The sequence below is a fragment of the Acomys russatus genome, chromosome 17 (assembly GCF_903995435.1).
Source record: "Acomys russatus chromosome 17, mAcoRus1.1, whole genome shotgun sequence".
NCBI classification, from domain to species: Eukaryota; Metazoa; Chordata; class Mammalia; order Rodentia; family Muridae; genus Acomys; species Acomys russatus.
Genome location: NC_067153.1, coordinates 24,981,833 through 25,252,248, shown reverse-complemented (window position 1 = coordinate 25,252,248; position 270,416 = coordinate 24,981,833). Strand labels below are relative to the sequence as shown.

Sequence of the window (270,416 nt, the reverse complement as noted above, 5' to 3'; positions counted from 1 at the left end):
TGTGGAACTAACAGAACTGACTGGTCAGACAACACACCTGAAACACTCAAAGCATTAGACCGTTTGAGAATGTTTGAGCCTAACAGCTTTGCTGATGGCTTTTGTTATTTATACAACTGGTATTTGTGCATTTAACAAACTCCTGGAAGTATATGCCTTTCTTGAAACTGTTAAAATGGCCATGCATTTAATATTATGGCCTCTCTGTAGAATTGAATATTTTGGACCAGGTTACCTGTGGCACAGCTAGTGCTGAGTTTGGAGTAAATGCAGTAATGCTTAGTTTTCTACTTTGTCTTATATAAGGTAGAACTGTGTGTATGTATTGTTTGTCTGTAAAAGGAAAAGTACATAGTAATATTAAAATAATTTCTATGACTGTGAATTACTCATTTATTTTTCCAATAACTGATACTGTACATTCCTAGTGCTACTAGTTATGTGTATATGTCAACTTTCACAGTTTCAGCTAAAACTATTTCCTTGATCAGGGCTCTTTAATCTTTTTATTTGCTTTGTTTCAGTTAACTGTAGCTATTTGTCCTTGTATCAGCAGTCAAACGCCAACTCTAATGACAAGTACACTAATAAAGAATCAAACAGTTTTAGCTACGACAGTGAGTCCAGTTTTTGCTGAGTTTATAGCTTAAAATATGGGAATGATTTGCTGCTGTAATTCCTTTGGAAACACTGAAGAAGAGATGGCACCTAACCATGGTGGTGAACTTCAGGGACAGTACTAAAAACCTTTTCATCTCTGGTTTCTTGTTTGAGTGGGGAGAGTGAGACTGTCAGATCCCAGCTGACGTCCGTGTCTCCTGAGGGACCATTTGCATTTCAGAGAGGATAGTGTGTGCTTGTGCTTTGCTTTATAACTGTGGCTGGCTTGTTCCGCTCATGTTTCCTCACACAGAGACGCCTCTATTAAGTTGATAAAAAATTAAATAAATACAGACTTTGTTCTTTGCCAAAGAAAATTGATAAAAAGTTATGTCCAGTTATTTTGCAAATGCTTAATTTCATTTGGCTTTGCACCCCCCTCCCTTCTTTCCTTCCCTCTCCCCTTACTATAGCTTGAACCATGGCAAGCAAACATTTAGAACCAAGGAAAAAAAGAGCTACTAAATTTAAAAAGGGCATAAAATGTAGTAGGGGTCCAGTTTCACCTCACAAATGTATCTAAAGAAATGCAATTTTATATCATTTAAAAAATTAGGATCATCTGAGTCCTCAGAGCAGCGTTTCTCAACCTATGGGTCTCAAGTCCTTTGGGGGCTCAAAATTAATATTGATATTTACATTACAATTCATAACTAGCAAAATAACAGTTAAATGAAAATAATTTTATGGTGGGGGAGTCCCCACAACATGAGGAACTGTATTAAAGGGTCACAGCATTAGGGAGGCTGAGAACCACTGCCTTAGAGCCTTTCGTGTTTAAAATATATATATCGGATGGTTTTGTATTTTCCTGAGGGAAGTGATTTGCTGGTGTTTTGTTTTCTCCGCCATTCACATTTGTTTTTATGTTCAGTGTTTCAAATACACTTTGTATTAAAGGATTTTAAAGTACCAAAACTGTAACTCAAGTACAGTGGATTGTTTTCTGTTAGGATGTTAATATTATACAATGAAATTGTATAAAGTGTTGTCAATTTGATTATTGACACAAATAACATGTTTACAAATAAACTGTGGTGTTGATCAAGTTGCTGTGGAGAGTGTCTGATTTCCTGGGACTTCTGTTCCTACTGTGAAATACACCTGTGCATTCCAGCCCGGCTTTCCTAACTAACTAACCTTAAACTTATGTCCTAGTATCGGGTTTGCAAGAAAATTGCTAGGCTAGGCCAGGAATGTTCATTGTCTCTGCGCTGGCTAGTTTTGTGTCAGCTTGATACAAGCTAGAGTCACTTGGGAAAAGGAAACCTCAATTGAGAAAATACCCCCACCTGACCATCCTGTGGGCCATCCTGAGTCTGAAGGGCATTTTCTTAATTCGTGGTTGATGTGAGTGGGCCTAGATCACAGTGGGTGGTGCCACACCTAGCCTGGTGGACTTGTCAGCTACAACACAACGCGGGCCATCACTGAGGGAAGGAAGTCAGGGAAGGAACTCTCACAAGGCAGGAACTAGTGCAGAGGCCACAAAGGGCTGCTAACTTGCTCCTCGTAGCTTGCTCAGCCTGCTTTCTTATACCAAAGATCTGGGATGAGCTGGGGAGGGACGATGAGTATGATCAAAGCACATGAAACTCTCAACTAAGAAAAATGTCTAAAATTAAAAAAAAAAAAAAGATTTGTCTATAGTCTAAGCTCCCCATCTTACCTCAGCCCCTGCTTGTTTCCCTGCAATATCCTGGCTGGATGAAGAGGTTGGTAGCTGCTTCTTAAAATGAGCTCTTAACTGCCAGATCCCTCCCTTCTGCAAAGCCATCACAAGTCAGTCACCTGTTTCATCTCCAAGTCCCGTGATGTGGCTTACTTCTCGTCTCTTTGTGGTTTTAGTGGGTCCCAGCTGTGAGCAAAGATTCATTGTTTTACATTCAGAGCTCCTCCAGCCTTGTGTTTTAGTGTTTGTAACATTATTACTATTACACAGAAGTGGAGGGAATGGCTTAGTGTGGCCTTGTACCACCATTCCACTGTGACCATGGTCAGTGTTCAGCCCTTTTGGTTCTTGCAGACAGTGCCTATAGGCTGTATATGCACAAGCACACACAACTCTGTCCCCTCTCAATAAATTATTACCTAAAACCTAGATACTATACATTCTAGGCCATTATTTATACTCACTACTAACAATTAATTCCCACAGCTGGAAATGACACACATACCTCCACTAAACTTCCACTGCTGACATGTAACAATAGAATTAAAAAGCTGGCAAAATCAGTCCAAAGCATCAAATAAGAGGTAGGCACTTTTGGGGCGGAGGACAGTGTGTGAGGCTGGGTCTCTCTATGTAGCCCTGGCTGTCCTAGAATGTGCTCTGTAGGCCAAGATGCCCTTGAACTCAGAGCTGCCTGCCTCTGCTTCCCAAATGCTGGGATTAAAGGCATGTGCCACCACCGCCTAGCTGGTAGTCACATTTTAAAGGGATGGGAAAATTTAAAAATCATCAGATGCTATGTTTGTGTACTAGGAAAGTTCAAAGATGAACTGAAACAAGATTAGAAATAAAAGGCTAGGGAATGATTCATCCACAACCTGTTCTACTATGAATATAATGAGAAAAGAATCCTAAATTTAATTTTTAGGCTTTTAATTGACATAAAATGTAAAAATATATACACATTAATGAAATCCCATTTAGTGTTTTTGCATTTGTGGACATTACCCAGTGCATGTGTGTAATTAATTAACATTAGTTTTTAGCATCATGGTAAAAACTTTTTTGGGGGAGGGAGGCTGTGCAGAGTTGTTTTAAAAAATACTTTAAAAATTGAAAATTTTATACAAACATACATACATACATACATACATACATACACACACATACGTACAATGTATTTTGTTCATATTTACCCCATACTCCTCCCAGTTCAACCTCTAGCACCCTTCTAACTTTGCCTTAAAAAAACAAAAAGCAACAACAACAACAAAAACCCTGAGCTCAATTTGTGTTGCTCACATATTCATGGGTAATTGGAGCATGACTGACATACTAGAGAGTGTACCCCTAAAAAGAAAATGGGCTCTCCTCTTAGCAGCCAACTCTCAACACTCCAGCTGGGAGTGGGGCTGTGAACACTCCCTCCTCATGCTGGAACCTTAGCTGTCCTGCTCCTCTGTTGGTCTTACAAAATCAACTACAGCTGTTGGGAGTTTTTAAAGTGCAGCGGTCCTGTCATGCCCAGAAGACACTGTTCTGATCCATTCCTCCCTCACCTCTGGCTCTTAGAGTAATGTCCTGTGAGTCCTCCACCCCCACCGTGTGATACACATGTCCGTATATGATTGAGCGCTCCACAGACATTTATTTTCTGTACTCTGGCCAGTTGTGAGTTTCTGTGTTACCATCCGCTGCACAGAGAAGCTTACCCAATGAACAGTGAGTGATGCACATTTGGAGGGTCGTTTGATCAACTATTCATTTAGCAAAATGATAGTAGGTTCATTCCTGGGGCATATGGGTTCCCAAGCCGTGGGCTCTTGGTCAGATTTACAGTATCAGATGAGAGTTAACTCCTGTGGAGTAGGTCTTGGATCCAATCACAGAGTGGTTTATTATCTCCATAACGTCTGGGCCACCATTGCTCCCATGGGCGTATCATCAGGCTGGTCTCTTTTGTAGCTCACATGTTTACAGCTGGGTACGACGGTTGAAGACTTTCCTCCCCCAGCAGCCTCCATAGCACTTCTGATATGTGCTGGTCTTTTCAACAGCAGGGTCTTACCACCAAGTTCTGGTGCACAGGCAAAAACCATGGCAACAGCTGTGCTGTCCAGGCAGCAGGAATGGGGGTAGGGCATGGCCTCAGGAACACCCTGAAGTTTGGACTGCCCTCTCTTCTAGTCTTTTTTTTTTTTTTTTTTTTTTTTTTTTTTTTTTTTTTGTCTTTTTAATTTTTTAAACACATTTTTACTGAAAAATAAAATAATTCATATTACATCTCATTTTCTATCCCATCCCATGCATCCTCCCATTCCTCCCTCCCTCCCACTTTCACCCCAATCCCCCTTCCCTATGACTGTGACTGAGGGGGACCTCCTCCGCAGTCTCTTCTTAGTAGTCTGCTATCCTTCCTCCGAGTGACATTGGGCCTCCCCAACAAAGGGACATGGCCAAATATGGGGTACTAGAGATTGTGTGAAAGTCAGTCCCCAGTCTCCACTTAACTGTGGAGAATGTTCTAGTCTTTTTCTTGGAGTGTTTTTATTTTATGTTTATGTATGTGCACCTGAGTATATTTATGTGCACCATATGTGTGCAGTGCCCATGGAGGCCAGAAGAAGGCAGTAGATCCCTTGAATTGGAGTTACAGGCAGTTGTGAGTTACCTGATGTGGGTGCTGTGAACTGAATTTGGGTCCTTTGTGAGAGCAGCAAGTGCTTTTAACCACTGAACCATCTCTCCAGCCCTGTGGTAGTCCGTCGGTCTAGTTGCCAACCATTTTCAGTTGTCCGTCCTAGACCATGGTAGTAGAATCACATGATCTACCATCATGTGATTGGATGAGGTCCTGTGACTCATCTGGTCAAGGGAGAATGAACTTAATGGTTTCCATTTTGGAAAAGTCCCTCTAGATCTCCCTTCCAGTGGAGTGACTAATAACATTGAAGATGGGGTGCTCGTTCAGCCTGAGTGCCTGCAGTGATGAGGCCTACCTTCCCCCTATCTGTGGGGGACATGTATGGTGTCATGGAAAAGAATTCCCACACTGATCTGAGGATACTGTTAAGCCTTTACTCCCTTTCCCACACAGGTATTATGAGGCCAGATAGTCTTCATAGGCATCAACCAAAATGTGTGTCACCACAGGTGGATGGCAGAAGTGGATGAGAACCAGCTGTCAAAAAGAGAGAGCTAATGCTGCCTCTTTGCAGTGTGCCCCCTTTGTTTGGGGAAAGGTAATTGTTTTCATAAAATATGTTCACATGCAGCGAGTTTGCTGTAATTTGAGCTGAACTAATAAATTCTTACTTTCCCTCATTTTTAATCTGCAGTGCAATCAATGTCAATAATACAGTCCACTCAAAAGTGCTTTGAGTTCCTCAACATTTTAAGAAACTGTGTGTGTGTGTGTGTGTGTGTGTGTGTGTGTGTGTGTGTGTGTGTGTGTGTGTGTACAGATCGGAGGACAGCTTTCCTCCAAATGGATCCTTGGGATTGAATTTAGGTCATCAAGCTTGGCAGCAGGCACTTTTACCACCAAGCCATCTTGCCAGCACAACTGTATTTCAAGTTTCTGTGAGCTTGCGAACTGACGACCAACCCTCTTCTAAACTTCTGAGATTAGGGGAGATACATGTTTAAAAGGTACCATCAGCCATGGCCTGTGTAGTCACTTAAAGCCGTTCTATTTTAGGAAGTAGTTTTGAATCAACGGTTTTCTGACACTCAGTATAGATAACAGACAACTGGAAACCACTGGGGTGAAGAGGAAGAAAGGGTTCAGAGATAAACAGTGGGGTCTTCCTTGTAGGTTTCCCCACTCACTCTCCATTTACAGAACATGGATGCACTCAGAACTGTAGTTTATGTGTGGGCTTAGGCTCTTGCTGGTTTTCATTTCACAGAATTAAAGAGTTCAGTTCAAAAGACTTAAGAATGTTTTCATATATTTAATATGTGCTCTGAAAATGCACTGTAAATGCCAGTGGGAAATGTAATCACTTCCCTGTGTAGGTCAGGCAAATTAATTGTCAAGAGATCTTGACGAAATCTTTGGAAACACACCAGAACCAATAGGGTAAAGCAGGAGTTGCCTGTTTGGAAATTAAGTTGACAGAATGGCTCATATTTTTCTCAGCGTAAACCACCAGATGAAGTTATGAGCAGCTATAGTTTGAATTTTTTGTTTCTGAGACAAGGTCTTGTTATATAGTCCAGGCTGGCCCCTTCCCTCGGCCTCTAGTATGTGAGAATGACAGATGTACTAATTTGAAATGATTTTTAGAGACTCATTCTTAGGACTAGAAAACAAAGCCTAGTCCTAGTCTCCTTTCCACAGCTGTGATAAAATCGCATGACAAAAGCAACTTAATGGGGGAAGGGCCTTAATTTAGTTCACAGCTCCAGGTCACATCATAGCAGGAAAGTGAAGGCAGCAAGAACTTAAAACAGCTAGTCACAGCATAGAGAGAAGAGAGTGAAACAGATGCATGCAATGAATGCTTTCTACTCAGCTCACCTCCACTCTGACACAATGCAGGATCCGAACTTGGGCAATGGGGTCACCCAAGGTGGGCTGGGTTGTCTATGGCAGTTAAATAATCAAGACAATCGTCCATAGATAGTCCCACAGACCAACCAGCTCTAGATAATACTGCATTGCGATTCTCAAGGGATTTTTATATTGTGTCAAGTTACCAATTCAAACCAGGCAACACACCTATGGTCTCTCAGTGCATGAGAAATTTTATTTTTTATCAACGTTTAGGTGCCCTTTCACATATTTTTGTTGCTTTTGTTTGTTTCGCCCATCAGAAACCATGAGTGCTTTTCATTTTCCAGTCAGGCATCTACTTAGCTCCAGGCAGAATCACCAAACGCAACATCTGTTTATGCAGTTTTTGGTCTCTGTCTTATGAACATCACTGCAGTAAAACCAGATGCCAGATGGCATGGTGACCCGGCGGGGTGGGGGGGGGGGGGAGAATGACACTTTTCTTTTACTGCGTCTCTCAATGTTTTTAATAGCTAGCTTGTAAAAGGGCCTTTGTCCAGCTCCCTGGCATGGTGGTGCTGAGCCGGGCAAGGCACAGGTGTATCTGTTTAAAGCCCCCTGTGTTGGCTGCTGTGAGCTTGAAGGCTTGGTGAGTTCTCCCAGGCTAGGCTTCCCATGCAGTCTCTTCTTTCCCCGAGGGTGGCAGTGTTTCACTTCTCTATCCTTGGTTCTATAAGGGAATAGCATGTTTTAAAAAGGATAGATGAGAGAGAGAGAGAGAGAGAGAGAGAGAGAGAGAGAGAGAGAGAGAGAGAGAGAGAGAGAGAGAGAGAGACACCAGGGTTCATTCTCACTCTCTTTCATTCCCTACCCCTCCTCTTGTTAACTTTTGTTGTGCTCACTTGGGAAAACCACATTGGGAACACCAGGACTTCATACCTAGGCTGGCTCTAAATAGCTTTCTAGGAGTCAAAATGCCAGTATGACTTAAAAGGCCATTTGAACATGTTCGGGTGGCTCAATACTATTGGGCCTCTCTGCCCAAAGGCAAGTCCTGTTTGCCTACAAGCTCCAGTGAAAAATTAAGTTTGGGCCTGGGTACCTGTAACTGTGGCCAGAGTGATGGGGTGATCTGATTGGTTATTCTGAGTCACGTGGTCCTGCGACTGATAGGCAATGGAAATCACTGATGAATTTTATTTTTTTAATAATAATAATCAAAAAGCTTCTCTCCTACTGTGTGTGTGCCTGTGCCGGGATGAGCATGCCACAGAGCGTATGTGGAGTTCAAGACAACCCCAGGTGTCTGGCCTTGCCTTCTGCTGGCTGAGGCAGGGCCTCTCTTGTTTACTGCCGTATACTTCAGGCTAAGTGTCCCCCTGAGCCCCTTTGGGATTACAGATGTGCACACCACTGTATCTGGCTTTTATATCAATTCTGGAGCTCCAAACTCAAGCTGGTAGGCTTGTTAGGTAAGCATTTTACCCACAGAACAGTCTCCCCAGCACCTAAAGGGATCTAGCAGGTGCCTCCGTTATTTTTTTTTTCCACTGAGGTGATGTGACAAAATTCCTGACAACAACAATTTGAGGAAAAAGTGGCTTGTTTGGGTCACACAATGAGGGTACAGCCTTATTATCTGTCTCCCCCTTATACTGTAAGCCCCATGAGGTCAAGGACTTGTGTCATGTTGTTCACTGCTGGAACAAAGGTCCTTCTCTACCTTCTGGAATATCATGTGGCAAAAAAGTTTGTGAATGAATGAATGAATGATTTATGTGTCTGCTTTCTCAAGGATCCACTTTTTAAAAAAAATACATGTTATTTATTTATGCGCGTGTGCATGTTTGGGTGAAGGTATGCACGTGGTGGGGGGAGGGGTGCATGTGCCTAGGGAGGCCAGAAGATGGCACCATATACCTTGGAACTGGAGCTGCAGTGTTTGCAGGATGTCTGGCCTGCAATGCAGGCACTGAGATCCTGACTACAAGCCTCATGATTGGGTAGCGAGCACTAATTGTTGGACTATCTCTCCAGTCTGTAGGGTTATTGGAAACAAAAGAACCAAATGGAAACTTCTGTAACTCGAGAGTCATTGAAACTGGAACAGAAGCTTCCTTAGTCAGCAGTGGGTTGCTCACCAGTAGAGTTCACTTGTTCTACAGTGGCCTTGGCAGGTAGTGAGGACCTTGCCCTGTGTTGCCACTGTGCACAGTGATGGGCTCAAGCTCCAAAGCAGAAAAAGGAAAGGAAACCCAGACAACACTTTCTCAGCAATGGGGACCTGCATATTGCCTCCTGCCCAAGTCTGGCTAGCTGCCCTGTGCCTCCACAGGGCTGGACAATAAGTACAACAATGGCTCTGGTTTGGGATTTTTTTCGCTGGAGGACAGGACACATGGTTGCTTTGCAAGTATTGACTAGAGAGAGGAAGGCAGCCATGCCTCTTAGGTCTGGACTTTGTGAGAAACAAGTGCCTGGGATTGGCAGCTGGCATTAACACAGCTATTGGCAGGTCACATGGACTTGGAGGCTAAGACAAGGTACCTCAGGGTACCATAGAAGCTGTGTTGGGGCACTGAGCTATAGAGGGGTCACCTGGTTAAGGCCGTCTTTTAGAATCTAAAGACCAGGGCCTTGAAGTCCAGAGAGTGATGTGGAACCATGTAAAACATACATGAGAAATGGAGAGGGGGAAGGAGGGAGGGTCGAGGAGAAGGGACAGAGGGGAGAGGAGGAAGGAGAGAGGGGAGAGGAGGAGGGAAGGAGGGGGAGGAGGAGAGAGGAGGAGGGAGGGAGGGGAGAGGAGGAGGGAGGGAGAGGAGAGGAGGAGGGAGGGAGGGGAGGGGAGGAGGGGGGAGGAGGAGGGAGGAAAGGGGAGAGGAGGAGTGGGGAGGAGGAGGAGGCAGGGAGAGGAAGGGAAAAGGAAGGACAGAGAGGAGGGAATGGGAAAGAAGGGGGAGGCGAAGGGAAGAAGGGGAAGAGAGGGGGATAGAGCAGAGAAGTTGTGTGTTCTTGAGAAAGCAGAAGGGGTTTGGGGTGGCAACCAGACAGTGTCCTTCAGTGTGAGATCTGCTGTCTCCACGGGGGACATGGCATGTTACTGAGGTTTGTGAAAAACGAGGATCGATTTCGCTTTTTGTTTTTGCTTTAGTGACGATCTGAAAACGTATATGCAGCTGCCTTTGTTTTATAACCATCAATAGGAACTTAGCTTCAGTGGCAAGCCTGCTGATAGCAACTACAGCTCACTTAATTTGAAAGTGCAATTGGGCAGAGGACAGCAGCTAAGTGAACTCAGAATGATGTGTCCCCAGGCGGCCGCAGGTCATTTGGGTACCAGTCTGTGTAGTAAGGTCCTGCATAATCTGGGCTTGGTAAATGGTGGGAAAGCGAGCTGTCTGCAAAACTGAATGACCTCGAATAGCAGGCCAGACCCCGCTCTGGAGCGAGTAGCAATGCGTTCTCTGCACAGGAGACGAATGCTGCTGAGGTGGATTTTACAGTTTCACAGACCTGCTGGCATTGATTTCTTAATGCGGTGGTTGATAAACTGTTGAAGAATTGTCGGCGTGAGGATTTCATTCCCACATGTTTCAGAAGCATCATAATAAGACAGTAACAATAACCATAAAACTATGGTGACTTCAAGAATCACAGAGACTTCTCCACTGGAAGGGACATGGACACAGCTTGAGTGTGCAGAGCTGTGAGCTAATGAAGGCTGAAGGTGGAGCAGGAGGGACTGTTTAGAGGAGGGAAGAGCAGATGGAAAACCTCATGATGAGAAGGCACTGTGAGGAAGTGGGCCACGGGTTTGGGTGAAGCACGGGCTTGAGTTGAAAACATTACAAATTCAATGAAAGGTTACTATGGAATATGAGCACAAATCCTGCCTGGCACATAGTAGGTGTTTAACACTCACAGGAGTGAATGAGCCAACACCTCCAGGAAGTAGATGAAGAGTGCTATTGGACCCACTTGAACACACAAAGCCATGGACCGATGAGAACTTGGTGGCACTGGGACAGTTGCTAAGAGGAAAAATCAGTGACAAAATGAGACAGTAAATGAATATGATTTGAATACAAAAGGTTCTAAGTCTCTCTCTCTCTCTCTCTCTCTCTCACTCTCTCTCTCTCTGTGTGTGTCTGTGTGTGTGTGTGTGTGTGTGTGTGTGTGTGTGTGTGTGAAGATAATGAATACGGTGTCTTTGTTAGTCAGCTTAGTGCTGTCACAACAAAAGAACCCAAACCTCATCATTTAAACAACATAGTGTTGGGACTAGCTCTCTTACTGGCTCATAGAGGGCTGTTATTACTGCATCTGCACAGGCCTTTTGAGATAGAGATAGGAAGATGATAGATAGAGGACAGATACATAGATGACAGATAAATAGATAGGTGACATATGATAGGTAGATAGATGTTTTTAGATAGATGATAGACAGTAGATAGGTATATTATAGATGATAGATAGATAGATAGATAGGTAGATAGGTAGATAGATAGATAGATAGACGATAGGTGATAGGTCATAGATAGGTGATAGATATGATAGGTGATAGATAATGGGTGATGATAGATAAACAGATGTTGGTGAGAATCTGCTATTCCCTCTTGTAAGTATACCAGTCCTATCGGGACACAACCCCATCACTTCAATCTAACCCTGATTATCTATCTCCCCAGGAGCTACGTCTCCAAATAGTAACTTCAGCCACCAGGACTAGAATGTGCATATTTTGGGTTACACAATTCAGTCTATATCCATCTTTATTACATATTGCTACATCATGGGAAAAGACAAAGGATCTGGGTCTGTAACACCAAAGTCAGCCGCTAACCAAGGTATTTTCCTTTACTGAGTGCTTTGCCACGCAGCTCCTTTGTTTTTCAGAAAAAGAAAACCCTTTGCCTTTTCATTCCAGGATAGCTGAATGTAATTCTATTTTGTTAAATACAAGATAAAACAAATCTGCTTCTGCCAACATCAACATAAACCTTCTCAGTGGCTTTGAGGATATTTGAACGGCTGTGCAAGCACCATCTCTCTAGTTCTGAAAGATTTTCCTTGGTCCCAGAGGAGTCCCCAAGGCAATGAGCAATTGTTCCCCACTCCTCCCCTCTCCTCCCCTCCTCCCCCCTCCTCCCCTCTCCTCTCCTCCTCCCCTCCTCCCACATCACAATCAGTCAGTCTGCTTTCTTTCTCAGTAGATTCATCAATTCTGGACATTGCACATAAATAGAGCCATGTAGTCCATGACCCCGTGTGGTCCACGTCTTTCACTTATACTCTTTCTAGGTTCAGTCATGATGTTCAGCCACAGGGCGCTGGAGTATCAATACATTCTGTTACTCATGCATGTCCCTCATGTGTTTCATCTCTCCGTCTGCTGCTTGTTTCTAGCATTTGGCTATTATGAATACAGCCACATCATATTAAGACAAAATTTATTTTAAATCTTGTTACCAGCGTTGAGGGAATTTTGTTTGTTGCTTGAGTCAGGTTACTTTGTTGCTTGAGTGGGGTTACAAAGGGGACATCTTTGTTCTTGTCTTCTTCACTACAGACTTGATACCCTGTCCCTGCTCACCCAGTGAACATCTGCTTTGATGGAAGCTGCCATTCCTCAGGCACCATGACTTGCATGGTGTGGTGTTTACATTGACTGTCAACCTGGCAAGACCCAGAATTACTTAGGAAAGGAGCCAGGTGTGTGTGTGTGGGGGGGGGGGGGGGGGAGGTTCCTTGATTAGGTTCATGGAGGTGAACAGACCCAACCTAATTGTGAGGGCACCATTTCATGGGCTGGGGTCGTAGACTGGATAAAAAGGAGAACAGGAGCTGAGCACCAGCGTTCACCTCCCTCTGCTTCTTCACTGTGCAGGGAATGTGAGCAGCTGCCTCAAGTTTCCCTGCCAGGATGGTGGTACCCTTGAACTATGAGCCAAAACCAACCAAGCAAAGCAAAACCTTTCTCTATTAAGTTACATTCTTCAGGGTATTTTTATCACAACAATGAGACAAGAAACTAGTACTCTTGGATTTTACCACAAACAAAGAAAAACAAAACAAAGCAAAAAACAAAACAATAACAAAAACCCCAGAAGCTTAAAACATCCAGCTTCTCAGAAAATGCCTGGAGTTTGTGACTTTGGGAGGAAATGCAAAAACATCTAGAAAATCTGATTCCGTCCTTTTTAGGAGAGTTCTGTATTTCCCGTTGCCAAGTGCCAGAAGTATTAGCTTTGGCTGCTTATGTGTCAACTTTTAGTCATTAGAAAGGTCAACAGATTTTTTTTTAAAGCCACATTGCATCCTAGTAAATTAAGCAAAGTGGGCATGATTTAAAAACATCTTTTGGGATTATAAAAGTAATTGTACATAACTTGGAAGACACAGAAGCATAAAGCTGCCCATCCCCCACTTAAGTCCAGAACCCAGAGCCCATCACTGTGTGTTAATGAAATTGTGTGTCTGTTGTTGGCCGCAGACTCTAGGGGGCGCCCTGAGCCCTACCGGGGCCGTGGCCTCTAGGCCTGGACAGCAATCCTGCAAGGCCTGCAGTTTCCCCCCTTCAACAAAAGCTTTGCAGAAACCATCAATCAGCTGAGTGTGCAGAACTTTATGAGAGAAGAAAAGAATGACATGAAAGCTGCTTTGAGGGCTCAGCCAAAAGAGGCTTCACCCTGGGGGCATTGAAAAATGTCTCCATCTTCAGCGCTCGCAGAGATAGAATGCATGAAGTAACCTTGAACACTGTCCCATCCAGTGTCTTGCAGGTTTTTTATATTGTTTTATACAAAGTAGTTTGTCTGCTTGATAACGTAATGCCCATCAGCTGCTTCCTTATGTAAATGAAACTTAAAAAGAAAACAAGAAAAAAAGAGAGAGACTTCTTTTTTTAGATATGTAAATCAGAGTGTTCTGAACCCCAAATTACAGCCATTTTCTAGCTAGAATGAACAGCCTCAGGCATCCAATCAATCAGTGTTGCCAATCAGGCTTAAGAAGTAGGTGCTATTTGCACAATGAGGGAAGGCTAACAATGACAGGGAAGGGACAATTAGGTCATCAGTCTGAGGCTCAGGAAGCCTGGTGGAGCCTGATGAACGCTCACTTATCTCAGGCCCACCCTAGCAGCAGTTCTCCGTTTAGCACTTATGGAGCGCCTGCGTGGGAACACAGGCAACATGCCTGGCCATTGAGAAAGCACAGCCGCTGCATACTTCTTAGAACACACTAAAGACAACAAACACTAAATGCTGGTGGAAAACAGCCTCTCCCATGTTACTTGTGGAACTCCGCTTTTGAACCGAGAGTTGGCCAAAACTAAAGATACACTTAACCTGGGACCCAATATTGGCACTCCTGGGCATTTATTCTGGTGGGGTGGGGGGTGGGGGTGGGCAATGAATGGTATGCTCACACAATGCCTCCACACAGTCGTCTACTGCAGATGTGATGGCTAGGTTTAATTGTGAATTGGGCACAGCCAACAATCACATAGGCAGAGAGCCCTAATGACTAATTGTGTGCTTCATGCTGGCCTGTTGGGTGTGCCTGTGGGTATCATAATTAGATTCAGTTGTCAATCTGACACAGTCAGGAGCATGGAACCTCACTTGAGAAGTTGCTTGCATTGGCCAATGGGAATGTGTGTGGGCATTTCCTTGACTGTAAGTTGATGGGGGAGGGCCCAGCTCACTGTGGGCAGTACAAGCCTTACGCAGGTGGGCCTACTTTGTATAAGAAAGGTAGCAGAACGTGAGCCTGAAGCAAGCCGGAAAGCATCGGCACTTTGCGATCCCTGTTTCAGTTTCTGCCTCCAGGTTCCTGCCTTGAGTCCTTGCTCCTGCTTCCTTCCACGAAAGACTGGAGCATGTGAGTCCAATAAACCCTTTCGTCCCAGAGTTGGTTTATATTTCATCACAGCAACAGAAAGCAAGCTAAAACAAGGTGGGGAGGGAGCATTGTCTTGTTTCCATTGTTACGGGAAGACCTTCTCTAGCTGTGGGTGTCACCTTCTGGTAGTTTCCCAGATAACCGAAAGGTTGTTGCGTCCTCCAGCCCCCACTAGGTGGTGAGTTCTTCTATCTATCCCATTGTTTTGCTGGTTCTTTCACTCGTATTAGAACTGAATTCTACAAGCTTCCGACAGGAACTGAGAAACATAGGCTATCCAGGAAGCCTCCGGGCTTTTGGTGATATGCTGGTGCTGCCAAGGCACCAAACCTCTTGGGCTGAGCAACTGCTAGATTCTCTAACCTCTCTGGTGAGAAGACAGCCATTGTTGGGTCACTCCCACCATGTCATGCGAGTCAGTCTAACGAATGCCCTGTTAGTGTACATTCACTGTGGACTGTGTTCCTCTAGAGACTCCCAGCTAACACAGCGGCTTTATTTGAAACAGCTTCAAAGGGCAAATGCCCCAAGTGGCCGTCAGTGGCTCAGTGGCTAAACAAACTCTGGCCCACCCACGAAGTGGACTACTACCCAGCCTTATTGGTATCTTTTCTTTTTCTTTTTTTCTTTTCTTTTCTTTTTTTTTTGTTTTTTTGTTTTGTTGTTGTTTTGTTTTGTTTTGTTTTTTAAGACAGGGTTTCTCTGTGTATCCTTGGCTGTCCTGGACCCGCTTTGTAGACTAGGCTGGCCTCGAACTCACAGTGATCCACCTGCCTCTGCCTCCCGAGTGCTGGGACTAAAGACGTGTGCCACCATGCCCAGCTACCTTATTGGTAGCTTAGGTTGTTGAAATGACTGATTTGTAAGGCTGGAGAACAGATGAGTGGTTTTCAGGGGTAACGGAAGGCAAGAAGAAGAGAGTGAGCTAGAGGCCATAGCAGGGTAGTGTGGGGTGCTGAAGATATGAATGAACCACAACAATGGCCATGGGGACAAAAACAGGGGTGCGACCAGGGAGGAGTTGGTGAGCAGACTTGATTGACTGCTTGGGTGATGTTGGATGAGCTCCCGGATCCTCAGGTAGCATCCCACCCCGGCAGCCCATCCTGCCTTGTACAGGGTTCCTTTAGTTCTGGTCCCACTACTGCTTCTTCATAGACATCCAAGCACAGTCTACAGTCTGTTTCTCTCTCCTGCCCCCACTCTCCTGCTCTCAGAAGGTCCTACCTCTCCCCACCCCTGCCCCCATACATTATTGAGCAAGAGTTGTCTGCACGACTCTTCCATACCCCTAGAGCAACTGGAGCCTGTTTTTATGCTGCTTTTTCTGCCAGCATTATCTTCTGGCCTCCGTACCCCTCAAAGCACTGTGCCTGCTTAGCATGAGGAAAACCTGAAGATTATAAAATATGAGATGGAAATCACCACAAAACTCTCAGCTCCATTTCCTAAGACTCATCACTGTAGTCAGTCTTCTGGGTCCCTGCCAAAGTTTTCCTGAACACATAAAATTTCTTTCTTTTTTTCTTTCTTTTGTGTGTGTGTGTGTGTGTGTGTGTGTGTGTGTGTGTGTGTGTCTTACAAATATTGAGTGCTGTATGCATCTGGCTTCTTTTCTTCTTAAAGGTACATCTCAAACATCTTTCCATATAGTTTTGTGTTATAGCCCCATGCCCCACCCCATTGCACCCCTACCTCCACCCCAACCTGTCTCTTGAAACTGGCTTCCCTCTCCTCCTGAAACTCCCACCCTGTCTGGGGAGGATGCTGCTTGACAGCATCCATTATCTTTGGGACTCTTGGTTGCTTGGAGGAAAGAGACACAGCTGAGTTGTGTAGGCTAATCCTATTGTCAACCGACCCAGAGGAAACAAACTTCCGGAGATGCTGTGGAGTTTCTAGATTCGGTTAGTTGAGGTGGGCAGACGCACCCTGAATGTGGATGCTCCCAAGCCATGGGAGATGGCAAGCTGAGCACAGGATTCCTGGTTGCCTTAAGCCTCTGCCCCAATGACTTCCCAACTATGAGCCAAAAATAAACCTTTCCTTCCTCACCAGAAGACAATGCCGACAGAAGGAACAACATAAACAATGGAGTCCGGTTCTGTATCTCTGGTGGACTCGAACAAGCAGGAACCACTCCTTCAGCCAGGAGCACCCAGGACTGCCTCTGTAAGCCCTACTTTACCTGTGGCATGGAGCCCAGAGAGTGGCTGTAGTTCATCGCCTTTACCCCTACCCTCATGGGCAGTAGAAGGAACTTGTGTTGCTTTTGTTGGATACCTTACTGCCTCACTGTGTAGAGTAACCAATACATAAATCAAAGTTCTTTCCGGGGTCGGGGGAGTCGTGATTATAAAGGGTCCTACGTTGATGGAACTCAAGGAAGAATTAAGTTCGCTTCAGAGACAGCACAATGAACATCAGGACTCTCCAATCCGCTTTTAGCAAACCCGTTTCATACTTAACATCTTCTCAGACTTGGCTGCTCTACTTTTCCAGTCTGGACGGTGGAAAACCTGGGCCTTAACCAGTCCAGTGCTCTCACACTGCAGACTCAGGCATAGTCGGGGAACCCGGGTTCCTTCCTAGTTCCTCTATTGAGTAATCTCGCCATGCCTCTCATAAATATAAAACGTGTCAAGTAAGAGCACTGTGGGGTAGGACCGGGTGGACAAGTGTTCATATAGCTTACTTAATCACCCAGCTGAGCCAGACAGCTCCGTGAGCTAAGTGATCTGTGTTCACACCAGAACCTATCACAATGAGTCCCAACTGCGCATGCGCTTCTCTGTAGTCTCAGCTATAGAGTTGTCTCTATGAAGATAGAACAGCGCGTAGGGCTCAGTGAGGGTCTGTAGAATGAATGAGCCCCACTCACTAGGTCTCTTCTCACATGTAGTTCATGTTGTATCCAGAGCTATCCCTACACACTTCCTTTTTATTTTTATTTTTTTAATTTTTTTTTTTTTAACAGCCCCATGAGTTCATTTTATTTTGGCTACACTAAAAACAATTCAAACTCTCTCTGGCAGGAGCTCATTAAAAGCTTCCCAAGCCCACTGCTACAAGGACAATTGATAAACTAGTTTTTCCAGTCCCCATGCATCTGGATGTAGTCCTGTTGCTATGAAACGTGAGTAGGAAGGATGTCTCCTGCCCTTAGTCTTCCTCCCTTCCCAGACTGGCAAGAGCTGCAAGACTCTAAGGGATGACGGCGACAGACGGAGTACCTGAGTCACCGGAGAGCATCCTTACCTTGGGCTTTGACCATGACCCTGATTTTGACACTGTCACAGCAATTAGCCTACCCTATTCAGCATATTTCCCCATACAATCGACTTTTCCTCCTAAAAACAACCTACATTCTGTCACTCTCACTGAGTTTTAGAATTTTTATTACTATTATTGTTGCCGTTGTTTTCAAGGCACGGGTTCGCTGTGTACCCTTGGTTGTCTTGTGATTCTATCTTTTTTCCCACTGCCGTAGACACGCATGCCTATATTCACTTGCCTTTCATTTCATGATGGCGACATCAGAGGGCTGTAGAGATATGTCCTGAGAGTAATGTACTAGTGTTTTGCTAAGGCGTTCTGCAGGGTGCTGGTTGCTTTGTGCTCAGTCTTTTTTTTTTTTTTTTTTTTTAATATTTTATTTAATTTTAATTTATGTGCACTGGTGTAGGGGTGTCAGATCTTGGAGTTACAGACAGTTGTGAGCTTCCATGTGGGTGCTGGGAATTGAACCCAGGTCCTTTGGAAAAGCAGGCAGTGCTCTTAACCACGGAGTCATCTCTCCAGCCCCTTGTGCTCAGTCTTTAAGCTGGTACTTTTGTTTCAGCTGCTGCCATCTGCTTTCCCCTGTAAAATGTTGAGCAGATTCCTGCTAAGGCTGCGTGGTTGAATGGTGAGCCAGAGCTGGCCCCTCTGAGAGCTGCATCCACTATTACCTTGGGGCTAACATGAGGCTTCATTTTTTCACACCTAAAGTCTGTGTTTTTACTCAGTGCCTGTGCTGGCTGGTTTTTATGTCAGCTTGACACAAGATAGAGTCATCTGGGAAGAAGGAATCTTTTTTCTTTTAGTGATAATAGATGTTTTTCATATAATATATACTGATCTATGGTTTCCCCTCCACCTATTTCTCCCAACCCCCCACTTCCTCACCTTTCATTCAGATCCACTCCCAAACAGGCACCTAAGGAATAATAATAAATCAAAATAAGATTTAAAAAAACCCCAAACATCAAAGTATAAGAAAACAACCAAAGAAGAAAAAGAGACAAAAAAAAGTGTACAAGAAACACATACAGATGCAGAGACACACATAATCACACACTCAGGAATCCCATAAAAACCCAAATCCAAAAGCCATAATATATACAAAAAGACTTGTAAGGTAGAAAAGAAGAAAAAAGAAAGAAAGAAAGAAAGAAAGAAAAAGACAAAAACATCCCGACTTAGCATTATGAGACAAAGAACCTGTCAAGATGTCCTTGAGTTCATTTTCTGTTGGCCAACTGTGGCTACACACAGGACCTCACCTTTATGAGAGGCTTGTTTACCCCAGTGAGATTTTCTTGGAGAAAACTAATTTTTCAGGTTCAAGTGGCTATCAGTTGGGTTAGGAATGAGGGTGTGTATCTACTTCTCCTTTCAGCTCTAGGACCTCATCTGGTGGCAGACCCATGCAGGCCCTGTGCATGCTGACACAGTCTCTGTGAGTTCATGTATGCCAGCCCTGTTGCGTCTAGAAAGCCCGGATTCCTTGCTGTCCCTCATCCCCTCTGGCTCTTATATTCTTCTGCCTCCTTTTCCTAAAGAGTTTCCTGAGCCCCAAGCGAGATATTTCATGGAGACATCCTTTTTAGGGATGAGCGTTCCAAGGTCCCTTATCCTCTGCTTATTGTCTGGCTGTGGGTCTCTGTGTTTATTCCCATATACAGCAGGAGGATCTTCTCTGATGACGGATGAACAAGTCACAGATGTAGGAGAATAGCAGAACATTGTTAGGAGTCATTTTAATGCTACATTCCTTTTTTTGTTGTTGTTTTGTTTTGTTTTTTTTTTTTGTTTTTTTGAGACAGGGTTTCTCTGTGTAGCCTTGGCCATCCTGGACTCACTTTATAGACCAGGCTGGCCTCGAACTCACAGCGATCCGCCTGCCTCTGCCTCCCGAGTGCTGGGATTAAAGGTGTGCGCCACCACGCCCGGCTAATGCTACATTCCTTAAGCAGAGCAGTAGTATTTGGTTTTCCCCTAGGCTGTTGGGCTATCTTGTCTCAGGTTCTTGGCTACCTAAGCAGTTCCATCCTATGGAGTGGGCCATTGGTTGGTTATTCCCATAAACTGTGTGCCACTATTGCACCAGTGTATTTTGCAGGCAGGTCATTCTTGTAGATCAAAGGATTTGTAGCTGGATTATGTTTCTCCTTTAGCAGCATGCAGAGAACCATGAACACTAGTCCACGGGGTTGGGGGAGCCCTAGGTAGGCACCAGTTCAATGTCTCCATGTTTAATGAGTTGTGTAGGTGTTGTCTTTAGTAACAGAGCCTTACTGCATGTTTGCGGAGCACCTCCATAGCTTTGACAATAACCTGGGTTGTCTGGAGATTCTTACGGGTCTCCTTTGGCCAACAGTGCCATTAGATGTATCCCATTCCTGGTACTGGCAGCTTCATTTAGTGATGAGAGATGTCCAGTGGGGCTCTGTCTTCCCTGTTATTTGTGGGTCTCATTTTGATCATATATATATTTCTACTGTATTAGGTTTCTATATGACCCCTCAAATGGCCCTTAGTTTTAGCTGTCCCTCCCTAAATTTTGTCCTTAGTGCCCCTTTTCTTTCCCACTCCCTGTTTGTTCCTCCCATTCCAGTTCCCCCACTTCATCCATCCATAGCCATATATTCTGTTTCTCCTTCCTAGGTAGACTAACCCCTCCCCCGAGTCACTTACTGTCTACTTAACGTCTGGAGATATGGGTTGTAGCTTATTAATGACTTAACATCTAACATCCACATATAGGCAAATACACACCATACTTGCCTTTTTGGGTCTGAGTTATTTCACTTGGAATAATCTTTTTCTAGTTCAATCCATTTACCCATGAATTTCATGATTTTATTCCATAATGGCTGAATAATATTCCATTGTATAAATGTATAACATTTTTTAAAAAATCCATCCATCCATTGACAGACATCTAGTTTTTTTTGTTGTTGTTGTTGTTTTTTTTTTTCCAATTTGGAATAAGAAAATTTTAATTGAGGAAATCCCTTCATAGGATTGAAGTCAATGGGCATTTTCTTGTCTTTTTAATGTAATTTTCTTTTTTAAGAACATTTTCATATATTTTGATCACGTGCTTTCCTCTCCCCTAGCTCCTCCCAGGCCCACCAGACTTCCCATTCTCTGTCTTTCCTTTCCTCTCTTTCTCTCTCTGTCTCCCAACAACAACAAAACTCCTAAAAAAAAAAAAAAAAAAAATTAAATTCAAAGAGAAGAAACAGAAAGAAAAAACAAAACAAAAAGTGCAGAGAAAAATGAGTGTGTTTTATGTTGGCCTGTGTAAGGGGCCTGCGGAAGTGTGGTTGATAGACCCAGTGAGACTCCGTTGGAGAAAACTGGTTTTTCGTTTCCCAGCAGTATCTATTGCAAATGGCTTCTTGGCTAGGGCTGGGACTCTGTTCACTTCCCCTTCTCAGAGCTGGGCTTTCCTCTGGTTTGAACCTGGGTAGGTCTTGTGCTGCTCTCAGAGGCTCTTACTAGGGCATTTTCTTGATTGCTGATTGCGGTGGGAGGGCCCAGCCCATTGAGGGTAGGCAGTCTTGTCCTGTATAGGAAAACAAACCAAGCAGGCCAGGATGCATGAGAGCAGACTAGTCAGCAACACTCTCTTCCCCCTCAGCTCTTGCCCACCGTGTCCTGCCCTGACTCCCCTCAGTGATGGCCGCTTGACCTGAGACTTGTGAACTGAAACAAATCTTTCGAGTTGATTTTATTCCTAGGTGCTTGAGGTGTTTCATCACAGAAACAGAAACCCTAATTGAGACAACGCCTGTGGGTATCTCTGTGGTTAGGATCAAACTCCAAGCCTGGCCTTTCCTCCCTTCTAGTCTGCCCCTCATTCCTTCTCTTTCTTTTCCTTCCTTCTTTTTTTACAGTTCTTTAAGGAGCCTCTACTGAACTCCAAGGTCTTAACAAGAATTAAGGATTCATTCATCACCGAGTCCCAGCGCTCCAATTGGCATTTGGCACATGGTAGATACATAATTATCTAGGTTGAGTGGCACTGGACACGGGCCCAGAATCATCGTCGGTTGCTGAGGAGGCAGAAATGAAAGATGACTCAAACTGCCTGAAATTATGCAATTCACTAACTCTGAAGATTCTTCAGGAAGCAGCTGTATTGATAAGAAGTATATGTAATATTTGTTAGACGCTTGCCATAGGTCAGGCGTGAATTAAGCCTAAGTATTATTTAAAATGCACACGTACAGGTACGTGTGTAGGGAGCCCAGAGGGTGACTTCAGGTGTCGTCTTCTGTTGCTCTCCATCTTATTTTTGGGTTGGGTCCCTGAATCTGGAGCTCACTTATTCGGCATGACTAGCTGGCCAGTGAGCTCAGGGGATCCCCCTGTCTCCGCTGCTCCCCAATAATAGGATTACAAGCATCCAATGCTATGCTGGCATTTACTTCAGAGATGAAGAGCTGAACTTGGGTTTTCATGTGTGCACAGCAAGCACTTTACAAACGGACTCATCTCCCAAGCCCCAAACTTGACCACTTTTGAGAGTGAGTAGTAGGGAACACAGCACCGGGTCTTCAGTGGATTAGGCACGGCCTCTGCAGGAAGTCAGGAACCTCACACCACCGCCATGACCTGCAGGCAGCTTGCAGGTGTGGGGGAAGCATTGCATCCACAGCACTGAAGAGAATACCCAGCCAGTTTACAGAAGAAGACCAGAACATGAAAGCAGCCCTTCCACGTAGTTGTTGGGTTTGTTTTCCCTAAAACCTATGACCAAGTCAGGGAAAGCCAGACACTTCTGACTTCAGCTTAAGAATCTGGACCGGTTCTTCCCACCTCGTGGGACTTACAGGACACCATGTTCTAGCAACTGACAGGCAGGAGAAGAAATCTTCAATAGTCTCAAAACAAAATAAACAAAACCAAAACAAAACCCCAACCAAACCAAACCAAACCAAACAAAACAACAACAAAAACAAAAAACAACCTAACCCTTCTTCTGTTTAAGGAAATGATCAACCTGGGCATAATGGAGTACTTTGCTCTTTGGCTTTGAATGAGGCTGTGTTTGGGCTAAGAAGTTGGGGGACCTCCTGCAGAAATGGTGCCCTTGCCTGGGAAAAGGTGGTTTGCGGAAACTGTCCAGCTGTGTGTGCTTTGTGTCTTTTCTATGCCTGGACTTGACCCTGCTCTTTATTCGTGTAGCAAACACTGCCACTTGTCCTTCCGCACCCTTCCTTGTTTATTTGTTTTGATCATAACACTCTGCTGTTTTTCTGACTGTTGCACTATCATGAGCTATGGGTAAAAGACTCATGATGTTACAGACCACAGGTGCAGAAGTTCAAACCCTGGCTGCCAGAAGTGCCACTGCTGCCCTTAGCTCTTGAACCTGTGTTCTTTTCTCCTAAATATTCTCAGGATAAAGTTGGATTTAAATAAGTCTTTGTTTTTGGTTTTTTTACTCTTATGTAACTCTGCTGTCAACAGGAAGGGGCAGTGGCTTAGTAGGGGGCTGTACTAGAAGCACTTGGGATGGGACAAAAGTATTCTTCCCTGACCCCACCCCTGAGGAACTGCATTAGGGTCTCAGGACTCTGGGATGGGTGCATCTCAAAGGCTCCCGGGTGGGTCTTTGAGCATCTGGGGTTGAAAACTGCAAAGCGGGTTCGGTTCAGGCTACTCGAAGTTTTGAGTTCTCTTTATTAACACAAAGGGGAGAAGGAAAAATTAACATAGTGACATTTTCTGTCCAGTATGGTATTTCCTTACCTTTTCTGGCTTAAACTGCTTTCACAATCATTACAATTCTCTGCATGGTATGTGTGAAGTCAGACAGACCAAAGAATGAAAAGCCGAGTTGATTATCTATCTATCTATCTATCTATCTATCTATCTATCTATCTATCATCTATCTATCTATCATCTATCTATCCACCCATCCATCTATCTACCCATCTATTTTATATTGATCTGTCGATGCCATTCATCTATCCATCCATCCATCCATCCTGGGGATGGAGCCCAGGGTCTTATGTATAGTGAGCACTCTACCAGAGTCTAGCAGTTTGCTCTTGTTTCATTTTGTTTTTTAGTTGTTGCCTTTTGTCGTCCTAGAGGCATTTACATTTATAAAGTAAGCATTCTGATGAGATGACTGTGAGTTAAGGGTTCATGCAGATAATATTGAGGGCCAATACTTGGAACTATGATTATTTTATAATCCTCATTAACCCTCTTGTGTTCTGAAATAAATGTTCCTCATTCTTTGTGTTTGTAATCATCAGTCCACAAGAGCATAAATCTCACAATCTATGACTAAGAAGAAAAACAATTTAAAACCATTATGATCAAAACCATATGGTGATTGGCATTGCTCAGTTGAGTAAGGCTGATTCATCAACTCATGATCTCTACTTAACTGTTCTACTTACTCACTTCATCCCAAACAGAAGCACTCTGACTTTTCAGGTATTAAGGAAGAAGGGTTTGTTTTTATAAGTACTTTATTGGTTAAAATTAGGAGCAAGAGGAAAAATAAAAACCCAGATGAAAAACTGATACCATTACCTTTAAGAACCTGTTTGGAGCCTGGGGCAGTGGCGCACTCCTGTAATCCCAGCACTCAGGGAGGGAGGCAAGCAGGCAAATCTCTATGAGTTCGAGGCCAGCCTGGTCTCCAAAGTGAGCCCAGGCCAGCCAAGGCTACATAGAGAAACCCTGTATCAAACAAAACAAAACAAAACAAAACAAAACAAGAACCTGTTTGGAGAAATGTTGTGAGTCTTTGGTGACCCAGTGTCACTGCAGTTGTATAGCGCCAGGTGACAGTATCCTGCTGCCAGGACTTTGAGAAGGAGTCTCTCCTTTGTCTGGTTCTAATTAATAACCTTCCCTTCACAGAGGCACACAAATCCCTTGGGAACTAAGGTCTAGATTCTGCGTATGAGAGAAATGTTTGATATGTGTCTTTCTGTTCCTGGCTTAACAAAATCTACAGTTCCATTCACTTAATGGTAAATAACATGATTTCCTTCACTCTACAGCTAAATAGCACTCCATTGCATTTATAACCAAGTTTATTTTATCTGTGTATCTGTCTGGGGGACACACAGGCTGATTCCATAACTTAGCTATTATGAAGAATTCTACAGTGAACATTTATGTGCAGGTATCTCTAATATATACTAACTTTGATTTCTTTGGGCTCTTACCCAAGATTGGTATAGCTTGATCATATGTCTTGTTAGGTAGCCCAGGCTGGCCATGCATTATGATGCTCATGTCTAATCTCCTGAGTGGTGGGATTATAGCCATGAACAATCCTACCTATGTGTGCTTTCTTCCCTCCTCTCACTCCCTACCCCTTTCCTTCCTTCCTTTCTTCCTTCCTTCCTTCCTTTTAGCCTTCTTTCTTTCCTTTCTTTACCCATTCATCTTTTTCTCTCCTCTTCCTTCTGTATAAACCAAGGGTTTTGGCACCAGATGTATAAATTGATGACATGACCTCTCCAAAATGTGGTTGAATGGAACGGTTTTACTGTCGATATTAGGTTGAGAACAGCCAGAGGCATCTGGAAGAATCTGGAGCAGAAAGAGAAAGTAGTAGACTGGACATGGCCAGCAGAGTGGACTTGGCCATGAGAGGAGAGAGAGGGGGAATGGAAAGGGGAGGGATAGGGAGGACATAAGAGGAAGACAAAGGACTGAGTGTGTGAATGTGTGTGTTGGGGGGGTGACAACAGAAATATCGGGACTATGAGGAGAAATGAGTAGCTGGGGAGAAGGAAGTCCCTGCGCTGAGGAGTTTAGCCAGAGTACCAGGAAGTACTAAGGATCCAAAGGTAATCTGAAGAGACCATGAGTTTCCTCTCACTCACCTTCTCTGTGGTTTTTTTTTCCATAGGAATTTTTAGTTGGGACGAGAAGAGCTGAGAAGTGCCAGCAAGAACTGTGAAATATGTAGCAGGTATGTATGATACCGAGGGACCCTGGAGGGCAATGTGTGCTTTGGTGTGCTAATAGGCACCACACACCGCCATTTGTTCCTTCAGCATGCCAGTGGTAAGGGACCCTGGCTGCTTTCATAGAGAGGAGCCAGCTTCACAGGTTCCCAAGGAGGGTCTAACTGGCAGAATTTGGGAAAATGGAGTTTCCTTTGGACCTGACACCTTCTTTCCTTCTCTTGTTGTTTCATAGGCGTCTTCCTGTTGCAGCTACCTTAGACTATTAGGGCAGATGGATTGTAAGAGAAAGCTGGCGTTCTGAGGGTGGTACAGCAGAAAATTGGGAATGAGCTGGTCTCTAGCGATGCCATCGATCCGTTCAACTCAATAAGCCTGAAGCTACCTGACTTTACAGTCTCACTTTATGAAATAATAATGTGACCTTATTGTTTAAGCAATTTTTATTGCAATTTCAGCACACATAGCTAAAATCACCCTAAGTGATAAAGTATGTATTAGATTTAGAAAAGTGAAGCTCAGATGGTAAAATAAGTTTCCCAGTGCCATCAAACAAGGAATTGCAACCTCAGTGTCTCCTTAGTGTACTTGTTTGTGGGAAGCCATGCCAAATTCTGCCATGTCAGAGATCCTGTACTTAGGCTGCATGCTGTGTGACCTTCGAGTTGCTGACCTTTGCCTCATGAGGTCTTGTGTTCTAGGCTCTCCTTGGACTCTTTACCTTTGATAGAAGCAGGGAAGTCCCAACTTGGAATCACCCAGAAGATCAAGGAAGTTATTTACAGGGAACTACTCAGAGAACTAGGAAGTTCTACAGGGAGCGATTTAGGCTATTGTATTCTTGCCCAGGGCCTAGGGTGAGTGAGATAAGCATAGATCCTATTGACCTTGCTCTATATATGTTCCTGCTAGTCAGCATTAAAGTGAATCTTGATCAGAAATTTCCTGCGACCCGCGGGCTGGGACCCGACACTTGTTCAGCTGTTTCTTTTGTTTTGTTTTCGTTTTTCTGAGACAGGGTTTCTCTGTGTAGCCTTGGCTGTCCTGGACTTGCTTTGTAGACCAGGCTGGCCTCGATCTCACAGAGTGCCGCCTGCCTCTGCCCTCCGAGTGCTGGGATTAAAGGCGTGCACCACCGCCCAGCTTCATCTGTGTCTGTGCAACTGCTTCCATGGCTGCAGCAGTTCGGTCACCTCCCTGAACTTTGAATTCCTTATCTGTTTCTCACCAGGATGTGCTAAGGATCCAAGGGAATCTGAAGGGACCTTGAGTTTCCTCTCGCCCTCTTCGTGTTTTTGCCTTTAGGGATCTTTACTTCCTCCTAGTTTTTGGGAGGCATTGAACAGCCCTCCCATTTTATGAAAGCCCAGCTTATTATAAGGATTTCTGTTGACTGATTTTTACCTGAGGGTGCATAAAGGAATCTCCGTTCACCACACAGTGTACCCACAGACCAAAGCAAGGATTCCACCCAAGTCCAGCTTGGCAAGCCAATGACTGTATGGAGGTTACTTACAGGGCCATGTGGGAGGGGCTACTTGCAGGGGCATGTGGGAGGAATTAATTACAGGGGAATGTGGGAGGAGTTAATTACAGGGTGAGTGGGCGGAGTTACTTATAGGAGCATGTGGGAGGGATTACTTATTTACAGGGGAATGTGGGAGGCACTATTTACTTACAGGAGCATATGTGAGTGGTTACTTACAGGGGCAAGTGGGAGGGGTTACTTACCTACATGGGCATGAGTGACTTATGGGCAGCTGTGTCCTTGAAAAGTCCCAGTGTAGCACTGACAGACCACAATTCACAAAAAGGCACAACTGTAGGCAATACTTCATTTCTTCCTCTCAAGTCATCTGAGACAAGGTTACAAGCAGCTTAGGGGTGATGAGAAATTGTCTTCTGTGTCTTAGGTGAGGTACTGATGACCCGCCCTGGCCCCTGGCCCCTTATCACAGCTGGAGCTATTACTATCCCGTCTGCCTGTTCGGTGGCCATGACTGTGGACCAGGCCTTCTGTTGGTCACCACAAGCCTGATGTTGGTCACCGGAAGAGATAGATAGCTCCACTACACCATGTCATACAAGGCAAATCTGCTCTGATGTTTCCTCTACCCTGACACAGCTCAACCCAAAGAGCTTTTCATGCTTTCAGGACCCATCACGTTCATATCCCACTACCAGCATTCCTCTTCTTGGCCGACTACAGATCTTTGAGTTCAGTCCAAGTCATTCATCTTCAGTCTTCGCGTTGTGAGTGGCAATCACACCAGAAGCGTGACCCTGGCAGCGGCATAGTGTCAGGTCTCAGAGCTATGCTCTCCAGAAATGAGGCAGGAGAGTTCTGGCCGCAGGATTTTGAGAAGGTTGCTTTAGTCGCTTGAGCTTTATGTTTTTAATCAGGAAAACAGAAAACAAAAGATTCACCCTGTGCAGTGGTGTGAGGACTAGGTCAGGTACGGAAGCACACCCAGGCACCGGGAAGTGAACAAATGGCTTTGCTCACAGCGAGTCCTGCTGAACTCATTACCATTACTCTGTGGTGCACAGCTGCCTGCCACCATGTTCCCTTCTGTGAAAAACAAACAAACCCAGAGTCAGGCAGGCATAAGGGCTTCAGCCCTTCAAGTGGTAAGGAAATTTCCAGACCTGGTGAGTCCCGCAGAGGACATGAAGTGATCACAGTCCAGGGAGACCCTGCCAGCAACCCTGTGGGACCCTGGGGAAGCCCTCAACTGGAGCTGGACGGACTTGAGCCTTGACCAGACAGTTTCATTCCCGTTAATACAGCCCTCTAAATTAACTCACATGACCGCTTTCACTCGATTCATAACCTGAGATTTTCTTTAATCTTTTAAATTTGTTTTGAGATTTCAACTCCTCTTGTATTCCTTCCATCTGTCTCTGTCTCTGTCTCCACTCCTCCCGCATGTGTGTGTGTGTGTGTGTGTGTGTGTGTGTGTGTGTGTGTGTGTGTGTGTGTATGTGTTTTCTTTGAGTCTAATTTGTGTTGCCTGGCTGTATATGTGTTTAGGGTTAGGAAACCTATCAGGAAGCTTGTCTTGGAGATAACTAATTACTCTCCAGCCCCCAGCAGCATTTGACAGCCATTCATTTAAGGGTGGAGCCTTGAAGAGTTTCCCGTTATCTATGTCAGCTTATTGACTGGTATGTCACTGTGCAAGCAACCACATTGTTGCGAGCTCATGGGTGCAGTGTGAAGGCAGCATCTAGAAGATACTATCTCACAGAGGCCATCAAGGGTCTTGGCTCCTACAACCTTTCCACACAGATCTCTGTGAATCTGAAACCATCCTGGTCCACATAGTGAATTCCAGGCCGGCTAGGGCTATATAGTGAGACCCTGCCTCCCTCCCCAAACAACAGTGAAAACAAAACAAACAAACAAACAAAAAAACAAGAATAATTTAAAAAGGAAGGCAGTCACAGTGAGTACCCTTTCACTTACCTTTGTAGGCTTGTTTTGAGAGTACAAAGTGAATTAATTTACCTGGTAGGCACTCAGAATAATAGCACCTGATGTTATTCCTCTCAATATTCGCATGCAGCTGTTTACAGGAGGGATGGCTTTTCCCATTATTTTAAAACTCTTAGTGAGCTGTCACACACACACACACACACACACACACACACACACACACACACACACACACACACAGACACACACATCACATACCTTAAGTGTGCTGCTTCATAACTATCTACCAAGGCACCACTGAAGGCACAGTGCAGAACGCCACTAACACCCGTGAGGCCCACTCCCATCCCCTCCAAGTCACTATGCCCCAAGGACTAAATTCTAATGGTATGGGTTTCTTTTGCCCATTTTTGTTTTATACACGTGGAATTACATAACACATGCTTTTCTGGTTTTTTTCCACTCAGTGTCCTTTTGTAATGAGCTCTCTCATTACTCGGATCCTCTTTCTCTCCTCCCCCTCTTTATTGTAATCTGTGCGTTCCAGGACAGAAGGCAAATGCCTGGGTGGGTGACCTAGTAAGATGCTTTTAAAAGAAACTATGCCAATTAAAAGGATTCAGTAAACTTCTGATGTCACTTTATTAAAATCCTGCTTTAAATCAATATCTGGTGTGGCAAGGAGTTTTGAACTAGTGATTTGGGCTTTCCAGGACAAATCAAAGAAAGGGAATAATAATAAATAAAACTTTGAAAATACAGCTTCTTTTCTGGGGCAGACTCGGAACAGCCTTGTTGGCTGAGTTCAATGCCGCTTTTCATCTTGCTCTGCACATTTCTCCCTCATCACTTTATTTATTGTTGCCGAGGCTCATTTCTTTATGTAATGGAAATACACTCTAAGGGACAAGTTGTTTTCCACTCCCAGCAAAATGATTCTCTGCTGCCACACACCGTGAGGTGCTCCCATGTGACCCCAGCTGCTCCCAAGCCAAAACATGTCCTCGCTGCAGACCTGTAGGTACGTCTGTGAAAAGACATAAATAAAAATCTAGTGACTTGAATTGATTTTCGTCTTTGGTCTTACATTCCAGGGGGAGTCATTGTCTGCTTAACTTCGGGACACAGAAGTAATGATTTTTCTTCGACTTCTATTGGAGAAGCAAAACCATATTCTGAGTTAATGGTCCAGCCAGGCAGGAATTCATCAGAGAGTGTCTGGGCTTTTTAGTGGAGGCCTAACTTAGAGAAAATAAAGGGTAACCCCCCCCCCCCCCCCCGCCCATATACTTTCTGAGTGCTTCAGACATGATTTTCACAATAGATCAGAAAGGGAGGAGACTCTCTGAGCTGTGACCCATTAGTTAGACTGTGGTGTATCAGAATCCAACATGTGAATTTAAGACCGACATTGAGTGAGACTGATTGCTCAAGGCAGCTCAGTGAACCAACCGGAAGGGGTATTTGCCTTAAAGCCATGAGGAAAGAAGCACTTCCAGGTCATGGCTGAAGGTAGAAAAAGCAAATGGTTAGCCTAGTTTCTTTTTCACCTTTTTTTTTATAACTCTATCTTTATGTCTAATTAGATACTTTCACATATGATCTTCTCTGTTTCTTTGTTAACACACAAAGCTCCAACCATCATTCTGTTTGGGTAATCTCCAAGTCGTTCTTTTTTCTTTTTTTCCTTTTTAAAAAATTAATTTATTTATCTTACATCTCAGTGGTTATCCCATCCCTTGTATCCTCCCATTCTTCCCTCCCTCCCATTTTCCCCTTACTCCCCTCCCCTATGACTGTTCCTGAGGGGGACCTCCTCCCCCTGTATATTCTCATAGGGTATCAAGTCTCTTCTTGGTAGCCTGCTATCCTTCCTCTGAGTGCCACCAGGTCTCCCCCTCCAGGGGACATGGTCAAATATGGGGCACTTAAATGTTCTACACTTATATTTCCAAACATGGTTGTGTGACGGTTTGAATAGATTTGGCCCCCATAGACTCCTGTGTTTGAACGCTTGCCCACAGGAGCGGTGGCCTTGTTGGAGGAAGGGTGCTGCTGTGGAGGCAGGCCTTGAAGTCACCTATGCTCAAACTATGCCCAATATGGCATACAGCTTCCTTCTGCTGCCTTTGAATCAAGATGTGGACCTCTCAGCTCCTTTCCCAGCACCATGTCTGCCTGCACGCTGCTTCCCTGTACTTCTTTTTTTTTTCCCCCCCCCCCCCCGAGACAGGGTTTCTCTGTGTAGCCTTGGCCATCCTTGACTCACTTTGTAGACCAGGCTGGCCTCGAACTCACAGTGATCCGCCTGCCTCTGCCTCCCGAGTGCTGGGATTAAAGGCGTGCGCCACCACGCCCGGCTCCTTCTTTTTTTTTTTTTTTTTTTTTGCTTCCCTGTATTCTTACTGATGGTTCTAAGCTATTTGCTCCCTCTGTCCTGAGAGGTTCCATCTTTGGATTGTTACCAGATTAAAGCACCTGACACTCCTCCCTGTCATAGTCACCTGGAGACCTCTCTTTCCCACCCCAGGGCCCTTCCTCTTCTTTGAAGGTCTGTGTTCTGGCTTACCATGCCTACCTCCAAGTCTACCTCATAGTGCCCGGTGACTTTAATGTCCTTGTGGAAGCCCTGCAGTATCTTGACTTCTCGGCCTTTCCCTCTGCTGTGATCTTGTCCTGCTTTCTGCCGTGTTCATACTCAGACCCCATCTTGTCTTTGCAGCTGAGTATCTGCCTTTGGTAGATCATCCATCCAACTGTGAGTTCAGACCCGGGTATGGGTTCTCCTCTGATGCTCTGAATCCAGAAATTATCCAACCCACAGTGACCTTATAATCTTGTGACTGATCATCCTTCATAGCTCCCCATGACTTTCGGATGGTCATTTTTGATCCAACTAGATTCTGAAAGCCATCTTGTAACCATTGCCCTGGCCGGACCCTCAGTCTGCTTTTACTGTATTTATCTGGCCAAATTACACCAGATTCCGTCTTTCCCTGAGGACTTTGCCTGGCCCAGACAGATAAAGTGAATGCCATCCAACTATGTCAATTGGTTTTTCTTTAACTTCATACCTATGAGAACCAGCTGATCCCTTTCTCCTTTCCTAATGAGCACACTTGCTTTCTTAGATTGCTGCTTCCTACTCTCCTGCTTCAGATCCCAGACTCTGGAGTCAGACTTCCTGGAATGATATCCAGGCTATACAAGCTGTGTTAGGACACCTCGTATTGTATGCTTCAGTTTACTCCTCATGAAGAGGAAGTGATAACACCTACTTTGTATATTTATGATTGAGAAGACTATGCATCTTTCCCACATTGATCAGTCCCTGGTCACAGTGAGCATGAACACAATGGCGGCTCTTTAGCATGGTAAGAAGATCAGAATCCACACAGGCCACCACTTCTGTCTGCCACCTCAATACAACTGTGGCAGTGTAACTTGGTTTTCTCTATGGTGTTCCTGTGCTAATTAGATGGATGGCAGGCACCTGTTGTTATGAGCCAGCCTGCCCCGCTGTGTACTGGTTGCTATGCTCCTTCACCAGCTCCAGCTGTTTGCCCTTCCCTTCTTGCATTATGAAATGCCCCATCTCTGGTGGATTCTTTCCACGAATGCACAAACCTTCAATACCGTTTTCCACCATAAGCAACCTTTGCTTGCCCCTCTCTGCTTCTTCGCCCATCATTGCATTTCTCTGCTTCCCCTTAAAGCAAGTCTTTTCACGACCATCACCTTATGTTTTCCAGGTCTCTCTATTCTGTTCTTCTGAGAGAGAAATGTGCTAGTGTTTTCCACACTGCTGAGCCCTAACAGTTCTTACTTCCTTCTTCTGTTTACTGAGTCTCTGGATCTCAGTCGCCACACGCAGGACTTAAGCCTTGTTCTTCTTCCTCATCCCTTTTCTCCTTATAACCCCATCCTCAGCTTCCCCTCCTCCTCCTCCTCCTCGAGTCTCTTCCCCTCCCTAGCCTCCTCTTCCTCCCCTTCCTCATCTTCCTCCCCTCCCCTCCTCTCACTCCTCCCTTCCCTGTCTTTCTTTCCCTCCTCTTTCTTCCCTCTGTCTCTTCTAAATCAATATTTCTCTTAAGGGGCCTTCCCCAGCTTCAGGATTTTAAGTGCTAACCTCTCATTTCATGTCTGCAGCCAAGACCTCTTCCCAGAATTCATGTGTGGCTATACTAAGCTCACAGCTCGCTAACAGCTCTGGAGGCATATGGAACTTAATAAGCTTCATAATTAACTCTAGCTTTTATTCATGCCGCCCAAACCTTTTGTTTGTTTGTTTGTTTGTTTACAAGACAGGGTTTCTCTGTGAAGCTTCAGCTGTCCTGGAACTCTGTAGACCAGGCTGACCTTGAACTCAGGGATCTGCCTGCCTCTGCTGAGTGCTAAGATTAAAGGTGTGCTCCACCACCACCTAGCTATGCTGCCCAGTCTTTTCCCAGTCATAACTGGCTCCAGCTTTCATTCATGCTGCCCTGTCCGCTCTGGGAAGTGTGGTTTCCATGTCAATACGTTACACTTCCATTTCTCAAATTTCAGAAGTCAAAGGCTCGAAGTTATCTTGACTTCTCTTGCTTGTGCACTTCCCAGTCTGTGTGAGCCAATCCTGCAGTCTCTGCCTTAGCCCAGTCTCAGCACCAGCACCACCCTTGTAGCCCAGGATGCTCTTGGCTCTTGGCTGTATTGACTCACCATCGTGCCCACAATGAGTCAAGGCATTCCTCTCTACTCCTCAGGGGCCTACACTCAGAGCTTTGTAACTTTGTTCTGGTGTCTGTCCAGTCTCCTCCTGCTCCTTTATCCCCACACTGGTCTGATGCCTTTCTAGGCATGGGATATCCTGTATTCCCGGTGGCCATCGCAGCGCTTCACACATTGAAATGCTCACTGATAGGGACAAAGTGGCAGCATGTGTGTGAAAGCATTTAGCAAGCAGATCTACCCAGGAACCATCTTTTCTTTTTTAACTGTAGTTAGTGCTTTGGACTTGCGTGGAACTACTAGCATTTTTTTTCATTCACCACATGGTCTTATCCAACCTTCATCTGCTAAACATATTTTCCCATGTCCTATTTCCTCTGAACTCCCAAAATAGCAATATGGTCTTTTTCTGGTAGATGCTGCTTCTCAGCACAAAACAGTGAAGGCTGTGGGGTCATTCACTGGCTCAGGTGGGCTCAGAAAAGCTCTTTAATTGGCATCAAATGAGATGCAGGTGGGGGGGGGGAGGAGGCAAAGGACTCTACAGAAGCAGGTGTGTCAAGGATCACTGATTGCTGGTGTAAAGGAAGTTTCCTGGCTCTGTCCTCTTCCCTCTAAATCTGCATCACCAGCATTTTCATGAACTTTCTCTAACAATAAGAAAGTCTATAGCAGAGACTTTTAAAGAATCCCTGGAACGTGTGTATAAGGAAATAAATGTCATTTGATTTCGATTTCTCTACCTGACTTCATGAGGAAAACAAAATTTGTATCTCAATGAGTTAAGTTTTTTTTCCCTTGTCTAAAAATGCTTCAATTATTATGAAGCCAAGTTTGAGGTTGGCTAATTAGTTTGATCTATTTTTTTAAGTCGATTTAAAATTGTTAAGTATGATTTTTAAAAAAGGAGAACATTAATATGAGGAAAACAGCTCTATGCAAATCATCATGCTATTGTAAGAATTCTGTGGTTCTAATTGTTTTAACATGTTTTTTAAATATTTATTTTTCAGATAAACAAAGTGCTTCCTTTAAGAAATATGGCTTAAAATACTGGTTAAAAGAGTCACAGAGTGTCTCTCTTTAAGCTAGCAAGTCTTAGATAGAATTACAAACAGCTTGGAGATGAGAGTGTACAGAAACACTGTGTCCCAACTATAGAGCCTCCCAAAATGGCCACAGGGAAGATGACAGGTGAGAACCCTGCTCTGCTGAGAATTGGGGCAAGGGAATTTCAAGGGACTCATTTGAGATGCTTTGCTCACAAATATTAATGCTTTCATGGTCAAGTATAAAGGAACACTAAGAGTCAGAGTCAAAGGACAAGCATGAAGCAGCTTTGGAGGGGGCTAAGCTAAACTATTGGGTAGCGGATTGAAGTTCAGTTCCATTACTGCAGCCCAAGCCTCTGGCCTACCCGCCATCGCTCAGTCAGCCACCACCCTCCATGTCAATGCTTCTGTCCTCAGGATTGAGCTCCTCTGCCAGGCAGGGGTAAGAGTCCTGTCTCAGTGGCCGGAAGACCCTGAGTGTTCCCTGTCAGCCCTTGCTGTGTAACCTTGAGTAGGTGTCCTCCTCAACGGAACTTATCCTGAGAATAAATGAGTTAGTGATTTACTTGGAATAGTTCCTGGCACAGAATAGGAACTATGTGTGTGCTTAAATAAAAATACTTTTAGGAGGCATCATCCAAGTGCTATTTATTTTATTGTTTTTTTTATTTAGTTTTTGGGTTTTTGAAACAGGATCTCCCTGTATAGCCCCAGCTGCCCTGGAACTTGCTGTATGGACCCAAACTTACAGCTGTCCCCTAACTCTTGGGTTAGAAGTATGTGCCATTATTTTTACCTCTTATTTGTTCTCTATAGATCGAAAAGATTTCTGATTAACACATTAAATGTGTTTTAATTTATGTCCACATTGGGTAGAGCTCAACTCAAGGCAATTGGCTTATCCACCACCTTAGACTTTTGTCATTTTTATAGCAACTCTATTTGATTGTATTTCCTCTCCTTTATATTTTATAGTATATAAAGTATTATATATTTTAGGATTATATAATACATGTTTGTTAACTGTATTCAACTTGCTATGTCACAAAATACCAGAACTTTCTCCAAAACATCATACCCAAACTTTGAGTTTTACTTGTGTTTATTTTAAAATGAAACTGGCATGGAAAGAAAACCCCTTCTGAAAATGGGATACTAGTAAGAGAAGATAGTTAAAAATAAGAATGCCGAGAGCAAAGCAATGTTACCGAACCCTAGCAGTATTCTGTAGCCTATGTAATACTCTGACCCGAGGGACCCTTCTTAGCTGGTAAGTGAGATTAAAATATAGCAGTGCCATATAAGTAGTCTCTGACATGATTACTAGGCTGGAAGGTGCTAGGAAAAGGGCCCTGAGATCACTCATCTCACTTAGGAATCACTCTTCAGAGAAGGGCAGATTGTGTTACTGCTGGCCTCGCTCACTGAGCGACTCCTGTTAATAAGACAAGCAGCGTACGAGCCACAGAGGAACACTAAGATTTCTGTGTGACAAGTAGACATGAGGAGCTCAGGAGAAGCACAGTGCCAGGAGGGCTAAATCTTGTTCTCAGCGATGCCTGCTTCAAGGCAGGGAACAGGATCCCACACACACCACCCAGGCTGTCTTCACCCCAGGCTCATAAGTCAATGGTTTGTTGCTGGGTGGGGGCGGGGGTTGGGCAATAGCTTGGGAGGGAGTAGGTATGACATCACGCGGCATGATTCCAGAAGGTGGCGCATGGATGAAACTGATCAGGGGGAAAGGGAGAGTTGGAGGGCTGTGGGCAGTGGAGGACCAACCCCGGGTGCACTTGCTGCTGGACCCAGCACTATGCATGCACCCGCCTTCCCTGCTGCTCACAGGTAGTAGAAACCTCAGCTCTTCTAGATGAAAGTATCAAGGCTGCACATCCTCGCATCCTCACTGTGGCTCAGCAGGCAGAGGCTCTCACTGCCAAGCCTGAGGAAGCCGAGCCCCATCCCCCGATGCCCCCAATGGAAGCAGAGAACTGACTCCCATAGGTTGTACACCCACATACATGCACACACGTATACAAAATAAATAAATCAAAACATAATTAAAAAAAAGATTTGAAAGTCATAGACTGAGCTATTGCTCAGCAAAAATGTGTCTTGACAAATTTGCCTTCATCACGACAGCAGCAAAATAGGTAAAGCAATCATTTTTATAGACTGGGACAGTGTCAAGGCCGGTTGAATTTAATGACCATTTTGCCTGTTGCTAGCCTGGCCGGCACCATTTTGGTGAATAACTGGCAATGGTACAACTATATGTTCATAGCAGACCATATACTTGCTCGGTTGCATTTGTATTTCTTGATTTCTCTGTGGCAAAATTACTGATGCTATTGAAAGAAGAATATTTTTCATATAATTTATATTACATTGACAGGAGAGCAGGAGTTGGCAGAATTGTAAGGGGCCAGACAATAAATATTTTAAGCTTTATGGGCCATTCCTCTCTGTTGAAAATATTCAACTCAACTGCAGAAACAGAAAGAAGGCTCTAGAAAAAATGTGAGATAATAGTTTGATAATTCCAGTATCATTTTATTGAAAAAAAAAAAAAAAAACAAGCAGGAAGCTGCATTCGTTCTTTACATTGTATCTCATATATATAAAGAATTGAAAAATAGAATATGATATATTCCGATACTGAAATTTAAATGCATCTCAATACAAACACAGTCTAAAGTCAATATAAAATATAAAATCTACTTTAACACATCAAATAGGTTTTCTTTTTTTAATTTCTAAAAAAAGATTTACTTATTGTATATGAGTGCTCTATCTGCATGTACACCTGCATACCAGAAGAGGACATCAGATCCCAGTAAGATAGCTGTGAGCCACATGTGGTTTCTAGGAATTGAACTCAGACCTCTGGAAGAGCAGATCGTGCTCTTAACTGCTGAGCCATCTACCAGCCCCTAATAGGTTTTCTTGTAAAAATATTCAAAATAATTCTGTTAGAATGCAGAGATAAGAACACAACTACTCGAATTTTAAGGAAAAGTGAACTAAAAGCTGAACATTGAAATTTAGTTTTTTGAATGTGTAATTATGTCAAATCAAACATTTTCATAAACAGGAGGAACTATTTGTAGGGGTTAAGAGGGAGGGAGAGTTCTGTTAACGAGGGAGGGTAGTGGGCGGATGAGTAAGAATAAATACAATGACATGTATGTATGCAGATGTCACTGTGAAACACTGAACGTGTTATTTCCTATGTTATCTAACATATGAATAGAAGGAAGTTGTCAGCACCCGCTGACTCACTAATTGCCAACAAAAATAAGCACAATACATGCACCAGGCACGCGAAGTGCCTGTTGACCTATATACAAAGCGAAGGGTAGGGACTATGGAGTGCTGCAATATTGAAGAATGTTCTCCATGAGCCATCACCTCTGTTGGTACTGCTGTGCTAACTCAACACCCCTGGGATGGCAAATTCCAGAACACAATGAATGAAGACATCGAATCTGGCCACTGCTGGGAAGTGATGCGTAGTTTTGCAAGAGTCTGATGTTCTCCCGGGAGATCTGACAACTTAATGAAACGTCGCTTTTTTTCCTCCCTAACCTCTTCTGCCGCTCAGCTCCACCAAACACTCTAGCGCGGTGGCCTGTTCAGCTCCAGCGCTGTACATGACTGCCCAGCAAAGCCAGCCCACACCACACAGCCTTGAGCCCTCGTCCATCCCTGCACATGGCGTATGAGGGTAGGTCCTGTGTAAGCAGCCGCTTGTGAGAACCGCATACCACAGGGAGATAGTTCTGTAGCAAGAGGAAAATCAAAGTCCACTGCTGAAGCACGAAGTACAGCAAGCTGCCCATTCCCAGATCATGTCACACACTTAGAGCCCTCATGACTATTGCACACAAACAAGGCACAAGCAGGTGCTGAGCTCCCACGGACTATAAGCACTGAATGGAAGGCAGACATAAAAGTCTTCCATTGGCCCATAGAGAGTCTAAATGGCCTCTAAGATATCATTTTAGATTCCAATTTCTAGAGTATGAGATAAAATAAAGCAGCAAGCAACATAGAAAGGAAGAAAACAGAATGGGGCATAGGCAGAGTTGGGCATGCTGGAGCCAGTTCACATGGTTTTCCCCAGGCAATTGTCAAGCGTTTGGAAAACTTGGGAGCATATGGCTAAAGCATTAGTATCTCAAAATCTGATGCAGTTGGTGTAGTTACACAACGGAAACCACCAAACACTGTAACTAAGAACTGCCTCCCCGCTACCTCCATAAGATACACAGTTGGTTTAACTGCTGACTTTCATCTTAGCTAGGATTCATAGAACTTGCTCAGTTTCACTTAGAGCAGGAGGATACAGGCTCTGGGAGACGTTTGCTAGCCTTAGGCTCCCAGTTACTGAAGTAGTCAGAACTGGTCCTTCTGACCTGTGTGGCCTCCAACAAAGCCCCATGGCCTTTCTAGGTCCATAAAATGGGCCTTTTAATAGTAGTTTTGCTAGGTGGAAATGATAAGAACTATGTTGTGGAAACACTTGATTAGTAGTGCAGTTGTGAATATTGCAATAGATAACACACACACACACACACACACACCAAGATAGCACGGCTCTCTGATAATCTTTGAGTACATGATGCCCTTATGGCAATTTTTCCCTTGTACATTAGTAAAAGCAGAAAAGTCTTGGGTTTAAACAATAAAAGCAATTCCTATTACGTGAAATGACTAAGTAAGTAAATCTCCATTCCACAGTCAGGGGCGGAAGTACGTGGTGGTTTTGATTCTGGGAAAACTCACAGAGCTTTGTAATCATACCTTTCTTCATTTGCCATGCTTACTTTGCTGTGCATATTAGAATTCAATAAAATAGCACATTGAAAACTACAGGAAAAAACTCTAAAAAGAATTTTTGCATGTTGAATCAGAAAGGAGGCAACCCAAGACGTTGGAGTTCATGCAGGATCATGCCACAGGGACAGCGAAGGGAGGTTTCCTGTTCCTGTCCTCAGTGATGCCGCCTTTGCTCCTAGCCCTGGTTGCCAATGTTGAGTATTTCTGCAGCCCCAAGACCCAATCATAGGTGAATTCTCTGTCTCTCACACACTTCAGATTCAAAGCCTTGGACAAATATGCCCAGTTGGCCAACCCTTGGTAGGTTGGTAAAAACCAACATCTATTTTGTTTTTTTTAAATGTCTGTTCTAGAAGATTTGTTCAACCTCCACCAAAACCCGCATTGTAAATAATTCCTGATATGGGATAAATCTGCCTGCCTGGCAGGTCCAGTCTGCCTTAGTCATTCAGAAACTCTGCATCTTTCCCCTATGTTTAGTTTTCAATGACAACTTCAGCTGGAGACAAATTATGATCCCATTTAATATAAAACTATTCTCCGCACATCTTACCTCCTCCTCCAAAGAAAGACCAATGTCTTCAACTGAGGAAATGTTCAGTTCTAAGTCTTGGTGCTCAGACTGATGCTTATTCTTCCTTTAGTATTTAACGACACCATTTGTTATTGTGGGTCCCTTTGGATTAGAGGAGGGGGTTGGCAAACACCTCTGCAAAGGGCCATGTAATGACTATTTTAGGCTTTGAAGTCCATATAGAGTTCGTCTGGATTCTTTGGCGCTGCTATCGTAGCATACAAGCATTCACAGATGGCGTGCAAATGAATGTGTATGGCTATATTCCAATAAAGCTTTATTTACGAAAGCCCATAGGAGGCTATATCAGGACTGTAGCCTACAGCTTGTCAACTCATGGATTAGACTACAAATTTTGCTACTACCAGCATACCTCTGCAAAATAATCAGGTGACATAGGTGGGAAGAAGAGACGTTATTGTGGACAATACAAACACTACAGAGTACAAGAAAGGAGGAAACGAATGAAAGGCGAAGGGGCTCTAGGCTGCATGTCACAGGGTCACAGCCACTTCCACCATTGTCCTCTCTCTTGGCCTGTGCCATGCTCCCACTCATCAGTCTGCACTTGAACTTATTATGGCTCGATATTTGATTAGACAACCCAACCTTTCCTTCGGTAAATCTTCCAGTATGGGTTGTAATGGTCACTTGATAATTGTTTCACGGGGCAACATTGTGTCTCAAGGGGCTTCCCTTTCATTCAGTCATGCTATTACTGGGGGGAAGACTAATCCAGTGTTGTCATCTACAGTTAACACATGGAAAGGAAGCTCAGATGATGGCATGGTGTCATAAATGACCATCCCCTAACCTGGGCACAAAGAACCGGGTACACAGTGAACAAAGGCCTGCACAGAAAGTGTGGCGGGGGAGATTTTTTTTTCTGTTTATGTGCAGCCTTTTGGCACCTATTATCCAAATACTTTATTTGTCTCCATTAATCTGGGATCATCCCATGTATTGAGAACAAAATGCACTTTGTTTCTATCCTAGACTTACCATAGATCCTGATAAAATGCTATGTGCTTAAATCAGATCCAGGCTGTATTTCATAAGAGAAGAGAAAAATGCAAAACAATGAGGAAGTAACTCACAAACAATGTAACCTATGATGAGAACACAATGGGTTCTTATGAGCAGACACTGTGTGGGGCGAGCATCTACTATTTGAGCAGAGTAGAGTTTGTAAATAGACCGTGATGCAGGGCAGTTTCATCTCATCTGGGGATGGAGAATGGGTCTCTCTCTCTCTCTCTCTCTCTCTCTCTCTCTCTCTCTCTCTCTCTCTCTCTCTCTCTCTCTCTCTCTCTCTCTCTCTCTCTCTCTCTGTGTGTGTGTGTGTGTGTGTGTGTGTGTGTATGTCTCTCTCTCTGTCTCTCTGTCTCTCTGTCTCTCACTGTCTCTCTGTCTCTCTGTTTGTCTCTCTCTGTCTGTCTGCCTGTCTCTGTCTGTCTCTGTCTCTGTCTCTGTCTCTCTGTCTCTCCTCTCTTCTTTCCTCCCTCCACCCCTCTCTCTTTCTTCTTGAGAACTCTTTTGGGACACTCTATGGCTGGGCTTGGTGCTGATTCACAGCCAAAGGCAACACACTGCTCTTGCTTCTCCTTGAGTGATGATTTATTTAAGAGCTTAAGACTCTTACATCAATAGAACTCAGAAAAATCATTTGTTTCCTAACTAGATAAGGCCCTTCGTGAGAAGCAGGAGCTGTCAGCACTAACTCAGCTCAGCCCGGAAGTGGAACTGGAAAATACCATCAGAGGTTAGCATTCACTGGCAAATTTAGCAGCTGATTGAATTAAAGTAAACCAAACGCAAGTGAAGTTGTTTTTTGTTTTGTTTGTTTTGTTTGTTGACATTTACTAGAGGTCTTATGCAATATGGGAGATAAATTAGTATTAGTTTATGATGTAGTGAGAGAGGCAGGGTTGGTAAAGTCTTTGAGTTGATGCAAGTTGAGGCACCAACTAATAAGTCTGAAGGAGGGCGGAGAAAGAAGAGATTAATTCTAACTTGGAACCAATAAACACCTGCGAACGTAAAAGAAGCTTGCGCGTTAGAACTTTTCTGGGAGGCAAGAATGTAAGACTCATGAGAAATACAGACTCAAATGTCCAAGGAGCCATGTTTACCTCAGTTGTGAGTGGGTCAGGTTGGATGAAAGAGAGTAAGGAATTGTGGGCACTGAGGGGTCTGTGCCTACTGGAAACGGATGATCCAACTCGTGGCTCAGCTGACAGAATATAGTGCTGATTCTTCAGGAGAAGCTAGAAAATTCTGTTTGTTGCCTTGTTACACAGCCTGGGCTAGCCCCATCCAGCAGATAAGCACCACCACACCTGGCCGGAGAGCTTTTTAAAACATTCTCCATAGGTTAGAAGAAACAAGACTGTGTTAAGAATGCAATCAAAATCCACCTTCTGTGGCTCAGGAGACAACTCAGAGGTAGGAAACCACAAGCCATGCTCGGGCACTGGCCTTACTGGAGTTCTTGGGGAGGTGAGTGACTGGGTTTGACTGGTCACACAGGAAGTAGATGGAGCTGTGTCTTTCAGGACACCAAGGGCCCTCTGTATTTTGCAGTCAGTGAGGGCTGTGGTCGTGGAGGGGACTTGTTGAAAATGGTGCTAGAAAGATTTCTCTGGCACTGATGGGAAGAACAGCAAAAACTTCCGGGTAGAGAGGTAAGTCAGGAGTGTGCTGGAGGGTTGTAGGGAGAGGAGCTGTGAGCATCTGGCCAGACTGAGGGAGACTGGTGGAGAATAAACAGCTTCAAACGGTCACGACTGCCTAAAAGCAAGAGGCTGAGGCAAACTAAGGCTGCCTTCTCTTCCTTCAGCGGTTGACGCAGGAAATGGGGTCACAGCTACCTAGTTATATGGCCTGGGAACAATACTTTTTCCTAAGCTGTAGCTTTTCTTTATTAAATGGTGACAGTGACAGCTATGCTTACCAACCTAGAGATGCTGTGGCAATAGAAAGACACAGGCCTAGGAATAGGCATTTGCCACTACTGGAGACTATATTTATGGAAGCTATATTTAGTTTTCTTTTGTGCTTGGGATTGAATTTAGGCCACCATTCATGACTGGCAGGCATTCTACTACTGAGCCATATGCACATCTAATATTTCTTTTTAACTTTCCTCTATTTTGAGACAGGGTCTTACTACATTGTCCAGGGTGGTCTTGAACCTGCCATCCTCTTGCCTTAGTAGCTGGGATTATGTGTCCAAGTCAGCAGTTTGGAAATGAAAGTTTGTTTGTTTGTTTGTTGTCTCTGTCTCTCTCTGTGTGTCTGTCTGTCTGTGTGTCTGTCCGTCTGTCTGTCTCTCTCTCTCTTTGGTTTTTTGAGACAGGGTTTCTCTGTGTAGCCTTAGATGTCCTGGACTCACTTTGTAGACCAGGCTGGCCTCGAACTCACAGAGAACTGCCTCCCTCTGCCTCCCTGAGTGCTGGGATCACAGGTGTGCGCCACCACACCTGGCTTTTAAATGCTGTTATTCTAGTCAACTCTGAGATTCCACATCAGTTAAGACTTTATGAGCATATGAAAACATTAAAAAAAAAAAAAGTCAAAATAGTTCTAGGTTTATATGAAACAAATAGCAGCATCTGGAGAGGAAATTGTCACCAGGTTGTTCTTGCAATGGTACTCCTGGCCCCTGCTGTGGTTCACTACCCTTTCTCATTAAAATGAACCCATCCACTCATTACCTTTGTGCGTGTTCTACCCTGGGCAGCCACATTTGATACATCAAACCACACGTCAGCAGCAGCAGACACACTTGCTGATCAGTGTCTAGGATGTCCCCGATGCCCGAAACACTATTTTAAACAAAAATGATTATTAGATGATCTGGGCTATCACTCCTAAGGGAGTGGTCAAGTACATGACGTACATCTGGGTAGACAATGGTACAAGATGTAGAAAAGATGTTCTTTCAAGTTCCACATACAGGTGAAATGAGCTGCCTTAAAATGCGACTATTTTAAGACTAGTTAAGGCAGCAGCAGTGAGGGAAAAGTCAAGTTAATCTGTAAAGTAGATGACAAGCTGTAGGAATCATGAACTTCAGAGTCTGAGCTCTCACTCGGCCTCTTGATTGGATGGGCGTTGAGGGCTCAGTAAGTGACCCAGTATGGCCGAACCTCACGTGCTGTAAAATGAGAAACAGGCATGACAATGACTATGATGACGGTGACGATGTTACTGAGGATGCTGATGATCATGATGGAGCCAGTGTGACACCCTTCATACTCTATGTTATTGTTAAATAAATAGTGAAAGTAAGAGAGGAACAAGTGATTTCAGGTAGAAAACCGAAGAGCAAGAGCCATTAATACACAGGAGGAGAGGTTAACTAGCTTCAGAAAAACTAAGAGCTAGCTGATATTGTTAGTGGATGCCTGGCAATTGCTGAGATCAAACGCCTCTGAGACTTAACTTTTTAAGACAAAGGTAGGAATGACGACAATGATGATGATAACAGCAGCTGCGGCCATCACTTACTGAGCAGCTACAGGGGCCCAGGCACAGGGTTGCACTTGACATTAGCGGCCATAAGTCCTCCAACACTATGCTCATTACCTTGTTTTCTCTAATGTGAAGACCCAGACTCAGAGCCTATGGAGACTGGCTAAGGTCAAACAGCTACAGGTTTGGGCCCAGGTCTCTCAGGCTCTGTATTCTGTGCTCATTGTCCTCTTGGTTTAGTCAGTTCATCCTGGGATGCTGTGACAGACATGGCTCTCTGGTGATCACTGAATCGAGAAGCCCAGAGTCTGGCAATGGCTTACTCACGGACACGTAGCTATGAATGCTGAGACCAAACCCTTCAACGCATGGCTCCCGGTACTGAGAATGGTAGCTGTTGCTTCTACTAGGCTGCTCCTCTGGAGTACAGTTGTTTTGAATTCCCATGCTCTTTTGTAAACAGACTGACTCTTGGTTTCATTCCAGAGAACCACAGGGCAAATTTACCCAGGTAGAGGGAACAGCTGGCATGTACACCGCGAACTGCTCTGCTACCGCACACCCTAGGTTTATGGTGGGCTTGTCTCTGGCTTCTGTTGGCAGTGGAGAAGCTGTTTGACACAGAGCAAACAAATAAGGGAGTTCACTGAACTCCAGCTCCTAGCTTCCTGTGTATTAGTAGCTTCTAGAATAAATAGTACGCAGTTCTCACCAAGGGGAGCGCTGGGAGGACACATTGACACGCTCACGGTAGCTGATCTTTGTGGATTAATTTGGCATGCTGTGCCTCTGGCTTCTCACAAACTGCAAGGTGATGGATTAAACCCATTTAACAGACAAGAAATCGGAGACTCAAGCACATCAAGAATGTTTAAAAATAATCCTGGAAATCCCTGAGGCTGGAGCCCAGCCTCCACACCCTGGTGCAGTTGGTGTCAAAGCTGATGATCATAACCATGGCATAAACCTACCCTGCAGCTAGACGTGCACCTACAGACTTTTGCACCTACAAGAGCTCTGAATGTGTGGGAAACAAATCCAAAACTCTCAAAGAGCCGATACACAAAACAAAATCTTTTAAGCTGGCTTATTTTAAAGAGATGATCTTTGCTTTATTGCTAGTCTCTGGGACAATACCCATGGATAGGGATAAAACTCGCAAAGACCTGGGAAATAATGAAAGCTTTAAAATAAAATCTCAAAAGCTATCGGATTTCACTATCACGTCAATGGAGTTGGTTCAATTTCTCATAGGACCCCCTGGATTGGCATATTTATGCTAATGGCTCATTTTGAAGTTTTATGTGTGTAAACTCTGTTCCTTTTATTTCTCACTATTTGCAATAGAAGGAAAGAAAAAAGAAAGAATTTTCAGTAAAATCATATGCCTGTCCTTTGCGGGTTTGTGGCTCTTTCTTTTCTTTGGCTCTTAGAGTTTGGGTATCAGGCTCATACCATGGTTGATTTATGGATGTGTGTGTCTTTGTTCCTCCTTCCCTCCCTCCCTCCCTCCCTTCTAAAACCAGAGGTTGGACAAGCCCCTGACTTCCATATGAGCTCTTCACTCTGGGAATGGTCATTGGTGGCTATGCAGTTATCCTGAAGGCTCCGGGAATCCATGTATTACAGACATAGGAAGGCAGAGCAAAATCACGCAGTATTTGCATCTACTGTGTGTGGGCTTCATGATGCTGTGGTGGCTAATACAGTGTGGTTAAAAGTATTGACTTTTCACTACCTTGGTCGCCATGCTTTTTGAATTAAATGTGTTATGGAAGTTTTAGTTTTGATCTCTTTAATTTTCCTAATGAAAATACAATAGAACTTTTGTTAATTTTACACATTATAATATTCCTAATGCATGCTAAATGTTCTATTAGAATGAGCAAAGGCTGCGTACATCTTTAATGCCAAGAATGAGTCTCACAGGGTTCAGTAGAAAACTGTGTTTACTTAGCATGCGCTCAGTTTAACCACACACTCCGAGCTTGAGAATCACAGTTCCCTGCAAATTATTTGTGGTTGTTGGTTTTTTTTTTTTCCCTCTCTCTCTCTAGGATTAACTTTTTCGAGGAGTTTTTTTCAACTGTGGTATTTAAACAGTAGCTCATAGCCACATGTGGCTGGTTACATTTACATTAACATACATAAATTTACCCTATTGCACCGGCCACACTTCAAACATCATACGGGAACATGAGTTAGTGGCTACTATTCTAAACAGGGGAGGTGGCAGGGCACCCCGTTACCACACAAGGTGCACGTCAACAGCCTCGTCCTGGGAGAACTGCATGATCTTGTTACTCTGGGGTTGAGATGAGGTGGTCCCACCATATTCTAAGATGACTACTTGAGGACCAAAGGCATTTACTGTTTGGTTCTATGACTGAAGGGAGCCAAGGAGTAAGTACATCAGACATCAAAAGTGGCTGAGGAGCCTGGCAGATTGGTTCTTTCTTAGGGGCCAGTTTATCTTGATTGCGCTGGGTAACATGATGCTTGCAAACAGCCAGGCTCAGCCAGCCTTGTTGACTCAGCCACACCCCCCCCAAATAGCCTCACCCACCAGATTACTCTGAAACTTAAAAACCCGTGTGCAGGACCAAGATAAAATCAGACACTAGGATTTTGCTAGTTCCTGGACCAGAGGAGCCACTAAGAAAAGGAAGAATGGAAAAGCCATCTAAAGCCAAGTAAAATACTGCTTTCTCTTAATGGCAGGTTACTGGGTATGGTCATAGCCAGGGGAGTGGGGACTCAGGGGTTTCCTCTCTAGATAATTAAGGTTTGAGGCTTAGCAGGCAAAGGCTATTGGCCACAGGAACAAATGGGCCTGATCATGCACTTGAAAGACACCCCTCTCCTTATGTGATGAGAAAATAAATATTATTTTAATAATCACTCTCATCACTGGAGATAATCATTGTTAACATTTTTAAAAAGGTATTTTCACCCTTTAAGCTAGACTGTGACAGTTACAAAATGCTTCTGGTCAGAAACTGGGGATTTTTCTGATGTTATTGGACTGAACTGCCATCTTACTCAGCCCCTCCCCCCTCTCCCCACCCCCATTTCCTACATCCTCACGGCCATCACCCTCTGTTGCCAAGTTTCTTGTCAATCTCCTGATGGGAGCTGAAGTCTTTCTGACCTTTTCTCGTGTATGCTGTTCATGGGATTTCATCACGGACTTACTTAAGGCTATGTAGGGGCTAAAACCTTGGCCTGGTGGTGCCAGTAGCCTCATGGGGTGGCGGCTATTCATCCCGTGGTTCAAAAAGGTCTTGGCTCTTCATCTGCGTTGGGCTGGGTGGAAGGAGTCTATTTGTCTATTTTCATTTGCAAAGTGATTTGGAAGAAATATGTGAGTGTATGGAAGCTTAGTTCAGGGACAGGATCTGCGTTCTGGTATGGAATTGAGATAATGGATAATTTTTAAAATTTAACCAGTTGCTTATTGAATACTTATTGATTATCTCGTGAGAATAGGTGCTTTACCAGGCACACAAGAGGTCCTTCTCTCAGGATATGTACAGATTGGTGGTGGTGCTGATCAATACTGAAGGCTTCTGAATCACAAATACTATAGTAGAGATATGCTAAGAATAGCGTTGGAGCCTGGGCAGCAGTGCCCCCATTTGGGGGAATGAAGAAAAGGCTCCTACAGAGCATACTTGTAAGCTGGAAGAATGACTAGTCAATAATAGTTTTGGGTATGGAGATGGAAATTAGAGAGAAGGAGAATGTTCCAGAAGGAAGATCTAGATAGCACACGGTGAGGAGATGAGCCAGCACAAGGTCAGAGACTCTGTACATTATGGCCATCTTGTACTTTTTGTCAGGAAATTCCTTTGATAAGAATGTTGCTATGGAGGTTGGCCTATATTGACAGCTGAGGTTCCATTTTTCTTCCAGGTTACAAACACTACCTTTTCCTGAAGACCCAGGCCTAGTCATTCATGCAGACTCTAGACCTCCTTTTGTGAGAGTAGACGTTCCCTCAGACTTCCCAGAGCTCTTGTCTTCTTGAAACTTTCAACTTGTTATAACCTAGTAGCTATTGCTCATGAATAGATTCCCTGCCCTCTTGGATTATAGTGCACTGGGAATCAGGGGCATTCAGATTGCTTTCCAGAATGTGTGCTCAGAAAATGCCGGGCTCCTGATGAGGGCTGGTCTTGCAGCAGTTTGCCTTTGTCTTGGGGATTGGTTGTATTTTGTTTCATTTCTCTCGACGTGCCCTTGCTACATTTCAGGATAATGCTTAGAAGAAGGTAATGGCAATTGATTCTATTTATTCGTGCACATTGGATTCAGCAGGATGTAGGTAGGGGCAGCGCAGTTTTCCTGTGAGTAGCAATCCATTCATTGTGTGGAGGGATTTTGCCATGGTACCTGCACATGTGTTGCTCTTAGTTATTAATATAATGAAATTCTTCCATACCAGGAAGTAAGTGGCTTGTTCATTAAGCTCATAAAATGCTTTTCTGACACCTAGGACACACTTGTGTGCAACAGTCCTGAGTTAAGGCCTGACATAGCAGGAAGCCTTAAGAGCTTGTACAGTTGCTGGAGCTGGTATCGGCTGGCAGGTCAATACCTCTGCCATGGGTGGTTTGACTATGACTCCTGTTTATCAATGACATTGAGGTATTTCCTTCTGAAAAATAATGGGGTTGGGGTAACAGTTTGTATAAACTAGAGTAAGGATAGTGAGTCCAATCTGGTGCTTTTATGCTGACTATATTCACTTAGGCACACTGCTTCACCTCTTCTCAGTCTCCTTGTTAGCAAAAGAGGTGTGCTAATTCATTCTTTTGTCTGTTCATTCACTCACTCCTTTATACACCATCCATCCCTCCATCCACACATCCATCCATGCATACATTCATCTATCCATCCATCATCCAGCCAGCAAACAATAGTGCCAACCTGGAAATGTTGACTGGTGGTGACCAAAGACATATGGGAATTTGGGTAGTTAGCTTGTAGTTAGGTCAGATGAGACACTGAGAGTAAAAACCTCTTTAAACTGCAAAGCACTGAGTTCATGCTGGAGTGGTGTTCAGTATTTACTTAGGAAGCAGGGGAGGGCATTTTTTTTTTTAAATGTGCAATGACATTTAGCATGGCCCTTCAGCTCCTCATTTATTTATGACATGTGTGCAAACCATGCGCAGCACCAAAAGGACTCTGGGAAGTTTCCACTTAACTAATATTTGATGAGAATTTCTTTGCTTCAGGTATTGCCCCTTTTGCCAAAATACAAAGAACTCCCACAACATTCTCAGAATGCAAAAGTAATGCAAAAATCTTCATAAAATATGTAAAAGAATACAGGAGAAGTCATAAAGACAAAGATAGAAAACGAACCCAGTTCTATATCCTAGAGAGAAATATTTTGGTGAGAATCCCTCCAGGCACCCTTATATGCATAATCATTATCTTTTCAGAAACCGCGTCCTACTCTTCCTGCTGTTCTGTAACCCACTTTTCTTCACTGCATACTGAGTGTTCTGTTACTGGGTGGATGAACGAAAAGTGTCTAACATTAAAAGAGTCTGTGATCTCGCTGGTTTCTTTCATCTTAGCATTCTAGGGCACTGTGAGTGTTAAATCTTCTTATGTTTTCTTCTTAAACCAATAAAGCCTTGAGTGCTGGGTACTTTTCCCAATTCAACAAATGTATACTTGTGCAGCTCTCACCGCTCAGTTTTTCTTTACATACATAACATTATTTAGATCTTGGATGTTAGGTGATTGGGTTATTTCTTATATAATAATTATATAACGACTACTCTTGTGTACTCAATCTCGCTTATGTGCCAAGTTGTGCAATGTGGACTTGTTTAGGAGAGGGTTAAGAGTGGGTGTCTTTAGATTATTCAAACCTGTAGAGACTGGGGCTCCAAATCATTTGCATATAGCCTTTCTTGTGGCCAGCCTGAAATAAGCTAATTCCTTCCTCCCACCCCTCACATGTCCTTAGCCCATGCACTCAGCTATTGTCACTTGGGTACAATGGCCAGTGGCCCATGTGTGATCACCTATAAGCAGGAAGTGTTGAGAGTATGGGTTTCTTGGGCTGATGGCCATTTAAGGATACGGGCGTTTGTTTTGCATGATAGAAGGTAGCATCTGTGGCTAGAGAGATAAACAGGGTTTTTGTTGGAGTCACTGGAAGGCAGGGTGACTTAAATGAATGAGTCGGGGGAGGGGAAGTAGACAGTCTCAAAGGATGCTATGGTTGCAGGAAACACTGCTGGTGCATCAGCAGTCTGCCTTTGCTTGCTCAGAGGCTTAGTTGGGGACAGGAGGAACAAGGCAGCTAGGGGACGTCACTGCACAGGTTGCTAGATGGAACAGGATAGTTTGTATTATGACTGAGGAGGGAAAACGTATGCAGGACAAGGTTCTGACTGTCAACAGACAATATACAGGAACGAACTGGAAATCCAGTGGACGTGCTGCAAAGATATTTCAGGGCTTAAAGCATTTGCTGTGAAGCATTAGGAGCAGAGTTCACATCCCCAGAAACCGACATAAATGCCCAGCGAGAATGGCAGCCCACCTGTAATTTCAGCCTCAGAACGCAGAAGAACAAGCTGGTTAACAAGACTAACCACTGAGGGACCCTGCCTCAGTGAATGAGATAGAAGGTTGGAAAGCTATGGAGGATGACTCCCTGTAACAACCCAGGGCTACACACCCAGGTGCCCACACGCCTAACAGTATGGATATAAGCACCTATGGACCCTCCAAAAACATGTGAAAAGTGGAAAAATCAAAAATAATAAGAAGCTCAACAGGTATGAAAGACTCTGGGAGCAGCCTAGGCACTGGGCAAGGCAGGTGCTGCACAACACGAGCTGTGACATAGTCACCACCTGGGCGCACGGTCCCCACTCAAAAGTTCTCAATCCAGAAATCTCTCAAAAAGGAGTTTTGTCTAAGCATGGCACAAAATCTTGTTTCAGAAACAGGTACCTGACTATTTATTGTTTTGTCCCAGATTATGTGCCTTTTTTTCTTTTATATTTTACTATAAGAAATACTAACACATTTGGTTGTAAAAGCCTGTCTTGAACTCTTGTAGGGGGTTATTTGGCATTTTATATCTTTCTAAAATAAGGGCAATTTTGAACTTCCTAGTAGGGTGGCTCCAAAGACTCTAAGACATGTGGGTTTGGGGGCTAGAGAGATGGCTCCGTGGCCAAGGGTCCTTTTATGCTCTCCCAGAGGACCAGAGTTTGACTTCCAGGGCCCACATTGGGCGGTTTACAAACACCTGTCACTCCAGTTCTAGGAGATCCAATACCCTCTTCTGGCCTCTATAGGCATGCACACGCACACACACACACACACACACACACACACACACACAGGAGAATACATAACTAAAGAATGAAAAGAGATGTAGGTCTGCGCTATTTCCCCTTGTTATGTGGCAGTCACTAATTTCACTACTTTAGATGAACATCTTCATTTGGTTTTTGTGCTGCCTTCTAACACAGATTCCTCCATTGACTCCATTTGACTGAAAATAAAGCGAGAACCCAGAGGAGTTTTACAATTTGCTTAGGGTTGTAACCACGACAGGTGGTGAAAAAAAGGAGGATAGAAATAAGTCTAATGGTCAGTTGGTAGAGGGGAGGACGGGAGTCAGGGGCCTAGGGGAGGCCATAGGGCAGAGGGGGGAGGGAGGGTGGGAACAGGAAGATATAAGCTAGGGGATAATATTCAGAATGTAATCTGAATAAATTATAATAAATTAAAATTAAAAAAATAAGTCAAGTGGCTCAAGAGGAATCAACGCTTAATCACATTTAGGATTAAAATTGTCAACATTTGGCTTGACTAAAGCCATTGGCAGGTGAACAGTTATAGTAAATCCAATTGTTGGTGAGGCTTGGGCTTCCAGGGGCAGGGGTGGGGTGGGGTGGGGGGGGGGGGGTGGCAGCTTTATTTTCTCCTCTCTGGGATGCTAATGAAAAAACGTTTATTAACAGTGGAGCCACTATTGACCAGTTAGGGAAACCACATGACTGACTGCTGAGGAGGAAAAGTTTATTGATAATAATTGTACTGTCTTGTCCAAGTGTCTAAGGGACAGCTTGGGTTTTCTGTACTAAAGTGTAATTTTGGCTTCCTGCAGTTTGTAATAAACACACTAACTTTTGAAAATCTCCTCAGCAGCTTTTGTGGCAGCACCATTTGTCACAGTGGCAATCTTCCTCTAATGTCCTTTTCCCTCCTCTTTATTGATGCCCACATCATCGGAGTGAAGAATCCTAAACCCTGACAAAATAGAAATAGATCTCTTTTATTGCTGCTTTTCAACATTCACTTGTCTTGGTTAGAGAGCTGGACTCGATTCATTTGATGGAATGGGTGTGTCCTGAAGCTTTACCGGCCGCCTTCCTGCATCTATGTATCCATCACAAGGCCACAAGGCTTCTTGTCACAGCTTTCTTTCTTTGTTTCTTTGCTTGTTTCTTTCTTTCTTTTTGGAAATGGATATCTTGTATATATCATCAACAGTGATAAGATTTATTTATAGAATTGTTAAAATTATTATAAGAATCAAATAGGAATATTCATCATTTCTCAACACTTGAATATAAACCAAGGATTGTGTTGATGTGTAAATTATCACTTAATGGAATTTGGAGAAAAGTTTTCTCATATTTTTTCTATAAAATCTGAATGCTTACTTTTGCATAGGAGAGTAACAGATAAAGATTCCAATATGCTTATTTTGGGGGGCAAAAGGTCACTGGGGTGACAGGTCCATAAGAAACTTGGGACAAGTGGCTAACCAAAGCCCATGCTGGCCTCCAAGCTCTCTCAGCATCACAAATACCTGCTACATGGTCCATGCTGGCATCCTGGATCTTCTTATCCCCACTCCTACTCTACACTTCTTCAGCATCCCCCCTCAACTTTTGACTCCATTTCAGTTATGCACACTTGGCCCTCTCTCTTTTGCTGCCTCCCCCCACCACCCCCTGCTGCTGTATCATGGCTCAGTCCCTTATGTAGGACATGCTTTCTATTACTTTCTCTCCCTGCTCTGGACTCTTCCAAATGCCTCTGTGTGTACTCTCCCTCATAGCTACAATAAAAACCTTTCCCTCAACCATACCTTGGCATGGTCATGTCCTCGCCTAATATATTGGGTTAACTAATATTGTTGCAGCCTGGTGGCGGTAAGATGGACCTTTGTTTTCCCCTATTGTCCATTCTGCACTTTTGTGCTTCCCTTTCTGGGCTGTAAATTACCTCAAGGTACAAAGCATTGGTCCCTGGGATTCAGGCATATGATCCCAGGCCCCATCAATCAGATGCTCGTGTTTGAGATTTGGATTAGAAGCCTATGCCATAAGTAAGCAGGTACCACCTAACAGACAGGTCTGTTAATTAAAGAGAGCAGTGGCAGGGTTTGAGGAAGTGACCTCTGGCCTCCAAGGTGGTAGAGAAGCTACTCTGTTCAATGGCAGGCTCTCCTCAGGGGCTAGCCATGGTGAGTTGGGTACAGCCCCTCCCAGATGTGTAGAATTTGAGCCTGGTTTTTGGGACTCCCTGGGACTCTGAAACTCATGCCCTTTTCTACTTAATCTAGCCAGAGAGGGATTCTGTGTTAGCATCAACGAATTCAGTTTTATGATTGGAGTGGGAGGGTACTGACCAGGGGACAGATGCTTCATGAGCATATTCTGTCAGCTGTTGAAAGGCATCAGTAAGACAAGGATGTTTGCCAGATCATTCTTAAAGGTTCACAGTTTACTTCGAGTGATTGAGTGTTGATAAAGCCTCTAGGAGAGGGTGATGCACAGGCAGGCAAGATGCTTCCAAGGGAAATGGAAACAGGGCAAGAAATGGCTATGAGTTAGGAACTCACCTATAAGCTCAGGGACAGGATCTCCTAGCAATTAAAAGGTGAGCTATAAAGAGGACTTGGTTACAGGAATTCTTTCTGGAATTATCCAGCTTCTTGGTTTGAACAATATTAAACACTGGTTGAAGAAAACAACAAAGAGTCTCACTAGACACACACGATTTGACTCTTGTCTCTCATGGACCTCCTATTTATTGTGTGCCCATGGTGTACCACATGAAAGAGGTGGGGAAGGAAGAGAGAGAGAGGAGGGAGGGTGGTCCTGATGCTCTTACTGAGGGGTAGGGAGGGAAAGAGATGGAGATAGATGATAGAGATAGATAGATAGATCATAGATAGATGAATGATAGAGAGACAGAAAAATATATTGGGAAACAGATACACACACACACAGAATCAGAGAGAGACACAGACAGACAGACAATCAGACAGACAGGAGGAGAGAGAGAGAGAGAGAGAGAGAGAGAGAGAGAGAGAGAGAGAGAGAGAATATCCAACCAGAGCTGTGTGCCCTGAGTCTCTAAAGCATTTCTTATACATGCAGACTTAGGATAACAGCCTCACTGTTTCCAGTTAGTGAAGACTGGAGAAGTTACACAGTTTCACTACAATAACATGGTCAGTAAAACTGAGAAGTGAACTTAATTCTGCTTCCAGAATCTTGTCTGCTTCCCAGGGCATCAGTCCTTTACCTGACAGAATTCATGTCAATGTGGACAGAAACTTCTCAGAAATATCATTGCCTCAGGGCTGAAGACACGGCTCATTGGCTGCTCTTGCCAAGGACCGGGGTTTGGTTCCCAGCACCCACATGGCAGCTCAAACCACCTGTAACTCCAGGCCCAGGGGATCTAGTGCCCTCTTCTGGCTTGTAAGTGTACATACATATGTTCATGCACATAACATAAATTAATTAATAAAAGATCACTGCATCTTTTATAGGAAGGAATTCCAAAGCAAGGATGGATTAGATCAGTTAATATAGAGGCGAGCCTCCATTATCCAGGCCCGGAGGCTTTTCTACTACTCTACAACTCTATTTAAGTTGGCCCTAACTTATAGTTTGAGTATAGTAGTCTTTAGCATGAAAAGCAGATATCATGGAATATGGTCCAAATGTGAGAACTAGAGGAGAGAGAGCAAATGTGGACATTGACTCACCCACTGGTTTCTGGGGCAATGGAATTAAAAAAAAAAATCTGGCTTCCATTATTCCTGATGCTATGATCTAGAGAGCAGATACGTGTGCGCACAACCAAACCACTCCTCACTGTGGGCCCAGGTCTCTTGTATTATGTTTTCATGTTTTCATAACCACAGATTTTTCTCTTTTCTATCACAAGTCTTTGGTATCTAGAAAAATGTTTTATGATGTTATATTATGTGAATAAGTAAGCTAACAATATCACCACACACACACACACACACACACACACACACACACACACACACACACACATACACACACACACACATACACACATACACACACACACACATACACATACACACACACACATACACACACACACACATACACACACACACACATACACACACACACACACACACACACACACACATACACACACCACACACACACACACACACACACGCCCATTTGAAGGGAAGATGAAAGAGGTACTGACATGAACTTTGCCTTAAAGGCAGGGGGAGACGAGGCAGAGTCAACAGTGGAGCTGCAGACACCTGAGCTGGGTGCAGAGTGACTAACCTCACAGTCTCAGAGAATTCCCAGGCCCCATCGCTTTCTGTCAGAGAGGTCCCAAGTGAGGCATTTATGTTCTCCAGGCTTCCTCAGTCTTCTCATTTTAAAAGTAGGAGTAAATTGGTGCATATATTAGGGGTTTCTGTGGGATGAAATATGATGGCATTTGTGTACCACTGAGATAGTGCTTGGCTCCCAGGAAGTCATATCTCAGTAGATAGGTGCTGCTCTTAATTGCCTTGGTTTTGATTGTGTGAGAAGGGCCTCCAGGCATTTAGAACAGAGTCCTGTCTAATGCTATTTGTGGGACAGCATGGTAGATCTCCTCTTGGAGACAGGGTGAATGACATCCACCTCCACCCCACTGTAGTTCCTGTTCTGAGCTGTCCTTACTTGGGGGTCACTACAATGGTGGTGGCGATGGCTCTGAAAAACACTTTGATGTTTTCAGTATCATTTATTGTTATCTTATAGGGAAAACACGCTTGTGGATGCTTGTATATCAGGAAGATTTCCCCCCAGATTGATCAGAGACGCATGGCTAATGCATGACTCTCACCCCAGTGCAGCCAGTGTGCTTCCCGGAAGCCTAGTCCATTCTCTCTCCTCTACTTTCTCTTTGTGGGATGGAGGGAGATGGTCACTGTAGATCTGCCTGGACCTCCTGCCTCCCTCAAATATTCCTTATGGTGTAGTACACACCTGCTGTGAGAAAAAAAAAACTTGTGCTCCAAAGACTAGGCTGTGAGGACAGGATAAAAGCCAGGACTTCCTCAGAGATGTGTTTGTCTAATTAGGCCTGCAGCCACAGATCACAGACATGACTCCAGTGAGTTACAGGGACAACTTTGTTCTTCTCTCTCAAAGAGGAGCACGGGCAGAGACTTCATGGATGATATGAACAGATTAATCATCACCAAAGGGATTGTAAAGAGAGTGATTTAATTTCTTAAATTATTGCCTCTATTTCTTTTTAAAAGTTTGCTCATTTCCCTTTCTTTCCCAGTCACCTAATCCCTTTTTAATATCCATATGAGTTTGTGGCTTATTTATATACTGTGTTAGGATCCACTCTCATTATTATTTTGACATTCAGATTGCCCCTTATTTAGTCAGAGGCTGGTCTTTTTTCTTCATATGCTCAGAAAGACCCTGCCTGGGTTAAAGTCTTCTCTACTACTCTGTGTCAGAGTGGCCCCAAGCAAGTGGCTTATGCTCACAAGGAACCTCATTTTTCTCACCTTTGAAATCGGGGTGGAGGAGCTGGGAGGATGGCGTAAGAGTGGGTATGACTCCGCCCGCCCTGAGGTAGTTTCCAGCACTCACACTAGGAAGTTCACAACTGTAATTCCAACTCTAGGAGACCTGATGCTTTCTTCTGGACTTAGCCACAGACACATAAATAAGAGGTCTAAGACTAGTGCTCTCTCTGTGCTTCCTTATCATTTTTTGAGTAATTCCTTACTTCCTGGTAAAAGACGTTCAAGTTGAGTATAGGATAGATAAAGTTGATGTACGGAAACCCTGCTAATTAAAATAACACACACACACAAATGCATGCATGTACTTGCACACACACTCATACACACATGTGCACATGCATGCACACACATGCACACAGACACAAACACAAGCACTCACATACACACACGTTCACACACAAACATAGACACACATAGGCACAGACACACACAGACACACATAGGCACAGACACACACACACACACACACACACACACACACACACACACACACACACACACGAATGCATGCATGGAAATCAAACTGAAAAATGTTCTTTCCAAAGTGAAACTTCTAGGACTAGGGACATCTAGATGGCTTACATTCACTTGTCAATAGTTTTTCAAATAGCCGAGTGTGTGGAAAGAAGTGACTAAAACAGTCTATTAGGATGGGAGACAAGTAACACAGTGGAAATGGCCATTGACCATGTGCCCAGGGAGCTGACATGTCACAGGGATGAATGCTGACAAGATGTCCCACATGCACTGTCCACAGCTTTACCGTTGCTCTAGACTGCCCACCAAAGACAGCCTATATTGTTTGGGGTGGGGGTGGAGGCGGGGGGCAGGAAAACATGAGAATTCTTTTCACTTGAAAACCATCCCACCATTATTCCATTCATCAAGAAAAGACATATGCCAACAGAAGATCAGCACTACAATGACAGGCAGGGCTCTTGGGTTTCACATGGAGCTTGATCCAAGTTTGATCTGTATGCCCCAGGGCTACTCGGGTTCGTAGTCTTTCTACTAAGTGAAATAGCTTTCTTCAGCATATTCTCCAGAATATTCTTCATTATTAAAGGTCTTAGCATCTGCTATGTAATATTTATTGAATGTTATGATGCTGAAGGCAAGGGGGAATGAAACACATGATGTTTCTATTTTCTGGGAGCTTTCTGGATGCTTGGGAAGACACTGAGAATGATGATGATGATGATGATGGTGCTGGTGCTGGTGATGATGATGGTGATGGTGATTGTTATGGTGCTGGTGATAGTGATGACGATGGTGATGATGGTGATGGTGATGGTGATGGTACTGGTACTGGTGCTGGTGCTGGTGATGATGATGATGGTGCTGGTGCTGGTGGTGATGATGATGGTGATGGTGCTAATGCTGGTGATGATAATAGTGATGGTGACAGTTATAATGCCGGTGATGATAATGGTGCTGGTGCTGGTGACAGTGATGATGATCATGGTGCTGGTGATGGTGCTGGTGGTGATGATGATAGTGATGGTGCTAGTGCTGGTGATGGTAATGGTGATAGTGCTGGTGATGGTGATAGTGATGGTGATAGTGATGATGGTGATGATGGTGCTGGTGATGATGGTGAGTATACTGGTGCTGGTGCTGGTGATGATGATGATGATGGTGATAGTACTGGGGCTGGTAGTGATGATGCTGGTGCTGGTGCTAGTGATGATAGTAATGGTGATGGTGATGGGTTTGTACACCTTCTCAGTCAATAAGAATGTTCCAGCACATGCAAATTCAACACCCACTACTCACCTTATACCAACAACTTAGTGAGGATTACAACACAATATTGTTTTACAGGAAGAGACTTGCCTTCTTGTCAATTTCAGTGGCATTTCCTGGGGTTGGGTAGCATAACAATACTTTGGGTTCAGATTGCACAGAAAAACAATGCTCAAGTCACCCTCTGTGGTGGAATTTTGTTCAGTGGTTATATTGAACACTGGCACTGACGTATAGAGGCTAAGTGCTAAGGGTTCAGAGTAGTGTCTTGGCTTCATCACCTAAGGCTGATTGAGTCTGGACAAGTACCCTGAGCCCCCAGTCTGGAAAATAGAGATGGTTGTTCCTGCTTTGTAGAATAGCTTTGTAGACAAAATGAGGCAAGTGTCTAAAAGTGTTTGGGATATTTCCTGGACATAAGAGCTCAAATGAATTGCTACTGTTGTTTTCTATTATTGTTGCTATTGTTACCATTATTTCATCACTCATGTAGACTCCAATTCAGTAGCTTTTCGGGGGGGGGGGGCAGAAACTTCTGTGCATCTTAGGCATGAGAACATCTCTCAGGAGCTATTGTGAGGTTTGGGTTCATGTCAGGGACCCTGATTATCCCGGGGCTCCTGGGGCATCAGCTTCTCCTGGGGCATCAGCTTCTCCTGGCACTTAGTTGCTTGGTGTTTATCAAGATTCAGCTTCTCTGTCTCTGCTTTGCCTGCTGGTGCCACCACCACTGAGTCACCTTCTACTCCTCTCTACCTGCTCTCTTCCGTTGGCACAGAATGCAGGACAGGAAGTGGTCCTCTTTTGCGTTTCCTCACTGTGGTCTCAGTAGTCTGCCTTTCCCTGGATGGATTTTAAGATTCTGCCTCATTACCAGCTTCTAAAGCTATGGCTCTCAACCTGTGGGTGGATACCCCTTGTGTGTGTGTGGGTCAACTATCAGACATCCTGCATACCAAATATTTACATTATGATTCATAACAATAGAAAAATTACAGTTGTGAAATATCGACAAAGTAATTTTAAGGCTGGGACTCACCACAAGATGAGGAACTAACTGTATTGGAGGGTCACAGCATGAGGAAGGCTGAGAACCACTGGCCTAACGTCTCTCCAATTTGAGTTTGAATTCTTTCACCCATCTGGCTAGATGCTGTCATGATTGTCCCCAGAATGTTTGTTCACCCGTGGTCCATGGCTTATGGGCGAGTTAATATGTTTCTAGAATGTCCTGATCTTGTTACCTCTGAAGGTCACAGGCAACCTCAAGCTTGGCCTTTTAGCCCTGTGGGTACAGGGATGAGCAGAGGCCCCACACAAAGTCACCTTAATTCCAGACCCATGAGAGAGGAGGCAGCTCTAGCCTGTAGGATAGAATCCACTTTTATATATCACACAGCTTCGTCAATTGCTTTCATTTTCCCACCTGTAATAATCAGCAACTAATTCTTTCTGGCTCTTTATTTAGTAATAAGCTTAGGTTTTTTTTTCTTTTAAAGATGTTTTTCTGTGATTATCAAAGTGATTTATGAGCTTTACTGAGAAGTTGTAAAACGTAAAAAAGAAATGTCAATGGTAAATGCCATACTAGTAACTTTATTACCTGAGGCCTCTATTTCTTCATTTAAAAGGTGTGTGTGTGTGTGTGTGTGTGTGTGTGTATGTGTGTGTGTGTTAACAGTTTTTGTTACTTTCAAGATCATGGAGGCTGAATGACATCTATGCAACACGTCTGCTCTAGGGAGTGAACACTGATGCTATTTTAAGAGGCACACTGCAATGAATCTCTGTACTCCATGAGCAGAAGGGCACTTTTCTTCCATCCGTGTGCCCCTTAAGAACAAAGAGGCAAAACCTAAGGGTTTCAAAACACCCAAATCCCCGAAGAGGTACCCAGATACTTATTTTGTCAGGGAACTCTAGACTAGCTGAGTTTACCCAGGGAAGTGGCCTTGTAGGACAGCATTTTCTCCTAAAGCTTCACACAGGCTGGACTTCTGTATCATTAGGTTGTTTGTAGAAAAAGCTACAGAATGTTGGCCTTGGGGCATTTAGTCTCCTTTTGTTCAACTGTTGAGTTATGACCAGGAGTTGAAGTCCAGTCACCGAGTCTTGACATTCAATGCAACTGTTTCTAAGATGATTTCTCTGAGCAATGCCCACCAAGACAAGCCCAGGATTAAAATCTACAGGCAATTTAAATATGTTGTTTGTGTCAGTGTCGTTTTCAGAAAACAGATAAATCGAATAGGCTTTACGTAATCCAAAGTCATTTCCTAAAATGAGGAAAGCAGCTTTAATGTTCAGAGTAATTAATTTCCTCTTTTTTGAGAGACGATCATATTGCCAGGCTGTAGCTTGGATGCCAACAACTGTATCGCTGAGAAAAGAGCACACCAACCCATCTGTTTTGAGGCCTCTTAGGCAAGCTAAGGCTAGGATGAGTGTGTGCGTGTGCTGCCTCGTGGTCTGAAGCTGTGGTCCCTGCAGAACTGATACCCGATTGTTCTGATGCTCCGACAGAATTCACAGTCGGAGTACAATTGGTTTTGTTGTTGAGCCAGCCAGGGGATCACTGCATTCTGCGAGACTTCTGGAGACTCTTATTACGTATTAATTAGTGAAATGGAAACCATGGAGCCGATGACACTGCGTTTACCCTGATTCTTTCCATGCGCATTTCAAAATGGAACCCTTTCTGGTGAAGGATGTATTTGTGACTCCTAAGGTGTGGATCAGAAAGATACTGGTAGTTTGGGTCTTCCAGTGTGACTATGTAGTGGAGAGTGATTTGAGAAATGCCTGGGAAGGGCAGAGTGGAAAGAGTAGATGGCAAGGAGAAGATTCAGACCTAGCCTCAGGTCTGACATCTAGGACACAGAGGAGGTAGGAAGAGGAAGGGGGAGAAAACACGTTCCAAGCAGTTTCTTCTAGGTTGATGGTTAAGGGGGTGGTGACTTAAGTCCCAAGTTACGCATTAGGAGGGCCCTATGTCTCGCAGGAAGAGCCTGAATGAATTAACCTTTCTCCACTGTACTAATTAGCTGGACCACAGTCCTCTAGAATTGTGGCACTAACCCAGTGCAGGTCCAAAGGTGAGTCCAGGGGCATTGTAGCTAGGCTGACAGTCAAGGGCCTCCCTGCAGCTGGGGCTCTCACCCACTCCACCACATCCATCATTTCAAGTTGAGTCCTTAGAGTAATTTAGTCAAGGCTTTTGGAAAATGAATAGTCACGCTGTGCCCTGGGGGATCTGCTTTTTCTACTTCACTTAACTGCTGCAACACACACACACACACACATGCAAAAGCTCTTTATAGTCTCTAAACACTAACCCTAGCCCTAACCCTAACTCTAACCTTAATCCTAACCCTATCTGTAGGGCACTCATTATGGGGTGACAGGCGCATCAGCTGCTGAAATGACTCCATGCTCTGTCTTCATCCTCACTGCCCCAATTTCCTACAGGTATAGTATAGTTCTGGGTATCTTAGCACAGTGTCAGCCAAGCATCTCAGTACAGGGCCAGGCATCTTAGCACAGGGCCAGACATCTTAGCACAGGGCCAGGCATCCTAGCACAGGGCCAGGCATCCTAGTACAGGGCCAGGCATCTTAGCACAGGGCCAGGCATCTTAGTACAGGGCCAGGCATCTCAGTACAGGGCCAGGCATCTTAGCACAGGGCCAGACATCTTAGCACAGGGCCAGGCATCTTAGCACAGGGCCAGGCATCTCAATACAGGGCCAGGCATCTTAGCACAGGGCCAGGCATCTTAGCACAGGGCCAGGCATCTTAGTACAGGGCCAGGCATCTCAGTACAGGGCCAGGCATCTTAGCACAGGGCCAGACATCTTAGCACAGGGCCAGGCATCTTAGCACAGGGCCAGGCATCTTAGTACAGGGCCAGGCATCTTAGCACAGGGCCAGGCATCTTAGCACAGGGCCAGGCATCTTAGCACAGGGCCAGGCATCTTAGTACAGGGCCAGGCATCTTAGTACAGGGCCAGGCATCCTAGTACACAGGGCCAGGCATCTTAGCACAGGGCCAGGCATCTTAGTACAGGGCCAGGCATCTTAGTACAGGGCCAGGCATCTTAGTACAGGGCCAGGCATCTTAGCACAGGGCCAGGCATCTTAGTACAGGGCCAGGCATCTTAGCACAGAGCCAGGCATCTTAGTACAGGGCCAGGCATCTTAGCACAAGGCCAGGCATCTTAGCACAGGGCCAGGCATCTTAGTATAGGACCAAGCATCTTAGTACAGGGCCAGGCATCTTAGTATAGGACCAGGCATCTTAGTATAGGGCCAGGCATCTTAGCACAGGGCCAAGCATCTTAGTACAGGTCTAGGCATCTTAGTGCAGGTCTAGGCATATAATAGATACTTGGGAATGTTTGCTGAATCATGATACCAAGTTTTGAAACAGCTCAAAAGAAACAGGTTGTAACCAAAGCTGAATATGGAGTAATGACATAGACAGAGAGATGCTTTCGCTCTGGTGGGTGGCCGAGCATGGGGGAGTCATGTGTTACTTCTGTCTGTATGGTCTTACTTACGTCTAGGTAGCAAGCCTGTGTTGTGAAGGCATCTTTCTTTCCAGAGCGGGGAGGCCAGGGGAAAGCCACAAAACATCGCTTTGCAGTCCATCGTTGCCTTTTGCGTTTTTGAAAAGGAGTCTGAAGCTAATTGTATCAGCAGGTCACACATCAGTGCTGACACAGACAGCATCATTTCCCTGAGCTGTTTATGTGACTAACTGCTTGAGTGTTGCCAGCTTGTTCCTTCTCCTCTCTGGGGAGATCCAGCCAGGGCTAGCTTACCACTGGGAAGGGAAGCAGGCAAAGAGAGGGAGGCGATATGTAACCCGGCAACTTCAGAGTTGAGGGCAGCCCTCTGGCTGGCTCCTGAAAGGTGACGACAGGTTGTTCTGTTTTGATTTGTGCACATCTGTGTGCCATCTCAGCATTTCCCACAGTAAATGTCTGTGGAACAAATCACATATGCCCGCTATATGATAGATCCTCTGGAAACAGAGGAAAAGTAAGCTATGCTCTCTCTTCTAAAAAAAGGGAGCCTTTTGCCTGATTGTGAAGCACATGTTGGTACACAACACTGCGTAAGATACAATTACAAAAACAGACATATCAGTGTTCATCCGCAATCCTGATACTGGGAAGGGTGAAGCAGGGGGATCATGAGCTCCAGCTACATAGTGAGATGCTGTGTCAGTAAAATAAAAAAAATTAATAAACGTGTAATTACTACGAAAGAGGAAAAGCCACTGGATCTTCGAACAATTGCAGATGTATGGCGTCCACATGTTTGCCCCAGTAGGATAATTCTGAACGTGATACAAAATCATAAACATACTTAGAATGTTAGCAAAGTATTCTTGTGATTTTTTTTTTGCAACCCAATTGTGCAGCTCTCAAGTGTGAACCTCGTAGATGACTATGTTGTAACGACAAGAAGTTAGACACACTTGGAAGCCTTAGGGCCAGAGCATCTGCTGAGCCTGGGGCCTGCGTGGGGAGGTTGTCATGGAGGGCCTTTCTGAGACCATGATGCTAAGTGGGAAAGTATGGTGATGTCACCAGGCACAGAGACGAGCTGTGCAGAGACCTGGGTGGAGTGTACAGCCTGGTCATCACTGAAGGAAGGTGCATGGCCAGAGAAGTGCAAAGAGGTTGGCCAGCATGAGGCAAAGCCACAGTTAGCCCATGTGGTATTTTCCTATGAGGTGTCCTTGCTCAGAATGAATTGCTGATGGCCCATTGTACTGATTTCATTTCTAGACAGTATCTATTGATATAATATGGTTGGGTATCAGCCACAGAGGCCTCGTTCTGTGCAAAGAAGAAAGTGCAGCAAGAGAGACTTCAGTTTTAGATGTAAATAAATGGTTTGGGGCCTCTGGGACTGTGGAGCACTGACAAGAGATGCCATGCTTTTTAAAAATTTCGCCAATGTTCTCCCTGACAGACTTGTCCGGTTGAACTGGCATCAGATCACACAGCCTTGTGAAGTGCCGTAAAACTGTGGCAGTGGGCTGGGTGCCTTAAAGCCCAATCTCCAGAGTCAGGTGCCCCCCAGATCAAAGCCGCACACTTGCCTGCCTCTCAGTGGCTCAGTTTTGCCATCTGCATACCGAGCACAATGGCGGCACAGCTGCTGCTGTGACCCTGGAGGTCAACAGCAGCTAGCTGACCACAAAAAGAGTACTTAGTGAAGGATAATAATAATAATAATAATAATAATAATAATAATAATAATAATAATGTATATTTATACTTGTAATAAATATGCAGTCAGCATCATTTATTATACTATAATAGATTAATGTAGTATGTTATAATTATAATGAACAACAACAACAATAATAATTACTATTATTGTTTGAATAATAAAAACTTACAACTGAATAGGGCGTGGTGAGGCTGGACTCAAGGCTCTGTCACTGTTGCTTGGAACTGGGGTTAGGACCTAGGGCCTCTTACACGCTAGGCTAGCGCTCCACCACTGAGCTCCACTCCCAGCTCTCTTACTCCTGATCTGCCTGTGGTTTCCTGATTCAGGATAAAACATGCAGGCTTCTCTGCTCTGGACCTCTTCTGGGTTTCTGTATTTGCTGATCAGAGCCCATGGGCTTGGCCAGGCTGAGCACAGCAGTTCTAAACAGAGATAGGGCACTGCCAGGCGGGTACACACAGAAGGGCACTTCCTGGGACAAGACCTACCCAGCGGGAGGGGCAGCTGGTACCACACACCTCAGTTGCTGAGCCTCTCAGTCCCCAAGGGGAGCTTTTGTCCTTCTAGGACCAGTGCTGGGTATTGTCTCTCCTCAGGCACACATCCTGGTTCAGGGAGTCAGTGAGTGTTGGCTTTTTCTATCTGCCTGAGAGCCTGGAGATCAAGGTGAGATGCAATGTTCCGTTTCTCCTCACAGAGCTCTGTTCCCTTCAGGCTGTGCTGTCACTGGTCCTTAGAACCAGGGTTCCTTGACTTGTCCGCCGAGATCTGGGCCATCGAGGGTGAAGCTGCAAATGGAGCAGAGGCAAATCTTGGGTGTGAAATTGCTGTGTGGCTGCAGGCAGGTTCATTAACCTCTCTGAGACAAAGTGCTCTAAATTTGATAAAGATTGCATGGTATCTAACTCTTTCTTAATGGATACTTGAGAAAAACAAACAAATGGTGGCTCTGACTGACATTTGGGAGGTTGGTAGCAGCGGAGGTCAGACGAGATGGATGGGGCTAGATTATTTCTACTGTTTGTGATGGTGGGCGGTAGGCAGAAGCCTGGCCTTTTCTTTTCTTTTAAATGTTTGTTTATTTCTTTCTTGTTTTTGTGTGACAGGGTTTCATTCTGCCATCTAGTCTGGCCTCAATTTTCTGCTCCTTCTGCCTCAGTCTTTCAAGTGCTGGGCTTGTAGGCCCGTACCACCACGCCTAGCCTTTTGATCCTTAACAAGATTTTTACGTCAATTTCCTCATGTGACAGAGGGCTCAGACACCTTGCTCAGTGCTGTTGGGAAGGCTGAGTGACAGGCTCGGTTTAGCAGCGCCTGCGATGACTGTCTCAGAGTGCTTTGGGCCATCAGAGCAGAACAAATGGGTTAACATGTGCAGAAGTATGTGCCGGATGAGAGAGAGCTGCACACTGGCCAGTCTCAGCATAGTGCGAAAGGAAAAGCAGCTGTCAGCCAGCTGCGAGAGGTGCAGGGCTGTCTCCGGTGGCCAGTGGGCAGCCGGGCACTCTGAGCACAAGCACTGTAAGAGTAACGCTGGCTGTACCAGGACCTGTCTGGTGCTGTCCACACCGAAATTCACTTAGACCTCAGCACTCTGAGAGGAAGATACCCACCGGCCCTTCACACCCATGACGAAATGGAGGCACAGAGAGATCATGCAGTTTTCTTCAGGTCACACAGCAAATGAGGCCAAAGCTAGACCAGAGCCGGAGTGGTAATCAGGATACTGTAGAATCCTACCAGCCCTCCTCTCTCCTAGGACTTTATACATGGTCATGTGATCGGAGGAAGGTAGAGCATCATACGAATAGGACTTGTAGTTTCTCTTTATATGCCCAGGGTCTTGCTCCACCCTCCTCCTTAATTTACATAAGGCCTATGTCACTGAACAAGTTGGGGTTTCAGGCAGGTGTAAGAAGCAGTGCATTATATTTATGCATAGACGCATATAGGAGTTCTACTTTATGACTTCACTCCCGTTATGCATTGGGAACCAATGAAGATTTCCTTGGTGTACAGTTCTGGTGTTTAAGGCCAATGAAAACTGCAAGTCTTTTCCGAGCCTCCTGTGCTCAAGGCCAGGGAACATGCATAGATTTTTTTTTTTTTTTTTTTTTTTTTTTTTTGTATTTTTAAGATAAGTCTGTGAAGGGCAGGGCTGAGACTATCTGTGACTTTAGGACTTGCTACATTAGGACCCTGAACTGAGGCTGGAATTCCAAGGACAGTCTCTCCTGAAGAAGTGGGAGGGCATGTGAGCCCCCTGTCCACAAGGCTCCAACTGCAGCTTCTGCTCAAGTAAGTTAACAGGAAGCAGAACTCCTGAGAACTAGGCCGCACCGGGAAGAGGAGGGGTGACAGAGGCCTGTCTCTGGGCCTCTGAATCTCACAGAGGCCTCATACTCAGGATGTGTGTCCTCTGTAAGCCTGCAAGAGAGCTGTGTGATGGGACAGATGAGCTCCCAGCTCTGTTTTCATCCTGGGATGCCAGCCGTGAAAGCTGGAGCACCAGATTTCTAGTTGGATTTCTTTTTCTCCTTCTGAGTCATCTCTGGGGTATGGATGACTGGGCACTGTTCATAATTGTGTTGAGCTGGCTCTGTGTGAGGGATTTTGAGAGCCTCACTTGACTGCACTAATTAAAGTTTTACTCTTGGATCTAATCATCTCCTCTTGGTTGCAGAAGAGATTAAGGGTATCAGACATGCAAAGGAAATAAAGCTGTTGGTGGAACACTTTGTTTTCCACACTGAACTCGAACAACCCTGTGCTTTGAAAGGTAGGAAGGCCTTTTTGTTTTCCTCGGTATATAGAGGAAAAATAACTAGACTCTAATTTTCAGCCCCTCAGAGCATTTTCTGAAAGGCACAGGATCCCAAAGCAAAGCTCTGTTGAAGGAAGAAGTTGCTCTTTGAGTGGGTGGGGTGGAGATATAAGAAGTGGATCTGGCCTGGGTTCAGAGAAGGAGCCCATGGCAGCCATATTTGCTGGGGTCTTAGCATGCTGGCAGTTGAACACAGGTGTGTGGGATGCCTAGACATTTCCTCAGGGTAACCTGTGGTCCACATGCAAATTTGCCTCTTCTTCTTTCTCAGCCAGTGTCTGAGATCCGTGTACCCCAGACATGAGGAAGTAGGATTTTGGTCAAAACATAAAAAGACCTCTTCCCCTTAGCCTGACCTAGTAACATCTTTTAATCCTTTCAAACAGTGCTATTCTCTGCTGAGCAAGTATTCAAATCTATGGGCCTCTGGGGGTTGGGGCGCATTCTCATCTGAACTACCCCATAAACGTAAATATTTTATAAGGGAATCCAACTCTCAATTATATGAGAAAGAATTAACAAAACAACCCCAAACAAGGAGATTCAGGTACAATTCTAAATGCCCCACCAGGGAGGAGCCTGCTCCTGAGCTCTGTCAAGCATGAGCTCTCCACCTGCACAAGCCCTCTTCTTTGTCAATGCTGAGATCATCTTGGCAGACAAGTCCCCGGCAGGTTCTAGCCAGGATGTCAGCACCTTTCACCTGGCCACGCGCTGTAAGGTGTGGCTGCTGTGGAGTAGAAGGAACAAGGCAAAGGAGAATGAGGTGTCCCTGCTACCACTCATCGACAGCGCCTTTCTGTTCTTACAAGCTGCATTCTTTCCTCCTCTGCCCATTCTGCTCTTTGCCCTCCTCTCTGGTTCACATCCCCTTTGTCTTTCCCTTTCACTCTTTGTTTTTCAAGCTTTACTTTTACTCTCACTATTAATGTGCGCCGATTGCACATGTTAGTGGGTTTCCCTCTGACATTTCCATAAACATAGATAATTTGCTTTGGATCTATCCAGACTTGCAGCTATCTTATTTTGATCTCCTCCTCCCTCTACACAGTTGCCTTCCGTGGCAGTCCCTCTGAGAGCATCTTTCAAGAATTGGAGTTTCTACTATGGTCTTTGCCTTTCTGAACTTGGCTTACTTTGCTCAATTGGCTACCTACTTTTGCTTACTTTCCGGGAAATGATATGATTTTGTGTGTGTGTGTGTGTGTGTGTGTGGTTTTTAAAAAAGATTTATTAATTACATATACAGTGTTCTGCTTGCATGTACACCTGTACACTGGAAGAAGGCACCAGATCTCATTATAGATGGTTGTGAGCCACCATGTGGTTGCTGGGAATTGAACTCAGGACCTCTGGAAGAACAGACAGTGTTCTTAACCGCTGAGCCATCTCTCCAGCCCAAATGACATGATTTTGATCTTTATGCCTGGATAATACTCTATTCTGTGTACACACCACATTTTCTTTATTCGTTCGTCACCACATGGGCGCCCAGGTGGATTCCGTGACTTGCTTAATGTGGAGACTGTTGCAATAGGACATGGATCTGTGCCTCCAGCTGTGCTGATGGACAATCTTTCAGGTACAGGCTTAGTAGTGGTATAACAGGGTCATACAGCAGGTTTTATTTATTTTTTTAACCTCACTATTACCATATGATTACACATGAGTTTCCCCCCTTTTTAGTGCCTTTGCTAGCATTTTGGGAGTTTTTTAAGATGACCTTCGCTTTTGCAAAGCGGAAGTCTGGTATCATGGAGAGGAATTTTTTTAAAATGCTATCTTAAGCTTGGCCCAGACAATGGCATTGTCCGGAGCCTATGGGAAGAAGAACAGAATGGCTGAGGGCTGGTGTGCGTCTTCTGGCTGAACATGGTGCTGGAACTTGACACCTTCCAGAACATGGCTGACTGGCATCACGTAGAATGATGGCAACCCCCAAAGTCACTGAGCCCCTTTTAAGCCTGCCAACTGCTGGTGCTCCAACGTTGCCCATCCCTTGACCCTCCACCACCAACCTTTGCAAACAAAAGGACCCCCAACCTCCATGCTGTCTTCTAGACCTTCAGGCAGCTGCTGAAATGGCAGAGGTTGGCCAGTGTCCAAGTACAGACACTTGACCCTTTCGCTACTGTATTAGTTACTTGTCTTGTGACAAAACACCTGACAAATACAACTTAAGGAGGGAGGGGTCTATCTTGTCTCAGACTTAAAGGGAGCCATCTGTCATGGTGGGGAAGGGATGGAGACAGATGCTGGCAGCAGCTGGTCACACTGCATCTGAGTTGGGAAGCCCAGAGAGATGAGTGCTGGTGCTCAACTAGCCTTCTCAGGCACTGAGTCCGTGGAATGGAGCTGTCTACAGTTATGGTGACTTCTCTTCATTAATTAGCTTTCTCTCATTAGTTAGCCTAATCTGTAAACTCCTTCACAGAGATGCTCAGCGATTTGTCTCCTAGGTGACAATCCTCTTAAGTTGAATCCTGTCTACTCGACAGTTGGTACTAACCATCGAAGAAAACACTAACCCAGGTTATCAGGCAGTTGGAAGGCAGTAAATTCTTCGTCCCCAGAGAATGTAAGAAATATGGTGGATTGTAGCAGACGGGGACACCTAAAAGAGTCTTTGAGTGTTGCATAGTACTATAATAGAAATATAATACAACATATGGTGTATATATAATAAATAAATAATATAATATAATAGCACAAGATGCTTTCCTGAGCAGTGGAGACCTTCCTGAGGACCAGTCAACGGGAACAGCTTGACTCACCCTAGTTAAGAAAGGGCCTCTCTGACCACTCCAGCCTCCTACAGGAGTCAGAGGAGAGTCCTGGTAGCACCAATGTGTATACTGTTCCTTTTGTCTGGCTTTGAGGTCTGAACCCTTCTGCACTCACGGCTTTGGTCAAGTGACTGAGACTCCTTAAGCTAAGTGTTTTGAACTAGAAGTGCTCTTACCTCCTTCCAATGCTGTGGTCATTATATGAACAATATTGCGCAAAGGAATCGGACCCCTGTAGGAATTCAGTGCATGGTCATCCGTGTCAGTCCCATCGCTGCTTATCTTGTTCCTCTTCTAGGACCCAGTTAGAGGGCAACTGTGTTTTCATGCCTTCATTGACCTTTTCAGGTCCATGCAGGTCATTCTTCGTTCTCCGAAAGCACTTAGTCCATACTCAGGAGAGCGCTTCTTCTTACACTGCGCTTTGGAGCACGTGGGTGCTGGTGCCCCCATCCACATTGTGAGTGCCCCTAGCTGAGGAACTCAGGTACATTTATTTTTGTAAACCTATGTGTGGCAAAGCACTCCAAAAATAAAACAAAAACAAAAACAAAAACAAAAAAAAAAAAAACAAATAAAAACTCATGTACTCTTACTGAGTGACAACACAAGAGAAAATTTACTAGGCAACAGAAGATGTTTAACCATGATGAGGAGAATGGAAAAGAAAGATGCATCAGGAAAGGTGATGATCGTAAGAAATGGATGGAGGCTTGATGACAACCAGGACTGAGGTCCCATTTAATAGAGTACTAATGGCTTCCCAGGCCCTAGAGTGGATAATTTACTTTTTCTCCACAGTTCCAGGGTAAGTCCTGGGGCAAGGCTCAGCCAGCCATTGACGTTTTTTATTGTTTTCTTCTGTTCTCAGTCTCAGACTGACTTTAACTCTTTTCTGACTCATATCACACATTTTACGCTGGGGACAAAGAAGTTCTAATTTCTTTCGTAAAGCTTTTCTATCTATATGTTCTATCCAACTATTCATCTGTCCCTAACCCAACATTCCTGGACTCTTAGTTCATACCAAATACTGTGATGGATAGCTGAGTTCAGACAAAACCAGGCATGGTTGCTGCCTCCAATCACTCAGCCTCTAAAGGAGGTGAGTGATATCTTTTCAAAAACTATTATGTCAATGTGACAAGTCTTGTAACGAAGAAAAGAACAAAGTGCTGATAGAGGCCAGAGGGATGAGTGACTTGACTTGGCCCTCCCTGCAAAACCAAGAACACATCCCCCCAAAGGAAGTGGTGATGTAAGCCCTGAGGAAAGATTTGAAACCTGATGGGCAAAGATGGAAGGAGTCACCTTAACAGGAGTCCCAGCTTGCAGAAGGGTCATGGCAGAAGAGTGTGACAAGTTCAGGAGGAGGTATCCATTGGGACGAAGGACGGGATCGGAGGGTCAGGTGCTGACTGACGTGCTGAGACACACAGCTGAGAGGCTGTAAGGAAGCTAAGGACGTTGGTCCTGTTTGGGAGATAGCATGTCGCTGTTTGTAAAGAGCATCCTGCATGGATAATACCTTGTGTCTTCACAATAGCTCTCCCAGAGGGGCATGTTTAGTCTTCTATTTTACAAATGAGGAAATTGAGGCACAAATAAATTGAATATTTGTTCATGGTTGTGTGATTATCAGGTGGCTGAACAAATGCTTACAGGTAGAGAATATATGTCTTAAAAACTGTTTTCTGGAAATATCACACACATACACACATGCATATGCACGCAAGGACACACACACACACACACACACACTTCCACTAATCATTAGTATTTCTTTGCAAATTTTTGTAAAGTAAATTATTTTTGCAAAGTAAACAGGGTAAATAATAATTTCCAAATTAAGCTAAAGAAATTGGCTATCTTTTTTAATACTGTATTTTTCAATTTGCAAGCATACAATATTCCTCCATTTATCTCACTTTATAATTTCCAGTGTAGCAATCTCACCCATATACCTTAGATTTATCCTTAAGTTTTAATATTTTTATTCTCATAGTCAGTATTTTATTTATGATTTTAATTTTTGCCTTTGTTACAAAGATGTACATTGATTTTTTTCTTACTATCCTTGCTTATAGATATCCTGATAAATTCAGTTAGTAATTCAATTTGTCGGATTTTTATAGCTCTGGGAATTGAATGAAGCACCAATGAGGTGATGGCTGTCGTAGCATCTCATTTTATTCCAGGATCTTGGGGAAGGGGAGGCTTTAATGTATTCCCTTGGTTTGATATTAACTTTAAGGAATTTTGTAACTAGAATATATTGGATGAAGATAGTTCATTGCTCTTCTAGTTTTCAAAGATGTTTTCAGAGTGGACCAGGCTACAAGAAAGATAGAGAATGGAACAGGGACCTGTTGATGTCCTAGATGAGACCAGGAGATGTGGAGATGGGGGAGGGAGTGCATGGGTGTGGAGGTGGGGAAGGGAGTGTGTGGGTGTGGAGGTGGGGGGGGGAGTGCATGGGTGTGGAGGTGGGGGAGGGAGTGCATGGGTGTGGAGGTGGGGGAGGGAGTGCATGGGTGTGGAGGTGGGGGAGGAAGTGCATGGGTGTGGAGGTGGGAGAAGGAGTGCATGGGTGTGGAGGTGGGGGAGGGAGTGCATGGGTGTGGAGGTGGGGGAGGGAGTGCATGGGTGGAGGTGGGGGAGGGAGTGCATGGGTGTGGAGGTGGGGGAGGGAGTGCATGGGTGGAGGTGGGGGAGGGAGTGCATGGGTGGAGGTGGGGGAGGGAGTGCATGGGTGCGGGGAGAGCATCAGTGTCACCAGTGATGCTCCTTAGGTCAGTAATGTGCATGTTTATGATCAATATGTGGGCAAGCCCACTTGGAAAGGCTGAGTACTACATCACCTATTTGGAGGGTCACAATCCACAAGGGCATTTAAAGGCTCTCAGTGTCTTCCAGAAGAAGAAGATTTTTAAAGGCATGCATTTTCCTGCATCTGATGCCCACAAGAACAAATAGTGTTGTTCGCAAGGATCCCATAGGTGTCACTTACTTTTCTTGTCGATGTGATGGAAGCATCCGACAGAGGTGAATTTTGGCTTATAATTTGGAGTGCACAGTTCATTGTGTTGGCAGTACCAGCTCTTGTCTGTGGTGTGTGAGACCATTGGTAATATCATGGGGCAGACAGGAAGTAGAGGGAGAACAGGAGGCAAGGTAGAGCTATAACCCTGATGTCCTTTTGTTCTAGTTCGGGTTCATTGCTGTGATAAACATTATGACCCAAAGCAACTTGGGCAGGAAAGGGCTTAAACATCTCAACCACCATCCGCCACTGAGGGAAAGCAAGCTGGAGCTATGGTGGAATGCTGCTTTCTGGTTTGCTTCCCATGGCTGGCTTAGCTACCACTTTCCCCCAACATAATGGGTTTTTAAATTGACTATTTGGAAATTTCTCATCACGCACCCCAATCACACTCACTTCCTCCCAGGTCTGCCCCCTCCACCCTTGTGACCTCCCCCACCTAAAAGAAGAAGAAGAACAACAACACACAAATCTAACTTGTCTTGTCCATACACTCACTGGAGTGTGGCCAAACTCCCAGTGGCCAGCCCCTTAAAGAAAACTGAGTCCTTCCTCATACCTACTCCGGACAGAAGCCATCCGTTATAACAAGCTACTACACTTTAGCATCCTTATCACATTTTTAAAGAGTTCTCTTTGATAGTTTTCTGTCTAGGCTGTTACTTTTGGAGGGGGAGTGGGTAGGAGTGGAGATTGTCACAGATCTGCCTTACCCAGGATAAAGCCTCGTGACGGCCACTTGTTATAAAATCTGTTGGAATATCGATGTTCTGAAAGTTGTAGCTATACCCTGTTTTCCCCCTCACTGGTCAAAGCCCTTTGAGAACTAGACTGGGGCATCAAGTAGGCATCAAAATAAAGTCTCAGGTACCAGTTAACAGGATTGGAGGGAGATCAGCTTTAAGCACCGTCTGGACTGGGGTCCAGATTGGCTTGCAAATGCTTTCTTTGGAATCAGATAAGCTTGCCTATCCAGCTATAGGAAAGGAGAGGTCTAGTTGCCTCCGTGGCTTACTTCCAGAAATTTCGTGGGCAGACAGACCTCTCCCACTTCCAGAGGAATGACCCCAAGGAAGGAATATGAGCCAACCACCATGCTCTTTGTTCTACAGAAAGATAACTGAAGAATATACTGGACGCAGGTGGCTTAGGAATGCAGAAAACTAAAATCAGTAGAAGCCTGAATGGATCGGTGTTGGGACAAAGGGGGAAAGCTGCTTGTTCCAGTATTGACAAGCTACCTGTAGTGTAGATTGGCTGAAAGATGATTGGTGCCTTGGCATTTAGGAGGGTGGAGAAGGAGGGTGGAGACCAGAGCTCCGATAAGCTGGCTGGTAAAGAAGGCAGGATGGGAAGGATGCACCATTTCTCTGGGGCCCAGGCGAGAGGAGGCATTGGGGTGCAAAGAATAAGGTCCTAAACCTCATAGTTAGAACCTGTCTCTCTACTTTGCCTGTATTCTAGCCAGCTCAGCAATGTGTGACATGCTGATGCCTGTGGGGGTGGAAGATGCTTATTAAGGAGGACTGGGGGAGGAGGCAGGCACCAGCCCAGGCATTGACAGGAGCTCCAGGTCCTGTGAGGACGGCATCCATACTGATCATGGCTGTTGTGCAGCGGGGCAGGAGGGAAGCCCTCCTTTTCCTGGGACACAATTATGCCCTCCTGCCACTTTGCTCTTGAACATTTGGCAAATATGGGAGGGTGGCTTCGCCTGGCCTAGCTCTCCGCCCTGCAGCTCCAGATCATTTCTGAATTGTCTTGAGTTCTGAGAACTCAGAAGAAGAGAAGGCACTGATTAGAGTCCTTGGAGGTTTCTGTGCTAGACTCAGCTGATTTCTTGTAGTTGAACCATCCAGGTTCTTAATGACTGTCAGTTAAGTTGTAACTAACATCCAGGCACTGGGGCTAGGATGTATAAAACAAAGGCCGTTAGGGCTCTGGTCAGGGTTTGCCTGTTTGCCTTGGTGAGTGTAAGATCCTACATCATAATATGCCCCAGTAATTGGTTCCCACTGGACCAAGAGTTGGTATTCAATCCATTTAGGCCAGTTAGCTGGCCAGGGACCTTTTTTGACCCCACAGCAGACTGGCTACTTTCTCTTAAGCCTGAGGATTATGTTCCTCCGTGACTGGACTGACCTCATGATTAAGGAGCAAAGATAGTCAACTCTGTGGCCAATTACAGAGATGGGGGTGATTGGAAAGCGGTGTGGAGCTGAGATAAAAATACCCTGAGCAGGTGTGTCCACTAGGTATTCTGGATGTAATATGTAATATTTCTCTATTTGGTTAAGAATATTAAATTTCCCTTGAAGAAAAAGAAAACCCACTCAGTAAAGCCCCTGCTACGCCAGCAGGAGCATGGGCTCAATCCCTAGCATCCATGTACACAGGTGGGTGTGGCGATGTGTGCTTAGAACCCCAGGGCTGAGGAGGTGGAGGCAGATGCATCTTTAGGGTGCATTGGCCAACTAGCCTAGTCTAATCACAGAGCCGCAGCAGCCAGTGAGAGGTCCTGTCTCAAACAAACAAACAAACAAAACAACAACAACAACAACGTGGAAAAAAAGTGAACAGCTCTTGAGGAATGACACCCAAGGTTAGCCTCTGCCCACCCCAAACACACTCAGGAACGTGTCTCTGTCTCACCAGTACTGGGATTACACGTGTGTGCCACTATTCCTGGTCTGTTGTTGTTGTTGTTGTTGTTGTTGTTGTTGCTTGCCCTCTGGGCTCTGAGAACTAAATTCTGGTCCTTGTGCTTGCAATACAAGCGCTTCATGGACTGAGCCATCTAACCAGTCCTTAAAAATATTGTGACTGGCATATGCTCATTGTACACAGTGTGCATTTTATGTGACATGTTTCCCCATCCTTCCCATCTCCCCTTTCTCACCCCACACCTCCAGTTAGTCTCCTTTCTTCTACTAGACAGTTTGGATGTTACTTACATGTCATAAAACGCACATGTGTCTGTGCATCTATATGAAGTCTAGGATTCAGAAACGAAAGAACACATTCAGTATAGTCATTCTGAGCCTGGATTAATTTGTTTGCTATCATCATTTCCAGCAACTTATCTAATATGGATAATACAAGTCTAATTTGGATAATGTTAGAATGGTGGAAATACTTTGCTTCACATTGTTGTTTATTTTTTTTTTGTGGAATAGGGTCTCATTCTGTAGCTCAGACTGACCCAGAACTTGGCATCCTCCTGCCTCAGTGCTGGAACTACAGATCTGTACTGTCATGAAAACACTCATTTTTAAAAGATAGACCTGGTTGCATGCAGATCCATCTCTTGATAACGAAATTCTACTAAATATATAATAGTTACATACAGTTTAACTTTTAAAGGTGTTGGAGTTTTCAGCAAGATAAACTTGGTGTTCATCTCTGGGTTTGTTTCTGTTCTTTTTCTATGCTGGGCGTTGAGATTAAGGGTTTGGAAGACGGGATGCTCCAGCAATATGTATCTTGTGGCCTCTTGGATGGGGAGGAGGCAGCCTCGCCCTGCATTGGCCGCAGCATTGCCCTGCACTGGCCGCACCATTGGCACAGTTAGCACAGAGGCTGGCCTTTTGGCTCAAGCCTTTTCAATTCTTCACTGAAGCTGGAAAAGCTGGTGCCGGAAGGGAATCTGGTGACCCAATTAAGAAACCACACAACTCTGGCTTTGGGCAATTTTCTAATCCTTGTTCCATGGAGCCATAGAAAAGATATAAAATTAACTGTCTAACAATATGGGCACAGCACTCTGTACATGGTTCACCAGGAAACTCAGTGAGGTTGTCTGATTAATGACACAGTATGGAAAGCAAATTTAACCTAGGGCTGCCCTCTGAAGAAAAGCCTGGTGCTTGGAGGAGTCCTAGCGCCACCATCAACGAAACAATTAGGAAGTGGCTAGAAGAAGCCCTAACGCCAGTCCAAGCCCTCCTCCTTGATGCCACACTAGCTGTGTCTGGCACTCCAGGTACTTTGTGCCAAGGCCACAAGAAGATGGGCAGAAGCTGGTCTAATCCAGGCTTGTTTAACACTCTTCTTGTTTGGACACAGATATCGGAGTCACGGTAGCTTTCACCCTGAGGAGAGCAGGTTGGTATGGCTGTGTCTGTCTGTTAACTTCTCCTGGGTGGCCTGGGAGGGGATGTCACAGATGCTCAGCTAAAAAGCCTCATCTTTTTGGAGTTCCCTGCTAGAGTCATCAGCCCACAGGAGAGCGCCAGTGTGATGGAAGATACATTGGAGACTTAGGAGACAAGTCTTCTCAATGTGGTAGTTGGTTCCCATGCATTGGCTAGAAGTCCCAACTCTACTTTATAAGAAGTGAGAAAAGTAGTATTTACTCCATGGTCTGTTGCAGTGATCCTAGGAGATCACATGGAAAATGGTGTCTCTGTCACATGGCTCATTATAAGATTATTAAGATTCATATTACCTTGTCATCGATACTGTAGTAATCTGTAGCAAGCCTTACACTTTATTAACATATCTCCTATTTTAATGTCGTTTTTGAATTGAATAAAAAATGTCTTTGTGTCATGTGGGGGACAAAAGCTCGTCTAAGTGCCCACTCCCCAATTCTAGAGTCAGAGTCACACAGCTTCCCCGAGCTGCATCTTCCAGCACTGATTCTGTTTGCTTTGCCCTGTCCCCCTGTGCCGTGACCAGTGGAGACTCGCAAGCCACACCTCCCTCATGATCCTGGATGGCACAGGGAGGTGGAGGAGAAATCAGGTCCCATGGAGAAACCTTCTCATGCCAGGAGCACCCTTGACAACTGATGAACATTTCCAGGCAGACTGTTGATCAAACCGATTTTACCAGTGAGGGGCAAACTGATTGAAATGCCTGATGCATTCCTGAAAGATTTCTTCAGTTATTTGAGCTCTAGACAAGGTCTTTTGAACTCCAACCTTGCCCTTGATTAAGTAAAAGTTTCTAAAGGCAGCTCAAGACACCAGTTGGTTTATTTTTTAAAGACCCAAAACCCTTAGGAAACTCCAATTGACAGCAATGTCAAGATCTCTTTGTTTCAAAGGGGAAGAGGTACCCATGCCAAAGGATGGGTATCCCTCCCTCCCTCTGCCTAGGTAGCATTGTCAGCCATGCCCTCATGACTTAGCCAGGGGCTTCTGTGGGAGAAGCTGGAATGCCAGACCATTCATGTTGTGTGTGCTGGGTCTGCTTCCAGCACCACTATCATTGATGAGGAGCAACTTCCCTTTTGCAGATGGAAATAACTCAGCCTTGACAAGCAGCCAGCAGATACTGGCCAAGTTTCCCGGGGATATGAGGTTCTGTCTCCATGAACCAATCATGGCAATGAGCTCTTGAGGAGCATATGTATGGCTTCAGGGATTTGGAAAGGACCAGATGTGGGTCTCCTGCTTGGTAGCTAGCCTTTGTTTGAAAAGAGGCCAGTACCAGCTATTACTGAGAATGTTCTCTTAGACCATTCAGAAAGGGGGTCCCCTGGTGTTTGTTCACTGGAAGTTCCTGGGGGGATTTAGGATGATGGCGTTCCCTCCCAGAGGGCACTCATTTGCCACCACCTGTATACCAAGCACTGACTATGCCTACTGTTTACTTTGCTGCATTTTATTTCCACTTGGGCCATGAAGCTGGTACCCTGGTATATCTCCATCACACAGATGAAGAAGAAGCTGGGGCTCAGAGAGGCCATGGGACTTCTCCGAGGAAGAAGACATCCAGTTCATGTCTGAGTGCTAGCATAGCCCATCCTCTGCACCTCAGCTCTGCTGTGCCTCACTCTCAACAACCCCTAAGCCACCTAGGTCAGGGTCCCATCATGAAGCTTGTTTTCACTACACCATCCTTCAGCAGTGTCCTAGGTTTGCAGACCTTCGGGGACAGGAGCTCCCTCTCCCCTAATTAAATCCATCCCATGCCTCAGCACTTTGTGAGCAGGTGCCTTAATACCTCATTTAGGTCAAAGAATGACAAAAGCCTAAGAAATAAATGAATAAACCAATCAAGTGGAGATTTGTTTCTTCTGCATGTTGATCTTATTCTTATCTCTTAGATAAGATTGAGACAGGGTCTCACCATGTCTTATAATAATTATTAATAATAATAATAATAATAACAAATAATAAATAATAATAATAATAATACTGTTTAGTGAGCAATTTATATTCCATGTACTGTGATAATTTCCTTTCACTTATTACATTGTTACCCATATGGGTATCTTGCAGTTAGGAGACCTCAGGGGCCTGTTCTAGGCTATGAAGACACTGCTGTGTTGAGAGACAGGCAGGCTGACTATGGAGTGGGTGACGTTGCCCACAAAACTCTACCACCTCCTCAGTCCCACATTCAGAAGCATTGGCCTGGGGTCTAGGAGGGGTGCCTTTGGAGGAGAGTGCAGTAGGGCTGCTGCCCTGTTCAGTGGACACTCCGTAGCCCAAAGCAACACACGAGAAGTGTGAAAGCAACCAAAGTCTCCACTAGGCTCACATTTTGGGCGAATACCATGCAGTAGTTGAGCAGGGTGCTTATGGTATGGCCTCAGCAGGTACCAGAGTTTCTTGACCTCAAAACCAGTGTGCTAGCCTGGCTCCAGTGAAGTGAGGGCTCTGCCAGGAGGCCTGAGAGATTCAGGTTCCTCAGGGGTTCTGGAGGATTGTAAACTAAGCAGATTTCCTGTGGCCTGAGAAACTATTGTCGCTCTCTCCGACCACTGCTCCTTAAGTTGGAGGAGACCATTGCTGTCATTAGCAAATGATGTCATTCCTGGCATTGGTGAGCCTGGAGACATGAGAGGTGCTGGGCTAGCACGATTAGAACCTCCAGCCTGCCCCTCTCATGTGCAGTGGTTTCTAGAAAAGAGGGATAACCTGGGAGACTGGGGAAACTCTCCTAACACATGTCTTTTGACCCCACCCCCATCCCACAGGGTAGATGAGGGGACTGGCCAGCCAGTAGAACCCACCATCTCTGTGTGCTTGCTTTCTCCCAGCAGGGGTAATTACTCACCTCAATGATTGTATTGTTGAGCTTTTTTTTTTTCTTCTTCTTCTTCTTCTTTTTAGAAAGGGAATGTTTGGGCTGAAGCTGAAAAAGAAGAAGAAAAACAAAGCAGAGAAGGGATTGATCCTCTCCAACAAGGGTGCACAAGGTGAGGTGTGAGGGTGGGGTGCTGCCCACTGCCCAGACCAAAGGGCTTCACCTAGGGGACTGTCCTTGTCTGAGAATGTGCCTGTCTGTGGGGCAGGGAGCAGTAATTGTCCTTTGGACTCCTGGGTTCTTCTGAACACAGGTGTGGGCCTGGGGGAAATCACCCACAGCCAAGCATCATTGACAAACAGGGGTGGGGTAGGCACCTGCTGGGCCATGGAAAGTCCTTATGAGGAAGTGGTGGCAGGTTCAAACTCTATTTTTGCCTTTGTTTTCACTGGGTAAGTGACTCAGGAGTTTCAAGTCTCCCATTATCAAATGGGCATGGCCTGTGTAGCCAAGCTGACCTCATCATATAGTCCCGGGGAGGAGCAAGGGCAGATTTCAAAGTAAAAGTCAGGATTCTCAAATGAAGATGGGGGGGGGGGGGAGGGGAGATTTCTATACATTGTCTGATTTAACAACCCCCCCACCCCCGTCTTACCAGCAGGAATTGTTACTCCAGTTTCCCCCAACAAGGTTACAGAGACACAGAGAGAATGCAAATTATGCATGACAAAGGCTGGCTGCAGAATTAATAAGGCAGGGGTGTGTGGGTGAAAATGCAAAGCCGTTGTTAAGAAATTATGAGGGATTTCAAGGTGGCAATAGTAGTGCCTAAACCAGGTAGGAGATGGTCCTTCTAATGAAGGCTCTGTCGTCTGCCAGTCAGATTGCCCTGAGCAGGGGAGAGCCTGTTGGGAAGTAACTGCATTGAGAAGCCAGTCCAGGCTGCCTGCCTTTCTGTGCTTTGAGCGAATTACTCCCTCTGCAAAGTGGGGAGCAAGCCTCTCATTGGGTAGGCAGTCAGCATTGATGAAATTAAATTACATCTATGGTTTCCTAGTAGACAGGGTTTGTATGGCTGCCTAGAGACTTTTGCCTAGAAGCTTTGACAGCATCAGTTAAAGGCTGGCACTCTGGACTATTCCTAGACCCAAATGGCACAATGGGTACAATTCATCCTCACCCACCCTGAGGTGTTTCATTGCTATCCACCACAGCTTTCCTGTATCTTTAAGCCCCACCTAAAGCTATTCTTTGCTCTGAGTAAAACTCAGTCTTATAGTGAAAGCAATGGACCCTCATTCATACTGTGGTATTGGTGGTAATGACTAATGATTCTTGGATGGAAAGGGAGTACAGTGCATTTTTAGTGGCTACAAGGCTCAAAACTTAATAGGAAGGGCTGGGATGGGGGCTCAATCAGTGAGGCAGCACGAGGACCTGAGTTTGATCCTAAGATCCCACAGTATGGGGGCGTGCAACTTTAGTACTAGGGGGTCAGACACAGACATAGCCCTGGGGCGGGCTGGCTAGCCAGCCTTGCTCAATCAGTGAAGTCCAGGCCAGTCTCAAAAGTCAAGATGATGGATGGCTGAGGAAGACATCTAAAGTTGACCTCTGACCTCTACATGCACAAGCACAAGCTCCTTTTCTCTCCCCCGCCCCCCCCCCCCCGTACCAGAGACCTTAATAGGAACACTTATTTATTCAACCAAATTTATAATTTGGATTGGAGATTTAAAAGATTCTGGATCTTTTCTTGGTCCTTGAAATTAGGTCCTGAGGCCACCAAGTTGACTAAAGAGATGGTCCCTTCCCTCCAGGGTCTTAGGAAATCTACATACATGACATGTTTAATAAGCTTGTGCCACTCCAGCATGCATCATATGAACCCTAGCAGTAGATTCTGTTGCCTGTATTTCAGAGCGGAGCTTCTAATTGGTGAGTAGCTTGCCCCAAATTGGTTGCCTGGCTTGTAAGTAGGAAAGCTGCCTCGGAGGCTGGGCTTTTCCTGGCCTCTGTTCAGGAGTCCTCCCTTGCTGACCAGCAGACAGGAGGCTAGAGCAGTCCTTACCAGCCATATCAGGGGAGCTATCTCTGTGACCACTTCTTGTGAAGAGCCTTCAGCCCACAAAACAAACAGGGCAGAAGGCCATCAGCCCCTCCTAGAAAGTAAATGGCATCTATCCTGCTGGGAGTGGCTGGCCCTACAGGGAAGGGACAAATATGGGTGTCAGAGAAGAACCATTGGGCCTTCCTTTCCAAGCTAGGGCTTTTGGTGTGTGTGTGTGTGTGTGTGTGTGTGTGTGTGTGTGTGAGAGAGAGAGAGAGAGAGAGAGAGAGAGAGAGAGAGAGAGAGAGAGAGAGAGAGAGACGAGACAGAGACATAGAGAGATTTGGATGCCCTTAAAGTCTGTGTATTTCAAGGCATTGTGATTCTGTCAAAATTCCTGTTATACTAATGGTTAGAGTCTAACCTATCTGTTCATTAGTTGCTCAATAAACAGTAACTTCTGTGTGCATTCATTCATTTGCTTATTCAGTGAACGCTAGTGGAATACCTGTTGAGTGTCTGCCCCAGGCTAGGTCTGGCATGTAATGTGGAGCAGATACAGAAGGCAGACAACCTTGGGCAGAACTCCTCTGCTTCCCAGATCAGGTCCCACCCTTCTTGACTTGCCCTCCCTCAGGATGTGTGACCCAGATCCCTAAGACTCCATTCTCAAGTTGGATCTGGCCAATGGTATCCCCAGCGGGAGTCTCGAAGAGGGTTTAAGGGAGCTTGGGGTCCAGCTGGCTGTTTCCCTCAGCTGGTAGAACCAAGTTACTCCTCTTAGGATGCTGACTCGACCTGAAAGTTGTCTCCTCTCTCTTCCTCTTCCCCTCCCTTTGCCTCTTGCTCCCTCTCTTCTTATTTGGGAGGAGCCCAGGAGACCAATTTCTGTGGTCTCCCTGCACCTGTATCAAGCTAAGGCCCTCCCGTCATTGTATTCAGTCACACCACCTGTTCACTGTCAGGACCCTCACTGCGGCAAACTGCCTTGCAAGCAAAGAAAAACACAAGGAAGATTAGACACTGGGCTGAGTGGGAGGCTGTTAGGGAGACGCTGTAGATGCTTGGCTCATTGACACAGGGACTGTCAGTGCATCCTGAGAGGGGATCTCATAGACGGCACATTCTAAGCAAGACTTTCAAAGTGGAAGGGAAGCCACTAGGGAACAGGTAGCAGAAACAGGAGCTCAGGGTGTGTGTGTGTGTGTGTGTGTGTGTGTGTGTGTGTGTGTGTGTGTGTGTTTGTTGTGAAGAAAAACCCCCTATGGATGAACAGCAGGTTAAGTCAGAATTAGGTCAGAAGGAACCCAGAGAAAGGTCTGGGTTGGCACAAAACAGAGAAGGGTGGTAGGACCAAGTAAGTGGTCAGGAGCAGAAAATGAAAGCCAGATGGAACAGGGCAGCCACACTGAGTCACGTGTGCACCTCCGATTGTTTTCTAAGTAGTGTGGGGAGCCACCAGGAGGCTTTAAGAGAGGTCACGTGCCATCATTCATTTTTGTTCTGTGAAGGCACCCTGCACGCATGGTGAGTGAGAGAGCATCTTAAATCAGTAAGTGAACGGGTGCCGGCTATAGAGAATCTGCTGCTGGTGACTTTTCTACCTTGAGATCTCTTGGGGTCTGTCCATCCAGAGTGTAAGCCTTGGAGGGAGGGGCCCATGGTCTGTTACATGCCTCTCCCACATCTAACCTTGCACATCTCTAGCTTTTTGAAGTGCCTACTGATGATTACTGCACATTTGCATCTTTGCCAGCAGCTCTGTGCACAGAAGGCTCAATAGTCTGCAGAGAGAGAGCATTTATTTTACCTTGTTGCTGCAAGGCTACAAGGTGCTCAGCTAGGCACTAGTATTTCCTCCGCTAAGCCTTTTGCCCGGCTTTGGCCTGAGTTTCGTGACTGAGACAGCAGTGGCTCCTCTTCACCCAGTCTTCCTCTCTAGAGGTACCAAGAATCTACTGAGGCCACCAGGCCTAAGGACACCAGCTCCCCGACAGTGGGCTGCTAGAGCCCATCTGTCTTCTGATTTAAGGTTGTTTGGCATAGTTGTTTGGTTAAACCGGAACCCAAACGTGCCCAAGCTGGAAAGCACATCAGGAACAATTCAGCTGGTATGTTTATAGTTGAGTCTCATAAGGCCTGGGAACAGCTACAGTCTGAACGGGGCGGAGGGGATGCCCTGGGCAAAGCCTTGTCCCCATCTCACAGGATGGCACTGAGAAACACTTGGAAGAAATGAGCTCTGGGCATGCATCGTGTCATTCTGAGACTTTTTCTGTTCCAATCCCTAGTTCTGCTTTGAATCATGGGGGGGAATGCCTAGATGACAAGATTATGTAAATCACACACAGAGACGCACATATGCATACACACATGCACACATACGCACACATGCACACACATATGCATGCATGTATACATACACACATATGCATACACAGTGGCACATGCACACAGAGAGAGAAAAAGAGAGTTTCAATACACAATTACACCTATAAAAATATCCTGGTTGCTTTAAAAGGATTTGAAGACACTTTCTTTATTCAATCTTCCTTTTGTAGAAGGAAAAAAAAACCCATGAAATTCTTTATGATTCATTTAATCTGCCTCCTTAGGCACAGAGCTGGAATGCTGCTGTGTTTCTCTTCCTAATGACTCTGTGGTACAGCGGCCACCAACCCTGCCTTAACTGTAGATAAGAAAAGCAGAACCAAGAGAAAGTAAGTAATAGGCATGTGTGTGCAGCAAACTCTGCCCATCATCTGGGGAACTGCAACAATCTTGGTACCCAGGCAATGTTCCCATGGATTTCATCAGAGTCTAGGTTAGGAAGAGTCTGAGGATATGACTGCAATCCTCTCACTAGGGTTCGCTAAATTATTATACATTTGTTTCCTTGGGGCTTCCTAGTAAGCTGTCCTCCCTAGGGCAGGTAATTTGGTAACACAACACAACACAGAGTTATTATGTCACAGTTATGAAGCCCAGATGCCTGAGCTCAGCATCCCTGGGTCAAAAACCCGAAGAGCCCTTCTTCCCCCGTGCAACTTCTGTTACTGGATTCAGCATCCCACCTCTGTGACAAAACTCCTGATGTGATGATCTGATAATGGAGGAAAGATGTATTTTAGCTCATGATTTCAGTCCATGTCTGCTTGGTTCTGTTGTTCTTGGGCCAGTAGCTGCATCATGGCAGTAGTAGTAGCACATGATAGAGCTAAGGCAGGGTGGAGGCAGAGTTATGACAGAGTCCCAATCTCTCCTGCATAGACATATCTCTGGTTGCCTAATTATCTTCTACTAGGCTCCACCTCTTACACGTCTACCACCTCCCAGTTGTGGCATAATCCGACCACCAGACTTTCAACACACCCAGTCTTAGGGGCATTTAAGATCTAAACCATAGCAAGGTGGGATGCTGCTGTGTCGTTCCTTGCTTTGTGGTCCATAGAGGTCAGTCTAATCTTTGCCCCCAGGGTCACTCTGCTGTTGCTGGTCCTGATTAACACCCCCCCCTCCCCCTTCTTGTGAGGATTCAGATGGTTGCAGTTAGGGCCCAACAGATAACCCAACTTATTCTCCTTGTCCCAAAATCCTTAGCTACACCTGTGTCTGCAGTGGCCCCACCCACCTTGCTTTGTTTTCAGTCCATGAGGCACCACTTGCCTTGCAGGAATCAGGGGCGAGGCCCCATATTTTTCCAGAATGATGTTTTGCCATTTGAAGCTGGCCAGCACATACAAGAATGGCCACTCACTGGGACCTTGCCTCTAGTTTCCTGACTGTTTCATTTACTTTGGAGACTTTTTCTTTTTGTGTGTGTGTGTGTGTGTCAAGGTCTTGGATAGATTTCCTAAATTTGTGCATCGGTTTGTGGAACCTTCTCTCTTCTTACCAATGAACAGATGCACATGCATTAAATTCTGCATCTGTCCACCTGACTCTTCTGTCAATATAACATCAAACCCAATGGCAGTGGCAGGAGCTATGGTGCCTCCCATGGTGGTGGGCACAAAGCAGAGGCTTGCTTACCATCTTACCCTAATTTAACAAGGTTCTCTTTCTTCGTTTGTTTCTCTAGATGGCAATGAGTCTGAAGCAGCACAAGAAGGCTCTTCATCCCAGGAAAGACTAGAAGGAGATTTAATTTATGACGATGCTTCCATCGCTCCTGGCCCCTCGGCTCCTCCAAAGAGAAGGTATGCTGTTTAGACAGGCAGCCGGTGCACTCACTTTGCACCCCAGGATGTGCCAGGCTCTCAGTGAGTGGGAGAGAAGACTTAGTTGTTGTCCAAGAGGACCCCAATGCCTAAGAATGGAAGAGAGTTCTGTGTCCACTCGGTGTCTCTCTGAGTGCCAGCCTCCAGACGCTGGCCAGCCTTCAACAGGACCCTGGTCCCACCAGCTTCGGGCCTTAAACAACCCTGGCTGTGTTGCTGGGAGACCAGGGATGAGCATAAGAGTAGCAGGCAGGCTTGGGAGCTGGCCCTTAGCCTGCTCTTTAATTCATCATGGTCCTAACATCTGTAACTTTGTGTTTCTCCCAAAAGAGAAGGTGTTTCCTAAACCACCAGAGAAGACTCAGAAGAAACTGGCTTCTGCTGTGTCCATTGGCTGCAACTGTGAAAACAAAACAAAACAAAGCCACCCAAACCAGTGGCTTAATATAAATTATTATTGTCCTTGAGTCCGTGGGTCAGTTAGATGGTTTTAGTGGCCCTCAGATAGTTGCCAAAGTGTTATTCACGTGTCTGGGGTCACTTGGCAGCTTGGTGATTTTTAGCAAGGTAGGCTGACCTAGTACTGGGAGCACTGTGCTCATTTCAGGGTGAAGAGTTTGTTCCAGTGTTGCCATGGCAGGGTTGAGAAGAGTGGAAGCGTGTGGGGTCTCTTGAGACTTAGGCGCACAACTAGCAGAGGTCATTTCTGATGCACAGAGTTGACCAATGTAAGTTACAGAGGCAGCCCACGTCAGAGTGAGAGGAGATAAGGGGCCATCCAGGAGAGAGGGCAGCTGTGGAGGTCACCAGTATTTTCTGTCTACTGCATTTGCTCATATCAATAGTTGATGTGTGACAATTTATCAAGTCCTTCCAGCCTTTTCCATGCGGATTTGTTACCAACAGTCACACAAACGAATGCCCCTCTGAGCGGTACATCCTGAGCTGGCATTTCCTTTCTTTTTTTTATTCTTCTCTCACACATTACATCCCAACTTCAGTCTCCCCTCCCTCCACCCCTTCCAGTCCCCCCTTGTACTTCCGCTCTCCCCCAGGTCTACTGCACCCCTATTTCCCTTTTAAAAAGGAAGCAGGGTCTCCTAGGGATATTAACATGGCATAACACGTTACAATAAGACTTGGCATTAACCTCCATATAAAGGCCGGAGAAGGCAACCCAGTAGGAGAAAAAGGGTCCCAAGAGCAGGCAAAAGAATCAGAGACAGCCCCGACTCCCACCGTTAGGAGTCCCACAAGAGCATCCAGGCACACAACCATAACATATATGCAGAGGATCTAGCTCAGGTCCACACACGGTCCATGATGTTGCGGAGCTGGTATTTCTAAGCTGTGACATCATATGTAGGGGATCAAAAGGATGTGGGAGATAGCTAGAAATCATAGATGGCAATAACAAACATGGAGGCGACACTTAAAAGCAGATGTGAAATTTTTGTGTATGTACTGTCACATCTCTCTCTCTCTCTCCCTCTACACTGCACCTTGACAATTGCTATCCCCTCCCCCTGGCTTCTGACACATCAGCTATTGCTAAGTATATTCCATGGTGTTTCAGGTCATTTACAGAAGAGGGGACGGTAGAAGAGAAGTAAGGAGTGATGGCCTGGCCTTCCTTCTGGGCCAGAACATTCTCTCCATATTGAAATCCTGCCTCCCACCATTGCTGGCGCAGGTCCCACCTCTGCACTTAGGTCTTTCTTGCTCCCTGAGCTCTGGGGAATTTCTTCTCTACAGCTCTTCTACCACACCCATAACCTCACGGGACATTTCACACTTATATATTGGATCTTTGCCTATACGCCTTGACCCTCTTTCCCTTGGATGGATTGCTACATCTACAAAGGCAGGCTTGGTGGCTTATTCATCTTTATTTTACCCTTAACCAAGCCTAGTGCTAGGTTTCAAATTATGAGTAATTGGTGTGAATTTGCCATTTGATTAATGAGCAAGTGAATGATACTACGTTTCTCTAACCTCAGCCACCAGAGTGATAATTCCATTTGTGATAGGAATTATTATTTCAGATAAGGAAATTAAAGTTAAAGCCTAAAATTGAGGAGGATAAAACATTCTACCTCAGATCAGTCTGATTAAAAAGCTTTGAGCTTTTTTTTGTTTTTATATATTAGTTTTTGTTTTTATTTTTTTGTAGCTGACAGTAGCTTCTATTGGGCTGAATTGCAGTCCACAGACGTGGGACACAATGTCACTGTTAGAAGCCAAACGAACAAAATTCAATCAAAGTAATCTCAGTTCATTTTCCCACCGATTGTTGCTTCCGTGGTAACAAGGATCCTTCTCCTCTGCCCATGATTACCCAATATCTGAGTGCCCAGGTGTCGCACATCTATTTTCAATTACCCGAGACAGTCCAAATAAATGAATTCCCTGGGGCTGTGAAACTCAGTGAGGCAGCGGTTTGGTCATCCCTTCCAATTTTCTCTTTACCAATCATTTCAAAAGCAATCACAACACCCAAAATTACATCTTCAAGAAAGGATGAAGTGTTGCTGGGTCTAAAACTAGCCAGGCAAAGGGCAGATCCTTACTTCGACCAATCTTTGCTTCTAACTTCCTGAGGAATCATCATTTCTGTGAGGTCAAAATACAAACAGCATGGAAAACCTTACATATAAAAAAACACTAGTGTTTATTCTTGCTAGACATTGGGTTAAGTGTCTGTGTGCATTACTTTATTTAATTCTAGCAATTGTCTTATGATATAAATAAATGATACTATTAGCCTCATTATTAGGATAGGGAAACTGAGTCAAAGAACTCTTAAGTCAATTGCCTATTTATATTTATTTCCTCAGAGATAGATAATCTGTGATAGAGTGCACATGAAGGCACTCTTGGGAACCCTTGGGAAAATGTTACCATGGTTTGTTTACATGCCTGAAGTTTGTTCTTACTTGAGGTATATATCAAAATGCTGTCACACTGTTTATTTTTTGTTTTATACTTGCAACAATATTATCAATGAGTATAGAACAATATATTAAACTTGATTTTAATAGAGCGAAACTGCTGACTAAGATCCATGATGGGGAGATCAAATCCCAAAACTATCAAGTAAGTGATGGGCTCATCCTACCCAGCATGCCCCAGTTTTCCTCAGGAGAACTGAGAGCACTGGGCAGAGGGGTGTGAGCACTGTTTTGTGTTATAGATCGCCATAACTATCACTGAGGCCCGCCAGCTGGTGGGTGAGAACATTGACCCAGTCGTGACCATTGAGATCGGGGATGATAAGAAGCAAAGCACGGTGAAGGAAGGAACCAACAGCCCATTTTATAATGAGGTAAGTCACAGAGCCTCCTCTGCGCCCACTTCCTCTTCGCTGGCAAGCAGAAGAGTGGAGCCCCCAGTGCTCCTTCCCTGTCTCCCATCTGAGTTCACAGCCCAGTGTGAGCTCTTGCCACACACAGCCCTAAAGCATTGCTAACAAGACAGTAGACAGGAGAGGAGAGGAGGCCCGCTTTCTCATCTCTCATAAGCTCACTGCCATTCTTAATAGGCACCACAGTTGCATTCAATGAACTTTGGATGGGAGTTAGAGAGGTAGCACATGTTCTTTTCCACAGGAGCAACACTGAACATGTAATTACTGAATTTGAAATAAGCATACTGTGTTGGAAAGCAAAACAGTTGTGGTTTTCTAAGATGCACAGAAATTTTAAAAGAAGACTCCGAAGGGAGAAGTTTCTAAATAGTTTCTCTTTGTTTAAAAAAAAAAAAAAGTTACCTGGTAAAATGGTGGCACAGTATATAATAATATGTAGTAGGGAACGTCACCTCCCTCTATGGTTTGGACTCTAATACCCTGGACTCCACCCCTGGAGGGATCCATTCTCATGATACTGGAGAATCTTCCAGAAATTCCCCAGCATGTGCAGGAGTATAAACAAATGCCCCAGTGGCAGCACTCAGTTAGCTCTTTTTACAAAACAATGAGCTCTGGGATAGGGCACAGCTGGTTGCTTCTGCTGCAGAATTTCCCATTGCTTCTATGTGTCCTATTTACTACCAGTTTAGTGTCTCATGTACAGATACTGGAACCTTGAGTCTCTGGCTAACTTACAATCTATTGATGTGGCCTAACTGAGGAATAGGGCATAGGCCCTTAAATTTGCATAGCACCAATTGCCTGACAACATGAATTGCTAAAAAATGCTGCAGAGTATTCATTAACGGTAGTCTACAAGGCAGACAGGCACAGCATGGATAATGACAGTAACTGAAAATCCCCAAATCACATTTAAGCCATTAATTCTCTTCTCTTCATCAGTATTGCCCCTGAGCTTTCCAGATGTCACCCCCCCCCCCTCATCCATCCTTTTGGCACGAATGTAATATTAAAGAGTGTGTATGAAAATTCTTGAAAACTGCAAAGCCCCATTCACTTGCCAAATGCTATAATTATGCCTGCAAGACTTGGTTGTAAATGACATTAAATTGTAAATGACATTAAATTGAGTCCAAGTGTAGCAAGTAGGAAAGCAAGAAATAGAACAGAAGGCAAACCCAGTATATTTATCACAACTTTTCACCTTCAAGGCAGAGGTCATCAGGTGTTGGAGGATGAAGAAGGGAATATTTGCTCACTAGCTAGAAAAAAATGGGTGCAGGTCCAGAAGTCAAAGACGTTAGAGAATGCAACAGTGAAACTTAGCTGAAGGCAACAAACATTGGAACATTATCAGCCCATAGGACCCCACATATGGCCATCCTTACCAGAGCGAAGAATTTCACTAAGGTGAAATTCCTGTGTAAATTTTGAGTTGCAAACATGTATTTTTTAAAAAAGGAAAATATGTAAAAAGAGTATATATGGACACTATATATGAAAAATTTCTCTAAAGGTCATACCTGATTTTTTGTTTTGTTTTGTTTTACTAAACAACACATACTTAAATCATCATCATCTTTGAGTTTATTTGTTTTTTTGTGGCACTAGGGATCAAACCCATATGCTAGGCAAGAGTTCAACTATGGGGCCCACACCACAGTCTTGAGGACCACCATTTTGAAGATCTCCTAGTATATCCCATGGTAGTTTACTTTTGTCTTTCTGTTGCTCTAGGAAGGAACTGTCTTAGCTGTCAGTGTTTGTTCTTCCCATTGGTTTGTCCATCCACAGTTTACCATTCTTTCATATCCATAGCTCAAGCCAATGGAAAGACCCAGGACACAACAGTGTCCCAAGCCTTCCTAGCATACCCGATTCTTCTTCCTCCAGACAATCACCCTGTCTTACGTCCCTTCAAATTCTACAACCTCATTTGAGAAATACATGACACAACCTCTGTGCTAATTCTACTACTTATATAGTCTCTTCTTCAGGAGACTCAAGGCATGGCTCTAGAGCCAGAAATAACTAAAATTATGAATCGGTGCATCACCTTTCAAGTTCTTTAGTCATCAGTCTTCCTATATACAGATTTGGGGGTCTATCCATATAAATCTTACATTTTAGTTATTTCTCTGTCTGTGAGCATGTGAACACATATGCACATGTACCATGGTACACATAGGGAGGTTAGAGGACAGCTTGCAGGAACCAGTTCTCTCCTTCCACGATATGGATGGATTCTGATGAAGTGCCTTTACTCACAGAGCCATATTGCCAGCCCCAAGGCAATTTGTTATCTCCAGAATTTAATATATTTTTCAAATATTAAAAATCTCTACCATTCATTTTTTTTCTCATTTCTTCCATGGTTAGTCTTGGTAATTTTACAAGAGTCTTTGAAACAGAAAAAAGAAATCCTAAGAAATGTTTTAAATGAGTTCACTCAAAATTAAAAATACTCCAATATACCCTTTCCACTGATAATTAGAAGCAGAAAAAAAGCAAAGAACAAACAATATCACAGGTTGGAGAAGATACATCAAAAACCACCTTGTGTGGTGGTTTGAGAGAGAATGTCCCCCATAGGCTCAGATATTTGAACAGTTGGTCTTCAGTTGGTGTCACTGTCTGGGAGAGGTCCAGGAAGTGCAGCCTTTCTGAAGGAAGTGTGTCACTGGGGGAAGGCTTTGAGTTAAGAAGTCCTGTGCCACTTCCAGTTTGTTTCTTCTGCTTTGTGTCTGTGATTGACATATGAGCTCTCAGCTTTCTGCTCCAGAGCCAAGCCTCCCTCCAATGACAGATTCTTGTCCCCCTGAAACTATAAACCAAAATAAACTCTTTTTTTCTATAAGTTGCCTTGCTCATGGCATTACATCACAACAACAGAAAAATAATTAGTACAGCTTCTTAGTCCCCCAGGAAATGAAATTTAATACTACTGAAGGTTTACATGCACACAATCCATGATCCGAAAGTTCTACTTATGTCTATTTTAGAGGAATACTTATACTTACTCTATGCAAGAATGTGGTTGGTAGCATTTTAAATATAATATATAAAATTATATACAAAACAACTGAAAACAACCTAAGTAACCTAACCCATTCCAGGAACAAGGTTCTTAGATGTAAACTAGGGGTTGATGACCAAGATGAACTTCATATTTTGCAGTACTTTGTCTTTGATTTCATTGGACCACAAGTGCATCTCTTCGACAAGATCATCAAAATCTCAGTAAGTATAGCATTGCAGGTGGTGGTACTGCAGGGAAGCAAGAGAGACTGCAGGCACTGGGGACTGTTTGGGGGCAGCTCAGCATGGTTAGGGATGCCTGCATTCAGGGGGATAAATATGAGTTGGTGGATATGGAAGCAGCAGGGTAAAAGTGAAAATCCCCAAAATGGCAGAGTTTAAGGGGGAAAAACCATCTCCAGAGAATCTGTACTTCTTGTAAGCAAGAGGTAAACTAGAGTAAGCTTTTGCTAAATGGATGTGGGAAAAATGAAACATATGCTACAAATGACATCTTAATTGACTGCCATTTTTCAGTTATATTTGTAATCAAGTTAATGTTGTGTTTTTCTCTTGGGATGATATGTACACTAATTAATCACAACCATTTTCCCTTCTAGTTAGTGATAAATAAAGAAAAAGAAATAGAAACTGGGGAAGGACCACATATGTTAGCCTCAGCACCGATAACACTGGATGAGCAGAGAAAACTATTTGGAGCATTTTGGCATTCTTGAAAGTTGCCTCTGAGTGCTGACCTCTGAACCTCTCAGGGGGTTGGGGGGGCATGGGATCTGCTGGAGGAGAGATCTTTCTCAGCCCCTCCAGGGAAGAGAAGTTTACCCACAGATCTAGATTGCAGAGTAGAAGCAACAAGAGCTCCCTGGGCTGGCCGGGGGTTATTATCCAGGTTTACCCAGTACATGGGCAGCAGGGATGGAAAGGGAAACCATAGATGCTGAAGTCATATTGTCCCAAATGAGAGCAGAAATGGCCAGCTGGACCCATTGCCAATGCACGCTATTCCGCAGAGGGATAGAGAACAGTGGGTGGCAGACAATGACACCTGTTATTCAACGTCAGAAGACAGCCACTTATTCCATAGAGAGAGAGTTGTGAGGCTGGGTGTGCCTGAGAGTGTAGGATTGGTGCTGGAGAGTGAATAGGTGCCATGTTCCAAGGCCTCCTCAAAGAACAGAACTCCTATTATATGTCAGTTAATGTGCGTGGAGAATGAGGGAGCGGTTCCCTCAACACTTACAGCAACTCTGATGGGAATCTCGAGGCTAACATTTATCTTGGAAATTCCTTTCCCTGTCCTGTTTTTGTCACTCACTCACACACTAGATAAATGCATAAATGCATATGTGATATGACCTTTAACCTCAGCTGAATGTCATTAAAGTTCTGGGTCCTAGTGCTATTATGGCACTGTTCTTCTCAGGAGCATGTGACTCTAGCCTGCTGTTTTGAAGAATGTGACTCTTGAGGAATGAAACATTACCCAGAGCCAACCATTCTTAGCATTTGAATTTCAGGCGTGACAACAAGGATGCAGAAGATATTTTGGGAGCTGGCATGGCTCCCAGTACTTTCTGCCCTCAGGATAGCAGCCACCTGATGAGACTGGCTCTCTACCAGCTAAGTTCATCACCAGGGTTTTAAGTGGCATCATAGAAAAAAGTCATGGCTGTATGCGGGTACACCTGGAATTTTAGATATAGGATCACAGCTGATTTGCATGCTTCATGCCTTCTTTGGGAGAAGACACTGTTTTGCTGTTCTTAAGTGAGTCCTGGGGAAAGAGACCAAAGGTTTTAAATGAAACACCTCCCTGTTACGTTTAGTACAACTTTTCTGCCAATTCATAAGCTGAAAGCTAGTGTGCCCTGGATGAATTCGGTGTTAAAGAAAAGGGGGATGACTCGCAGTCATGCATTCTTAGCACCTTGACAGTTGTGAGTCCTTGTATTAACCCCTGCCCACTGCAAAAAGCTTACCTGACCAAGGCAGGGAGCAGCACAGATGCATGTGTATACATGCCAAGAATTAGAAGGCAGTTTGACAGGAACATTTAGTGAAATAACAATCACGGGTTCCCTTCTAGGGCCTGTCACTTCCCCATCCCTGGACTTTTGACCAGGTTTATATAAATAGGCATAAACTCTCTTCTGGGGAGCAGTCCTTAAATTCAATCAGAAATTGCTTGCCTATTGCCATCAGAGTCATAAGAGCATGCATGTAAGAGCAAGTTTGTCAAACCTCCAGTGTGAGTGGGAGAGGGACCATTGAGGCTCCACGCCTAGCTGTGGAGCTATTGGCAGTTGATGACTTCTTGGGGGAAGGGGGAGCATCATTATACTTTGGGAGTATGACCACAGATAGGCTGCCTATGTTCTGGTGAGTAGCCCCAAACATAAGCACATATGGGCAGCATTAATTGGGTTCTGTGGGGGTCTAAAAAGGGGGTGAAGACATGAATTTGGAAGGCAGACATGTTAGAGGGCTCCAGGAAGAGTTGTGGGGAAGTAGGAGGGTGGATGTGATCAAATACATTGTGTATTTGTATGAAATTCTCAAATAATAACTCAAGAATATTACAAAAGGGGTGGTCCGGGGCGACTGGAATTAGATGCTCTTGGGACAGCCAGAGTATAGTAGGCCCTGGAGGTACCATAGACTAGTTTTTTTAGACAGTGCCCCAAAGAAGCTAGATCCTCAGGATGCTGTGTGTGACACATCTCCAGGAGACTAGTAATGTTGTAGTCAACCTCAATAGGTTTGGCTGGCACTCAGCTGGTAGACAGGTACCTTAAAGAGGTTTCCTGAGCGATTGGAAGAATCGTTTGAGGGTCTTGCATTCCATCTTCCACAAGGACCTTTCTCTTGTGAAAGGAGCTTGAGACAGGCCTTGCGGAGTCATGTTAGCCACAGAAAAACAAGGCTGGTAACAAAGGCAGCTTTTTGTGTGTGGTCTTAAAGAGCTCCTCTGCTGAAGCCAAGCTGTCCTTGGTTCCCCTCTGTTCTCTGACACTGGAAAAATCACAGGCAAAGAGTGAGATTGGATTTACTTTTTCTTGCTGCCTCTGGCAAAAGGAGCTATGCGGAAGCTCCCAGAGCCTACCACCCATCCTTCTTCACACCGTCCATTAGCTCACTGGATGATCATTGAGTATCTGTTATGACTGAGGCACTGGTCGATAGAATACAAAGGAACACGTCCCTTGATCAAGGAAATCATAGGATTTATTCTTAGTAGGAATTTCAAAGGCACCTCCATGACAGTGTGGAGTTCTTGGGGCCCTTGGGTTCCAGTGACAGGGTGTCACTACCTCTGGAAAATGACTAGATAATGAGGGATTCTGACTAGTATAAGAAATATCATACTTAACTGAGAATAGATCTCAACCTGTTATTTAAGAACCATGCAGGGAGCCTGACCCCTTTTCTGGATACAACATTCCCAAGATTTAAGATACTTCAGTCACACTGCCTTCTCCTTCTCCTTCTCCCTCTCCTTCTCTTCCTCTTCCTCCTCCTTCTTCTTCTACCAGGTTTCTCTGTGTAGCCTTGGCTGTCCTGGACTCACTTTGTAGACCAGGCTGACCTTGAACCCCACACTGTCTTTTTACTGACAACTCCCCTTTTTCTGGATTAAAGATTTAACGATTCCAGATTTCCACCTGCCTCTAACATACTATGACTTCTAGGCATAGCACCTTCTGTGCCACCTTCCTTTAGAACTTCCTAATGATGATACCAGCCCTGAGGTATTACAACATGCTGCTGTAACCAAGTTAGGCACTCTGTTGACTTCTGATGAGGACAAATACTTAACTTACCCTATTGTGCAGTACCAAAACATCTCCCGGCAACACTCAATAACCTCTCAAGAAAGTTATGAAAAATGTTTTGGAGCCTGAGGAAAAAATGAACAGTATCAGCTTGGGAGAACAAGAAGAGATGCTTGGAGGAGGTGAAACTTGTTCTAGCCATTGAAGGATGGGTCAAGTTTGAGCAGGAAGAGGTGGGTATTGAGTATTGAGGGGTAGATTTCTAGGGTTCATTTGATTAAAGAAAGCTTTTGTGTAGTGAGAGTGTCAGGCATCCTTCAGTAGGTGAGCTGAAAGGTTGCTAAAGAAAGAGCCACATGTTAGACACTTCTGGAGGCCACTTAGGACCCTTTGAGTTGGTGACCAAATTTCACTATGCTCCAGACAAGGTCAAACCCAAACAAGGGTCAAGTCCTAGGAGTCTCTTTGGTGAATTCTGAATCTGTTTCACATATGCATCCTCAAAGAAAAATGAATCACACTTGGAGCTCCATCTTTCGTAGGTCTTACATCACAAGCTGATAGGAAGCATCCTGATTGGCTCTTTCAGAGTGGATGTGGGCACGGTGTATAACCAGCCTGGTAAGCAAGCTCCACCTATCCATCTTGCTTTCCTACTCTCTGGTTTACTCTGTTCTGCAAAGCTGGGAGTTTTCTATGTGGTTCACTAAATTGAAGGTCTCCCAAATACTTATGGGCAGTTGGAGAAAGAAGTCAGAGAAAAGAGTGGGAAGGGAGAGAGGGGGAGGGGAAGGAAGAGAGTGAGGAAGCCTGGGGACTGGGGACATTTGAGAATGGCTACTATCATACGCAGCTGGAGGAAGAGACCAGGAGCCTGCAATGTGGGAAAGGATGAGGGAGCCATTGTCCCATCTGCCAAGGATACTACTTACAAAGTGTGTTTTTAGGCCATCAGTTCTGTGACAAATGGGCACTGCTGACAGACCCTGGTGACATCAGGACTGGCACCAAGGGCTACCTGAAGTGTGACATCAGTGTAACCGGGAAAGGAGACATCTTAAAGACCAACCCCAAGACCTCTGATGCCGAGGAGCAAATAGAGAAGTGAGACAGATCCATCCAGAGCCATAAAGAGGAATTATGTGCCCCACTTTATGTCTCTTTCCTCCCTCCACTCCTTTCCATATGGGTGTGCGAGTGCTGGCAACTCATGCCTTGTTCAGCAGAGATACTGCTCTGTCAGATGCCTGAATGTATCTTCTCAAAGCCATGGCTCTTCTGGGAGCGTAGATTCTGGCAAAAGAACATTGTTTCTCTGTAACAGCTTATTTTGAACAAGCCTATCTATCTATCTATCTATCTATCTATCTATCTATCTATCTACTATTATTAATAACAATTTTTGAGAATTTCATATAATGTATCTCATTCATTTTCACCCCCATTCCTCCTTTGCACCTCTCCCAGATCAAAGCCGTCTTTCGTATGCTGCCTCCTTTGTGTCCTTTTTGTTGTTGTTTAAAGAAAAGACTATCTGCAGCAGGTGTCTATTCCTCTGGCCCTTATGTCTTTCTACTCTCTTTTATGTTCCCTGAGCCATAAGTGTATGCATTATGTGGATAAGCCATTCTTGAGACTATGTGATTTAACCACATGTAGCTGGTTGGTTTTCTTTTTTTCATGTGAAACAAAAATCATACTTTCAACCACTGGTTTATAACAAAAAAAGGGTTAAATTCTATAAAAAAAAAAAAAAAACTAGAAGGAAAATTTGGTTTACTGATGAATCCCAGGGGTTCTCTATATCCGGATTTTTTTCTGCCTTCAACCTGTACCTGCCTTTTCTTCCTCCTCTTGGCTGACAGACTTTTTCATTTTCTTTTCTCCCCCTTAGGAACCTTTTGATCCCTCAAGGATTTCCATCAGAGAGACCTTGGGCTAGGTTCTACGTGAGACTCTACAGAGCAGAAGGCTTACCCAAAATGAATTCCAGCATTATGGCAAATGTCACCAAAGCATTTGTGGGTGACAGCAAGGACCTTGTGGATCCCTTCGTGGAGGTGTTCTTTGCTGGGCAGACGGTGAGGAAACCTCATCACCAGGAGTGGCAATTATGCCCTGCTCTGAATACAGAACATTTTTAATCAAATGAAATTAAGTTAAGAGTGTCTCAGGGAAAACCTTGTCACAAGAAGGGAAGGAGTAGAGCCTGGTGGCGCATGCCTGTAATCCCAGCACTCGGGAGGCAGAGTTTGTGAGTTCGAGGCCAGTCTGGTCTACAAAGTGAGTCCAGGACAGCCGGGGCTACACAGAGAAGCCCTGTATCAAACAACAACAAACAAACAAACAAAACAAAAGGAGGGAGGAGTTAGGTACAAGAGGTGCAAAGGAGGGTTGCCCACTCACGCCTCACTGAGGATTGTGGAAAGGAGCTGGATGCATTGCAACTTAAGGCTGTGTAGGAAAACATCTTTCCTCACCAATGGCTACTACTCTAGACAAGAACCAGGTCCTGTGGGATTACTACTCTCCCCTACCCCATCTTACAAAGTTCCCAACAATCCTTCTCCTACATAAACCTCGATACCTGTGACCCTTTCTTAGGAGCCATCAGAAGAATCAAGCCAAGGGTCATGGTCAAAGCTGCACTCTGCCTCTCCAGAGTGTGAAACTTTGAGAAATATGCCCCCGTCCCTTCCCATCAGAAGGACTGAATGCTGGAGTAATTTGAATTTGGGCTAACTTTGGAGGGCATATGAAACATTATGCTGTTTTAGGACAAGGAAACGGAAACCCAGGCTGCAACACTCAAGGTCAAGCATGACATCTTGCCTGGTCTTCATGCAGGCACGAGCTCAGGGTCCAGCTCTGTCTGCTGCTTTCCTGGAGACATTAGAGCAGCTCCTATTCATTACACAGGGATTTACCCTAACACCAGCTGAGTAGAAATTTCCAAGGACAATGATTCACCTTTGCCCCAGTGACCCACATAACGTCTAGGTCAGCAGTAATGTGAATGGTGTGTAGTTGATTTCACAGGCATTGATGAAGCAAGCCTGCGACCTTTGGTAATTCCCTTTCTATCCCCTGGTGCTTTGAAGCATTTTTTTTTTTTTGCTTGCTTGTTTCTTTTTTTAAAAATATATTTTATTAATTTATTCATATTACATCTTAATTGTTATCCCATCCCTTGTAGCCTCCCACTCCTCCCTCCCTCCCATTTTCCCCTTACTCCCCTCCCCTAAGACTGTGACTGAGGGGCACCTCCTCCCCTGTATATGCTCATAGGGTATCAAGTCTCTTCTTGGTAGCCTGCTATCCTTCCCCACCAGGCCTCCCCATCCAGGGGATGTGGTCAAATATGGGGCACCAGACATCAGAGTTCGTGTGAAAGTTAGACCCCTCTCTCCACTCAACTATGAAGAGCGTCCTATCCATTGGCTAGATCTGGGTAGGGGTTCAAAGTTTACTGCACGTATTGTCCTTGGCTGGTGACATAGTTTGCGCTGGACCCCTGGGCCCAGATCTGCCCATCCTAATGTTCTTCTTATAGGTTCCTAGGACCCTCTGGATCCTTCTATTTCCCCATTCTCCCATGTTGAAACATTTTCTTTAGCCACTATTTCCATGGCTCACGTCCCTCTGTTGTACTTTTAGGGGCGAACCTCTGTGCAAAAGAATTGTGCTGATCCTGTGTGGCATGAGCAGGTGGTTTTCAAGGAAATGTTCCCTCCATTGTGTCGGAGGGTGAAAATTCAGGTGTGGGATGAAGGCAGCATGAATGATGTAGCGCTGGCCACCCATTTCATCGATCTGAAGAAAATCTCCAACGAGCAGGATGGGGATAAAGGTAGAGAGTTTCCCGTGTCTGCCTTGGAAGTAGGTCTGAAAACCATAGTTATCTTCAAAGAGAGAGGGTCACATAGGCATGTACTAACACCTTTCATCAGTCTGTGGTTTGTGGCCTGGCTTGGCTAAGCTCATTGATGGAGCCAAGCTCTGGCCCTAAGTCTTCCATGACTATTGCTACCTTGCTGTGCTGTGTCACTGTTCTCTTAAGAAGAAAATGGAATTCATATAAGAGCAAAGATTGGTAAACTAAAACCTATAGGCCACATCTATGCTGCGGCGGGTCTTTGCATGTTGCCATATAGACAGTTTTTGCATGTTTCAGTGGTTTTCCTCTTACATAAAAAGTATGTCCCCAGTCACTTGACGGGAACATGAGAGCTCCAGGGTGGCAGGGGCTGTGGGTTCTTGTGCTCTCAGTGAGCTGGGAGAGCCTCAGGAAATCCACAAAGCCCTGAATGTGGCGGGCAGGGAAAGAACTCCCCCTCGGTATTTGACTCTATTTCCAACATCCCATTAGTGTGTAAGACCTTCTATAGTAACCCCTGTTTAAATTCATGGCAATCTTTCCCTGTATTGCAAATGTATGTTAACTGACAGAAATACACACATACCTATATAACATACACACACATAATTAAATGGTCAAATACAAGCGTACATACATACATGTATATGTTAAATATATCCTATCATATGTCACATAAAGATGTCTTTGGTATAGCTATTTTTTTTTTAGCTATATGAATAGTTTCCAAAAGCAGAGGTTACAATATACAAAATACAATACAATATTTTCATGTCTTTCACAGACTGGCATTACAAAAAGCCAAAAATGAATGTATGCCATCTATTTCTTCATATTACTGCGGCACTTAACACTTTATATAAAAAACACACTCCTCCATCTACACTCACTCAACTAGATGTTAACATGTTTTATTCACAACATTTAGAAGTCTCTTGATGGCGTTCAAAAAGAGAAGGTTTGCGTTTTACAAGTAGACACCAAGGACCATGAAATCTTGCTATCCTTTTAACCATAATTTTTCTGCTTCTTTAAACTCACTCAAAGGAGAACAGAAGCTGAGGGAAAGGATCTAGTCTGGAAAAGTCAGAGTGCTAGAGAGGAGACATTTAAGCAGAAAGATGCTATAATACACACACACACACACACACACACACGAAAACGTTTTATTGGCAACTATGTGGGATTTGATAAACAAAATATGATTCCCTATTTATTCACATCAGTGGGGGCACTTCCTAAGGGCCCATGTGAAATACTTAATAGATATTATCTTGTTAATCTTGGTAGTTGAGTTAGACACTACTAGCTTTTCCTCCATATGAGGAAACTGAGGTACAAGGAAGTTAAGAAATTTGTCCTGTCTTGTGCAGCTGAAAAGTCCCCAGACTGGAATTTGAACACATACAGTTGAGTTTTCAGAAACGCCATGCTGTTTTGCCCTTCAGAAAAGACCATGGGGTTGATGGTGTAAATCAGTGGTAACAGCACAGGCCTTGGGTTTGATTTCCAGTACTGGAAAATAAAGGGGCATTGTGTTGACAAGTGCTCTCATTGATGTCTTATGTTTTCTCAGATGTTCTAGATTAAAGGGAGAAGCCCCTTCTGGCAGGAATAAGTTAAAATCACCAGACCTTTTCAGTTCTATGTTTAAGGAATATTTTAGACCCTTCATTTCTCACCATCTCTACCACTCTTCCCTAGGCCAGGCTACAGTGTCCTTAGCTCCCATGAGAAGTGGTCCCCAAAGCAGTGTGCCCACATCTATTCTTGCAAGCCTTCACATAGACGGGAGCCACAATGATCTAGAGCAGTGGTTCTCAACCTTCATAATGCTCCGACCCGTTAATGCACTTCCTCGTGTCGTGGTGACCCTCAAGCATAAAATTATTTTCGCCGCCACTTCATAACCATAATTTTGCTTCTGTTATCAATTCTACTGTAAATATCTGATAAGGAGGATATCTGATAGGTGACCCCAAAGGGGCTGTGACACACAGGGTGAGAACCACTGGTCTTAGAGACAAGGTTACATTATCACGTTGATAAAATCCCCTTAAAATAATCTTAGTGACACTAAGATAGTAAGCAAAATTCATAACAAGGCCTAAGGCCTCTCCCCTGTCCAAACTCATCTCACATATTTCTAGCTCCCCACTCCTTCCAGCTGGTTTATGGCCTCCCCAGTCTGTTCCTCCATGCTGCACCACCCCATCATTTGTTCTTGCATCAGGTGATGTATCTTCTTCACAGTGTTTATATTGTAAATATTAACGCAAGTGTTTCTTTGTTCAGTCTTTGTATTGGCTTGTCCTTTGCCGAGGCCCATGGTTGGCATCTAGCACATTCCCTAGCTCATGTTAGAAATAAGCATTTGATGGCTAAAGGGTGACAAAGGGGTACACAGTGGCCTCTATAATAAGACAAATGTGAAGACCTGTAAATGCATCAAAAAGAGACTAGATGGAAATTGAACAAATGTTTTCCTTTGGAGAGGATGCCTTTTAAATATTTTCTTTTGTCTGCATATCGTATGTGTGTATATGCTACTTCTAGAAAGCAAACACGTTGTAGACGTGAACGTATAGGCAGTTACCTAATGCCTGGGTTTCTCCTAGGCTTTCTTCCCACCTTTGGACCTGCCTGGATTAACCTGTATGGCTCCCCCAGGAACCACAGCCTGATGGACGATTACCAGGAGATGAATGAGGGCTTTGGGGAAGGTGTGTCCTTCAGGGGCCGGATCTTGGTGGAAATTGCTGTGGAAATCCTCTCAGGTGGGGCCCAGGAGTCTAAGTTCTCTAAGGCTCTGAAGGAGCTGAAGCTATCTTCCAGAGACAAAGACTCCAAATCTTCTAAGGGCTCCAGTAAGGACAAGGCGGATAAAACAGAGGATGGCAAGGCCCAGCAGGCTGCTGACAAAACCAACTCCACGGAGGTGGAGGTGGAATCTTTTGCTGTCCCCCCAGAGGTAGGTCTGTGGAGCACTGCTCCTCGGTGCCTGATGGTGGGTGAGCCCAGGGCAAAGGGATACAGCCCTTGTCACAGGCTCCAGAGGACCTTTTCCTATACAGGTCTCATCTTCCTGGTGAAATTGTGTTGGCCTAGCACTGAATGGCGGGTGTGTCATCTGTTGGTGCAAGCAGGGTGGTCATATGCTCATGATGAATTTCTTCAGACTCTGTCAAGCGTGGATTCCATGGGAACTCAAAAAAAGCAGACACAAAGTAGTCAGAGACATTGGTGGGAGCCCGACTCTGTATTAACAGCAAGAGACTGGGGTGTCAAGATGAGCATCAGCTGTGACCATGCTCGCAGTGTGTGTCCTAGTGGTACAGTTTGTAGTTGAGTGAGTGAATGAGTTCTGTGTGTCATCAGTCTCAGAGGAAAAAGGGTGATTCCAGTTGATCCTGGTTAACTCTGTCTATGGGATTATTTCTCGGATCAACAGGAAGGGAAATGATGGCCGCTCACCCTTAGCTGTCCATTCCTAGGGAGACTGGACGGACCTCGGAGCTGCAATAGGAGAGTCACCCTTACCTTGCAAGAGCTATTTCTTTTTCTTACCGAGATATTAAGAAACTACTGCAGAGAACTCAGAGCATGGGATTGGAAACACGGCATTAATTCTACTCATGGCTTTAATGCTAACACTGCCCTAGATCGTTATTTACTCTTCAGCTAAGTGGGGTCATATAGGTCACTTTGCCATAGGCAACTTCTGGGGACTGATGAGAAAGTGCATGTAAGTTGTCATCGGATCTTCCAGCAGTGCATGGTTAAGCTTGCGATATATTTATGGCTGATATCCATGGCTTGTTTCTTCCATCAAGGAGCAGCTATTTAGAGCTGGCCACCTGTTGTTTGCGTCTTGGCTTTTTCAGCACCTCCCCACTTCTCTTTGGACTCTCATCATGGAAACCCTTTCTGGAAATATGTATTATCAGTTTGTTGGGGCGTGAAATTGGCATTGTCTGCAGGGGGCTGTGAGCATGTGTGTATGTGTGCATGTGCATGTGTGTGTGTGTGTTCAGAATACAAGACAACGTTGGAAACTTGACTTTGCATTTGTGGGGAGCTTAATGGCAACTAGAGTGCATTGTCTCTTATATCTGCCTGTCTGTCTGGTAACCATTGCTGCTGTGGGCAAGGTTGGATAGGGACATCCCAGGAGAAAGAAGCCAGGGGAAGATTTTCAGAATCTAAGATGTTTTTCTGAGGATTCCCAAAGGAAGAAATTCTAGCAGAAAGCGAGGGAGGTTGGGCAGGGAGTGGACTTTTCTACAACTCAAGGTCTAGAGAAGGTTACTGGGCTACTGAGGAGAAAGTGGTAGATACAGGAAAATCGAGGTGCTTCGACACCTCTGCACCCTCCTCACCTTGGTGTCTTATTGGTGGCATTTTCTTGTCAGATTCTGTTATTGCACAATAAGTCACCCCAAACCTTAGCGGCTTGAAACATCAAATGCTAATTTTCTCTCAGAGTGAGGAATTTGGGGATGCCTTGGTACAATGGTTCTGGTTGAGACTTTCCTTGGAGGAAGATCTTTTCAAGATCTTGGCAGAGTGAATGTGAGGGTGATCCAGCTGTGACAGCTGTCACCCCATTGATAGCTAGGGTTGATTTGGCTGATGGCTAGGCAGGTGTCCCCTTCCTCCCTAATGCTCCATAAGTGTCCCTCCTGAAGCTGTGTGGTAAGAGTCCCAGGATACAGGAAAAGTGGCCTTTGGTCAAGGGTGTATAGGCAGCTTCACTCCCCTGCTAGAAGCTCTAAACAAGCCCCCAAGAGCTGGGCAGAAGCTATGAGCCTTTGAAGGTGTCACGGGACTGGAGGACCCATCTCAAGATGGCTGCCTGACACTCAGGTGGCCTTAGTACCTTGTTGGCTATTGGTATGAGAATGCAGCTCCTTACTATGGGGACCCTCCCATAAATTCTGAATATCCCTATGCTATGGTGGTGTGCTTCCTTTCCTTAGGGTGGTGATGTAAGGGAGAACAAGGCCATGACCAAGCCATGACATCACAGACTGACATTTCCTTCGTGCTAGGAACAACTCATTTCATCTAGCTTTATATAGAAGGAAGAGAGCTGGTGGGGGGGGGGGAGATTGGCTAAGAATTTGGGGCCATATTTCAAAGCTGCTACCCAGATCTCCTGTTTCCTCCAGCCTGAGCAGATTAACCTGTCCCCTTCAGCCTTTCCTTGCTGTCTCCTTCTTTCTTTTTTGGCTTCTTAGTGTCACAGAGCCCCAGTGTCACTGTGTGCAGCAACCTCGTAGCACATCTGGACATTGGGAGACCCTACGATGCTGTCTTTTCCCACTCCCCCTCTCTTTACTTCCAAAACTGCTCTTTCTCTTTTCTGCGAAACTCCCGAAGACCATAGTCAGCCTGGGGAATGGGACCCATTTTTAAAGTCTGTGACTGCTGATGGGACAGCTTTATATCAAACCGACACAGAGCCTGACCCCATGGAGCTTGTGCTGTGGAAGGGGAGAGAACGCATGCAAAATATATCCATGGGGAACCAGGAAGTAAAGAACTACAAATTGTTGTTATTTATGGGATGAGAAAGTTCAATGTTTAAAATGTTTGGCCTCCGAGTAAGATGGCTGGCTATACCTAGTGTCAGTGTGGGGGCAGGGGCCACTGTGCAGCGAGACCTGCCTGCCTCTGTTTGACTTTACTCTCTATGGCAATTGCTTTTCTCTTTGCTGTGACGAAACAGCTGACTAAAAGCGATGTCAGGAAAGGGGTTTTAAGGGTCATGGTTTGAAGATACAGGCCATCGTTGCAGCAGTCAGGAAGCAGAGAGAGGCAAACCCTGGTGCTCCGCTCACTTGGTGGGCTCAGAGCATGTTATGCATCAACCATCTCTCCAGTTTAAGGCACACTTCCGGAAGGGAGCTTGAAGGATGTGGAAGATTAAAAGATCAGTTCAGACTATTGAAATATTTACGTAGTTACAGTTGGGAGGGCTTGTATGTATGCTTAAAACAACAACAACAAGAACAAGTACTCCAGGCCCCATTGTGATACTTTCATCACAGATAAGGCAAGCAAACAGCCAGAGAGTGGATGCCACTTGCCCAAAGTCCGATAGCTGGCAGGTCAGCTGCTTTGCGGTGACATCTGCTGTCCTTGAGACCACAGGGTCTGCTTTTCCCTTTAGTCTCTTTGAGGTTCTCATTCTCCCCCCCAGACAGTAAACTCAGCCCCCCAACCCCCACCCCCGGGCTGCAAGATAAGAGGCTGGCGGATAGACAGTGACTAAGCTTTAGCACTATGCCGCCCTGCCCTGTGCTTCTGGTCAAAAGAAACATGTCCTGCATTGTCCAATGCTACAGGAAAGGTCACACACACACACCCCACCCCCAGGTATCTGAAATCCTTTGGTTCTCTGAGGGGACTGGTTCTGGACTCTTGTTCAGGGGAATTCAGGGGAACTCCATGTCTATGGGGCCATAGTTGTTTTGTTCTCTTAGCTTACTGCTAAGGGAACTCAAGCCTTACTGCTTTTTCCTTGGACTTTAGTAAATCCAGCTGCAAAGCTAGGGAGCCCCATCTATATGTCTTCACCCTACTCAGAATTTTCACTCAGAAAAGGCTCCACACTGGGAAAAGCTACTTGCAAAGAACTGGGTATTACCCTATAGTGCCATGGTCCTCAACCATCCTAATGCTGCCACTCTTCAATACAGTTCAACACAATCATGTTATGGTGACACTCCCCTCCACCCCCATAAAATTATTTCATTGCTACTTCGCAACTGTGGTTTTGCTATGGTAATGAATAGTAATGTAAATATATTTTGGAAATAGAGGTTTGCAAAGGGATCTCAACCCACAGGTTGAGAAGCACTGCGCAGTGGCTCCCGCCTTATGGCCTGCCATGGTCCAGTCTTCCAGACGACGTGTAGGTTCATTGACCAAGCAGCCTTGGTGAAGAAGAACAGGTCTCAAGCCTCAGCTGACTTTAACTTGCTGTGTGACCTTGGAAGCCCCTTAATTTTTCTGTACTTTGTTTTATGGAGGTTAGAACGGATATCGCTAACACCCTTTTTGATATAAAGGCATTTGTGAGTCACATACAAGTTGGTTCCTTGTGGCAGGACTGTGAGGCCTTTGCCTGTGTTCCCTAATTGTCTAGGGAGGTAATCTTTGACTACGGGTCAGCACGAAGCCCACAGGTTAGCACACGCCAAGCTCAAACAACATGGGGTCTGTAATGAGAATGACTGGGAAAGTTACACAACAGCACGTTTTCCTCTTCTGAAAAACGGGTATGAGCCAGATTCCAGGTTCTCAGGGTTGTTATAAGGAGCAATACTAAGTATTCACGAGCACCCCTTCTCAGCCACGCAGTTATGCTCACATGGAAGGGTCCAGTCCGGTGACCTCTCAGCACCTTATCTTTAACTTCCTGGGTCTACAGCCTGTTGAGTGCAGGGTCCAGTCCTGTGACCTCTCAGCACCTCATCTTTGACTTCCTGGGTCTACAGCCTGTTGAGTGCTGGGTCCCCATAAGCAGCATCTTGGAAACACACACACCAAGCGCACCTTATGCCGTGAAAGGGGACTTTCTTCCTGTATGTTAATCTAGCAGTGCATAGTGTGGTTCTGTGTCATTTTAGACCAGTGGCTAACTGGATTTGGACCTGCATTTGTTGGCCATGATCACTGCCCGTCTGCACAGCGGCAAGGCATGGCATTGCCAGTTGTAACAGAGACTCAGACGTCTATGGAGTACACTAAACCGAACGAGTTTCACCGACTTGGCTTTCCAGAGAGGAAAGGAAGCCAGCTCTGTCTAGCAATCTCTTTCTCTCTCTGTAGATTATACCAGAAAAATATGAGGAATTTTTACTCTTCGGAGCCTTTTTTGAAGCTACCATGATTGATCGGAAGATTGGCGACAAGCCCATCAGCTTTGAAGTTTCTATTGGTAAGTGCAGACACGTGCAGGTTTGCAGAATGCTTATTTCCTGAATAAGTGAACTATGCCTTGCATGAAGGTAACTATACTCCAGTAGAGATTATAGTCAGCACCTCAAAAGGAAATGATAGTTTCTTGTCCACTCAATGTCAACACATAAAGAATATATTTATTTAGCTTTAAAAAAAACCAAACCAAACCAAACCAAAATAGTAATCAGTATAGGTTTGGATAGTAATAAGTATAGTAATCCAGGGAACTGGGTTACTAATCTTGGTTTCATTACTTTGGGCTGATTTAATTTCCCCAGGTCTTGGTTTCCACATGTATACAGTGGGAAGGATAGTAACTCCTCAGAGAGTTGTAAGATTTGCAGAACTGATAGAATGCATCACATAGTCAATAGCTATAGCTGTAACTCCCAGTTATCTTCCTTGACTAATTGAGGTTCATCTAAGAGCGCTAAGTCCTCCAGAGAAAAGCAGGTTCACACCCAGGCAGTTTTGTTGCAACAGGGCAGAAAGAAGTAGAGACGAGGTCTTGAGCTATACAGCTGGAGGCCTGGCACAGAACCTCATGTCTGCATGTACACATGTCCACATGTCCACATGTCCACATGTCCACAGGGTGCAGATGCCCATTAGCACTGTGGAAGACAAAGCTCTGACACGAGGGACCTTATATTTCCCCTGTTATTGATTTATTGAAAATAGCTGGATTTTTCCCCTCACGTAGTATATCCTGATTACAATTTCTACTTCCTCTGTTCCTCCTCCCAGTTCCTCCCACCTCCTCTCCCATCTGATCCACTCCATTTCTGCCTCTCATCAGAAAACACACAGGCTTCTAAGAGATTAATGGTAACATAATATAATATAACAAATAAAACTTACGCATCACAATTGGTTGAACAAACAGAAGGAAAAGAACCCAGGAGAAGGCACAAGAAACAGAGACCCATCCATTTGCACACTCAGAAATCTCATAAAAAGCACTAAACTGGAAGCCATTATATATACACAAAGGACCTGTAACAGATAAAGAGAGAAGAAAAAATATATAAATAAAGTAAATAAAAAATAATTAATAAGATGAAAAAAAAAAAAAAGGGAGGGTGACTTGACACGCCATTATGAGACAAGGAAGCTCTAAGGATTCAGCTGAGTTCATTTTCTGTCCATCTACTGCTGGGCATGCAATCTACTCTTCAGCGTAGTTGGTTTTCCCGGTGATACTTCCTTGGAGGAAACTAAATTTTCACTTGAAAGTGATTATTGCTTCAGAGTTAGGGACGGAGGCCTGTGACCGATTCTCCTTTCAGCTCTAGAACCCCAACTGGAGCAGACCTGTGCGTGCTAAAGAGGCCTTATCTTATATGAAAATGTCTACAGCACAAAAGCTGCCTTATCTGAAACCCCCTTTCTCTCCTTCAATACTCACTCACTCTTACTTTTTAAAACGTGATGTTGTCTTTGGGTACTCAGACAAGAAGTCCTCTCCTAGAGAAGAAGCAGCTTTGAGAAGGTTTCCAATATTTTATTGAGTGAAAAAAAAAAAACTGATTCCAAAGTGACACACCAACAATGATAGTTTATCAAGTCTCCAGGATGAGCTTTGGTAGGATAGATATACCAAGACCGAGATGTTAAAAGTGCTGACAGCCCCGAGAGCACAGGCATTTGCTGCTAAGCCTGATTGCCTGGCTTTGATCCCTGCAATGCACAGGTGGAAATAGAGAATGCAACTCTTGTATGTAGTCCTCTGACCTCCATACCTGCTCATGAATATACGCATGCACCGGAAATGATGTAATAAAATTAAAATAAATAAAAATAACATGGCTAGAAAATAACTTAAAACCTCCATGGATTTTTCTTTTTCCTTAACCATCTTTCTTCACTTGCAACTTGCGTAGGTTTTACAAACAAGAAAATAGGAATTGTTAAAAAAAGAAAGAAAGAAAGAAAGAAAATAGAAATTGTTGCCTTTCTCTATGTAATTTTTTGTTCCCTGTTGTCTGTTTTTACTGCCTTCATTCTGAGAGCTTATCTCCTTGCTGTGAGAGGGTGTGGGGTTGGCCAAGCTGGCTGATCCCCCCCTTGCTGACATCCAGCCCCCTTGCCCCCCCCCCCATTGCTGCTGTTCCTGAAGGTAACTTTGGGAACCTGCTTGACGGAGGGTCTCATCATGGGAGTAAGAAGAAATCGGCGGAGATGACTGAAGAAGACGTCCGTCCTCTGCTGCACGAAGAAGAAAAGGATGTGGCCCATGACGCTGTCACTTCTATGGCATCCACCACTCACCCAGAGAAGCCTCTGCTGACAGAAGGGAACAGGTAGGAGGAGACGGGGCAGGGGGCAGGCGAGAACAACGTTTCTGCTGGGTGAGAATTTGGCCGGTTCTTGGGACTGTCTCACTCAGCTTTTCAGTAAGATAAGAAACACACAAATTTTACCTCATTGCTCGGAACAAGCTGCAAATGGAAAAGGCATGATAACCGTCACTCTATTGAATCCTTAGCCCTTAAACAACACATCCAGGGAATTCGTCCACAGGCAGAGCAGCCATGATGGTCTCTGTTAGACCCTAGGAAAAATATTTCCATGGCTGTCTGACTAAAGCAAGCTGTATTTAGATGTGCACTAGGGCTGGCCGGCTGACTGTCTCCTCTTAAATTAGGGTTTCAGAGAGCAGCTTCTCCCAGGCTTTCAAGGTCCCTTTTATGGGGAGGGTTTGGATTGACAGAAAACGGTTGTCAAGGGCTCAAGCCTGCCTGTGGTAGATAATGCATGGATACGTCATGTGGAAGGAGAGTCATCCTGAGGATTCCAGGTTTATTAGTGCCCAAAGTCACAAGCTGGTGCAGTGTTGGCCATCCATCCATACCGGTGTTCTTCACTTGCAATGGGCGACCATGTGCCTTCTCCTTTCCTGCTTTTCCATTTGCCCATGGTTTACCCAATGAGCCTCAATGGCCTGCTCCTCGAAGACACAGCAATAAACCCCTGAAAACCACAGAGGCAAAGGTCTAGACTGCCATCAGCACATGATAACGCAAAGCAAAGAACCTGAGACAAAGCACAGCAGTGTGTGGGTGCCTGCTTGGATGCAGGGTTCTCAGGGAAATGATTTTAGAGATAAAATAGAGAGTAGTTTAGTTTCCGACCTTGTGTCTTTGTTGTTGCATTGCTGTAACACAACTTCAGTTTGGCTTACTTTTCTGAATGGACACCTGCTGGTTTATTTAGTTTTTACAGAGCAGACCAGGCCAGCCCTTTGCTAATTCTGTTGTTTACTCAAGGAGATATTTGCATGGTAGAGCTAAAAAGGAACATCTAATCTTTCAGGCTTTTGTTTGAAAGAAAACCAAAGCTTGTCTCTCCTGTCCTCTCCTGTCCTCTCCTCTTCTATCCTCTCTGCTTCCTCCCGTCCCTTTTTCTCTACGATGCTCTCCTTTCCTTGATGGCATCCCATTTCCTCCCCTCCCTTTTTTTCTTCCTCTTTTTACTGTTCCTTCCTCTCCTCCTCATTTTGCCTCTCTTCTATGCCTCTGTCTGTCTCTGTTCGCCCCCCCCCCCCCGCTCCTGCCATAAATAACATTTCTCTAAACAATGTCTATTCCTCAAGAGTCAGCACCACATCCATCCTAAGCATTTAGCTTTTGCCTTCCTTCCATGAGTGTTCTTTACAGTCTTGTCTGCTTGTGAGGAAATTCTAGGAGGCTGGGAAAACATGTTCATTAAAACAGCTGTCATTACCCAGGAAACTTCACCTTTTGGCTACACCTCTTCTGCCTACCCTGCCTTCACACTCACCTAAAATCCCTTCTTGGGAACCAAATCTACACATTAGTCCTGTCTTTTCTGCCTTCTATTGCATTCTGTTAACGATCTTTTTCTACCAGCATTAAAGCATATTTATTCCACTGCCACCATCAGGCATTCTGTTGGAGCTCCACATCTTTGCTGCTTGACCTCTTATCCCTTCCTGGCCAAATAAGCCACTTATATTATTGGTACTACATCCTGGTAACAATAAGTATTAGATGAACGAATGGACAGATGGACAGATGGATGGGTGGATAGATGTCTGGATGGATACATGGATGAAAGAATGATGGCAAGCTATCTAGTACTGATTTAGATTGGGATATTTGCCTTTATCCTCATTAACAATATGATTTACTTTTCTTCAGAAGTTTCACTCCCATCTGTTATACCAATGAATCAATACAATGTGCTCAGAATATACCTCTTTAAAAAGTAGTATCGCTCCTTTTCTTTATCAGTTTAAGCTTTCTTTGAGGAAGGGTTTGCACAACATATTCTATACACTGGTGATAATTTCTAAGCTTGTCCTGTGTCCAAGGGGAACTTCTTTGGGTTGGTTTGATTTTGAGAGTTTCATGCAGCCCAGGCTATCCTTGGGTTTGCTGTGTTGCTGAGGATGCAGCCCAGGCTATCCTTGGGTTTGCTATGGTGCTGAAGGTGCAGCCCAGGCTGTCCTTGGGTTTGCTGTGTTGCTGAGGATGCAGCCCAGGCTATCCTTGGGTTTGCTGTGTTGCTGAAGGTGCAGCCCAGGCTATCCTTGGGTTTGCTGTGTTGCTGAGGATGCACTCTCCTGCCTCTACATTCTGAGTGCTGGAATCAGATGTGCACCACCACCTCGGTTTGATGGTAACTCCTAATCCTTCCCATGGCAACCACACAGCCCATCGGTCATTGTTCACAAGTCTCCAGTCATAGACTGAGGACAGGACGGCATTAGCAGTTTTGTCCACTGTTTTGCAGCCCTACAGAACACAAAAAACATGAACCAAAGGTTGGAATTGCTTGAAAACCGTTGATTGCCCTCTGACTTCCACACCCAATGTGCCTTTACAGAAATTACAACTATTTGCCTTTTGGTGCCAAGAAGCCCTGTGTCTCCTTCATCAGTTCCTGGGGAGACCAGACATTCAGACTGCACTGGTCCAATATGATGGAAAAAATGGCTGACCTCTTGGTAGGTGGCTTCTTAGGCAGATTGGGAAACTGGGGACAAAGATAGGATTTTCTATTCAATCGAGGTCTGGACCTCAGGTTAAACACCACTGGACTAGGAGTTATTATATTTCATGCCTTCTACTGTGAGGACCCAGAAGATTGAGGATGTTTTTCAAGATCCTTGGGATTCAAATCAAACTATCAAACATGCCGTTTACTCTTCCAGTGCCCAAGAGGCAGTTGATTACACATCTTCCAAAGGCGGGGCCGTGAAGGCATCTCACAAAGTTGACATCCTGGCTCCAACTAGTCCTTTCTCCTACTCTCACATTCTGTCCCCTGCCCCCATCGCGAGTGTCAGTGGAGAAGGGAATCCTCTAGTCTTCCACAGGCTGCCCACAGCCCCACCTGATGACTCTTCTCTTAGCACCTATTCCACTAGGACCTACACTAAGGACAAAATTACATCTCCCTCCTTTTTTCTCCACACCCCGACTTCTGTAAGGCAAAGCAGCGTCTCCAGCTGTGGGATTCTAGACATTGGGGAGCTAGACTCTGAAAACAGCCCACGAGGCTTGGCTAGGCTCACACAATGTGGAAGCCACAGGCTTTGTAAGGCTGATCTTGTTTATTCTTCAGACAGTGTAGATTTATTTCATCACTAAGAATAATGACAAGACAAACCATAATATTTCCTACAGGTATAATAGCCTTTAGCACTCTTTTCTAATTCCTTGCTCAGCGTCAATAGCCCTTCGTGGCTTTCACAACCATGTTTACTTCTCCCTTTGGTGGATGTGTAGATGGCTCATATTAATTTCCTATTTTATGAATGAGAAAACTGAACATAATGAGATTAGTTCAGGAGCAAGTGGCAGCCAGGATGTGAACCCGGGTAGCCCAAGCCAGAGCCCAAATTCTTAGCTTCTTCCTCCATCCTAAAGTCTGCTCTTCTTATATTGGAGATGCAAATTAAGGAGCTTGAGTCCTCTTGCTCCAGGCTTTGGTGATGGTAGGAAACGCAGCTTTGGTAAATTCTAGCAAAGCAGTAGGTAGATGAGCGTTTCCTTTTAGAGCTCATTTTCCTCTGGGCTGCTGAGTAGAATCCTAGAATTTAGGCCTAAAGAGAAATGTAAAATTACCATGTATATCAGCATACAGCCACTGCCCTGTTCCCTGCCCCAAACCTGATACACTCAGAGAAGTGAGTGACTTTTCGATGCCAGCAAGATTACATCACTTTGTAAAATTGACTTAAATATTGATTTTGGAGGTTTTTAATAATTACACATAAAATTTTAAATTATTAAATATTTCTCATGATATTAGGTTTTCCACACCGTAGGACACAGAACGATGCTGAGGTAGGTAGGAATGGATCTGAGTAGTGCAGGAGAGGATGCACATCTGGACCCAAGGAAAGGAGGGATCAAAGTAGGAACACAGCAGTGTTTCCAGGTCAAGTTCAAAAGGTGAAGGGGCTCTTCCTATCTTCAAAATCAGAGATAAGGATAGGCACTTCCTGTTCATCGGGTGTGACAACCAGTGAGGTCTATGTCAAAAGTCTCATGGCTCTGTGGTTTGTCTTCAGGAAGAAGGCATCGAAGAAGTGAGGGAGCTGGTCAAGGTCTCCGAGGAGGCACCGGAAGAGAAGATGAAGACTGTGCTCTCTGACTTCATCTGTCAAAGCAGGTGGGTGACATGTCAGAGCTGAGCTCAGACGGACACAGCTTTAATGACCTTGAGAAGTCAGCTGCTCTCACAGGCACTGGATAGGCACTTCATGGTGTTGCATTAACTCTTGGCTCATAAACAACTGAAAGAGAAGCCAAAAGGGAAAGCCGAAACAAGACACACCCACTGCTCTGATTCTTTATACAACAAGAAAAAAGCTTCTCACAGCGCTATAGCATTAGCACCAAGTCACCAGTGTGGCCCACATTAACAGCAAGGGACTTTCATAGCAGTAAAAATGGTAGGAGGGGCTCTCTGGGGGCCTTTGGAGGCAGCTCACCCCATGTGGGAGCAACTTGGACCGGCTTTTGTAATTAACTCAGTCAAGACAAGCAAAAATGAGAATTTGCTAAAATAGGATTTACTGAAAAGTGAGTGGAGATTAAATTATATCAAAGGTAAAAACCAGTGAACACTCTGCTAGACATGTGTGTGTTCCTGTGTATATGTCTATCTTCATATATTTACGTACATATGTATGTAAGGGAAGGATTAAATGTGTTGTTTGTGCTGTTGCCATTTGCTTTCATTTTTTTTTTCAGCATAAAAGCATTATGAAGCATGAATCCTGCCGTGTGCCAAGTGCCCTTTATAATTCCCTTGAAACACCTTTTTAAAAGCTTTACAATCTCATATCTCATGTTGGAAAGTATTGGCAAGCGAGTAATAGCTCAATAATTCTTCTATGCTATGGGAGCACCTGAGGTGATAATTAACTGTCCCTCTTTTTCTTCAAGTTTTCAGTCAACTGAAGGAAAAAAAACAAACAAACCATCCACGTGTGTGTCAATGATCAAAACGGTGGTTTGATAGTTGGTAACTGTGGGTTTGAGGGAGCGGGTTGGACCTGAGGTCAGATTAGAATTCTTGCTTCCAGTGAAAGCGCAAGCCCAGTCACCACAATTTGGATGCAGAAAACTGTATTTCCATCAGCCTCTGTGATAGGAGAGGTTCTAAGCAGCTAACATGTCTGCTGGAGCTCACCCATCCTGGAGAGTGGGAGGCATTCCCTGCACTGCTATTAAGCACAGGAATGCAATGAGAGTACTCCCATCTCAAAATATAATCCTCCTGATTGTTTGTAAAAAAAAAAAAAAAAAAAAAAAAAAAGGAACAGGAAATGCGGCTTTAATAGTATCCCCCAAGAGAATCCATCAGGGTTCCCGACAGGCGCCAGGCAGAGCCCGAGTGTGGGGTCTCTTGTCTTAGACTCCCCTATGTAGGTTTCCCTTGTGATAGTTCTCACCACAGAAGGGCCACATGCTTGTTGCACAATATGTCCATCTGTATCCCTTGCACAATATGTCCATCTGTATCCCTTATTCCATACTTCTATTATGGATATGACATTAAAAGATACATTTTCAATTTTCTCTATATTCCCACTTTCAGAGAAAAGAGATTAATTTGTTCTCTTGGACTATTTTCCTCTCCGTTGTAGACACACGTCCTCTCATACACACACTCTTAAAACACTTTGGTTCTTCATAATGAAGGCAGACCTTTTCCAGTGGGTTGCTTCCACGCTCAGTAATATATGGTAGGCATCTTCATACACAGATACAGCACAAGTTTAATTTGTCTTTAACAATAGTTAATTGTTCTGTTTGTTATTACTCTAGCAAATAGTCTATAAGTATATTCATGCAAAATTATGTCACTATTTTTGGACAAGAATTCTAGTGTAAATTTTAAATCAAATTATGCGATGTTAAAAATGTTCATAGGTGCTATCAAACAGTTTGTAAGAAATAATCATTTACTTCTACAGCAGCATTCTTCTTCTATACTCTCCCATACCACCACTAATTTTGCATACTGTTAATTTTATAAGTGAAGTAGCATTGCTTTTAAAATTATTTTAGCCATCACTAAAGACAATATGTTACTTCTGTAAGATTTTGAAGCCATTTACATTTCTTCTTGAATTGCATTCATACCCTTTATTATTTTCCTTTTTAAACACATTTTAAAATTTCATCTCCAAAAATGTTACTCTTCAAGAAGGTGAGGGGCATAGCTCAGTCTTAATTCTAAAATATCTGCTTTATATGTAATATTTGAGAAAAGTCTTGGTGTGTCTTAAATATGTAAAGCTCTATTATATTGTGCAAATTTGTCATGAATTTTGATAGCAGTTGCAGTGGGTATGTATGAAGTGAAATTCATAAATCTCCCCAAAGTAACACAGGCCTGGGTATAATTTCCAGCCCTTTTGGGAGGGTGGGGTCTATTAGAAGCATCAGCACACCTGTGCTTAAACCTAAATATACAAACCTTGGTTCTGCGGCTCTATCAGTTTTCCATTGTGCCACAGAGAGTAGGTTTGTTTGTTTGTTTGTTTTCAAATTTCTGGAACCACACAAATGGATTTTCACTAAGTAGGCTGCAAATCGGATGTTCTCTTTCAGGGCCTTTGTCTCTGAGGCAGAAAAGAAGTCAAAGATGGCGAATCAAACCACGTTAGATAAGAAACGACTCACACTCTGCTGGCAGGAGCTGGTATGTGGAAACCTATTTATATTTTGAATGGAGTTAAAGCATGTGATTTAAAAATAAACTTCACAGATGGCACATAGGTCATAGGGCAGCCGAGGACAAGGTTTAAAGAGCATATTTTTCTGTAAGGTAGAGACAGCAGTGGGAAACGATGTGGGCTGGGTAGGAAAGGGTTCACAGGGTGATCTGGAAGCCCAGGGGCTCAATCTCTTATTCAGATGGTGTCGTTCTCACCTCACTCCCCAAACACCTTGTTTATTTCTTCTGAAATTGGCCTTTTCCTAAAGCTGTTAGACCGGGCTAAAGAAATGGCTGGGCATTTAAGAAAAAATAAACAACTCTTCCAGAGGACAAGGAGTTTGATTCTTAGCTCTGAGACAGAGGCTCACAACTGTCTGCAACTCCACTTCCAGAAGATCTGATGCCCTCTTCTGGCCTCAGCCCGCACTGCACATGATGCGTAGACATGCAGGCAAAACATGCATGTGGAAAAATTTTTAAGGCTGGGTCACTAGATTCTTTCACCTTGATGTCTGTCCCATAAACCAAGAAGCTAAACGAAGTAACAATTCTCCCCTCCTCAGCTCCCCATTGAAAATCCTGCTAAGCTAACTAAGGACAACACATCGAACCCCTACTCCATTCTAGCCAATGGACAGGACATTCTTCACAGTTATGTGGAGAGCGGGGACTGACTCTGATATGAACTCTGTTGCTCCACATTTGACCACCTCCCCTTGGTGGGGAGGCCTGATGGCACTCAAAGAAAGAATAAGCAGGCTACCAAGATGAGACTTGATAGCCTATGACCATATAGTGGGGGAGGAGGTCCCCCTTGGTCATAGACCTAGGGGAGGGAATAGGGTGGAAGTGGGAGGGAGGGAGGAACAGGAGGATACAAGTGATGGGATAACAATTGAGTTGTAATCTGAATAAATTAATAAAAATTAATAAAAATAAAAAGAAAATCCTGTTAAAGGTGGCCAGGACTTCTTGAGGACTGATGCCCCTCTGTGTCCTGCCTACGAGCACCATGTTTGCAGATGTTTAAGTGTACCTTGTAGAGAGCTCAGTCCTTTTGGAATGAGTGATGGCTGAGAAAGGCCAGCCCAAGTCAAACACACCCTGAAATATCTGACTGGGAAGCTTCAATGCCAGCAATAGCACTAAGGGACATTTGCATGACACCGTGATAGTTCTGCCAAGAAAAAAAAAATCCGTCAGTATTTGACATGGGGGACGGTCATTTAAAAGATATGAGAAGGATTCAGAAAGATAAGTTAAAAAAAAAAAAAAAAAAGATTACAACTATCTAATCCAAGTCCAGAGACTGAACCATGTGCCTGAGCTCGCCCTTCACTTTTCTTTCTAGAACACTTCTTTTCTGTCCCCCAGGATGTCCAAGGGAGCTACCTCCCATCATCTCTAAGATCTCTCTGCTTGGTCCTTCCTCTGGTCCTCTACCTGACGTTACTGTCTATGCCTTCTCTCCACTGCTGAGCTCTGTCTGCTTGCTGTCCACCAATCCTGGCTGGACCAAGCCCACAATGTCAGCATCTCAATAGTGCCCTGGATTTGTTACTCTTCTCACCACAGTGAAGAAAACCTAGGAGAGGAATAGTTTATTTTGGTTCAGACTTTGTAAGGGGTCAATGCTCAGTCATGGCAGGGCAGGCGGGTGGTGCTCATGGCTGTGGGAGCATGTAGCTGGGGCTCTTCACATCTCCTTCGTAGATCATGAAGCAGAGACAGAGTGTTCAATGGGCTTCCTCCTTTTTATCCAGTTCAGGAGCCCAGCCCAGCAGATGGTGCTATGTGCATTCAGGGTGGGTCTTCTCTCCTTCTTAAGCCACACACACACACATACACACACACACACACTGAACGTTGTATCTCATCAATGCCCAAGGTATTCTTACCTAATCAAGTTCACCATCTTAGACTCACATCTGCCATCTGTAGAGCAATATATCATGTCTCCTTATGGAACCCGTATATCCTGGAACGTTTCCCACTCAGCATCTTCTACTGACCTCCACCTTTTCCAACCTCTCTATCCTGTATTGGCATACCCAGCAATACACATTGATCCAACCAGAAGCCTGGGTGTCAATGTTGACTTTTTAATCTTTCACCTTCAACAGTCAGTGCTACCCCAGATCCTGTTGATTCTGTCCCTCAAGCATTCTAGAACTTGCTTCACTTCCCTAGCCCCTAAGAATCTCTGGCATAGACGGAATTCCTCTAGAAAAATAACATTCAAGTGATCTCTTGTTCTTAGCAAATCACTGAGGTCTGTCAATAATCATAGGATAAAGTCTAAATTCTCTCTGCGCAACATATAGAGCTGTGAATGACCTAGCATCCTGGCCTTGTCCTGTGCCTTTACCCAGGAATTGTGCTCCATCCAGCTGGACGCTTGTACTTGTTTATCTGCACATGCGATTGTTCCCTCTGTTGGGACTGTCATTTATTTTCTTATTGACTGATGAATTCTATATGGGTCAGCTCAGATTCAGGTCCTCCAGGAAGCCTGACTTCACCTCTGTCTGATCTCATGCTGCTTTATACATTTATCTGCATATAGTGCTTTCATTTAACAAAAACATCAGAGGAAGCATCATGTCCAATGCGAGTCTCAGTGCCTGGCAGACAGTGGGTACCCATCCTTTCAGTCAACATAACCATAAGGCTTCTTGTGTGTCAGGCATGGACCAAGTGTTAGGAACACAAAGCGGAAAGAGCTTAGTGTTTGCCTGTGAGGAATTCATACATGCACTGGCTTATTCATTCCAAATTTAGCACCCTTCGTGTGCCAAGGATGCACTGTATGTCACTGCTGTGTGATAGTAGCTCTGACAACACTGATTGCTCAAGATAAGGACAAGTCAGGAGCTCCCTGTCCCACTGGTTTCTATTGTAGCAAGAAGACAGAGTGCAGATGGGTAAACAGCACTCATATTGGAAGAGTCCCATGTATGATTATGCAGGGAAACTCCAAAGCCACAGTGAGCAGGAAAATAAATGTCAAGATATAATACAAGGGTGCTGTTTAAACTGAAGCAATGTGGAGGCTAGGAAGAGGTTTGAGCAATAGTAAGGTCCTCGTGTGACAGCCTTAGGGTAGACCTCCCGAGGAGTTGTGAGCCTGGGGCGCAGTGGGAGTGGAGAGAATGCTATGAAAAGAAAAAAGAAGTAAGCACACACCCAACTCATGGGGCCTTAGAAGGCACTGTAAAGAGACTGTGGTATTTAAACAAATCCCAGAACTGAGAACCCCATAGGTAGAATGGATGAATAAAAATAAGTATTTTCTTCGCTTCTTTCCTCCTTCCCTCTGTCCCTCCCTGTGGCCCCCTCCTCCTCCCTTTCCCACCTCCTCTCTTTTCCTAGCTTGACATGGTCTCATGTAGCCCGGGCTGAGCTCAAACTTGCTATGTAGTTGAGGATGACCTTGAACTACCAATTCTCCTTTTTCCATCTCCCTCCCTAGTACTGGGATTGCAGAGGGATACTACCATGCCTGGGTTATAAAATAATTGTTTGGTATTTAAAAAAGAACTCTAGTGACTCTTCCCATTTCTCAGATGGTACCTTGGGCTGGAAGCATCCTTCATACTTCTAGGATGAGAAAGTGACATGCATTCTGGACTGAGCTGGAGATCAGGCCCAAGAGCTGTGTGATTTTTTTTTTTTCACTTTAAAATGGAAATACTGGTACTCACCTCCTAAGATCACTAAGAAGAGTAATGAGAGAATGTGGCATAGAGTAATAACATAGTTTAGCTGTCATTATTAAGCCTTAGAAACCTTAGTTCAGATACTGTGTCAGAATTACGTGGCCGGGACAAGTTTCTGCACTTTCTAGGTCTCAGCATCTCATCTATCCTCCAAAGGAGAGATGATATGGTCTCCACATTCCTATGTAATTGCTATTCAATAGTCAATGTGCACAATGTCAAACCCAAAGCCAGTCATGTGTGAGGCTTCGTGTGTGCTTTGAAACATCTTCAGGATGCTCTGTCAACAGGGTAGTGTTTGTTGTCCACACTTCTAGAAAGAGCTACATCTTGTCGTTTTTCAGAAAGCAATGGCCAAGGAGGCTGAAGGGGTCATTCAACAACAGAAGAAAAAGTTATCTCTTGATGAAATGATCCGTGAAGCTCAGAATTTTGTGGAGAAGATCCACTTCCTGGTGGATGAGGTAATCAACTCTACAGGCAAAGCCCGTTGGGAAGATGAGGAAGAAATCTTCCCGGGTGGGATGAGCAATATGAATGTTTGCTTAGTGATGGAAGGAGAGCATGGATCACTCTATTGATTTCTCATAAAGCTGGAATGTTCATTCAGTAGAGTGAAAAGCATGTTCCCTAACACAAGGAGCGTCCAAACAAGCATGTTGATGATGGGAACTTTGATTTTTTTTTTTTCCCAAGCATAATGTTCAATAAAGACCAATTTCTATTTTAGAGCTAGTTGTAGGGTACATTTTCTGGTGTCTTCTAGAATGATCTTTATAAAGGTATCATATTTGATTCTGTCAAATACCACCTCTTCCTTGAAGCCTACAGGTGTGGACAGACTTCCCATGCTGGGTTTTGGGGGGATGCTGTTGGGGAGAGGTACATGTATTTACTGCTCCCTTGGCTCTTGAATGTGATGATTCTCTTGTATATTATTCGTTCCCTTGAAAGTATATCAAGTAGTTAGACAGGAACGTTAGACAGTAGACAAGAGAATGCAGAAGGTTCAAGCTAGGCACTGGGTCTTCCTGTTTGTAACTAACCAGCCCAGTATCTGGAACACTGGCCTTTGCCTTTGGTTCCATATCAGATAGAAGGGATGGCTGCTCCTTTTCAATATCAAATGTGTGTGTCAGGAGTGAGCAAGACTGAGCATCTATGTCCACTAAGGCACTAGCCCTCCTCTTTTGGTAGGTACATTGGTTCAGAAAAGTACATTTTAAACACAGAATAATGGCACACTTGGTATGGATCCTTCATTTCCTTATTTAATGGCTCAATTTTGAAATTTCAATGAAGTTAAGTAGAGTTTCTCCAAGTGGCTGAAATGGAGGCAGTTATTTGGCAACTCGGTCTTAGGCACAGGACTCCTCTAGATTTATTTTCTGTTTTCTAAAAGTAACTGGGGAAAGACTCAATGGCATTAGTACACTTTTGTTGTCTTTCATTTGAATTTTCTGGAATGTTACATGGACCGAAGGAATCAGATGCTTTGAAGCTAAGTCAGTATCTAAATTGGAAAAGAATCAATAGGAATCTGTAGGGAAGCATTCATTTATCATATCAAGAAAAGCAAGCCATCAAAGATGCCCCAGCACAGGTCCAGAAACACATGCATTCTTACTTCATGGCCAAGGTGTTTCCTTCGCCAGGACGTGGCACTTCACTGGCTTGGCTGTACAGATGATTAAACACGTGCATTGTTTAACACCGAGGATCTGTTTGCAGAAGAAGGGTTCTTTTGGGAAAGGTAATCTCTAGAAACACATGCATTAAATACCAACCTGTGCAATCATATCCGTCCACCACACAGCCCCAGCACACCATCCCAGATGTCTTCATTTGGATGCTCAGTAACAATAAGAGAGTCGCGTATACACGCATTGCTGCCAAAGACCTGCTGTACTCCCCCGTCAGAGAGCAGATGGGCAAGCACTGTGGGAAGATCAAAACCCACTTTCTCAAGGTAAGTCTGCGAGAGACCAAAAGAAGACTGGTTTCTTTTCGTCCTGTGTGGCCTTGAATTTCTAGCGCATGTGTCCATGTCTGGAATTCTTTCCAGTGTTTTCAAAAACAGAGGACACCTGCGAGACCTCACGCTGCTTGGTCTAAATTTCATGTCAATGGTACTTCTAGCTTTCCCATTGCTATGTCTTCAGATGCATGCAGATTTCTATTTATATCAGTGTAATGGCCAATCTTAGATTTTTCACTCTGTTGATTACTAGTGAGACCAGACATTTTCCCTATTTGTTCCTCCTGTCATTTTCTCCTGTACAACTTTTCCAAAGCATCTTTTCACAGGAGGTAATATATACTTTTAAGTGAACCTCATCTATACAATTAATAATTAAGGTGGTGAACGTCTTGGGAATCTGAGGCATTTCAAGGCTAGCCTGGGCTGCAGAGTGAGTTCAAGGCCAGTTCCACAACTTAATGAGATGCTGACTTTTTTTTTTTTTCTTAAAAAAAAAAAAAAAAAGAATGGGACTGGAAAGATGGGTCAGAGGTTAAGAGCACTGCCTGCTCTTCCAGAGGTCCTGAGTTCAATTCCCTGCAACTACATGGTGGCTCACAGCCATCTATCATGTGACCTGATGCCCTCTTCTGGCCTGCAGTTGAACCCGCAGGCAGAGCACTGTATACATAATAATAAATTTTAAAATCTTAAAAATAAATAAATAAAAGGAATGAACATGTGCAGTAATGATGAACTTGCTTAACACATGCCAGGCTCTATGGTTAACTCCAAGTGCAGAAAGAAAAAGATACAATGAAAGACAGAAGAAAAAGAAGGAAGGGAGGGAGGGAGGGAGAAGAAAGAAGCATTCTTTTGATATGAATATCAGTCATACTAGATTTAGGGGCCATTCTATTTCAGTACAGTCATGTAACCAATGACATCTGCAATGCCCTGCTTCCTAACAGGGTGACAAGCCTACTACTGAAGATTAAGAACTAAAATAGATGAATCTGGGAGGAACATAATTCAGCCCATAACCGAGTTCTGGGCAAATATTTACTGGCCATGTGATCGTGGACACGCAGCGTAATAGTTTTCATCTGTTTAAAGAATGTTTGTTCTGCTTTCCACCCGCCACACGGATATGGCTGTGAGGGTTAAGTGGGTGAACTCAAGCAAAGAGCAAATACTCATTCCTCACACAGAGTGATCACTCCATAGATACCAGTGTTCAAACAACTGGACACCCAGCAACCCAGAGGATCTTTGTTAACCCCTTCAGAGCCAGTCAGTTGTTTTTGGCTGTGGTGCTTAGTCTGAGTGGGTTTAGAATCAAGTAGGAGATACACTCCACGTGTATCTGTGATTGTGCTTCCGGAAAAGTGATGTGGGAAGGCCTGTCCTAAGTGTGGGTGGCACTTTGCCTGCCCTAAGTGGCACTCTGGGGCTTCAGAGTGAATAGAAAGGAGGAAGTGGGGAATGAGTTGAGCATCAGAAATTCACCTGTCCCTGATTTTTGACTATAGACCTGATGGACAGCCACCTCACTTCCCTCTCTATACCTCCCAGCCATGGCTGACTGTAGGCCATGAGCCCAGATGAATCTTTTCCTGAAGTTACCTTTGCTGGGAACTTGGCACAGCAGTGAGAGAAAGAACTAACACAGTGGCTTTGCTTATTTCTTTCTGTCCTGCCCATAAAATAATTTTAACAATCTGCTTCTATGAAAACTGTAAGTGAAAGGGAGCAATATTTTCTTTTTTTACCCAAGTCATTCATACCAAATATCAGAGACTTTGTTTCACCTTCTCCCTTCAAAGAGTGCTACAGAAGCCAGAAAGATTTGTCTTAAAAATAGCACATCATTTCCAAAGGACCTGTGCTAAAAATACTAGAAAGTGGTATGAAGTTACTCTCTGCTAAATACTGTGGTGTATCCTGGCACCATACAAAATTAGAGCAAAGAGCAGCTGTCAAATCAAGCCAGGAAATAGGTTCAGCTGAGGTGGGAGAAATGCTTCCCCGCCCCCCACGCACCCTGCCTGTGTGTTATCTTTATCATTATGGTTATGGCTTTCCTTATCTGTATTTTCCTTTTGCTGCTGTGGCTGCTATGGATGTCTCCTTGAATTCAGTTGCTATGATGGGAGCATCTTGAAAGAATGATTCAGCAAAACTGGTTTGTTGTTGTTGTTGTTGTGTTTTTGTTCCTATTTTGATTGTCACCTTCCATTTCAACTTCCATTTTCCCCACCACTTCCTTTTATTCTTTCCCCCTCCCTCCTTCTTGAAATAGTAAGTCTGAAAAAAAAAAGGCCAAGATTATGGGAGGAGCCCCAGTTTCATGCTGCGTGGAGAATTCAGAAGCGGAAATCACAAGCATAGAATGTAAATCTCTAAGCCAGAAATTCCTCAGAGTTTATTCTGGGCCCCACCTATCCGCTCAGTAACCATCCTCTACACAGTCAAAGACCCGTAGGAGGTTGTGGTTGTCACACCGTGAAATCGTAGAGTTTCACAGTGCCCACGGGTCGGAAGATGACTGCTAGAGAGGGTCTACAGTCAAGAAGCATCCAAGGTTTTGAAGGGCAGATCTATCAGCTTATTGCCCCAGAGTATCTGTTTACAATTGTATTGGTTACTGTGTCTATTGCTGTGTCAGAATGCCTCCCATAGCAAGCAGCCTACGGGGGAACGGAGCCACAGTCCTTGATGGTGGGGCAGGGAAGGGATGCTAACCAGAGTGGGTCTGTGGCAGCAGGAGCTCGTACAAGATGCTTCTTGTGTTGTACAGGCCAGGTAGCAGAGATGGTGGGCAAAAACAAACGAGGAGACCATCTCTAAAGACCGGTCTTTTAGTTAGACTACAGAACCAACGATTCTGCAGCGCTCCCGAGCGGTGCCACTGGCTGGGAAACAAGTGTTCTTATGCCCAGGGAGGGCATTTTACTTCCAAGCTCTAACGAGGACTTTAATGGACCTTCTATTCTTCAGGCCCATTTGGGAGGTGGGTGAGACATGTGAAAGACTTGAGGGCTACATCTCATGCAGGATTCTGATGTTGGCGATCAGAACTGTTTCTAGACCTCTCCATTCTTATTTTGTTTTTATCCGCTCTCCATTCTAGTCTCAAAAGGTCAAATAAGTCAAACCTGGATGCATGAGAACACTTTTGATTCGGGAATGCTTGTATGGAAAATTGCTACGTTGTGAACTTTAGGAAAGTAGCAGTGGTCCTATGAGATACTTTTGCAGGATTTGAGTTGATTTTTGGTTCTCACTGTAAGTTCACACACACACACACACACACACACACACACACACACACACAGAATTTGTTTACTATGAAAGTAATAGATGCTTTCTGTTGTTTTTCATTAAAAAATAAAGAGTGTCCACCTACTTGGGAGGACTATAGCAACTAAGGTCTGGAGGCCCACAGGCTCAGCACCAACAGAAAGATGTATAGAAGCTCGCACTGTACCCTGGAGCTGCAGAGTCGGAATCTGCACTTTAGCTGGATGCTCGGAAAATGTGTGCACACACACACAGCATGTGTGAGGAGCAGAGTGGGGCTCAGCACAAAGCTGATGGTGCACTAGCTCTAATCCTTTCTTGCCCTGTGATGTTAGATACTTGTGTTTATTTTTCCAACATTCATCTTCTTTATTTCTAAAATATACTCGTGGAAAGTACTGCAGAATTCTTGTGAGACTGAATGAAACACTGTCTTGTTACAACATGCAGGAGACAGAACATTCTGCAAAAAGAAACATTAGGACATTATTTTGGCTAATCACAATATGTATTAAACAAATATGTGCTGCGTTCTTCTGGCATCAAACACTCTCTTTTAAGCCTTGGAAACATCATTGTGACGCACCAGACCAACAAAACAAAATCTGCCTTTGTGAATGAATGTCCTAAGGATGCTAGAAATAGCAGAAGAAGTGCTGGTACCACAACAAAATAATCTTGGGCTGACACATACACATCTGCACTCTCTTGTTCCATCTCTCCTCCTCCTTCTTCCTCCCTCCCTCCCTCCTTCCCTCCCTCTCTCCCTCCCTCCCTCCCTCTCATTCTATGCTCTAACTCAAACCCAGGCTTTTCCAGATGTGAATCAAGCAGTAGAGCACTGGATTGTATCCTCAGCCTTCTCAATAAATTTTTATTTGCCTGAAAAAGTTTTTAAATCATTAGATAAATGATAAAGGAAGTTATTTATCTTATTACATTTTTTAATTTTTATAGGTTGCAGATTAGTTGCCTTTATCCAAAACAAAGTGTGTTGATTTGAGTTTTTAGCTGAGTAAATAATGGCACCCCTCTTCCTAGAGATTGAACCCCGCTTCCTCTGCATACCAGCCAAGGATCTTGAGCCTCACTGGGTCCTGTGTCACTGATGTGAGCGCTTCTGGTCCGAAGGCTCCCTGGACCATTCTTTTGTTTTTTTAGACAGGCTCTCTTTGTGTAGCCTTGGCTGTCCTGGACCGGGCTTGCCTTGAACTCACAGTGATCTGCCTGCCCCTGCCTTCTGAGTGCTGGGATTAAAAGCATGTGCCACCACACCCAGCCCTCTCTGTACCATTCTTGACGCAGCATAAACACTCACTTTATATGAGCTTCTGCTACCACACCTATGTTTGCCCTTCCTTCTTCCATCTCAGATGCTTCCTTGATTGGTCCTTCTCTAGCCATTGAGAGCATGTTCCAAGACACTCAGTGGGGGCCTGACATGCAATTACAATATACACACTATTTTACCTGTAAACATACACCTGTAATAAATTTTAATTGACAGATTAGACGTTTACAACAACAGCTAATAATAAAATGGAACATTCATAACAATATACTATAATAAACCTCATCAATAACGTATCTGTGAAATTTCCCATTTAATACTTTTAGATCACAAGACACTGAATGTGCAGGAGGGGAAATGAAAACTGAGTACAGAGACTTGTGCATTTATATCTTTAATAAAAGGCTAGGACAAGGGGGTGCTCCTTTCCTTTCCTTTAGACCAATGTTTCTCAATCTTCCTAATGCTGAGACCCTTTGATACAGTTCCTTATGTTGTGGAGATCCCCAACCATAAAACTATTTTATTGCTACTTCGTCACTGTAATTTTGCTGCTGTTATGAATCATAATGTAAATTTCTGATATACAGGATCTCTGATATGCAACCCGCAAGTGGGTCATGACCCACAGGTAGAGAACTGCTGCCTGAGACTTTTCTCACTTGTATTAGCAACTTCTCACGCTGCTATGACCAAATGCCCAACAAGAAACAACTTGAGAGAGAGGGTTTGTTTTGGCTTACAGTTTGAAGCCACACAGTCTTCCACAACCGGCTGGGAAGGCATGATGGCGTAAGCATGATGCAGCAAGTCATATTCTGTCCACAGTCGCGAAGAAGAAGAGACATGAATTCTCCTATTTAGCTCACTTCTTCCTTTTCCTCTTTATTCACTCCTGTAGCCCAGCTCATGAGACTACGAAACCCACATTCAGAGTGTGTCTTACCCTCACTCCTGCCACTTAATCCTGTGTAAACACTCTGACAGACACACCCAAAGGGCCATTTCACTAATTGGTTAGATGTTTATTAACCCAATTAAGTCGATAATAAAAATTACCCACCCATTTCTTGAGTGTTGGGATTTGAGCTGTTGGAGGACCTGGCTGAGCCTCGTAGCTGATGCTCCCTGGCACTGGTCCACTGGCCAAAGGCCAGCAGTACTTGCAGTAGTTGTTTGATTGAGTTGTTCCAAATCTGTTTTTGGAACCTTCAGGGCAAGCTACAAAGGCAAACAGCCGTGCTCAATGTGGAGTCAAAGCCTCTCCATGGGTGCTTTGGACCTTGTCTGAAAAAGTTCTGGCTTGTGGTAATAGGACTTCACAATCCTCCACAGACAGAACTCGGTGTAGGAGGGAAGTTGCTCAGGGGCAATTCTAAAAACTTGCTGGGAAGAGGCATTTAGAAGAGTCAACAGACTCTGGGGAAGAGCCATGTCTTAAGGGTCATTGGCTCTGCTCAGAAGCACTGAGCACAGCCACAGCTGGTACCTGGAACTATGCAGCTGTGGACAGAGAGATCTCAAAACCTGGTGACTAGGAAACAAAAGAGGCATATTGAATACATCAATCTCTATCCTTGTGGACTTGGGGCATATGAACGCCAACAAATACATTTGCACACACACTCACACTCAAATGCATACGCATACATGTACCCACAAACCACTCCCTACTCCAACAACAACAACAACAACACACACACACACCATATTACATCTGAGGCCATCAAAAGGGGAGGAAGCAGAGAGCTTAGGGAGCCTAAAGCCACAATGCCTGAGGAGGATGAAGGATCTGAAAATGTCTACCAGGCAGAAGGGCCTGGGAGAGCAGGCAGGACTTCCCTCCCACAGCATGGGATGGGAGAGTAGGGCAGGCCATCCAGAGTAAAGTGAAGGGACAGAAACTCCAGTTGCAACCCCAGTAGCCAAGGTTCTAGGAAGGCAAGTCGAACTGAAGAGCTTGAAGAGGCAGGCTGAGGGAGGGCTCAGAGCCAAGAGTGTGTGTGCGCATTTGGAAGCACCAATCCTGGACTTCAGACTTGGGTGTGTCAGTTAAAGACTAGGAGAACACAGACGCTTTCCTCACCCGCATGTTCAGCCCAAGTGACCCAGGACCTGGCAGTGATATCAGAATGCACGTTTAAAGCCTCAGGCCTCCAAACTGAGGTCACCTTCTGGAGCTGTGTAATGTGACAATTTGGGCCACTTCTTTCAGTTTTGTGAGACAGACAGAGCTTGTGGGTGGGGGTGGAGGCAGAGGAAGGATGGCCCTCTGTACAAACCTCGAGGTGTATGTCCAGAAAGAATCGCTTTTCTCAGAATAGGGTTTCATGGGTGCCGTCTGGTGATAAAACAGCCTTCCTTGTCCTCTCTCCCAGCTTCCTGGGAAACGGCCAGCTGGCTGGACTGTACAGGCAAAAGTTGACATATATCTGTGGCTGGGCTCCATCAGATACTCCAATGCCGCTTTGGACAACTTGCCAGTGGGCTATGAAGCAGAAATGCCCTCCAAATCATCTGGCACCCATCACCCTCCATCAGCCCTGCTATACCAAGGTATAGTGCCATGGAGCAAAGCGGGTCAAGAGACGTCTCTGGTAAACAGTGGTGGGGACAGCATTCCATACATTTGTGTTGTTTTAGTTGGGGCCAACGCCATCGCCTTCCTCAGTAAAATTACCGAGGATGTTCTCTTCCTAAATGGGAAGCAATGGCTCAGTCAGACGTGTTATACCTGGACTAAATTTTATGCACAAGTAGAGAGAGAACAGTGTATTTCTGTGTAGATGAACTGCATTAAAAAATAAGTTGCTTTTTAAGCAGAAAGTTCTTGTTGTGATATGACTCAAGAAATTAAGGTTTCTTTTTTGTTTTTGTTTGTTTGGTTTGGTTTGGATTTTTGTTTGTTTGTTTGTTTGCTTTTGCTTTTTACACAGCACTGAGATTTGGACCTCATACACAGGCCTTCAGTGACACAGTACAAACTGGTATTGGTGACATCACCTATGTTTCTCCAGCCCAGTCCCTGGCTTGACTTCTTTATACAAAGGCAGCATATTTTATGGGATTATTTAATCCATATGGTCACTTTTATCAGCAACAGTATGTCTACATTTCAATAACATTGTAATTCCATCACAAATATTAATACCTTGCATTTGTGTTCTGCTCTGTTTTCAAATCACTTAACTTTTGCGTTGCTGAATTTTAACTTTTTTGCTGCTAAATTCAGACAAAGCAAATTGCAGTTTTACCTTTACTTCTACTGAAGTTGAGTTTTGAGTTGAGCCAAAGCTGTGAGCACTGCAGACACACCAAATCTCTTCTGTTTCATGACATCGTTGGGTGTCAGTTGACCTTGACTGGCAGGGTATTCCAAGCAGCTCCATCGTGAGAGAAAATGGGGTTCTGGAGATGTGTATACAGTGGTTCAGCTCCTAGAGTCTGCACTCAGTGTCAACATACAGTGTGTTACTTTAAGGGAAAATACATAGCACAAAGTGCCAAGCACCTCACCGTACATGCTACACACAAGATCTCATTCAACCTTGAGAATTCTTCCATTCACAGATGGGGAGAGTACATTTCTGAGACTCCCGGCAATGGTGCAAGGTCACCCATCTGCTGAAAGGTTGGGTAAACCATCTCCAAACACCACTTCCTTATCTGCCTTCCTTTAAACCCCTGAGAGCTTTAAGCAAATAAGACCTACATCAAGTTAGCTTCTGTAGCTGTTGCTACAAACATTCACACAGGGGCAAAGCCCCAGACACAATCACTGTTTCAGCTACTAACAGCCCAGAGGAGAGGAAAGAGGCTTTTCTGAGGCTTGGAGTTGCCATGCAGCATGTTGTTTTCATGGAGTTACCTAATGACCTTCCGCTGAGCACTGACATTGCTGGTGTTGGCTGCCTTCCACACCGACTGGTGAATTTTATGCTCCAGAGGATAGCCATTCAGCAAATAATTACCTTGCATCTCTATATGGAAGGCATGGTGGAAAACATGGCAGGGGGTGTAGGAATGTGCAAGAGGTGATCCTAGCTTCAGGTAGGACATCCAGGTGTGGCTTCGATAACCACAGGGGGCAGGAGATGGGGTGCCACAGCATGAGGAATCAGGCTAGGCATCTCCAAGGAACAGAACTGGTAAGAGTCAAAGTTTCTAAAGAAACCCAAATGTAGGCTAAGTAAATGGCACCCCCTGGAGTTGTGCGTCATGACGTGTATGTTGTTCCAGTTGGAAGAGCCACTAAAAGCTCAGGATTAGTCATCTTAGGCACAGTAGTGGGCATTCTCTCAAGGGATGAGACCTCCCCAAGTCTGATTGAGAAACCTGCTGGGCTTGGTAACGTGAAGTAACACGTGGCTGTCTCCCTGCTGACTCCAGTCAGAGTGTCCCCGTGACATCTGCAGTGCATTGCTTTGCTTACTGCTGTCATTTTCAGGGACTCTCTTGTCTGCGGTACCCAGCCTGTCAACATCAGAGTTAATTGGTGTCTATGGAAACAAGGAGGGCATCAGAACTGAGCCCAGAAGTATCACATCTCTCGTTCCACTGACTTGCTCTGAGTTTGCACAGCCTTGCATTGTGAGAACTGGCATAGACTTAATTGGGCAATGTGCACAGCTCAAGTTTCCCAATTGCCTGCAGGATTAAGATAGGGATTGAAAAAGTTGCTATATCTGTAGGCTTCCTGCTGTTCCTCACGTAAGCCCAACAGTGCCATCAGGAAGAGAGACAGAAACGTTCAGGTCTCATAACAGTCTATGAAGGAATTAACTTTGACATCATGCCTTCCCTTGTTCCTCCACACTCTGTCTGTCAGAGTCAGTTTCTCCGTCATCCACATAGGGCTGCAAGGTCTTTCCCACTCCTCGTTTGTAATCCCTCCACCAATGTGTAGCACTCTGGCCCTACAAACCTTCACCTACAGGGGGCACTGTTGTCTCCTTAGATCCATCCCTTCTGTCCATTGAGAGCTTGACCTACAATTTTATCCTCCTGGTGTTTTACTCTGATATCATCTGTTCCTATGCAAGTGCGTGTGTGCACACACCCATAGACACACTCACTCCTCTTCAAGAGTCCTCTGTGTCCTATGGTACTTTTCAATGCTTTGTGCACATCTACAAAGTCTGAGGTCATGTGACCACCACCACTGTCTGTGACACTGACTTCCAAATGACCCGATGTTACTGATTTGTGAAATGGACTAATCCTATATCCTTGCTATGGCCACTTGAGGCTTGCGTCCCTGCCTATCAAATGCTACCACCCTGAAGCTCTCTGCTCAAAGGCCACAGCCACCTTCCCAAGATTCAGCTCCCTTGTATTTGAATGTGCTTTGATAACTATGAACCGGTCTCTTGTGCATACATAATCTTATTTCACAGGAGCAGTTTGTTGTTTTCGGGTTATTTCGCCTTTTTCTTTCCCACCGTATATTAGACTCTTGAGATCCTGCTGTTTTGCCATGTACACATCTAGCATGCTACTTCTATTTGCTCAGCCAAGCTGCCTGCTGTTGCTCCTGTCCATTTCTGCTGCGATGGTACCCAGCTTGCTACCAGCTGCTCACCATCACCACCGTGGGCAACATTATAGCAGTTCATAGGAACATCACCTCAGCATCTTCAGGCCACTTCCCAGTCAGTGCCCGGCACCGTCCTCCACAGCCCTGAGCCTTCCGTGACAGCCTTATGAGGGGTTATTATTAGCCTCCATTTTACAAATGGCTGCATCCAGGATCCTGTGTGGACACGTGTGATTTACGCCTAGCAGCTGCTGGAGGGGATTGATGAAGGCTGGGAGAGTGACTGCCTGTAGGGTATTTGTGTTCTTATTTGAGTAAATGGAACTATTTCACTGGGCACACAAGGGTTCCTACATAGCAGTCCCCATGCCAGCACAAAGACATAGATTATACTAACACAGAGATGTGGAAATGGGTGGGTAAGGAGGCAGAGGGGAACAAGTGGAATATGAAAACAAGAGGTCAGTTGGAAGAGCCAGTGATGGTGAGGTCCCATGAACCAAAGAATGTGACCAGCTGATCTGTCATTCTCCACTGAATGCTGACCTCCTCCAACCTGTCTCTCCCTTCATGTTCCATCCTATCCAGCACGTGCTCACTCCTGCTTTTTGTCCCCTAGACCCTTTGGCCCCGTCCCTCACAACTCTCAGCCACACTCTTCCATCACTGTGATCTGGTCTTCATCTTCTGCGGGCTCAAGGGAGCTTCCAAGGACGGACAGGGACTGTCTTAGTCCCCTCACTATCAACGGTGCCTTAGAGATCAAGACAAAAGCTCTGTCACAAAATGCCACTGACTAGCAAAGGAGAAGAATGGATGGATGGATAACATGATACAGATTTGATTGAGTTTATTAAAGTAAAAGCTATTTGTAAAGCAGCCTTATACACCGGTGTATGGGCCTGCATATGCACGTGTGCGCATGCACGTGTGCACACACCCACACACACAAGCGTGCACACGTATGCACACACACATGTAAACAAGAGATTCCTAGTGAAGCATGCTATTTCTCTAAGCTTGTTTAAACATTTTAGGGGGAAAGGTGTATCTTGGAATTAGGCAGAAGAAAAATCTGGGCTCTGTAGACTTGGAAAGTTATGTCGTCTACTTTTGGGTCATTTTCCTCATCTGTTAGTGGGGAGATAATTGCACATTTCACATGGGTATTGCAATGACAATTGAGAAGCACAGTGTGGCAGAGCCTCAGGGTGGAATGTGTGCTTCTAAAGCACTTGGCACTAGTACCCTTTCCCTGTCTTCACACTTCCACCTGGCCACGGAGGAGGGCAGGCCTGATACCACTGCTGTCTGTAGGTGGCTACACAGCCGCCTGTCACTTGCAGACACACATTCGCACACACTACTCCTAAAAGCCTATTAACACTTGCCCTTTCCGTAATTTCTCCACAGCCCAGCATGTCTTCCAGCTGAGAGCACACATATACCAAGCCCGGGGCCTCATTGCAGCTGACAGCAATGGACTTTCAGATCCCTTTGCCAAAGTCACATTCCTGTCCCAGTGCCAGACCACAAAGGTAACCAGAGAACCCAGCTGGCAGCCCCCCCCCCCCCCCCCCCCCCACCTCCTGCTGCTGTAGCTGCTGCACAGCAGAGCCTGGGAAAGAAAGATAAGGATTATTCTCAACCCCGCCCACTGTATCTCCCAGCGCACAGTCTTTGAGAAGCAGAAGCCAGTGTGGGGCAGGAAGAACAGCAGGGAGGAAAGATCTGTTGGTCCCTTTGAGGCACTATCCTAAAGCAGATGGACAAATCTTAAAGCTGAGACAAGGGCAGAAAAGAAGAACAGGAAGTGGAGCCTGGCATGCCCTGGGCACCTGTAGGAAGAGCCTGACATGCCCTGGGCACCTGCAGGAGTGCTGAGCATCATAGTACAGAGTGAATGACAAAGGAGAAGCCATCATAGACAGCCTTCCTGAGACTTGAGTCTGTCATCACCTCAGGGCACCTGCTGGGGAGGAAGGGTTTAGCTTTCCAATCAGGAAGTTCTAAACTTTGCATTTACCAGCTAAGGTGCTTCTTAGAGATGTGTGTCAAGCCCTCTCCCCTGGAGAACACCCCTTGGTGACAGGTGCTGTGGTACGGGAGATGGGCAGATGGTCGCTTCCTCTGCCTCCTCCCTGTCCCACACATCAAGCTCTAGCTAAACTCCTGCAGGCTGCTTTCATCTCACTAGATCGCACTCACCAAAGCCTTTCTTATTCTTGAGTTGTCGGCTGGGGAAGGGTAAGATCATATAGAATTGGCCATCTCAGAGAGGTGGGAAGCAAAGAGATGCAAGTTCACCTTCTGGTTCGTCTGCAGCTATGTGTCTCCAGGCAAATGGATCACTGGACCCCAGTTCTGTCATCCTAAAACAGAGCTGTTGTGAGGAAGTGGGAAGTTAAGTACACAAGTGACTGATGAATGGCAGCCATTACACTGGCTGATGTCAAGAGGGCACATTTATTTCCCCAAGACAAACCCTACAACCCAACTGATGGATTTAACTATATTTTGATTTGTCACAGAGAAACCAAGGGAATGATGGGAACAAGCGCCAGTGCCTGTGAGGTACCTGTTCTGCACGGGCTCTAGGAGACGGGGAGTCTGGCAGACCCTGCTCCTGCATAATATATGATGCAAACATGGATGTGGTCCTCCAGGCAGCAAGGCTGGTTGTACTGTGCTAAGCCCCATGCACAGAGCTGAACAAAAGCCTACAGGAGCCACATGGAGAGACAGTCTCATCTGTCTCAGCAAGACCTTGGGAGGAAAGTGTCTCTGTCTTCATTCATTGTCTAATGGGAACAAGAAGGCAGGAGACCTTCCTCTCTGCTGTTATTTGAGAGGGACACACACAGCAGTGACTGTGCACTAGGGTCCCTGAGAGGGGCCAGGAGATCGCACTGTCAGTAAAGTGCTTGCAATGCAAGCCTGAGGATCTGCGTTTAATCACCAGAGCCCAGGTTAAAAGCCAGGTATGGTGGTGTGCAACTTAGTACTAGCACTGGGCGGTGGGGGATGGGGGGGGAGGGAGGGTGGGTGGAGATGGGCAACGGGCAGCTAGTGGGGCTTACTGGCTAGCCAGCCAACTCCTAGGTCAATGAGAGTGCTTGTCACAAAAAACAAGATAGATAGATCCGGAGGAATGGTACCAGAGATTGCCTTCTGGCCCTTACCACATACATGTACGTATACATGCACATGCACACATGGGCACCCCTACAAACATAAGTGGAAGCGCGTACACACACACACACACACACACATGCACACACTCGCACGCACGCGCGCACACACACACACACACACACACACACCAAGTCAGTACACAACCGTGGAGTTCTGCTTCCCAGGTCCAATTCTACGATCTTCTACATACTAGACATGCACATTAAGCAGAATTCCCCTTGGCTATCACATCCTTCATCTGTGATAGGCACGACAGCAATGCATACATCTCCCTCTTAGAGCATCCCCAGACTAGAGTGGTCTCAGCAGGTGGATCCGAGGGTCACTCACTTGTCTCAGCTATGCAGTTCCAACCCCTCTGAAGCGGCCCTTGGGGAGCCTGTGTAAGCTCACAAGGGCTGACACAGGGGCCTGCTGGTTTCTATCCCCACATAGCATCTTGGTTTCATTTAGATGCATATCTCAAAAGTACAGATGGACTCGGTTGAGCAAATAATCTTCTGAAAGAGAAATAGGCTCTGTTGACCCCTGGATCTGCCTCTGACTTTGAACCATGTGCCCAGTTTTTGCTAATAACAACAGCTGTCACTTTTTCAGAGCTCTCACATGCCAGACACACAAGCATTTTCTGTACATCGTTTACCACCCGTCGCTGTAACTCAGGGACATATACTCTTGTGTTACCGTTCTGAAGATAAAGAAGCAAGGATCAGACTTTGTACAGCTTGGAGGCGGTGAATCAAGATGGAGACCAGGCCTCGCCAGTTCTGAGACCACCTTTCCCTAACCACTCTGACTTGATTTTGCTTAGAAAGCGTCCAGGTTTCCCTCTCCTGTTTGGGTGTTGGGCTATATCGGAGGGCCTGGTCTGGGACTATGGCAGGCCTCCTTCATACTGCGACTGGGGAAAGCTGAGTGTGAGGCTTTGGCAGCCCAGCAGAGCCCAGTGCTCACCTGGTAGGACCCATATGGGGTGGCATTAGTTCCCAAGGGAACTGAGCACCTGGTGCTCTGAAGAGCCAGACTGTAAAAGAGCATCCTGCACACCTGTCCCTTACAGGGCATCTTGTACACCTGTCTTTTTGTAAGGGACAGGTGTGACTTGATGGACTTGTGACTTGAAGGGCTTGTGACTTGATGGTTTGGCATCTTTTAGAGGGGAGGCCAGTTGCTGCGGACACTATGGAGAAAATGGGAGTTGAAGAATAAAGGAAAAGAGGAGAAAGATCCTGCAGAGAAAGGGTTTGAGGGATGACAAGGAGAGACATCCAATGTGACTAAGGGAACATGGCAGAAAGAGGAGGGTGGAAAACATCTTAAGCCTGGGGTTCCCAACACTAAGACCAATGCCTGCTTCTAAAGACATGGATGGTTAGACAACACAACCCAGTGCACCAAGGCTGTCATAGGGTAGGCATTTAGTTGTGTGTGTGTGTGTGCGCGCGTGTGCGTGTGTGTGTGCGTGTGTGTGTGCGTGCGTGTGTGTGTGTTTGGAAGGAATTGGACCCCAGGATTGATAAACACTAGACAGGTACTCTACTCCAGAGTCAATTCCTCACCCTAAGTGTTTACACACCTATAAGCAAATATGGACTGAGATGGGCTTAGGGAAGGTAGGAAGCATTTACTGAGCACCTACTGTCTGCCAGGCAATGGATACTTTTTACCTCAGACAAGATGGGTTTTAGCCCATCTAAAGAAGATAAGGTAAGGCTTGGAGACATTAAGTCATCTGTGCAAGTCGGTCATAGGGCAGTTAATTAAACCTGGATTCCATTTAGTTTTTTTTTTTTTTTTTTGAAGGTCTTCACTTTTTTTATTCTTTATGTACAAAGGCTAGCATGATCAGTTCCAGTCTTGAATAATCCACCCAAGGTGGCTCAGTCCAACTTAATTAAGCCTATGTCCTTCGCGTACTGATGGAAACACTGGCAGCACATGTTGAGCCCGTATTTCCGGATCAGACCGTGGCGGTTAGAGCAAACGCGGCAGGAGTGAGAACCCTGGTCGAACTTCCATGGGTGACTCCAGTAGAGCTGCTGGTGACCCATCTTGCCTTCAGACAGCCGAAGAGGAAAAAGACTTTTTTTTTTTTTTTTTTTTTTTGGTTCCTACTGCTATGTTCCATCCAGGACATCTGTCTGTTCACAATGTTAGCAATGTCCTACCTGGACTTCCAATGATGCTTTACACCAGCGAGAGGTTCTCAACCTTCCTAACGCTGTAACCCTTTAACACAGTTTCTCACATTGCGGTGAACCCCCCACCCCAACCATAATATTGTTTTTGTTGCTACTTCATAACTATAATTTTGCTACGGAGCGGTGTCTCAGTTCCTAAGCTCATCCATCGGAAATGTGTGTTGAGAACCACTGCTTTAAACTCAGCTCAATGCATGGCCCCTTAGGGAATCCCTTAAGGAACAAGGCTGATCATGTGTAGCTGAGCAAAGACGTTTAATTGGGTGAGTCATTAAGTACTGCTCTAAAGTGACCAGGTGAAATGTTACATATGGTGGCCACCTGGAGGACAGGTTAGCTCCCTGTCATCTGTCCATGCAAATGGCTATCAAGCACCCACTGTGCAGAGGATGCAGTCTAGCACACTGCAGGTACATGATGAATGAATGAATGAATGAAGATTAGATGCATATCGGCCTCTGGAATATTATTCAATGGCATTTCCAGCCACGTGGGAGGGACATGATTCAAATGCAACCTAGGAGAGATCATAGACTGCTTTGACATGACTCTGTCAGTCAGGTGCATGCTGCTCAGAGCTCACCTGTCTCTTCAAAAGAGGCATAAAGCACTGCATTGCATTGCATCTGTGTCACTCCTGTTTATCAGTCAGTTGAACTTTGGTTTTTTTGTGTCAGAAGAGTTAGATTTCCTCAGAGGCATTTAAAAACCGCATAGTATCCGAGACATGAAATATTCTAAAATAAAAACTTGAGAAGGGAGGCAAACTGCAGGCACACAATACTTTTACGGCTTACATAAAGAGCTATAAAGATATTCTTCTGTGACCACAGTGCAAACAGTTTAATGCTGTAACTGCAGCTGGCTAGTTGTATAACTGAGCCGCAGTTTATGTGGGTCTGAGGGTTAGCGCAGGCCAGTTCTTCCTTCCAGCCTTGCAGGAGTGGACAACAGTGGGTGAGTTCAGAGGTGCTGTGGAAATTTCCCCAGGATCCAGTAGCTGCGGAATGCTTTCACTTAGGAAACACATTTAATTGTAGAGCTTGGAAGAGGGCTGTGCCCATGGACTCTTTCCAGTATAAGCCCCACATATTGGTGACACAGTGTCTGGCCAGGTATAGGGCCACCTACCCTGCCAACAACTCAACCTTTTGCTCTGTGAAACTGGCCTCTTTCCAGATGTCTAAATAAACAGAAAGTACTTCAATTTTAAATAGCATTCTCTCTTTCTCTCTCTCTCTCTCTCTCTCTCTCTCTTTTTTAATTTTTATTTTTTTCCAGACAGTGTTTCTCTCTGTGTAGCCTTGCCTGCCCTGGACTCGCTTTGTAGACCAGGCTGGCTTTGAACTCACCGAGATCCACCTGCCTCTGCCTCCAGAGTGCTGGGATTGAAGGCGTGTGCCACCACTGCCTGGCCAACATTCTTCCTTCTGAAGGTTCCTCTTGAGAAGCCTGGAAAAAAAGTTATGGGCCAATTCTGGTGAAATGCTGATGGTTCTGGTCCAACTATTCAAGCTATTATCCTCCCTCAATTTTTAGTTCTCCATTTCTGTGACAGGGACAGCTCACTACCAATGTCTCTGTTTGCTGCCATAGTAACTGCTGTGAAAGAAAGCTGCCGTGTCAAATGGCGAGGGTTGTTTTGAAGACTCAGGTCTATTCAAAGTAGTCAGAGAACAGCCACCACGCTGTAGACTTCTACATAAAGTGTATGAGATTTGAAAGTCAGCATTAGGGACTTTGGGTGTATTTGATCCCCTGCCCCTAATTCTCAGTAGAGGAGATCCCTAAAGTGGAGATGCTAGTGGTGAAAGTGGAAGATCCAGATGGAGGTTCAGCTTGTCGCCTGCAGACTCTGGACCTGTAAAGCTGTTTCTCTGTCTTTTATGTGCATGCGCATAAATAACTGGATTCAGAAAGATCGCAAGGTCTGTGTGAGACGGTGCGTGCACAGGGCAGTATAGGTGGCACACAGTACATTTCCAATAAAGAGCAACTGATGCCACCATAGCACCAGGGTGAATTAAAATCGTTTATGCAAATGGGTCAATAAGCAGAGCTCCTCTAATAAAGCATGATGAACACAGAGAATTCCAGAGCCTGTGAATTTCCATTTAATAAACAGTAGCCATGGACTTTCCTTGCCTCGCCATGTTTCTGCTGAGCAACTCAGCTAAACTGTGCCTCTGTGGTTTTCCTCCAGGTCATCCCCCAGACTCTCTCTCCCACCTGGAACCAGATGCTGCTGTTTAATGAGTTGGTTCTGCATGGCGAAGAGAGGGAGCTGGCAGAGTCCCCACCCCTGGTGGTGGTGGAACTCTATGACAGCGATGCCGTGGTAAGTGTCACCAGGCAACACTGGCTGCACCCTCTTCCAAATGCTCTGCTGCACAAACTGAAAATCAACAGAGGCCTGACACTGTGAGTGCTCAGGACCCTTGACACACCCAGAGGTGGCTTTGACCTCAGCAGACCACAACATACAGAACCATGTTGGTGATAGCCACGCCTTTATTCAGGGTCTATTCTTTAGGGCTCCCTTTAAACTACAATCAAAATCACATCTAATCAGAAAGATTTCGTCAACACCCATGGCCATAAGAATGTGATACCTGCTGTCTGCACACTCCTCCCAGCCCTTCCTAAAGAAGTCTGTGCTTTTCTCACTGGGCTAGAGGGAAATGTGAGGACATGGGCCTTGTAACTGGATCTCTTCTTTTACTTGGCCCTGCATCAGCGCGTTCATGACAGTTGTGAGCCACATCTCTTCCCCTCCAAAGACTGTTGTGTACTGAAACCTCGGGTGACCCCCCAAGGCTGACTGATGGGTGTAAGTGGCTAAAACAAGCGTTCTTTTTGAAGTTAAGAAGTCTACAATGGATGCCAACAGTTTTACCTCTTTTATTTGGCATCCCTTCCTCCTGAGGAGTTGCAAATCTATCCAGCACAGCCATTGTTTTGGAAAGATTCTCCAAAGCATCCTCACTCTCAGTGTACACCCACAAGCGCTGGGGTGGGTCGAGGTCAAAGAGGAAGCAGGGTGCAAGAATCACAAGAGTTGTAGGGACCCCGGGGAACATTAAGGCTGTCCAGCCCTTCATGCTCTCTAGAAAGGAAGATAGATCTGGAAAGTTCTCATGCCTTCCTTAAGGTCACAGCTGGCGAGAGGCAGGACTCAAACCCCTAGGTCTACATCTTTTCTTGGTGGCTGTGAGTGTGTTTTCTCCTCGCTCCATGTGCACCCCTCTCTCCTTGCTGGAAACTAGGGCTGAATGTGTGTGTTTACGAAATTTAATTTCCTCTGTTCAGCATTCAGTACAGACTCTCTGGAGGAAGACCAACGAAGTAAATACCTTTACTTCTCCTCCTGGGAATGTGCTTTCTATCCTAAGTATGTGTTTTCTATTTGAAAACGATTCCGAAGTCTCTGGAATATTCACTACCCTAGCCTGCTAGTTGTTGTACTTCTCAGCACTTCCTGTCGCCTTTCCAGATCCCCACTCATGGATGCCTTTTCCTTCACAGAAAAAAAAAAAAAATCAAGATAATGTTTTCAAATATAAAGGGGAAAAAAAGGATTGTGGGAAAGAAAGACAATAATGTTTGTACCTCCCCCCTGACATACATAGATTTTCTTCATGTCTCTAGGCTGCAGTTAAAGTGGATGTAAAATATGAGAATCAGATTATTAGAATTGAACTCTTCTGGCCCATGTTTGCAGTCTAGAACTTTCTCTCATTCTGCAGCGGCTTGCGGTTCATCAAGTGTTGCCTGGCACTATACATTTTCATTTGGCAAATTGGTTGCTTGGGTTTATGCTCATCTGAGTTAACCATTCCAAATAAGAATGATTAGCAAACTAATTGTTAAGCAGATGACTCATTTTATACCAATCTATTCTAACTCCATCCATTCCGTCCACTCCCCCAATGGATGCCACTGAGTATCAACAGGCAGTTGTCTTTGGCTGAGCTAAAGCCTTGCTTCCACCTCCTTCCCTAGTGGCAATGCAAGTGCTGGCTCATGAATCCAAAGACAGTAATGTGGCATAGCTGCTAAAACGTGGCCTACAACAAAACAGAAGATGGGCACCATCCTTGGACTAAGACGAGCATGTCTACCAGCAAATGTCACTCAGCAAATTCACGCTGAAGGGTTTCCTGGCTAGAGGATGCAGCAGTGTAAAGCCGGCAGTCCCTCCCATATGGAGCTTCCATTCTTAGGATTCCTGAGATATATAGCAAAATAGCATAGCTGCTATAGCACCTGCGTCTTCTGGAGGAGCACAGACCTGACTTTTGAGAGCTGTCTTGGGGAAGAGGCAGGTGCCATCAAACAGTTCTTAAAGAAACATGAAGCCCACAGATGTACATACACACAAAGGATAATTTCCCCCTTTTACTACCCTCACCTAAAGCACACTGCCCTCAGTCATTGCCATTGTCACCAGCATCGCGGTTCCATTACCATGTACTGGGCACATAATTCACATGATACATAAGATTACGTTACTTCTCACGATGTTGTGAACAAATAAAAAGCTTTAGCCCCATTATGAGCCTCAAAAAGGTTGAGTACCTGGTGCAGGTCACAAAGCTAGAAAGAGGCATATTTGGGACCACAAGGCTCAGGCTTACTTATCTGTGAAGCTCACGATCCTGACCACAGTAGAGACTCATTTGGGATGTCTGCTGTTCGCTATTCCTTTCCCCTCCTAATCTACTCTGGTTGGTTAGTTAATCTCTCTCCTTATAACCTCAAGGTTATAATCTCTCTATAACCAGGGAGGCCCCAAGGTTATCCTTTAAGCATTGCACTGGGAGCCTGGAGAGTACCCTCTGCCTCCAAGCCATGGGTGGGAGTGGGCAAGGGGTGCCTGGTAGAAGGAAAAGCTGCTGGAGATACCTTTGTAAGTAGCACCGATGCTGAACAAATCTAGTGAATGCTAATTAACAACTCACTCCTTCTCTAGGGGAAACCAGAATATTTGGGTGCCACGGTAGCTGCTCCAGTTGTGATACTAGCTGACCAGGACTATGAGCCCCCCAAGCTGAGCTATCACCCCATCTTCTGTGGGAACCTCCCTGGAGGGGACCTCCTTGCTGTGTTTGAGCTGCTGCAGGTAAGAGGTCCAGGACATGTGTACCAGATGTCTTTCTGCTCTACTTGGCAAGAGGAGCAGCTTCCCCAGATGTGGTATTTACCAAGGCAACACCTGGTCCAACCCTGTTATCCTGTGTCTGTGGGCATCTCCTTCTGGGCACCTGGAAACGGACATTTAAAAACTTTGATAACATGGGTTATTCTCAGAAACGCTGCACCACACATCAGAGACCTAGAATGAAAGATCATTAGGGGTTGGGTCAACAATGTTGGAGCTACAGCGGAGTCCCACCCCCCTCCACCCCAACTCCATCAGGCCATATATGGATATGACAAAAGAAGGCATTGGACATTTGTGGGGTAGTTGCCATGTGCCTGAAGCTATAGTTATGGCATCTCATGTCTTTCCACATACTAGACCCTCCTCAAGCCTCTGGAGACACATATTACCATTCCCACTTGAGAGACAGTGAACAGAGGACTGATGCGCTTGGCCAACCTCATCACCTTCTGTAGACAGACAGTTAAGCTGAGCTCTGAACCTTGGGCTTTAAAGCTTCTACTTCTTGCATTATACCACATTGTTTCCTAGTGTCAAAGAACTCCTAGTCCTTCCCTGAAGTCTTAGAGGGTGTGTGTGTGATGTGTATACATGTGAGTGCAGTGTGTGTGTGTGTGTGTGTGTGTGTGTGTGATGTGTGTGTGGTGTGTGATGTATGTCCGTGTGAGTGTGGTGTGTGTATGAGTGTGCAAAGACCCTCTCGGAGGAAGGGAAGCCAAGTTTCTGAAGTATGGATGTCCAGTAGAGAACCAGTAGAGGACAAAGAAAAGGGAGCATGTGCCTGTCGGAGATTCCTCTGCGCATGTGCCTGCCGGAGATTCCTCTGCACTCTCTGAGGCATCAGACACTGGTGGTTCTTTGTCTTTGGCTCAGGCCAATCTTTTATCTTAGTCCACGCAGTATGCTATGCCAGAATGCCATCGATTGAACAGCTTAAACAATAAACATGGCTTCCTAGATACTGTCCAAGTTGGGGCTGGAGGTCCAAGAAGGCAGTGATAGATCTGGCCCACCTGGTTTGTAGATGGCTGTCTTCTCGTTACACCCTCACGTGGGTGGGAGAATAATGTTCGTCCTTGGGTCTCATTACACAAAGCTCATCATATCCATCAGGGCTCTGGATTCTTCTCTCAGGGCTGAACCTCCAGATGTTGTCATGGTGGGGTTCTAATAGAACCATGCAACGCTGACAGTGGACTAATAATATCTTTTGTAAGAGAACCCGATTTTCAGGAAGCCCAGTTCAAAGTAAAACAAAGCTCAACTCCCTTGCTAAAGAAACAGGAGGACACACATTGCTAACACACACAGCATGTACGCTCATGAGCCTGGAGAGACAAACCTCAGACCTACCACTCACTACAATGTGGCTTTCTCTGTTAAAAATGTAGGCTATCAGTCAGTCTATCCAAAGTGTCTCACATAGAGCCATCCATGCATATCACTTTATTATCAATAATTTTCTTTGCGATAGGATATTAAAGCAAGATCTTTGGTCCCAGCTATTGGTTTTAGAAATTGAAATCTATAGAAAGGCAACAATGTAGTCAGCAGGGCAGGGCAGAAGCTAGACCTCCAGGTAGACGGACTTCTAATGAAAATGGAGGGCTAGGCAGTGTTAATTATTAAAGGGACAGATTTAGGTTAGACATACTTGTGTTCGAACCCAAATTCTCTTTACATCTGTAGCCTAGAGGTTGCAATGGGCAGCAGTGACACATTTAAAAAAATTTTATTTTTAGTTATTTTTCTTAAATTTTTAAAAATTATTCACTTTACATTCTAGTCACAACCCCTTCCCTCCTCTCCCCCTAGTCCCACCCTCCCTACTTCCCAGAGAAGGGGAACCCCACCCACCCACCCCAGCATATCAAGTCACCTCAGTACTGAGGACATCCTCTTCCCCTGTGGCCCAGCGAGGGGAAAGGGACAAGAAAGTAGGTGGCGGCAGCATGCACGTATGTCAGAGCCAGCCCCTACTTCCCTTACTAGGGTTCCCACATGAGATGCCCATCTTCTGTAGCTGTGCAGGGGGCCCAGGTCCAGTCCATACACGGTCCCTGGCTGGAGCCTCAGTCTCCACAGATTCCCCTGGGCCCTGGTTATTTGGCTCTGTCAGTCCTCCTGTGGAGCTCCTGTCCCCTCTGAGTCCTCCATCTTTCTGCCTACTCTTCCCCCAAGATTCCTTGCGTTCCACCCTATGTTTGGCTGTGGGTCTTCGCACGCATGCAGGCATGCACGCATGTGCTTCCATCAGCTGCTGGGTGGAGCCACTCAGAGGGCAGCCATACTGGGCTCCCATCTACACGCGCAACCGAGTATCACAGTGACACATTCTTAAGCCCACCCTATCATACTTTGTCATCTGTGTTCTGTGTCACCTAAGGAAGAACTTTTTATAGAGAAAATGGCAGCTTTGGAGAAAGAGTAAATGCTACCAGGAAAACTGAGTCTGCATAAGATGGAGTCGGGTAATGAGAAATCAAGGACTAGTGAGAGTCATTCAGCTCCAAGTAATTGAAGTCTAGCAAGGTAGGAAAGTAGAACTAACACCAGGTTTTGGGATGCCGGGGTGATAAATCAGGTGATCTCCAACAAAACCGTCTGTAGCCACCTAGGCATGTGCCTCCCCAATGTGCGAATGCCAGAATGGAAGACAACCTTCCAAACCAGCAGTTCAGCCCTTCCTCCCATGAGAGCAGTAGGCTGTCAGCAAGCTGTTCTGGTTTCAAAGCTGGGCAGATAGCAAACAGCACTGAACGCAGACAAAGGGAGCTTCGTCCTTACTGCTCTCTGTTTTCCGTTCCCCTCTGATATCACATCAACTGAGAACTTCCTTTCCCAAGAGGCAGGCAGCAGATTCAGACTTAGTAGCTACAAAAAAAAAAAAAAAAAAAAAAAAAAAAAAAAAAAAGCATTTCCCACGTCTTCTCAGAAATTCAGTTCCTCCAAATCTAGTGAATGGGGAAGTTTAATAATTGCTTTATATTACATGTTCCAATAACATTTTTGTTTTCACTGGAGCTTTTGTGTGCGTGTGCGTGGTGTGCGTGTATATGTTGGTGTGCATGTCTGTACATATTTGTGTGCATCCATATTTGTTAATGGGGTGTGCAAGTGCACGTGGATCCCTGAGGTGGATGTCAGGTGTTCCCCCAATCACTCTCCAATTTAATTTTTGAGACAGAGACTCTCACTTGAACCTGTAGCAAATTCAGCCAGACTAGCTGTCCAGCAAGCTCCAGGCATACCCTGCTCCCCACGCCCCAGCTCTGGGATTACAGGCATGTTCACACTTCTTAGGCAGATGCTGGAAGTCAAACACTGGTCCTCAGGCTTGCACGGCAGGAGCTTTTCTGGCTGTGTCATCTCACCCAGCTCTGTTTTAACTAGTTTTGTTTTACATTTACTTTCCACTTAATTATTTTACACACCCACGCGAAGTTTCCTCTTAACAAACAAAGCTGTGTGTGCACTTTCTTTTTAAGGCTACTAGAGCGCTATCCATTGAGAGAGGAGGTGGCTGACTTTGGAGCGCTAGCCCTGGTCCGACACAGTGCACATGAGAATGCTAAGGCATTGCTGAGGTATCACGTTAGCTGAGCTGGCTCTTGGCAGCCGCTCTTCCCAGCTCACAGGACGCTCTTAGTTTGAGTCTCCAAGCCTCTCAGGAAGTCTTTCATGAGGAGGCTGAACAAGTTGACCCCTAAAGATGACCGGAGGGCTCTGCCATCTTGACTTATGGTCCCATCCACCTCCTCTCTCAGAACTGGGCCCACTGATGAGACACCTGCTGCTTTCCATGAGGTAGCCTAGAGATAAGCGGTGCCAGAGGTAGAGAGCCTAGGCGAGGCAATCCATCGGGGTTTCATGAGGATATCTCCTTTGATCACTTGTTTAAAAAGTGATTTGATCATCAGCATGACTGCCTTCGCAGGTAGAGCTCAAACATGCTGAGCACGCCAGGACTGGAGATGGCTTCATTTACCACAGCAGCTACCTCTTGGTGTCCGTAGATGACTTACTTCCCTGCTTCCCACCCTGAGACACTCCCCTGACACAGGACTTGATGGCATGGCTCTTCTATGTACGTAGCAAATCCAGTGTTTCGGCCAGCCACTCATGCTAGCTGCCCCTCTCTCTTCCCAGTCCTAGTCCACCCCTGGTATCTATGCCCACAGCCTGGCCAGCCCTGTAGCTGCTTCTACGTGTTTCTCATCATCTCTGTTCCCAGAACCTTCTAGTCCTCATGCCAATCATTGTCTTGTTCTTGTCATTCTCCACATCCCTTCCAGAGGATGAGCTTGTCTCCCCTCTCCCCTCTTCTGCGTCTTCAGCTGCTCCCCACTCCTTACCTATGAGAAGATTTGTCAAATTTTGCTTTTTTAAAACACCGGTTCCTCCAAATGCCGTGAACAGGGTTTGAGAAGGTACTTCTTGTGACGTTTCTCTCGGGGATTTGAATGACCTTCTGTCATGGTAAAGGCTCTCTGAAGAACACTTTAAAATGTCTTTTTAAAAACCAAGTATTTCCAAATGTAACTACAAAGCCATTTTGTTTTTTTATGACAGCTGAGAATCCATGGAGAGAAAACTCTGGACTGTGAGTGAATATCAAATTCTCAGCTTGGCCTTTAAGCTCTCTCAAAGGCTGCCCTCTAACTACTTTCTCATGGTCACATATTAGTATTCAACTTCCCCTAAAGCCACTATGGCCTTTTCATGCCCAGCCACTCCAGGTTCCTGGGTCTCAATATTTACTCTTCTGTTTTGAGACATGCTGTTAACTCATTCTGAAATACCTCCCTACTCCGTCTACCTCAACTCCTGCAGAGCTGTTTACCTGCCTATGAGCGTTATCAAAATCCAGAGCAACAGGTGTTGGTTCCAGCTTGCCTGCCCCACCTCAGTCTAAGTGTTCCCTGTCCAGCCCCCCACCCTGCTCTTTTGCCTCTTTTTCTATTTAATTCATCACCGTTTTTTGTAGGCAGTTGAAACAGCCCTGTCACTGGGTCAGTTAGTGGAGGACAAGAATCACTTTACTCATTGATTCATACATTCAAACATGTATTTTTTTTTTCTTCAGTGTCTACCCTGTGTGGTTGTGTTCCTAAGAAGACAAAACACAGACCTTTGCTGCCATTATCTGACAGCCATACTTTCCAAATTCTAAAAACACTCTCTTATATTACTACAGAGCATGTTCACTCCACATCCCAAGAGAGGGCCATGAATAGCGCCCCCTGGAGTTGTTCAGTGTATGGTGTTTATAAACCTACGCGGCATACCTGCCTTCTTAGAATCTTTCACTTAACATCATGTGAGTTTTGTCCAACTCATTTTCATTTGTCTTTAAGCTTTGTCTCTTTAATCCAGATCAAGGAAAAGCTGTGTTGTCCTTGCCTTTCCCTTAAGTCCCACTGGCTTGAGCAAAGCAAGATCCATTCTCCCTCATGTTTTCTGCTCACTGAACCATCTCATTAGTAGTCTAAGTTAAGTGAATGAGTTCCTTTTACATAGCATCTCTGTGTGCTCTTCCTGTTTTAAAGTTATCCATTAATGATATGCTAATCTGAATCTACCGTTCACCTGGAATAAGCTAATGACAGACAAGGCAGGAGAACAAGAAGACGACTCTGGGATAGCATTGCAGAAGACTCTGCCTAGGCCCCAGGAGACTCCTCTTGAGTCATCAGCTAATCGCAGAGGTGGCACTTACCTCCTCTGGTGGCTAACATGTCAGTATGTGAACATTCTTGCTCTCGCATTTCCTTCCTGGGGAAGCATTGTCTGCTGCAGTGTCACCTTGGTGACTAAGATCTGGGTCTAGCTGAGATGCTCTTTTTGTGTGTGTGTGTGTGTGTGTGTGTGGCTATATGTATGGTCATCGGATTTCTATTTATTTCTTTTTACGTTAGGTTTCAATTCTTTGCTGGAATCCTTCAGCATGTCTTTTATTGAGCAGATCAAGCAGTGTTGTTATGGAGTTTATGTCTGATGATGATGCTACCGCAAACCTCTGGGTCTTTGGTTCTTGTTTCTCTTGGCATTTGACTACGTTGTCCTGTCTCCTTACATACCATGCTTTACTGCACAATGGACATCATATGTAACAATAAGTAGAGAGACTGATGTCATTTTCCTCTAGGAAACTATTTCGATACCACCAGTGTCTAACCCTACAAAGCTTTGGACCTGGGGTAATAAAGAATGAAAAACTGACAGGTATGTGTAGAGAAAATCCAGGACCCAGTGGGCCACGCCCTCTGACAGAGAAACCACAGCAGCCTGGAGAGCCAGGGTGTCTGTTATATACTGCCGAATGAGGGTATGGGTTAGCAAATCTCAGTAGGGTTCTCTGTAGGGGAGCAGTCTCAGGCTGTAAACACTCAGAGGAAGGAAGCTATACTTGGTACATTGTGCAGACACTGTCAATATCTGTACTCAGACCAGGGGAAGGACTTGCCGCTCCCATGGGTCTGAGGCCTTGGGGTCCTTGACATGGTGGCACTCGTGTCAACAATACACATTCATTCAAAATTTCACCCACCCTATACAGCAGCAATCCAGAACCGACTCCAATCAGTAGAGGCAGCTTAAAGTTGAGCCTTGCTCTTTGCAAGGCCAATACAGCTTGGCTTTACTCTTAAGGAAGACTCTGTGGAGAAAGTATGTGATTGCATGGACACGCCTCTCAACAATTTTTCACAACTCTGAGACTTGGACATCTCCGTCTGCATTTCACCAGTGGCAGGCCTGAGATGCACAGATTCCAAGTTCTTACTAGTGAGAGGACCCAAGGCTGGTCCTTCATCACTGTGCCAAGTGTGAGAATCAGTGGAAGGCTACATGGTGAGAGGAAGAAAGCAGGAAAAAGAGAAAGGCTCCTGAACATCTGTAATTATCCAGATGCGCAAGGCTGGGATTAAAGTCACACAAGGCCCTGAGAGTAAATAGCTCTTTAGTTTTTGTTTTTTGTTTTTTGTTTTTTTTTTGTACCTCACCTTTGCCCTAGTTGTGTAGCCAGATCTTTTATGAATTCCTCATGCTTCATCTTCCCAGGAATATTAGAGCAATGTGGCCCTTCACAATCATTCTACTTGCCCCTGAGTTGATTTCACCTTCATAATAGTCCCTCATTTCCCAGAATTCCATGCACTGAGCCATTACATACCATTGATACAGGCCACACCGCCCCATGGTGTTGTGAAGAAACTTAACCTTGCCTGCTAGCCCCTGCATCTCCACCATACTGCCTTGAGAGCTGGGGGTGAATATTTAACGTCATAAGTGTATGCCTTTTAGGGGGACATTGCCCAGGCTGACATCTCAGAACTCCCAGGATAAAGAAACACACTTCCTCTTTTTAAGAGAGCACTTAAAATATGCCTTTATATTTTTATTTCATGTGTATAAGTATTTTTTCTGCATCCACGTATGAGCGCCTCCTGTGTGTTTGGTGCTTATAGAGGCTGGAAGAGGGTGTTTGATCCCCTGGAACTGGAGTTATATATAGTTATAAGTCACCATGTGGGTGCTGGGAAACCAAAGTTGGGTCCTCTGCAAGAGAAGATAGTGCTTTTTAACTCCTGAACCATCTCTGCATCCTCACAAGTTATACCATTTTAAACAGCATATTCAATAATGGCTCTTAAGGCTGGGAAGGTTGAGAGTGGGGGTGGGGCTGTAGAAAAGATGGTTTCAATTGGGTGGGAGGGATAGGTCTTAATGTCCTAGAGAAGCAGAATTAACACAATTACTAGATATTGACGATTTTGCACACCCACCCCCACATACAAAGACATGAGCTGAAGGTACGCCGAGTGCCCTGTCGGATCATTTCACGTTATTTAAAAAGCAGTTCCACTTTATACATAAAGCATGTGTACATTATACATATGCACAGTTGTTATGTGTCAGGTTAAAATAGAATAAGAAGAACGTCCACAGGCAGCTCTTTCTCTGCCACTGTCCCAGCTGGGCTTTTTCCTATTCATTGTTCACGGTGGTGGGTTACATAAGGACACTTCATGCAAACACACGACTCGCCCTCCCATTCTCCCCGATCCCCCTCCTATCAGTCCCCTTTGTTCGCCTGGACAGTTTCTCTTCTACTTTCATGCCTTATATACACACGAGACTCTACATAGCTATGTAAATGCTAAGAAATACAAACAAGAGGAAACACACAGTGTCTGTCCTACCTCTTAGCTCTTCTGTGGCTTTAGGACTGAAGGTAGCCTCCCAGGTGAGCTAACGTTGGCAGGCAACACCACTCACTTTGGCAGTGCCAGGCAGCTGGGTACTTGTCTGCACTGCATCCGCTTCTTTTTCTGGCTCATTTCATGGCTTTGTTATCTCAGGCCTATTTGGTGTTTGTGGTGTCTGGTCTTTTTTCTGGGCTTTCATGTATTTGGCTTAAACACATTTGCCACGGCCAACTAGAAGATGTCTGTAATAACGAAATGGGGGATGTTTGTGCTTTGCCAGTTTTGATGAGCAAGCAGGCATTTTCTAGCATGTGGAGCTGATATGTCAGTCAGCTAGTAAACATTTATTAAGAAGGCTCTGTGTTTGCAATGCTGCTTGAAGACTTGGAGATTGAGAGGAAGTAAAGAAAGACTTCCTTTTGGCCAAGCGCTGTAGAGTTTTCAGGCAGACAAGAGCCTCTCAGAGGTGAGCCATAGACTCCAAAGCAATGTTTAACAGAGCATCCAATCCTGGAGGGCTGAAATGTTGCCCAGCTCAGGATCTGAGGCTCAGGGAAGGAAAGTACAGGGTCACTCACAAAAGCCTAGTTTCTCCACTTGGTCGCCCGATTTCCGCATTTAATGTGCCTAGGTAGAAGATGCGGTGTAGTCAAAGGACAGAGGACAGAAAATTGCCATAATAACTGGGACCCAGTCTACAAAGGCTTTTTGACAGCATGGTAGGTCTCAAAGAGAGAGCAATGGTGGCCTACATGTGGGAAATTCCCTGTCTGCAGTGGAACCCTCTAGGTTTTTTGTGGGATATTCCTGCAAAGCATGGTGATTGTCCTGTGGTTTCATTGTGCCCAAGGGCACAAAAGTGACCCATTTTCCTCTTGAGTTCAAACGGTTTTATTTTCTGCTTCACTGATTAACAGTAAGTCTCTATTTCATTAAATTCAACCCCACTCCATAGCCTCTCTGGAGCTCTTCACTCTGTGGAGGCCGTGGGTAGTTAAGCATCAAGGGCTTAAGACGTGATTTCAGCCCCCTTGCATCCATTGCTACAATTTTTGTGTTATTTTATCAAGCTGTGAGCATCTATACACCCATGGGGGTTTTCTCTCTCCATTATCTGCTGTGAGTTCACCAAAGACTGTGTCTTTCTGGCTTCAAGGCACACCCTGAGTGCTCACTGCATGCTTGTCAGTCAATGCTCTTATCATTAATGACTGACTGAAGGTTCTAAGATGTCTACCTGAGAAAGTACTGCATAGCCTGGCTACACTTTCTCATTTCTCTCAAGTCTGTTCACTGATGACTATTTTGTGTGACAGGTCCCTTCTTCTGGGCTGCAGGGCCTCCCTCCCATTGGCCCTCCAGATGTCACACAGAACTATCCTGTTCCCTCCAACATCCGGCCAGTACTGAGTAAATACCGGGTCGAGGTATGGTTCAGGAAATTGGGAGGCTTGCCCCATAAGACTCATGGGAGGTGGTCCCACCTGCATAGTTGAAGGGGTGTGGCATGGTGGGCAGCTGTCCTAGGGGAGACCCTGCCAGCTGAACTGGGCAGGGCAGGGTGTGCCACTAACTGGAAGACTGTATCGTCATTCCCAGGAGTTACATTAAGCTTTTCCACTGGTCATACACCAGGCTCCTCTCTGACTCTGCCCGCTCTCTCCTCAGGTCCTTTTCTGGGGTGTCCGGGAAATGAAGAAGGTACAACTCCTCTCCGTGGACCGGCCACAGGTTCTCATCGAATGTGGGGGACGAAGTGTGAAGTCTTGCGTGATCCAGAGTTACAAGAACAACCCCAACTTCAGCGTGCAGGCAGAGGCCTTTGAAGTGGTATGGGTTTAATCCTCCCTCAGCTGCACAGCCCCTATTTTCCACAGTCAGGCTCCTCTTCTTCACCTGCTTGGCCTTGGGGTGCTTCAAGGTTTCAGGTGTATACCATCTGAGTGAGTAGCCTAATTACGGAAAGCCAGGCTTTCAGAATGAGATACAGTAGATATCTGTGGTTCATAAGGTCAGGCCTAGATCATACAATGAACCAAAGAAAGCTAGCCAACATTTGCCTTGACAGGGTTCTTTGGAGTACTCACGCATGCCAGCCTCACCTGCTGCACATTGTAGGCATCGTGGTGTAGGCCTGTTATCCTAGCTACTCAGGAAAACTGAGGCAGGAGGATCACAAGTTCAAGGCCTCACCTGGCTACAAAGAGAGTCTGAGACTAGCCTGGGCAACTTAGTGAGGCCTTGCCTTAAACACAGAAAACTAAACCTAGTGCTAGGAACGTAGCTCAGGGACAGAGTGCTTGCCTCGCATGTGTGATGCTCTGGGTTCAATGCCCGGTAGTCACACACACACACACACACACACACACACACACACACACACACACACACATACACAAACACCAAAGAAAAAGAACATCAGGTCTAGCCCAGTCTACCATATAAGGAAGTGTTAGAGTGGGGTACACACTGGTTTAACAAGCTTTCCAGTTGCTTCTGAGAATTGCTGGTTACAAGATGCTTTATAGAAACTTACTTTGATGGCCACATTTAAATAATACTCCTTGTGCTTAGAATGCCAGTGGTTCTCATGTGTAAAGTTATGTCCCTTGACAGCTGTGCTTTTATTGATTTCAATATTTCAGCAGACGTATTTCTAGGCTGTGGTTTGGAACTAACTATAACAAAGAAGTTTTCCTTCTCCAACCCGCTCAGCTTCACAGAGACATGTTCTAAAAGATCAGTGATGGCACAAAAGGCTTTGCAGTGTCTGTGACCCTCCACGGTGGATGTCATGCCTCCTCATGGGGCACTAAGGGAGACAAATGTGTAGGGTACCATCCCCGTAACTCCACACCTCGTGGCTTGGCCTCCATTTGTTTCACATATTGGCACTGGTTAAACTGTACTTTGAAATGAGGGTTCTTGTGTTCAGTAATGACAAAATGAGAGGATTGAAAATACTGCCGTGGGGCTGGAGAGATGGCTCAGTGGTTAAGAGCACTGACTGCTCTTCCAGAGGTCCTGAGTTCAATCCCCAGCAACCACATGGTGGCTCTCAACCATCCACAATGAGATCTGGTGCCCTCTTCTGGCCTGCAGGTGTACATACAAGCAGAACACTGTATACATAATAAATAAATATGTTAAAAAAAAAAAAAAAGAAAAAGAAAAAACTGCCGTGGACATACAGGAGTGGGAGATATTTTACAACTTAAATCTTTTTGGAATTTGTACCTGGAATGAATTATTATTAGAAAATATTCATCACAGATTTAATGCTTATTTCCTGATTTGGGAAAACAGTGACCCAGAGTTCAGGCAAGGCGCAGAGCTGGTCTGAAGCCTATAATGTCAAGGCGAGGAGGAGGGAGGCAGACATCCAGCTGGGCCTGCCTATAGATGGGTCCGCAGGGCCGGAGAGCATGCAGAACCTCCCCAGGTAGCAGCATCTTCCCTCCACCTCTCCTGTAGGAGCTGCCTGAGGATGAGCTCCTGCACCCACCGCTGAGCATCTGCGTGGTGGACTGGAGGGCTTTCGGGAGGAGCACCCTCGTGGGCACCTACACCATCAACTGCTTGAAGCAGTTCCTGTCCAAATCCAGAGAGCCCCTTGCCCTGACCTCACAGACAGATGGAGCTGGAGCCAGGTCAGGTAGGTAGCACATCCTAGATTCTAGAGCGAAAAGGACTGTGGACTCATGGCGCCTGTGGGTATGTACAGTGCGATCTGCATCAAAGACTGTCCCAGTGCCAAGCTGGGCCTTTCCCATGAATTTACACTTCTGGCTTCTCTGCTATAGTTGCCAAATTATTCCTTAAGTCCCACATCAGAATCAAGTCCTCTGTTGAGACAGCCTTGAATATTCCTTAAACTCCTTTCCCCACCCCCCCCCCCATCCTCTGCCATCTTTCTTGCCTTTCTGCTCAGTGTTATTTTTATTTGTCCCACTTCTGGCTCTCAGGTGTTCAGAGTTAATTTCACCTCTCAGCTCCGTGCTGCATCATCGTCATTGATCTATTAAAGTCTATTCTGTCATACCTCCCTCCTCCTATGCCTATCTGCCAGACCCCTCCCCAATGTAGGCCTCTCACCAACACTACTGTAGAAGTTAAAGATTTAATGAGCGAGTGTGTGTGTGTGTGTGTGTGTGCACGCATGTGTATGTGATCCATGAAGGTCAGAGAAGGACATCAGATGCCATGGAGCTGGAGTTACAGGTGATTGTGAGCCACTTGATGTGGGTACCAGGACTCTAACTTAGGTCCTCTGCAAAAGCAGTATATTCCCAGGGTGGCTGTCTGGGCCTGGGAAGAGTCAGGTGCCACAGGTACCACTGAGCCATCTTTCCAGCTCCTCTCGTGAATTTAAGCACATTTGATCTACATACATGATATGGTGTTATAATATCTTTGGTTCTTTTCACTCAGTGCTTCATTCTAATATCCATGCACATTGCCATATGCTGATCGGTTTGTTATGGAATCCATTGTATCTCCTGTATTTTCCCCTTTCCTTTCCTCTTGAACTGGACCGGACACCTAGTTTGTTTACAATTCTCTACTTCCACCAAAAGTCCTGTGCTGAAGGTACCTGTGTACATTTCCCGAGGGAAAAAACTCTGTGGGAATTCTCCAGCCTAGTTATCCAGGAGTGAGACTGCTGGTCTCAAGGAATGTGCACATGAAATTCCACTGAATACAGACAGAGGGCGCTCTGGAGGACTGTGCAGATTCATGCCCTTCTATACCCCATCACTGCATCAGAGCCCTCTCTGTGTCTTCTTGCAGCCTGCTTTCTAACCGACTCCTCTTCATCTCCTACTATCCAATTTACAGGGGTTGTGTTTTGCTTCATTGGGTTATTGGGGGTCTTGCTATTCTGTGGGTGTCCACTTCAGTGTGAGTTTCTGTGTATAGCAGAGTAGACACCTGTCAGTTTGTTGGACAAATTATGCTGTTGGGAGACACACCCAGTGGAATGAGACCTTCTGAAGGCCTTGGCAGCCACAGAAACTCCAAACCGAGAAACACCTCTCAGTGCTGAGTTGTACAACATGAAATGCAGAGGCCATTTTGCAGCTCTGGACAAGGGTTACAACCCTCAGTGACATCAGTGGCTCAGTTAGAACCCCAGAGTTTGAGGATATAACTGTGCTTCCCACTGAGCACATAGTATACTGTATCCAGTGTCCTACCTACACTTGGGGTTCACTGACCACCCAAACTCTCTGCAGATTTACACACTAGAAGAGACAATCCATCACTGCCGAGGACCTGTGCCCTAAACCTTGACTTTCAGGATCCCCGGTGTGGGCAGTTTCTCTAAGTGATAAATAATTAATAAGGCCACTTATCAGTTGCCTATTGTACATTGGGTGTCACACAGCAGGGTCTCATTTTATCCCCCGGGAGAATGGGTAGCTTCATTGTCATTCTAGAAAAAAAAAAGAAAAACGAGGTTCAGAAATGTCAAGAACTTGCTGCATTTGAATTCAGCTATGACAACTGTGTTCCCTGCCTAACCAAATGAGCATTCGTTCAGGCATTTCAGGTTCACCTGAAGCAGCAACCGAGTCTTCTGACCTCCCCAGCTCCTCCCAGGGTCTGCCAACAGATCACGTCTATGTGGATGTTGAGTCACCTCCCACTGTGGTACCTGACTCTGCCCAGGCCCAGACAGCCACCCTGGGCGACATCCCTGACTCCTCTCCGATGCTGGAGCCCGAACACAAACCTGTAGACCAGGAACCAGCAAAAGATGGAAAAGTCAAGGTCAGTCAGTGTCATCTGCTTCTTATTTACCAGGCTCAGTGGAGTTTGCATTGGGAAATGTAGACAGTAATCCTCCAGCCCCACGCTATGTGACCTTGAGCCAGAGACTCCGCATTTCTGGGCATCAGGTTCCTCATTCCCAATGGCGATATTGATGCCCACTTCAAAGTACTGTCAGAGGATTGGAAAATCACTGTGTATGAAATTAAAGTGTTAGTCAGATGTGACAGTAATATTTAGTAGAACAGGAACTCTTCCAGATTCATTAGCTTGGGAAGGCAAGGGTTCCTTCATCCAGGACTACTGCTCAGACATTTAGAGCCTGCGTTGTACAAGGTCAGACATGACCAAGAAGATGTGTCCTTTGAATCCTAAAGAGGATAAAGGCTTTTCATCCTCAGTGAAGTAGGCTTCTGGAAGATATCTGCTGCCATAGCTTCATCACTGACCTCATAACTGAGCGGGGCTGGTCCTCTTTAGAATGTGGGAGTTTCTGAGGATGGGGAGGTTCAAAGGACATGGACCAAAGATGATGCTCTAAGTCTTCTGAAGTCACGATTTAATTGCAAACCCCAAGATCATTTTAAACTCTTCCTTGTTGACTATAATGGTACATGCTTGTAATCTCAGCACTCAGAAGGCTAAGGCAAGAGGATTACCAATTCAAAGCCATCCTACTACATAGTGAGATGTCAGAAAAAAAAAAAATCCTAAGAAGTTTCTTGCCCAGTAGATAGTAAAAACTGAAATGAAAAAAAAAAAAAAAAAAAAAAAAAAAGGAGTATGATGTAATGCTGGATGTTCTCTCAGGCTGTACTTTTCACATCTTTCCTTAGTGTCCCCTCACCATGCCCCCTTCATTGTCCCAGCTTTAAAACCAGGCACTTATGTACATTCTTGGTCTTAGAGTTTGTTAGTTTCATAAACCTATTAATCCAGGTTGTAGATGATTTGTTGACATCATGTCTTTGTATGCCCTGTCCTTGATAGAGTACTTAGAACACACTAGGTCTACTAGAGATGCTGGGTGGAGAAGGGATGATGGGTGCATAGTGAGTCTACTATAGCCAACCGGCAATATGATGACAGCTGTGTTCTCTAAATGCCTGCTTTCTGAGATAGGTACTTACAGTTATTACATATAACTAAATCTCTCCTGCCACTCACTACTTATGTTTTAGATGTCACTTACTTGCTCTTCCTAAGTCAAAAAATGAAGCCAACTGGGGAGTTCCTACTTCATGTCACTAGAACCTTCCCACAGTGAAGTAGGCTAGTGTCATCATCCTTAGGGAGAAATCAGAGAATCACATATTTCATATTAATCGCTTAGTGGCTGTTAACACAATTGTGTCTGCAGCCAATGCCCCTTCTGTTATATGACACCATGTCACATGGCCTGGTGCCCATTTGTTGCATGACTTTCTCCTCCATTGAACTTGGAGCTTTCTGGTTTTGTGTTGGAGCCCCATTGCATCTCTAAAGCCAAGCACAGTATACAACATCTTCATAACTGTTGGCTGAGTTAATTAATGCATGGGTGAAAGTATAGTTAGATGCTCCTTTACTGAAGCAGCATGGAGCACTGGTACCATGAAACCAACAGATGCCTCTGCCCACCTCTCACTGGGCACCTGCATATATTCTTCAGTTGACCAGTTGGCCTGACTAGTAACCTATCTCTCATCCCTTAGCAAGACCCCAGGAAGCCTTCCCGGAGATCCACCAAACGGAGAAAGAGGACTATAGCAGATGAATCTGCTGAAAATGTCATCGACTGGTGGTCTAAGTATTATGCTTCTCTAAAGAAAGCACAGAAGGTAGAGTCTCCCCTCCTGCGACAGTCAAGGGCCTCCTTCAAGGCCACATGCTTCCCTTTCAATTCCAGTGTGAAGAGCCTGGGGGCGTAAACACAATCCTGTCTGCCATTCCACTGTGGTCTGGTCTACTTACCCGGGGCTGAACTCATATATATATACATACACACACACACACACACACACACACACACACACACACACATATATATATATATATATATATATATATATATATATATATATAAAATACAATGCCCTGCCTGTGTATATGCCTGCAGGCCAGAAGAGGGCGTTAGATCACATTATAGATGGTTGTGAGCCACCACGTGGTTTCCGGGAATTGAACTCAGGAGCTCTGAAAGATCAGTCAGTGCTCTTAACTTCTGAGCCATCTCTCTAGCCCCTGGGGCTGAACTCTTAGAGAAACCCCCGAGCCCTCCTCTCCTAGCAGCTAACAATTGCTCCTCAGATAGGGGTGAAGCTTCAGGCCCAACTCCGCTCTGCATGCTGGGATTTGGTGTAGCTTGGGCTTGCACAGGCCTTGTGCATGCTGTCACAGCTGATATGAGTCCATATGTAGGGCCTCCCCGTGTGTCCAGAAGACATACATGCTTGTGGTAGTCATCTTCCACATCTGGCTTTTACATGCTTCGAACCCTGTCTTCCACAGTGATCCCCTAGCCTTCAATGGAGGGGTGCAGTATGACTGTTTCCTTTTGAGCTGGGAATCGAAGTAGACCTGGGCAGAGTTGGGCGATGGGTGAATCAAAACTCATTGTATGAAATTATCATCGAACTAACTTTTAAGATGAACTTTTAAAAACATGGTTCTATTAAATGCAGCAGGGAAAACCCTAGAAGATCAAGGATCCTGATTATGAGATTCCCCAATGCTCCAACTGGAGCTGGTGTAGGACACAAGCTCAGTTGGAGACCTCGGAAGGACATTTGGTATAGTCAATACACGCAGGATCGGGCCCCTGTGAGACATAGGGAAGTCAGCAACGAGGGGCAGAGTTTCAACAGCAGGCATCAGCAACGGGAGATAGATATGCAGGCCACAGAACACCAAGGCTCCAACAGAATTCTACATTTGTAGGGGAAATAATCTTGGCATAGCAAATAGCAATAATTGGTGGGTTGCCATGGCAACGACAGGGCCTCATGTACATGGACTAATGCAAGGATCAAGTCATAACACTGGAGCGCCATGGGAATGGGCCTGGAAATTCAGGTAACAGCTCAGTGATCAATTTTATTGTGATTTGTCAACCCCAAGTTAGAAAGAAAGAAAGAAAGAAAGAAAGAAAGAAAGAAAGACAAAATTAGTCACATGCTATCATAGTTGAGACTATTAGGACTCTGTAGTTTGGAAAGACAACATTTTCATCTAGGATGACTCAAAACACTAGAATACAGTGAGTTAATAAACCAAACACTAGCCCCTGCGCCTGCCCTCTCTCCTTTGGCCTATTAGATGCTTCCACTTCCTAGGAATAGTTAGCCCTTTGCTGTTTCTTTACTTCCCTTCCCAAGCCCTGGTACCCACCCAAGGGCTGAACAAGCTAGCAGGTGAAGCTCATAGTGCAGACTGTGGGATGCTCCAGGGAGTTGTGAAATATTTGTCTTCTCTATGCCTGGGAAAGTGCCTGCCCATGAAGAACACTCAGTGACCTTCACCTTAAAATGACATTCCTGGGGATGCAGAGAGTTGGGATAATAAATCAGAGCAGAGTTAGCACTCTGATGTAGTTAGATGTAGTAGTCCGTGATTGTATTTCCTCTCTCTTTAAGGAAAAGGAGAACAACCCTAAGGAGAGAAGGGCCACAGGTAAGTGGCTTTTGGGGGAGGCTGCTTGGATGTAGAATGGGGCCATTATGGTAAGAGCTCGTGAAACGTATGTTACATCTCGGCTCCATTGTCCACATAAAGATGGCGACGCATTTCCAAGGTCTTCCAGAGGGCTGGAGAGCAGAACCGACCTGGCATTCCTTGGGTTCAGTTCCACAGTACCAGAAAAGAAAGTCTTATGGGTATTAGAGCTGAGCTGTAATTCAAAGTAATCTCTGCAATTGACTGGCTCCTGCCCTGTGCTGAGCTGTCGTGCAGAAGGAGCAGGGTGGCCATAGGATCAGCTGGAAGCACAAGCCCAGCCCAACAAGATAAATATTAAACAGTGCTGAATGTAAAGATCTGGATTCAGGATCCAAAACTCACTTTGCAAGGATTGCTTAGATATGGTCTGGCAGAGCCCAAGAAAAGAAGCTTGGTAAATTACTGAAAGCTCAATTCAAGTCCCAGCATAACAGGAGTAACGCCGAGCAACCAAGAATGGCATGGACACACACACACACACACAAACATACCCTCATATACACACATATACACACATACACACACAATGTGGCTGCACACATCACCCACCACACCACACCACCCACTCACCCACCACATACACACACATACACCCTCCCATACACATACAATGTGGCTGCACACAGCACACACATCACACACCACACCACCCACCCACCCACCAGAGAGAGAGAGAGAGAGAGAGGGAGGGAGGGAGGGAGAGAGGGAGAGAGAGAGGGAGAGGGGGAGAGAGAGAGAGAGAGAGAGAGAGAGAGAGAGAGGAAGGGAGGGAGAGAGGGAGAGAGAGAGAGAGGGAGAGAGAGACGGGGAGGGAGAGAGAGAGGGAGAGAGAGACAGAGACAGAGACAGAGAGAGACAGAGACAGAGAGAGACAGAGATTGAGCCTGGCTCCTAACATGTTTCCTTTCACATTCCTCTGATGACCAGCCAGCCTGGATAGCATCTTCATCAACCACATGATGAGACAGTGATACAAAGGGGTCGCTATTCATCCAAGGTCACACAACTAGAAAAAGCAGAGCTCAAAGTCTGTCTCTAGCCATCATTCTTCAGGAGATGCTGTGGGGAAAAAATGACTAAATAATGTTATTAACATGACTTTGTATAAGACCCTTAACATATTTGAGCCTCGTGTTGAACTGGATGACTCTCAAGACCCTGAGGACATTTGAGAAGAAAAACAACAAAGAGCCTTAGACTCATCCAAATTCAGGGTCTTTTCTCTGCTATCTGGGTCAAAGAGCAACGGTGCCTTCTCAGTGCCCAGTTTAATGCACTCATGCACAGACGTGGCCCGGTGTCTTTGGCAGAATTTCTATTACTGCGACAAAATCACCATGGCCAAAAGGCAAGCTGAGGAGAAAAAGGTTTTTTGGGCTTTACACTTCCAGATCATAATCCACCATTGGGGAAGGTCAGGACAGGAATTCAGACAAGGCAAGATCCTGGAGGCAGGAGCTGATGCAGAGGCCATGGAGGAGTGCTGCGTACTGGCTTGCTTCCTGTGGCTTGCTCAGCCTGCTTTCTTGTAGAACCCAGGACCACTAGCCCAAGGAAGGTACCGACCACGGGCTGGGCCCTTCCCCCATGAATCACTAATTGAGAAAACACTTGACAGCTGGATCTCATGGAGGCAGTTCCTCAACCGAGGCTCCTTCCTCTCTGATGACTCTCGCTTGTGTCAAGTTGGCACACAACACCAGCCAGTACTCCCAGCTAACACCTTGCCTGACCCTCCAGCAGCCACAGACATTGCCTTTACATATGACACAAGCTACAGGGCTATGTGCAGTAACCCTGCAGTTATCAGGTCTATAACAATTTCTGCCAAATATCCACAGAGGCAAAGCCAGACGAGGTGGTGTTGGATATAGAAGATGGCCCCAAAAAGAAGAAAGAGACAAAATGCTCAAGAAGAAACCGAAAGATGACGGAAAGGATGGCATCCCAAACCTGGCTGTCTTGAAGGTCTGTGGGCCCAGGGTGTCCATGGGTGGGTGCAGAGCTCAGTGCATGCTTCCCTTAGTGCCTCGGTCACTGTAGTGACTCCTTTCTCTGAACTAACTCACGCTGTCTTCACTCTAGTCACTTGTGTCGGGGAAACACAATCAAGTCAACAAAGCTTGCATGTTTCCCTTCTCCATAGCCCTGTAATAAAAAAGGGTGTGACATTCGTTCTTCAGCTTCAACCTGGGAGGTAATTTACAGTGTGAACGGTCCCTTCAATTCCTCTTGGACACCATCATGTGGTGTGTGCACACTAAAACTAGCAATGCACATTAACCAGAGTCCCCAGAGCACTCTTTACATGGGCAAAAGGGTATTATTAGCTAGAGGCATATGTATGGATGTGAAAATTTGAATGATAGCAATTACATTTGTAGGTGATCAAGTTGGGTAAGTAATTTAAAAGGAAATTTGAGTACGTATTTTGATTATATTTCTAAACCTCACATTTTATTCTACTTCACGTTTCTAAAGTCTGTATATTATTTCCCACTTAGAAAATTCATGTCTGCATGCCTCATAATAAAAATAAACACTCTGTCATTTTAAATGTGTTATGAATTAATGAATGTTAATGATAACAACTTCCCAGAAGTACTTCAGTCTATATTTAATGGCTAATAACATCAACTAAGCACAACAAAAAATGATTGTTGTATTTATGCCTGTCTATCTAAAAATGTTTTGTGGTTAAGAGTACTTGCTGCTCTTGCAGGGGATCTGGGTTTGGTTTCTAAACCTACTTGGCTGCTCACAACCATCTGTAGCTGCAGGTGTTCTGACACCTCCTTTGGACTTCCACAGCATTAGGTATACACATAGCATACATACATACATTCAGGCAGTATATATATATATGTTTCAGTTGGCTATACTTCTTGGAATTCAATTTTTTATTTAATGGACTTTATAAAATTCATAATAGTTAGCTTTAGGAGTATTTAACCAAACATTTTCCTTGTCTCATCAAGGATAAATCAACAGTGGTCTCTTTTACCTTTTTCATGAGGCATATTTCAAGGCCAGTTTTTGAGAATCTTTGGGTCTTTCTCATTATCAGCACTAAACCTTTTTGTATTAGTTCTTTTTCCATACCTCTGATCTGACACCTGAGAGTACAGCTTGGGGGAAGGGCTTACTTTGGCTCATGGTTTCAGGCGGTTCAGTCCATGATTGCTCAGCTCACGGGCTTAGATAGATCATCATGGTGTCAGCATGTGGCAGAGTTATTCACTTCATGGCTAACAGGAAATAGAGAAATGGGTGAGTCTGGTAAACCTCAGAAGACAAAAATCCTGATGGAAATGTAGTAACTAAAGGCTGTCCTCATGAGGTGTCAGATGGGAAAGAGGACTCTGCTGGGGATTGAACCAGAGGCCATTTCTACTGTATTCTGGTGAAGACTATGCCTATATTTTTGTCCAAACATTGAATGAGAAGGAACTGAACGGTGATGGAGTAATTAACCTTCCTTCCTCTTAGTATAATCCTCCTTCTCTCTAAAGATCTATGATGGTGAGCTTGAGAGTGAGTTCAACAATTTTGAAGACTGGGTCAAGACCTTTGAACTCTTCAGAGGCAAATCTACAGAAGATGATCACAGTCTGGACGGAGACCGAGTCATAGGAAAGTTTAAGGTAGGTTCCCATATGGACCCCCTTCTTTGTCTGTATCCATAAATGTCAGCCATGGCTCAGTCCTAATATTGGGGCTGTGACGTGGGGTGTGCATGAGGGGAGGATCCCCAAGGCCCACCCAGAACCTTCTCTGAAACCCCACAAGGCCCAGCCACAATCTTTGGAGCTATTTTTGATTTGTGGCCAGTGGGTTAAACTCACTCTATGTAATTTAAGAAAACATAGTCACTACCCGTAAGGACCACTGTCCTTTGCTTTGCTGTCCCATTCATAACACATTAAATACGTGATCCATGCAGGCTTTCCAGTTGAAAACCTAAGGTGAATCAAACAACACAAACCCTTTTTTGGGCAGACTCGGTATCACAAAGCAGTCGCTAACATCTATAGTTCATTACTGTAGGCTGGACCTTTAATATGCTACACAGTGTGCTGAAATATCCTAAGCAACTCAGTTTGCCAACTCAGATTTAAATCCTGTCTATTATAGTAGCTAATTGCATGACCTCAGACAATATATTTAACATTCCAAAGCTTCGGTTGCTGTATCTGAAAAGCAGAATACTGTACTGGGGAAGTCTGGACACAGCGTCTCATATGCAAAGAGCACACAGATCCCATTGGTCACACTCCTCATGTGACAGCCCTGTGATGAGGACACTGACATACCAATCCCATCCATTAGCGTACCATGAATAACTGCCAAGACAAGCAGCTTGTAGAAGTTACCCAAGGGGACACCCCTGGCAAAGGATAGCACTAACCTGTGCCCTTCAGATATGTGGGCTATCTTCATTTTCCCAACCATGGAATCATTGTGGTTTATTATGGATCATGTGGCAATTCTTGCCTGTGTGCTGTGGTTTCAGGGCTCCTTCTGCATCTACAAAAGCCTAGAGGATTATACCTCAGAGGACAGTGGGCAGCTGAGAATCCAGCAAGGAATCCCACCCAATCATCCTATTCAAGTACTGATCAGGGTGTACATTGTTGCGGTAAGCCATCCTCCTTTGATCTAAGTGGGTGGGTTAGCCTACCCACGCTGGTAGAACAAAATGCCACAAATGGGTTTAAACAACCGAGACATCTTTGTCCATGACTGTGGTTCTGGCCATCTTGGAGTCTGATGGAGCATTCTGCTGGCTTGTAGATGTCTGCCTTCTTACTTTGTTTTCACATGGCCATTCCTCTGGGGATGTGAATGTGGAGGGAGAAAGAGCAACTTCTGAAATCTACAGCTCCACTCTTGTGACGTCACTGGTTTCAGTCACCTCCCTATAGACAGCCATAGGGCCAATATTGTTGAGTTTTAACATATGCACATAAGAGTCACCGGGATCCATGCACTTAAGCTTTACCAGCTTGGTTGGGTTACCTAATAGCAGGAGCAGAAACCAAAGGCAGACGTAGAATGCTCCAAGGAAGACGGTGAGAGAAGGAGCTTGAGAAAGGCACCCAGGACCCATCACCAGGACCCAACATGGCACCTACTGCAGTGAAACTCCACTAACGCTGAAATCAGAAGTTTCATGTTGAGTGCATTTTTTAAAAGCCCCAAACTCAAATCATTATGTTCTCTAGGCTTCCTTTTTTTATTATTATTTTTTATTTTTATTTTTTTATGAATCACAGAACTTTAATCACAAAACCTTTTGACTTAGCGCAAAAGTGAAAGACCAAACATGACATTCAATTGGACAAGTCCTTGTGGGTCATGGGTTTGTCTTGAACTTGTTGCTTGGCTTTGCTTTTCATGACTGTCTGTGTAGCAGTCCTACTCGGTGCTACTTCTCCTCATGTTGCTCACGTCCTTTGTAAAAAGAATTAACAAAACATCTAAGAAAAACAAATTGCCAGGTGTGGTGGCCCAGGCCTTTAGTCCCAGCATTCAGAGCTCCAGGCCAGCCAAGGACACAGTGAGACCCTGTCTCAAGAAGAAAAAAAAATTTAATCAGAAGAGAAAACAAATTGTCTTTTTATTGTGCACTTCTTGGGTGTCCTTTCTCTCTAAGTGTCATCGTACTGCTATGTGGCAGGGGTGTTGTGATGGAGTCTTTGTCCTCAAACAGGAAGTCTAGCTGGGATGGGTGGTGGCGCTAATGATGAATCTGAGACAATGCTGGTGGCTTATAATAGACGCCTGCCTACCGGGTGCTGTACCATAGCCTTTTCAAAAATGTTTCCAGGAAGCTCCTGCTGTTCTGGGAGATAATTAATATACACTCTTCAAGAAACAGAGTGCATGTTCATTTAAATTTGAGAAATATTGTGTCTAATAATTGATTTTTTTTTCTCCAGCTCTGGAAGTTCTCCAAGCTCATATGCACACTAAGGTTCAGAGAACTCGGGAATAAAACAAATCTATTGAACTGTTAAACCCTTAGCATTGTCTCCACTTCTGCCCTCCCCCCATCTTTTACTCTCCCTGAATTACAGAGGTATGAGACATCGCTGGTCTGCTCCTGCCTTTCTTTTGTCTAGGGCTCTCAACACAAAGGTGAGGGCTATGTGAACCAGGTTTCTGCCTGGAGCAAGAGTGGGCAGCACTGAAGAGAGCTGGCATGGGCCTGAGTTTGAGGACACAAAAGGCTTGAATGAGCACAGTAAGACATGACAGCCTTGCATTTCATTAGCAAGAAAGTCTCGATGGGATGGAGAGCCAGTGTTTGGCACGAACCTTGTTAGTAGTGGTGATGGTGTGCGATTTTTCCCCCTATCACTTATCAATACACAATTAGTTATATATACACCTATTTTTAAAAATGTAATAGGCACTAAAAAGTTGTAAAAAGTAACTAAAAACGCACACGGAAAGAAATCAAAGTCCTTTACTGAGTTCCTCTTACTTACCAAGGTAGCTCAGACGTTTTCTCCAGATCAGTACATTGCTTCGTTCCTTTTAGTGGCCATATGGTGTTTTCTTGAGTGGATATAAAACCATTTGTTCATGCAACAAACCTCAAGAAGACCCTGTGCCATGTCCTTGGGATAAAATAATAGAGCTCATGTGCTAGTTCCAAGTGGTATAAGGACTAGGAGATATGAAAATATAAAAAAAAGTCAAAGGAACAGCAAAGTATGCAGGTTGTGTTAGGGTTCAGTGATGTATAGAGGACCGGCTGTGGGTGATTTGACAAGGAAAACAAAGGAGTGGCTTCTTCAGGCTGTGCTTGGGGTGTAGCCTGTTTACCGGTTTGGGCTATTAAGCAAATATATAGAGAACAATTTTGTTCTTGTTCGTGTAGCTTGGTCTACTTCTCCTATTCTGTCTGCAGAAGACAGTCTTAACCGTGGGGCTGTTCCTTGGCTGTCTTCACTGCTGTGCTTCTCAGTCTGTTTGATGCCACGTCTCACTGGCCTCCTAGCACGGCCTTCCCTTACACCGTGTTCACTTGTGGCAGCCTAAGGTCCAGTCATTCTGGCATCAGGCTTCACGATCAGAAACACATCATCATCCAGGAAGCCATGGCCAGAGGCAAGACTCGTGGGGTAATGGCTTCAGAACCGCTGGAGCTGGACAGGGTCTTTCACTTAGTCTACCCCACGGTTTTATGATAGAGCCAGAAACAACATGACTTGCCCAAGAGGACACACACTTGCTTAGAACTAGGTCACGGGCTCATGCCTTCTCCCTCCTTCTCCAGCAGGTTCCTCACTGCCATGTGCCAAGGCCTGTTTTCCTCCGGGTAAATGATAGAAGAGACAGGTGATACCCATAACTGCTCTTTTTTGACAGCATAACTAAGATGCTAACACAGTGGTTCCTGCCACTCTAAAATCTAAGGAGCTTTTAAAAGTCCCAAACCCAGGACCTAGAAAACTGAAATGTCTCAAGATAGAGCCTGGCACCCAAATGTCCCCATGTGCAGCCAGGGTTGAGGCCGCTGGGTCAGAGTCATTTCCTCTTTCCTCTCCAGGCATTTAATCTCAGCCCAGCTGATCCAGATGGCAAATCAGACCCCTACATTGTGCTCAGACTTGGCAAAACAGAAATCAAAGACCGGGACAAGTACATCCCCAAACAGCTGAATCCAGTGTTTGGAAGGTCAGTGGCCATCCCAGTTGGGTTGTATTGTCCATTCTGCATTGGTTGCTGTTGCCTTCCTGAAGGGCTGGTGGAAATGGTGTGTGTGTATGTGTGTGTGTGTGTGTGTGTGTGTGTGTGTGTGTGTGTGTGTGTGTGTGTGTGTGTGTAGGGATATCTTAGATAAAACAGTAGTTGAAGATTAAACACTGACTTGTACTCTTGACAACAGCTCACCAAATGTCTATCCATGCAAAATGTAGCCTGTTTTCCTACCTGGGATCTGGTTCCTTATGATCTTCAGATGCATGGTTTTGTAACACTTGTGTTTTAAACTTACAAGTACCTTGAAGGGTCATGGATACCACCTTCTGGTACTGTATAGAAAACTTTCTTCTTACAGTCAAGACGTCTAACTATCCAAAGAAGTTAAGAAATATTGTCAAATTCATACAACTCGGAATTCAAGGGGACAGGGCCAGATGTTTGAGTTTTGATCTCCTACTAGGGAGTTTTACCACAATATCATTTTGCTGCCCACTTGCGGTGATTCCCGAGGTTCAAGAGTTGAACTGAGGGCCCCCAGTAATGTTTTGTTTTCCTGCAAAATGTTAAAAATACACTGTGTATGTGTGTGTGCAGTAGAACTAGACACAAGAATTTTCTGGTACATGTCAACACCTTTTTAAAAGAGATTTGTTTTATTCATGTGTGTGCATGTTTGCCTACATGTATGTATGTGTACAACATGTGTACACCGCCCATGGCACCGGATCCCTTGGAATGATGTGGGTGGTTATGAGCTACCATCTAGATGCTGGGAACCAAGTCCAAGTGCTCTTAACCACTGAACCATCACTCCAGCCACACCCTGTTGACCTTATAATAGCACATCATATATGTTTGCTGCTTGACTCTGTGCTCCAGCTACCTTGGAATTGAAGGAGCCTGGGTTTCACTGTCATGTACAAATGCTTTGCCATCATACAGCTGACTTTGCCTCTCTGGTGGGAGCTGTCCTCATCTATAAAGCAATAGAGACACTGACTCTAGCCTCCCCTGGAAGAACATGTGAAACATTAATAATGCAGTCGGCATTCAGCACACATGTGCCAGCTTTCCCTCCTTCTTGGTTACTTTAGCAATATCTGATGTACTTTTAATTTTCTTTTTCTTGAGGAGCTAAGAGCATGGGATAAAATCGCCACCAGACTCACGTAGATTCATTTACCCATTTGTATTGGCTTTTGACCCCCGCCCCCCACCGGCATTCAATGAGCATCAGCTTCTTAGATTTTTATTGCTGCCAAAGAAATGAGGTCATAAATGATGTAGCCCAAATTAATGGGAACAATTAAACGGACAGTACCATGTAAGTGTACCCCTGTTTCTCTGTCCAGAGATGACATTTCCTGCTACCGGCCGTATAAGTAGCCATCGCTTCATTTTTGTCATTATAGTTTTCCTAGATGTGAATTAAACTTGCCTTATCCACCTTATTTTATGGCTCTGGAAAGGGTGGGCTAGTGTGATGGAATCCACCAACAGCTTTGCGGGGCTTCTTTTGGAATCTCTCTAGGGGTAGATGGTTGGTGGGGTGTCTCCTCCATTGTTGCTACAGGCAGGACACAGGTTCCTAGTGCAGTCCTACTGTGTTTCAGCAGGCCGTGTGCCTAACTTGGGGCTTAGGGACCCCCTTTCCAATGATCACTGCTTAGAATGTTTATGTAAGTATATGTCACAGCTGCTTCCACTAACACCCTGGCTCCTGGTGTCCTGGTGCTGCCTACTTTTCTCCGTGATAGCTTCTGGCATAGGTCTACTTGTTTGTGTGTTCACTGGCCATCCTCTTCGTGCTAGAAAGTTGTATCTGTCTGCACATGAACTCATGTGGCCAATACCACTTCCCCAGCACCCTGGACAGGGCCGGGCCCATAATAAGTGCTGAACACGTATTTTATTGTAACAGAATGAGTAAGTGAATGGATAGATGCACAGACAAGACTTCCTCCATTTGCTGGTGGGAACTGATGGGACCCTGCCACTCTGCATCTTTATAAAGCTGAGTCTGACCAGAGTCTTCACAGCTCTCAAACAGTGGGATCCCAAAAGCCAATTGTGAGAACTAAAATAGCTCACCGACTCTGGCTCACTCACCTCTGCAAGTGTCGGTCCTGGTTGGGCCCTCATCATGGCATCTGCCCACTCCCCTTGGTTCCCTGAAGAACTCCCCTCCCTCCCTCCTCACAGTCACAGAGAATCCATCTTGTGTCAGATGCTCTGCCAGGCTCCTATAACTGCTGAGGGAAAAATGAATGGGGGGATTCTGACTCCGTAGCAAGTCCTGTGAAACCGGGTGACAGTCAGGTCTGAGCTCCACAGGTCTAGAGCCAGGAGAGCTATCTGTAGTCTAGTGCTGGTTGAAGAGACTTCTCTTTATGCCCTACCCCCTACCCCCCTGCAGCTTACAACACTTTGCCCATGACTCGATCTTGGCCCCTGCTCTCCTCTTCTGACGCTCCCTTGTATGCCTTACCCAGGAGAAATGATTCTTCTCTCAAGACCTGTCACACAGTGGCTGTGTGACAAATGTCAGAAGAATAAGTTAGGAAATGAACAAATAGATAAAGGAAACATAAGACATCTTTGCTTCGAACCTCTGAGCCTCTACACGCTTTCACTGTCTCTCTTTTTGCTCATTTAATGATCTCTCCTTGAACAATTACATTCAATGACATTATCACTGACATATGACCTGACGTAAGCCTAGGAGTTTCCAGGGCAACCAGGAATCCAATCTTGGTATGGTGTTTTTGTGTTTGTTTATGTGTTTTGTTTTTGTTTTGGGGCTTTTTTTTTTTCAAACTTCTTTGAACAACAGCTCCAGTTAAAATTCAGGCGACATTAAACTAGGAGAACAGCTTGATGAGAGGAGCCAGAACCATCATGTCCTCTGCCATTGTTGCCAGGGTCAGTCAAGCCCTTATTAAGCCCTTCTTCTGTGGCTACCATGGTGATAGCCAAGTTAAGTGATGGAATGTCCAGACCCACCGCACAATCAACTGGGACCCTCGGACCCCTAGGGAGAGAATGGGGGACAAGAGACGCGAAGAACGGACAGCAAGTCAAGGAGTCTGATCAAGCTGACAGAATTTTATTTTCTCACAGGCAATTATAAACCACTGAAACAGGAGGCTGAGTGGGGTGATCTGGGTGGGCAGTTTTCACAAGATATCAGGAAGTCAGGAAGTTTGGCAGGGCGAGGGCCCCTGTGGTTCTGGGGCTCGGTGGAATTGTTAGGCATCTGGAACCACAAGATGTTATCTATAGACTTTGTTTTGTTCGTCCTCTGAAGGCCTCTGTAATTCCGGGAATACTGAGAACAGCGGGAGAGTACCTTGAGGGAGGGGAAGAGGTTACAAGACAGCCTGCCCCAGGTCCACTCGATGTATTATGCCTGCCGGCTATGGTCTTGGCTCCCCACAATGGAACGTGGGTGTTTCCTTCTGAGGTACCTCCAGAAAAGCATTACAACCTAGAGGCCAAATATTGAAGCCAAAAGGCACTGCTATGCCTAGCAAATGAAGGGCATGAGGATTTCTCCCCTGTGCAGCGCTATGTGGGCCTTGTAGAGCCTGCTCCATCCGTTACAATCTGTGGTGCTATGAACTGTTTTTCTCACTGGGGAGGGCTGACTCCTTTTTTTTTTTTTTTTTTTTTTTTCGCTTTTTCGAAACAGGGTCTCTCTGTGTAGCCTTGGCTGTCCTGGATTTGCTTTGTAGACCAGGCTGGCCTTGAACTCACAGCAATCTGCCTGCCTCTGCCTCCCAAGCACTGGGATTAAAGGCGTGGGCGTCCGGTTTGGGAGGGCTGACTCCTTAAAGGGTTGTAGTCTCTAACACACTAGATTTAGGATCCCATCCCGTATTCTAGGAAGAGCTGGTTTGTGATTCTTCCTTCACTTAGGGTCTCTAGATTTGGGCTTCCTTATCTACAAAATAGAGGCATTGGATATAGGTTTCGGACATGTTTTATAGTTCAAAGGAACAGCCATTAAATATGTATTCTCTGCAGGCCAAGTGGAAAGTCCAGCAATGCAGAAATGAGAAAGCGGTATTCCGTTCTCAAGGGGCTTAGCCTTGCAGAGACAGTGTTCACAGTGTTGTAGCCCCGCGATTCTTTTGTTTCTGTCAGTGAGGTTTTCCTCGACAAAGCAGTAACAGAAAAAGAATGATAATATTCTCACTGTGTATGAGCTGAAAATCTGGAAGTGAACTGTGTGTTTTATCTGATCAACCTTGTATCTAACCGCCACACCGTGTTATTCTACTTAAAGTCCCATTTGTTCTCATTTTCACACAAGGAGAGTGGAAGAGATTAAGTAACGCCCCCAGTGCTTAACAGCCAGGGAGCTGAGGTCTAATGTCAGACCGGAAATCAGATCAAAGTCCCCAGTAAAGGGCTCTAAGATATGAACCGTGGAAAGGGAAGTGGGGGGGTGGGGGGGGGGAGACCATAGTCTATAGAAACCTGGCAAAGAAATCAGAATAATAAACTACATAGATAGCATCAGTGGTGACTGACGCGTTCATCCTGTCAGCGTGTGCACCCAGATGGTCAGCTAATCGTAAGGAGGCTTGATGACATTTCATATTGCCAGACATTTCTAATTCCCAGCCTTCTGCTTGGACTCAGGTCATTTGAGATCCAGGCCACTTTCCCAAAGGAGTCGCTGCTCTCTGTCCTGATCTATGACCATGACATGATTGGGTCAGACGACCTCATTGGGGAGACCAAGATCGACCTGGAGAACCGTTTCTACAGCAAGCACAGGGCCATCTGCGGCTTGCAGGGCCAATATGAGATGTAAGTTTTCTCCTGTGGAGACGCTGTAAGTGTCCGGGGCCACAGCCTTGTGGGGATCTGGACTGCGCATGCGTTTACCTATCGCTAGGCTGGCAGACCACACCAGCAGAACTGGTTTGAGGAGGCTGGTGCTCTCAAGAGCCAATGAGACTAGGGAGGCGGCTCTTATTTAAAACCCAGGACAGGTCCTTCAAGAGTTAAGAGCCAGGCTGTGGCATGCTAGTGTGTTCTTCACCTGTGTCTGGTGGTCCGGATTCCACGGGGGATTGTGCTAGGTGGAGAATGGTTGATACAATGGAAACGTCCTTGTCTCAGGAATCTATCTATAAACAACAGCTGTGTGTGCTTAGACCTGCTGTTTTAAGAGCTTTGCGTGGAACATCTCCTCAGTTCCCCCAGAACTCACAGGGGTTTTATTATTGCCACTTTGCAAGTGAAGGAAGGGTGGCTTTAAGTCTCATTCTTTACGAAGATTTGCAATTCAACTTTATTTTAAAATGTAGGCTTCCAGCTTGATTTTCTTTTTAAATATGTCATATCTGATTATATTTTTTAACAAACTCTTACAAATTATAACCAGGAAAATATAGACATTCATTGGAGTTCCACTGTGCAATTCAAAAACTGTTTTTCCCAAATGAAAAAATGAAAAATAATTTACATAATTTATCACTGCAAATCAGAAAACTTATATAATTCACTATTTTGCTTAATTTACTAATTAAAAATTAAATATTTATGTAAATGTTTTGCTTATTTCCTCTTAGTTTTTTTTTTTTTCCTGTTCTATTTTCTTCTGAACTTGGACTACACCTTCCATGGTCTGTAATTTGTTTATTGTTCTTACCTTGTAGCTTAAGTACTTTAGAGCTGTCATTTAATATTGCGTGCAGCCTTTGATGTACCAGGCCTACGCAGTATTCCACCATATGACTGTGTTATAAAGTGGTATAGTCATTTGCCTTCCTAATCTGTAGGACTTGTGACAATGGCAGTTCCTATTATGGCAGGCCAGGAAGCAGGGAGTGGGTAGGGCCAGGGCCCACCCCTGTGTCCAGTGACCTACTTCCTCAACATAGCTATTTCTTAGGGGATGAAAGGGTTGGGGAGACCCGGGAGTGGCCACCAGGAAAGCCACTGATTAGAAAAACACGTCAGAACCTTCTGCCCGAGATGTGGGTCTCTAAGATGAACGGGGTGGGAGGTTGCAATGAGGTGATAAGCTCGGCTTTCCTCTTAAGTAGTACACAAATGACCAAACACTGGCTAAACTTGCCTGGACCCCATAGCAGTAGAAAAACAAAGAGGCGCTTGCTAATGGCTCTGGGGAGGGGGACTAGAGAGAAACAGCAGTTTGGAGACAAGGTCTTCTTTCAGGGTGATGGTGACAACTTCTTGTAACTAGGCAGAGAGAGTGGTTGCATGTTACTGGGACTAGATACAGTACCACTGAACCAGTCAACTTCAAAATGATAAGTTTCACTCATATGAATTTCATACCGATGGCTTTTTAAGAAGAGTGTATCGCTCTTTTTTTTTTTTTTTTAAAGAAATCCAAACTTCCTGAAAACCATCTTTATGTCAAGCTGTCTGCAAGCCCTCTGTCTTGCATGCGAGCTGTACATATGCAAAGGTGCTTGCCTAGAAAGGGGAGAAAAGGGAAAAACCAAACAGACTAGGCCAGGTGTGTGATGGGGTGGGTGAGCATGGAGGAACCCGCACAAGCCACACTTGACCTGGGCTTTTATTGGGGACCTCAAAGGATGTAGCCCTGGAGGGCAGCCAGCCTCACTTCCTCTGTCTTTCCTCTACTTCTCAGAGAAGGGTACAATGCCTGGAGGGACACATCCAAACCCACAGAAATCCTAACCAAGCTCTGCAAAGACAACAAGCTGGATGGACCGCACTTTCGCCCTGGGAAGATACAAATCGGAAATCAGGTCTTTTCCGGGAAAACAGCCTTCAGCGAAGATGACTCTGGTAACTCCTGTGCTCTGCTGATGCCGCTGTTCTTTTGAAAAGGCTGGTTCCAGTGTTTGAGGCTTGGGGACAGTGGGTCATCTAATTACAAAAGGAAAAGACAAAAATCGGGTACTCGCGATGACAAGGTTCAGGTGACTCTGCTGCAAGCTGGTCTAGTTCCTTTCGGTCTTTGCATGGTTAACTGTTAAGGACTTGGCAAATGTGCAAAGCAAGCAATAGCTTTAAGTGAATGTCATATAGTATAGAACACTGGGTACAACCCACAACCCAGCAAGTGCTGTACCAAATTATCTTATTTTAGCACCAGAAGAGGGATATTTTTCCATGAGTGTCATAGGACATGACCTGAATATCCCAAAGAAGCTTCCATAAATGTGGGACTGAGGGTGGCGGGGAGTCATTTTAATGACACAGCACAATTCTGGTACCACCGCATCTGAGCAGTTACTGCTTCTCTCTAAAGCTTCCATGCTTTTGCTGTAGTCAAACGAAGGTGATACAGAGGCTGTTTCAACACCATTGATTTCCTCCATTTTTATTTATTTTTTTACTTCATTATTTTGCGCCCAAGAACATACTGAAGGTTCTTGTGTGCAGAGTTACTGCTATTTTGACAGTGTATTGGTGTCATGTTCATGTGAGTTTCCTTTGGAAAAAAAAATTCTTCTTCACAATACACTCTTAAAGTGATGTAATTATTTGATCAAAACTCTACTTTTGATTAAGTAATGATCAAAACATTGCCACTTTGCACACTAAAAATCTGAAATTATGTGATTAAATTTTATGACAAAGATTTTATTTATTGCTTGTCTAACTCTTCGCCCATACTGATATAAGTATTGCCACCAGGTGATTGTTTCTGTGGTCCCTTTCTGTAAAGTCAGGCTTGACTGTCTTATATCTTATATCATTATAAACTTTGTCAAGCAGATTTTATTCTTTCAATAATTTTGTCTTGCTTTGTGGTATTCTTTCCACCAGTATTTTTATTGTTTTTGTTTTTATCTTTCAAATCATGAAACACCTCCTTTCTTGGAATGAAGTATGGGTTAGGGTTAGGCAAAGAGAAGACATCCACAAACATGCCTATGCCACCATTTTATTTAAAGCCACCGTGATTTGTAGGCCCTCACACCATGGTGTTGGCAAACATACTATCTTTAGTGCCTGGCACCCAGACATCTTCTGTGGGATCTCCAGGAATCAATCTCTCTCTCTCTCTCTCTCTCTCTCTCTCTCTCTCTCTCTCTCTCTCTCTCTCTCTCTCTCTCTCTCTCTCTCTCTCTCTCTCTCTGTGTGTGTGTGTGTGTGTGTGTAGTGTAGTGTACTGTGGTGTGTGTAACCTCCACTCCAGGGTGTGATTGCTGTCTCTGTACTCTTATCAACTGACTCATCTCAGACACCATCTCCACATTTACTCTCTTTCTTTTTCATACCATTCTGCCTCCAATTCTTTCCGTTTTCTATTTTCTTTTGTTCCTAATATGCCGTAGTATCTTTAGGATGTGCTTAGGAAGGCATCAATGGCCTCCACTCTTCAGGGGGATGTGGTCTAACAAGCCTCTTCCATTGTCTTTACTCCCTGCAGAGGAGATGGTGGAGTCTTATGAACACTTGGCCCTCAAGGTGCTACAGTCTTGGGAGGACATCCCTGAGGTCGGGTGTAGGCTGGTTCCTGAGCACATAGAAACGCGGCCACTGTACCACAAAGATAAGCCAGGGATGGAGCAGGTAATGTTTCCCGTGTTATTAAGGGCAGAGCCAGGACCATGGCAGCCTTAGGGAGTTAGGATTGGCCACTCATCCTCAGGCAGACAGAGTCACAGGGAAAAGCAAAGAAAGATTTGTTAACTGTCTCCTTTGAACTCTCAAGTCTATCTTAAGAACCCTGGTGTGACATTTATGTTTAATAGAGTTCCAGAGGTCTACATACTCAACTGGGAAGTTCTGTTCAAGATGCGCTCCCACCCATCCCTCGTCTATCACTGCCTTTGCTCCAGGCTCTCCTCCAAGGAGGTTTGGCAAATTGTCAGACTGTATGGAGTCTCTTTCTGCAAGCTGAGCTGCCCCTCTTGCCAGCACCAGGTTTCATCCTTTCCCATCTTCCACATGAAATTCCTGAGTAAAATCCATTTTCTTGAGAACCATTATGTCGGTAGTTTTAAAGCCAAAGGAAGGGACACAAGTGTCTCTTTAAAACACCTTCATGCCTGCCAGTGTGGATGCAGGACAGGTCTGGCCTAAAGTGTTCATCCATAAAAATTGTGTCCTTGTTCCTAAGAGCTGGTCTTGTGTGCCTTACAGTAATGGTTCTACCCAACGACGGTTTTGAGCTTCTTTCCAGGAACACATACCACTGTCTGGAAATAGTTTAGGTTCTTAGACATAGGGGAGATGCTGTTGGTGTCTAGTGGGTAGATGCTGCTAAGTTAGACGCTACAGTGCACAAGATAGCTTCCACCCCAAAGAAAGAGTTGCCTAGCTCAGATGTCAGTGATGGTAGCATTGAGAAACTACGGGCTTGGATTTTGTTTTGTTTTGTTTATATGTATGTGTGTGTGTATATATATATATATATATATACACATATATATATATATATATATATATACACATATATAATTATCAAAGTCCCTTATAAGAAGTTTGACATTATGGAAACTCTGAAATGTAACTGGTATGTAAGAGTTCATGAAATAATATGTATCGGCTGCATGGTGCCATGTCCAATACATAGTAGAGACTCAATACAGATTTTATTGCCATTTCCCAGCTCTTAGTTTATGCATCAGTAAATTCTTAATAAAAACATAAGTTATCCCAGTCATGGTGGTGTGTGCCATTAATTCTAGAATTTGGGAGGTAGAAGCAACTATATGAGGCGTTCAAGGCCAGCTTCGAGTACATAACGTGTACAAGGTCAGTCTAAGCTACATAAGAGTCTAGCTTAAAGAAGGAAGACAGGAAGGAAGGAAGGGAGGGACAACGGAAGGAGGGAGGAAGAGAATGAGGGAGGGAGGGAGGGAAGGAGAAAGAGAAGAGAGAGAAGCCTCTACCTTCATTAACAAATAGGCCGCATGTATATAAAGACACAAAATCATAGCTAGCATCCATTTCTAATAAAGCGATGTTTTAAAATAATAAATGGTCAGTCGCCATGCCCTTCCCTCTCTCAAAGCTAAAGGAAACTTTCTTTTGTAAACAAGGGCCGTCTACAGATGTGGGTGGACATGTTTCCCAAAGATACACCTCAGCTTGGACCTCCTGTTGACATTTCACCAAGGAAACCCAAAGGGTAGGTCTGCCCGTGCTGTGGGAAGAGACCGTGGCAGCCAAGTAGAGGATAATAGCATGAGATTAGAGGCAACAGGCAGGTGAGCAATCACAGCTCACTTTCTGCTTGGCCAGCAACAGTGGTGCATGGGTTGTGGTGATGGAGGCAGTTAAATTGGCGGCTTTTGAGTCTCAAGCTCCCCATATGAAAAATGCTGAACCATAGAAGGAGGAGCTGCCCTTATGCATCCGTACCCTGTTGAGTGTGAGATCTCCTGTTGGACTTAGTTCTGATGGACCAACCTTGAGCGCTGATGCTAACACATTTGACAGACTCAAGGCTTACAGAACAGGTGTGACACTTTTGACTCCATCTCAAGGTTATCTGCCTAACACTGTTCCTTTGCCCCAGATATGAGCTGAGGGTGACCATATGGAACACTGAAGATGTCATTTTGGAGGATGAGAATATCTTCACAGGTCAGAAGTCAAGTGACATCTATGTCAAAGGGTAAGGTTCCCTACCAGTTCCATCCTTCCCTTCACCACCTGCCCTCTTCAGTCTCTAACGGACCGATGCCTCGCAGAAGCTGTGTGTGTGTTACTGAGGGAAGACCTGTGTGTTTAGAGGATTATAAAGCTAATACAAAGGCTGGAATTCAGACCTTCCCATTTGCTGGTGCTACCGATTACCAAGAAGTTCCAGCCTAGCATCCTGGGGTGAAGCACTCAATATGTCTCTTCAATCTCAGCCCTGCTTCCATCCAGCACCCCCGCCCCGCCCCCAATCAGGGACCCCGGTGAGGGTGTAGCGAATCAGATTTCAACTCATCTCTTACCCCTTGGTGACAGTTGTGGGCCTTACCCTGAGCAAGAAGTGCCTTGTGTTCGGAATACCCTTGACTGTCAAAGCATGCCCTGGCCTTAACATTCTCATGTTGTTTTCCAGAATGAGAATAGAAGAATGAATTATGACAAAGAAGAAGCAATCAGGGTAGCAGAGTAACACTTGGAGAGCAGAGTTAAAATCACCTGAAATTGCTTACCAGCCACATTCAGGGAAGATTAATGTGTTTTGAGAAAGTGGTATTTTATCATTAGCTCACAATATGGAAGGCTTCTGGAAGCTTCCAAGTCCTGCCTATTAAGATGTGTAGAAAGAGCCGCCCACATCCACACTTCTCACTCACCTCTCATCCACCTGGATCTGGCTCACTCCCCAGAACACACAAGCACAGGTTTCCTACTGCTAATCCCAATGGTTTGTCTTGGATTTGTCCCGTTAATCAGTCGCTCTCTTCTTGTGCTCCAAGGACCATCCAGCGCAGCTGCCCTCTCCTTTTGCAGTCACTCTCTCGTAACCTTGGCAGCAGTGTATTCCTCTCTTTTTCCTCCTGCCCCAGCTGCTGGTTTCTGAAGGGTTCAGGAGTTCATGTTTCTTCCACCCAGCAGTTACTAGTCCAGCGCATGGTCCTAGGCCCTTTCCCCATCCCATTGTTCTTTCTTGCTGCCGGCTCTTTTTTTTTTTTTTTTTCCTTTAGCTAAATAAATGTAGCCAAACCCAGAGAAGCAGCATTCCTGTGGAGAGAGGGTGTTCATCTCCGCTAGGGCTGATAAAGGGATACCTTCAGAGAGCAGGTGGTTTGGGGCCTTCAGAAATGGCTCAGCAGTTAAGAGCACACACGGTCCTTCCAGAGGACCTGAGTTCAGTGCCTAGTGCCCACATCCGGCAGCTCAGAGGTGCCTGGAACTTCAGCTCCAGTGAATTCAGCACCTCTGGCCTCCTTGGGCACCTACACACATTTGTGCAAACCCACATACAAACACTCACATACACATAATGAAAAATAATAACAATAAATCTTTTTTTAAAAAGAAAACAAGTTGTTTGAATTCTCAAATAAAAAGTACTTGTTCTCTCAACTAACGAGCTATGGGTGAAGTCCTAAGGGAATATATTACTGTAGCTTATGTTTTTCTTAGCACGGAGGAAAAAACAATGGGTAATACTGAGCAGAAAGGATGTCATGGGTCATCTGGAGTCCCCCCGGGGTCTTTAACAGATGTGGTATGTGGCTCCTCAGAACAGCCCTGTGAACCAAGAGCCAAAACCAGCTTCAATTTTATTTATGTATTTTTTAAAAGATTTTTAGAAAAAGATTTATTTATTATTTATACAGTGTTCTGCTTGCATGTACACCTGCATACCAGAAGAAGGCACCAGATCACATTATAGATGGTTGTGAGCCACCATGTGGGTGCTGGGAATTGAACTCAGGACCTCTGGAAGAGCAAGGCAGTGTTCTTAACCTCTGAGCCATCTCTCCAGCCCCCAGCTTCAATTTTTTACAGATGAATGTAAGACACAAAGAGGTTAGATAACTGACCTATGGTCACAATGCGAATAGGCTACGTGGCTGCGAGAAGCCCACCTACACCCTTGCCCCCCACTGTACCCCAATAATCCAAACCTACTACACTATCAGGAGCCGGCATCAGAGAGGGGAGCCATTCCCAGGTCTGACAGCAGGCCATACACACAATTTTAGAGGCTTCAGTGTAATCTTGTTCTAATACTCCACTGCGGAGATGACAGCCCTCACAAAGAGGACCCCCTCTTTGTGCCCAGGGCTCAAACTACACATTCGCTTCTTATTTTATATCTTAATTACACAGAGCTTCTCATCTATAAATAGCCAAAGACGCTTACACAGATTGCTTTAGGAGAAATCTTTTGGTTTGGATCCCAGCTTTTCTCTTTCATGTTAAGATGGAAACTTCCATCCGAACCCAGCTACATGTGCCGTGAGGCTGTGGCTCAGACACACTGAAGCTGGCTGAGTCACTTGATTCTGCTGGTGCCTGAATATCACACTCTAAGTGTTTGAATGCCCTCTTCTCTTTGTGCAGGTGGATCAAGGGTTTGGAGGATGACAGGCAGGAGACCGACGTGCATTACAACTCTTTGACGGGAGAAGGGAACTTCAACTGGCGCTTCCTGTTTCCATTCCAGTACCTGCCAGCCGAAAAGCAAATGGTCATCACCAAACGGGAGAACATCTTCTCCCTAGAGAAGATGGAGTGTAAGACCCCAGCCGTGCTGGTGCTGCAGGTCTGGGATTTTGAAAGGCTGTCCTCAGATGACTTCCTGGGTAAGCCCAGCGGCCTGAGAATGTGGCCCTAGCTTTTGGAAAACTGGGTGTGATTTTGTTAAGAAGACAATAACTTTAGTACTATTTGTGATAAGAAAAAAAAAATTGTAAACAGTCTAACCTGCCAATACTAGAGAACTGTCGAAATAAATTGTAGTCTGTGCATACACTAGGTCTATAATGCATTCAGACACATTGATCTTTGCTCTGTGTAACATGAGGAAACAGTTAAACATTGAGTCCATTACTAATCTGTTATGTCCAACCAGAGGGACTGGAGAGGTGGCTCACCAGGTCAGGATATGTGCTGCTCTTGCAGAGGACCCTGGGTTTGGTTCCCAGCACCCACATCAGGAGGCTTACAACCACCTGAGACTCCAGTCCCAGGGGATCTGATGCCCTGCACAGGTACCTGCGTGACTGTGGCACACAGATATACATTCAGACCCACACACAAACACATAAAGTAAAATAATAAAATAAATCCTTAAGAAGAAGAAGAATTGGGCACAACCCCTCACATATCGTAAACAACAACCCCACAGCCATGGAAATACTGCAGCAGTCAAGGATTTGGAAAGTTGGAGGGAATGTACTAAGTGAAATAGAACGTGGAAGGAAGATCTCATTTCTTTAAGATATGCACTTATGCGGGGTGTGGTGGAGCACAACTGTAATCCCAGCACTCAGGGAGGCAAAGGCAGACAGATCTCTGTGAGGCCAAAGCCGGCCTGGTCTACAAAGTGATTCCAGGACAGCCAAGGCTATACAGAGAAAACCTGTCTGGAAAAAAAAAAAGACATACACATATATCTTATGTAAACTTATATAAATATATAAGTAAATAAGGCATAAATACATTTATAACTTATATAAATGTATACCTCAAGTAAATACCTCTATAAATGTATATCTTAAAGAAAAGAGGGGCAGGCAAGCTAAGGCTATGCACTGTTATACAGTGCCATGGCCAGTTTGGGGAGACCGAATATTTTTTTGCTGATGTACTTGCTCTAAAGTTTCACATTTAACAAACAAATGTTACTTTACAACAGGAATGTTATTACAATGAGAGACACAGCTCCTTGATGATACTACTATTTTACCCTGGAGAAACATTGCAGTGAACTTGGAGGCCATTTCTTTCCTACAGAATAGATACAAAGGGGAAAGGACTTCCACCCTGTATATTGGGGACTCTTATGGGGAGATCAGTACTGAAGTGTGACACACCTGAGGCCCGTTACTCAGACTCAGGGAACTGCATGTAGCGCCGCGAAGGTGCCCAGCAGTACTTTACTCCAAACTGAAGCCTGAAGCTTCGTTTCGCACTCTACCCTGCTTTCCATCTGCTACCACGTTATTAATTCTGTATGATACCACATGTCTCCATCTCACATGCAATGTAATGTTTTTGGAGTGCCTGGCAAGTGAGTATATGAGCCACAGGGACTGAAAAGCTCTCCTTTACTGTAAGGGGCATCTCTTTACAGGCTCCCTGGAAATGAACCTTAACAGCTTCCCTCGGGCAGCCAAATCCGCAAAAGCCTGCGATCTGTCCAAGTTTGAGAACGCAAGCGAGGAAAACAAGATCTCCATATTCCAGCAGAAGCGTGTGCGCGGCTGGTGGCCTTTTGCAAAAAGCAAAGAGCTCACGGTAAATGACCGCTGCGGGAGGTGGGCTGGGGGACCATCGAGGGACATCGTGCTTTCTCAGTGACTCATTTTGTAAGCTTCAAGTTAAGGGCTTTGAAGTGACTTCTGAAAGCCCCGGAAGCACAGGTCCTGCCAAAGAGCTAGACTGTCTAAAGCTTTATACATGCATTAATAATCCTTTTTGTATTTCAGCCTACTTGACTTATAAGCTATCTCCACTGGGGTGATTTTCCCTCATTTCGCCTGAACTCATGCCCTTGGCATTAATTTTTTAAACATCTCTTGAAATTGTGCATAAAATCGTGACTAATGCACAATTTGAGGATAATTTCCTCATTCCTTACCCTCCAAACATAGGACCCAATTTTAAAGTCAGCCTACCCCTTTGCAACTCCCTGAAGAGGATGAGCTGGGAGAGACATTTTCTTTCTTCTGCATTGCAAGTTTAGTTCATATTGGTCCATACTGGACCACGTGTGGCTGGAGTTCCTGATTTTTTCAAAGACATTGGGCAGAGTTTCTTTCTTTATTTTATTTTATTTTATTTTTTATTTTTTTATTTTTTTTATTCTTTGAACCCCGCTACCCATTGCTTTTCTGTAGGGATGGAGGGCTTGAATAAGGATAGGTTGTACAAAGGTGCTGCGACAGACAGCAGGGCTCTCTCCTGCCAGCCTTTCTCTCTTGTGGATTCCGTGTGTGGGAGGCGAGGAAGACCCCGGAAGCTGCTGGTCTGATGCTCTGGTATCTGCTCTTGTTGTGTTTTCTGGAAATCTTCTGCTCTCTTCCACTCTTAGCTTAGTTCCTGGTGGCCTGGTGATACTGGTGAGAAAGCTGAGGTACCAGCCATCCTCAGCCCTCTAGGTCCCAGGAGGGCTAACTGCACTCTAATTCGATGCTGGTTCTGGCCTCAGAACTTCGGAAGTAAGACCATGGCTGGAGAGAACTGATCTCAGACAAAGAGGCTAAAAACAGGGCGGGCAGAGATGGAATGGAAGAAGATAAAAGGAAACGAGCTAAAACAGAAACCAAGGGAGGGAATTCTTAAAGGACCGCTGGGATTTTCTTTGTATCCGATACAGTTTTGCTGCTGTGTTAAAACGCCATGACCAAAAGCGACTTAGGGAAGAATGAGTTTATTTTGGCTTACAGACACAGAGAGATAGGAGTCCACCATGGTGGGGTAAGCATGAGAGATGGAGCAGGAGGCTAAGAGGGCCCATCGCCAACCATAAACATGAAACAGAGTGAACCAGAAGTGAGGCAAGGTCACATACTCTCAAAGCCCACCCCCCCCCCAATGACATACTTCCGCCAGCAAGGCTGTACCACCTCCCCAAACAGCACACATCAACTGGTCCCCGGTTCTCAAATACCAGAGCCTATAGGGGAACATTTCTTATTCAAACCACCGTGATCCCATAGAAAGAAACTTACCCTATGAATCTAAATATATGCCCTCAAGTCAGGACCTTGCACAAGGAACTCGGGATAAACCACTGAGTCTCTCTGAGCCCCATCAATGAAGTTCAGTGTATAATGTATATAAAAACTCCCTAGGAAGCCGTTAAGTGGGAGATCTTTATTCGGTGTATGGGGAAGCCCAGCACCTTTCATTTCTAACAGCAAGATGCCAGGCGAGGCCATCCTTATATGTGCCTGCCAACTTTATGTCAAGAAGTGCCATGATCTGAAAAGATGGCAGTGGGGACTGCTCAGTGGAGCCTGTGCTTGGTACATTGTTTGGATGTGTCTATTGGATTCAGTAGCAGAGATGGTCCCAGCAGTCTTTGAAAAATGGACCTGTGAAAGTTCATGACAGCGTTAGTCATAGTGGCCTAAAAGTGGAAACGCCCGGATTGCTATCAGCTGAGGAGTGAATAAATAAATAGTGATGCACATGTACACCTGAGAACTATTATTCAGCCATGGGAAGAGTGGAATTATGAGCATGGGCAGCTCTTGAAAACACTGTACCAAGGGAAAGAAGCCAGGTACAGGGATCACATGGTATCTGACTCTACCTACACAAAATGTACAAGTAGGCAATCCGTGGACCTAGCTCTGTGGTGGACAGAGCCTAGAGGGAAGGGAAATGACTGCTAATTGGCTACAGGGAAGTTCAAACAGTGGATTCAAGGCGGACTGGTGTTTGTGCAGAGCCTGGATCCATTATTAACCCACTGTGTGATGTCAGGCAACTTCATGCCCCAGCCTCAGCCTCCTTACCTGCAAAAACAGAAGAAATGAACAGGGAGTGCCTTATGAGGCTGCTGTGACATTGAGAGGGGACAGGGTCTATTTCTGGAACATTGTAAGTATTCAGTGAATGCCAGAATTTATGTGTCGTGGCATGGTAATAAGTGTTTTACCATCCCCGACTTCTGCCTCCTTCTGCCACCTTAAAAAGCTAAATATCTGAGTCTATAAACAACAACGTCTAATACTTTTTCTAAAGAAAAAATATTTTTTTATTTATTAAGTATACAGTGTTTGCCTACATGTCAGAAGAGGGCACCAGATCTCATTATAGATGGTTGTGAGCCACCATGTGGTTGCTGGGAATTGAAGTCAGGACCTTTGGAAGAACAGGCAGTGCTCTTAGCCTCTGAGCCATCTCTCCAGCCCCTCCAAATGCATCAATAAAATAGAAGGGGGAATGGGACCATTCTCATTATGCTTTAAGGCATTTATAAATGATACTTCTAATGAATTGACCAAAATAATGAACTTCGGCCATCTGACATCAATGCTACTTACTAAATTTAGGCTATTAATTAAATGTGGCTTGTTTCTGTTTACTGCAAGGTTTCTCCTCTTGAGTATAGGTCAGCTAGTGTTTTATCAGATATTCAGTTACAGGGAGTGTCCTCTGGACAGGGCTTTCCTGGGGGGTATCCCTAACTCCTGAGTAAAAAGCTGCCTCCAGTCCGAAGGAGCTTGTCGTCGCTTAGGAAGACAAACTGGAAAAGCCTTCAGCCTGCAGCTCCACAGTAAAGTGTGATCTGTCGGTGGCGATGACAAATATTGCTAATGGCAGAGTCTGTGCTGGGCACAGGTTGTGAAGGGCTGAAAATGCAAACTGACAATAGAGGATCACGTATGACTGTGGAAGACTGAGTCCCAACTTCTCTTCTCTGACCTCTGCAGCACCAGTCTTTGACAAGCAAAGCACAGCCTCTGTAGAGACCAGCCTCAAATGGTCATGCTTGGTCAAGGGTACCAGCTGCCCAACAAACTGCATAGCTAGTCTGCTTCTTCTTTCCCATGCCAGCATGCTTTACCCACAGAGAACCCAAGCTTCTCTCTGGCCAGGTTACTGTCTCACATCCTGCCTGTCTTTGAGTCTCTGTCATGCACAAGTGATGGGTCTCATATGTGATAGAACTGACAAATGATGGAATTCTGAATGATTAATCTCTGTTCAGTGTCATCTGTGTGGGCTTCAGTGTTTCTGATAGCACAAAAGACTTAATAGTTATGAACTCATTCATCTGCTACAGCCACATTAAATCTATCTATCTATCTATCTATCTATCTATCTATCATAGATAGATATAGATATTATGAACTCATTTATCTACTAAAGCCATATATATATATATATATATATGGAATATATGTGGAATATATAGCTAAGGAAGATAGGCACAGAGAAAAGTCATCACATAGCTCTAAAATGGCTGGTCAAGGAAGGACATGGCTTAAACCCAAGAAGCCCCCTCCTAAATCCCTTGGTCTTAACCACTGCACAGTACTTCTCTTTCTGGAAGAAACCCATGCAAGTGGAGGGACATCCAGTCTGGCTCTACTCTACCTGGTCCTGAGCTAATAAGCCATCTTCTCCATTGAGGGCGAAGTTATAGCTGTAAAGCAGAATCTATTTCTGAAACATAAAACCTATCTACAAAGGTTAAGATGAAAAGATATAGAGATGAAAAGTTTGGTTATTATCTTAGTTAGGGTCTCTTTTGCTGTGAAAAAGTATCATGACCAAAAACAACTTTGAGAAGAAAGAAATTCACCTTACAATGGAAATATATCACTAAGAGAAGCCAATGCTGGAACTCAGGCTGGAACCAGAGCAGAAGTCATAGAAGAGTGCTACTTCCTGGCTTGCTCAGCCTGATTTCTTATAGCACCCAGGACCAACAGCCCAGGGAGTGGCACTGCCCACAGTGGCCTAGGTCCTCCCTCATCAATAACCAATCAAGAAAACAAAACACAGGCTTGCCCACAGGCCAATCTGGTGGGGGATTTTCTCAGTTTATGTTCCCTCTTCCAAAATGCCAGTAGGTTGTGTCAAGTTGACATAAAACTAGTCAACACAATTACTAAACAATAGTTAACCTAGGATGTGACATGCACTGCAAGTAAGAGGTTACAAAGACAGAAACACCCTCCACCCCTGTCACCAAGCCAAGCAGTTACAACTTACTCCTTACCTAGTTTCCAGGTAAATGATAACTAGTCCAAGTAAGATGACCTATTTTGTTGATTTAATTCATTCTAGAATAATGCAGTGATTTGAGTGACCAGCTGAGTTATAGAATTTGTTTGTTGTGATGGGTAATGTGGTGGTTTGAATAGGTTTGGCTCCCAGACACTCATGTGTTTGAAGGCTTGGCTCTTAGGGAGTGGCGCTATTAGGAGGTGTGGCCTTGTCGGAGTGGGTGTGGCCTTGCTGGAGTGGGGGTGGCCTTGTTGGAGGAAGTGTATCACTGTGGGGCTGGGCTTTGAGGTCTCCAAAACGCAAGCTTCAGTGTGCCAGTCTCCTCCTGGCTGCCTTCTGATCAACATGTAGACTTCTTGGCTCCTCCAGTACCACATCTGCCTGCACGCTGCCATGCTTTCTGCCCTGATGACAATGGACTAGAGGCTAAGCCATCCCTAGTTAAATGTTGTCCTTTAGAAGAGTTGCTTTGGCCATGGTGTCTCTTCACAGCAATAAAAACCCTAACTAAGACAGACAGGATTGGGGCTAGAGGGCACTTGTAAAGTTTCATGAAAAGAGACATATTGTAACTCGGAATGAGATAAATGCCAGAGGTAGGCCCCTCCCCCCCTCAGAAGTAGCAGTAGATTTATTTATATCCTTCCCCCTCCCTCTTTCTCATGTGTGTGTGTGTGTGTACACAAGGTCTCCAGTCTCCTTAAATTGTCCATGCTGGCCTCCCTGGCCTCCAGCCTCTCTTTCCCAGGTATCTGGACTTGCATGTCCTATGCAATATAGCCCCAGGTTAGGGCTAGGATGTTAACTTCCTTAATGTTTGTGTTGCAGAAAAGAGGTTTGTAAGCCCTTGACAAAGACAAGCCTGCATATTTTAAAGGATAAAGCACACCCAGTTTTCTTTCTTTTTTGGTTTTTTTTTTTTGTTTGTTTTTTTGTTTTTTTTTTCGAGACAGAGTTTCTCTGTGTAGCCTTGGCCATCCTGGACTCACTTTGTAGACCAGGCTGGCCTCGAACTCCCAGCGATCCGCCTGCCTCTGCCTCCCGAGTGCTGGGATTAAAGGCGTGCGCCACCACGACTGGCTGCACACCCAGTTTTCAAAGCTGTTTATATACATCTCAAAGAGAAGAGAAAGTACTTGTAATTGTAGCTCTTCTAAAGTAAATGCTCTGAGAGAAAGTAAGAGAGGGAAATCCTGTTTCTATGGTTTGTTTGTTGTAGACAGGGTCTCTCTATGTGAACCAGGCTGGCCTTGAACTCATCACCCTTTGGGCATACTGTACCATGCCTGGTCTTCTTCCCTTGTTATCAACAGAAGGAATTAGATCTTTTTAAATCTGTATTTTCCCTTATGCATCCTGAAGGGAGAATGTGAAATGACTTCATCCTAAACTCACACTGCATCCCGGTCAGGTTCTGAAAGTCCTTCTGTGGTGCAGAAGGATGTTGGCCCCAGCTTCCCCTGGTCCTCTTTGCTCTATAACCAACCAACATGCATACCCAGGAAATCAAGCCACCAGCACCTTTCTCCTAACGTGACAGGAAATTGGATCGTCCTAGAGCAAAGTGTAAAGGAAAACCTCAGCCACTCTTGGGTCACCTTCTGTCTCCTGAGTCTCAGCTGCCAAGCATCTCAGGTGCAAGTGATGAGCTAGATGTCCCCGAGGTGTTTGCACAGCACAGTCTCAAATTATCAATCTGCGTGGGTCCCTCTCATGCTTTGAAATGATTCACAGTGTTGGGAGTGATGGCTTAACCTTCCCAGCACTTGGGAAGCCAAGGCAGGAAGAAACCAAACAATATAGGCTACATTGTCAGTTGCAAACTAGCCTGAGGTGTTCAGTTTTGTTTGTTTGTTGTTTTGTTTTGTCCTAGTCATGGGCAGGGGAGAAAGAATTTATTTCCAGTCTCCACTCTCTGCCAGACTTATTTTTAAACCTGCTCATCAGTAGCCCAAGCTGCATAATTTAGACACTTGGATTCACACAGCTCCCCGTGTGCAACGCTTGGAGTCAGTGCAAGCTGGCAGCAGAGACGGCTCAGAGTGGGCGCCCTTGGGAGGATGGAAGGTCAAAGGCACACATTGCATCCAATATTTCATACGTCTTGCACCAGTTGTCTTAAAGGCCGTCTCTAAAGAAATCACCCCCGTAAGATACAGAGGTCAGAGAGTTTCTTCTGCAATCAGATCTCACAAATCAGCATGTATCCTAGGTTAGGTCCTGGGGCTATCAAGCCTTAAATTAAAAAGGAGGCAGCTGAACCTCTGTGGCTCAGAGCTATGGGTTCAGTGATGCTGGCTTGGTTATGGTGGCAAGTGTAAGATGGCTTCCTCACAAAGCTTTCCCCTTCACTTGGGCAGGTCACTAATAGGGTGGTACTGGCAGTGTAAGGGCTCTCTGCTGCCACCACCTCTCACCTACTGGTTTTAATAATCACTAAGGATCAAAGATCTTGTTTAGTTAGTATTCTCTCTCTCTCTCTCTCTGTCTCTCTCTCTCTCTCTCTCTCTCTCTCTCTCTGTGTGTGTGTGTGTGTGTGTGTGTGTGTGTGTGTGTGTTAGCATCAACCTAAGAGCTTTCCTCCATAAAGCTGAAGTAGGACCACACTACTTTCTCAAGCCCAAAATGATGGAATAAATAATTCATCATATCTACTAATAACCAAAGGTTAGATTCAAGAGTTTTAAGAATCATAATGAAACTTTGCCCACTGACTTATTTTTGGCTGTGTCATGTCACTACAGAGCTTTTGGAAAAATACATTGTCCCCTCTGGGAGACCCTAGGATCAAAATCATGCAGTAACAAATAAGACTTTTAGTGCTTAAATTCTATTTTCTAGATATTGTCTTCCACCAAAGGTAGTTGACTTCAGACCTATGGCCAAACAATCCAAGTAGAGTGTAAGATATCTAATAAAAGCACACAGGACAACTTGAACAGTTGGTTCAAGAGCATTGTGCCTAGTGCCAAAGCCTTTTCTGAGGTTTTTGAATTATTCTTTAATTCAGATATTTAGAAGTGAAATCCCTAGGTTGAGAACATGGGAGCATACAATGAACACACACGTGTGCACATATGTACATATAAATGAATCGGCTACTTTCATGTGGCTGTGACAAAACCAACTTAAGGAGAAAGGCTTTCTTTTTGCTTACAGTTTCTCACAGTTTCCGTGCACTGTAGCAGGGAAGGCATGGTGGCGAGAGTGAGTGGCAAAAGTCATTCCCCTCATGGTGGACCAGAAGGCAGAGAACAGGGCCGATGGGGCCAATTCAAACACCCATGCCTAGGGACCTGCCTTCAGCCATCAAGATCTCTCCTCCTGAGGGTTCTACGGTCCCTGCAAAATTAGCATCACCAGCTAAGAAGCAAGCATTCAAAACAGGAGCCTGTGGGAACATTTGATTCAAGCTGTAACTCTACATATTTTTTTTCCTTATTTTACCAATGCACATTCCACCGTGGATTTTTGCATGTGACTTTTAACGCCCTGAGGTTGCATTTTAATGCACAATAGTAATTAATTACTGGTGAAAACCATGTGTCCATTCTGAGTGCGGTCTCTTCTCCCCTCCCCTGACAGCCTCTCCCAGCTTGTTAAAGTTTGAAGTCCATAAACAGCAACTGGCACAGCACATCAGCACATGCGCACTCTCTTCAGGGACCTCTCCTTGTCATTTTTCCCCCATCCACAGATGCCACGAGGTTAATAGGTAGTCTTTCAAACTCTCCGTGTTCTTTTCTTCTTCTTCTAGCCCAGATTTTAAATTACATTTGGAGGATATTATTAGCTTAAGACCTCTGCTTGGTGTGAGGCTGAATACTGATGACGGAGTAGGAGGTGAAGCCCTCTGGGTGCAGGGATAGGTGATGAGCAGACGTGCTTATCAGAATGCAGCTGTCACAGCTTCCGCTGTTGCCTTCCTGAGGCTAGAATAAGCAAGACTTCAGGGTAAATAGCTGATGCCTTCTAAGCTGGGGTCAGAATTTATGTGCCCAGACTTCTGTCTATGATTTTCTTGTTACACACTGGATCTGTGGGACTCATCTATGTGTATCTGAAAGGAACCTTACGCCAGGGGTGGTGGTGATGTTCATATCATGAGCATCCTTAGACAGTGAGTCGGACAGGCAACTCACTCCAGGTCACATTGTTTCAATGCAGGTCACTAGAATACATCCCTTCCACTATTGTCCATGCTAAGCTTTGCTGGTCTATGCTGTCCTCAAGCTGTCCATTTCCAGCCTGTACAATAGGGTCAAATGCAGATGCTGATGCCAGAACGATGGCAAAGGGTTATGGAATCCCTTTAGAAAATTTTAGAAAAGTCACAGTTATCCATTGTTATTCAAGATGGCTCAGTGGGTAAGGTCATTTGCTGCCAAGCCTGTGAAACTGGATGCAGTTCCCAGGACCCATATGGGTTGAAGAAGAGAGCTGACTTCTGCAAGTTGTTCTCTCTCTCTCTTTCTCTCTCTCTCTCTCTCTCTCTCTCTCTCTCTCTCTCTCTCTCTCTCTCTCTCTCTCTCTCTCTCTCTCACACACACACACACACACACACACACAGCACACACACACATTCGTGTCTGTACATACGCATACTCTTTTCCCCTTCCTCCCTCCCCCTTGCTCCCTCTCTCTCTCCCTCCCCTCCCTGTCCCACTAAATAAATAAATAAATAAGCAAGCAAATAAATGTAAATGATATTTCTGAATCCTTGGACATTTAATGCTGCTTCAGGTTGAACCAGGTTTCTAAATCAAAGAATGCTTGAGAGCACCAAGATTTGAATTCATAATTTGAATATAAGTTGACCACACATGCTACTCGTTCAGGCAGCCATGTTACACTCCACCTCTCTTTCTTCCCTGTACCATGAATTTTGCCCCAAGTGCTCTGTGTTCCTCAGCAAGGAATCTCTTGGATATATAAAGTAGCAAAATATGAGAATTGATATAAGAGCACTTCAGGATTCACATCACAATTTTGTTGTGTTGTTTTCTTTTTTCATTTGGTTGGTTGGTTGGTTGGTTGGTGTTTTTTGAGACAAGCTTTCTCTGTGCAGCCTTGGCTGTCCTAGAATTGCTTTGTAGACCAGGCTGGACTCAAACTCACAGAGAGCCACCTGTCTCTGCCTCCCCAAGTGCTGGGATTACAGGCGTGTGCCACTGATTCAGGCCACAGCATAATTTTGTAACAGTGATTAGCAAGCCTGGGTTTCTTTGGCTGCATCCTAGACCATGGAAATGCTATCTACTTTGCCAGGATACTTTAAGTGGATTATAGGTATGTGAAGCACTGTTTGGGCTACAGAGATCTGTGGCTGAGCTGCTAGCAGCAGCAGCAGCAGCAGCAGTAGTATCATTATTAAGCAGTAGAGGATGAAGAGGCTCTATAGTCCTTTCAGAGTGCTCCCTGTCGATTTCTACCCTGTTACACACATTCCAGGACTTGGTAACTGGTTAACACCTCTCAAGCCGACTCTCCGTCTAATTAGAGCAACTGGATGAAGTTCTTACTCTACAAAACACTGCTCAGCAAAGGTTAAGCCACCCCAAAAGAGCCCCGGAAGAAATTTCTGCATGTATAACGAGACTGTATACTAATGCCTTTGCCGTGGGTTTTTCAGCTGGTTTCTTAGATTCCTCCCAATCAAGTCTTAAGGAGCCCCCCCTGAGCTTAAGATTCCTCCCAATCAAGTCTTAAGGAGCCCCCCTGAGCTTCAGGTCCACATCTAGCACATTCCTAGATGTTACAGCCAGATCGCTCTAGAACGTCTGACAGAGGAAGAACCCAGGAGACAAGTGTCTTTCGGTGGTGACTCTGAAGACATCCTGGAATCACCTGAGACAAGCATCTTAAGCTGTCTAATCCAGCATCCAGAAAATGAAATTAATAAGTTGCTAGGCAGTTTGTTATCATGGAAATGGAGCCTTTGTGTCTTATAGACCAGGATTCAAATTCTAGTTGGGTGGCCTATGACGTGTATTTCCTTGGAAACATTGTTTAAGCTCTATCTTCAGATCTCCATCTACGAAAGAATAGCCACCTTACTTGTTTAGAGACAGGCTAGATATAAAAGATTAAATGAGCCAGAGACAAAAGTACATCAGCTATTTGAATTTCAGTATTATTATTATTATATGCTGATAATTGTGTCAAAGACTGACTGTAAGCTACAGAAGCTACATATTACTTATTTCCCAATTTTTAAATATTTCCTGAGCACTTTGCAGGTAGGTCCTTCACTGACTGCCATAATTCCTCAATGAGAATGAGAGACAATATTCGTGTATATAAGAGACCTTCCTAAATCATGTGCCGTGGTTGAGTGGAATAAGAAATAAACCAAATAGTTATACAATCTCTGATCCACATGACCTGAAGAGAGAATATGACAGTGATTGCATTTGTTAAAATGCTTCTGTGATGCTTCAGTCCCCTGAGAGCTCTACTGTCTCCTCCTTGTCACATCACCTTGGATCTCAGTGCACAAAATCCAAGGAGCCAGGTTGTTAAAAAAGAAAGAAAGAAAGAAATGTCTTCTTCAAAGATCAGATGTCCCAGCCAATCAGAGTCCCCAGAGCCTGGATGGGCACTGGCTCACGGAGGGCCCGGCATGCCGTGAATGAATGATTGAACAAGAAAAAAATGACTTGATTTCTGCTCTGGAGTTTGCTGGTCTTTTTTATTACTGCCAATAACTTTGGCTTTAGTGCTTGAAAGAATCACCAGACACAACTACCAAATCAGAGGGGGTAGTTCTAAAATAAAACACTAGTTCTATTAACATTAGTGAGCACGCACAGACACATACACACACACACACACACACACACACACACACACACACACACACACACACACACACACACCAAATGATGGGTGGCAGAGACACTATTCTGAAAACTCAGGGTCATGTTCACCGACTTCCTCTTGAGAACGGATAGAAAAGAAAGCGGTTGATAAAAGAGGCCTGCCACTCGAGTCATTAGCTCCCTTTCTGATGCTGTCATTAGTCTTACTTATCCTCATATTAATAATGCCAAAGTGGTCCATGTGGGATAGCTGTGTCTATATATCTGTGTCTATCTGTTCACGCGGGACCTTCTCCTTACACAAAACTCAGCACTAGCATCGGTATGGGCTTCTGTGCGGGTGATGGTGTACACGGTTAGTGCGGGTGTGTGCACATATGTAGAGGCATGCATGCGCAGAGACCGAGTTGATGCTGGGTTATCTTCACCCATCACTTTCCAACTTATTAGTGTTACTGATATTAAGACAAGGTTTCTTTACTCGGCCTAACACTCACTGTTTGAGGTATACAGGCTGGCCAGTGAGCCCCTGGGATCTGCTAGCCTCTGCCTCCTCGCTACTGCAGTTTCTGTCTTATGCAGGGAAAGGTTGAAGCTGAGTTCCATCTGGTCACAGCAGAAGAAGCCGAGAAAAACCCTGTTGGGAAAGCTCGAAAGGAGCCGGAGCCCTTGGCCAAGCCTAAGTGAGTATAGCTGGGTCGTAGTTGGGAACATGGCGCATGCGCGGGGTCTTTGTAGCACCGCCCCCCCCCCCAAGATTTCCTGCAGGCCTCTGCCATTTCCTGTTACCTCACAGAAAACTCAGGAGTCGAGGGTCGGGTGATTTAGTGCTGCCCAACCTGTGTAGTTTATTGTTTCTATAACTGAAAAATGCCCCAAAGGTCAGAGACCGTTTGCAGATGGAGCAGGCCTTATGTAATGTGCCTCCCTGGCATTTCTAACGCCCTTCATCAAGCTTCCCCTCGTGTTATGTGCATGTGCCTACCTAACCAAACTTACAGGATTGCCTTAACGTTTACACACTTTATTGAAAAGTTTTGCCTCATTGTCATAGTTGTTCTAATTAGGGTTTTTGAGGACAGCACAATGTTCCATAGGCTTGGCGCCCATCATCAACTTGGTCACCACCCACAATCAGATAATGAACTAAATTTTGCCACTTTCCGTTTTCTTTTTAATATGGCGAAAACATTTTCTTTTTGATACATTATTACTTTAAAAAGTAAATGCCCAGAAACAGTTATTAGAAAAATAATGCTACTTTATTGAACTTGATTCTTGATTACATAGCCATTTAAAACAGAATGTACATGAGGTATGTGTTTAAATGACTTTTGGAATTATGTCCTTTCTCTCTCCAGACCAACGGTGTATGATCTTGTCCCTATACCCACATTCCACCCCCACGATGCTAGGAACACCATAGGTGCTTGGCTACTCATTAACTCAAAGTTGTGTATTAAAGCACCCATTTAAGACTACTTGGCTCACAGAGACCATGGCAGCACACACAGGGTTTGCACGGGTCCCAGCGCTGAGAGAAGTGGACATGAGTCCCAACTCTAGCCAAGAAGTCACCTACAGTTGATATCCACTTGCAAAAGAAAAAGCAGGTTTTTTTTCTAATTGAGTCTCACTGGGTACATAAGGGTAGGCCCCGTGCCAAATGGTAGATAGGAGCACAAAAATGAATTCAGTGGTATTTTTGTACTTTTTTTTTTTTCTTTTTTGTCTTCCTGGGTTTTTTTGTTTGCATATTACAGTTTTCAGTTTTGTGCTTGTGCTGTGTTTGATTGCATGTCTGCCTGTGCCTTAGTTCTTTGTTTGCTTGTTTGTTCTAATTCTGGTCTGGTTTGTTTGTTTGTTCCTGTTGTTTTCTACATAGAGAAAGAAAGGGCATAGGTCAGGTGGGTGGGGACATGGGAAGCATCTGGGAGGAGTTGGGAGAAGGGAAACGGTGATCAGAATATATTGTATGAAAAAGATTCAATTATAAAATAAATAAAAATAAAAAGTACTTTGTGGGGGGGGGGGCAGAAAAGAAATATGTGGCATAAGCTCTGCCTTCCAACAGTTTTCCATTTATTCAGGAGAAGTAGCACGAAGACTCATAAAATAATTATGAGACTACAAAAGAGAAACACGCTGTGCCAAGAAAGAGGGTCAATGGCAGTGAGGCAGGAATTTAGAGTGGGGACCCCTGCTGGACTGAGGCGGTCAGGGTAGATTTCATGCAGAAGGTGGGCTTGAGGCCACAGACGGCGACATGGAGGGTGTGGCCTTCAGGCTGGGCTCTAACAGGACTCCGGCTCAATTCAGAGCAACCTTTACACCATGAAGGACCCCTTGGTAAGCTGCCCTATTCCTGTTGCTTTAGGCAGAGTGCTCCCCCCCCCTTTCTCAGAGCTTTCCTATGGGTTCCCCTAGAAAAACAGCATCAGACGTGCTTCTTGGGGGGTTGGGACTGCTGGCTGTCGAACATGACCTCTTCCCTGCCTTCCTCCCTAGCCGCCCGGACACCTCCTTCTCGTGGTTCGTGAGCCCCTTCAAGTGCCTGTACCACCTCATCTGGAAGAACTACAAGAAGTACATCATCATTGCTTTCGTTCTCATCATCCTCATTGTCTTCCTCGTCCTCTTCATCTACACCCTGCCAGGAGCCATCAGCCGGAGGATCGTGGTGGGAGGCACATAGGGGCAACAGACACAGGCCTCTTTGCACAAGCGCTCTCCTCCGCTGTGTGTGTGAGCCTCTAAGACTGTGTGCCGTGGGAGGAACTGTGGTGATGCTAAAGGGACAGGATCAAAGGACCCAATAGCTGCCCCTGTGTCTCGGGACAAATTAGGTCTTCTCTAGAAAGACTGGACTCTGGCAGCCTCTCTCTGCCCCAACCTCTGCTGCCGTCCTTCAAACCCCTAAATCCCAAATCTTGTTTCTACCCACAAGTGACCTAAAGCAACGACTCTTTCACTCCAGGGTAATCAACAGTGACCTCAGATTGACTTTAGCAAGTCTTTCTTCATGTAATAGATTCTGTTTAAAAAAGATTAAACTCTGGGCCTAAAACTTTACTAGAAGCACCATATTTCAAATAAAAATTCTTAGTCAATAGACTAAAATTATTCAGTAAATTCCTTAACATGTCCCAAATATCATTTGGTTTTAATTGTCACAGTCACAGGGCATGTTCACTTCTGGGATATCAAATTGGCTTGACAAAGGCGTATACAAATCATCTAAAATACTCCATTGTTGAAATGCCCCTGAAGCAGTGTTCTCTACCAGTGTTCTCTACCTTTGGCAAACCTCTGTCTCCAAATATATTTACACTATGATTCATAAAGCAGCAAAATTACAGTTATGGGGTAACAGCAGAATAGTGGTATGGTCTGGGGTCACCACAACAGGAGGAGAAGCTGCATTAAAGGGTCAAATATGAAGGTTGACGCCACTGCTCTCTATCAACAAAATGCAGCCAAGTCAGCTGAATGAGTGTAGTAGCACTAATGAACTGTAAGAAACTCACTTTCATTTGCTCTGTGGCAGTTTCCCAGTGGAATAATCACAGCTTGTCGTAAGACACATGACCTGGGGCTGGAGAGATGGCTCATTGGTTAAGAGCACTGAATGCTCTTCCAGAGGTCATGAGTTCAATTCCCAGCAATCACATGGTGGCTCACAACCATCTATAAGGTGATCTGATACCCTCCTCTGGCCTGCAGGTGTACATGTAGGCAGAGCTTTGCATACATAATAACTAAATAAATAAATCTTAAAAAAAAAAAAAAAGACACATGACCTGTAACTAGGTGCATGTGGGGAGTCAGGGCAGGCTCCTTGCCACCCAGTGGGAATTTGTTGTGTCCCCACTGGTCATACGACTGTGCTATGAATGGCCAGTGCTGCCCCTGATTATTGCTTACCCAAGCAGCAGGTGAGCCTGGATCTAGTGTGAGTCTCAAGGACAGAATGTAAACGGCCTGTCTGAGAAACAGTAGCTTATTCACTTGACAGATGGCATCAGTGTGTCTTGAAAGGATGAGCCTGGTGTCTGCAGCCCACCCCCCATGCCATATCTTATCTACAGTGGGGGTTGAATTGAGGGGCCTCTTTTCTCAGACATAGTGAGGAAATAAAGGAATTGGGATGTTTGGCCTCAGTCCCCTTGTAGGACTTTTGGCCCCATAAATTTTTCTTCTTCCTATCAGCAAGGGTCATTTAGGGTAGTACTGTGGAAACTAAGCTGGAGTTCCTCTCTTGACACTGGACGCATCAAGACTATGTTTCTGTTTGTTTTGTTTTTGCTGTTTTTTTTCTTTGTTTTGTTATGTTTTTTGTTTTGTTTTTTGAGATGGCATTTGGTATAGTCTGTATGGATCTTAAACTTCCTGTAATTCCTGTATAGCTAAGAATAACTGTGATTTCTGATTCCCCCTGCTCTGTTTCCTAAGTATCAGGATTACAGACATACTCCACCATGCTTGTTTTCTTATATATATATTGTAACTATGCAATGGCATAGTTGTAACTTTTCTAAAGGCAAAAGTGCTCACATCTACATAGAAAATCATTCTGGAATGTTCCTGGTCCATCAAAAACAGAAAGTATGCTCTGTGAAGTTAAAAAAAAATATATATATATATACACACACACACAAATTTTTAGTGCTGGTATTCAAACCCAGAGCCTGACACATGCCGGGCAAGCATTCCACCACTGATTTACAGGCCCTGTGATTTTCGACTTAAGCACTGTTCACTCAGTTCTGGCCGTGGATGCTCTATCTCTGGCAACTAACTGTACCATCGCATGTTCCTGACGTGCTGAGAAATAGACGCTTGCTGCCTTAGCAATGTTTCCTAGTGAGGTTGGCTACGTAAGTGATGGCTCATTATTCTCACTGAGCAGTTATGTGTATCCATCCTTAATGAGGAGGTCAGAGTGTTTGATGTCATGAGGCATATGTACGAAATTCATTATAAGTATTTGTGTGTGTGTGTTTGTGTGTGTGTGTGTGTGTGTGTGTGTAAACTATAGACAGCATGCTGTAAAATTAAATATATATACAATGGTGGAAAAGCTGTCTAGAGGAATATACCAACATGAACAGAGGTCACCTAAGCAGGATACTCTTTTCTTTGCCTCCTTATTTTTTTATTTCTCCTAAAACTTCCTTAATAAACACATAGTATTTTAATGTCAAAAGTTAAATAAATGTAAAGTCATCTCTATTGACTTAAAAATATTTATTGTCTCCTGTAAGATGGCCAGTGGAGATACAGCAGGGATAAGATATATATGGCTGGATTACCACAGGATTTGCATTCTGGAAGCTCCCCCCAAAGCATTGTGTTATCTTCACATAATGGCTCTTCCAAGAAAGGCATTGAGCAACAAATGTGCTTCACACATGAGGCTCTGAAAAAATGCATAGAGCTCTGGTGTTGGAAAGAGACATACTATTTTTAGGTAAATCTTGATGTAAGGGCAGGTGCTTTCTAGTGGGTTCTGAGCGGTAAACTCTTAACAAAACAATGCAAATCATTGAAACACCTAATAAAAGCAAGCAAGAAAGTCTTCTGGGAATCCTTCAAAGTCAACTTCCCCCTGATGTCAAAAGATGTCCAAATGCTAAAAAGCCTGGCGGCAGAAGCCTTCGAAACATTTTAGAAATGTGTGAGATGGAGTTGGTAAGCAAGGCTAATTTTGGTGCTAGCCATGGCTGGTGTTCTATACATAGGATGTCACATATGGCCTGTCCTGCAAAGAAAAGTTAAACAAAATAATGCTCTGCCTAATTATGCAACCCTGTTCCTAAAGATAATCACAGTTAAAAAAAAAAAATACCCATTTCCCAAGTTGTCATGAGTCCCCCACCTTTCTTTTTTTCTTATAGCTTAAATCCATTTCAGAATGCTTTTCATTTTTTAAATGTTTTTTGCTTTTCATCTTTTTAAACAACATTTAACACCCCTCCCCCAAGCAATGCAAGACAAACTTAGTTCCAGCACCAAGCGCAAACACCCTACAGGGCTGCACAGTTGATGTGACATCACATCCTGGAACTGTCTGGTAGCCTTTGTCCTTCTTTTCTGTTATAGACACCCTGGCCAGAGAGAAAAACATTAAAATTGGGGTGCACAGAGTGTATGTACATATACATGTTTGTGTGTGTGGCCATGTATATGCAAGTGCATGTAAATGTGTGTGTGTGTGTGTGCTTGTGTGTGCATGTACATGGTATCTTACTCTACCAAGTTCCACCTTTAGTTTTTGAAACAGGGTCTCTTTCTGAACCCACAGCTCACCAGTTATATTACGATGGCTAACTGGGGAATGAGCTCTGGAGACCTGCCTGTCTCTGTTCCCCAAGGCACTCCTGTACCTCACTTACACATAGGTGCCGGGGATCCAATTCCCCAGCCCGAAGAAGATATTTTAGAAAGAGATGCCTGTGTCCTCAGACTACTGAGACAGTGGTCCCCAGAGAGCTGGAATTTCTCCAGGAATCTCCAGCTGGGGCAAAAACTATTGCCAGCCAGAGGGAAACTTTGCTTCCTGCAAAAAAGTGTCACAGTTCTGACGGCTTGTCAGACCACCTTGCAGGAGAGAGCCGGGCAGTGGTGGAAGGCAGGACCACAGCTTTAGTCATGCATGTCTATTGCTTTCTGTTTAAGCCTTAACCTTATGTCAAGACCGTGTGGATGCACTCGGGAGCTCCTGGGTGTTTTTATTTGTTCCTCTTCTCAATGTGGTCATGTTGAATAAGACTCCTGTCTCTGCTTTCACTATTACTTGTCTCCTTAATTTGCATATTGAGGATGGGTGGCCAACCTAGCTGGTTAGGACTGCCGAGGGCCCCGCCTTTGACCCTAACAACTACAGTCATACATAGACATAATAAGATCCACTCTACAGTGGGGGCCATCTGACCTTATTCACTCCATTAGCAGCAGATAATTATTAAGTCTAGTCCTCAAGATGGCTGCATGGGACAGCACTGGGGGACACCAAAGCACACAAATGAAGTCCCTGGGCACACCCATGGAACATGGAAAGAAGATATAAACCAAATTATCACACTGTCCCAGATACCAAACAAGGGTAAAGCATTGGGAAACAGACACATAGAGATGTAGGTGTGTGTGTGTGTGTGTGTGTGTGTGTGTGTGTGTGTGTGTATGTGTGTGTGTGTGAGAGAGAGAGAGAGAGAAAGAGAGAGAGAGAGAGAGAGAGACTCTCAGGGGGACCGTCACACAGGGGTGTGTGTGTGTGTGTGTGTGAGAGAGAGAGAGAGAGAGAGACTCTCAGGGGGACCGTCACACAGGGGTGTGTGTGTGTGTGTGTGTGTGTGTGTGTGTGAGAGAGAGAGAGAGAGAGAGAGAGAGAGAGAGAAGAGAGAGAAGAGAGAGAAGAGAGAGAGACTCCCAGGGGGACCGCCACACAGGTGTGTGTGTGTGTGTGTGTGTGTATGTGTGTGTGTGTGTGTATGAGAGAGAGAGAGAGAAGAAAGAGAAGAGAGAGAGAGAGCCTCCCGGGGGACTTCCACACAGCCCACATACCAGGTAAACACCCCAGAGAAGCAATAGCCAAGGGAGTATGTGATAGGTGAAAGAAACATTCCAGAGAGAAGACAGCATGTGCAAAGGTCCTGTGGAAGGAGTGAACGAGGCCATGGAGGAGTCTGAAGGAAACTGAGATGATAGGGAGAGACAGAGGGTCTAAGGTGAGGCTGCAGCATTAAGTTGTGGCCACACCCTTAGGGGCTCTCATCTGTATTTGAAGAGCAGTGGTTGGAGAGGCATCTTTAGCTTTACAGTCCACGTGGAGAACAGATTGGTGCTGCTGTAATCCTCTCCCCTTCCCACTTAGGAACCTGACAGGGGAGGGCAACGGGAAGCCAGCGATTCTATCTCTAAGACTCAAGTACTCTGAGGGGGGAACACACAATCTAGTGTTGCCTTGTTGACTCTTGTGCGACCCAGGGAAGCAGCCCACACATGAGAAGCTCTGACAAGCCAGGATTCCAGAAGCATTGCCAACTCTTCCCAGAGCCCCTGGCAGAGAGGGTACGGAGCTTTGAACCCTAACTCCATCTCTCTGAGCCTTAGTTTCTTCCTCTAATAGTTGGGAGCCAATGCCTACTGGGTTAAGAATCATTGTGAAGAGGGAGAGAGGCTGCCAGGGTCCAGCAGGGGCTGGCATAAAGCCAGGCCTTGGAGGGAGACAGCTAGTATCACAAATATGGCTTTGAAGAATGGGTTTAGGAGGCGGAGTCTACTTGGACGTTGGGAGAGAGGAAGGAAGACTAGGCTTATGTGCTGACAGAGAAACTATTAAAGCTCAGCCACCTGCTCTTTTATACGCTCAGGGACACCTGCCTGGGGTGGCACCAACCACAGTGGTCTGGGCCTTCCCGCATCAATCTTTACTCAAGAAAATGCCCCCACACGGTTTCCCACAGACCAATCTGCTGGTAACAATTTCTCAAACAACTCTAGCCTGTGTCGAGTTACTTAAAAACTAAGTAGGACAGTAGAGCTTGATGCCACAGACAGTTTTTTTTTTTTTTTTTTTTTTTTTTTTCCTTGCTGGAACAAGATGTTTCCCTCTGTGTTCAGACTCAAGTGATAACTAGCTTAAAAAAAAAAAAAAAAAAAGGAAGTGGAACCATTTCCACCTCCCTGAGAGCTTTGAACAGATGGGACTCTGCCCTGCCCCCCCCACTCCACTGCCTTCCAGATCCAGCCTTAGCCTCTCCAGGTGCTGCAAATGCCTCCCCATCACAACACATCACAATCAAGAGAAATGAGAGTCTCTGCACCACTGTGTTGATTGATGATGAGCAATTGGGAAAGGCACTCTATTTCTCTGAAGCATCGCAGTTCGTGAGTCTTTGAGTGGAAAGAAAATGGACTTTTCAAACCCAGGGGATAACATGGGACCTGGGGCATAGGCGCTTATTTGCAGTGTGGCCTTCAGTGGCTCGCTCAACAGCTCTAAAGCATATGCTTTCAGTATGTGGACAATGGTGACAGCCACCCTCACTATGGGACCGGGTGAGCCTCAGTGTGGACAGCGGTGTCTAAGGAGACAGAAGTAGAGACTCCTTCTTGAAAGCTAGTTAGCATAGTCTCATAGGGGTTCAGATAATGCTCAGTTGCTATAAAAATCACACCAGTTGCAATGAATGTGGTCATAGATGATAGAGCCGGGCATGTTTTTTTTTTTTTGTTTTTTTTTTTTTTTGCCATAATTTTCCCACAATCTAATTGTGCATACAAAGAAATGGCTTGAGCTGTTTAATCACACATTTAAGGCAGACAGGGATCCCTCCATTGGAAAATTCTTGTGTTTTATTTTAAATTCCAGTCCTGAGTTAGGGGCTTATTCTGGATCCTGAAGTGCTGCAAGCATCTTTTTCCAACAGCATACATTTGTGGCCTGTAAACATCTTTTATGTTTTGCTTGACTGTTGCATCCACAGATCGGACAACGCAATGTAAATTTCACATGCCCGTGACCTCAGAACTTTTTAACTCTTCTTTGCATTTCTTCACATTCCTGGAGGATTCCCTTAATCCCTGGTGTTCTCCGTGAAATAAGCAGCCACTGGGTGCAGGCATCTACCGAGTGCCTCACAGGTAGGCATTGGTAGAAATTAGTCATGGGAAGAAAACAGGCGAAGTAGAAGGCAGGTGGTCACTCTGGAAATAGCTCGCAATGTCACAAATCTCTGTTCTTTCTCCTTCATTTGCAGAACCCCAGGCGTAGTGGGAGTACAGTGTGCTGACTCAGGGGACCGTTTCCTTTTCTCTATGGGGCAGCCGAGGCTGCGGAAGTAGGCATGGTGGAAAAGGCTCACAGGAAATCTCACTGGCGCTCCCTCAGCTGAACTTCTTATGAACTTCCTTTGATCATGAGGCGACCCCAGCTGTAGGAACGAGCCTGAAGTACAGAAGGACAGAAAGACAGAAGGGTATCAATCTCTCTTGATTGAGGAGCCACCAAAACATTTCTGGACAGTCTGCATTTTTTTGCCATGAAAGCAAAGTTGTCTTTCTAAAAGCAGGCTTATCAGGGCAGGTGGTTATGTGCAGCTGTGTCAAATCCAAACTCAGCGTGCTTTCTCTGGCCTGACAGATGTGGAGTCATTTTCTTTCAGTAACTGGTCAGAGTCTCTGCACTTGGACCAATAGAGCACCAGGAAACACACTGCGAAGACATCTGCTCCTCCCACATGCGGGGTTAGAGGCGGGGTTAGAAGCCGTGAGACCTCCTGTCTCAGGGTCCTGCGTACTGTGAACAAGTACTGCAGTTAGAATTCCCGCGCACAGTTCCTGCTCACCTCTTGGCCCTCCTCTTCAATTTTGCCTTTGAACATTTGAAGTTTATCTGAACGTTGGTATAATGCACACATGTTAGTTACTTCTTTTTTTAAAAATATGTTTTATTAATTTATTCATATTACATCTCAATTGTTGTTAATTACGTCTAAACGGACGCAATGACATCCCGAGAGAACAACTTAAAGGAGCAAAGATCCATTGGCTTACGGTTTTAGAGACGTCAGTCAGGACTCTGGGTCCATGGTGGCAGGCCATTACGGTTGTGTGAGTGTGTGACAGAATCTGCTTCCCTCATGGAAGGTGGGGGAGGGGAGCGGTGAGAGATGGGGGGAGGGGAGAGGTGTTAGAGACGGGTGCACGGCTGCTCATGTGATCTTCCACCGAGTGGGGCTTCCTTTCTGTCCTTCCTTCCAGCCCCAACACAACATGCTCACATCCTTCCTATGCTCAAAACACTCTAGATTTCGTGCTAAGGTCTGTAGCTAATTTCTTCATATTGTATTTCCACAGATCATACCAACCGATGAGTAGAAATAGGGCTGCAGTCACAGTGGGAATTCATGGGACCGTGGCCCCATCTGATCTGTAGGAGTTTGGCCTCTTAGAAAACCTTTATTTCCCCACCCAGGAAACCAAGCTTAGGTTTTAAATAAAACCTTGAATCAAGCCAAGGATGGTTAACCCACCATAATTTCCCTCTCTGAGACCGGCAGCTGGGCAGACAGGTGGGCAGCTGTGTGGAGTTGCTATATGGCCAGTGGCCAGCTGCTAAGAACAGATATTCAGAAGTCTGCAAGATGTGAATTTTGAACGATTTCTAGTCTCTCTGATAAAAAGAAACAGCCCTTTCTCCTTCTCCCTGAGTCCTGTCTGGGATGTTGATGTGATGCTTGGAGCCATTTCTCAGCATGAGCGATTGATTAAATAATCAGAATGAGCTAATGGCAATGAAGCTATACATTCAGGTTTATTGGAACAGCATGGGAGGGAGGGGAGGAGGGAAGGGGAAAAGGCAGGGAGGCGGGAAGAGGACAAGGGCAGGGGACAGTGGAACTAAAATATCTGGCTTATATAGTGCACCTCTGGGAGAGGGGAAGTCCTGCCCCTAGGTAGAGGGCTGGGCATTCTGGCCACGCGCTACAGCGGGACCTGGAATGAACCAAGGCTGATAACAGCAAGCCATGAAGTGCCATAGCTCTAGCTTGGACTGGGTCTCAGGCTCCCGGCGCGATGCTAATGGGGTTTTCTGTGGCTTGTGGCTAGCAGTGATCCCAATGGCTATATGTGGGGCTGCCAAGCTGTGGACCAGGGGAGTCGGCCTGGAGCAACAGTGAGATTGATGCATGTCCAAATCCTGAAAATCTTGTCCTGAGACTTGCAGGAGTAGGACTCCTTCCTCCCTGTCCTGGGTCTGCAAGTCCCGGCACACATAGCCTTACGACACCCAACTCTGCTATCCTTGGGCTGGTCAGTAACCTGGTAGGTAGCCAGGTTACAGGTTAAACTTCCTCTCCTTACAAGGTCATACCCAGCAAACACCTGAAGTTCCTCTTCATGCAAATAAGGCATTCCCAGCTCCTTAGCTATGACCAATGAGGTACACTCACCTGAAAGCCTCTACCTACTCCCCAAAAGTTTAGATAGCCTTTGTTTTCCCCCAATTAAAGGAGCTGCTCAATGAAGCCTGCTTCCCAAGAATCTGTTCTTGCTGCTCTCACAGCTGCCTGAGGTTTCATCACTCCCGGTGCATGTTTATAAAGGTATAGCACGCACACACGCGCGCACACACACACACACACACACATGTGCACACATGAGCCTCAAGCCTCTACGTAAAACCTGACATACACAGCCCCATGAGCTAAGTCAGGCACAAGAATGAAACCAAAACTCATCTCAGTTCCTCAATAATTCAGTGCTGTGGTCATTTGCAGAATGGCTTTTAGTAAATTAGCTTTCAGAAAATTGATTTTTTTTTTTTTTTTTTTTTTTTTTTTTTTTTTTTTTTTAGGACGGAGGAGGCTTGGCTACCTCAGGAGGCCCAGTAACCTGAAAACGGCCATGGCTTCTCCTGAAAACAAAGGCTTTTGGCTAACTCTGTATTCCCCCAGTCTCCAGGCCCTATCACACAGCATCCCTGGGCCTCTGAGCTAACTAACTGTCAGCTCTGGGCTGTGTGGGTGCTGGTGTCATCTTCCCTCTGTGCACATCTGCCCAGGTAGAGCAACAGTGACAGTGGGTTAGGACCCACCCCAAGTAACCCCAGCATAGTTGAACCACTTCTCTAAAGACCCTGTATTCAAATACGGTCACATTTTGCGTGCTGGGAGTCAGGTGTTAAGTATGGTGGTGAGGCTCAAGCAATCGACAATCCCAGAGGCCCTATTTAATCCACATTCAAACATTTACATTTCTTCTCAGGCCAAAAATTAATCTCACCTGAAAAACCATACACGTAGCTATCATTGAAAGCCACACATAGGGCCTGGAAAGATGGCTAGGCAGTTAAGAGCACTGTCTATTCTTTGACAGGTCCCGAGTTCAGTTCCCAGCTGGGATCCGATGCCCTCTTCTGGCCTGCAGGTGTACATGCAGATAGAGCTCTCACATACATAAAATAAATAAATAAATAAATAATGTTTTTTTAAAGAGAGATTGTATTGGTATAATATAGTCGTCTTAACTCCAGTATGAGGAAGGCATAGTTACTAGCTCAGAGATCACATAGTTTACTCAGTAAATGGCTGTGATAGAACTAGAACTTTGAGCTTCCTCCTACCGTGCTGCTGTGAACAGACACCACAGGTGTGAGACAGCTGCCTGCTGCTATGCACTGCAGAGACGCATGCTGAGTGGCGGTCCCTACCTCACTCACCTGCTGGCTTGCCCTCTGCTGCCCCGCCCCTGCTGTCAGTGCCTATCTCTCAGAAAGATAGGGTCCCTCCTCTGGACCTGGGTGGTTGCCTTGAGAACAAAGCAAATTCCTTGCTCTCTGCTCTGAGGATAAACCTCACACATACCTGCTCAGGGTTTCAGCAGAACTTTAGACAGATGACAGCGGGCAAGGCACAGAAAGTGGATGGAACAGATATAAATATACAACCACCTTAACAGCAAACATCGGTGTGCATAGCTGCTGGCAATATCATGACCTTTATGCTTTATGCTTTCCTGATTTTTCCAAACTTTCAATAAACATCTCTCCTGTGGTAATCATAAAAAGGAATTGCTATAATTAAATAATAGGAACAATAAGAAAGGATCAGGAATTAAATAATGAAACCACTTTTTAAATTTTTTATTTTATGTGCACTAGTGGTTTGCCTGTGTGTATGCCTGTGCGAGGGTGCCAAATCACTTGGAGCTAGATTTACAGATAGTTGTGAGTTGCCATGTGGATGCTGAGAGTCAAACTTGAGTCCTCTGGAAGAGCACCTAATGCTCTTAACCACTGAGCCATCTCTCCAGCCCCATGAAGCCACTTTTAAGATGTGATCCTTTGATCATTTCTGTATACCACAGGTAGAGTGAGAAGCAATGTTCAATTTATCAGCAGGTATAAAAAAAACTCATAAGCAGAGTAAGAAATGTTTTTCAAATGCCCTGTTGGCTTTCCCTGGGTTGCCGAATGGTAACACCAAAAAAATCTCAGAAATGGCTATTCTGCTCACCCCTATTCCATCATGACCAATTGCAGGTATTAGTCACTAAGTTATAACATAGATTTCCCAAAACCTAAGTTAAATTATCCTATTTTTCCCCCCAAATGCATGCATTTATGATTTTATACTATGCCTCAACTGAAGTCATGTGTCTCGCCTTTGGAGCAAGCATGGTGGGAAAAGCTCAGTGGAAATAGAGTTGTTGATTGGAGAGAATCTAATGAGAGGCATTTGGGGCCTCAGTGTAGCTACTTGCTGAATGTACAGTTCTAAATGTTCCAAAGATACAAGTTCTTCACTCAAAAGCTAAAGCCAGTGGCATTATCTCCCCCTGAGTCTTGGTGTGTGTTCACAGAGGTACAGCCAAACACAGTGAGCACACAGCTGCAGAGCAGCTGCCTGAGATGTGTGAGGCCATGGGTCCATTCTCCAATACCACAAAACAAAACAAAACACGGCAAATGTGGAAGTGCTCTACAAACCACCACAGGGTACCAGCTGAAGACTCAAAAGTAATTATTGAAGGACTGTCTTTGTTGCCTACGGAGAAACCAATTCAATTATAAAGCAAGCTTTCATCCAAAAAGCATTCCTTTGTGGGCAGGTATGAGTGAGCCATGGCCCAGTCAATTGCAACAGCAAGGAAAGAGCTAGAAGGTATCAGGCAGAACAGAGAAGCCTTCTCTGAGATGCCTAGCCAAAGAATGACGTAGCCCAGGGATCCCCAAAATAAGCAGCTCGGGGTCACCTAGAGGGCTTCTTGAGACATAGGCTTGGCTAGATATGGAATTCCAGGGTCAAAAGTACATGTCCACACACTTTGAGGCCACCCCTCCGTCATCCCCAGGTACCACACACTGAACACATTTTCTTGCAAAGTTGATGCCACTGGAGGATGTCTGTGTGTTTTGCTATGTTTTACTATCTATATTAGTTACTTTCTGATTGCTGTGACAAGTACCTAAGTAAGTATAGTAGTTTGAATAAAAATGGCCTCCATAGACTCAGAAAGAGAGGCATTATTGGAGGCGTGTGTTTTTATTGAAGGGAATGTTGTCACAGGGCGCTGGTGGGGGGAGGGCTTTGAGGTTTTAGAAGCTCAAGCCAGGCCCAGTGACATCTTCTCTTCCTGCTGCCTGTGGGTCCAGGTTTAAAACTCTCAGCTACCTCTCCAGCAGCAGCTCCACCTGCAGGCTGCCATGCGTCCCACCACAATGATAGTGGACTAAACCTCTGAAACTGTAAGCCAGCCCCAGTAAATGTTTTCCTTTGTGAGAGTTGCCATGGTCATGGGGTCTCTTCACAACCCTGCAACACAGACTAAGAGACAAGCTAACTTGGAGATTTATCTTGGCTCATGAGCGTGCAGTCCGTCATATGGGGGGAAGTCACAGAGCAGCAGGACCACAAGGCGGATGCTCACGTTGCAACCACGGTCAGGAAGCATAAAGAGATGAATGCTGATGCCTCACTCACCGCCTCCATTTGTATTCAATCCAGGACCCCACCCCATGGGATTCTGCTGCCCACACATGGGTTTTGTCCTCCCATATTAGTTAAAGCTCCCTGGAAGTTCCCTCACAGACATGTGCAGAGGTGCGACTCCTAGGGGAGGTTAGTGGAATGAGTTAGCAGTGAAGACTAGCCATCACGCTACCCATTGACTCTCTGCTCTGGAGCAGCGTTGGGAGTGTCCTGCTTTCATCTAGTCTGGTGTCATCTGTTCTTTATTCTGATGGTAGATTTGAGGGGTGAGGGGCTCTGAATGCTTCTGTCCTGCTGGACTCCTGGGAATCTTTCAGGCAATGAAATGTCAGCCTCCAGGCCCTGGTTTTACCCTATTGAGCTCTGAGCAGGTACATATCCTCTGGTTCTTCCTCTCTGGGGCTTGTCTTCCGTCCTTTGATCTTCCCACCTCTTCTGCTCTTTATTTTTGATCATAAAGGCCACTTCTCTGCTTGAATTCAGTCTTGAAAGGGCTTCACTCACTGGAAGAATGAACTAGCTGCTTGTCTCTTGTTTGCAGTCACTGTTCTTGCTTCACAATCGAAGCATTTTGACTCGTTCTTTTGTCCCCTATTGAGTATTAAGAAAATGCATGCCTCCAACTCATACACAATGATAATAGATCACCATTCTCTTTGAGATTTTTTTTTTATTTCAATTTTGGCCTATAGAGATAGATGCCCTGTCTTCTTTTAGAATGCTGGCATGTATGAGCAATGCACCTATTATGTCTATGCGTTTTGAAATGATGTCATTTATCCCACACTCAACCCGTTATCTTGAATTGGAAGTCAGAGTGGACATGATCAGTTCTTTTCTCTTCCAAGCAGCTGCCTCCAAGACGTCGACATAAACATCTCCCAGAGAGCATTTCACAGGACACACACCTTTAGTGAAGTCCCACATTTACATTTCTTATAGTTGTCCAATATTCATGTACACACAGGCCACCTGGATGCTTCTCCATTTCATGCGTTCATCCATCTATAAGGAAGATGAGAAGAAAGCAAAATCACATATTCAGGCTCCCATCAAAGATGAATAATGGTCCGTATCTGCGTTGGCTAATTTTATGTCAACTTGACACAAGCTAGAGTCATGTGGGAAAATGCCCCACCAGTTTGCTTGTGAGCCAACCTGTGGTGCATTTTCTTGATTGATGACTGATATGAGAAGACTGGTTTGACTGTGGGCAATGCCACCCCTAGGCCTGTGGTCCTAGATGCTTTAAAAATCCAGGCTGAGCAGCCAGGTGCAGTGGCCGTGGCACATGCCTCTAATCCCAGCACTCGGGAAGGCAGAGGCAGGTGGATCTCTACAAGTTCGAGGGCAGCCTAGTCTACAAAGTGAGTCCAGGACATCCAAGGCTACACAGAAAAAACAAAAACAAAAAACAAACAAATAAACAAAAATAAAAATAAAAACAAATATCAAAAAAATCAGGCTGAGCAAGCCTTGAGAAACAAGCCAATAAGCGGCACTCCTCCATAGCTTCTAAATCAGCTCCTGCCTCTAGGTTCCTGTCCCAAGTGCCCTCAGCGATGAACTGTGATGTGGAAGTGTAAACAAAATAAACCTTTTCCTCCTCAACTTATTTTTGGTCATGCTGTTCCATTATAGCACTAGAAACCCTAACTCAGGCAGTATTGTTTACATTTTTGTTTGCCCTGTAGCATGTTTACCAGGGAAAAATTAACCCTCGTGGCTGATCATGTTTTCTCACCATTATCAAATCTAGACAGAAGCAAACTAAGAGAAGAAAGATGGGCTCAGAAGTTTCCACTCATTGTGACGAGTCTCCCCAAGTAGAGATGCTCACCTGACGATGGCCAGGAAGCAGAGTGAGGCAGCAGGAGGAAGAGAACAAGGTAATTACATCCACCAAGGACTGTGACTCACCTTCTCCAACTGGTCTCACCTGAATAGGTCCATCAACAAACAGTCTCTCAAATGGTGACTCCTCTGTGGATGAACCATTCACTGTGTCACAGCCTCCTGATCTAGTTGTCTCTGAAACAGGGATGCGTTTTACAAATCTCTCTCAGGCACCTTTCAGTCCAGTCACATTGGCCCTCAAGATTAACAGTGACAACTGCCAAATAGTCTATGTGTTCCCCAGGGGCAGACTAACATCCATTCCAGGATGGCTCTCACACATTCCACATAGTATGACTCGAATGAACAATCTCAAGCAGTGAGAGAGGATGTTTTCTAGCACTGTTTGGGTGTTGGGGAAGCTGAGGCTGACGGTCACACCAGGTACTGCCTGAACTACAATCAGGATCCCACGTTGACACAATTCAACCTGTCCCGAGAGTCTCCGCTCCTCTTAGGCTGGCAATGGACTTACTTGCCCATTTCTTAAGGGAACACACTACCACTTACTCTTCTACATGTTGGGGTGACACACAAAGGACCCAATGATCTGCTGTGAAATTGTCATGCTCATATTTGTTTCTATGGTTAAATTCATTATTCACTGCGTCTTGATGTATTTTTTTTTTCCAGACTTGGACTATTCTAGAATGCATCGAGGCAGGAAGGAACGTTCCCTGAGAGAAGAACACATCAGCTCACACACAGCACACCGCCCTGCATCAGCTTTAAAGGGTTTTTAAACTCCTATTAGTGGGTTAACCTTTTTTAAAAATCCCTCCCTAGAACTTGACGTTTGAGGGTTTAGATAGTTGGTTATACTTTCTTCATTTTGTGGATACAGGATCAGAAGACTGGAGGCGTGTGGTGGCCTAAGAGTCCCTGCAGAGGAGGTGCAGGGCAGGTGTCACTTAGCCACACCCTGAGTCACCAGGGAAAGTGATCTCCCACCTACCTCCCTCGGGCTTGGCCTTGCTCACACTCCTTCTCTTTCTTATTCTTTCCTTGTCCCACGTCTGTCTGACAGACGAAACCCGTCTACAAGCTCCTAGCTGAGCAAAATCCTGAGGTTCCATTCGCTCCTCCTAAACCCCACCCACTAGACTTTTCCCTACCAATGTGGTCTCCAGTGGTCTCCAACCCTTCTTCTCTACCCTCCCCCACCAGTGTCTCCCTTCCCATCCCTCCTTCTAGGTTTAGATTCCATTTGGATACATTCTTGAATTACATTCTACCTTTTTTTCAACGGGAAAAAAAAAAAAAAAGAATCAGAATTTCAGTCCACAAAGTGACAGACAGTTGGATGCAGATACATAAAGCTAAATATGCTTGTGTATTTCCGAGTACTCCCAAAGCCAACTGGATTAAAGATGAATGAATAACTCACTCCCTGTCTTCCCCTCCAGCCCCAAGAAAACAACAACATAAATAAGACAAGCTGATGAGCCTGGATAAGAGGTGATGATTCGAGTCATATCCTTAAAATGTCACCAGAGGCTTGCGTAAATCCATATTATGCTAAACTGAATTAAAGTACAAGCAAGTGATATTTAGAGAGAGAGGCAGAGCAAAATTGTTTGCTGTTGATTACAGGCTGTGATTAAACCGAACGAGTTGAACTCCTTGATAATAAAAATTGTTGATGGACTCAGAAGCTTAATTACATAATGACTGATGACACAGATTTATACTGAAGAGTTGAAAGAAAAAAAATCAGAAAAAAGAAACATTAAAGCTCAAGCTGGACCTGTTGACACCAACCTGCCATCCCGGCACAGGAGCATAAGAAGCAGGGATACCAAGATTTCAAGGGTGGCCTCGTTGACATGAGACTCTGTCTCAACATCCCCACTTCCGCGTTTTCAGGGTTCATTCTTGCAATGTTTCCCAAATACACAAAGGAGAAAATTGTTCTGAGTTTCAGGCCAACAATCTCAAGTCTTAGAGCAAACCAGGAGCTTGGCCATGTTGTACAGTATAGGTTACCCAGGCTGGATTTCATGTTGGACCTGGGGGCATGTCACATGTGGGTCAGTCTTTTTCTGTGACAATGGTGAGTTTTACTTTCATCAGTTGTTGGCTGGACTGTGTTTGATTAACCGTACTGCTTAAGATCAAAAGGAAACCTTAAGAAAATGGGGAGGAAAGTCCTGATTTGATTCAGTTGCCTTTAGCTTAGGTTTAGAAATACCTCATAAGTATTGGACAAGAAATAACATACTTCTAAATCCATTTATTAATTGTTAAATTAGAAAATATTTTTAGTTGGTTGACTAAAAGGACAAAAACATGTCAGAAAATAACAAGTGTGCTTAAAACTTGAAATGTCACAAGAGGAAAATAATTAAACCCAATGTTCAAGGACAGGAAGTAAAACAGGGCTCTTAGTGGGCCTGGTGATATAATTCTGCAATTCTAGCTTCCAGAGGCAGGAAGGTTTTAAGTCAGGGAATGCCTGAACTACAAAACAAGTTCAAATCCAGCTTGGGCAACTAAGCAAGCCCACATCTCAAAAAGGGCGTATAGATACAACCCAAAGACAGAATGTTTGGACTGAGATTCAACCTTTAGTGGTTTAAAAAAAAAAAAAAAAAAAAAAAGACTAGAAAAGCTTACAAGGGAAAAAAGTAAGTAAATAAAAATACATAGAAGATAGCATCCCTAATATTAGGGGCAAAAGAGGGGACACAAGTACATATCCTACAGATGTTTAAAAAAGGAGAATTGAATGATAATAAATGAGCTCAAATCAATTATCCGCCAACTACACAAATTTTTGAAAACACAGCTGATCAAAGCCAGCAAGAAGAAAAACAGATGTCTCAAATATGGCCTGTCTGCCAAATAAATAAAATTTATAATCGCCAGCCCACTGTGAACTGGTAGCTTCACTGGTGACGTCCATCTGGCATCTCATGAAAGAGCAGCCAAAGTCCTTATACAGCTCCTTCACTTGATGAGCCTGAGTTGGTCCCAAGAAAGGGTTGTGACTTCAGGAAAAGTGGCCTTTTAATTGTGCACGCGGACCTCGGGGGAAAAATGTGGAACAAACAATAGCATTGCTCTTAACTGTATCTCCATGGGAAGAATTTCCCCAATGGTAAAACCACATGGCTCAGACAGGAAGATGTGGCTCCAGGGGACCATCTCTGATGGCTGTCTTTGGGGAGAAGAAAGGGGCAGTGCCGGATAAGGGATGAGAAAAGGGGTTATTGGAGGAATCTGTAACTAGCCTCTTCCTTGCCCTGGTGATGGTTACACAGTGTGTTTGGTGGAAGTTCATCAAACTCTCACATAATGATGTGTGTGCTGTGTGGCTTGTGTGTAGGTTACGTTTCTGTTGCTGTGACAGAACGCCCTGACAAAAAGCAAGTTCGAGGATAAAGGGGTTTATTTTGGCTTACTGCTCCAGAGAACGTACAGTCTAATATGATGGAGAGGACACGGAAGCAGGAGCATTGGGGGGGGGAGGGGAACTGGGAGCCAGGCTATAAAACCTCACCCCACTCCCCAGGGATATACATCCTCAAGCAAGGCTCCATAGCATCCCCAAACAGTGCCAACATCTAGAAGACAGTGTTAAAATATACGAGCCTCAGGGGAACATTTCTCGTTCAAACCTCAACAGTTTTCTTCGTGTGTATTATACACCAATAAAATCCACGTGCAAAAAGCATCAGAGATCAACATTAGTTATGACTCCCACAGCGCTCAGAGCCCTTATAGGAGCTTTTGCCTGATTTTTAAGGTTAAAAAAAAAAAAAAAAAAAAAAAACAGCAACAAATTGAGTCATTGAAAATATGAGCTAGTATATGAAGTCATTTAGCTGATGCCTACATGACACTAAAACCTGTGGTTGCTGTTGAATAAGGACAGTGAGATACAAATTGGCATCTATCCTGCAGCTATGTAATTATATAACGATTTTCATGTATTAAAACATTTAACTTGGTATGGAGGGAGAGGCTGTGTCAGCATTTTCTCTAAATTCATTTCTTTTCATTTCTTACTTGACTACTTAATTTTAATTTTAATCTTTTTTTTTTTTTTTTTTTGAGACAGGGTTGTCCAGAACCCACTTTGTAGACCAGGCTGGCCTTGAACTCACATCAATCAGCCTGCCTCTGCCTTCCTGAGTGCTGGGATTATAGGCTTGTACCACCTCACGCAGTGGCTATTTTGAATTGATGTATAATATAGTAACAATCGTAAGCACAGATCTTTTTTTTTTTTTTGCTGTTTACCTTGGGATTTACCCTCCAGCATCACACAAATAAGGCAGGTGCTACCACTAAACTGTATCCTTAGACCCTTGGACTTTTTGATTTGAGTCTTGCTGAGCCGTCTACAAATTGGACTTGCGCGTTTTCTGCTTCAGGCACTGAGGAACTGAGATTATATTCCTGCATCATCAGGCCCGGCTAAAGTGCACAACTCTCAAGCACATAGCTTGCTGGATTTTATAATCCAAATATGCCTGTAGAGGTAAGGTTCCAAATATTATCAGCACCCCAGAAACTTCCCTTTACGCCCCCTTCCATCTCCTTGCACCCCGTGTCAAGGATGACTAATCTAACTCGTATCACCACAGTTAAGTTGTAGGTTTTAAAACTCAGTGGATACACAGCACTGCCTGAACATCGTGCCCCTGAGCTTCACTCTTGTTCTGAGTAGTAGGATCAGCGCTGTCATTACGCCATCCTCAAACAAGCCTCAGGGGCAATGCTAAGAGCAGGGGCTTTGCAAACTGATTGAGCAGGGTCTGAGTCTTAGACTCAGTCTTAGACTCTCTGGGTGTTGGGATGGATTTTGAACATCTCCGACCTCAGCATGAGAAATAGTATAAATAATGTCTTAGCAAGAAAGCTTTGTGTGACATGATGTGATCCCAGAACTTGGAAGGTAGAAGCTGGAGGGTCAAGGAGTACAGGGTTATCTTTGCCTATAGAGCAAGCCCCAGGACATCCTGGACCACATGAGATTCTGTGAGAAGAAGAGGAGAAGGAGGTTGAAGACGACAGGGGACAGGAAGAGAAGAGGATAGGGGGATGGAGAACTTTTTTTAAAAAGAAAAGAAAAACAGAGAAGGAAGAGAGAAGAGGGAGATGAAGAGAGGAGAAAGAAAGGAAAGAGAGAGAGCAGAAGAGGAGGAAGAGGAGGAGAGAGATGGGAGAGATGAGGGAGAGTAGGGGGGCCTATTTTACTGAACACTCATCCGGTGTCTGAGGTTTGAGATTCAGTGCCACCCCACTGGCCTCCATAATCAGCGCAGCATTTGCACGAGCCTTGCCTTCTGCTCTTCTCTTCCAAATTCCAAAGCACAGCTTAGGCCGGTGGGCTCAGCAAGGGTCAGGTCTGGAAAAGGGAGCATGAACACACGTGTAGATCCTAGAGGTTCATGCCCACCCAAGAGAAGCTGCTGTAGCCCCAGGGAACTCAACAGGGAAGCAGGCAGCTCCTGTAACAGGACACACGTGGTCCAGGAAGAGAAGACCAGAAAGCATGTTCTTCACACAGAACCAGCTACAGACACAACTAGCCCCAGCCTCCATGGAAGTTTAAGGAACAGCAAGAAAGGGCATGGTGACATGGTGACCTCGTAACACAGGGAGACCAAACAGATAGCAAGCCGAGAGAACACTGTCTAAACTGAGGAAGCCAGTGCTTGGTTCTTGGTCAGTTTGGCTGGAACCACCATACTATTGTCATAACCGTGTCCCTGAGGTCACACAGTCCCAACATGGAGCAGCTGCACACAAGATGAAGGAACAGAATAGTCACAGTGACGCCACCGGCACACCCTCATCGCACTTCCATGTGACAGAAAAGGCAGAGGCCTGAGCCATCTTCCTGTAGATCGTGATGTCTTACAACCTGTGAGGTCAGCCTCAATACTTTAAAACGTTATTTTGAACAGTCTTCAGGTGGTCTAATTCGGGTGTCAGTTAGATAAGGAAGCAGTGGGGTGTGCCGATCAGTAAAGTGGCCTGGCCCACACTGCTGCGTCTGCCTACCTTTGCTTTTGCTGAAATTATTTCCGGATCTACCACACTGAAACACGAGCAAAGTTCACAAACCAGAACCGCTGATCTCAGCTCACAAAGATGACAAGGGGCAGAGACATATACTTAAGAGGCTCGTTAAAAAAAAAAAAAAAAAAAAAGAGTGAATATTACTTTTTAGAATAAAATCATGTAAATTTGTTTGCTTTAGGAAATGGGGTAGGTGCCCTCGGGAGAGTGAAAGTTACACTAATTTTATCTCAGTTTTCATTTTTAGCAGGATAACATTTTCAGTTTGAAGTGTGGAGGAGAGGGAAGCTGCCTGGATTACATATCTTTAAAGGGGGCACAGCAGAGCCACGTCCTGCTGTTCATGTCAGCATTCCTAGAGCTCAGAGAGATGAGATCCCTCCCAGGCCTCTTCCACCCAGCTTTCCATTTCCTCCTCTTCCAACCTCCTGAATTAGCTCCACCAACTGAGGACCAAGTGTTCAAACACATTAGCCAGCAGGAGACATTTTATACCCAAACCATAATGCATAAACCATTAGAACAATGTGCTAACATCTCTGCTTTGATCATTACAATGCATGTGCATTCAAAACCCCATGCCAAAGCCCTACATACATACATACACTTCCTGTGCTTCGTCGACCCAACATACAGTGAAACCCAGACCAAGCCAAAACTGACTCAGAACTTGACTTAGCTTCAAGTCGGCCCCTTCTGAGTTCAGGTGTGTTCAGAAAAGGAACACTGGGGACAAGGGACTCTGGGGACGCCGGTCTCCCCACTCTGGGCTTTCACTGTGCAAGTTTTTCTGACCTACAGCCACCACGTAAGGCCTGCTGGGCCAGAATCACAGTAGAAGACCTGCATAGAGGTAAAGGGAAGGGCAGGTCTTGCTTAGCTCTGCACTCCCCGGACCTGGTCCGTAGGGCTGCATAAAAAAACATCCTAAGCCCTGTGGAACTCCCCACCACTACCCTCCTCACTGGGAAAGAGGCAAGAAGGGAGGGAGCCCATTCTTTGTAAGTAGTTTTCTCTCGACCTTCCAGACTTCAAGCCAGGGAAGGAGATCAGCACACAGGACAAGCCCTTCTCCGTTATGCTTTAAGTCATACTTGGGGAGGTCTCATAGTCAGCACACCAGTACCTTAGTTATACCCAGTCACAACAAGCCTGCTCGACGACCAGTCACAGAAGGCACAAATGACCAATCGCAAGTGTGTGGCATCCAGCATTTGTTCAATAAATGGCTGCCATGCAACACTATCGCCTTCTCTCTCTCTCTCTCTCTTTTTCACCTGGTGGGGGAGGGGAGTCTGCAAGAAGCCCCAGTAGACCCCTGCTCAAAAAGGCACCAGAATTCCTTCCTACAGATGCTCTGTGGTCAACCCATTTACAGTTCCCAAAAATGTTAATTATTTCCCAAATGATGTTAATTATTTAACGTTTTTTAAAAAACGATGCCCCAAAGGAGAAAAGCCACAAGTTCTAGAACTAAGTATCCTTCAAAACTATCCCAGGGTTGGTACATCCAACGGCTTCGGTGATGTTCCAGGGTTAAAATTAAAACAAGAGATTCCATTGTGGACTGAAGGTTTCTTTGCTTCTCCCAGGGCGAATACAGTTGCTCTGCAGGTCTGTGTGAAAGGCCCGGACCACAAATTGAAAGCTGGATTAGAAGTTCCCACTGAAAATCAGTTTATACCAGTTATTTGGAAAAAGGCAGAATTAGCCAGCTAATTCTTTTCTACCTCTGCTTGGCAAAGAATGATTCAGACTATTTCCTGTCAACCCACTAAATCAAAATGCATGTGCCTTCCAGGAAAACGGAGACTACTAATTACCCAGACTGTGTTGGCATATATGTCCCGTCCATGCAGTGCGAGTGTGTGTCCTGCCCCTCTGTGACGTTGTGGGCGGTGAGGTTTCCCTGCACAGAGCTGAATGTTTTGTTTTGTTCCTGGCAACGTCAGGGAACCACAGACAGCTGTCAACCCAACTGTAATTTTGCTGACTCCCACCGAAAACAATACGTCTCTAAGCCGGAGGTGGCTTCAGGCCACCAGGCAGCCCTGCAAAGCCGTGATCTCTGCACACCCACCCCTAAGGGCTTGGGTGGCTCCTTTGTGTTACTTGCTTAAGATGCCTACTTTCTTGTTCGTTTCAGCCTTCCATCCCCTTCACTGAGCTCCAGCGGTGCCTACTGCTTCTTGTTTTGACAACTAGAGACTTTCTACAGTGTTGATGTCATGTTCCATCCAGGAGCTCGGATCCCCAAAGCTAGATAGGGCTCGCCCAGGAGCTCCTGTGTTGTTCTGTCCTGCTTCGAATTGTAGGTCCGGTAGACTCCTAAGAGGTTACCAGACACAGTCTGCTTCACTAAAGTACCACAAAGCCTTTGTTCTCTGAGGGATGACCTACTGCCTCAATGAGAGGTGAACTAATGGGTCCCACAGCAGGGTGCTTAGGGACATCTCTCAGACCCCAGCCTCACCAAATCCAGAAGCCCCAAAGCTGACCAGAAGCCCCGACCGCTGACAGATGTATTGTCGGCAAGCTGTTTCTCTCTGGCTGTATCAACCATCGCTGCCGTGAAATTTCCTAGCATGGCTTGGTGTCCCTGAATCCTTCTATTAATTGCTGGGTGAAGAAAAAGAAGGCACAGAAAAACACGCACGGACTGAGCCAGCCCCAACCCGCCTGCGCATGCGTAGTAGATCCCTAGCAATTGCTGCTCCCCAGAAGCGAAGCTGTGAGATGCGAGAGAAACAGTGCTTAGCTCTCACTTTGTGCATTTCTATTATTTAACATTTTGCCGTGTAATGTTTACCTTATACTTTTCAAAACGAGTCTATACTATAATCTGCATCCACTTTCAACTGACACTATGTTACTTCCTATGCATTATAGGAGCCTCTTAAAAATGTTAAGCTTGTGTGAACGGGTGTGTTTGTGCCATGACACAGGCACAGAGGTCAAAGGACAATGTTTTGCGGTCAGTGCTCTCCTTCCACCGTTATGTGGGTTCTGGGGACCGGATCCAGATTCTGGGGCTTGTGTGCTAAGGACTCAGCCAACTGACCCACCTCCCTAGTTCTATAAATACCTTATTATGAAGGTGGGTTTTTTCAATTTTAGTTGCCCATCCCTTATGATACGGATGTTAATCATTTTACTTAGCTGTACGTTATAACTATCCTATATTTTGTTGCTATTATTACTTCAAACAAGAAGTTTTTTTCAAGAGAAATTAAAAATTGTTTCTTAAAAAGCTTTCTCTGGAGGAGCTGGAACACGTACTTCTAGAGGAACTGAGTTTGGTCCTCAGCACCCATGTCAGGTAATTCAAGACTGCCTATAACTGCAGTTCCTGGGATCCAAAGCCTTCGCTGCCTTCTGGCTTCCTCTGGCACTACACTCATGAACGTATACCCATACCCAGACATACACTCATACACGGAACTAAAAGTAAAACTTAAGTATCAGTAAGACATTTTCCTTTGTCTTCATTTTCTCTTTCTCCAGTGCTCTTCCTTTCTAGTTTATGACCCAGAAACTTTTTCAACTTTTTGTGAAATCTGTTTTAGCATTTCTTGCAGGAGAGTTGTAATGATGATGGATTTCCTAAATTTTTGTTTGATTTTGCTGCGAAAATCTCTGCCCCTCAACCTCTTTTGTTGAAGAAGCATTCTACATCCATAAGGTTTTTTTTTTTTTTGAGGGTTTTTTGTTTTGTTTTGTTTTGTTTTTTGCCTTGACACTTTAAATATATAGCCCTGTTCTTTTTCTTGTTTGCAAGATTTATATTGGAAAAATTTCTGCAATTTTTATTTATATAAATATTTAATATATATATCAAGTACTGGGAATAAGCATTATATATACATTCTCAGTTTTGGTCTGCCCATGTACCCCCTTTATTCCTTATTAAGTCATCTTGTTTATAGTAACCATTTGTTCTCCCATGCTGTCTACTCCTCCTGTCAGCACCCACAGCATGACTCATACATACTTTGTGTTGTTGGCCTGACAATTCTAACACTTGAGCCGTACGTGAGTCTAGCTTAATGTTCATCTCGTCAGGCTGCTTTGCTGTGACTTTTGGCATGACTCATGGTGCGCTTTTAAAGTGAAACATGATGCATTGAGTATTACAACCTTCAGTGATGTGTGTACTCATTTAATTAGGAAGTGGCCTAATGATTAGTGTTTGTCACTGTTGGGATTAGAACCTTTCAGATCTTCTAGTAGCTTGTGACATCTGTCCCTGGTGGTTCTGATAAGGAACACTGACGTTCAATTCTGCTATTGTCGGAATTTGAGTCATGACTTTTAAGATCTGACAGGGTAAAGTAGGAATTTAGTACATTGGAGATCCACTGCTTAATGTTTTAACAAATAGTTTTAGTGTATTTATTGGAACGTAGGCTTTTTTTTTTTTTAATGAAGTTATCTCTCATGGAGTCATCTCTCTTTGGCTCTTTGATGAATGAACTTGAAAATCAGTAAGTGGCCAAGAGTAAGTTACACCTGTAAAGTCAGCAGGAACTACCAACATGAGCAGTCTCTCCCTGCAGGGCGTATGATTTCCTCCTTGCTAAGTCTGGACCAGTTCTGGCCAACATGATAACTTCTGTATTCAATGGGTAGCTAGTCTCTTGGACCCTGACAACCAAGAGCTTCTACAAGCTTGAGAAGCTCCACCTCCCTCTGCCTATGCACTGCACAGCCATCCCTAGCGCAAGCATACCTATAGCTGCATTCACAGAGGCCATGGACGAGAGGACTCAGTGACAGATGATGGCTGCCTCGCTGACGGCAGTGCCTTCCAATGGAGAATCACTCTGTGAACCTTAAGGGGCCATCCTCTATGCTGCCAGGGAGCTATGGACATGTGCAAGACTTTTCTCCAGCCCCACTCTGTGGCCAGTTCAGAGGACTTCTCCCCTCTCCCTTAAATAGGCCAGAACACACAGCAGTAATGGAGGTCTCTCTGAAGTCCACTGAGATGAGCAGTTGAAAAGTACAGAAACTGCACTAGCCATGAGACTTGGGCAAACTCATTTATGTTTGGGAGGTTTCAACATCCTCAAGTATAAAATAGGAACAAAATCTGCTTTTTAACCCTGACACCGCCGTCCGAGGGGTTGTTGGGTAACTGGACAGAGCTGGAGGGTGTAGTCCCAGCTCCACCCTTGCTTTGACAGTTTAGCCTGTGGAGTCTGGCTGGAGGAGAGCAGGCCTGGGGTGGACATGTTCTGTCTTGCTGGGATGCTATGCAGATAGTGAGAAGAGAGCAAAGGCTATGATCCAAAGCTTAGAGTGGGCTAGAGATGTGATGGGACTTCATTGCATGTGGCTGGGAACTGTAGTACCAGGCTGACAGAGACAGAGGTGGGTCAGTGGGCAAGCACTTCCCATCCTCTCTGCTGCCAGGGTTTTGGTACCATCCATGAAGCCATCTAATTTTTCTGGTTTTTGGAGGGGGCAGCCTTTTCACTAACAAAGCATCTCTTAACCCTCAGGAATAGACAGCAGTCACCACAGTGAGTGAACTGGAAACATTATTAGCATTGCTGCCCTCTAACTATTATCCTTAATCACAAAAACAAGTGCATCTGCACGTTTATATGGGCACAGAAGTGTGCAACCACACAGAGCCTTGGTCTGTCTCAATCGGGTCTTCTGTTCCATGCTATAATTAGTCACTGTGAGACTATAATTAGTTCATGTTATAGTTGGATCCCAGGGACAGTCGTGTAGGGTGTGTGCACTGTGACTAGGGTTGAACCTAAGAGGGAGAATGAGAGAAGAGAGGAGGAAGGAGAGAGGAGAGAAAGAGACAGAGAGACACAGAGACAGAGAGAGACAGAGACAGACAGAGAGACAGAGACAGACAGAGAGAGAGAGACAGAGAGAGACAGAGAGAGAGAGAGAGAGAGAGAGAGAGAGAGAGAGAGAGAGAGAGCATGCATCTGTCACATCAGATCAGTGGAAACCAAAGGAGAGTTTTATGAGTCTGTTCTTTCCTTCCATCATGTGGGTCCCAGGGATTGGAGTCAGGCTGTCAGGCTGAGCAGCAAGCAACTTTCCCCATGAAGCATCTCACCAGCCTGAGTTTTTGGTGGGGACCTTCAAACCACTGGACACAGCTTTGCTTGTCTGTTGTATTATCGTACTGGAGCCAGACTTAAGGAAAGAGCAGGTGCTTTATCAAACCTGAGGTTTTTCACTCATGAATGGTATACATTATTACAATCACCATTTTTCTGCTCAAGAAGCTGAGGTCTGAGAGGGACTCCCTCGGGTCACACAGTAGGGAGTAAGGCCAGGGTTTGAGGCCAGCCAGACGTGATACCAAGACACATTTGGAACCCAACGAGTACTCATCCCTGCCCTCACCCTGGGTCATGTGGAATCCCTGAGCCTCTGTGGAGCCCTACAAAGTATGCAGGCTGTTTTTCAATGATTTTAAAGGACAGAAAAGATTTAGTAGCTTTCAAGTCCCACAAAATGGTGGTAGAAAAGGAGTGAGGATAGAAAGTCCGAAAGTAGAATCAAGAGCGAACCTGAATACCTTCAGCTGTGCGGGAGCTGCCTCGTCTGCCTTCCAACATGAGGCACATGAATCTGCACTTATAAAAACAAACTAGCATGTGGTTGCTTCTGACCACACAGTCTAGAGCATAGCAATGCGGAGGGAAAGTCACCATAGTGGAGCTGTGCTAGCCTAGTGTGCTGGTATTAGAGGAATTCATAGCTTTTCAATGTCCCAGCCAAACCCAGTTCTTGTTGGCTAAAGAGAGCAGAAAACACCACATTTGTGTGTCTCAGAACCCCAAAGGCCTCCCTCCCTCTGTTGGCTAAATGGGAGACCATCCCAGGACCACTGCAAAGGCAGGAAATTGTCCAGGACTTGTACTTTTTTGAAATAACTGGTCTCCAGGGACGATTTCAATCCTGGCTCATAATCAGAATCACTGGGCTCTAATTTTTTAAAATATTCCATTCAAATTGTACTTCCTTCATGAGCATGTGATGCCCCACTCACAATAAAAGCCATGAAAAGTGGTACTCTATTAAAAAGTCTCCGTGTCATCTGTAGCCACTAATTGCCCAATCCCCCTCCTACGTGCAACCAAAGTGATTTATCTCTTATGGATACTTCCAGACATATGGAGATTTTTTTTTAGATGCCCTTTCTTGGGCCCTAAGCCAGACTTTCTGAATAGAATTTCCAGGAAGGGAATCTAGAAGCTTGGATCTTAAGCCTTGGTGCCGTCAGGATTTAAAACAATCGCAGCTGCCAATCAGTCAGTCACTAGCTCAATTCCATCTACTCAACACGTGCTCTCGCAGTGCCAGGCACTGTGCCTCGTGCCAGGAATGTGGCAGCAAACCAATCAAACTGCTGCAAGTGAGCTTAGATTATGGCACGGGGTGGGGAAAGGGCAGAAAGCAAACTGCAATTATCCAAAAAGAAGTTCTATAATGAAATCTAAAGTGAGACCACGGAAAGCCTTCCAGTTGCTTTTTATCACAGCTTGAGGCTCCCTCTTCTTCGCCTCCTATTCTTCTCCTAGGCCCTGCTCTGAAGAATGTGTGGGAGTTAGGAAGAAAGAGGCAGCAAATGTTTTTTAGGGGATTCGATCATTCCCAAAGCCCAAGGTCAGGATGAGCCAAAAGCTGGTGCCCAGGGTCATTTTCAAGTGACGTCACTTCCCTTCATCAACACAGGTCATTGCACTATCAGAGTGGCTTAGGAATAATGCTTAAAAATACAATGTGTGTGGTACTCTGGTACCAGAGGGTGTCTCTCCCAAAGCTAGGATCACACTGAGTGTCTCCCGAAAAGAAAAACTTGCTGTAGGTCTCTTTGCTGCTGGCACTGTGACTATTTGGTTTTATGGAACACTGGTGTCATTGATGAGCTGTGACCTTCGGTGGACACCATCATTATCATGTCCTTAAAGGGAGGGAAGGTTAAGATAGCAAGTGACTTCACCAAGCAACCTAGCCTTCTGGGCTTGCTTGTATCAGAGTTAGCTTAACTTCTAGGGTTCACTCCAAACTGCAATGGGACGTGTGTGCACGATACTAAACACAGTACTTGATGAGCTGCTAAGTTCTCTAGAGCAGGAGGAGTCTTGGCCTCGGTGGTTTGGGGAGGGGCAGTATCTAGAACCTACTACAGGCAGCTGTCCAGTTTCTTCCTTTCTCTTTTTTTTTTTTTTTTTTTTTTTTTTGTCAACCAAATGCTGAGAAAGGAGATGGCTGGAATTATGATCTTATGTGGTGGATGCAGCCTGCCTCAAGCAAGCTGGGGGTCTGCACTGTCCCACTTGGTACCTGGGTCCACACTAAGATGTTCCTGATCTAGTTGAGATTGGCACTGACTCACTGTCTCCTTCACTTGATGGTGACCCACCAGAAGACCTACTTCTGTGTCTAGAAGATCAGACTCCCACATAGCGGGGACTCCACATTGAAAGGAAGAAGTGACAGGAAAAGGTGTCTTCCCTTTGTGGCTTCCTTCTCTGGGGCTGTGCCTGTGACTTCTTTGGTCACTATTCATTTTGTATTGATCTGTGCCAGCTGCTTTCTTCAAGGCCCAGTTTTTGCCTTTAATTCTCACATCAGTTATTGGCATAGGAGACATTAATTCCACTTCGCAGATGAAGGAGGCAAAGCCCACCGGGTTTATGTGTCGTCTGCGTTGAGCATGGCACTTACTAAACACAGCTTGGCTGGGTAGACCCAGTGCCCTACTCTTGCTTCCACGTCAGCCAGCACTGAGCCACCAAGCCATTGGCCTCTGCCAGCCCATCCCTCCATGTTGACCCCTTCCTCATCGTTGGAGCTGCTGCTGCGTTGGGTGGATTCTTTAGGGAGCAGCTGCTGGCATTGTAATTGCTGCATTAAGCCTTCTGGGATTCTAACTGCTGCACGAAACACATCCAGATCTGGGAGTTTAAACATGCTGTTGCAGACTCAGGACTTATCCACCGTGTGCAGTGAGTTTCTGCTGCGTACTTGGCCATGCAAACTCACATAAGGACAGTTTTGAAACCAAAATGTAGATCCCAGCACACTTCTGAGATGCTCCCAAACAAGTCTCCCTCCCAGTCTGGGCAGCATGGAGGCCCTGATGCTCATAAGGCTGGAGCTTAGAAACAGGCTTTTGGACCCTGGCTTCTAGAACTGTGAAACTCTACATTTCCCCTTTTTAATTTGTTGTTGTTGTTGTTGTTGTTGTTGTTTTGAGACAGGGTTTCTCTGTGTAGCCTTGGCTGTCCTGGACTCACTTTGTAGACTAGGCTGGCCTCAAACATTTATTCGCCTGCCTCTGCCTCCTGAGTGCTGGGATTACAGGCGTGTGCCATCATGCCCAGTGATTATTGCTTTTTAAAACAAATTTATTAATTTATTCAGATTACAACTCAACTGTTATCCCATCACTTGTATCCTCCCATTCCTCCCTCCCTCCCACTTTCACCTTATTCCCCCCACCAGGTCTCTGACCAAGGGGGACCTCCTCCCCCACTATATGATCATAGGCTATCGTCTCATCTTGGTAGCTTGCTTATTCTTTCTTTGAGTGCCACCAGGCCTCCCCACCAAAGGGAGGTGGTCAAATATGGAGCACCAGAGTTCATGTCAAAGTCAGTCCCTACTCTCCACATAACTGTGGAGAACATCCTGTCCATTGGCTAGATCGGAGTAGGGGTTCAATGTTTACTATTGTATTGTCCTTGGTTAGTGCAATAGTTTGAGCAGATGTTCCTGGACCCCGATCCACCCCTCATGATGTTCTTCTTGTAGGTTTCTAGGACCCTCTGGGTCCTTCTATTTCCCCATCTCCTATATTTCTCTGACCTAGAGTCTCATAGGATGTCCTCACATTTATCCCAGTCTCCTGGTAAGTGAAGACTTTCATGGGGCATGCCTTTTGGACTACTGCCCAATTATGAGTGAGTATATACCATGTGAGTCTTTCTGCTTCTGGGTTAACTCACTCAGTATGATCATTTCTAGTCCCATCCATTTGTCCACAAATTTCGAGATTTCCTTGTTTTTAACAGCTGGGTAGTATTCCATGATTATTGCTTTTTAAGGCATCCATTTTGAGGTAGCTTGTTGCAGAAACCATGGAGAGGCAGTACACTTTTGAACCCCAAGAAAAATGAAACTTCAGTTTTATATGAGAAAGTAAAACTGTTCCTGGTCCCTCATCATGCCAGACAGACAAGGATATTTAATGGATAGGTGACACAGAGGACTGCAGAGTGACTCCCAGTGCAGGCTAATGAGGTGAGTCACAGCACCACCCAAGTCCTTCTTTATCACTGTTCTCTCCCACTTAGTGCTGACTATCAAGGACAATGGTCTGAGATTAGAGCAGAAAGAATGAAAAATATCTCTCTCTCCCAGAATCTCTAAGCCATATTGACTTCAAAAAGGCAATCTTTATATACAGCCTAGTGAGAGTTCCAGACAAAGGGCTCCCAGACACAACATTCCTCATCTACCTCAATCTGTGGTTTCCAAGGAAACTGGTGTCTGCATCCACTTGCTCTCCAGAGTGGATGCAGATCCCATTGTACATAGCCTGCTTGAAGCTCATCAAAACTCTGCTTCATTTAAATGCCAAACTGAGCTCCCTGCTCCCCTGCTAACTGTGTGCTGCCTTATCTGTTTGGTAAACCCAACTCAGTCTGCTATAGGACAGAGCCTGGTCGCCTAAGGCTGACTGGGCCAGGATAACTTCATTGGATGCCACAGAATATGGGAAGCCTTGGTGGTTAATCTGCCTGTAATTTTCCCTTTTGTCTCTTCTCTTCTTACCTATTGTTTCTCATCTTTACTCCCTAAAGTTGGGGCTGCAAAAGCCTCTGGGGCCAAGTGACCAGGTCACATGACACTGACTGAACTGATATGGACTGATCTCAGCCTGAACACAGCCCTGCATGTGGCATGAGGTGCTCACAATAGGGCAGGGGTTATCTTCCTAGGGTTCACAGTCCATCAGAGGACGGAAAGCAATAAGCAGATAAAGTATAAGGTGCCCCAAATAGAATTCAAGGAGAAAAGAAAAATGCAAGAATGTGGGAAAACTCACTAGGGGGATTGCTGAACTTCCTGGAGGACATAGCAAGCCAATCAGAATCCTGAGAAATGTTCTGGAGTTCGCATTAGGCAGAAAGTAGAAGGCGGTAGTCCTGGCAGCAGGGACAATCCATGCAAAGGGCCAGGTTTGAGGAATTGCATGTGTCTGTGTATGGAAAGCCCAGAGCATGGAAGAAGAGTGAGGTGACCCTCACAGATACCAGGTAGTCAGGGTCAGGTCACCCAGGATCTAGAGACCAAGGCAGGTCAAGAGTTGGGAGCTTTACTCTGTAGAGATGCCCTGCTTAGAAGGAGAAAGCTGCAAATGTCGCCCTGGGTGCTGTGTGGGAAGTGAATTAGAGGAAGTAGGGAGCAGCTCTGGCTTCCTGAAAATGGTGTAAAGATGGTGAGTGGCACCAAGGTGATAATAGTGGGGATGGAGCAGAATAGACAGCTGTCACAATGGCATAGGACTGTAATCCCAGCACACGGGGAGGCAGAGGCAGGTGGATCTCTGTGAGTTCGAGGCCAGCCTGCTCTACAAACTGAGTCCAGGACAGCCAAGACTACACAGAGAAACCCTGTCTTGAAAAACAAAACAAACAAAAAGACAGAATAGACAGACTTTTAAATTCTGATTCCTCTCTCTTTCCATCCCTCCCTCCTCTCTCCTTCCCACTTCACCTCCCCTGTGTGTATGTAGCATTTGGATGAGAATGGTGCACGACGGCTGAGTGCAGAAAGCATTTACAGCAGCCTTACCATTTTGCAGATTTGGTAAAGGAAGATCATCTCTTCCTTGCCGCGGACCCCAAGGTTAACAGTGTCAGAGCCAGGACTGGAGACCCAGTAGCTTGGCTCCAAAGGACATTGCCTCAGTTTCAGGTGTACATTTTTCACGCGCACATACCATGACTGTGATAGCAGTCTGCTGACTCCCAACAGGAAGATCTGGACCCCCTGTCAAGATTTATAAAGGTCAGCCACAGTCAATCTCATAACCCCTGGGAAGCCTCCCCCAAGAGCCCGATGCTTGTGCTCTCTGAGCCAAGAACCGGCTTGTCATTGACTGACAACTGTACCATCTCAAGGACGGTCTTCAGCAATTCAGTCCAGTGACATAGTCTCATAGACATCTGTTTTCAGGGCACATTCTGTGCACTGTAGGTCAGCCTCCTGTAGCCCGCCACTGAGATAAAAGCTGAATAATGGCAGCCCTGCTCAACAGGAGCTTAGGACCCTCACAAAGATGGTAAATAAGTGAGAGCTGACTGGGAGGGATACTAGAAAGGAGGGAGGAGCAAAGAGAGTAAAGCTGTGGCTGGGATATGGGGAAGGTTTCTTCTAAGAGAAAGTAACCTGCAGGCCAAGCAACTGATGAAGAAATGAATAAGACAGTCAGTTCATCAACAGGCCTGTCCTTGATGTCGAAGATAGAAGGGAGCTCTTAATAACTCATGTCCTCCTCTAAACTTGCTGCCCCTGCTCCTTCCGCTCACCCTGTACCTCAGGAACCTGACCCCTAAAGACTGCTTTTGCTAGCTGTCTGGTCTTGAGTGTCTACTCAAGTGCAGCCAATGAGAGACACCCATGGGAGATTATCAAGTGGAAAAAGAATACCCTTGGAGCCAGGCACAGTGGTGTAGGCCTGTAATCCCAGCATTCGGGGAGGCAGAGGTAGGCGGATCTCTGTGAGTTCGAGGCCAACCTGGTCCACAAAGTCCAGTCTGTTACAGAATCCAGTACAGCCAAGGGTTCTCCCACTCCACATTTTATTGGGAAAATGTAGAGTTGGGACAAAGCTCAGTAGAAAGAGGAACTCCTCAACACTAGCAACATTGGCAATTAGAGCTACAGTGTTCTTTGTTGCGGGGGCCAGCTAGTGCAGGGTGGCTGCTAAGCAGTTCTTGCCCCCCACCCACCTATTTGTCTGGGGGAGTATGATACACATTCACAGGAGAGGCGAGGTCTTTGAAAGTCCAGTGGATGGTGTAAAATATGTAAAGAGACGTTCCCTGCTCTGTGGATCCAGGGGTGTCTGAGGGTTTGATCGCTTTGAAGAGACATCACAATCATGGCAACTCTTATAAAGGAAAACATTTAACTGGGGCTGGCTTATAGTCCAGAGGTTTAGTCCGTTATCATCATGGTGGGGAGCGAGGCAGCGTGCAGGCAGACATGGTGCTGGAGAAGGAGCTGAGAGTTCTACATCTGGATCCATGGGCAGCAGAAGGGGACTGTGTGCACCACACTGGGCATAGCTTGAGCACATGAGCCCTCAAAACCCATCCCCACAATGACATTTCCTCCAGCGAGGGCACACCTACTCCAACAAGGCTACACCTCCTAATACTGCCACTCTCTACGGGCCTATGGGGGGGGGGGCAATGACATTCAAACCACCACAACGGGCCTGGATGATCCAGAGGGCTGGGTGAAGCCATCCATCGAGGGCACTTTGTTCAGATGTTTTGGAACAGCCTACCCTGTGGTGAGGATGTGGGGAAGTCAGGAAGAAATACAAAGGCCAAGAAGAGACAGAGGAAAGCTGTGGCTTCCCTGGGACTCCCATCATGCAGCTGTGGTGTCAGCTCAGAACAACCCAATGACCAAGAAAGGAAGGGTGACACAGAAGCCATCTTGAAGGAGTTACCACAGCCAAATCTGGGACAATCTGGGCATCATAACATAGGGTGATAGCAATGGGTCAAATGTGCTGATACAAACAAATAAGTTGGGCAATTAAAAAAATGTCTTTCCTAAATTACGAAACTGTGGTACATATACACTATGGAATACTACTCAGCTATTAAAAACAAGGAATTCCTGAAATTTGTGGATAAATGGATTGAGCTAGAAATGATCATAATGAGTGAGTTAACCCAGAAGCAGAAAGACTCAAATGGTATATACTCACTTATATCTGCATACTAGCCCAAGGGGCATGTCCCACGAAAGCCTTCACTTACCAGGAAACTGGGACAGAGGGGAAGGACATCCTATTCGAACTCTAAATGAGAGAAGCATGGGAGAATAGCAAAGTAGAAGGATCCAGAGGGTCCTAGAAACCTACAAGTAGAACATTATGATAGGCAGATTTGGGCCCAGGGGTCCCGCTCAAACTAAGGCACCAGCCAAGGACAATACAGGAGGTAAACTTTAAAGCCCTAGCCAGATCTATCCAACGGTCAGAACATTCTCCACAGTTGAGTAGAGAGTGGGATATGACTTTCTCACGTACTCTGGTGCCTCACATTTGACCATGTCCCCTGGAGGGGGAGACCTGATGGCACTCACAGGAAGGACAGCAGGTTGCCAAGAAGAGACTTGATATCCTATGAGCATATACAGGGGGAGGTAATCCCCCTCAGGAACAGTTATAGGGGAGGGGAATAAGGGGAAAATGGGGGGGGGGGGAAGAATGGGAGGATACAAGGGATGGGATAAACATTGAGATGTAACAAGAATAAATTAATAAAAAAAATTTTTTTAATTACGAAATCAACTAATGAATGATGGAAACATGAAACTACCACCTGCAACTCTAATAATTATGCTAAGCATCTATTGGTTTGAATGTTAAACCTGGTGAGCAGAAGAGGAAAAATTTTTTTAAATTGTTAGTAAGAAGGTACTTACATAGTCCCAAAGAGTTCCTACTAAAAATAATCATTAATTACAATGGGGAAATGTAACTTCTAATGGGAAGAGTGGTCTACCTTGACCAAGGTTAACATCACAGAAACAGGAGAGACAGAATGTACCTACCTCGCACGGTCACTCACCAAAAGAACACAATGTCCTTCTGTTGTGTTTCTGCTGGAAGTCTATAACTTGAATGCAATTATGGGGAAATGCCAGCCAAACCCATTTCACAATGAGGCATTATGCTAAATGACCCATGCTCTTCAAAAATGTCAGCATCACGAATGGCAAAGAACTAGAGCTACTCCAGACTCAAGGAATCCGAAGACATGAGACAGCTGAAAGCAACAAATGGTTCAAGACTTTACTCTTTCTATGAAGGTGGTGGAATTAGTGAAAATATGATAGATGATAGATGGATATGTAGATGATAGAGACAGTGACTATGATAGAATAGATGATAGATATGTAGATGATAGAGACAGTGACTATGATAGAATAGATGATAGATATGTAGATGATAGAGACAGCGACTATGATAGAATAGATGATAGATATGTAGATGATAGAGACAGTGACTATGATAGAATAGATGATAGATATGTAGATGATAGAGACAGTGACTATGATAGAATAGATGATAGATATGACGCCTGTGATATCACATATAATAGATTATAGGTGTAATAAGTATGATAGATGATAGAATAAATAGTGAATGGTAGATGTCAGTTGATAAGAGATAAATATTAAAATCTAGATATTTTCATTTTAACTTTCACAGAATAAGTAGCATGCTGTGGTTTTGTATGAGAATTGCTTTTATTATAGGAAATACACGCTGAAACGGTGGGGTAAGAGCACATGGTTTCTGCAACTTATTCCTACACTTTTTAGAAATAAAATAATGCCTATGTAGGGATGAAAAATGATGGGGGCTAGAGAGATAGCTCGGCAGTTAAGAGCACCTGATACTCTGGCAGAGGATCTGGCTTCAGTTCCTGCATCCACATGGACATTTACAACCTTCTGCAATGCCACTTCTGGGGGACCCAAAGCCCTTTTGGATCTTCTGGCCTCTACAGGCACTGGCACTCAAACACAGACTTGCAGGCAAACACTCACACATAAAATAAGCCTTTAAAAATGCCCTTGATGCCAAGAAATTTCTACAAGTGTTTGCTAATACATAAACAAAAGAATAATTTGTCTACAAATACCATATAGATTGGGAAAGCAATTATACAGTTTTTGAGCCAGCAATTTTATTTTTCAGTCTATCCTAGTAAAAATATTTTCAGATATTTGACTTTAAAAACCAGCTTCTTATAAAAGTTTAGAGGAAAAAAGACACTGAAACAAAATGATTTCTAAGACTAACACTTTGGTTACACAAAACGTTGTGCATCCCTACGAAGAAAGAGTAGATAGTGGACAAAAATACCTCTATAGTGACAAACACAATATACACATTCAAAGTGTAGTTTAATCCCTCCAGTTGCAAACAATGTTCTTGGTGCCATACAAAGAAATGCACACACACACACACACACACACACACACACACACACACACACAAAGTGAAATTAACCTGGAAAGGCAATTTCTTTTTTGCAAAAAGGGTGTGGAGATACCCAAATTGAGCTAGCAAGCAGAAAGTACTTAGTTTTTATTTTAACACAGGTGCTAACTATGTCTCATCCCATTGGTGAGAGCTCAACTTCACAGATGTATACTAATTTATAATTGGCACAAAAGGACGGGGTGTGATAAGGAGTCAAGTCTCAGAACTGCCCAGTGGATGGGCAAAACACACACACACACACACACACACACCAGCATTTTGAGATGGAGGAGTTTTATGGAATATTGGCTTTTGGAGGCTAATGAGCTTTAACAGAAAAGGCCTGTATTTCATACTGTGGCCCTGTGGGTTTTGTCTCTTAGATCTTTCCGTTGTTGTTGTTGTTGTTTCCAGAGGAGGACTCCTTTATGCCAAGGCCACCAAGTCTTGCTTTCTGGATAACATTTAGTTTACTGTAACCCACAACAGACAAACCACTGCTCATGCATACATGCAGACTTCTTCCCATGGGCAAAGCACCACTGTGTCCTTGCGATATATAAGAAGGTGCCTGGTTTTAAGGTGAGCAGATGCTTAGATATGCTTTCAGACCCACTTCTGGCTCAAGATAAATAGCTTTACTGGTGCTGGAGTGTAGCTCAGTGGGTAGCGTGCTTACCTAGTTTTCACATGAGCTCTAGTCCTCTGCACTGCATGGATCAGGCATGGTGGTGCACACCTTAAAACCCTAGTGCTCTGGCAGAGGAGGCAGGAGGATCAAAACTTCAAGGCATCTATGTGACTGTGTTCACCAACCCCTCCCACCCACACACAAAGAGCCTTGCTCATGAAAACTGCCCTGCATCTGTGTGACCATGAGGGTTATTAGGTACCAAATGAAGTCATGTGTCAGAACAGGTGTTACAAAATCTGGCTGCCCCCTGCCTCTGCTGTTTGTTTTCCTGCATGAATTAAGCAAGTTAATCAGAGTTTCTTTCCATTATACATAAAAATGACTAGCTTTGGCCACTGCCTGCCTTGTCTGCCTCCCGGAGTGAGGACCAAAAGAATAATAAGGAAACAAGAACCGTAAGAAATTAACATTTATGTGATGATGTTCCATATGCCTCAGGTCCTATTCTAAGTGCTTTTCTCAAATGTGAGCTAATGTCCCAAAAAATCAGGCCAGAAAGGGCTTTTTATTAACCTCGATGTTTTACGGCCTAAGTAAAAGGCCATAGGCCTTGGCTGGCTGCTCAGTGTTTCTGGGCTGTGTTCACAGGGGAGCCTGTGCACTCAGCTCCTCAAACAAAACTCAGGGTCTACAGGCCTCTCTTCCCAAACAACAGCAAAGATTCCAGCAAGAAGCTGGCACTGTCACTCTTAGTACAAAGATGCCCACGGCTCTTTTCAGGAGCATAGCTGAGTTGTTGTCTGTGATTGAAATAATGAAATGAGCTAATGGCAAGATAAAGTTATATATAAATAGATGCTGGTTTATTGGAAGCAGTGGGGGAGGGGAGGGAAAAGAAAGAGGTGCGCACAGACACACAGAGACACACACACACACACAGAGACAGAGACAGAGAGACACAGAGAGAGACACACTCAGAGAGGGAGAGAGAGAGAGAGAGAGTGTCTGGATTATATAGTGAGGAGCCTCTGGGAAAGGGCAGCCACCCCGGGCTAGGGACTTCAGGGTAGAGAGCAGGTATGCCAGCCAGGCCCTGCAGCAGGTAGGGACCTAGGGATTCCTGAAACCGAACAGTGTCATCCCTCTGTACTTGGGCCTATAGAGCTGTTTGTTACACATAATAACTTCAGAGCAGAACACGTTGACCTATCGTGTCCCTTCCCCGAAAGGAAATAAACACACAGGCCTGGATGTGCAGGCTAGGTGGCTTGAGTCTCCCCTAAGATGTGCTGTGGGTAATTTCTCTCCTCTGCAGGCTGCTTTCTCCCCACACTGCCACAGCAGACTTTCCCCCTCCATCTCCAGAGGGCCTGAGAACTATAGGCAAGCGTCTCCTTTTTCTATGAAAGCTTGCCCCAGCAAACATCCTTATCCAGTTTGGGAGGGCAAGGGCAGCAAAAAGCAACAATTCTCAGCAGAAAACTGTCTAGGTTTATGCTTTACTCTGTCAAATTAACTCATTCCTCCCTTCTTCAATCATGCTGCTAGCATCTTCAAGATGTCTGTGATATTTGTGTACCTCTACATTAACCAGATCCATTTGAAAGGAACTTTACCTAAGACTACCACAAGTGGAAAGGCAGTATTAGAGAGAATTTTTCCTCTTACTGTAAATCTCACAGACACTGAAAAGAACTCTAACGATTATGAAAACTGGAGCAATATTGTTAGGTTTTAATTAACTAGAGCTGTTTCCTGAGGATTCTGGAGAGAGAGAGAGAGAGAGAGAGAGAGAGAGAGAGAGAGAGAGAGAGAGAGAGAGAGAGAACGTGTGTGTGTGTGTGATGTTTGTTTGCTTGCTTGTTTTAATACAATTAAAACAGGGGAGTCCATCCCCTAAACAGAAATCTAAATGTCAGCCCATTTTCATGTGTTCTTCCTCTGCTACCCAGCACCCAGCACCTGACATATGTGAGTGGCTCTTTGCCCCACTAAGTCAGCCCAGCTGTGTGGATGCCTGTCATTGCTTTTCAAAACCAAGAAGCAACCTTTGTTTTATTTTGTTTTGTTTTGTTTTGTTTTGTTTGAGACAGGGTTTCTCTGTGTAGCCTTGGCTGTCCTAGAACTCGCTTTGTAGACCAGGCTGGCCTCGAACTCACAGAGATCTGTCTGCCTCTGCCTCCTGAGTGCTGGGATCACAGGCATGTGCCACCAGGCCAAGCTCTGCCTTTGATTCTTTTCCCCTACCACATCTGTCTCTAGAGCCCTGTGGGGCCCAGCTGACATTTCCAGCAAGTCCCTCTGTCATATATGGTCTCCTTTCCCCCACTTCATTGCCAGCCATTGGGCCCCAGCCTCCTCCTGACCTTTCTTTCTATTTCCAGCAAACCCAAAATGTCTGGGAGCTGGCCACCTGTCACTAGAGCCCATCCTCTTTTCTTGTCCATCAGCTTTTAGCTCAGGTCAGTTCCCTCCCGTGCCTATTGCCCTAACTTGATTATATTGTTTTGTGTTAAACCTTCGATCTACAATCTGTCCTGACTGTAAAATATGCTAGGGCATATTTTATAACCCTTATTGGAGTAACCAACTGATGTCTAATTTCACTTAAGGCTCATGCCATGAGATGGAGTCCAAACCTGACACTGCTTAGGTGACCAAGAACCAGAGACTAGATAGCCCAGAGATCCGGAGCAAATGTTACTGGTCTAGAAGCAAATGAACGAACTCCTAGAAGCCTCATGTGGCTCAGCTGGAAAAGCACCAGACCTTAAGTCTGGAGGTCTCAGGTTGAGAGAGAAAGAGAGAGAGAGAGAGAGAGAGAGAGAGAGAGAGAGAGAGAGAGAGAGAGATTGAGATTCTTAATGCTGTACTCATAGATTCAGCCATGATCAGAGAGGCTTCTTCCTGTAGCAGACAGGGACAAATATAGGGATCCACAGCCAAACATTACACAGAGAGAGAGAGTTTGAGACACACAGCTTTAAACAAGATGTCTCCATCAAATGCCTCCCCTCAGAGTTCAGGGAACTCCTTGCAAGAGAAGGCAGAGGGATGGAGGACACCAGATGAACCAGGCCCTCTAAGACATCTGAGCAAGGCTCATATGAGCTCAGAGAGACGGAAGCAGCATACACAGGTCTGCACCAGGCCCTCTGCGCATTATGTAGTGTAGCCTTCAGTTAGTACTTTTATGGGACTCCTGAATATGTGAGTGAGTAAGTCTCTGAGTCTTGTGCCTACTCTTGGGCTCTTTTATTTTTCTGTTTGGCTTGGCTTGTCCAACTTCATTATGACAGGTTTTGTTTTATCTTACTATATTTTATTTTGTTAAAATAAAATAAAAAAAACACATTTAAGCTACATTTAGAAGCCAGAAAAAGCAATCTCATAGCTTACTTTCCCTCATTTTTAAAAAATAAATTAAAGTCTCTAAGGGAAAAAAAAAAAGATTTCTTTGTGTTTAGCCAAGAACACATTTCTACCTCAATAACAGCAGTGTGCCACTTACGACCTCTGTGACCTTAAGCGACTTACATAACATCGCTTGATTTTTGCATAGAAAAGGTGCCTCCTGCCCCTACCTACCTTATAGGTTGTTTTGAGAATTGAATTGACTTACACACATGGTGCAAAGAATACTCTCTGGTCCCTACCCATAATAAGAATTCAGTGCAAATTTCATTCCCTTTATGTCCTGGGAGAGGAGAGCATAGGAGTCCAGATACTGACTGTAAGCACCAGAGAAAAAGAGCTGAGAGGGACACCAGGGATCTGCTGTTCTCAGTGGTGTGTGTGTGTGTGTGTGTGTGTGTGTGTGTGTGTGTGTGTGTATGTGTGTGTGTGTGTGTGTTGGGGTAGGCAGGGGGCGTGGGTGCCTTTTCACTATGATCTCCCTCAACTGCCTTGTTTCTGAGTCCCCCCCCCCCCAAAAAAAAACTCATCTGGGCAACATGTGACATCACTCCAGCAGAACTTCACTTTCAAGGAGAAATGGCCATTCTTTCATGAGCTCCTGTGGAGGGATCCCAGGCAGGCACTCTGGCGGCTGTGTCTTTGCAGATGGCCCCTTACTCTGCCCATAGATGTGGGGTAGGGGAAAGGGCAACGGACATTGCATATCTCACATGGGATTGGGATGGAAAACAATATACTCCAAAGAAGAATGATACGTTCCTAAGGAGGAATGGAAGGGGTCCAGGTGGAGAAACAGTATCCATTCATGGGGGAGGGGTGAAGCAGGCTGCAATACAAAACAGCTTATGGTGTGTGTCTCCCTCCCTGGTTATGGATGCAGAACTATAATCACAGTTGTGTCCCTAACAGTCCAGAGTCAGGCACACGTGAGACACGGAGTTAGCATGTTGCCTGGATAGAGAATGAACCAAGGTAAACAATGCCAAAGCCTGCTTCCCTTCTGTTGGTGCTTCCATCTGATTCTTCCAGCCCAATCTCTGGGAACCGTTACATAATGACCCTCCAAGAAGTCTGGCTTCTGTTTGCTTAGCTATTTACATCTTAGAATGGTCTCTCTGAGACTGGCCCATTCTCCTTTGCCTTGCTTGGCTTCTCCCTCAAGTTTCCATGTTCCTATTTATAAATCTCACTTGTGCCATCCTCCTGGGTCTTGCCTACCCCTTCTCCTCCCTCCCTCCTTCCCTCCCTCCTAGGGGGCAGAATGTTCTAGATAACCTGTGCCTGGGATGGCTTTCAGAGGAGACCAGCTATTCACGCTGATGCACGGCAGCTCAGTCCAGCCCGACCTGATAGATGGCAGCCTTTCCTGCTTGTCCACTTAGCTATGGCCTCAGGATAGAGGGTCATTCCACCGCTTCCCCATTGAATGCCTAGAAGTCAAGTGGCCACAAGAGGAAGTGACAGACACTGCTAAAATCTCAGACTCACAAGCCAACCCAGTTGGGCACCTGCAAAATTCAGTTCTCTGAGCCATGGATAAACCCTGGATGTCTTCCCTCAAGCCTCAGGAGTAGAGAGAGGCCACCACCTTTGTGTGCTAGGCCCTGTAGAGGATGCTGGGACACTGTGGTGGCTCTGGTCAGTCCCCGTCCTTGAAAGGTTAAAGAAACCCATCCCACCATGCACTAGCAGCGTACTAGCATCTCACACTGTGAGTTACTACGTGCAGATCAGAATACATTATACCTGGAATGACCTTGGTCAGGCTCCAGAAGTCCTTCCAGGGCTAATTTCCAAAGTACAGGCTCATGGAAGCGACTACAGAAAAGTCCTGAAAGTCATTTGCAATCATAGAGGCTTTTCCGAGCTAAGGTCTGGGGATACAGCTTCGTGACTGAGTCATTCTATGGAACATTCTCATAGCAGGCAGAAGCCCTGGGTTTTATCCCTAGCCATGTAAACAAACAAACAAACAAACAAACAAGATTTTATAGCTGAAGAAACCTTGGAGGTCATCTAATGCCAAACCTTCAGCTCCCAGGGAAAGAAAACTGATCTGCACAGCAATCATCACTGTGATATTCTAAGTGCCTCTAAAAATGGCCGTCCAGGTCATCCATAGAATTTACTGTTGGAGAACGGAATGGCACTGAGCGTACATGTGTGAGGCCCTGAGCCATGTGCCACAACCACAGGCAACCTCCCAACAGTGCTATGGGTGTTTGTGTTTCATTTTACAAGGTTTGCTCAGTTTATAAGGAAACTGAATCACAGAAATTCTAAGTGGTGCCCAAGATCTCACAGAGGGTAGGTAATGGGTAATGGATAGGGGATTTGAACTCCTGTAGTTTTCATAGCTTCTCTTCCTTAGAGGATGGAAATGCATTGAAGCAATAATGTTGAGTAATCTGAGTCCTATTTGTGCATTTACTATGAACAGATTATTTGACCCAGCAAAGGCCTTTTCGTTTTACCAGGATTTAATATCCCAGACTATAAGCAGAAGCAAGTAGCCATGACAATGACCACCGAAGGCCACTCCACCAGCCTACACCCAACACAGACACAATTACAAGATCAGGCTTGCCCTACTTTCCGTGACTACCCAGGACTTCATGCAGCTGCTCCAATCAATTGACCCGAAATCAAGCTTGTTTGTCTCCTATGCTGTTTAGTCCTTGCAGACTCTGGCCCAGGGTTTTTGGCATTAATCTGCAGTGCTTAAGAAAAATGAGGGCAGCTTATCTGTGATTGTACAGACCAGAATCCTGCCAGATGCACAGCCCTCTGTCCTCCTGATTGCTCACAGGCTTCCAAGGGACCCGCCTCAAGTTAGTAGGCAGGTCCTTCCACAACTCTGTTTCATCCTGATGGAAATGATGGAAATCGTCCTCATACCTGACATGACTGGCACATCCCACTGCTTGTCTGCAGCTCTGTCTCTAAAGTGCATTAATATGGACAATGAGGCACAGAAGAGATTTATGGAAAAAACACCACAGTCTTTGAAAGCTGATTAGCTCAACAGGCCCCAAAGGGTGAGCTGATCAGGGAGGAGTGTGCAAGCAAGCTGCTCAGTCTCCTCAGAAATGACAAGCGAGCCTGTGATCAACCTGGGACCAGAGGTCACAAAGGCATGGAGAAATCAGAACAACCCTGAAATCTGATGCTGAGCTGACAAGCGGCTGTCATACACTGTGCAAGAAAGCCTGTCACCCAGAGGGAGCCAAGCACCTTCCAAACTGTTGGTGGCCCAGACCTCAGCAGTGCCTGGCCCTTCATACAGTAAGCAAGGGCCACTTTGTCCTGCCAGCAGCCACCATGGAAGACAGGTCCACACAGGTCCACTCTTCAAGATGTCTACTTGAGACTAGTGTCAAGTTACCCTATGTCCTGGGGTTTTGTGTGTCAACTTGACACAAGAGTCATCAGAGAGGAAGGAGCCTCGGTTAAGGCAATGCCTTCATGAGATCCAGCTGTAAGGCTTTTTTTTTTTTTCAATTAGTGATCCATGAGGGAGGGCCCAGCCTATGATGGGTGGGGCCAGCCTTGGACTGGTGGTCCTGGGTTATAGAAGAAAGCAGGCTGAGCAAGCCATGGGGAACAAGCCAGTAAGCAGCACCCCTCCACAGCCTCTGCATCAGCTCCTGCCTCTAGGATCCTGCCCTGTTTTGAGTGCCTGTCCTGACTTCCTTCAGTGATAACCAGCAATGTGGAAGTGTACGCCAAATAAGCCTTGTTCTCCCCAACTTGCTTTTTGCTCATGGTGTTTTGTTGCAGCAATAAAAACACTAAATCACCCCCAGAATGTCAGCAAGTGCTGTAGCCTTGCCACTGCCTACAAAGGTATGTATGTGAGCCTAGCTATGAAATCAAGTTGCCTGACCCTGAGAGGGCAGAAGGTAACAGCCATGATCAAGGGGCTGCTTCCTCAACCAAGCTGGAACTATGTCTCTAAGTGTGTCCTACAGCCATCTTCAACTTACTTCACTTGGCAGCAAGGCTCAGTAGCAGAGGCCACAGCACTTATTAGACAACTGAGACAACAAATACTCCCTTTAAAAGGAGAATTCACTAGAAGCAATCCAGACAAATCCAGTTATGTCCTCCTCATCTCTTCAGCCCAATGGTTCTCAAAATTCATTTCCCAAGCTGACAGCATCAATATTTCCTGCCAGGCCATCCCTGCATGCTTCCAATCTTATTGGGTCCACAGAACTTCATGGGAAGAATAGCACCTTGGGCACACATTGCAGATGCTCTACCCCAGACCTGCTGAGGCAGAAACACTAGAGCGGGCACAATAACACAGCTCCTAACCTGTCTTCCAGGCTACTCTGGTACATGCCAACATTTAAGACTGGTCTTCTCAGCTGAACAAGCTGAGACCCTTGTGGACAATTCCACTCCAGCCAACTACAGGGTGATCCAGTCAGCACTCTGATCTTCCTTCCCCGCAAACAGGCATGATGGGATCGGGCTTTAGGACTGGGCCCTAACTAAGCCTTGATGACACCTCCCTGAGGCTTGCCCCAAGTGGGTTTAAAATGACTCATAGTTTCATATTTGGTAGCAAATGAGAGAGGATGAATAATGAGGAAAAGTAGGTTTCCTCCCTTCCCCCCAGAATGTCCGTCATGATCAGCCAGTAGAGACTAATTACCACAGTAAAAGCTACTGCTTATCAGCAGTTACTGTGAGCCAGGCACAGCTGATACATCGCATCACTCAGGGGAGGGAATAGCACGCCTGCTTTACCAAAAAAGCAGATAAGGCTCAGTGAAGTTAGATATCTTGTTGAAAGGTGCCTAAAGTGATACACCTATTTGGTGCATGCAATAAGCAAGATCGTGCCTCCCTCTGATGACTCAAGTCCTTAGAATCTCTGAACTTGTGTTCAATTCCATGGCAGAGGGGAAGACTGCAAGAAGAAAGTTGTGAATCATGTGACCACACAAACAGGAGAATGTTCCAGATCATCTCAGTGCATCCAGGGTTAGCAACAGTGTCCTTACACGTGGACGAGGGAGATGGAGCTATGATGAAATCATCAAAGAGATGCAGCGATGCCACCTTTGAGGGGGGTAGAGGTCAGGTCCCACTAAAGGAAACTCCATTTCCCCAAATTCTGTCCATTAGACAAAAGCCAGCATTCCAAGGAATATGTAAAGCTGGTTCCTCTCTGCCAAAGGAACCACTTCCCTTGTCACTGTCAGGAGGGACATATGGCTATCTGTGGTGTCTATTAGCATACCCAAGTGGTGTCACAGGTACTTACTTCATACCTCAGAGTCTATGCTGGAGTCCTTGCTCTTCTTAACTATTCTCACCTCCCCCTCCCACCCTGCATTTCCTCTAGCTCAGGAACTTCCCTCCTGCCAGCTCTTTATTTCTCCTTAAAACCCGGCTTTTTCAGCTATTCCATCTCTTTATCTTCTCTTGGTCCTCTCTCTGTCTTCCTCTATCCCCTCCCCCTACTCCTGCCTCTCCCCTAGCCAGGCCCAGTCAGCTGCTCATGTTCAGTCTACTATTTTCTGTCTGTCTGTGTTCTGGACTCTTCCAGATACCCCTGGCTGTTCTTCCTCATATCTATTGAAATATATAAAAATATAGAGGGAACGAAGTAAGTGAGGGAGTGGGGGGGGGGGGCTGAGAGAGAGAGAGAGAGAGAGAGCAAGAGAGAGCACACAGTGACAGGTTGGTCCATTATGTCTGGTGCGCATCTGAAGAGCACACACCTGGTGGCAGCAGGTGATGACATCATGTTGCTAAGCAACCTAGGAGAAGGCTAGCAGGGTTGCCTATATGCGAACAACATCTACAATGAAAACCTTCTCCTTAAGCATACCATGGAGTGGTCAAGTCAGTTTCTCCAGAAGCTGGTGAGGCCGAGAAACTTCCCTGGAAACTCCACAAGGAACACTGTTCAGCCAACACTTGGATTTTAGCCCAGGGAGACCAATGATGTTCTGTTAAACTATAGAACTGTGCAAAAAATTAATTTGTATCATTTTTAGCCAAGTTTGTTAACAGCCTGCTATGACAGCAACAGGGAACTAATATGATGGGCTATTCTGATTCTGAACTTGATTTTTGAGCTGCGAGCATGGCTTTGGATTATTTTGTTTGAGCTTCCCAAAATTATTTCTCTGGTTATCGCAACATCCACCAAGATGAAGTGATACTTAAAAAGAAAAGATGCCCCCTAGACGGTCCAGCATAGCTTAAGCAGCTCTGTCAACTCTCCCAGCCACTTACTACACATTCCTGTGCATTAAGATGATGTTGGGAGGCTCTTGGAAATTGCATGAAGCCTCACAGGACAACCACACCAGGGACACCATAGGAGAAGCTTAGAATTGGGTCATGAAGGTTCTTGCTATTTAATCAGCTTGTTGTACACTAAGATGTCATTTGGGGAGGAAGATCCCACTGACACTCAAGAATGTGCCTTAGGTGTCAGGACTCTCTGATGCTTCTTAACAGGGTTTAAGTGCGTAGGTTCTACCATCCAGCATGCCATAGATGTGATAAACTAAATTAAAATCCCTTCAGATGGTGAGATGGGATGGCCAAGTCTCCTATGTGCTAAGTCACGGCCAAGGAACATAACTTTGCAATAAAGCAGTGAACATGACTATCTGTTGTGTCTTGTAGGTCAAGGCAAACTGTTTCATGATCAGTCGTTTTTTTAACTGGGATAGATCAACATGCATTTTCTCACTCAGTAGCTACCCCCAAGGGACCAGAGTCTGTGCTGATCTGTTACCATAAGGAACTCGAACCTCAAATCCGTGCACTAGGGACTGTTCCCTGATTGAGCTTGTGATAGTCTGCACCAAAATGGTGATAGAAGTCCAAACCATCCTTGAGTATTTCACAGGATCTGATGATGCCACAGACCCCTGCAGTCCATCTATTCCATTATATACTACAGTACTGAGGAAATAACAGAGTGTAAGTTCAAGCCCCAGTGAGTGAACCTTCAGTAAACACTGAATTGATTGGCCCACTGTACTATGTTATGTTCCTGGGGATTGCCAATAACCTTAAAGCCAGTGTCAAAGCCCTGAAACCTGGGGAGAATTTTTTTCCTCTCAGATTAAGATGACCCTTGTAAGCAAATGACTGCAGGGCCCTTTCAGAAAGGGAAAGTAAAGGCTTTCTTAAATATTTACAATAGCATTCACAGGCTCTTCTCCGGGGCACCTAACCTCCTAATTATCCAAAGAACTGTAGGTTCTCAAGCTCTGAGAGCCGTTTGTTCCCTTGTGTGGTATATGCTGTCTCCTTGGAAAGGGAGCTTTTATTTCAGTTTCACAAATCAAATAGTTTCCTAATAGTGTGTTATGGCACATGCCTTTTATCCTAACACTTGGGAGGTACAGGCAGGCAGATCTCTAAGTTTGAGGCTGACCTGTTCTACACCGCCAGTTCTGGGACAGCCAGCGCTACACAGAGACCTTCTCTCTGTCAAAAAAAAAAAAAAAAAAAAAAAAAAAAAAGTAGTCTCTTAGTCACTTGTCCATCTGTTGGACCCAGGGGCCTCTATGATCAGAGTCATCATCAAAGACAAGGTCCTTGGGGCCGCCGCTGTTACAAAGGCGCATACTCTGGTTACCACAGTCATTTTGTCCAGTAGTTAAGTGGAGCTCAGGATCCAGGCTACTCAAGTCCTCAAAGGCTTCAAGAGGAGCAATCCATTTCAGGACCTCCTATCTCTGCCCCTGCTCTTTACAAATGTCACTCAAGTGACCCTGATTTTCAATTCTTTCTTTGCCATGTTATTCAAGACTTAATGGACAGGGTCCTCTTTGGTTCACCTGGAGAATGGTTAGGGCATAGCTCCCTTTCAAACACTAACTGTACTCCGAACATCTGTATGTCTATAATTTCAATTTTCCTCTCAGTTGTATCATGAGATTTCTACCGTCTGCACATTGTTTTCCATGACCGTCTTTGAGATAGGTTTCAGACAGCCACCTAACTGCCCAGCTAATATCAACTCACAGCACACTGAATCAAGACCACTGGCCATACTTAGGTCCTCCATCTGTTCCTAGCAAGTGGGCTTTGTTTGCTACACAGTCTACTTTAAAGAATACAATCAATGCTTTCCTACATTTAAGCAAAATACTCAAGCTCAGAAATTTAACTGTCTGGCTTCCTAAGCTAAGTGTTTCTGGCCTGTTTGCTGCCACTGCTGTCTCAGGAAGCATGCCACTGGGAATGGAAGAGCACAGAATCCTGGACTAGGACAGGCCCTGCTCTGCTTCTGTGGGTCAAGGGGAAACCCTGGGATAGTCACTCAACATGCAAGAGTTTCGGCAGCCTCACTTGTGCTAAGCAGAAGCCAAAATAACTGCTTTCTAAAGATCTTTCCAATTGCTACAAAACAGACATGCACCCTGATTCTCTTGCATACAGCCAGATTCTCCTGCATACAGCCAAATTCTTCTGCATGCAACCTGATTCTCCTGCACACAGCCTGATTCCCCTACATGCAGCCTGATTCTCCTGCACGCAGCCAGATTCTTCTGCTGCAGCCAGATTCTTCTGCTGCAGCCAGATTGTCCTGTTAAAACATGATTCCCTGTTGCAACCTGATTCCCCTGCATGCAGCCAGGTTCTCCTGCATGCAGCCAGATTCTCCTGCATGCCACATCCTAATAAGCTGTTTTCCTTCAGTCTGTTACTTTGTTGGAATCTTAATATTCAGTATCTTAGCTAGTTAGCCATTTCCAACATTACACACATTATATTTCTCGATATTTAAGCACAGACATACCAGAACTTCCTGCTTCCAGAGAACAGGTTTTCTGTTTGTTTGTTTGTTTGTTTTGTTGTTGCTTTTTGTTTTTTGACACTACTCCATGTAGTCTTGGCTGTCCTGGACTCACTCACTTTGTAGACCACGCTGGCCTCAAACTCATATAGGTCTATCTGCTTCTTCCTCCCTGAGTGCTAGGACTAATGGCGCTACAATGCCCAGCTGAGAACAATACTTTTATCAAAGGTGGAAACTATAGAAAGCAATTATAAACACTAAGGTCCTATATTAATATTTTCTAGTACTTTGAGTATCCATTATATATTTATGTTACTGGTTACTAAATACTTCATCTATTTTTCATTATAAGGTTCTGATGATAACGTATCTCTGTGTCACAGATGGGGAAACTGAGGCATAGAGCAGTTATGCTGCCTTCCCAAAGATTAACACATGAGTGGATGTTTTTAGCCAGTCCACTTGACTCCAAACATGAAACCACTGTACCCTGTGATACAAGAAGTTTGACCGTCTTTTGTTTACACTAATTATTCAAGGTTCCACTATCTACTGCCTGTACTGCATCAGTTTCCTCTTGACCTGCCTCAACTAATGATTTGTCAACCGCAGAACTGACCTTTTCCCAGGCACTTACCATATCTCACTTATCTCTGTCCCCTTCTCTTCCAGACCTCGATACGAGCAAGTGTGCGATATACGCGAGGTGCTCAGCGTTTTTCACGCGTCCTCTGTGGGGGATGTGTTGCTAAGGCGCTCTGATGAGAGGAGTGCTTATAAGCATCATCTCCGAGACAAACCAGCACCTGTCACGCTGTGCATCCTGACATTACTAGCAGAACCGTCTCCTTTCCCCATCTCTGTTCCAACTTAAACAGTAAAGCTTGAGCTTCCAGAGTGGCTGACAGGTTTGAAGCTGCTACTGTGGGGGTTGTGGGTGTAGGAAGCCTAGGAGGGCAGAGTGAGAGTGGCCCTTAGATTTCCCAGCTATGGGCCTGCATCTCAGTGGATGAATCCACCACAGGTGCGTGGATTGTGGGCCCTGAAAGTTCATTATGTCGGCTCTGGAGCCCTTCTCATTCCAATCCAGGCTTCCCCAGATTCCAAGAAGTTCTGGACCGCTGGGAGGAACACAGGAGAGGAGAAGTGGGTCCTTGGCTGCACGCCCACACCCTTTCTATGCAGAGACTGGCTGCTTTGTCCTCTGTGGGGCTCTGTTTGGTCCAAGTAGCATAGAACAGTAAAGTGCAATTGGGCTTTGTGTTGGCTCTGCAGACAGCACAGTATAAGGATATAATGTATTCATTTTTCCTCCAGAGAAATGAATAAATATTTACTCACACCGGCCAAGGCACTAATGACAGACAAAAGCGGCGATTCTACCAGATTTCATTTTGGAGAACTGATGCATTTACTTAGGTCACTTAGTATGGGTAAAGGTTCCTTACAGGGATGTAGGTGACTCAAAGGCAGTTGCATTACTGAAAAACCCACCCCAGCATGGGTGATGACTCAAGAAAGCTGCAACCCTGAAGCTCTGTGTATGACTTGCAGGCGGACAGGCTGATTAGAGGGTCTTTCCCCACAGGTCCTCAATGCTTGCAACCTTGGGGGGGCATGGGGTCTTGTGGATCTTTAAGCCCCTGGTGATTCCTGGAGCATATAAGGCTGCTTATTTCCTGAGTCTTAACCTCCCTCCCAGATGGGATGTTTCTATTGAGAGGAAATTCTACACAGCCAGGAGGAATCTGGGACAGGGCATGGGGGTCTGTCTTGCATTTAGAATTAGAGCCTGCTTCCACCAGGAATTCCAGCACTGGCTTCCCCTGGCCTACTGGCTGTGCTGAATGATGGTTTGCCTGAAGATACAGTCTCCAAGGCCTCCATATCTGCTGGCCCAGAATCAGACTGTGCTTCTTCCTACTGGGGAGTCCCCACTGAAGAGGATGCTTTCTATCTGGACCATTCGATATGCCTCGGGTTGAGGGCTGAGAAGCACCCCAACATCCCAACATGGTATAGTATCATGTGCTATACATGTTATTGAATGTTATAGGATCAATATGATTTTCAAGTCGTCACCCGTTCCTGTGAAAGTTCTAGAACATAACCCAAATCCTTGCCTCTCTCTTCCTCTCTGGTGCTGCCATCCTGATCCAGGCCACTCTCACCTGAGGCACTGTGATGACCTCTCACATGGTACTTCAGTTTTGCTCCGTCCTACTGACCAAATTGGCTTTTGGAGGGGATAAGCTGGACTGTGTCCCTCCTTCGCTTAAATCTTTCCATGTTGCAATCGCCTGTGGAATCCCAGCCTGCCTCAGGGCTCCCTCTCTGGCTTCATCTCCTATCTTTCATCCTGTTTACACAGCTCCCCATTAATCAGCCTTCCTATCACCTCTGAAACACGCTTAGGCGCTCCGACCTGAGCTTTTGCCTTCTTGCCCTTCCTCTGTCTAGAACACGGTTGCCCCCATTTTTTTTTTTTTTACAACTTCTGGCATCTCATCTTTCAAGCATATGTCACTGTCTCCATGGCTTCCTTGATCCCTTCACTTAACCAGCTCTCTGTCATCCATTGCAGGCTTCACCCCGAATCTCGGATCGCTTTCCTTCCCAGTGTTCACCACCACCTGAAATGACTGTGTAGCAGGTTTCTTTGTTGGTTGGTCAGTTTAAAATGTAGGCTCATTTGTCTTCTGGGAGGCCAAGGCCCTTTCTCCAGTGCCCAGCACAGGAGCTAGTCTTGACCTTGAGCTGTAGCTAAAGATGATCAAACACAGGGCTTCATGCACACTAGGCTAGACAAGCACTCTACCAGCTGAACAACACATCCAGCCTTGGCAAGTGTCCAGTAATTTCATGTTACAAATGCATTGCATATGGCCAATGTGTAATAGGAAAAATGTGTAACCAAAAAAAAAAAAAAAAGCCACAAGGAAGTAAGTAACAAGCTCTGTTTATGGCGTGGACAGGCAGCATGGGGAAGCCTTGAAGCCAGTCTGAGTCTTAAAGCATGATGCTCTCAAGCCGGGTAAACGGGATGGGGATGGATACATGGTGCTGCCACCAAAGCCATGTGTATAAAGTGTTGTGAGAACAGAGTAAGGGCCCTAGGAAGCCTCCAACAGGAAATGGCACTTGAGCTGAGGCTTCAGGGCTGACAAAGAGTGCACTGGGCAAAGACAAGAGGCACTTCGGCATCACAAACATTCCAGGTCAACAGTTGTAGAAGAGAGAAATGGGAAGAGGAGGCTGTAGGGAGGGAGCTGGCAGGACTAGGTCATCCAGAACCTGACTTGACTGCAAAGGATAGTTTATCTCTTAAGAAAAACATGTAGAAAATAAACATAAACACAACACTGAAGAATTTACTGGTACGCGGAGAGCCTGAAGAGATCTAAACGGAACACACATCACATATACATGTGCATAGCATATACATGTGCATCCAGAGCACTGGTTCAAAGAGTTTAAGCTTCATGGATGACCAGATTGCTCAGGTTAAAAAGTTCATTCTAAGGCTAACATGTGACCTCCTCAAACTGTCTGTTGTGGACCCCTTAATTTCCAGTCTGCTGTAACTGATATTCCATAGCACGTAATGAAAACTGCCAGTCATTGCATCTTGCTGTGGATGTTCGTAAACACTTATTCTGGGTTTCCATCTCCACTTCTTTCCAGACTAGAGAGGAACATTTGGTGGATATGCCTCAAACTATAAACCACACGGTGAACCTGGCTGCACTGAAAGCCACGAGATGGCCGAGGTTGTGCGAAAGAGCACCTGTGAGCATCCTGAGAGCCACGTTGCTGTTCCTCATTATCCTCCACCAATGCTTTCATGTCCGCTGTGGGCCTCTTCATCCCATGGCCTTCGCACCACACGAGTGTGGAGTTATCTTCACACTCACCAAACACTCACACACTTGACTCTGCAGAAATGTGTTTTCTCCATGGCCACTGCCAGTTGACCCTCCAATGGACATAGGACTGTTACTTTGACAGTATTTAGGTGTAGAGCTTCTTTACCTACCTAAAATAACACAGAAAAGTATTTCTTAGATTTTCACACCCAATTGTGCAAATTGTATCCCATGCAGATATTTACGGCACATCCTTTTTATATATGTGAGGGTCATATTGGATTTTTTCTTTTTAATGATAGTGCCAGTTTATGTGAGTGGTTTAGGAAAATCACTGACCATGGAATCTCAGTTCTGTTATTTATCAGTCCCGTTTGGTGGGTAAAATGACTGAGTGACCCCTATATACTCTATAGAAAAGACAGAGAATAAAATTTCATTCCAAGGTTATTTTAAAGTCTGCGTTAAATAACTTGTATGAAATAGCCAGAATGCAGAAAATACACAGCAAATGGTAGCACTACACTTCTGGCATTTTGTCCCTTGTCAGTACCCTTAGCCATGGCCTAAAGCTATGACCTTTCAATACTCAGAATAAGAATTAAAGGTTGTCTGTCAACCTGTTTCTTCCACATCTAATACAAGTTCCTCGTCCTTGGAAAATAATTGCAAACTTGTAGGCTCCCCTGGAGCCCAGGCTTGATGCTGCTGGACTCATGGAAGCAAAGCTCTGAAATCTCATGAGGCGTCCGATTGTCCCCAAGTGCATAAACCAAGCTTGGTGTGGAAGCAACTGCTACTTGGCCCTTCCTTTGACCTTGGGTTAGCTACCAGAATTTAGTTTACAGACTTTAGCAGATGTGTACGATTAAAAGTAAACTGAGCCCCCAGAAAGGAAGTGCAAACTGCATCTGAGCCCAGCGCCTTCTCATGGAAGCTACCAAGATGCTCTGCAAAATGTTGAGCTCTCTCTGCCAGCTGCTGCTCTGGCCCACTTTCATCTGTCTATTCCTCCCAGGGAAATCGGGTACCCTTTGGAGCTAGGTTAGAGATTATTGACGGCTCACAAAAGGAAGGATCAGAAATGTCCTCAGTTCCTTCCATAGCTGCGTAGCCCAGGCTGGGAGTCTCAGCTGCCTCTCCTACAGCGACGCCTGTCTAATGACGCCTCCGTGCGTTGATTACGCATTAGCATGCCCAGTGTGGCGCTTGGCAAAGGGTCATGTTCGATAAGCACTAGCTTTTATTAAGGCTGTTATTATGTCACTATTAACAAGTGGCTGCTCTGCCCATCTCAGCCCGTTAAAGGCAAGTGTACTTCCTGAGGGCACTGTAACATTGTTACCGACCGATGGCTTCCCACTGTGACTTTCTTTCCCCCCTTGGACAGTCCCAGAGGCCAGGAGACCAAAGCCATGTGTCAACATTGGCCTCTCTTCCTCCAAAAGCTCCCCGAGGAATCACCCTCATTGCCTGGTAACTGTTGACGCTCCTTGGCATCCTTCGGGATGTACCATCAGTACTCGACCCCATGTCTCTGACTCACTTCCGCCCCTTCCATATCTATCTGCCCTCTCCTCTACCTTAAATTCCTGTCTCCCAAGATCCTTGGTTCAATCACGTCTGTCACCATATATTTGCTCCATTGCCATTAAGGTGATATTCTCTGGGTCTGAGGATGAGGGCACGGTCCATGAGTTTGGATCCCACCATTCTGCTTTGAGAAGTTTAGTATGGAAAACAGAAATGTGATAACTAATCTTGACTGCCACCTTGATGAGGTCTGAAATCAAGTACGAGACACACCTCTGCTCAGATCGGTGAAGGCGTTTACTGAAGGGGAAAGGCCCGATCTTGGGGTCAGAGTGATGGTACTACCCAATGGGTGGCCCTGACATAAAGAGGTCCAAGAAAGGGAGCAGTTTGCCTGTTTCCCTGCAGCCACTTCTATAGGGGGTACTCTATAGCTGCCGCTACCATCTTCCATGGCATCAGGGTCCAACTTCTTTGGCATTCTAGCATGAACTGAACACCAGCAACTCTCTAAGAATGCTCCGCTCCTTCAATGCCAGACTGATAACGGCTGAAGCATCCAACTTCGTGGACTGAGCAGATATTCGGTGCTCAGCCTCTCCAGCTTGCAGGCAGCTACTGTTGGACCACCCAGCCCCTGTTGTGTAGGGTGAAAGACCCTACCTCAACCTGGAGTATCTACTTTATATGTATATGTGTGTGTATATGTGTGTGTATATGTGTGTGTATATGTGTGTGTATATGTGTGTGTATATGTGTGTGTATATGTGTGTGTATATGTGTGTGTATATGTGTGTGTATATGTGTGTGTATATGTGTGTGTATATGTGTGTGTGTGAATATGTCTGTGTTGGCGTATCTACTTTACATGTATATGTGTGGTGAATGTGTATGTGTGTATGTGTGTGTGTGTGTACACATTGTGTCGGTTGCACTCTTCTAGACAACCCTGCCTAACATAGGGATTTTTGTTTATTCTCACTCATGGATCTTGAGTCCTGACAGCAAAATTGTCTTTGATCTTTCTTCCAAGCGCCATTTGTGGTTCACCCCACCAGAGCTCAGCAGACAGAGTCCCCAGGGTCACCGTATTTTTGGTACCATGTTACATTCTCAGCCTGAGAGTGAGCTTGAGAGTTGGGCTGATGGAATTGAATAGGCCATAATGGCAAGAAAGATGCACTTGGAGGAAAGTAACTCTCAGGAGAGGAGAGTTTCAAATGCTGGCTCATCTGGAGCCATTATACGTAGTTGTGGGAGTGCAACAGAGAGGCCTACCCTTGGGCCATTTGGACAAATGTTATGGACTCTTTATGAACTAAACCAATATTAACATTGCCTTTAAGGGCTTCGATGCCTCCATAAACTATAGAAATAAAACTATTATTATCCATTCCTGGTCACTAGGAGGCCAAGAAGCCATATCACATAATTTGCAAGTAGTGTGTGGAATGCCAGGTCAACAATGTGTTGGGTACAGAGAACATCACACTTGTGTGCATTGGTAGCTTTGGGGAAATTTACACAGGAAGTTAGAAGAAAAGACTCGTCCAGGTCAGAGGCCTCTGCAGCTCCAAACCATGAGCTGGTGGGAGTAGAGAGGAGAGCCTGTGTTTCCTCACATTTGATCAACCCTGATACCTGCTCTGTAAGTATCTTCTCTTTTTATGGAAAGATAAGATGAGAGTTGGCTTAAGAACTCTCCCAAAGCCATCCGCGCCTAAACCCTGGAACCTGAGGCAGTACAAGGACTTCACAGATGTGAGAGGATCAAGGGCCTTGAGATGACTGGGCTGTGCGGAATTATCCACGTGGCTGGAGGAGAGGGGAGGGGGAGGGGAAAAGGGAGGACGGAGGAGGAAAAGGAGGGGTGGGAGAGGAGGAGAGAGAGCTTGACCAGAAGAGGAGTCAGTGTGGTGGCTGAAACAGGGACTGGAAGATGTGGCTGTAAGGTAAGCTGAGGAAGGCTAGCAGCTAGCAGAAGCATGGAGTGTGAAGGAACAGACAAGAAACAGACCCTGCCCTCTTCCCTCCCCCGCCCCCACCCTGCCACTGCTGCCTACTTGGAGCCACGGGAAGGATCCAGTCCTAACACATATTGATGCTAACAGTGAGCACATCTCAGGCCTCCAAAACTATAAAAGAAAAAAGGAAAGAAAGAAAGAAAGAAAGAAAGAAAGAAAGAAAGAAAACAAGGAAGGAAAGAAAGAAGAAAAAGAAAGAAAGAAAATTCTAATCTTCTAGAGCTCCCCTCTTTGTGGCTCCGTGTCCCAACAGCATTAGGAAACTAATGTAAGGGTTAGGCTTGTGTATGCAGTGATGACAATTTTATTAATGACCCCTGCCATTCTGAAACGGGCATTGTATTCGCTCACTCTTTAATTCTGAGTCTAACCTTGAGAGGTAAATACTACAGTTGGGGGAATGAGAGCTGCAGAGGTTAATTAGCTTTCCTGTAATTTAACAGTGAGTGCAGGGCTGAGAGTTACTCCCCAGCCCAGTTTCCCCAAGATCCAGGAGGGTGCAGGCTCAATATGAGCAGAGGTACTATGTTATGGTTTTCTTTATTATTTCTTTTTTACTTTGTCCTCTCTTCCTTCACAAGATGAGGTCTCCTCAAGCTTCTCCGCAGGGCTCAAACAATCCTCCTGCCTCAGCACCCTGAGTTCCTGGTCCTAGAGGCAAACCTAGCCTAATACTTACATTTCTCATTCAACTGGGTTTAAGTCACTTCCGGTTCATGAAGACGCAACTTTAGAAATACACAACTCATTCAGGAGATAACCAACACCCATCCATGATATTTAATAAAAAGCAAAAGCATTTCCAGGTGTGGTGGCACTCGCCTTTAAGCCCAGCACTCAGGAAGTGGCAAGAGGCAGGCAGAGCTCTGTGAGTTCAAGGCCAGCCTGATCTACGTAGCAAGTTCCAGGACAGCCAGGACTACATAAAGAGACTCTGTCTCAAAAAGCCAAAACAACAACAACAACAACTGAAAAAATAATAATAAAATAAAATCTTTAAAAATGTACCAAAAAGTTATAAATATATCCAAGGACAATACCATATTCCCTTCAAAGACTTACTACAGTATTGCTTTAGCAGACCCACTCAGGGATGGTTTAATTATCTTGACCAACAGTTCACAAAATTTTGGCCTTGAAATTTCCTTATACCATTAAAATTTTGTGAAGGTCTTATAGTGTTTTTGAATATATATATATATATATCTGACATACCATATCAGAAGCAAAAACTGAACATTCAAAATATTAATTTAATTTATCTAAAGCCACAGTGGAAATTACTGTAACCTATTAGTGTTAGTAATATGTTCTGAAATTACAAACGTACTTCCCAGCACAAGACATCTAGGCAAGAAGTGTAACATTACTTTATGCTTTTTGCAAATTTCTGAAATGTTCGGTTCAACAGAAGACAGCTGGCGTTTAGGGAGGTGTTTGTTGTTTTGTTTTTGTTTTTGTTTTTTCAAGACAAGGTTTCTCTGTGTGGCCCTGGCTTTCCCATCCTCACTTTGTAGACTAAGCTAGCCTTGAACTCACACAGATCCACCTGCCTCTGCCTGCCTGAGTTCTAGGATCACAGGTGTGCCACCTCGCCCATCTGACAACTAGCTTCTTGTATTTGCTTCCGACCTCACCCAGTATGGAATTCGCATTTGGGTACAGTGTGTGAGGAAAATCTTTCCTCCTTCAGATATAGTTTGGAAGGGCTGGATATTAACAGCTTTTCCAGAGAAGGATTGATTTTCTTTGATACTGCATCTAACTGGGCAAGTACTAGCTCCTTAATATCAGCATGAAATCTAAACTTGTTCACACTCAGAGAATGAACTTTTTGATCTCTGTTACACTGTGGTCCTTTGATCCATCTCGCACTTCAGATGAACTTTTGCTCACAGATAGATTTTTATGCCATCATCTTAGTGATCATTCAGAAAATAGTCATTCATTTAGTTCTGCAGGTCCTTCCTGCTTTAGCAGCATTTCCCCCACACAACAACACAGACAGTCAAATCTTTTTAAACCTTCTGTATGACCCAATCATAGATATCACTTCCAGGGTACCTACCCCAAATAATCAAAGTCAGCTTAATATAGAGATACCTCCATGCATACGTGCCTAGTTACATAGCCAGACCAGGCTCTCATCAATAGATAAATGGTTAAAGAAAATATGATGTGTGTATGAGGATGGTCTGTGTGGGTACCCTTGGGGTGTGTGTGTGTGTGTGTGTGTGTGTGTGTGTGTGTGTGATACATTTATGTGTAGATAGACCAATAGACCAACAGAAAAAGAGGGAGCTTAGTTTTACTCGTCTATAAAAAAAGAACAAAATGACTTTTTTTCTTTGCAGAAAAATGGCCGGAACTGGGGGCCATTGTGCTAAGTGAAATAAGCCACTCTCACAAAGATAAGCAACCTTATGCTTTCCTCCTAGTATGTGGGAGATGAGATGGGGAGGTTGTTGGCTGTGAAATAAAAAAGGGGGCTACTCCTGAGGGGGATTACCTCCCCCTGTATATGCTCATAGGATATCAAGTCTCTTCTTGGCAACCTGCTGTCCTTCCTCTGAGTGCCACCAGGTCTCCCCCTCCAGGGGACATGGTCAAATGTGAGGCACCAGAGTACGTGAGAAAGTCATATCACACTTTCCACTCAACTGTGGAGAATGTTCTGATCATTGGCTAGATCTGGGTAGGGGTTTAAAGTTTACCGCCTGTATTGTTCTTGGCTGGTGCCTTAGTTTGAGCGGGACCCCTGAGCCCAAATCTGCCAGTCATAGGGGAGGGGAATAATGGGAAAATGGGGGTTGGGGGAGAATGGGAGGATACAAGGGATGGGATAAACATTGAGATGTAACAAGGATAAATTAATAAAAAATATATTTTAAAAAAAGGGGGCTACTAGGGATGTGGAAAGGTAAGAGAAAGGAGACAATGAGGTAAGAAAGCTTGTAGAGGGGTGCATGTCAATTGTTATAAGCATGAGCAGGAATGGCACAGTAGCACTCTTTTATGTGACTAATATATACTAGCTTGAAATATTTACCATTTAATATAGCAATTAAGTTTAATTATTGAAAGATAAAGAAAAATCTTTTAGAAGACAGAAAAATGTCCCATTTGTAAATACGCCCATTAGTCTCAGAAAAGTGTTCCTATCAAGAGGCTGTCTAGACTCAGTGACAGATAAAAGAGTTTCCAGGTTGTAATTTTCCCTCGAAATTGCAGGTTTTGTCATTACAACAAACGCTGTCAGTAAGTTTCCTTGAAGTAACAGCGTCACTTCACCTCTGAGAGGCTGTCTGCCAAATACTGGAGACTGAGTAAACACAATGTGTCAGTCATTCTCTTAAAGTAAAAATACTGTTCCCTGAGACCACCAGCCAGTGCAGCCATGACTCACTCAGGCCACACCATAGCTAGCCAGTGCAGCCATGACATGGGCCACACACACACAGCTAGCCAGTGCTGCCATGACACAGGCCACACACACATACACACACACACACACACAGCTAGCCAGTGCAGCCATGACATGGGCGCCACACACACACACACACACACACACACACACACACACGCACGGCTAGCCAGTGCAGCCATGACTCACTCACTCAGGCCACATCACAGCTAGCCAGTGTAGCCATGACTCCCTCACTCAGGCCAGTGTAGTCATGACTCAAGCCACACACGCAGTAGCTGCACTCCACAACTGTTGTGCTTGCTGTACAGCAGAAGAAAGTATTTTGTGACCTGATGTTCTTCATTTCATCATATTTTGAAACATCACAAAGAGGTCAAAGGTCAAATTTTAATAAAATGCATACTTGTTTTTTTTTTTTTCTGTAAAGGTAAACACTATTTTTGAGGAGCTTCTTACTATATAGTTTAGAAAGATACGTAAGAAATTAAAAATATTCTCCTCCCTTCATGCTAGGAGAAATTCATATTCTTTTGTCTGTTTGCTTGGGAGTGTTGTGCTTTGGTTGATGGGTGGGTCTGTTGTTCTTTGAGTGTTTTTCTGTTCTGTTTTGATTTGAGTTTGATTTGGTTTGGTTTTTTGAGACAAGGTCTCTCTGTGTAGCTCTGGTTGTCCTAGATCTTGCTCTGTAGACTAGGCTGGTCTGGAACTCATAGAGATCCACAGAGATCCACCTGCCTCTGCTTCTCAAGTGCTGGGATTAAAGGTGAGTGTCACCATGCCTGGTGACTAAGGACTTTCTTAAGTGAAAGGGGAGTTAACTTTGTGGTGAGGACACGAGCCACCAGGCAGGTTGGCACCACTGACTTGCTTTGTGCTGAGGTGACAATGGTTTCACTCGTGCTGCTTTCCCCTTTGCAGTGTGCTGATGTTAACCTGGAAAAAATACGAAAATTAAATCCTGTTGCTGTGGGGACAAAATTAAATAAAAATCCGGGTGACTTTAAACCAACAGCCATAACTACACTATGCTCTCTCTCTCTCTCTCTCTCTCTCTCTCTCTCTTTCTCTCTCTCTTTCTTAAAGAGATTTATTTATTTATACAGTAGTCTACCTGCATGCCAGAGGGCACCAGATCGCATTATAGATGGTTATGAGCCACCACGCGGTTGCTGGGAATTGAACTCAGGACCTTTGGAAAAACAGCCAGTGCTCTTAACCTCTGAGCCATCTCTCCAGTCCCCATAACTGGTCTCTCAAAAGGAATAAGGTTAACCTCACATTCCGGTTACCATGTACCCACTAAGATTGCAGTGAAGAACTATTGTGGGTTGGGGATCCACTTGGGAAACCGTGAGCATCCACCAGACACTGGCCACACATCCCTTAACTGGGAAAACAGAGGGGAAGAGCCACCCCACGCAGGTTCTCACTGCACCCTCAGGCATCACAAAACTTTTCTAGGCAGAGGATTTAAAAAAAAAAAAAAAAGCTTCCTTTCTGTGGGGTTGTTTCTCTCTCCTCCCAATTAATTCTTCCTGCCATCTACCACTAGGCACATGAGCAGTGATAGTGGGGGGGAGGGGGCGGGGCATAGGGGGCAGCCATTTGGTGACTATTTATAACCCTTCCAGAATTCATTACTTTTTCATTTCAAGATGACTGGTTTCCCTGTAAAAGCTAATTATGGAAGTTCATAGACACAAAATTTCAAAAGGTAGCCTGGGAACAGAGTGACTTGATAAATAATTGTTTTCTCTTGCTCTGAGCTCTTCAGGCATGTAGAAGCCTTTACCCCACAGTCCTCATCACTGATTAGTGGCTCTTAAGAATCAGAGAGCCAGGGAAGGAAGGAAGGGATGAGATTTGCATCGGGACGAAAGGTTCTTGGCATGTTAATCTGAAGTCCTGGTGAGGCTGGCAGTGTGGTGGCAGAGCCCACGGGGATGTGTTGGAAAGATCTAAAGAGAGTCTGAAATGAATCTACAGAAGAGACTGTTCCAGGTTTGGTATAAAGTTGAAATTGATACAATTTCACCACAGTGAGAATAGGTAAACACAATCAGCCTTGCCAGCTGCCTGAGCATCAAGAGCCACTGAGATGGCCTCCTCCGGGACCTTGAAATGGGAATCAAATCTATATAAATGGTACAGAAAGTTCCCCCCAAAGAAAGCCATGTAGCCAGTCTCGGCACAGATTATATCCCCGTGCATCCCTTGACAAGTTTTCTTGTTTTAACTTTAAGCTAAGTTTTTTAAAAATACAGACTTGAGAATAAAACAGCAATTATTGGTGTCTAAAATTTTCCAGGTTTTTTTCTTTGTTTGTTTTTTGTTTTTTGTTTGTTTGTTTTTTGTTTTTTTTTTGTTTGTTTTTTTTTTTTTTTTTTTTTTTTTTTTTTTTTTTTTTTTTGAGGGAGACGAAAATCACACAAGGATTATGGAGTCAATAAATGTGATGACTAAGAACATGGCTCTTTCATTCTCTGTGTGACATTAGAAAAGTTGTTTCAAGTTTCTAAGCCTCAGTTTCCCCCTAGGAAACTAGGGATGGCCCTAGTACCTGTCCCACACACATGCCAGTCTGACAGAGGCCACCATGCATTCCCAGACATCAGAATCTTCAGTCCCTGTCCCTTTGCATACCATGGCCTACTGTGGTGGTTGCAATGAAAATGGCCACCAGAGACTCAGGCATTGGCATTATTAGATGTGTGGCCTTGCTTGAGTAGGTGTGGCTTTGTTGGAAGAAGTGTGTCATGGGGAGTGGAGGGTGGCATTCAGATGCTCAAGCCATGCCTGGTGTCTCATTCTCTTCCTGATGCCCACCAGTCCAGATGTAGAACTCTCAGTTACCCCTCCAGCACCGCGTCTGCCTGCATGACACCACATTTCCCTTCATGATGACAACGGAGTGAGCCTCTGAACTGTAAGCCAGCCCCAGTTGAATGTTTTCCTATATAAGAGGTGCCATGGTCATGGTGTCTCTTCACAGCATAGAAACTCTAGCTAAGACACCTATCCTCAGGGACAATAGCGAAATACACACAAGGAAGCACACACGCAACAGGAGTGTCAGTGACGCTTATGTTGCCATGACCAAAATACCTGAGAGAAACGATCTACGGTTTGTTTCCCGATCAAAGTTCCATACAGTATAGTCTGCCGTGGTAGGGAAGGCAGGATGGCAGGAAGGGTTGCATCTGTGGTATTGGAAGCATTGGGCTTAGCTGTTCTCCTGGAGTCTACCAGGAAGCCGTAAACGCAGGACCAGGACCAGGAGGAGGCTCGCAACCCACAGCTTCCCACTCCAGGCCTCCATCTCCAAGGTCTGGTTTTGATTGGCAGCTGCCTGCTGCAAGGATCTCAGCGATGATGATGACTGGGCTTTTCAGAGCCTCATCTGATTGGAGTAAGAAGTCAACTGAGAAGGAAGGCCAGGGTACTCGGGGACAGATGGCTTCGCTGGCATGCCCCCACAGACAAGGTCTGGAGCACCTTCTGGTCCTTCTATCTATTGATTAAATGTGCCTCCTTTAGTGGCTCCTCTTTGGTTGTTCAGAGAAATTAACACCACACACACACACACACACACAGAGAGAGAGAGAGAGAGAGAGAGAGAGAGAGAGAGAGAGAGAGAGAGAGAGAGAGAGAGAGAGAGAGAGAAGCATGCGCAGTGAGAAAGCCAGGCAAAATTAAAGTGGAGACAATGAATTAAGGTAATAAGTTTCTAAGTCGAAAGTGCATACCTTCAATGATGTGAAGACTTCTTGCTAAGCGCCCGCCCTCAGTATATCTGAGTCCTGGGACAAATGTATGCACAGCCCTGTAGCAAACACTTTTTATACTGACATGACTAAAGTGGGAGGTAATGAGAGAAAAATGAAAGCTCCAATTTGCCCACATGGTTCTAACGCATCTTGTGGGCATTAGATGCAAGTCATCCTCACTCTCCTCCGTGTCATCTTCTCCTCTCAGCATCTAGCCAGGCTTCCCTAGGGCAACTTCAGGCCCAGGGACAGTATAGGCATCTTCACCACCTCCTGCCATTGCACAGGAACTCGGCCTCCATGCTGCAGGACTTACCCATGTCACTCATGCATCCTCGACAGAGTTCCATAGAGAAGGGGCTGCATGGTCAAGCAAAAGGCAGAAGGTCCTGGGTTCTTTTAAAAGATTGGATTTTTTTTTAAGCCATCAGCATTTTAACAGCTTCTAATGCTACTTTCCAAATGTCACTTACCCATCACTGTGGGGTGGATTTTTGTTTCATGACAATATTTTCATCTTAGTTCATATCGATTCTCAAAGCATCTTCCTCAACCAGTCTCCGGCAGCCATTTGACAACCCTCCTAATGCCCATAGCTTTCTCGTTGTTATAGGCACAGCACTTGGTAGGAAAAAAAAGGTAAAGGTTTGAAGTGATTATATCTGTGTGGTTAGCACACTCATAGGATGACATCTTGGCTTTAGAGTCCTAACTGAGAATAGATCCTGGCCCCCTGCTTGCTTTTTAATACTTTGGCTTTAATTGCATTATTAGCTCTCCCAGGTCTGTTTTCTCTTCTATAAAAATGAGAGGATAACCCCTATGCTCCTTTGTTTCTGTAAAAAAATAAGAAAATGTATAGAAAGCATTTTCTCTAGTAGTTTTTAAGCACTTAATAATGTACCAAATATATGTATATGCACACACACGCGTGCACACACACGCGTGCACACACACACACACCCCTAAATACACATATTGAGTAGCTATGTGTATTTGTGGGTTTCCCATTAGGGACCATTATTTGGAATACTGTGTCATAGCCACAGAAACTAGGAATGAATACACACACACAAATACATACACACACACACACAATGAAAAACTAGATGGGTGGATGGATGAATGCATGGACAGATAGATGCCAGAAGAGAAGGGCCAATGGAGGGGAAATGGACATGGAAACCATGACTCTGAAGCAGGTGTGTCAAGGGCACACCCACAGAGAGATCACTCAAAACTTCTGCAGCCTTAGGTTCTGCCAGGTTTTTGTCCTTGGTTCCTTGGGGTTTGATCTTCAGCTTTAGCAGAACTGTGTTCTTCCAGCCCTTCCCGTGAACATAGCACCAGACGCTTACAACAGCTTCGCCAGGCAAACATCCTGGCGATTAGTGCCCCGCCCCTCACAGACAGGGAGGCACAGCTGGCTGTCCATCATGTGGCCCAACATCACTGAAGAGCTCATCAGCCATGGGGAAAGCTGCTTTTCCAACCCAGCAAAACCACTGAGACTGCAGTGTGGCATTTTGAAATACCCATATTGCTTCCACAAGGGAGATGAAGATTCTGATTCTGGGGTGGGTATTTTTCTCAGCCATCTTTTGGTGCAGAGAAGAAGACATACATTGACTTTACAACCAGACATCTGAGCTTGAATCATAACTCTACCTCTGACTATGCCTGCAGGCAAATTAATTTATCTCTGATTTGTAATTTTGCAATAGGGGCTGGAGAGATGGCTCAATGGTTAAGAGCACCGCCTGCTCTTCCATAGGTCCTGAGTTCAATGCCCAGCAATCACATGGTGGTTCACAACCATCTATAATGTGATCTGATCCCCTCTTCTGGCCTGCAGGTGTACATGCAGGTAGAACACTGTATACATAATAATAAAAATTTTGCAATAATAATAATAAAACTTGGATAATGCTCTATTTTTGCCCTTACTTGAGATGATGCAAACCCTCACTGTTTTCTCTTCGGACACTGAGAAACACTAAGCCTAAACTTAAACGTCAAGGCTTCAGGGCTGAACCGCCTGGGTTTAAGTTCCAGCTTTGCCACTTACTGGTTGTGTGATCTTGGGCAAATTGCTTAGCTTCTCCACTTTTCAGTGTGCTCTCCTATAAAATCTTGCTGCTAATGAACAAAAGTACCTTCTTCACAGTGTTATTTTATGATTAAAGAGTTAACATGTGAAACACACTTAGGACACCTAACTGTATGTGGTGGATGTTATCATTTTCAATAAACTTTCATTTAGGAAGCAATGACAGAGACACTGCAGCAAGAGACAGTGATGGCCTCATCCAAGTGAGAGGCAAACAGAGAAGCGAACATGCCTTTGACTTTCATCTCTCCCTTACTGATTAAGCACTTGGTCATTCATGAATTAAAAACAAATCAACTAACAAGAGAAAAATAAAACCTCTAAGGAGCCCTTTGGGTCTGAGCTGTGGCCAGGTGTGAGGTCCCACAGCACACAGAGGATGGACGTGGCAGGTAAGGCCATTTATTCTGCTCTGAGTGAAACTGGCTGAGCTGAGCTCTGATGGAAAGGTGAGAAGACAGAGACCTGAGACTGCACATAGATGGCAGGTGAGAGGGCTCTCATTTGCAGGCGGAGCTGAGAACTGTTAGACAGATGTGTGTGCTTACCCAGGAAACCCATCTCAGGGTTGTTGGGTGGTTTTATTTGATGTGTTGCTTTGTTTTGTTTCTTACAGATGCCAACCGAGTGCTCTTCCAGTGAGGACAGCCCCTCCAACATCCCACTACAAAATTTGAATGTGTCTAATAATTTCAAAATTAAAGAGGTTCTCTAAGCCTCCCCCTTTCCCCTCCCCCCTAAGCATACTCACAAGGAGCTAGCCTGGAATTTGCTTCAGTGCATCAAGCACTCACAAACCCCGAAGAGCCAAAATGTGATGACTCAGGAACTGGTCTCAGCCTGTCAAGTTCGGTGCTCACTGGAACGCAAAAGGAGATGGTGCCAGTGAACGTGGAGCAAGACCGATGTAGCCTGAGCCAGATCGGCCTATGTGTGCACGTGCTCATTGCCCTTGAGTTCTGTAGCCGTCAAAGCAAAGTATTATGTTAGAAAACAGGAAGAGTGGAGGACAGAAACAGCAGCCTTTCCGGTCGCTCCAGACTCTGCTGGGAAAGTGCTGAGTCTACACAAACACGTTCTCTAGAATTTTACAGGAAGAATTCTGAGTTAAGAAAACAGAGACAAACCTAGGGGCTTAGCTGGTTTTACTGCCTGCCACTCAACCCAAAACAGCCACTGGCTGCATCGTTCTTATCCTCCCGGACTTGATCCTCTCATAATATTCATCATGGCTTGATAATTGTTTATTCATTGCTAAAGTGTGTCCTCCCCCATAAGTGCCAAGGACTTTATTCAAGCTCTTTCCCAGCTTATCTGTCACTCATGTCATTTGCATTGGGTAAATATTTGCTGAATAGATAAGTGAGCAGAGGTTCTCACAGCTCACTGCAGCCCACACCTAAGAACAACTCTGTGACACCATCTGAAGACCCTAGTGCCCACAGAGGAAAATGCTAAGGGCCTCCATTTGCCTAATGCTGGGCAGTTTCCATAGCACAAGGTGTGTATGACATGATCTGCTCCTCATAGACAGTACTATTGTTTCAGTTTTACAGATGAGGAAAAACCAAACCCTAGAGACATCCAATGACATCCTCAAGATCACATGACTGGTAAAAAAAAGAGGAACTAAAACTCAAGGCACGAAGCCCAAGGTTGGTATCCCATGTTTGAGGAATGCTTTGAAGGGAAATAGCGCCCTTAATATCCAAAGTCTTGCTAATTTGAGTGCCTGCCACACCTAAGAGCATCCACCAGTATCTCGCTCTAGGGAGGACGTGGCCAGTGAGTAGTGCTTGGGTTGGAAGCCAGTCAGAGCTACAGGAATCAGCTCTAGATGACAAACCTCAGCTCCTCCCATCAGGAACCTGCCTCTCAAGCACGTGTCAGCAGCAGTGATAGGGCCACACAGGTGTTAAGTTTTTAACATTCCAACAGATGCCTGGCTGCTTGCGTCCTGCCCTCCCTGTTTAGAAACCTGATCGTGAAAGACCCTTAGCTTTCCCGCTCTCCTTGTTTCCATCTCATACTGGTGCCTCAGTTTTGCCATATCAGGCCCTCCCTTCAGAACCAGATAGTGAGCATAGTTGCATAACTTGAACTTAACTACAGGAAAAGCCACTCTTTATATTCAGCCTACAGTTAGGTTGTATAGGTTCAGTTTATATGCCATAAGGCTGGGAATAGACTAGAAAACCTCAAAGTTGCTTGTTTGGCAGAGGATAGAGTAAGGTTGGTAGATTTGGAGAGTCCTCAGCAAAAGGGCCAGAAGGTACTAACTTATCAGCTCCATCTCCCTGTCAGATTATTTACACTGACCAGCAAAGAATACCAGGGGACACAGCACCTCAGGTCACAACTCAGGAAAACAAGTGAATTTAATGTCGAGGATCCTAACTTATTTGTGAAGGAAATGAGCTCACACTTGGGCTGGTGGTTTTTCCTTAGCCTCTTGATGTCCATAAAGTCAGAAACACTGGTGAGCTGAGGGGTGAAGCTTCAGATCTACAGACAATAGTCTCCCCCTGCCTCGTGTCTCAGTGTTCTCAGCCTTTGCTTGACCATTATGACACCTGGAAATCCTGACTATGGCATCTTCACCATCATCTCCACCAGAAAGGAGAGAGCTTTCTCTCTTCCCAACACCAGCTCATCTCACTCCCGCATCCCAAGGAGGAATGGCCTCTCATGAGGCCTTTCCCCTTCCTAGAAGTATCCCGTCAGTTCCCAGCTCGTGTAGACGCAGCCAAACTAGTGTGGCACCTCACCAACTGCCAAAGCCATGAACCCGAAATATGGCTGTGGTTCCGCCCAGCACCACGAGAGTCATGCAGTGGCATCAGGTAACTGTTGACTTAGACTGACCGCATTCAGTTAGGAGCTTTGATACTTGTTATCAAAGACGCTCCAATCCATTCCATCTCCCACTTAGTATTTGCACGATAGAGCCGTGTTGTGTGGGGGTTCCCCTCAGAGGAGAGGCACTCTTGGAAGCTCAGCAGAAAGTTGGAAAATGTGTAAGAAACACGATGCTCTATACCCAGGAACAGAAACAGTTGCTGGGGGGGGGGGGGGCGCGGAGAGAAGACTCTGGTGGAGGGACTGGCTGTCTGCATGTTGTAGGGATTTCTGTGATGCACCTCTGGTGAGTGGTCACCCACGCTGGGGTAGGCTCTATGGAAATGCAGCTGCTCAAGTCACCCATGCTTCTGGAAGTAGCCCCAGCAAACCCACTGGACTGGCATAAAATGGTTTCTTTTGGTTTTGTGTTGCCCTGTCTCTCTGGAATAAACAGAAATAGTCTCTGCAGGAAAGCTCATCCAAAACTGTCACAAGGGTGAAGATGTACCTGGCTACCAGTGTGAGAGCACTAGAAAGGGTGAGACACTGTGACTGTGATTGTCAACTGTACGTTTACTGGTACTTAGAGTTTTTGAGTCAGTCCTTTGCTGACTTGCTCTCAGAGATGAAGAACTGGGTTGTTCAGCTTTGGGTGAGTCAGCCTTCACACAGTGCTGAGCCAGACGTCCTCCCAATGCTGGCCGTGAGGGAGGAGTCAAGCCTTATCTCAGGACTGTGTGGAGGAAGAATGTCCTGTACACGGTTGGGTTAAAGCAGACCCTGGCTTTAGGGCCGGCAGACAATAGAAATAGAAGGAGGCAAGTGCTCTGAGAAAGTCTTCCAGCACTCCACATAGCAGGAGAGAAGCCATTTATACCTCCCCATGCACAGAAAGTGATCAATGACTCATCTCAGAGGACACAGGCTTTCTTTACCAGGGTGCAATGCATCTGCATTAGGGAGATTAAAGATCGCTCCTTGTCAACTTAATGAGGGTGGTGTGAGAGGGCCCGGAATACCAAGGCAGAGATGGAAGCTGACACCTGCATCTCAGCCCCGGCTCTGGCACCCACCACCTCTGTGACCTTGGGAAAGCTACTTGGCTCTCTGGCTCTGTGACCTTGTCTTTCCATGGAGATAATGATTTTCACTCCTCCAGCCACTGTTGAGTGTCAAGTGAGATGCTGCCATGTGCACTGCTGTGCGTGTTGTAGCAGACAGACAGGAAGCAGGCAGGACAATGACCAGAAATCTGTCCCTTCCCTTCTCTTCCCTTCCTCGATC

At 45.0% G+C, this 270,416-nt stretch overlaps 2 protein-coding genes across 2 annotated transcripts; one reads left to right on the top strand and one right to left on the bottom strand.

Annotated features, from left to right (window-relative positions):
* The first annotated feature begins 81,636 nt into the window (after positions 1–81,636).
* Positions 81,637–199,700, top strand: Fer1l6 (fer-1 like family member 6). The gene is given in 41 exon segments (XM_051160546.1): positions 81,637–81,745; positions 87,705–87,822; positions 90,885–90,939; positions 91,037–91,168; positions 94,391–94,453; positions 98,568–98,646; positions 98,973–99,129; positions 99,920–100,106; positions 101,683–101,875; positions 104,521–104,873; positions 109,742–109,850; positions 111,993–112,176; positions 114,725–114,845; positions 116,418–116,518; positions 118,972–119,062; positions 123,144–123,263; positions 124,616–124,768; positions 131,732–131,909; positions 136,303–136,427; positions 142,489–142,623; positions 145,258–145,407; positions 154,976–155,086; positions 155,328–155,489; positions 157,134–157,314; positions 159,205–159,434; positions 161,129–161,254; positions 163,049–163,085; positions 164,972–165,027; positions 165,030–165,098; positions 166,643–166,774; positions 167,644–167,769; positions 170,692–170,819; positions 175,494–175,664; positions 177,484–177,644; positions 179,239–179,381; positions 180,857–180,945; positions 181,336–181,434; positions 183,834–184,075; positions 185,569–185,732; positions 197,588–197,688; positions 199,514–199,700. Coding segments are annotated over 41 exon segments (5,598 nt in total). The 5' UTR covers positions 81,637–81,666.
* Positions 139,943–140,144, bottom strand: LOC127201847 (40S ribosomal protein S29-like). Its single transcript, XM_051160545.1, has one exon. The coding sequence runs from the start codon at positions 140,133–140,135 to the stop codon at positions 139,965–139,967; it is 171 nt and encodes a 56-aa protein (XP_051016502.1). The 5' UTR covers positions 140,136–140,144; the 3' UTR covers positions 139,943–139,964.
* Positions 199,701–270,416: the final 70,716 nt, after the last annotated feature.

Bases quoted from the DNA above. Each gene is read 5' to 3' on its own strand.
- LOC127201847 (XM_051160545.1), bottom strand. From the start codon at position 140,135: ATGGGTCACCAGCAGCTCTACTGGAGTCACCCATGGAAGTTCGACCAG.